This window comes from Lagopus muta, chromosome 1 (genome assembly GCF_023343835.1).
Source record: "Lagopus muta isolate bLagMut1 chromosome 1, bLagMut1 primary, whole genome shotgun sequence".
Classification (NCBI taxonomy): Eukaryota; Metazoa; Chordata; class Aves; order Galliformes; family Phasianidae; genus Lagopus; species Lagopus muta.
This window is the reverse complement of record NC_064433.1, coordinates 50,122,077-50,392,559: the sequence shown is the minus strand read 5'-3', so window position 1 is coordinate 50,392,559 and position 270,483 is coordinate 50,122,077. Positions and strand designations below refer to the sequence as shown.

Genomic DNA, 270,483 nt, shown 5'->3' with positions numbered 1-270,483 from the left:
AACCCACAGAAGGTAACAGCACCATCCCCTAGTGCCTAGGCAAAGCCCTGCTCCCCTCTGCCTGAAACAGAATGAACTATCCATATTCCCTGTGCTCTGTGCAGGGTATTCTTAATCTTAAAGTATTTATGACTTGTTCTTAATGTTTTCCTTCCTTTCTGACTGCTTATCTTTTCTCCCTTTCCTCCAGGAGAAAGTGAGGCTACGATACAAGCTGACCTTCACCATGGGAGAGCAAACTTACAATGAAATGGGGGATGTGGACCAGTTCCCCCCACCAGAGTCCTGGGGCAACCTCTAGGGCTGCATGTTGTAGGCACTACACTTGGAAGCCAGCCCTGTGGGGCTGAAGCAGCCTGAGGACATGGGGAGGGCGGGTGGGGGGCTGCTGCTCATGCTCAATTCTCCAATCAGCCAGGTGAGTGCCAGAGGGACTGTGCCTCCAGGATGAGAGCAGACACCAGGAGATGTTCATCCCACAAGAGCAGGAGTGCAGTCAAGCTGCTTGTGGCTGAACAGTTGCCTTCCCTGCTTTTCCAAAGGCACCCCTCCCTCTCTAGTTTGTTCAGCATCTCTTCTAACCCTGCTTTCCCCCTCTTGGTGCAGTGGGAAGCAAGGATGGTGAGCTTTTAACAGCCTCAGCCTGAGGCAGGGCCTAGCAAAGGAAGATCCTTTCCCTTCTCCATCTCCCCCAACCCTTCAGCTGCTTCATGCTCTACATTGTTCTCTCATGTTAGCAAATGCTGAGCTGTGGGGTATCTTCCCTTGCCCTAGCCTTGCAGCTGGGCCCTAGTGGTTTCCTGTCTGATGGGATGACCTTAGAACTGAACAAGGACTTAGGTGTCTTCCTAGCTCCAGAGAGCAGGCAGTGATCCTTGCTTTTGGGGGCCAGGGAGAAATCTTCCCCCAGCCCCCTCTTTCCAATAGCAGGCAGAGCTGTTGGTGGGAGGTGGGCCCTGGACAGGGCTCATTCTGTGCCTCCCCAGCTGCTTCAGCTCTGGCTTCTGGGCACTGAACTCCTGCCGGGCGGAAGCGCACATCTTCCCACTACACTTTACTGCAGCGAGCATTTGGGACTGCGGCTGGAACATCGCCTGTTTGTCCTTGCCCCTCGCAGGGCTGACACAATTCAAAAGGGGCCTTCGGTGGGCTGAATCCTTTCTCCTTGAGGCTGGGGAGGGGAGAGGATGGGAGTTGGGCTCTGAGCATCGCCAGGGGGCACCATGAAGCTCTGCACTGCGGGGACTGGGGTACAGCTGTGCCTTGTGCCCCTTTGCCCAGAGGGGGACTCGCTCCAGCCCCCTGATCACTGTGACACTAGAGTGAGGATCTGCAGGCATGGAGGAGACCAGGGGGTGGAATGTCTTAAGCAATCCGTGTCCTGATAGGGCTTGTGGCCATAGGAGCTGCTTCCCACCTCTAAGCAGTTTGAGCTGGCTCTTAGGGGCAAATTGAGCTCTGCATTAGCTGGCCAGAGGTAGAAGGCAGTCTGCACGTGATGGAGATGAGCGAGGTGCTTTGTATTTTCTGCTTGGAACAGTGAAGGTGGAAACTGGGTGCAGCATGTGCTGGAGAAGAGGGGGAAGCAAGGTCTTTATGCTGAGGTTCTGCTGTGTCTTACTTCCCTTTCTGGTCTCTTTTCAGGGTTTTGTATGGGTTTTTTTTTTCTTTGCAGATCTTGTTTGGTTCTTGAACAGACTTGTATATATTTTCAGTGCAAATTCTGTAAATGGAAGAAAACAAAAATAAAAAACGCCCGGCGCGACAAATCTGCTGTATTTATGGGAAATAAAGAATTCTTTCCTCACGCTGTGCCTTCTGACTGCATTTTCCCCTGACTGCACCGAGGAGCTGTTGGCCCTGCATGGGGCCGCTGCCAGCTCCTCTTGGGCCTCACTGCTCCCATCTCACTGGCTCGTGAGCAGGGAGAGTGAATGGTGGAAGTCCCCTGCTGCTCTCAATTCCTGTTTGAGGGCAGGCCCCGTCAACGTTACGAGCTGTGCTCTGCTTCCTTTTCTCTGGGGCAAGCAGTGGGCAGGAGCCCCCGAGCTCATGGGGAGCTGTTCCCAGGCTGCAGGGCTGTTTGTGGGCTGGTGGCTTTGCAGCAAAACTTCCTCCTCCCCGAGGTAGCTGATCGGAAGCAGCTCTATTAGGGCGGTTTTGGTGCAGAGCTGGAGGTTGGTTGCTGAGAGTTAGGCGTGGGTGGCCACTTGGTTAAAGGTTTTAGAGCAAAATGATGCTCAGGCAGCATTCCCTTGCTTGGTCCTCCCCTTAGAATCATTAAAGTAGGAAAAGACCTTTTAGATCATCTAGTCCAACCACCCACGTGCTGATACTGCCCACTAAGCTGTGTCCCTTGGAAACAGGATTGCTTCTGCTGCACCCTCCGGTAAGGAAGAGCAGAGCCCAGCAGCCCCAGACTTCGGGGCACAACTGGAGTGACCACTTCCCAACCCTGCTGGTTCCACATAGCTTAGCCTCTGCTCTTAGTGCAGGAGGAGGAAAGTCCCAGCCGGAGATAAAGCAAGCTTTGCATCGTGCAGAATGGGAGCAAAATCTGCGGGGGAATACTTATAGCAAAAACAACAAAAAAAAGTTGCACTGTGTGGCTTGAGCTGAGTGCAGCTCTGCAGAGGGACGCTATGGTTGGAAACATGAAGCTTGTGGTCACCATGCAACCTTACAACGGCAGCAGGGGAAGGGGGAAGGAATGGCTTTGCCATCTGCAGAGGGGTGCTGGGATGACCAGGTAGTGTGGGGTGTATGTTACCCTCCCCAAGTGCCCTCCCACACCACAGCTGGTGGTAAACACGGTAAGGCGGGTGAAAAACAGAGCGTGGGCCACCTACTCGAGCTCAGCAGCAGAGTGTGCCTGTCCTGCCTTGTTATGTGTTTGCTGCAATAATATTTCCCCTTTAAGGCTAGGCTTAAGTTATTTATACTTTGTAGGGTGGTGACAGGAACACAGAGCAGAGCAGAGCTCTGAACCGCTCTTACCTGATCCGCAGCCAGGAAGGAAGCTCAGAAAAAGAGAGGGACTGTGAGAGAGAGCCCAAGGGAGGGGAAGAAAAAGCAGGCAGTCCCCGGGGAGGGGCTGGGGAGGGGACAAACCGGCAAAAAGAAAAAGAGGGAACCAGGGAAGAAGGAAGGAGCAAGGAGGGAGAGGTGCTCAGAGAGCGGCAGCTCTGCACAGCAGAAGGGCTGTGGGCGTCCCATGCCAAGTGTCACCAAGGGGTGCTGAGCTTCATCTCCCAAGATGATGAAGAGGCAGTTCAATCGGATGCGGCAGCAGCTGTCCCATCCCAATGCCACCAGCCGGTAAGGACTTCTCTACTTCCAGGGTCATTGAGCTGGGAGGGAGCAGGATATAGGGCCTGGGAGTGGGCACCAGGCTGGATTGGGCACCCGGGCGGTCAGGGAAGAGGGAAAATGTGGGAGATGGGCTTAAAGCATCTTCAGCATAAGCTGAGGGGCTGTGGGTACCAGCTCCCTGGTGCTGCAGGGTAGTGGGATGGAAGCTTGGTGCTACTCACCAGTGATGGGCTGCACAACCTGGCTGCCCACACAGGTTGGCCTCCCCCAGACACGAGGGCAATGGGCAGGGTCACACCAGCCACATGCCCTAGGCTGTGCGGTGTCCAAGAGGATCTGGGACTTGCTCCCTCCATTCAGATGGGTGCCTGGTGCCCCGCATCTGGCCAGCAGTGTGGACACCCTGTAGCAGAACCTGTGGAGGACTTCCAGCTTCAAACGTATTCCCACAGCTCAGTCTCACTTCCACCACTTCCTTATTTTTCTTTTTGGCTTTCCAGAGCTCTCCCCTTGCAAAACCCAGGGCTGGGCCTTCCCTCCCCAGCCCCCTCACTCCCTGTTTCCTGCAGCCACCTCTGCACAGAGGCACACAGACTCCTGAGCCCTAGGAGGCTGATGGGGACCAGCCCCAGATCTACCAGGGGCCTTCAGCCACCACTGCAGAGCTGCAACCCAGTCGCCTATTGCCCTTCCTGCATTTCCCAATGGGAACCAACTGTTTTCTCCCACCTCTCTACCCCAGAAGAGAGCTTTTCCATCTCCACGTGCCTCCATTTTGCTTGAGGCTGGGTGTGCAGAAGGCCCTACGCAGCTCATGCAGCCCCAAAGAGAGCAATTCACCCACCGCAGAGCCTCTCCTCCACGGGGCTGCGATCTCACGTGACTTTGGCTGCCTTCAAGCCAACCACCCCCGTTTCCTGCAGCTCGTCCCATGTCAGTTCTTGCAGGAGCTGAAAACAGAAACGTGAAGTGGCCAGGCAGGGGGATAAAGCAGCAGCAGAGGAGGTTCCCAGAGAGCTGAAAGGACACGGGTCCACTAAGCAAAGTTTCCCCTATGGGAGGAGTCATGGAGGTTTGGCAGCCTTGGGTGTTGGGTTTTGAATTGGGTTTTGATCAGAATTTACTGCAAACCAGAAGCTTCCTTTGCAAGATTCACTCTGCATACATGCTTGCAAAAGCAACCAGAAAGCTGCCTTCATTTTATGCCCTGCAGGGGGCTGGTGTTGGTCTACCTCTCCAGCCTTACTACAATGTTACTATTGCTCCAGCCCTGGTGGCACCTCAACTTCCAGCAATCTGCCCAGCAAAGGCAGATGCCCACAGGGCTCCAGCAGGAGCTGCCTTGGATTTGCCTTCAGAGAAGAGGCAGTTGGGAGAAAGTTTTACCCCCAAACTTATCAACAGAACAGTGGCCCTGTCCCACTGGGGTATTTTGAGCTAGGTGCTCTGAGCTGGAAGCCCAATCTGATGAGGGGACACCTGATGGGGAGACACCTGAAGTCCAGCTTGATGGGGAGCTGCTTCTCTTGGTCCTGGTGCTCTCCTCCTGGGCTCGCTCTACTTGTAGCCTTGGGTAGGATGGTCTGAGCCATAGCCAGCCCCTCCTATCAGGACCTCAAGGAGAGGAGGGTGAGATGTGGGAGGAAGTCCCCCTATTTCTTCTCTTGTTCTTCTCCCTCCACAGAGCCCAAGAAACAACTGAGTTCCTGACAGAAGATTTGCTGCAGGTGAGGCGAGTGCCAGCTTGCACCTGCACGTGGGGACATGCCCCATCCCTACCTGCGATCCTCCCCACTGGCACCTCCTTGTTATGGGGCTGAAACACTCCTGCCTGCTGGAGGGCGGCTCCAGGGCCAACACAGCGGCTTCAGCACAGCACTGGCAGATCCAGCACGGCTGTGTCAGCGAGCACTGCTCTGACATGCCCCCCATGATACAAAGAAGGGCTCATCGGTGCCACCTTTCCACCCCCAGATCGAGCAGAGGATCGAGCCAGCCAAGCGAGCAGCTCACAGCGTGTCCAAGAGGCTCCAGGCTTGTCTGCAGGGGCACTGCGGCGCCGAAATGGACAAGAGAGTGGTGAGCGTTCCCTGGACACCTCCTCAGCCATCACAAACCCTGAGGCCTAGATAGCATCTTTGCAAAGCCCTAAGCCCATGCCCTTTCCTGAACTCCTGTGGCGAGGAGCAGCATGGTGCAGCTGGGCATGGGTACACCACTGCTTCCTCTTCCTTGGTTTGAACCTGCCACCTCCTTCCCAGCTGGTGCTCACCAGTTCCTGTCTGGAAAGCAAGCCCTCCCCATGATACTGCAGGCCCTTTCTTCTCCTAGCTTGGCTAAATTATTCTCGACATTAAATTCCACCATACACTTGAAGCCATGGCAGGGCTGAGCCTAATAGTGTCCTCCATGAGTCCCACAGTTCTCCACTGTTTTGGAGAAGTCTAGTGAATTTCTAACCAGCTGTTTAGCCAACTGTGTCCTGGCTTTGGCCAAAGAGACATCCAAAGGGCTCTTACTCTGGCCCCAAGGACAAGAGGAAGCTGGACCAGAGGGAGATGTGGGGAACCAGTGTGGGTTTAGGAGGCTGTCTGTCCCTTGCCCACAGTGGTATGCATCAGGGCGAGTGAGCTGCCACACATCAGCTCATCATCTCTTTTCCCAAACCTATGGCTCTGTGCAGAAGAAGCTACCCTTGATGGCTCTGTCTGCAACGATGGCTGAGAGCTTCAAGGAACTGGACACAGAGTCCAGCCTTGGGTAAGTGCCAGTGGGAAAAGATGGCAAAAATGTAGCTGAGCTGCTACCTGGGTTCTGGGGCTTCCACTTCCAAGCCAGGCTGTCAAACCGTCCTGAGAAAATGGAAAACACCAGCATCAAGGGGGATGAGGGGACAGCCTCCAAGCACAGAATGGGGACAGGGGCTGGCTCTGGGTCCCCACATGGGTATACGTATGGTAAGGGATGTTGGATTGGAGGCTGGCATGGCTCCAGCCAGTGCTTGTTTCACCCCTCTCCCTTTCAGGAGAGCCTTGGAGATGGGCTGCTGCATCCAGAGTTTGCTGGCCAAGATCTTGGCCGAGTTTGAGATTGCTGTAGAGCGTGACATCCTGCAGCCACTCAACAAGCTCAGCGAGGTAGTCATGGCCAACCCCCAGCTCCAGTGCTCCATCCCCAAACCTTTGCCATTCAACCTGGTCCCTCTCTTCCAGGAGGAGCTTCCCATCATCCTGAAGCGCAAGAAGACCCTCCAAAAGCTGATTTCTGACTGGAATGCCATCAAGAGCCGGTATGGAGCATGGTGTGGTCATGGGAGACCAACTGGGTTGGAGGAGAGGAGCAGACAACTGCCCTCTGCCAATATGGGGAGCAAATCTCCCAAGGGACAGGAATGAAGCCAAAGAGGAAGTAACTTGTCCCCAAACCCCTTCTCCATGTTCATAGAATCACAGAATCATAGAACCATTAAGGTTGGACAAGATCCACATCTGTATGGTTCTTGAATACTTGCAGGGAAAGTGACTTCACCAGTTCCCTGGGCAGCCTGTTCCAGTGCATCATCACTCTAAGAATAAATTCTTCCTAATTTCACTATTTTTTCCTAATATTTCACCCTGTGTCCCCACTGATGAAGCTGTGAGCATTGCTTCTTCTCTCCCACTTCAAAGGCTGAACCAAGCTGCCAAGAGTTCCAGTAACAGTGCAGGAGCTGGAACTGGGCCAGGGGCATCTTCTGCTGCCAACAAACTGGAGATCCTGAAGGAAGAGGAAGAGGAGGTGAAGAGAAAGGTGGAGCAGTGCAAGGTGAGAACATCACTGGCTCTCCTCCTTGGGGCAGCTCCAGGGCTGGAGATCTGCTTTCCTCCAGCAGCTCCATCCAAGGTGACTCCTACACAAGAGCAAGCCAGTCAGCACAGTCCACCCTGCACAAGCAACCATCTCCCTTCCAGCAGTGTGAAAACAGGGAGATGTCCCAAGCCTGGGGAAGAACAAAAGTAAAGGATTTGAAGCATAAGCTGTTGCAGAGAGGAGGCTCCAGGGGCTGGAGCAGGGAGAACATGGCGTGCTCCCAGGCTGAGACCCAGCTGATCTGGGTTCTGTGATGGGTGACAGGGGGACTGATTCCCATCATCTTTCCACATGTCCACGCTGTTTCCTTTTGGGAGCTCTTTGCCTTGTTTGTCAGAACCTACCATAGCTGGGAGATCCTCTTGTGAAGTTCTAGGGCCTTATGGTAGGACAGGTCACTGCTATGACCTAAACACAAGTGACAGGGGTGAGGAAGGGTCCCCATGCAGCCCAGCCTCCCTCCCATCACCTTCCCTGAATGAGGGGCTTCTTGAAGGCATTTGTTCTCCCTCGGGTGCCAGGCAGGAGGGGGAAGGATGCTCTTCTTGGTGTCTCCCTTCCCAGGATGAGTACATGGCTGACCTCTACCACTTCTCAACCAAAGAAGACAGCTATGCCAGCTACTTCATCAGAGTAAGTTCTCCTCTTAGCATGTGAATTGTCTCCTGGGGTATGTCCAACCTTGTCTCCATTTGCAGCAAGCCCTCCAGCCAGAGCAGAGTGCCGCATGCACTAGAAGATGCCTCCAAATAGAGCAGTTGTCCCAATTCATCCCCCTCTCTAATTTGTCTTCTATCTACCACTATAGACATGATCCCACAGATCCAGGGGATCTCCCTTGCAGTTCTTCCTGCAGTATCTTTGCTTTCCTTGGTGCTCTCTTCTTATGAGTGCAGTGTCCTGGGGATGGGGTCTCTGGAGAGGACAGTGCCAAGCTGAGCACTGGCTGTTCCCTGTCTGGCAGCTCCTGGAAATCCAAGCCCAGTACCACCGGCAGTCTCTGGAATCTCTGGACTCGGCTCTGACAGAGCTGAAGGAGAGCCACAGCCAGAAAGGTACCCAATCACTTGCAAGGTAGCATGGGGATGGCTGTGGAACAGCCAGGAAGGCTGGGAAAGGTGACTTCTTTTCCCCATGCCTGCTGCTGCCTCCTACCATGGGGTAGTGGGCACTGCTAACTAACCCCAGCTTTGGAGTGGGATGCCACCATGGTTGGTTGTCACCAGGACCCCAATCCCCAAGAACATTTCCCTGTCTCCCCCAGAGCCCTCCTTCACCACAGAAACCCCAGTGCTAGGGTACTACGGCGTGCCCCTGCAGACACACCTCAAGAACTTGGGCCGAGAGATTGCTCTGCCTATCGAGGCCTGTGTCATGATGCTGCTAGCCTCGGGCATGAAGGAGGAGGTAGGCAGCCCTCACCATCCTACACTCCCTAAAAACACTCCACAGCACTCTGCATCCCTCTGCTCCATCCCCAGGGACTCTTCCGGCTGGCAGCAGGAGCTTCGGTGCTGAGGAAGCTGAAGAGCAGCTTGGCCAGTGGCTCTAATGCCCTAGAGGAGTTTTACTCAGACCCCCATGCTGTGGCCGGTGGGTGTGGTGACATGGGGCAGGGATATGGGGGCAGGGGGTCACTGCTGTCCCCCATCCTCCATCACCTCCCCACTCCCCCTCTAGGTGCATTAAAATCCTACCTGCGAGAGCTACCCGAGCCTCTGATGACCTTCAAGCTCTATGACGAATGGATCAAAGTGGCCAGGTGGGTCAAGGCTCACAAGCCCAACAGCCCAGCAGCTGTTTGGCCTCTCACTTTGGGGGTGGGAGGAGTAGTGAAGAAGTTACAGCAGTGCCTATCATCAGCATCATCAGTCCTTCTACCTTGTACACCAAGTCCATCTTTGTCCTCCAAAGAGGTCTGAGCTCTCTTTTTCTATCTCCTGCAGCTTAAAGGACGTTGAGAACCAGGTACAGAGCCTGAGAGACACCTGCAGCCACCTGCCCCAGGACAGCTACAACAATTTGAGGTGTTTCTGTGGGATGGGGCTGCTTTGATCCCATGCATTCACCAGGGGCAGCCATTCCCTTCCTGAGCATGCACTCACTGTTTCCTTGTTCTCCTTTTACCCTGTAGGTATCTGATCAAGTTTTTAGCCAAGCTGGCAGAGCACCAGCATGTGAATAAAATGACCCCCAGCAACATCGCCATAGTGCTAGGCCCCAACCTGCTGTGGCCAGAGCAGAGCACAGGGTGAGGTCTGGCTGGGTTGCAGGTTTTCTGGAGAGAGGCAGTCCTTCTTTTTGGGCTTTACACCTCCAGAATTAACATAAAATGGGTTAATTCCCATAACTCCTTCAATGATGGCTCTCCCACCTCTGCTTCTCAGAGACCCTGTGCAACTGGACTTGGCCTCGGTCTCCTCCATTCAGGTGGTGGGAGTCGTGGAAGCCCTCATCCAGAATGCAGACATACTCTTCCCTGGAGGTAGGCCTTCGCTCTGTCTTTCCATCTTTGGGGACCATAGCAGAGGGTGAAGGGAACATAAAAAAAGCACCACAAATAGCAGAATGGATCCCAGGCATCCCAGGCAGCTGCAGTTCCCTGCTGTAGAGTCTGCTCCTGGGGCATGGGGCATGCTCAGTGTCTAGCAGGGATGCAGTAAGCACTTCTTGGCCTTTCTCCCCATGCAGAGATAGATTTCAATGTCTCAGGGATGTTCACACTGCCTGCGGATGTCAGACTTAATGAGGCTGCCCCAGTAGACACACTGCCACCCAAATCCCCTCCAGCCTGCTCTCCATCTCCCCTGGATGAAGAGGCGTAAGTCTGGCAAGAGCAGGGGGCTCCTGACCTCTATTCCACCCCCTCCCCGCATGCTGCAAGGCCAGGACCACTGTGCCCCATGGTGCTGGCTCCAACCATCATCTGAACACCCAACTGTTCCCTTCTCCTCCAGCACAAATGACTCTGAAGTGAGCTCCCAGCCTCCTTCCCCAGTGGTGACCAAGCCATCCTCTGAAGCCACAGTGCCACCAGCTCCGACACCAGCCAATGACACTGCCCGCAAAGGTTAGGAAACAGAGGCACAGTGCTTGGGAGATGCCTACAGGGCCGACATCTCCACCTTCTCCAGTTTCTCCTTATTTCACCACATCCTGCAAGATGGGGTACACAGGCTACCACATGGGAGGAAAAGGGCCTTAATCTGTCCCCTTGTTTTCTGCTCTCCGTCCCCAAGGCGGGCCTCTGGGATGGAAAGCTCATCACTCCGTTCAAAGCTCAGGTCTCACTGCGAACTGAAGAGGGTGGGAAAAAGACCCAAAAAAGTGGGATGTGCTCCGTCTGACTCACGTGGGGTTCTGCTACATTAGCTATGCAAGGAGCATCTTGTCTCCCACCCTACCTGAGACCCTCACCATGACCCCCCCTCTGCTCTCTTTCCAGCCAAGCGCCCGGCTCCATCTCGACCCACAGGGCCACCGCCTTTAGCCCAAGCCCGAAGCATGACCTCCGAGCACACCGCCAGCCCCAAGGCCCGGCCGCGACGGCTGGGTGCTCCCTCCATCCCTCCACCACTGCCCCCACAGCCGGCACCGCGCCATAGCCGTGAATCTCTCACGTCCCCAGGGCTTCCCACCATCAGTACTCCAAACTGCACCGCAGATGAGGGGACGGCAGAAGGACAGAGCCCCTTGGCTGGAACAACAACAGTGGAGAATGACTGAGCAAGGCGCGGGGCTGCCATCAGCTCCCACTTGCCTCCACTTCTTCATCCGCCGCCATGAGCCTTCCACCTTGCCCCATCAGGCTGGGCAGCAGGGCTCAGACCCCTGCTGGTCCCCCCCCCCTCAGCCCACAGGCCCTCATCCTCCCTCAGAGAGAGAAGAGAAGGCCCTGCGGTATTTCGGCTGGGGGTGAGAAATGCCTCATCGTGCAGAGCCCTGCACCAGGGCCTGGCGCGGCTCAGGTGAGCGCGCAGCCGCCATTTTGCCTCACGTTGCCTCAGAGCGCGTCACCTCGAGCCCACGAACAGGTACGGTTGGTTTGCCTGTGAGAAGATTCTATTTTTTAAGAAGATATATATGCCTGCGAACCCATGTGGACGTGTATATATCTGTACGTATAACGACTACACGATTTCAATAAACGCTGGGACGCGAGCGCTGCCACGGGCCGGAGCGGTATGGCAGCCCGACCCTCTCTGTAACGGCGGCTGCGGCTGCCCCAGCGAGCTGCGGGGTGCCCTTGGCCAATCAGCCAGCGCGCCCTAGTTCCGTCCCGCCTCCCGGCCGCCTTTCTGGGCAGCCGATAGGACGGCGAGGCTGTCGCTTCTCCCTCCGCTCGACCACGCCCCTCTCCCTGCAGTCGATAGGTTGGCGCCGCCGTCACTCTTCTCTCTTCCCGTCTCCCATTGGCGGAGCCGTGCCGGCGGGCGGTGCCGCTCAGCGTCGGGGCGTGGCGCAGCGCGGCGGCGGCCGTTGGCGGCGGCATGGCGAGCTGCCGGCGGCTGAGCGGCGCGGCGCTGCGGGAAGTGCTGGGCTCGGCGCAGGGGTTGCTCTTCGATTGCGACGGGGTGCTGTGGGCGGGCGAGTCCGCCGTGCCCGGCGCTCCCGAGCTGCTGGAGCGGCTGCAGCGCAGTGGCAAGGCCGCGCTCTTCGTCAGCAACAACAGCCGGCGCTCGGTGGCCGAGCTGGAGCTGCGCTTCAGCCGCTTGGGCTTTCGCGGCGTCCGCGGCGAGCACGTCTTCAGCTCCGCGCTCTGCTCCGCGCTCTTCCTCCGCCAGCACCTCCTCAGCGGAGGGGCGGGCGACGGCAGCGCGGTGAGCCGCGTCTTCGTGCTGGGCGGCGAGGGGCTGCGGGGCGAGGTGCGGAACGCCGGGCTGCACCTGGTGGGAGAGGGCGAGAAGGAAGCGGAGCAGGTGCACGCCGTGCTGGTGGGCTACGACGACCAGTTCACCTTCGCCAAGCTGGCCCAGGCCTGCGCCTACCTGCGAGACCCGCGCTGCATGCTGGTGGCCACCGACCCCGATCCATGGCACCCTCTGAGCGATGGGCAGCGCACCCCCGGTGAGCCCCGCAGCGCCCTTGTGTGGTGTGGGGCTTGTGAGGGGCTGGGGCTGTGAGCTCTGGAGAAGAGGAGCTCAGGAGGGGCGTTATTGCTCTCTGCATTGACCTGGAAGGGGGTCGTGGTGAGATGGGGGTCGGCCTTATCTCCCAGGTAACAGAATAGAGCAAGAGGGAATGGCATCTAGTTGTATCGGGGCAGGTTCAGGTTGGATCTTGGGAAAAATTTCTTCTCCAAAAGAGCGGTGCTGCAGTGGCACAGGCTGCCCAGGGAGGTGGTGCAGTCACCATCCCTGGAGGTGTTCCAGAACTGTGTGGATGTGGCATTGAGGGATGTGGTCAGTGGGCATGGTGGGGATGGGCTGGTGGTTGGTTCAGATGATCCTAGTGGTCCTTTCCAACTGAAATGATTCTATGACTGGGGCTGAGCTCCCCAGCTCACGGCCATGTCATGGTGATGGGATTGGCTATTGTATTGGCCATCAGAAAGGTACACAAGATTCCCTAAGCAACAGGGCTGCTGGAATTGCTGTCATGCCTTTCTTGGCTTATTAGTTGGCAGCCAACTGAACATAAGTCAGCAGTGTGCCAAGAAGGTAGCCAAGAAGAGCAATAGCATCCTGATTTGTATCAGTAATAGCACAGCCAGCAGAAACAGGGAGGTGACCGTCACTCTGTACTCAACACTGTGAGGCTGCACCTTGAGTGCTGTGTTCAGTTTTGGGCCCCTCACTACAAGAAGGACACTGAGGCTCTGGAGTGTGTCCAGAGAAGGACAACAAAGGTGGTGAAGGGTCTGGAGCACAAGACTGATAGGGGGTGGCTGAGGGAACTGGGGTTCAGTTCAGTCTGGAGAAGAGGATAAGAAGAGATCTCATCACCCTCTACAAAGACCAGAAAGGAGGTTGTAAGAAGTTGGAGTTGGGGGTCAGCTTTTTCTCCAAAGTAACAATGATGGGCCGAGAAAAATGCACCAAGGGAGGCTCAGATTGGATATTGGGGAAAATTTCTTCTCTGAAAGAGCGGTGCTGCGGTGGCACAGGCTGCCCAGGGAGGTGGTGGGGTCACCTGGAGGTGTTCCGGAACCGTGTGGATGTGGCACTGAGGACATGGTCAGTGGGCATGGTGGGGATGGGCTGGAGGTTCAACGAGGGATCTTAGAGCTATTTTGGAGCCTTAGTGATTCGATGACAGGACTCTCACTTGAGCTACCTGCCCCTATATCTTTTTCTCCTCCTTTCCCCCCAGGGACTGGCAGTCTCACAGCTGCAGTGGAAACAGCTTCAGGCCGCAAGGCACTGGTGGTGGGGAAGCCCAACACCTACATGTTTGATTGCATCGTGGAGCGTTTTGGTATTGACCCATCCCGTACCCTCATGGTGGGAGACCGTCTGGAGACAGATATCCTCTTTGGCAAGAACTGCGGCCTCTCTACCATCCTCACACTGACGGGTGTCTCCCGCCTGGAAGAGGCACTGGCTTACATGGCCAGCGACAGCACTGCTGCCAAGGATATGGTGCCCAATTACTATGTAAACAGCATTGCAGAGTTGATACCAGGCTTGGATGAGTAGTGGTCTTTATGTGCGAGAGCAGAGGAGTCGGGTTCCCCATCCCAGATCTCCATCTGTTCCATTTTCTCTCTCACCACCCATTTCCCTCACTTCCTGGTTTCTTCACGTTCCGGTACCCTTTTCTGGAGACAGGAGAAGAGGGGGGCAGGGTTAAAGTTGTTTCCTTTCTGCTGAGAGCCACCCATGACAGAGTCCTTTTCTCCCTCATGTGCCAGTACGAGCATCTCTGGGAGAGAGCTGGAGGCCTTGAGGTTGACATGGGGGTCTGAACAGTGTTTTAGTGTGTGGCCTCTCCTGCTGCAGGGGTTAGGGAACAGCTATCTTAACGGTTTTCTCTTAGATAACCAGTGGCGGCCTTTTACTGCTGTCCCTTTGCTCTGAAACTCTTCGCGTCTGAGCTGCAGCCCTGCAGTCCTTATGGTAATCCCCTCCATGGGAGGGGAATGGCTGGGGGTATCACCCACTGCCACCCACCCATCTCCATCGGTGCCAGGGTGTGTTGAAGAAGCATTCTGGAGCAGTGAATGAGAGCATCTCTGCCTCCCACAGGTGAATAAGCGAATGAGAGCATCACCTCATCTATTGTCTTCTCTCTGCTGTTCCTTAGAGGTGTTTCCCTATCACTCCCTGACCTGACTTGCCTAAAAGCTATGCCAGTATTTGTCAGAAATGACTGCAGAAAGGGAAAAAAGGCTGTCCTTGTCCCTTTTTTTGTGCCAAACAACTCAGACTCAGTCGGTCTGTGGTTGTACCTTGTTTTCAAGTACCCCTGCTGAAGGGGCTTGTGAGAGAGGGCTCCTAGACCACAGAAGCACAGCAGGAGTGAACTTTACGACTCTCCCCTACTTCCCCTCCTCAGTGGATTTTGCCATGGTGTGGTGAGAGAAAAGGGCTGATGGGGGTCTGTGCTCTGGCTGCTGAGGTGTGGGTATGATGTTGCTATTGTTACTGCTGTGAATGTTGCAGCCCTCAAAACCATTCCTTGCTGCTTCGTCTTTCTATGTTTTGTTTTTTTTTAAATTTATTTATTATACTAAATTATTTATTGTTCAAATATTGTATTATTTGTATAAATAATGCTTACTGTTTGAACCAAGGGGACAGGAGGCAGATTCTTTGGGCCTCCCTTACTGTCTGTGTCCTATATTGATGTTCTTACACTCACCGTGTTTCTGGATATAATAAAGTGTGAGCGTAGGCTGGAAATGACCTCCTGTCTTCTCCTGCATTCCTATCAAGATGAGAACGGCTTGGCCATCTCTGAGCCCTTGAAGGTCTCATCTGATGAGGGTATGGAAGATCTCACTTATAAGTGAATTACTGCTCATGCAGCAGAACTAGATGCAACTTACTAGGACAATTCTTTGTCCTTGGTGTTCTTCTTCCTCACCTCAGATAACGTAGGGGGGAGAAAAAACTCCAAAAATACAAGGACATCCAAAGAGTTCTCTGAAGCTTCCCTGCATCTTAATTGGAGCCCTTTGTATGTGTTTCTCTGCTGTGTCTCCCATCTTCAATTACACGACCAGAGGAATGGTACTTGGCAAGCTCCTGATCCACACTTGTATCCCCAAGTAAAGCAAGGCCCAAGATCTAATGTGCCTTGCTAGATCTGCTTGCTTAATCGAGAGCCACCCAAGACAAGCACTGTCTTTAGCCACTGGACTGTTCTTGCCCTGAGTGAGGCCAAGATCAGCAACATAGGGATCCATCAGACCTGCCGGACTGGTTTTCTTTGGCTTCCCTCTGCTACTATTACTCCTGTGCATCATGAAAGTGAGCATGGGTAGATCTTATTAGAAAACAGGTGCCTTCCCATTGTCCCTGATGGATGGTGAGTTCTCCATCTAAGCCCTTCAGATTTCCATTCGCCTTGAGCTAAGTCCTTTGGTGCTGAGGGGTCTTTGGAGATCACATCTGCTATTGAAACTGAGATAAGTGATGGCTTTCTGCCTGGGTAGATTCATTTCTTGGTGGCTAACGAAATCACACAGTTGCCACAGAGAACAAGTCTGTGAAGAATGAAGCCATGGAAACACATGGGAGGATGGGGTGGATGGAAGCTTGTTTTGGTGCTCTATAGAAAACGTTTCTGTCTTCACCTTTGGAAAACTGCACGATCCTATCCTGCTGTGCAGTGAGGACAAGAGCGCGATGAGGCACACAGCAGCTGTTTGTTACCCAAAGAGCCCCAAAATCTTTGTATAATTGTGGTTACTGTGGCAATTGCTGGGTGGTGATGCTAGCAGCAACTTGCAGAGCATCGCCTGCTCTGGGCAAGACCGAGGGAGAGGCCTGTGTCCATTTGTCTGTGCATAGTGATTTGAAGGCAAGCCTCCAAGGAGGAGAGTCTACAGCCTCTGGGCAATGTGTGCCAGTGCTCCGTTACCCACACAGTGAATAACGTTTCCTGATGTTGAGATGGTTCCAATTTGTGCCCATTGCCTTTTGTCCTGACACTGAGCACCACTAAAAACTGTCACCTTTCTGGCTCAGGGCATATTGCTGACTCATGTTTAACTTGGTGTCTACCAAGACCCTCCACTCCTTTTCTACCAAGCTGCTTTCTATGCTTGCCCATGAGCAGGACTTCTTATTTCCCCTTGATGAACTTCACGATGTTTCTGTCATCTCATTTCTCCAGCCTCTTGAGGTCCCTCTGGATGGCAGCACAAGCCTCTGTTCTGTGAGTTGCTCCTCCCAGTTCTGTGTCAGCTGCAAATCTGCTGAGGATGTGCTCTGCCCCATCACCTTGATCAGTAATGACGTTATATACAGGACTGGCCCCAGTACTGACTCCTGGGGCACACTACTAGTTAATTCTAATAACTACTAGACTTCTTGCCACTGATCACTGCTCTCTAGATTCATCCATTCACCTAGTTTTTGACCCACCTTGCTGTCTCCTCATCCAACCTGTAGTTCGCCTCTATAAAGGATCTTACGGGAGGCAATGTCATAGGACATACTGATGTTTAGCTAGGCAATATCCATGCTCTCCCACCACCTACAAGCTAGTCATTTCATCCTGGAAGTACATCCACAGAAAGACAACAAATCGGTCTAAAGATACTGATCAGTGAGCAGATGCCTTTAATATGAGGAACTAATAATCACGGGCTGGGATGTTGTTAGTGTTCAGCCACATGGGATAGTAAAAGAAAGAGAAGGATCTGGCAGGATAGGGATGATTTGTTACATGGGAAAGTTCCATTGGAGCCAAAACAGGCTCTTGATCCCAGGAGCTCACTCGATACTTGCCCAACCTGCAGTGAGAATGCCCCTTTGCCAAGGCAGGCGCCTCGGCACCACCCTGTACCACAGCAGCCGGCGTGGGGAGGAGGAGGAGGAGGAGGTGGTGGCAAGAGGCAGCAGCTTGTTCCTGCCTGCCCTGGGGAAGCAGCCAGAATCTGCCCTTCCTCCAGCACTGCGGTTGGGTTCCTCTTCTGCTGCACGCTTTGCCACTCCTTGATCCTTACGCAAGGTGTGGTCTCCTCCTCTCCATCCTTCTCAGGTACCCCGTTACCATTCCCATGTCACCTATTCCTTCCTTCTGGGCTCTGACCCAAGCAAGCTTGCCAAGCAGCCCAAGACTTGTGTGGCTGTTAGACTTTGCCTTGGAATTGCGCACAAATAATGTGTGCTCCTGGTAGACAGGCTATTTTGGCTCTCCAGACAATCCCTGCAAGATGCTGAGCAGCTGAACCAGTTGAGAGCAATTAAAAGCCACTAATAACCATGTCAGCCTAGAGAGCTCTATCAGACTGTTTCAGTGAACCACTGTAGCCAAGCACTGGCAGCTCTGTAAGGCTTGAGCATGGAGACAAGGGAGGTGATGCAGAACACGGTCCCAGGACACTTGCTGATCACAAGTTAACATCCTTTGGCCTAATGCATTGAGGCTGTTGATTCAGCTGACTGTGAGCAGAGCCCAGGAGTAGTGTGAAGCAATGCCAGGCCCTGGTGTTGCACCCACAGAGTTTCAGAGGTGGAGGTATGAAGGATGGCACTGTGCTTCCATTTGCAACCAGGGAATGATGTGTCTGCACAGACTGGGTCACCTGAAGACTGTCACGTCTCATGAGATGAGTTGGCTGTACCCCTCCAGCAGAGCTCGGGCTATTTTAGCTCACTGCCTTGTAATCCACCACAGGCAGTCTCATGAACTGCCTTCCCTCAGCAGTTTCAGGGGTGAGAGGCCCTGGTTCATGGAGCAGTGCTGCACTGTGACTCCCATTTGACCATAGGTTTGCCCTTGAGCCAGCATCGCTGGAAACCTATCTGCTGGTGCAAGGTTTTAAGCTGCCTTCTACTCAGTTACCTGGATGGACAGCCTGATGTTGCTCAGGAGATGCTCAGGAGAACTCTCTCCAGAAGTAGTCTTTCTCAACCCCAAGGCCACTTTCCACCCGCAGGTGTCATAGAATCATAGAATGACTTGGATTGGAGGGGAACTTCAAGCCCACCCAGTCCCACCCAATGCTGTGGGCAGGGCTGCCACCCCCCAGCTCAGCTGCCCAAGACCCCATCCAAACCGGCCTTGAGTCTCTAGGGATGGGGCACCCGGGCACCCACAGCTTCTCTGGGCAACCTGTGCCAGTGCCTCACTGCTCTCTGAGTGAAAGATTTTCTCTTAAAACCAAACCTAAATCTCCCCTCTTTTAGTTGCCTTTCTCCTTTCTATTGCAACTGCCTGTCGAGTTCCTTGTACAAATGGGGTGTGAGCCATGCACCCCTGCCACCATCCACTCCATCAGGCACCAGCTCATATCCTTTAAGACACCCAGAGGCCTCAGTGTTGGGCATGGCAAGAGAAGAAGAATGCAATTAGATAGAAAGGAGTTGTTCCCTTTGAAACTGTTTCTCATCATGCTCTGCCTGCTTCCCCCCCCAGCCCCACTCAGCAGCAGCTCACTCACCCATGTTTCCAGCTTGGGGCTGCTGGCAGCCAACAAGCACAGGGCTGCATCCCAGGGAGTGAACGGCGTGCAGTGCAGTTGCCAGCCCCACGGTACGGCTCCAAGTCACGGCTGTGCTTTGTGTGCACTTAATCAGCTCCATCTGGGCCAGCCTGCAGCGTTTGGCATCATCCATCATGCCTCCCCTTACTCTGTGCCCAGCCACGGTGCCCCTCTCTGCCACAGAGTTTCAAAGCTGAAATCACCACTTGCCCACCCATCGTTCTTTCTTTCAGGTAACATGTGATAAGACGAGAAGTGATGGCCTCATGTTGCACCAGGGGAGGTTCAGGTTGAATATTGGGGAAAATTTCTTCTCCAAAAGAGCAGTGCTGAAGGCACAGGCTGCCCAGGGAGGTGGTGGGGTCACCATCCCTGGAGGTGTTCAAGAACTGTGTGGATGTGGCACTGAGGGACGTGGTTAGTGGGCATGGTAGCAATGGGCTGGAGGTTGGACCAGGTGATCTTAGAGGTCCTTTCCAACTGAAATGATTCTATGATCTTGGCTTAACTCTGAGGGATACTCTCCTGTCCAGGGCTCTTCACATCCTCCCACTGTACTGTAAATGTGGCCAGAGCTCCAGTTTCCCAAAGTGGAAGCAGTGATTCTGTGAGGAGCTGGTCAGCATCCAGGACCAGTCCTCGAGAACATCCCAGCTGGCTGCCTCAGTTTAAAGAAGGCTGAGCCCTGTGTTTTGAGGCTGGCCTGACCCCAGCCTCTGTATCCCTGGGACCTGCCAACCTCTTCCATGTCCTCAAGAGAGGACTTGGGACCCCAAGGGTGTCTGGGACCTGAAGGGTGACCAAGTAAAGTCCTGCATGGGGAGGAGGCCCCTTTTAGCTCTCTACTGGTTTCCCTTCCCTTTATCCTGAAAGAACAGGCAAAGGGAAACAACCGCCTTTGTTTCTGTGCTGAGAATGGCATTTCTCCCTGCATCTTGTCAGGGGCTCACAAAGTCCCCAAAGGCATTGAGAGCCCTGGCACACAGCACACATCCATGCTGATGTTGCTATTGTTGAGAAGGGGTGAGACTATTTCTCCGTACGCATTTCTCTCTAGGAAAGTCATGGCTGGTGCCTGCTTGCTCACAGACCTTCCTCCCCATAGCTTTTGTCCTGAACACGCACTAGCTTGGCTCTTGCCAAGGGGTGTGTTGGGGGTTGGCACTTTCTGGACCACTCCACAATCCTCTGGGAGACAGAGAACAGCATCTTTCCACCAAAATCGAGCTCAGAGATTTCTCATGCGGATGGAAGCAGGAGCCCAGCAGAGAGCATGCGCCACTCCAACTCCACTGTTGCACTCACGATGCTCCTTGCAGGGCAGGAAGAGCATTATAGCACCAGCACATTGCATGAGTACAGAGGCCAGGAGAATCTCCCTGCTTTTCACAGCTTGCTTTGGTGGGAATGGAAATATCGCATCCTGGTTGTCACCTGTTCTTAAGTAAGTGCCCAAGAGCCTGAAGGCTGTACCTCTTAGATGTCCGGGTGTTTTGAAGATAATCTACCCTACACAAGAAAACTCCTAGACTGTAAGATTTGAGACTCTCATGCACATGCAAATCTTGATGGCCATGGGGAAATGAGCATGTAGCTCCATATTTCATAGGCACCAAAATAGATTATTACAAGAGGGAGTGGAGTAAGTGCTTGTGTGAAGGTGACCTTTCTCCCACAACTGGCCAAGCTCTCCAACCACTGTTTCAGTGCATTGGCACAGAGGAAAGTACATGCCCCATGGCCCAGTTGTCTACGGGCCATATAGGGCTCATCCAAAACAATTGATGGACTTACAGGATCACTAAGTTTGAAAAATACCACTAAGATCACCTAGTCCAATCTTCAGCCCATCCCCACCACGCACACTAACCATGCCGCTCAGTGCCACATCCGCGTGGTTCTTGAAAGGAGGGAGATGTCCCAGGAGAGCAGCACAGCCCCACCACCGCAATGCCATGTGTCCCTGGAGAGCACCACCAGCCCCACGGGGAGCCGTGATCCCCTTCTCATGGGTGGGAGCATCATGGGATGACGCGCCCCAGCATTTCCCACTGCCTCTGATCCGCGATAGCATCGGAGCACAGTACTTTCCATCCCCAAGCAGCACGTCTCTTCTGCCTGCTGTGCCTCAGGGAAGGGAGGCTGCCCAGCTGTGTCGAAACATTCTCCCATTTCAGCAGCTCATCCCAGTGCAGAACAGGAATCTTAGGAGCAGGAGAGCAATTGTTCCAACCGCCTGTATGGCAGCAGGCTGTGCTATCCAACAGGGCTCAGGGCAGCCCTATAGAATGGGGCACGAAATGAGGGATGAGACTGGGACTTCTGAGGGAATGTCGGTGGGTCAAGAAGCATGCTGGCTTCGGTTTGCTTTAGAGTTTCATCATCCCACCAGCAAAGCCAGTTCAAGTTCCCTTGCTTTGGGATCACCTTTGCAGCCTGCTTTGTACACACATCGTGGCTGAGTTTCGGTCCCATGGGTGTTGCAGGAGGAACGTGCCTGTATTCCATGAGCACGCTGCTCCCCAGCCTTGGCTCCTGGAAGAGCTGAAACCAGTGCCTGGGCTGCCTCAACATGTTCCAGCACAGCACCCATTTGCAATCTGCATATTAAACACAGCAAACAAACCTCTGCCCAGCGTGTCTCAAAAGTCACTCCTAACAGACAGCAGCCCCAGACAGGTAATGTGCCTCAGCAGGTAGTTTAGGTTTGAAATAGAGTCAATAAATAGTAGATCTCTTAGCTACAGTGAGGATGCTGATGTAGGCATTGCAGCAGTGTTACTGCAGCCAGTTGGTAGCCTGCAACTCTCCTGCACATCTGCATCCATACACCTGTGCCTCCTGCAGCACCCGTGCAGTTGCATTTTCTTTCCCTTGTATTCCCAGCATTAACGATTAGCCTGGGAATATTCCTCACAGGGTCATATTCCCTTTCTCTCCACCACTGGGATGATGCTGCAGGCCTTACGGAAATCATTAGCCAAGGTCCAGCCAAGTGGCAGCAGTGCTTTCCCTCTCGTCAGCATCTGCTGAGCTTGGAGCTCTGCTTTCAAAACATGTCACTGCTTAAAGGTCAGGATAGAAGTCTCTTCTGTTCTGTGTTTGCACAGCAGAGCAAAGCACGCTGCACCCCAACGCTTCTAATTTCTTCTTTCTTTCTGTTTATTCAGAAGTATTCATTTAAGGAAAAATGGAAATTGATCACAACATTCAGAATTTGATTTCTTGTTTGTTTGCTTGTTTTCAAAATAAGAAATATTATCAGCTTCAAACTTCATGTCAGAGTTGGACACCCCATCTGAGCTGTACCACTGTGAGCAACATAGAATCACAGAATCACAGAACTGTTGGGAAGGGACCTTAAAACCCACTCAGTCCCAGCCTGTGTTGTGGGCAGGGCTGCCGTCCACCAGCTCAGGCTGCCCAGGGCCCCATCCAACCTGGCCCTGAACCTCCAGGGATGGGACACCCACAGCTGCTCTGGGCAGTGTGTGACAGTGAATATCTCTGGCAAAACAAAACAAAATAAAATGAAAACAAAACAAACAAACAAACAAAAAACAAATAAGGGCATCCTTTCCTAAGGCATCAGGCCACCATTCCTTGGATTGCTACCCTGCTTGGGTTGCTATTCCTTTGCTTGCTACCCTGTGCCAGATGCTCCTAAACCAAAATGCAATGGCCTGAAATCTCTCAGATAAGTCACCTGTTGTGGGATTCACGTCTGAGTTGATCAAAGGCTTGTCTTTTTTTTTTTTTTTGGTACCATTAATATTTCTATCATCATTGGTGGCTTATCATTGTTGTGGCATACTAGAAGGCACCTAAACGGCATCAGTCAGCCATGTCCATGGATTGGCACAGCTGCTTCCCATCCATGACCCAGCAGCTGGCCAGGATGTTATGCCCATCCTGCAGCCTCACAGATGTCACTAGGAAACCAGGTGCAACAAACAGGCTGTGCCTGGATGGGGTTTATGCCCTGGGGGTGAGATGGAGCCTGATATGAGTGGCCAAAGCGGGGGTGGAGGTGGGGAGCCCCAATTTGGGGAACACCCCAGCAGCACTTTGAGGTGTGTCCAATACATCCCACTGTCATTAGCATGAGCAAGAGTCATCCATGCTTCCCCAAGCTGTAATTTCAGGCTCTCCCAGATAAGTTACAATGCCTAGACACTCTTTGATAACTTTTGCAGGGTTATCTTCACCACTGGGGAACAAATTTCCATTCTGATTTAATGAAAGCAGAGATCCTGGAGTCAGCAGGAGCAGGAGCCTAATAAGCAACTCTTAATCCAGGAAATTGGATGTGGTCGGAAACATTCCAGCAGGAAAGTTTGGGAGATCCTGCTGTGGCTCATTCCTGATGTGAGGCTCGGAGTCTGCAAGATAATAAATCCAAGTTTAGTGCACCTAATCCTGAATTAAAGAAAAACCACAGCCCACGTAACACAAAGTGGCTAAACAGGTACAAAGATGCTCTCCCTGTCTAAAGATGTGGAAATCACAGAGGGAGTAATTGCTGCCTAAAGAGGCCCTTGCCAGCTGAGGAGTGATGTGTACAGGTGGACTTTGATCATGTAGTGCATAGGCTTTTCAGGCAAGCCCTTCTCCAGTCCTCCAAGGTTTAGGCTCAGGATGCCCTCAGACAAGTGTCTGACCAGGATATTTCTTCGATAGCTGCTGAAAGACTTTGGTTAGAGCCACCAAATAGCTCAACAACCTTGGGCTTTTTTTTTTCAAGAAAAGGGTAGATGTGGCACTGAGTGACATAGTGTAGAGTGGTCACAGGCATAGACTGATGATTAGACTAGATGGCCCTTCCAACCTTAATGACTCTATGATTCTATGATTCAACACAATGCTGAGCAGGTCAACCCTTGACTTGAAACAGCTGGACTCAGCCCTCAGCGCTCAGGATCCATCTAGTTATGCTGATCCACAGCAATGCCTATCAGCAAGACCAGAAGGCAGTACCTACATTAAAGCTAGCTGCAGTGATGAAACTCACATTTTGCAATCATGCTTCCATCTTCATCCCAAGCTGAATTGCAGCATCTATGTTGGAAAGGGCGGGAATATCCATGAGAGGAACTGAGAACTCAATAAATGGTGTCACCTCAATATGGAGAGATCAGCATGGGTGCTTTCAGCATTAGAGGAGTGCAGGCAGAAAGCTGAGGCTGTAGAGGAAGAGCTACAATGAAAACCATGGGCAAACAGTAACAGATGGGGGGTCTGATTCCTCCTACAGGAATGATGGGTCACAGCCAGAGTTAAGGGTTGATCTTAAGCCCCAAAAGCAGCAGCAATTGTTTGAGGATTGCCTGGGATTTCTCACCAAACAAGGGCAATTTGCAGTTTCCAAAGAGATGGGGACATTGTGCAAAGGAAGACCAGTGAGAGGGCAGTGAGCCTTCTCAGGAGCCGAGCTGTCTCTTAATCATGAAACCACAGATGTCTTTGGCCAGGACCTGAGCGGGATGTCTAACCCCTAGCATAGGACATGCTTGACACGGTCTCTCTTTGTTGTGATTTCTGGCCTCATGTTCACTTGTAAATACAAATTTGGTCAGCCCCTGTCACAGTAGCCTTCTCTCCCATTTCCCCTTCTCCTCACCCTGTCCTGCTTAGAGCACAAGATCACAGTTTGGAGAAGGCAGGTGCAGTTGTAGATATCACCTGCCTCAACCTCATAACCAAGGCTCAGGTGCTACTGAATTAACATCCCACAAACAGTGCTCCTTTCTCCTTACCTGCAGCTCCCTCTGGCCAAGTAGCTTGTCATGGCCAAGGGCACTGTTTGCAGCAACAGCATAAGGTCAACTCACTTCCTTCCACTTACATAAAGACATCTCCTAGCTAGAAGGCAAGAGGAGAAGAAATGTATCCCACTGATGAGTTCTCACACAACAGAATGAACCTGTGCCACCAAAATCTGCTGTGACTTATACTCATCTTCCTCATCTCCATCTTTAGCACATCAAATGTGCTGATAATCAGCCAGGACATCCACTTGTTGGCTGATCAGCCAAACACTGATAAAGAATGAGGTGATTGGAGGTGACAATTACCAAATCTAACTGTCCTGGCTCTGTCCTTCTCAACCTACAGTGGCCCTTCCCATGCCAATCCTGTCCTGAAAATAAAAGGCCAATACCTCTGCATCTTCAGTGCGGTGAAGTGGGTAGGAATGCTGCCAGGAACATGGTGAGCAGAGACCTTCCTTTCCTTGAATTCATGCATGCCTCATAAGGACATTGATCTCCAACCTTTAGGTTTTGGCATCTCTCCATAGTGGCTTCAACCCAGCGGTAGGAAGGGAGACACAGCATTGTACCAGTGCTGGTAGCTGATGGCCCACAGACAAGGGGACATCCCACTACTCCCTTGCCTCCAAGAGTGGATACTCAGTTGTGCTAATGTCAGGCATTTTTATTCTGGACTCCTGAAAAGCCACTGGAGAGCCCTGGGATTCAAACAGACAAGCATGGGTCACCAAAGGGAGACTCGGTTCTAAAGGTCAAATTTCCTTGATGTGAATGCCCTTCCAGCATCTCCTCTGGGTCCTGGGATGGTATTCCCTCTCTTGTTACCTGTTATCCATAAGTTAGTCTCTAATCTTCCCAGCAAGTTTTGGAGGAACATCCTTGGGCATGCATGACTCCTAGAGCTGATGTCTACCAAGAACAGGTTACAGAGCACAGCTTCCAGAATCACTGCAGGAGAGATGGAACCTCCCCATCATTTTTTAAACAGCCTCCCCCATGAGCAAATATCTAGAAATTTCCTTTCATGGTCCACTATTTCTTGCAAAGAAACAATCCCTCCTCATCCAGCCACTTGTGTCATAGGGTGCTCAGAGACCTGGCCCAAAAGCTGGAACAATTTTGTTCCCTCCTGAGCTTCAGAAGGTAGGAGGCTCTCCCTGCTACCTCTGCTGACATTGATGGCACCAACTAGAAGTACCCAACAAGCCTCTGGGGTTCTGCATGACTGACTGGGGTGAGAGAAGTGGATTCAGTCACGTCCTCGGCCCTAAAGAGATGGAGAACCAGTGGGCCTCATAGAAAGGGAAGAAGAAAGCATTTCAGTGTGTTTCTGTTTTGCCTCTTTTTTCTTCCTCTTGAGGAAATCACAGAGCGTCTTGTGATTTAGAGACAAATATGCAAGACAAGGAAAGATTGAAGCCACAGGCTTGGCCTGCTGCCTGATTTTTTTCCTCTTCTTTCAGCATAATTACAATTGAGCCATGTAGTAATTGGGTAACTTTTTCCAAAGGGATCCTTTCACCCAGAGTGAATCATGCTTGCCACAAAGGGTACACAAAGTGGAGGCAGCTAAAAGACCTATAGATCCCAGAGTTTATTATAACAGAGCATTTTGCCCCCATCCCTCTGTTTCTCAGCTCTTCAAACGTGCCTAGAGTAGTTGCAAGAGCCTGACACTGAGCTTTCTAGGATGATTCCTCCCCATTCCTCCAAGAGGGCTCCTCCAGGCTTGCTGCTCCAACGTGGTTTTGAGGGAATCTAGGGATCTGCAGAAGTCGCTGCTTTCCCTTTTTTGGATCCTGTCCCCACAAGAGCTGGTGGCAAGGTCTGGGTCAGCAGCTGAGCAGCTCTAGGGGATCACAAGGCTTGTTGGTATGACTGAAGCTCCCCAAATGCAACATCATTCCTCTGTACCTGGACCATAGAGAGTTCCTGAGGCACTGTATACCCTCAGTGATATTCTGGCTCCTGGTTTAGCAGAGATGAAGAGCCCAGCCCTCAGACACTTTCTGCCAAGCCTTGATCCATCTGACCATTTTCCATGTGGGATGAAAGGCTTGGATAAAATACTCATTGTGAAACTATTTTCCATTGAGTTCATGGCCACACACAGCTGGATCTCTTCCTGGAGTGGCCAGCAGCCTGCTTGGAAGGGTTGGGATTAGCATCCCGGAGAGGGGCCTGGATGAGGGAGGGAGGAGACATGTCTTCCCTTCCCCCAAACCAGCTCCTCCCACCTTATTCTCGATCCTATTGGCAGCTGGGGTTGCTGAAGGGCTGGCTCTGGTCAGCACTCCATCTATTTAAAGGCAAGGGTGTGGTCCTGCAGCTACTTGCCTGGGACTTTTGCACCTTGGAAGAGAGGAGCATCAGCCTGCATAGCAGCACCATGTCTTGTGTGAGTAGGGAGGGAATGGGAGGATGGAGCCCAGAAGGGCTATGGGGAAGATGTTGGCTTGGCAGCAGGGTGTGCTACCCTCTACCTGCTCATCAGTCCCTGTGTTGGAGGCTCTGTTAGAGCTGCGTGTTCTGCTGCTGGGGGAATCAAGATCCCTGCTGCACATCCTACAGAGGGGTGACTGCTATTTCTTGTTCAGTCAGGAGTTTGGGTTTTTTTTCCCCTGCAGGATTCCTCTGGGGAGATATGTGGGGGGTCCTTGCTGGATTGGTTCCTGAGCTGGGGTAACCTGTTTTGCAGAGGTTCTGCTCCAGGGAGGCAGCTGAAGTAGTATTTATTGCTTTCTAAGCGTCTTCTTTTCTGGGCTGCCCTATTGCTTGCTTCCTGGCTGCAGTTTTCATGAGTCACTCAGTCATTATTTCTTGTACAAAAATGCACTTCTCTAAAGTGCCCTTCTCTGAGTACCAAGGACTGTTGGAGGGATGCTTGTATCAGGGAAGTGTTTGCACTTTGATTTCTTGCAGTAGTCTGAGAAGGAATAATCAGGGAGTGCCTCAAGTGCAAATGAAACCTTGGTAGAAGAAAAAATTCTTGTGGTCACGCCAGGGAACAGACTGGGCAATGAGCACATATGGATATAAGTAGTAGGATGTTTCTTTCTGTTTGACAAAACGCAGAAAGGTGCATGCAAATTTCTTGCAAATGTTAAATTTTCAGGAAGTAAGCCCCTGGACACAAGGGAGTGGAATGTCTGAGCTCCTGGACCCAAGCAAGGTTTGAGGTCCAAATCCAAGCCAGGGGAATGGAGCGGAGGCTCCATCCCTGCACATCCAGGTTCCTTGGGATGATATGAGACCCATACAGTACATGGGTGTGTTCAGGACAGAATGGGTGTGATGGGAGCTTGCAGGTACTTTCACTTCATTGCCATGAAATATAGACACGTTGATGACAGCAGCAAAGAAGGAGGTTGGGAAATCGGGCACATGGTTTGTCTGATTGGAGTGACTTCTCTGGGGTGTCCCATGTGCCTTGCCCTAGGGAAAGGGAGCATCCCTGTCTCTCCCTTGGTCCAAGGCAATGTACTATACTGAGGCAGCAAGGAGAGCTGCCAAAACAAGTGAGCTAGCAGGTGCTGAGCTAATGTCTCTGCTTCCATGTTTAGCAGGGACCAGTGTGCACCAACTTGGGTCTCAAGCCTGGCCAGCGCCTCACTGTCAAGGGGATGATCGCACCGAATGCCAAAAGGTAAGCTGAGCTGTGCCACCCAGGTGTGGCCAAAGCACCATGCTGAGTTGGCTTCTGCTAGTGAGGACAGAAGGAATCCCCTCCCTTGGGTGGGAGTGGAGCAGCTTTGAAAAGGGTTAACACCAACAGTGTTTCCCGGTGAGTCATTGCCTAATGCACATTGCAGACATGCTCTACTGCCAAGGGACTAAGCCAGAGCAGATGTGAAGCTCCAGCTGCACGCACTGGCAGCGACCACATCCTCTATAGCACAGAGTAAAGGAAATGGAAGCTCAATCTATACTGAGATGTGGCTTGTGACCATCCTAAAAAGCCACATCCTTTCCCCTGCACGAAGGTTGCCCAGGAGCACCATTTCTGTACTTTGCTGTCTTGGGCAGAAGACTATAGCTCAAGCAGCTGGGGACATCTTGGGTGTTCTGGTCATGGATGCTCTGAGCCACAGACCCATGATGAAGCCAGTGGTAAAACTACTGGTCCCACTGGAGGTGATAGTGTGGTCTCAGGGTGTTCATCCAGTAGAGATGCCTCTTGTATGCAGGTGGGGAAGGAATGGGGAAAAAGTAGTGAGTGGACAGGTGCACCAGAAGTGCTCTTATCTCTGCAGGGATCAATGGCTGGGGCCCAGGGTTGGGGACTCTGCAGTAGTTCCCAACCCTCACGCAGCTCTGTTATTGGCAGGACTCCTTGTTAAGTGAGGTGGAGCCTGGAGTGCTGTACCAGCACTAGCGGTGTTCCAGGAAACATGTCCCAGCTCTTCCCAGCGCCTTTGAAGTTTGATACTGTCGGCGTGAAGCCTCCTGGGCTTTCTCTTGCCAAATAATATTCCTCCTCACTTCTCATCTCAGTAAGAGGCCTGGAGGCAAGGTGGACAGCAGGCTGGGAAGTTGTTTCCTCCCACTACCATTGCAAGACGCTTTGGGATAGCTAATGAGATGGTAATTACTGCAGCTGCCTGCAGGGTGGGGAGAAGCAGTGGCTGTCAGGCAGGGTGCAGCACCAGCTAACTGTTTAGGGCTGGAAAGAACGCAGTGACAAGCAGCTTCTAGGAGCTGGTTTGGGTGCAGAGTAACTCCATGTTCAGGGCTGCATGCTGAACCTCGGCACCGTCAGCTGGGCTTGACAGAACAGACCTAGACTCAGTGTGCAGCATGCAACATGGTGTTTGTCTTCTTTCTTTGCAGCTTTGTGATGAATCTGGGCAAGGACTCAACCCACCTGGGACTTCACTTCAACCCCCGCTTCGATGCTCATGGTGATGTGAACCTCATTGTGTGCAACTCAAAGAAAATGGAAGAGTGGGGTACAGAGCAAAGGGAGACAGTCTTCCCTTTCCAGAAGGGAGCTCCAATAGAGGTACAGCTTGGGATACACTCTCCGTATGTACTGTACTCTGAGCTGTCTGTACAGGGGGTGGCTGGCTTCTCCTGCTTGGTCAGTGCCACCATCCAGATCTCTGAGCAGTGGCAAAGGGTGGAAATCAAATGTGCAAGCTCTGTGTAGCTCCAAGAGATGTTACTGTTGAACTAAGCAAGCCATAGGCGTCACTTGGAAGATTAGAACACTCCTGCTACTGAAGAGCAAGCTGTGCGGCTGAGTGTGTTCACTCTGAAGAATGGGGAAGGCTTGAGGGTATCCTGACATAAGTTTTCTCTGACTTTTCCATTTGTTTTGCAGATCACTTTCAGCATCAACCCAAGCGATGTGACCGTCCACCTGCCAGGCCACCAGTTCTCATTCCCCAATCGGCTTGGTCTTTCTGTCTTTGACTACTTTGATACACATGGAGACTTCACGCTCCGGTCTGTCAGCTGGGAGTAGCTCCTCACATCTGTCTCAAAATTTAAGAAAAGTAATCAATAAATGTGTTTTCTTCTACTTGGTCTCAAGGATTAACCTTTCTTATATCACAAACCTACAGGGTTGGACAACTGGGGAACCTGGGATGGTAATAACTTACTGTGTAGGAATGTCAGATGTGGGTGGGAGTGATCATTGGTCCTCAAAGTCATGGTGGGAAAGGGGAAGCTAGGTTGTGCCAGGAGCATAGGAAGTAAGAAAGTGGAAAGTCCAGGAAGAGTCTGAGTGGGAAACAGTGTTAGGGCCAGATACTGCTGTGGGGGAAAAAAGTGGAAGGGTACCTTTGGCAAAGCCACTGACTCTTTCAGTCTGATGCTATGTAAAGCTGTAAGCAGCACTGAGTAGTGCTGCTGGGAAGGCTATGCCTTGATAGAAGAACGCAATCTTTAGGACCTTACTTCTGGGCTGGACCACAAGCAAGGGGAAGGACAAACACTGTGATGTCCTACAAAGGTACCCTGCAGGCCTGGCCAGGCTGTTTCTTCCCATTAGGCAGCTGCAGAGCAGCTGGTGCACAGGAGCTTGTTCCTAAGGCAGCAGCACCTCCCATTCTTTTTCCATAATTCATTAGGATTTGCCAGATGCAGTGTCTCAGGGACTCATGCGGAGTAAGATTCATCTGCTAGGAAATGTGGGCTGGGGAAGAGAAGCTAGGCTCAAGATGGACTTTTGGGATGGGAGGCAGGAATATTTGGGGTGTACAAGCAGGTTGAGGCTCTTAAACCAGATCTCTTGAAGCCTCCTGTTGTTCAAAGCCAGTCTGCTCTGTACAATCGCAGCCTGCTCTTTAAGGCTACGTCTGTGATAGTAAAAACAGCATCTAGTATTGCCACCCTTCTCTCGAGTCTGTTCTCTCAGCTCTGCTGCTGGATAAGGCTGTCTTGTCTGGGAATAAGAAAGTTTAGCTGTATGGAATTGAGCTGTGCTGGGTAAGATGGACTCAAGATGTAAGACCTGGCTCAGTTTATGTCACTGAAGTTGTCACAACCTGGGGTACATTCAGCAGGACAGAGGGCCAGGGATGTCCTTGCCCACAGCAGGGACACAGTGCTGGTGATAGGCTATTTAATGAGCTCTTATGAAGGGCAAACTCACACATAGCACAATGTCTTCAAATTGCACTTGGGATTCATTTTTCAGAAGGATTCCTCAAAAATATTGGTGAGAGTGAGGGGAAGGAAATTGAATGAAATTTTCACCACAGGCTGGGGATGAATCTTATTCAGGTCTCCTGCTAGCGTGGCTGCTTCTTCATGTGACTCACAGCTCCCATGATATTTGTGAGTCACTGTTGTCTGGGCTCTGTTACAGCTCTGTCCGTTGCCTGAGAGGCGGTGAGGGTGGTTGAGCTCCTTGGATATATAATTAAGGCATATAGATGCTGACTGCACCCTTTCACCCACTCTGGTCTTGCATAGGGTGAGGGCTGGAGGACTCCTCACACACGCCAGAACTGGGATCCCTGGGAAGAGCATCCTCAAGCAGTCTTGCAAAAGGCACGAAGGAGAACATGCCAGGTTGATGACAAGGATGGAACACACCACAAGACAGCACATAAGACAGCACTTTTATTTCATTACTCAACCCTCGCAAAAACCTGGGTGATATCCCTCACTCAGGGCATTGCTTGTCACCCAGGGCTCCCCCTGCTATTCCCCATGAGCCCCAATATTTACACAAAAGCCAGGAAGGTGCTATGGCCTCCTCGTGTGTTTGGGATGCCGGCGGTAGCTACTGGCTAGCAGGGTATAGAGGAAGGGGTTGATACAGCTGTTGCCATAGGCTAAGCAAGTGACACCAAAGTTGAGGTAGGCCTGGGCAGTAGGGCCCATGCCTATGCCCTCATGCTGGTACAGCCCAGCCAGTTGCCAGCCCCAGAAGGGGAGGAAGCAGGCCCAGTAAGCCACCACAATGGCAGAGATCCTGGAGGAGAGACGCTGGGAGGGAGCCCGGCCAGCCGCTGACAGTCCTGGGTGCCAGGTGGAAGAGCGGTACACCCGGACCAGGAGGGTGTAGACAACGATCAGCACCACACCGGGCACCAGGATGCTGGTGGCAAAGAGCACCGTCAAGTAGAGGCGGAAGGCTGCTGGTGTCCATGTGGGGATGCAGATGCGCTTGTTGGGACCATTGCCCTCCCGCAATTGGGTCATTGCCATCATGGGGGCTGTAAGCAGGAAGGCAAGGAGCCAGAGGATGGCACTGGCTGGCTTGCGGTAAGCGCTGCCTGCCCGCCTGGACCGCAGCGGCCTGGTTACTGCCCAGTATCTCTCCAGGCTCATGGCGGTCAGGAGGAAAACGCTGGCATGCATGGTGAGGAGGTCCAAGCTGAACAAAAGCTTGCAGCCCACATCTCCAAAGAACCAGTCATGGGTGAAGTAGGTGCAGACCACGAAGGGGATGGTGGAGAGGTACAGGAGGTCAGCCAGGGCGAGGTTGATCACATAGACCCCCAAGGAGCCTGCCGAGCGGCCTGCCACTTTGCCAGAGGCCACCAGCACCGTGTAGATGTTCCCCACCATCCCAATGAGGCACATGAGCAGCAGCACTGTGCCCAGAGGCCCTGTCACTGGGCTGTCCCCTCCTAGGACACTGCTGATGTCGTCCTCACCGCTGCTTTCCTCTAAGAAGCTGCCACCCTCAAGGTCCTCTCCAGGCGTTACATTGATGAGGGAAGAGTTGCAAGACATCTTTGGGGATGGAGTGAAAGAGCAATCAGGCTGCTGGAGACCCTCTCCTTCCTCCTGCTTTTCCTGCTTGCTGTAGGGGGCACAGCTACTTCTAACAAAAGCAGCCAAGGAAGGGATGAATGGCACAAACTCAGCAAACCTAAGTCTCCAGAGAAGTCTATTCCTCACCTCCAGCCATCCAGTCTATTTTGCCAATCTCGTTCACCACAAGTGCTGTCTGCTGGTTTTCCTCAGGCTGAAAAAGCAGCACCGTCTCTCCTTCAAGACTGATAGGTGCAAAGAAATGTCTGCCAGACAAGAAGAAATGTCTTGTCTTCTTCACCAGCTCCTCACTTGTTGCTCCTCCAGTATTCGCTGGGCAGAAAATCAGCAGACTCTGGACAAGTGCATTCCTCCTTCTCTCCAGTCTCTGTGTTCTCTCAGCTCTGCTGCTGGTAAGTGTCCCCCCAGCCCAGCCCTGGAGAGCTGCCTTGCCCACTGCACAGGAATGTGTCTGACTCAGCTTCACACACAGGTGTGAATGTGGTCCCAATTTGTACTGAGCTGCTAGTCACCAGCCGAGGAGACAAGGGGAGCTCCTATTTTAGAAGATACATTCCTTCTTCCTTCTCTCCTCCTTTTTTTTTTACTCTCTTTCTTTTCCCCATTCCCTCTTGCTCAGTCTTCCTCCTTTGAAGGAAGATTTAATGAAGGATAAGACTTCTGAGTCTGGCAAGAGGGGAAAAACAATTGAGGCTTTAAGAGAGAAACAAGGATCAGCCCTGAAAACTGAAAGAACTGATGCTGCCCCCTGACCCTTAGCTAAGCTAAGGTAAGAGGGCCTGCCCCACACTCAAGGCCAAAGATCTCCTGAGGTGCAGTCAACGCATTTAGTCCCTAGTCGTGCAATCAAAGACTCCCACAGACCACCAAAGATCTCCCATTCTTATAGCCTGGCACTCTCCCACCCTTGTCATTAGTAACCATCAAGCTCCTAAAGATCAAGGGGCTATTTATTTCAGTTCCACTCCTTCCTTCCTCTCTCCAAAGGCCACCCTCCTCCTCCTCTAAGATCTCCTTCCCCTGCCTCGCAAGAGCAGGAAGCAAAAGTGTGTTGGGCAGCACTGCCTTCTACTGGAGTATCACAGTATGACATTCGTGCTGCAAGGCCCTTTGTGCCAACCACTGCCCTGCTCTCTTTTTCCCACATCTGAGCTTCGTTTGTCTTAGAGAGCAGACATAAGACTTCCCTTATACACTACTGCATAAATGTATATTACATATACATATATAACGTACAGGTGAGAAAGCAAGTGACAGGACTTTGACACCCAGAGAATAGGGCAGTAGATACTCATGTATTCCAACTTCAGACATCAACCCCTAGGCTGTATTAGACTCAACAGTGTGTCAGAAGCATATAGAAGACATGCTATCGACTGCTCCCTGCACGAGCCAGCCTCTCTCTATGGGTTTAACTACAGAGACTCAAATCTGACAGCTGAACTTCAATAACATGAATGTCCCTCACAGTGTCTTCTCTAGGGCAGTATTTCATCTCCCACCACTTTTTTCTTGTGGGTACACACACACTGTCCATTTACATATACATACATAACTGTTGTTTCTGAGCTCAGGAGCAGTCAGAAGATGGTCTCCATACAAACATGGTCCGAAGCTCTCAAGCCCATATAGACGGGAAGAAACACATCTCACATGACTGTTACATTAAATCTTTTACGTGACCTTTTTCAAATGTAGCTCTAGCTGATTAAATAACCAGATGTTTTACATCTCTGTCACCAGCAGAGAAGCCACTTCTTGTAATGAAAGTCTCTCCTAGTCCAGCAGCCTCTACAGCCAACTGCATTATCTCCAGTAAGGCAGCTGTTTTCTTGTACAAGGTTAAACCTTGTGCATTCTTGCATAAGGCTGCCTGCAGTTTCCTGCAAATGTGATGCTAGGTCCCATGTCCATCACAGCAAGTGCTAAGTTTTTGAGGCCCTATCAACAGGCAAGGCCTGTCAAGATCCAGTCAGATCACAGCAATTTACCACTGACAGTTTGCACTGAGGATTCAGTCTCACAAAGTCTTGGACTTGAAGCAGCTTAAAAAGAAGATTGTTCTTGGAGAGAAAAAAAAAAAAAAAAAAAAAGTGCTTCAAAGAGTAGGCTGCAATAGCACTGTGTTTCTCTGACATCAATCTTCTCTCCTCTTCTGATAGCCCACCCAACAGGACCAGGTAGAGTTGAGTTACAGCAAGGTTCCTGTCCGGCTTCCTATGATTTAAACTTGAAGTAGGCTTCAACTGTAGAGAAGAAAAAAGGCAGTGCATTAGGGCAATACTCTGTGGCAGGGCAGCAAGAGGAGAAGGAAACACCATCCAAGCACTTACTGGCATATTCCTGTGGTGTCATGGCCTGGTTGATGATGCTTGTGAAAGCTGTGATCCAGTCCAGCTGGTCAGCCTCTGTCTCGCAGGTGAAGAGGTATTCTCGGTCAGGCGTGACAATGGTGATGCCATAGGGCCAAGAGAAGTTGCCTTGTGTCCCTGAAGGCAATCCCTTCTGGACGCTATAGCCATTCTCTCTGCTGCCCACAAATACCTCACCCTTAGCAAATGCATCCTGCACATCCAGAGGGAAAGAGAGGGATTAACTGTACCCAAGAAGAACCAACTAATAATAGCAGAGCTCCTGCGGGCAGCAGGAGAAAGGGTAAGGATCAAAGAGATAGCAGCAAGAAGACTTGAAGGTGGTCAGGGGATTCAGAACCGGGAGGCTACGCCCAAAGACAGTGACTGAAAGGAAAACTTAGGAGAACAGACCTCGAGAGGTCTGAGAGAGAGAAAGCTGCATCCGCCTCTCCATCAACACCTTCCATGGCATCACCCTTGACACCACGACCTTTGCACCACAACCTTCCCGGTTCCCATTGTTTGCAGGCAGTAAGCAAACAAAGAAAGTGCAGGATGAACAAAGTGGGACGGAAAGGGGGAGACCTAGAGTCCATTCAGAGCCACTGGGAAACCCACAAGCCTCCCTTACAACAGAGCAAAGCAAAGAAGCAAGACTCTGTTTGCACTCTGACCCTGCCCTCAGCACTGTTGCCTACAGTTGTCAGAGGTCAGATCTCGCCCTCACCAAAGGGTCCTTGAAGTACATGAGCCTGCGGTGATCCAGTGTGAACCAACGCTTCTTAAAAGCCTCTCTCTGCTGTAAAGGGAAGAGGTGACATACGTAAGGTGACAGTGCCCTCTGCCGTGAGCAGTGCGAATGGATGCCCAAAATTCAGCACAACTGCTTGAACCAAGCCCCTGCCTTAACAGCAGCCTTCTTTCTCCCTCTAAGCTGAGAGTGAGGAACTGAAAGCAATTTTTCAGTCCCACTGTAGTGTCAAAAGAATAGAGGGTGGGGATGGGGAAAATGGCTCTCTGGGAGGTCCCTGCTAGATTTCTTCACCCCCAAGCAGCTCACCTTGGGACCTGTCTTCTCCATGTATCCTTCCTTCAAGAAGTTTCTTGTCAGCCGGCTTTTAATCTGACAAAAAGGTAAGAGTAACATTCACTTAGCCATGTTGCTTTGCTGTTCACTTCCAACACCATGGCCTTCCTTCTGTTTGCCCAAATTCAGCTCCCTTTTAAATTCATGTTTGCAGAACTGCCTTAGCTAGGAGTCACTTTGGTCTCCAGAGTGCCCAGAAATAGGAGAAATGAGCTGCTCTCTGTCATCCCAGGCTCCTGTATGCACACTTTTTCACTTCTCTATCTAAATACTGCAATTTCCACTTGTGTGCCTGGAGATCTAATAACAACTAATGGGCTCTTTTATCAGAGCAACCGAACATCAGCAGGAGACTCAGCACTGCACTCTAGTGCTGCCTTACCTCATTATCGCTGGCTATGGGAAATGCTACCTTCAGATAATGGAACTGCACGGACCGAATGGCATTGAACCAGTCCACCACCTCCTGAAAATAAAACAGGAGAGAACAGAAAGCTTAGGGACAGCCACGGTGAGACACTCAAATTCATCCAGCTGCACCCCACGTTATGTCAGCTGCAAAAACAGCCAGCTTTCCCTTCTCCAGGCCTCACCCTCACACACACATACAGACAGCACAGGCGGTACATCTGCACACCTTCTGCAGCAGCTCCTCCCACAGAAACCCACTCAGCCAGTGCTCTTGCTCTGCTCCCTGCAGCAGAACTCTCTGACAGACACACAGAGAATCAGAATTCTCAACCTGTTTACCTACAGCAATTCCCACACATGCACACACCTTCTATCCCAACTCATTCCTCATGCTACTCGGTATCAGTTAATTCTCCAATCAGCCTCAATGTCTTTGCAGCGTGATGCTAAACAATATACCTTTCCACTTTTATGGTAGACAAATATATTCCGAGTCTTGTTGTCTTTGAGATAGGTGATCTGCAAGCCATTGGGGTTCCCAATCTTCTCTGGTTGGAATGTAGCATTGATGACATCTATTTTGACATTGATTTTGGGTTCTTTGGCCTGAGAACAGAATAGCATTGGTCATGCATGAGCAATTCTAGTGGGAAAGTGATCTAAGTGACTGACTTAGTAGGATAAAGCAGGGTTAGAAGGTCTTAAAAATGTACTAACTGCCCCTTCCCATCAAAACAGTTGTACACATTCTCTTTCCTATGTGGCATGCCCAAATAATGGCTCAGCCCTTCCAAAATAAATTTGAACTGTGCCTACTCTGGGACAACCAGTGAGATGCTGAAAGTGCATCTGACTTTACAGCTGACCTGGTCTAAAGGCTAACTGGCCCCAAAAGGAAAGACTTTACACCTAGCCCTCCCTATCCTAAGCCATTTCCTCACTTGTGGCAGTATACTAGCATTTGCCCCATTTTTTCAGGGAGACAAACTAGCAGAAAAGCCCTACTTAAAGTGTTTTTGGCAACTTAGTTCACAGTAAGGTGAGGTTGGTTCCAAGGACAGTGCAGGGTTGTACAGCCAGGGAAATGGACTAGATGAAGTGAAAGATCAACCTTCCGATCAGCAGTGATGTTGTAGGACTGTATATCAGTCCTGCACTTGGAGATTAACAAGTGAGACAAGAAAAGAGGAGTCTCATGGAAGTGCCATTGCTTCCCTGCCATGAGCAAAGAAACTGTTGAAGAGGTAAGGATGTGGTGAAGCACGAAGTGAAGATGCAGGGGAAATGTCAGTAGTTGGAAGGGAATCCCTCTTCTGTGATGTGTTACCATCTCTGGCTGAGTGAGTAAGGAAATCTCACAGAGATAGAAGAGTCTCCATAACCCCACAGCCCTGAGTTGACCACTATACTCACATCCTGCTTGGTGAAATACTTCAGACATCCCTCTCTCTCTGACAACAGGAACTTGCGGGGTTGGAACTGCCCACTGTCTCGACCTCGCTTCCAGAGGATGCCTTCCTTCACCCCTAAGAGTAGAAAGGTCAGTTTGAAGACTATTCTCCCAAGAGGAATCCACCAGCAAAGCAAATGGTTTTGAGCAACACCAGCTGGTAATACCATGCTTGGAAACAACCTACAGCAGTGCCAAACTACACTTCCTACAATTTAAACACCTCCAAGCCCATGCTCTGTGCCTATCAGGCAGGTACTCGGGAATACTTGTGGGATTTGCAGCTTTGATGAGCTTTCATGGTGCTCAAAAGCTTCCAGAAAAGGCAACAGGCAGCAATTCTGAAGTTATGCCCTGCTCTTACCATCTGTGTACAGTAGCTGTTTTCCAAGCTCAGTGAACTCTTTCCGTTCATATTTGGCCCGTATCCACTGTTCTCTCAGCACTCTACAAGGAGAGGTGACAGCTTAGAAACAAACTACAGCAATCCAGAACTGCCATCCCCCTTTTCATTTGTATGCAGCAACTTACTGGCAGTCATTGTAGGTTGGCTGGTAATAGTAAATAGGGATGTGAGCTTCATACACGGCCTTAGTCACAGCATTCCCATGCTTGGCCAGAAACTGCAGTTAGAAAGAGAGTTAGTGCCTTCTCTTTGATGTAGACTTATGTTGTGTCTAGATGGAGCTGGCAACTGAGAAATCAGTAACCATGAGCAATAAAGACCCTAAACGTTGGCAAGATAAGATGCAAGAGATCTGTGCCAGCCATAAAGTAATAGGGCACGAAGAGGCACTCAAGGCAAGCACATCCTCCCAGCAATTTAAGAGGAATTATCCCCAGTTAAGCACACGTAGCAAAGTTACACTGATCTCCAACTTTGTGAGGCCAAAGGCCAAAAGAAGAGATGGTGTACAACCTAGACTCAACCCCAATATACCAGTGGGACAAAGTTCTCACCTGCACCTGAGCATCATCCCAGTGGTCCATCTTCAGGGATTTGACTTTGCTGATGCTAGGGATGTTCCGGTGAATTCCTGAGCAGCTAAGGCATATAAAGACACCCAAGGTAGAGGATGCCCAGTCAGGATCTGAGGGCATAAAAAAGGGGCGAAGGTATGACCAGAAGTGGTAAATTCCTTGGGGGGATATGCCTCAAATGAGAATGCATTACTGAGAAATGGAGATCTTGGTAACCATGGTTTCAGCTGAGCTGACTAATTAACCAAGCATACAGAAGGCAGTCTAGAAAAAGCATCATACTGCTGCATTCCTCCTGCTTCAACTGCTTAATCTGAATCTCAATTAACTTGAACCTTGGAAAACTCCAAAGCGCTCTGTAAATTCCCTTTGGGTAAAGAATCATCTGAGACTCCAGGAGCTGTTTCGTGCAACACAGCAAACCCACAATACTATTTAGCTCAGGAAGTGAAAAGCAACTGTAAAATCAGAATTCTCAGGGGAAAATTTAAGAAGGTAAAGTGGTATTAATTAGACAAATTAATTTGTCTTGGATGGTACAACCCACATGTACCTTTTGGAAGAAATGCAACGGTCATTTTTAGCAGTACTGGTAGACTTCAAACCGGTACCCTTTGTAGAGGATAAGCTCTTAAGTACAAGAAACCTCTCAGGTTGTCCATGGCAAGTTGTCAGTTCAGAGCTGAGTCACAGACAAGACAATGCCCTCCTGAATCATGCCTTTTTTCTGGAGCAGTTAGGTTTCCACTGGGAACTTTCTTCTCAGGTCCTGACTGGGCATGACTTTGATTTGTGTCTGAGATCCAACACGACTGCAATCCACAGTGCTGCAGCTTTGGCGCTACCTTGTCCCTGTCCTTCTTTCCACCAGCACTGTGGCAGCATCTCCTTTGTCTTCCCTTACTCCCCCACCTCTGGGACCCCCTGCAGCCTGGACAAATGGAATCAACTCACGCAACACTGCTGGGCTTTGCACAGGTTCCAACAACCATCCCCTAACATCACTCCTTTCCATTCTCATATGCCTCAAGGCACTGAGCTGGCCACAATGGCTACTAGAGACCAAACCCAGTCCTTTTCTTCTGACCCATCCTCAGAAGATCCAGCCCTCAGGGACTCACCCGGCTTCCCGCAGTCTGCACACAATGAGTTTTCTGCTCTTCTCCACACCTCCCTCAGGGCCTTCATGCTCTTATCACCTCCAGCCATGGTGTCAAATTGTCACCCTCTTGGGCAGTGCAGGTGCCCGTGTCTTCTGCACCTGCGGTGCACCCTGAGGGAGAAGGAGCCACCAGCAGGCCTTGCAGGAACAAGAAGGGAAGGCAGGAGAAGCCCTGAGATTAATGGAATGAATATGCAGGCCTAATGGTGCACCTGAGCCGGCAGAGAACAGGCTGGGGCAAAGAGGCCGAAGTGCACCCAGGCTGGGAGAAAAGAGGAGGAGGAGGCAGCCGAACCCATGGGCGTGGAGGGAAGTGCAGTAATTAACCACAGAACTGGTTTTTCCGCATTTCTGCTGGGGAGAGGACTGGCCAGGAAAAGAACCCCAGTAGCCAGACAGCTGATAAAGACAAGGTGACCTGGGACAAGGCGGCAGTGCTTGCCACGCTCTGTGGGCTGACTCTGCCAACGCTTCCCTTCACAACACTTGCGGAGCTTCCACCGAAGTCAGCTGGCCGCCAAGCAAGAGTCACACTCATTAAAGCGAGGACGGGAGGTCACGAGGGGTTCAAGAGTTCAGCTAAAGCCAACCCAGTCAGCCAGCAGCGAGACCACTCCCCACCACAACTGCTCCCGCGTCTCGGAGACAGACTCAGGGCTGAGATCTACCCTCACACACACCTGCCCGGGCTAAGTAGCACAACCCAGACACCACCGCACAACGACACACTACTTAGAAATAATGTTTTTATTAGAGACGCGCCTAGGCACAAAATGGCGGCCGAGGGACGGCCCTCACAGCGCCACACCTCCCACAGGGCAGTGCTGTGCGGAGCCGGAAATGGACAGACCGGAAGAGGCGGGGACTCCGTGGACCGGAAGAGGGGTCTGACCGGAAGTGGGGTGGCGGCAGCGTGGGCTAGCCATGGGTCGGAAGAAGAAGAAGGGGTCTGGAAGTGCGGCATCGCGGTTGGTGGTGACTTTTGATGAGGAGAGGCGGAGGTGAGGTTACGAGGGCTTCCAGGTGGCAAAGTGAGCGGGGAACGGGGTCGCTGGAAGCTGAAGGTTTGCTCTGTTCCCGGTGTTTAGGGAGTACCTGACTGGCTTCCATAAACGGAAGGTGGAGAGGAGGAAGGTTGCCCTGGAGGAGATCAAGAGGAAGCTGAAGGAAGAGCAGAGGAAGATGAAAGAGGAGGTATAGCTCCTCCTGATGACAAAGGACCTTTTGCCATGTCAGGGTTGTGGGGCAGGCACGTAGCAACTGTTTCCTGGGGTCCTCATACTTCCCTTCCCTCACTTAGGGGGAGAGTGGGACCTCGTGGGTGGAGGGGTTGGGGTGGAACGGACACTTATAACAGCAAGGTTGCTGTAGTGACCTGTTTGTCTCTCCCAGAGGCACAAGGAGTACCTGAAGATGCTGCGTGAAAGGGAGGAAGCTCTTGGTATGTATGTCCTCTGTGCCTGTAGGGTTTGGGTTCCTTTGCAGCAAAATGGGTATCAGAGGAGTTAACTGCCTGTGAGAGGCACCAAACTGAACAGCCTCTGTAGCTGGGCAGGCATAGTTGTAACAGTGGTCCTACCCCAAAGGGATGTTGCATCATTCTTCTCGTGTCCCCCTGAGAAGCTGGGCAAGAACTCATGCAATGGGCTGAATGGGGGCCCCCTGCCCCTAGTGGGAAACAAAACTGGGCAGGTTGGACAGGAAGGAGCATGCAGGGGGGTATCTCCAAGGCACTGAGATCTTGGCTGGGGGAGGTAGCTTGCCCTTCATGCCTTAACCCTGCATGCGAAGACTGGACCTCCTGCCCCCACATGATAGTGCAGGAAACATAAAATCATTAAGGTTGGAAGAGATCTGTAAGATCATCTAGTCCAACTGTCCACCTACCACCAATATAGCCTACTAAACCATGTTCCTAAGTAATACATCTACCCTTTCCTTATATACCTGCTGGAACAGTGACACCTCTCTGAGCAGTCTGTTCCAATGCATCCCCACTCATTGCTAAGAAATTTTCCATAATATCCAAACTCCAACCTGAACCTCCTATGGTGCAATTTGAAGCCACTGCCCATAATTGTCTATTGCTTTTATCTGGAGAAGAGGCCAACCCCCGCTTTGCCACAGCCTTCTTTCAGATAGTTGTAGAAAGCAATAAGGTCTCCTCTGAGCTCCTCTTCTTCAGACTGAACAACCTCAGTTCCCTCAGCTGCTCCCTGTCACACTTGTGCTCCAAACTCCTCACAGCGTCACTTCGTTCTCTAGCCATGCTCCAGAGTATCAATGTATTTCTGGTAGTGAGAGGCATAAAACTGAGCACAGCACTTGAGGTGTGGCCTCACCAGAACTGAATACAGTGGCAGATGGTTACCTCCCTGTTCCTGCTGACTGTGCTATTTCTGATACAAGCCAAGATGCCGTTGGTCTTGACCAGCTGAACACACTGCTGGCTCATATTCAGCTGGGCATTAACCAACACCTCCAGATCCTTTTCCTCCATGCAGTTTTCCAGCCACTCTGGCCCAGGCATCTAGTGTTGCGTGGTGCTGTTGTGAGTGTACTTTGTGAAAAGCTGATATTTTTGTCCTTCTAGATGAGTTTGATGAACTGGAGCACTTGGTGACATCGCGGACAGAGTCAGTGAACATTGACCACCCAAACCATATTGTAACAGTCACAACCATCAGTGACCTGGACCTCTCAGGTGCACGCCAGCTGGGAATGACCACCTCTGAGGTACCACCTCTTGCTGACTGTCTGATTGCATCAACTATAAATGTTCTGGAGGCTAGTTAGATTGGCACTCCATGGATGTGCCAGAAGGCTTGCAGCTGGCTAGGAGCGAAGATGAAGGGGGAAACTGAATTTTCACGTTTCTCCACAACTTACATTGTGCCACTGCAGAGGAAGAAATGTCATCCTTGAGCAGCTTTCTTCTAAGCTGCCTTGGGATTGTTTGCTCTTTAACCTCGTGTTAGTAGAAGGTGCCACAGATCTGCACAGGGAGAACATAATATTGTAAAACCAGGTATAACGCTAGTAATGAGAATTTGGGCTTCACTGCATGGACTGTCCTCTGTGATTTTCTGTGACCTGTCCATGAACAGTTACTGCTAGGCTGAGGAGGGATTCTGCCCTCCACAATCCTATGCTTGGACCACAAATAAATCTTTTGGTTGTACTTGTGGTTGCTTCTGTTCTCAAAACAGATTTCAACTGAGTTCTCATGTTTGTTTCATAAAGGCTCTATGGTACTGACTGGTGCAATCCTTCTGATCTGTATGGGTTGTGAGTGGATTTGAACACCTTGGGAAAGTGCTGTATTGATTAGTTAACCTTTTACACTTTTAAGGACATCTTCTAATCTGAAAATCAGGTTATGGAGGCTTTAATAGTAATTTGAGGAAAAAGCTGTAACTTCTGATTCACAGATGTGGCCAGTAAGATTGTGTTAAAGTTGATTGATTAATGTAGGACTTCCTGCTGCTTGTCCCTTTCTGGAGGGCTGCAATAGCAAAACCTTGAGACTTGAACAAGGCTTGTGTAAAGTTTTGAGTGTTGATCTGTTACTGTGTTTTGCAAATAGGAATGAAGCCAAGAAGGTAGCAAAAAAAACAGAATTGTGAGACTGCTTGTTTAAATGTGTTCATAAAGATGTGTTTGTTTCTTCTTTTAAGGGAAAAAGTGAAGAAGAAGAGAAGGGGGAAGAGGTGGTAAACAAGCCTGCAAGAACAATGCCCAAGAAGTCCAGAAACCCTTTCCTATCTGAAAAGTACGTATAAATTCATTCAGCTGCTTGCTGCTGGGCAGTGTGAGCTCATCAGGAAGATGTTTTGTTTCCAAATCAGTGGTGTGATTGCTGGGAGGGCATGCTGTGCTGCTTGGGTGCTGGTGGACAGGAGCCAGCAGGGGGCACTGGCAGTCTGGAAGCCTGCCTGGGTCGGTGTGTTTCTATCACATTGATCTCTGGTAACAGCGGTGTGGGGTGGATGTGGTGTAGGCTTTGCCCTGAACTGTTTGTCTAGTCCTTCTCCTGTCCTGTCAGGGTGGTGCCCAGCACAGTGGGGTTCCCCTGGGACATTCAGTTACTTGTGTCCATTGCTGTTGGGCCACACAGGGCTGTCCTGCTGCTGTTCTAGTATCACCTTTCTGCAGTGCACTTTGGTGCCCAAACATTTCTCTCTTCCTATCCTCCCCAGGATCTCTTCTCTTACTGCCACGCTGCACATGCACAGCCGGAAAAAGAAGAAAGGAAAGCGACCCCAGCGTGGGCAAGGTCCATTTAAGAAAATCCAGAAACCCAGCATGAGGCGAACCACTAAGACTCAGCGACGGAGACTGACGGGCAAAATGGGCCGCGACCAAGATTAATGCAGAGCCAGGTGCTCAGAGCTGCAGCTGGGACTGTTTTCAGCAGCTGGGCTGCTGTTCCTTGCAACCCCTTTGTAACGATCAAGGACCTTGTTTACTTGGCTCTCTGAGCCCAGTTCAGCCTTATTCACCTGCTGTGTGTTGGCCACAGGCACTAGACACTGCATTTATTTTGCAGTGGTCTCCAATGAAGTACCTAGGTGCCACAGAATCTCTGAAATCTTCTGTTGGAGGTCAGATTCTCTGTATGGCATAACCCTCAACTGGCTTTATCAAAGGAGAAAATCTAAAGCTGAATGCAACAGACACACTGTCAGGGCTGTGAGACTGGGGAGAGCTCCGCTTCCACTTGTGAACCAATGCATTGCTATTTCTGCAGTGCAGTAAATTCTTTTTCCAGGATGATATGGTGTCATCTTGTCTCATGTTTCTTCATCTGTGCCACAGCCAAATGCAGGGATGCGTTTTGTTTTGTTTTTTTTTAGGTTGGTGGCCCTGCCTGTGGCAGGGGGTTGAAGATTCATGACCCTTGAGGTCCTTTCCAACCCGGGCCATTCTGTGATTTTTTTGGTGTCTATCCCATATGAAATTCAATAAGTTTATTCTGTGTAGTCATTTTGCTAAGAGAAATACATGTGGCTTAACTGAAGCATAACAGCTGGATGTTAATACCAGTACCAGCTGGAAACAGGGTTAATGATTCCTATTGCTGAAAAAAAATCTTTAAAATCTACTGGTGCTCAGGAAAGGGAATAGCTAGGAGCTGTTTTTGTGGTAATACAGAACCCGCCAGAGCAGGAATGGCTCATTCCATTGTCTGCTGAATGTGCCGATGTTCATTCTGATAGCTCAGAGGAGTATGAAATCCCTTACTACCCTTGCTGCATGTGTGTGGCCTTCTCTGGGATGGGAGTGGCAGAGGCTGTGCATTACTTCAGGGTGGCTGTCTTCTGCTTGGAAACCTTGGTGTGTGTGTTTTAGCGTGGATGTCTTCAAGAGGAGAGAAAAAGAAGTTGCCATGCATCTGCGTGGCTGGGGTGAGGAATGCTTCTGGTAAAACAAAGTCAATCTTCAGAGGAGAGAAAAGAGCCTGAGCAGCACACTGACTTCTGTCATGGAGTGTCTGTAGGATGCAGTGGCCATCCTGCCTCTGCCAGGTTCTGACCAGCACCTGGATGGGGCATCTTCCTTTATTATGTGTGTGCTGGCATGGCACACAGAAATGACAAAGGGGAAAAAGGCCTTTGTGGCCAAAACCCACACCAGAAAATTGGAAATGTGGCAGTGGGTGAGTAAGCAAATTGGCTGTGCTAGAAATGGGAGGGGAAAAAAGTAACTGAACTGATGTTGGAGGCCTTGTGGAGGCATCGGCTTACTAGCCTGTTCCTGTCTCACCTTCACTTTTTAGGTGTTTCAGAGATGCAGAAACACAACTTGTGGGCAAGGCTGACAGTCTGATGGCATGCTTGGATCCTAGCTGTCAGGGTTGTACAGTACAGCAGTTTTTTCCCTTTCCTTGGTGCCTCAAGGTGACCAGAGGCACAATGAGACTTGCACTTTGCCTCCCAAGGAGTTTGCCCTGAAGCTGGAATGGCCACTGTTTGCAGTCCATGTGTTTGTCATGCTGCAAAACCTGCTGAAACGTGGAGTGTGAACTTTGGGTTGGGTTTGTGGAAGCCTGGAATGACAGTGGGACGGTGTTGAAATACCTCATTATAAGCCTGATGGGATGTTAAGAGTGGCCTCAGCAACACCAAGGTATTTGTTGTTTTGCTGCCAGGTGATTTAAAAGAATTACTGGCCCTAATAACTTCTGAGTCTTTCTCAAGCCACAGCTGAAATCCTGAAAAGCCTTCCATGCTCAGGGGGAAGAAAAAAAAAAAAGTGGGAAAGCAGAACCATTAAATCCTATATGGAGTTAACCACAAGTATTGTTTGCTGTGCTATTGATTTCTCCATCTGATTGATTCAAGCTTGATTTTGTAATGTGAATTACTGACTCATCCCTCGCCCGCTTTGTTATGCGCAGGGCTGGAATTGGGCTACTCCAGGATATGCTGGGTGAAGGATAGCAGCTCATACACATGAGTTCATGTGTGAAGCAGTTGCCAGGCACATCCAGCATGTGGTTTAAAGTCTCTCTGTGCAAGAGTCATTGTGTCATTTGCTGCTTACCCTCCTTTCCAAGACAGTTTTCAGTGTTATTGTTGCTTTTTCCCTCTGGCTGCTCACTAATGAGTTCCAGCTGTTGATGAGGAAGCTGCTTCTGTATATGTCCTACTTGCAAAAATCACCGTGCTAGTGTGGCCACTGCACTGAAAAGTCATCACCATGACCACAGTGTGCCCCAGGGTCACCCAATTGTGGCCAATGCCCACACTCAGCCACAGCCATGTCCCCAGAGATAGGGGACCTGGGTGGTGGTGGTGCTACTGTTCAAGAGCTCGCACGAAAAGGATGTGAAGCTCCAATATGCTGTGTCCGTGCATGATGGCTTTTGCTGGCTAGACTGTGATTCTGCACACATGCATGCACAAAAATGTGATTGGGATTACAGAGGATCAAAACGAGACAGGGAGGTCAAATAGTCACGGAGAAACTGGAGCTCAGTGCAAAGATGAAGCTGCAGTGTGTGTGAGGTGTGCCGTGTTGCTCCTGTGGAGCATACCGAGCTCAAGTATTGCTGCTGCAAGAGAGGAACCGAGGATAAACCTCACGGTGTGCGGGATGAGTGCTTTTGAGAGCCAAGGGAGCTGGTTAGCAGTAGGAGTCCTAGTGCTTGCAGATCCATCCTGCCGCTGTTAACCATCTCCTGGGGCAGGAGCCCCAGGCCTGCTCTCTGGCAGGGGATGGGGACGAGAGGAAAAAGCGACAGCCCCCCCCCCACTGCTTTCCCGGCCCGCTCGGGTCGATCGCCCAACCGCTGCCAACGACACGTGGGTGCCCGCACACGTGCCCGTCGGCACGCAGCCACTCAGAGGGCGATATTCAAATCTGTGCCCGGTCGAGGCCAATGAGAGGACAGTGGGCGGGGCTTGGCTGCCCGCAATTCCCACGGGGAGCTCCATTCAAAGGGGAGCTCGGCGGGGAGAGCGGTGCTGGGAGCCGTGGGGAAGTGGAGGTACTGGGGGTACTGGGGTGCACCGGGAAGGGTACCTACGGCTGCACGAGTGCTAGAGGCCAACGGTGGGCCCCAAAAGCCCTGTGGGATGTGGGGAGCAACGGTTTGCCCATCAGGCAGCAGGATGCTCTGGGTTCCTACCACGTGTGGCAAGCAGTGGGCACGGCTGGATGTTGGGCTCTTCCTCTCTGCATTGCTTGCAAGTGAGTGCTTGGGTTCAGTGGGTGAATCAAGAAATCGTGCCTTCCCCAGGCTGTCTGCATCAGAACCTGTTGAAGGGTGCAGAGCAGTGTCCCTTCCTAAAAAAAGAAGGCTCCTGCTGCTACATACCCTTTTATTGTGTGGGTCACACTGATGGCCTTGCATCTGGATGCCCTTTGATTCTAGCATGGCCAGCCTAGTGCAGCAAGCTTCAGTCTGAGAATAACATTTGTGCTTCCATAGGAGCCTGAAGATGTGGAGCTGAAAGCTCAGCTTTCTGCTGCTGTTCCTTTCTCCTAGCTGCTCCCTGTAGCCCAGCAGCCAGAGCACCTGCATCCCTATGGAGGATGCCAGGTTCAGTGAATGATGTGCCCTGTGCCAACTTTGAAGCCAACATATTTGCAAGGAACCTGTGCCAACACTGCTTCCGTGCCTCAAGGGTTCACCCGCATGCTGCCCAGGTGAGCTCCTCCATCCCACCTGCAGGCCATGAATGCCACATCAAGAGCTGCTTTGTTCAGCCCTGGGACTTTGTAGAGATGGAAATCCCTAGCACAAAGGCTCGTGGTGTCCATCATTTAACTGTGCTTGGAGCAGAGCTGGAGCCACATTGGCAGGGAGGCTCTGGATGCAGTTAGGAGAAGCTCCGTAGATCCTGGGAAGGGAAGGAGGGATGAAGCAATACAGATACGTGCAAGTAAATAGCACGGTGAGGGAAGGGGGAATGGCAAGGGTGGAACCCACCCTGGATTTCATCTCTGTTTGAGGCCTGTTGGTCCCTTCCAGTTCAAACCATTCTATGATTCTTACCTAAAACGTGATCCTGGCAGATCTCCCTGGGGCTGCAGCGAGCTGTTCCTGGAAGGAAAGGTGGAAGGGGATACATCTCATGTGATGCAGGGCTGGGTCTGACCCCATCCTCCAGCATGAGCCACGCGGCTGCAGAGCGCTGCATCCCTCCAGGCGTCAGCCGGTTTCATGTTCACAGAGGGTTTCGTGTCATTCGCTGTCCTCTTGGAGCACCAGCCCGGGGATCATGAAATAGTAATGAGCCTCCCGCCCTCCTCCTTGCCCTCTCCCCCTGGCCCCCGGGCCCTCTAAGATTACTGCAGCCCTTTGGGATCTGCTTAGAGCCATCTCTGAGCGTATCCAGATGCCAGAGGGAGGGCAGAGAAGCCCCCTACTACTACTCCTAAACCCTGCAGGTAACGGGCCTGGGGGAGATGCTAGAGGGTGGCTGCAGGCAGAGATTCCCCCAGTCCTCATCCTCATGTGCTTTCATATCCGGCACGGCGATGGCACGGCTGCATCCCCCCCTTCCTCGCAGGAGCATGACGCAGAGGTGGCGGGGCACGGCACCAACGCAGACCCAGGTGGGCCCTGGGACTCGGTCCGCATCGTAGCACCGCAGTGCGAGGTGTACATCTGCGTGGGTCGGGCAGACGGCGCAGAGCGGTGAGTGGCAGAGGCTGATGGAGGGGGATGATGGGGAAAATGGGATGAGATATCACCGATGCACTGAGAGATATGTTTAGTAGGCATGGTGGTGATGGCTTGATGGTTGGACTGGGTGACCTTGGTGGTCTTTTCCAACCTTGATGATTCTATACTCTGCCAGGGAAAAAGGGCTGAGCGCTTTCTCTGCCTGTGTTTCTCGTGACTGCTCCCTGTTCCCAGGCTCTGCAGCCATGCTGACAGTTGCCTGTCCTCTCCTTGCTCCACAGCTGGCACCAGAGCAGGGCACAGCCCCCACTCGGCCCCAGCACTGTGGGCCAGCATGGAGAAACCAGCACCGAGCCCCACAGCCACACTGAAGGCAGGGTGAGATGGGCACTTCTCTTGGTTTGGGTGGTTACAGCCTCCTCGTCCCCTCAGAGCCACTTCTGCTGGGCATACTCAGAAGCTTCCAAAATGCTGGGGGGGTCAGCTGGGACTCTTCACTTCTCACACATGCTCTTTGCCCCGTTCCAGCCCAGTAACTTGTAGCCCCATTGCAAAGTCCTGCCTTATTTGTCTGTCAGGGCTGGGAGATGACCAGACTATTGGACACCACTTTGGGATCAGGCAAGCAGGACACAATGAGCTACAGAGGCCACAAGGATAACACACAGCTGCAGGTGGACAGAGCTAGGTGGGGTCAGCCCTTTCCTTCTGGATCCTGGGTGAAGACAGAGGCTCCGAGCATTAGGAAAGAAGTCTTTGTGCCAAAAGCAGGTACATGTGGTTTGCTCTCCTGTGGGATTCTCTTGGTGTGCTCACCATAAAACATGGTGCTGCTGCCTCCCTACATGCTTTGCTGTGCTCCCACCCCACCATGCAGTCTGGGTTTTCCCTCTGACCCCCTGTTCCTAACCCTGAAGCCCTGCTTTGCTGTGGGCAGAGAAGCATTACACACCACTCATTCAACAGTCTTCTTTCCATTCCAGAGCGTGCTCCTGCCAGCCAGAAGCCCAAGGAGGGCTGGGCAAAGCATCGCATAGAGAGTGGCTATTTCTCCTTGGAACCTCGAAAACCTGACCCTTCCTGGGCTTCCTCTGTACCTCGTCCTGGCCGCAGCTCCTCTCCTGGTCCAGGCAGCAGCAGGCATTTGGCATCTTCCTCCAGGGCTGGGGAGCCCCGTGGGCATCCCAGTGCTGGGGGCACAGAGGGGAAGCGTGTGCTGGAGAGGCAGGAGTACACGGTGCTGGCAGACCTGCCCAAACCCAAGCGCCTTGGCCGTGGGGATGCTGCTGACCGCCGTGGCTCCCGCACGCTCAGCCCTGGCCGAGTGGAGGTGGAGAGGATATTTGGTTGTGAGCGCAGGTGAGGAGCAATAGAGAGCTCTGCAGTGGATTGTTCCCACAGGTCACTTCATAGCTTGGCGAGAGCAGGGCTGCGAGTTACAGCTCAGCTTTGAAGCTCCCAGCCACGTCCTGGGAGCTGCAGGACATGCTGTAGAGTTGGGAAATGGGGAAAGGAGAAAGAAGCTCCCAAATCCTAGTAGGATTAGGGATGCCGAGAGGTCCCCAGGTGAGTCCTCAGCTGGAGAAGCAGAAGTGGCTCCAAAATTGGCAGCCCAATGGTGGCATGGGGCATACAAAGGTGTAACAGGGACCAGGCAGTGGATGAGACAGGAAGGGGCAAAGTGCAGAGGACCCAAAGAAATGGCATGAAGGAGATGTGGATGAGGAAGCTGGGATGGTTACAGCAATAGGGTGGAGACCCCAACATCTGGGGCAGGCAGAGATGTAGGCCTGGAGTGGGGCTCAGTCAGCAGCCAGACAGGCTGTGTGTGCCTGCAGGAAATCTGAGACGTTGGAGGCTTTCCAGGCACTGGAGGAGGGCCGCGTGGAGCGGCTGGATGGCAAGACCCCAGTGCCACCCAGCAAAGGCAGAGTCATTCGGAGGCAGTCCAGCCCCAGCCTGCCCAGGGAGGTGAGTCCTAGCTGTTTTCTCCTGCCACATTTTCCCCTATTCCTGCATCCAAGAGGCTTCTCCTGGATAGAAGCTGGCTCTATGCATAGGGGTGCAGGTTCTGCAACACCATTCATAACCCAACCAACTTGTCTCCCAGCTCTCATGCCACCTTACTTCCCTCCTTGCTATCACTTGTGTTCCCTTTGCTCTCTGTCCTGTGTGTCCCCAGGGTCAGCGGCTCTCCTGGCACCCTGAGCTGTGCAGCAGAGATTCCAAGGAGTCCCGGCGCTCCCCCAGCCCGGCTCGACAAACAGAGAGGGCCGGGGTCCCCCTGCGCCCCATGTGCCCTTCTCCACGGGCGGAGAGGGACTGGAGGAAGCCCCGGGAGCCCACAAGTCCTACTCAGCGGCTGGAGAGGGGAGGCAACAGCCCACGATCCCCCAGCCCAGCTTCTAGGTTGCAACAGAGGGCAGGAGGAGCTCAGAGCCCTCCCCAGCACACCGAGAAGGACTGGAGGAACAGAGCAGAGAGGAGCCAAGTTGCCTGGCAGGCTGGAAGCATGGGGAAAGCCAGTGAGAGAAAAAGCTGGGGGAACACCCTGCACCCCCCAAGCCTTGGGAAGAGCATGGATGGAAACAAGCAGGGAGGAGCCTGGCCACCACGCTCCATGAGTCCTACAGGACGGACAGATGGCACATGGAAAAGCCAAAAGGAGACCTCTCAGCCTGGCCTTGCACGGGGGGCAGAGAGACAACGGGGGGACCCATCCAGGAAACAGCTGGAGTGCAGCTGGAAGAACCTCCGGGATAAACTGCAGCCTCCTCATGCTGGGAAGGGCACAGACAATGAGTGGAAAGGCCGAGGGAAGCCCTTGCGTCCCATGAGCCCAACGCGGCCACCAGAGCAGGATTGGAAAGGCCATGGGAAGCCCTTGTGTCCCATGAGCCCAACGCGGCCACCAGAGCAGGATTGGAAAGGCCACGGGAAGCCCTTGCGTCCCATGAGCCCAACGCGGCCACCAGAGCAGGATTGGAAAGGCCATGGGGATGCCTGCCAGGTTCAGAAGGCAGAGAAAGACTGGAGGGCGCATGAGAAGTCACCGTGCCACATGGACTTGATGCAGCAGCTGGAAAGGGACTGGAGGAGCCCCGCTAGGTATGCGGATGCCTGGCCACGGCCGGATGACAGCTGGAGGAGGCCTGAGAGCCCAGCACAGAAACTGGAGGATGATTGGAAGGGGGCTGAGCACAGCCATGACTCAAACAACCCAGAGAAACCATTGGAAAGCGATTGGGAGAACAAGAAATTCCTCGTATATCACGTGAGTATAGAATCACTGCAGCTACTGCTCGCTAACCACGTCCCTCAGTAGGAACACCTGGAGCTCTGGAACACCTCCAGGGATGCTGACTGCACCACCTCATATCCAACCTGAACCTCCCCTGGGGCAGCTTGAGGCCGTTCGCTTTCACCCCATCGCTGTTAGCTGGGGGAACAGGCCAACCTCCAGCTCACCACAAACTCCCTTCAGGTCACTGTAGTGAGCAGTAAGGTTTCCCCTGAGCTTCTCTTCTCCAAACTGAACAACCCCAGTTCCCTCAGCTGCTCCCCATCAGACCCGTGCTCCAGAGCCCTCACAGCTCCACTGCTCTTCTCTGGACACACTCCAGGGCCTCCATGTCTTTCTAGTAGTGAAGGGAGTAGGTTGGGAGGGGTGAAAATGGAAATGGCAGGGACCTGTCTGCTAGGTGTGGAACCAGCGCACCCCTTTTCCTGAGGTCTGAGAAGCAGCGTTTCTGCTCCAGCACTGGGAGACACAGGAGGAGATGGACACAGAGGCTCAGGCTGAGCTCTCGCTTTCTCTCCCCGCAGTCGCAGCTGGATGGGAGCTCCAGAGCACCGCAGAGCTCCTCGGGAAGCCGGCTTCCACACGGGAGCACCAGCGAGAAACGCACTAAGGTAGGGCCTGGGGCTCCCCGCCCGCCCCGTCGGCTCCATTGGCTGCGGGAAGGGGGCGGCCGGGCCGGAGGCCACCCGCTGCCATTGGGCCGGGCCGGGCCCTCCCAGGAAGTTTGGGGTGGGAAGGGGAGGAAAGAAAAGAAAAAAAGAGGAAAAGTTTGAAGGGGAAAAAAAAAAAAAAAAAAAGCCCTCGGAAAAGCTCGGGGCGGGCGGCGGAGCGAGCGGGCATGGTGGGGCTGCGGGAGCCGCCCGGCCGCTGAAGCCGCCCCGCCGCCCTGGCTGCCCGCAGCCGGCCCCGCCGCGCCCCCGCCATGACGGTGAGTCTGGAACGGGGCCCCGCGGCGCTCTGCTTCCTCCCCCTGGGCTGTTCCCGCTCCGGGGGGATCTCCCGCTGGGGTGTGGGCGGCACTGAGGCGGTGCGGGACCGGGGCTGCCTGGGCTCCCGGTCGGGGGTGGGGTGCGGTGGAGGTGACGGGCCGGCCCTCGGCCTTCCCCGTGTGGAGGGGCGGTGAGGGGTTCGGCGTTGTGCTTTGGCTTTGGGGGCCTTTCCTAGGCGAGCCAGGTCTCTTTGGGGGAAGAAGTGGGCTTTTGGGGCCGCCGGGAACCCCTTTGTGATGGAGGGAAGGCGGCCCGGGGTGAGGTCACCCTGCAGCAGGTGACCTCCAGAGGTCCCTTCCACCGCCGCTGTCCCGTAGAGCGAAGTGTTGCTCTGTAGCCCGAGAAGCCGTAGGAACCGCGGCCTGGAGCTCTAGCTCTGTTGCTTTCTATCCTCCGTTTCTTCCCCCTGCCCTCTGTACCACCCAGGAGTCATTCTTCCACTCCCACCCTATCTCCTTTCCTTCTTTGGTGTTTACATTCTTAAGATACTTGCAGGCTGTTATCGCAGCCCTTGTGTCCTCGTGGCAGCCCGAACAGGCAGCCAGCTCCCTGCACCAGCCATCACCCCTGCTCAGTGCTGGATCCCCCCGGTGCCTCCTCTTGCATCCTCACATCTTCGTTGTTTGGAGCCAGCCCCAGATATCCGGATAGCTCTGCTTTCCTGCCCGCTTCCTCCTCCTGCCCTGGCCTTTTCCTCTGACGGGGGATTCAGCTCAAACCTCGCTCTGTTCTCTGCCCATATCCCAAGTGTTTCTCTCCAGAGTACAAAGCTGAAATTAGTGGTAGACAGGGAAGAGAAAAAAGCAGCTTTAAGCACTTTGTGGACTGGTGTCTTGTCCACCAGAAATACTGTGGACAGTGGCAGAGCTGTGCCTACGAGGATGAAGACAGGGAAAAAGAGGCTGGTTGTGTCTTGCACCATTCGTGTGCTTTGGGGACTTTACTGGCCCCGGTGCTGTGCCCATGGCAGTAATAGGGCAGTTTGTCTGGCCCTCCTGCCCCACACACATGTGTGCTGGGAGAGAAGGTCACGCCAAACATTTCACCTCCTTTCCTTCCCTCCTGCCGCTCCCAGCCTGGAGTCAGTGCTGAAGTCACTGGATTGGAAAGGATAACGGCACAAAGGGTGGAGCTGTCGCCACAGGGAAGAAATTAATTTTCAAAGAACTTTTGCAGGGCGGTGGGGATGTCCGGGTCTAGGGGAGTGGATGAGGGGATGCACGTGGTCCCCAGCCATTCACCGCCTCTGCTCTTCGTGCCTACTTTACAAAGCTGAGTGGTGGGCTGAGTTATTTGCCAGCTCGGGAGGAGCTGGAGCAGCAGAGCTGGGAGGAGGAGCAGCTCCAGCCTGCTTGGCTGAGGGCGAAGTTGGGGAGAGCATTTGCCCTGAGTCAGCTTTCCAGCACGGCACTTCTGGAAGGAGCTGAACTGGTTGGGATGCCGGACAAGTGGCGTGAGGTTAGGAGGAGGTGAATGGGGGGGGGGAGCTTTTTAGAAGGGAGTGAGCTGGAGGAAACCCTGCTTGTTCTCCATAACCATGGCCCAGGGCTGGGCAGAGGGTGGGCTCTAGAAGGAGCAAAGTCCCCAGCATCTCAGACAGGATTTGTTCTCCAGCTCTGGTTGTAATTCCAATTTGATCTCCAGCCTCAGGCAAAGCGTTGACACGCTGTGTGTTTTCACAGCTGTTAAATTGCCTCCTGCGCCTTTGTGGTGAGGGCTGGTTCATAGTGAGCTGCTATAAGGCTGTAATAAGTGAGCAGTGGGGAAGGTGCTGTGGGAGGTACCCCTGGGGCATGGATGCCCAGGTTGGAATGAAATGTGCCTGCTTCCCTGTGTCCTTCTCCAAAGCCTGGCCTGGCTTGTGACAGAGCCGTGTTCCCTTCCACACAGTTTCCTCACCCCTATCTCTCTCTCCTATCTCTGAATAAATATCTCCAAGGCACCTTGTAGAAACCTCCCTGCTGCATATTTTACCTTTTTTTTTTTTTTCTTTACTCTTTCCTTATCTCTTGTTTCCTCTTACAGGAATGATTGCTAAATGCAGTCCTCCTCCACCACTAGGTCCTAAACTAAACCCCCACGTGTTTCCTCAAAGCAGTGTGGGGCTCTTCTTGTTTCTTATTCCCCCTATGGGAACTCTGCTTCCCGCTCCCCCAGCATGCAGAAACCTTTTGTGGGTTCCGGCATGCACTAAACCTCTGCTTTGTCCTTTCCTCTCCAGCCAGATCTCCTCAATTTCAAGAAGGGATGGATGTCCATCCTGGACAAGCCAGGAGAGGTAAGCTGGAGCCTACTTCTTGCCCTAGCCTTATTGGTCAAGTTCCTTGTGTGAGCAGTGGTTTTTCCCTTCCCCTCTCGTTGTGCTTGCTCCTGCTGCAGGTAACTCATGCTTGAGAGACCCAGCATTGTATTGGGTGCATTCTGAGCTGAGAATTATTACGGGCACTTGGAAGGGACCTAGAAAAGGGGGGCAGAGCCTAGAAACGGAGAGGTCATAGGGTAGCACATCCCTCCTTGTTCCTGCACTTCCCTCAGTAACTGTCTATCCATTTCCCTCCTGTCTTTTCCCCTCCCTCCCCCTAACCCATCTGCTGGCAGTGGAAGAAACACTGGTTCGTGCTGACCGACTTGAGCCTGAGATATTACCGGGACTCGAACGCCGAGGAGGTAAGCATGGGTGGCATCTCCTCACCCCTCTGTTCTTTCCTGCCCTTGTCCTCATAGTGACAGGGAGAGTAACATTATCACTAGCACAGGCACCTCATATCTACACAAAGGAATGTGTCCCATTCCGGTGAAGCTCTAGTGTCTCCTTGAGACTTTGTTCTGACCCATCATTCTCCATCTGAAGAGCCCCTCGGGGCTGTCATGGTTTGAAGTGAAGAGAAAGGCTGACACGGGGGCAGCTGGGCTGCCCTGCTGCTCTGCCACTCTTCTTCTTCCCATGCTTTGGTTAGGGTGCAGGCAGGTGGCAGGGTCTTTTTAAGAGATGGGCTTTGCTTACACCCTAGAGGGTGGCTGTGCTTTCAGGCTGATGACCTTGATGGCGAAATCGATCTCCGCTCCTGCACAGATGTGACAGAATTTGCGGTGCAGCGCAACTATGGCTTCCAGATACACGTAAGTGCCTGGAGTGCAGCACTGAGGAATGCCTGGTGAGATGGCTGCTCCTTCCCCGTCTGCATCCCTGACACAGAAATTTGGGCAGTGTAAACTTCATGGTGTCAGGATGGCAGGGGTAGTTGGTGGTGTGTCCAGCACTCAAAGGGTTAGAGTGCAGCCAGCTGCCCCTTTGCTGAGTGGTGACAGAGCCCGTGTCCTGTCTCTGCTGCAGACGAAGGATGCCATCTTCACACTGTCAGCCATGACCTCAGGCATCCGGCGCAACTGGATTGAGGCTCTGAAGAAGAACGTGCGCCCTGTTAGTGCTCCAGATGTCACCAAGTAAGAGCTGCCTGCTGGTGGGTCTCCTGCTTGTTCCTTTCTTCAGGAGGACACCTGAAAGGTCCTTGGGAGGGGTGGAGCAGGGCAGTGATGATGAGAGTGACGGGCATGCAGAGGTGATGCTTTCTGGGGGCACAGCGTCTTGGTAGGCTCCTGTCTACCAGGAAGATATTGAGCAGAATCGTAGCATCTGTTCAATTTGGAAAAGACCACTAAGGTCATATAGTCCAACTACTGACCTATCACCAGTAAACAGTTTCCCTCAGTACTGCATCTACCTTTTTCTGGAAAACCAGCAGTTCCTCGCACTGCCCGCAGAAGCCTGCCCCAAAACCCATTTTTTTTAGCTCCATTTTGCTGCTGGAGCTTGGCTGAGACTCAGGGTGAATCCTCCCCACCTCCTGGGGAAAGCCTGTTTACCCATACATGCAGACAGAGCTGCCAAGTGATGTGATGCAACCACTCTTCTCTCACACAAGGTTTTTCACAAGGCTGAGTTGAGCAAAAGCTGAGCCTTGCGTTTAACCAGCAATGCAAGGGGGCTGTTTGTCTGTTCTTTTGCAGTGCCTGTCCTTCACATGTTATTGCTGTGGTTTCAGGCTATCTGACTGCAACAAGGAAAACACAATCCGTAACTGCATCCCACCAAAGAGCTCACTGCGAGTGGACGAGCAGCAGCAGCCAAGTTCTGAGGGAAGCACCAAAGGCAGCACTTGGAAAGCGGATGGGCCACGCCATGCCTTTGACTACGTAGAACTGTCCCCCTTGCAGCAGGATCCCCAAAATCAGGGGTCCCCACCGAGGACAAGAGGGAGTTTGAGGGTGTCAGAGCGAGTGTCCAAGCATGAGGATCTAGAGCGGGATTTGGCAGTGCGTTCAGAGGAGAGGCGCAAGTGGTTTGAGAGTCCTGACGGCAGGGTCTCCAACAGTGATGGCCCAGGGGGAAACTTGTCCCGCAAGGTGGAGGAGCCAGACCTGCCTGCTGCCCCACTTTCAGAGGAGCAGCGAGTTCGGCTGAACGAGGAGATAGAGAAGAAGTGGCTGGAGCTGGAGCGCTTGCCCTTGAAGGACTCACGGCGAGTGCCCTTGACAACACTGCTGAACCAGGGCAAGGGGAACCACGGAGATGCCAATGAGGCACTGAAAAAGGAGGTGAGAGCACTTTGGAAGATGGTTTTCTGGGGGGCGTGATCCATGCAGCTTTGTGCCTCCCTGGTGGCTCTGTGGAAGAGCAAGGCCACCAGTGTTGGTGGCATCGCTTGCGTGGATCTCTGTTTCCTGGCAGCGTGTTCGCTGTCTCCTGTCTTGAACTGTTCCCAAGTCAACAAACACATCACCTCCCAGCCCTGGGAAAGAGGTTGAGCATCTCTCTTCTGTCCCTGGCACAGGTCCAGTCGCTGCGGGCGCAGTTGGAGTCCTGCCGGGCCCGAAACGAGAGCCTTCGGGAAGCTGCCAAGTCCCAGGGAGATGGCCACGTGCCCCGGGGCTACATCTCTCAGGTGAGCAGGATGGGTGAGCCTCAGGCTGGGAAATGCCAGAGCCTGGACTCATTGCCAAGCAGGTATCGCTAATCATTGGGTTGCCATGGTGGCCACAAATAGGCTCGGTTGTGATCAATGTTAATTACATAAAGGCTAGAGTGCGTATTAAAGAGGCTGGAGTTGGCAGGAGGCAGTGGCGCGCACATGCTGTCAGGAATTCAGGATCTGTCACAGTTGAGGGAAGGGAATTTGGGTTCCTGGTGAGCTCCTCTTGCAATGGACTGGCTGCACCCAGCCCAAATAAAAGCACAAATCACATGGAGCAGTTCACTGCAATCTCAGTTTGCACTTAGAGCTCACGGGTCTCCATGTGGTCAAAAGAAAACAAAAAGGAGCAGGGAGAAACAGCATCTTTTCTTCCTGAGGCTGAACTTCACCTTTCCCAAAAGGTCTCATTTTCTCTCAATTTGCCTTAGTACCATTTGAAAGAGGGGGAGAACAAGTTGGTGAATTCAATGGCTTCTCAAGAATAATGTTTTGGCCTGATTTGATGGCAGGCAAATCTTCCCCAAGGGCCTTGGGGCATGAGTCCAAGATGGGAATGTCTTGCTTTGCTGTAACACAACTTATCTACAGCACTAGGCATTGAAAGGGCCAGCCACCAGAAAAAGTATGAGCTGTGCAAGAAGATCGCTAGCAGTCAGGCTATAGGGAGGGAGGTGTCTGTAACAGCACCCAGCCAAGGGAAAGGTGTCACTTTTCTGAAGCAGAGGCTCAGTTTCCATCGTTTCTGGGGATGCTGCTTTATTTAAAAGGCAAATAGTGGATGCGGTTCCAGCAGTACATCCTGGTAGAAGGGTCTTGGCATCTCTTGATGGCTGAGTTGTAATAGAAGAGGAATGTTTTTTCCTCTCCAGAGCACGCAAGGCTCACAAGATTTGTGAGCTGAATGCTTGTGTTTCATGATCAAAGTACCAGGAGAAAAAAACATCACAGAAAGGGGTCTCACTTGTCTCCAAATGCCCCTGGACTAGGGAGGGGTTTGCAAAGTCAAGCATCATCCCAACAAGGTGCCTGTCCTCCTGTCCACATGTCTTAGAGTCAAAGAATCACAGAGTATCCTGAGCTCAAAGGGACCCACAAGGACCATTGAATCTAACTCCTGGCTCCACGTAGGACTACCCAAAATTCAAACCTTGAGAGCTTCCTGAACTCTGTCAGTGTAGTGCCATGACCACAGCCCTATCCCAGTGCCCAATGACCCTCTCAGTGAAGAACCTTTTCCTAACCTCAACCTGAACCTTGCCCTAATATCCCACCTGACTGTCCCAAGTCAGCTCCGTGTTGTAATGTGTCTGCCACTTTGACATCCCTCACCCTTCCCTCTACTGTCCTTTCCCCTGCGTGACAGGAGGCCTGTGAGCGCAGCCTGGCTGAGATGGAGTCGTCACACCAGCAGGTGATGGAGGAGCTGCAGAGGCACCACCAGCGAGAAATGGAGCGGCTGCGGCAGGAGAAGGAGCGGCTCCTTGCAGAGGAGGCTGCAGCAACGGCGGCAGGTAGGAGCAGGAAGCAAGTCATGTCCCCACTTCCTTCCACCTCTCCCAAATGTCTCTGACTTCTGCCAGAAACCTGCCAGCTTCCTGTACCAAAAGTCTTGTAACTTGAGTCCCACTGCTGAGCCTGCTGTTTGGTCTTAGAGGAAGCTTGGCTTTTCTCCCACCTGTGCTGCAAAGTCTGGTCATGCTGGGACGCCATTTATTAATCTCCTTAGCAGCTCTCGGTGCTTTGGGATAATCCTGGGATGTGGGAGTTGGTCAGAGGGCAAAAGGTAAAGAAGGAAGAAGTGTAGAGTGCACATCTTTGAGCCTGAGGCACCAAGAGCTGGCTCAGTTGCGTGGCTGGGTTTTTCCAGATGTGCCCAAGCTGGCATAGCCTGATCCCGTGTCTCCCATTGCATCTCTCTGCAGCCATTGAAGCACTGAAGAAGGCCCACCGGGAGGAGATGAACAAGGAGCTGGGCAGGACACGAAGCTTTCAGCAGTGTGGCTCTGTCACAGACGCCCTCCAGAAGCAGCACCAGTAAGAAGTCTCTCCTGCTTCCCTTGCTCAGTGCTTTGGGCAGAGCCTGTTGATGGCACAGGAGCCACAACCTTGTGCCTCTCTGACAGGTTGGATGTAGACTCACTGAAGCGGGAGCTGCAGGTGCTGTCAGAGCAGTACTCCCAGAAGTGCCTGGAAATTGGGCAGCTAACAGAGAAGGCAGAGGAGCGGGAACAGATGTTGCAGCGCTGCCAGCAAGAGGGGAAGCAGCTCCTTCGGAAGAACCAGGCAAGAGAAGGGTTTCCCTGCCCTTAGGGACCACAGAGCATCCTCATTCTGGGACTGCCCCTGTCTAAATGGGGTGTCTCTTTATTCATATTCTTCTCCTCTCAATATGTTACTGGGGCCAGGACTGCAAGAGAGCCTTGTGGCTGTGCCATATCTGCCTTTTTGCCTGCAGGAGCTGCAGATCCGCCTGTCGGATGAGATTGGGAAGCTGCGAAGCTTCATCACCTCGCGGTGCTCTGGGGACCGATCTCCACAAAACAATGAGCGCAACTCCTGCGAGCTGGAGGTATGGGGTGCTTAGGATGTCCCCAGCAGTTTGGGCTCGGAGTAGAGGGGACTGGGAGCCACGCAAGGCTGCAGGGCTGTGCAGGAAGGAGGTGCGCAAGCTTCCCCTGCGTGTTTCTCCCGGGGCACCATGCATCACTTCCCGCTTCCTTCCTCCTCCACCACCGCACTTGCGCTAGGGAGGACGGCCTCTACCCAGGCTGTGTCTCTCTGCTTCCCCCTGCCTTGAGTCACCGCCTGCTCCTCTCCCCTGAGCCAGGTGCTGCTGCGTGTGAAGGAGAATGAGCTCCAGTACCTGAAGAAGGAGGTACAGTGCCTCCGGGAGGAGCTGCAGATGATGCAAAAGGTTGGTGCTTCCCTGGGTCTGCTGGATGGGGCTGGGTATTGCTCTCTTACAGCAAAGCAGAGGGACTAGGAGGCAGCATAGTGGCTGCAGGTTTCAGACAGGGTCATTTGGATGCTCAGGTCAAACCCTTGTGTCGTGTGTGCTCCTTGTCCCTGCTTTCTTGCTGAGCAACACTGCCTCATTGCAATATTCCATTACTTGAAGTGTGGCTGCAAGGAGGGTGGAGCTCTGTCTTCATGAGGAGCCCCATGGAGAAGACAAGCAGCAGTGGGTGTAAGCCCTACCAAGAGAAGTTTCATCTTGATATATAGTTTGTTTTGTTTTAACATTGAGAGCAGTGATTCATTGGAACAACCTCCTCAAGGACATGGTGGTATCCCCACCACTGGAGGTTTCCAAGAGGCAGTTGGACAAAGTTCTCAATAAGCTCACTTAGGTTTCCTTATCCCACAAAATATTGAACCAGCTGATCTTTCAAGGTCCCTTCAGACCTGGGTTGTTGTATGGTTCTGTGAAATCATTGCCCAGTTTGGGCTGAGGTTCAGGCTTTGGGCTGTGTCCTCCCTCACCCACTGGCCTCACCTTGACACTTGAATACCAGCATGAGAGTTGCTAACTCTTCTCCCTGTCTGGCAGGACAAGAGATTTGCCTCAGGGAAATACCAGGACGTCTATGCAGAGCTGAATCATATTAAGGTGCGCTCAGAGCGAGAGATTGAGCAGCTGAAGGAGCATCTGCGCCTGGCCATGGCAGCCCTGCAGGAGAAGGAAACACTGTGCAACAGCATCAGCAATTAACGGTGAGCGCTGAGGGGCTGTTATGTTCCCTCCAGGCTTGGGGGACTGAGATTCACTTTACTTTTGGCAGAGACAAGGCAGCTTCTTCCTGCTCCATTTGGTGGTCAGTGTGGCTATGGCTTGACCCAGCCATCTTCCTCCAAGCACTTGCATAGGCAAGCATAAGGATGGAGCAGTGTGAAGCCATCATGCATGTTCTGGTGTCCAGAGCAAGCCTTCTACTTGATTGAACACTGTGGCCATCAGGCTTGGGGTCACACTGTTCTGCCAACACTTGCTGGTGGGCACTGACCAGTCTTGAGACGTGTGGGATCAGAGCAGGCATGCCAAGCATGTCAGAATCTCCTAGAATGGAGGCAGAAAGGACAGCATTTCTGTGCTGAGTGCGATCTTTCCAAACCTGTTTTATTTTTTTCCTTCTCTTTCTAGGTCTACTTCATTTGTTTATCTGTTCTTGTTTTTTATTTGCTCCGTTCCTCACTTAAGGAGAGAGGGAGGTTGGATCTCATCCTTGGCGAGACATCTCTCTCCTCAGCCAGCTCCTCACTTCCCTCCCAAAGCTTTTGATGAAGCCTTTCCAAAACCTTTTTGCCTTTGTATCTGAGCACATTATTTGGAATGGCTCCTTACATGCACCTTCTTCAGGATTTTATACGTGAAAATTATATTTTATAGAAGAATTTTGTTTTCCCTTGAGAAAAAGAGGAAAAGGAGAGGGAAAGCTTCTACGTCACCAGCATTTTCTAACCAGAGAAAGAGAATATACTCCCCACTTCCTCAGCCCCCCCTGCTCCCAGCCACGTATCTGCCTTTGGCACTCCCATTCCCTCTCTTCCACCTGTCTCTGGGGCCCCATGGGGATGTATGGGGACACGTAACAACACCACTGCCCCAGCACCCAGTGGAGGAGACACCCAAGCCATAGGAGGAGGCCGCCTGCCGCAGCTGCACCCACCTGCAACTTTGAAAGAGGAGACCTTGGCACGAGGCTGCACGATGGAGCTCTCAGTGACTGTCCTTCAGCTCTGCCTTGGCACAGCCTCAGCGCCAGGAGCCTCCCCACTCACCCTCCCTCGGGCTGGGGAGAGCCCGACATGTTAGTGGCAGAGGAGCTGCTGTTCTGCCACACCCTTCAACTCTTAACTTAATAAAATCTTCCCCTTTTGCTGAGAAAAATGTGTTTGCTGAGGGCAAGTCTTGCTACGGTGCTGAGAGCAATTTCTGCAGCTTCCTGCCTCATTTTGAAGCCAGCAGCTCTTTTGTGACCACCAGGAGCAAGGGGGGAGATCTCGGGGAAGATGAAAGGAACGGCAAACGTTTTTCCCCCCTTCTGTTTTGGGGTAAAAAACACGCTTTGCTCTTTCTAAAGGGAGCTTAAAGGAAAGCACTCAGAAAAGGCTTCTGGCTCCTTTCCCTGGGCAAAGCCAGCACAAAATCCAGTAAATCCAGTTGCAGGCTTGCATCAAGCCTGAACCACCACCTTGAAGATGGGATGAGCCCTGGGCGTGCCATCAGCAAGAGATGGAACAGCAAAGCTCCCAGGCTGGGGGTGGCAGCTGTGAAGTTGGGAAGTTGTGGGGACCATGATTGCAGGGGAAAAAGTGAAGTTTAGGGCATGGTGTTGTACACATGTTTTTTAGGGGAAAAAGAAAACACACTTTTGCATCACCAGTGGCTTAATTAAGGCTGTGGGGTTGCATCTATCACTGGGGATTGCAACCCCTGGGAGTAGCCAGCCAGTCCCTTCCTCAGGTGCTCCCTATATTTGTTTGGGTTTGGTGTTTTTTGTTTTTTCCTAACTGGGGACTGCTGTTCCTGATAAAGGCTTTGCACCAGCATGCTGGAACGTGTGGCTGCTGCCAATCAGCCCCTTCCCCAGTGCCGCATGTGACAGGGTGATACTGGCCCCACGGCTGCCCCATAGCGATATCGCCTGGCCCCAGTGCCATGGGTGTGAGAGGAGGCAGCCAAAATGTCTGCCTATTTTGAGTCTCTTCGCGAAGTAAAAGCGGGTTAAATGAAATTTTGCCGTGATGAATTTGCTGGCTTTCCGTGATGGGCTGCAGCACATCCACAGCATGTGTGCTTTGACCATTTAAGATGAAGTCCTGAGGTGGACGTGCAGGAATGCTAAAGGTTTTGTTGGGATGATGCGTGGGGAGAAAGGAGGAGGAGGAGGATGAAGTCATTGAGATTAGTGGGAGATTGCTGTGCCAGGCTCCTTCCTCTGATGTTTGTTGCAGGGAGATGTTTCCCAGTCTCCAAAGCTTGTTTAATGCCAGAAACACGCAGCATCAATGTCTGCAGCATTTCCATCACACCTCCAGCCCCAGAGCCCCTCTTGCATGTTAGGGACACACCAGTGCAAAGTGACAGGGATGTTCTGCACCACCAAGGGTGACACAAGGACATTAGTCAGGATTCACGCATGGGAGACCATATTTTAACTTGCTAAAAATTAGAGACCGGGTCTCGATGAAGGGGTCCCCCAAGTACTGGGGAGAGGCTGCAGGAGGTGCCCAGGTGATGGGCTCAGATAAGACACTCAATTTTCAGCTGCCTCTAGCAAGGTGAAGCCAGGGTACTGCACTGCCCTGATAAACATTGCCACTATTTTTTAGAGGCTCTGCAGTGAGCTGGTGGGAAAGGAGCAAGGTTTAGAGATGCTCTTTGCCCCCCCCTTCTGTTCTCCTTCATTGGCGGGTGAGCGCGCGCGCTGCTGGCAGTTAAAAGCTTGGATGCAAGTAAAGCCAGATGGAATCTTATCTGCCTGCACCCGAGTGCCTACGTGCAGACAGCCAGCAACGGCACTGCATTTCCCGCGCAGCAAACTCAGGGCCTATCACCCGGTCAAGGTGTCACACAGAGGCCATGGTTCCCTACAGCATCGCCTTCTCCTTTCCTCATGTCTCCGTGGTGGCACAAAAGCATCTGGTGATACTGGTGTTGCAGAGGGGTGCTCAGCACATATTGGATGTGCTGAGATATTAGAAACTGCCTTGTTTCACCTCCGGTGCCACATATCCATGGGGGGGCACGAATGTATTTTAAGACAGAAGGAGGAAAATGTGATGTAAATGCTTCAGGAAGACGATGGTCACAGCCATGTTTAATCTCCCGGGGACAGCTGGGTGCTTACTCAGCTGGGAGGTAGTGGCTGATGAGAGTTCATGTCCCAAAGCCTCTGATGGGGAGCAAATGGGACAGAGCGGGAGTGGAGACAGACTTATTGGACCCTGGGGTACAGCTGCCAAACCAATTTTTGAGCCTTTTTGCAGGAAAAAAGTGCACCACCAACCCTCCCATAGGTCACCACCCTGGTAGCCAGGAGCGACCACAAACCCCAGGGTGACACCATAGCTGCTCAGGGAAGACAGAAGGGAGACCCCCCGCGTCTTTCCAATGTCCCTCCCACTCATTATCCCCTACGTTCCTCCCCATATCCTCCTTGTCTCCATCTAGTGTTCCTAACACCCTTCTAAGTGTCATTGCCATGTCACCTTGCTCATTCCCTGTCCCCAGCACAAGCTCCTCCTTGCCCTGCACGTTACCTCCTTGTCTCCCGATCCCCCTCCCAGCACCTATTCTTGTCCTATCCAGTGTTAGTCCAAAGTACCTCTTCTTTTCCCCATCACATCTCTCTCTTCCCCTGTTGTCCAACTCGGTGTCACCCTTGTCCCCACCATGTCCCTCCTTGTCCTCTGGTGTCCACCCCATCCCCATCATGTCCCACCTTATCCCCCGGTGTCCAGCCTCAATGCCCATCCCATTCCCACGGTGTCTCACCCTATCCCTACCATATCCCTCTCCATCCCTTCATGTCCAACCCCAGCGTCCACCTCTTTCCCCATCACATCCCTTCATGTCCCAACCTTGTCCCTCCCTGCCTGCCCCAGTCGTGTTGCTGCGGGGCGGGGCAGAGGGGACACGGGGACAGCAGTCCTCCCCACGGTCCGTGCCGCACCCTTAAATGCGCGGTGCTGGCATGCGCGCCCACAGACGCAGCGGCGGCGGCAGCGGGAGCAGCCCCACATCCGTTGTTGCCAGCGGCTCCTTTCTGAGCTCCCTAACCCTACCGTGGGGTGAAGCACCGGCCATGACGGAGAGCCTGGTCCTATCCCCAGCCCCAGCCAAACCCAAGCGGGCGAAGGCGTCGCGGCGCTCGGCGTCGCACCCCACCTACTCGGAGATGATCGCGGCGGCCATCCGTGCGGAAAAGAGCCGCGGCGGCTCCTCGCGGCAGTCCATCCAGAAGTACGTGAAGAGCCACTACAAGGTGGGCCAGAACGCCGACCTGCAGATCAAGCTCTCCATCCGGCGTCTCCTGGCTGCCGGCGTCCTCAAGCAGACCAAAGGGGTCGGAGCCTCTGGTTCCTTCCGCTTGGCCAAGAGCGACAAGGCCAAGAGATCCCCAAGGAAGAAGAAGAAGGCCGGCAGGAGGTCCACATCTCCCAAGAAGGCGGCGAGGCCCAGGAAGGCCAGGTCACCGGCCAAGAAGCCCAAAGCCACCGCCAGGAAGGCCAGGAAGAAGTCGCGGAGCCCCAAGAAGGCCAGGAAGCCAAAGACTGTTAAGGCCAAGTCGCGGAAGACCTCCAAGACCAAGAAGGTGAAGCGGTCGAAACCCAGAGCCAAGTCTGGTGCCCGGAAATCGCCCAAGAAGAAGTGAGCAGCCTGGGGGCTTCGCCCAGGCTCTCCCCATTGGTTTCTGTAAATAGCTTTTGCCTTTATTTTTACCTCTTTCTGTTTGCAAATTTTATAAGTTGATCTATTCCTAACAGCTAAAACAAGGCAAAGAATGAAAGGGAAAAAAAAAAAAAAGAAAAAAAAAAAAGGAATTTCTTCCATATGGAAGAGTTCCCATTTATACAAGCTGCTTCTCTGAGTGTTTATTTCATCTTGCCGCGGGTGTGGAGGGCTGTGGTGGGCGGGTGGAGGACTTGGGGGGAGGTAGGAGGGCTGTGAGAGCCGGGAGGAGGAGAGGGGACTCCTCCTTGTCCCCTGGAGTGAGGCACAGCCCGCCAGCCCAGAGTGTGAGGGCTGGAGATAACAGTGCGGCCGGGAGGTGGTGCGGGCCTTTGGGGTGGGGCTGGACGCTGCTGCCACCAAGGGCTTGGCACAGCCCCAAGGCCACACAGGCACCGCAACGTCCCAACCCACAGGGCTGGCTGTGAGCCCACGGGATGGGACGGCCCTACTGCTCCGCTCCGAGTCCTTGGACATCACTCCTAGGTATGCTGTGCCTAAATCCCCAGGGCTCAGGGTCTTCACCTTCCTGGCTCTTCCTTCCATTCCATTGGTCTGATGTTCCTAAATGACTCAGGGTAGATGCTGCCCAAACCTCTGAGGATCCCAGTACAGAACCCTGTAGTGAAATCCTTGGCCTGGAGGAGTGTAATCCCTTTAGGTTCTTGTTCCTAAGATCCTTGGACCAAAGGCTCTCAGACTGAAGAGCCCAAGGCCCTCTCAAGAGCCAGGTGCTTGGCCTTCTGGACATCAGGGTCCTATAACATTCTGCCCATAGGACCTCTAGCCAGCTACAGTGGAGTGTAGAAGAGCCCAATCCAGTTGGGATCCTGGTGTCTAAACACACTGGGTCACAAATCCCTTTGACCAAAAGACACTGGGATTCCTCAAACTTGGATATGTCTGGCAGGTCCTAAACCTCTCAGACCAAAGTTTTCACAGTCACCTCAGGTAGCTACACACAAACCCATTGGGCTAAATCCTACAGGCTGTAGGATTTCATTGACCCTTGTGCCGAGCACCCACTTGGATACAAGTCCTGGGATGAGGACCCCAATTCCCTTGGAAGGGCAACAATCTTCGGCTTCTTGAGTCTCAGCCCATTATGTCCCTTTGTTTCCAAAACCCCTTTGGCTCTGGCACATAACCCCCCAGGCTGCTTGTTCCTAAATCCCTTCGGTTCCTAAAGCATATGGAGTCTTCACCCAAATATGGACTTGATGGATTCCAATTCACCCTCGGGCCAGAGCCTCCCTCCATTTCACCCAAAGACCTCAACACCTCCTAAAGGAGGTTCCCCAGCCCTTTCAGCCACAGGCATCCAAAACTTCCTCCTCTCTAAGATCCAAACCCCAAGGCTAAGAAGCGACACCTCCCAAAGGATCCAGGTGTCCCCTGCAGGCGTCAGCACAGAGCCTCTCGGCTGGGTCCTAGAGCCGCACGGCCAAGTCCTAGTGCAGCGCCGCAGGGTCCTAGGGCCCACCGCAGGAGCATTGCCCCTTTAAGGGAGGAGCTGCGCGGATGGGCGTGGCCGCAGCGCGCCTTCTCATTGGCAGGCGGGGCACCGCCCCTTGGCGCGGCGTGCGCGGAGCAGCGATGTGGCGCAGAGCTGCGGTGCGTGCGGTGCGGGGTACCGGGAGTTCCCGGGCCGCTTCGGGAGCGGCGGCAGCGCAGCTCCGGCGGTGGCTGGAGGGAGAGCTAGAGGGGATCCGCGGTGCCGGTACCTGGAAGAGCGAGAGAGTCATCGCCTCCCGCCAGGGCCCGCATCTCCGGCTTGCGGGTGGCGGAGCCGGTGCGTGCGGGACGGAGGGGGAGTGCCATGGGGCGTATGCCTGGTTCGATCCCTGTGCCTCGGTGTCTGTGTCTGCCCGCAGGGATCCTCAACTTCTGCGCCAACAACTACCTGGGGCTCTCCAGCCACCCGCAGGTGATCCGTGCCGCCGTGCAGGCCCTGGAGGAGTTCGGTGCTGGGCTCAGCTCTGTTCGCTTCATCTGTGGCACGCAGGTACTGGGCACCTCTTGGCTTTAAAGCCGCTTGCCGTGCTTTTAAGGCCGTGTTTCTGAGCACAATTAACCTCTCCCACACACGCTTTTCCTGGATAATAGGTGGTTATTTTCTGCTGTCAGCAGCAGGCAAGCAGTAACTTGCTCAGCCCAAGCAGTGATGCTTGCTTTGGTTGCTTCTGTCCTCTCTTTAGAGCATACACAAGGACCTGGAGGAGAAAATCGCACGCTTCCACCAGCGGGAGGATGCTATTCTCTATGCCAGCTGCTTCGATGCCAACGCTGGCATCTTTGAGGTTCGGAGAGCTTCAGTTATGCTGCATGAGGAGGAGGGGAGTGTGTAGCTGATGAAACGGCCCTCAGTAGATGATGGGGGGAGATGGGAAGTGGAAAATTTTGCAGCGGCAGCTGTAGTCAAAGGCACCTTTGTCCTTTGCACTGGCAAAGGCTGTCAGGTTTTGGATGAAGGGACACCTTGGAGTTCATAGAATCATAGAATCATACAGTAGGTGGGTTCGAAGGGTCTTTAAAGGCTCTCCAGTTCCAACCTCCTGCCACGTGCAGGATTGCCCACCAACCTAGGACCCCATCCAACCTGACTTTGAATGCCTCCATGGATGGGGCATCACTGCTTTGGGCAACTGTGCTAGTTTTTCTTTGCCCTCAAAGCTGATTTGATCTGTTTGGTATGGGCAGGCTCTGCTGACCCCGGAGGATGCAGTGCTGTCGGATGAGCTGAACCATGCCTCCATCATTGATGGGATCCGCCTCTGTAAGGCCAACAAGTACCGCTACAAGCATATGGACATGCATGACTTGGAGGCCAAGCTGCAGGACGCACAGGTACCAGCGCTGTGCTCCATCCCATGGTGCATCTGGGCAGCCCTGAAAGATCCACTCAACCCTTTCCCATCCCATAGAATCATAGGATCATCAAGATTGGAAAAGACCTCTCAGATCACCTACTTCGAATATCAGTCAATCCCCATCATGCCCACTAACCGTGTCCTTCAGTGCCACATAGGCAGTGTTCTGGAACACCTCCAGGGATGGTGACTGCACCACCTCCCTGGGCAGCCTGTGACACTGCAGCACCACTCCTTCTGAGAAGAAATTTTTGCTAATATCCAGCCTGAACCTCCCCTGGCGCAACTTGAGGCTGTTACCTCTCATCCTATTGCTGTTACTTGGGAGAAAAGGCCAACCCCCCACTTCTCTACGACCTCCTTTCATGTCATTGTAGAGAATGAGAGAGGCTCATACAGAGTCATAGAATGTCCCGGGTTGTGAAGGGACCTCAAGGGTCATGAATCTCCAACCCCCTGCCACATGCAGGGCCACCAACCTCCCCATTTCATACTAGACCAGGCTGCCCAGGGCCCCATCCAACCTGGCCTTGAACACCTCCAGGGACGGGGCATCCACAGCCTCTGTGGGCAGCCTGTTCCAGCACCTCGCCTCTCTCTCTGTAAAGAACTTCCCCCTGATATCCAAAATCTCCCCTCCCTCAACTTAAAACCATTTCCCCCTGTCCTGCAGTCATCAACCCTTTCAAAGAGTTGTTTCCCGTCCTGTTTATAGGCTCCCTTTAGGTACTGAAAGGCTGCCATGAGGTCACCCTACAGCCTTCTTTTCTCCAGGCTGAACAAGCCCAGCTCCCTCAGCCTGTATTCATAAGGAAGGTGCTCCAGTCCCCTGATCATCTTTGTGGCTCTCCTCTGGACCCTTTCCAACAACTCTCTATCTTTCTTGTACTGGAAGCTCCAGACCTGGACACAGTACTCCAGAAAGAACAGAGTAGAGTGGGACAATCACCTCCCTGTCCCTGCTGGCCACCCTCTCTGATGGAGCCCAGGATACCATTTGCTTTCTGAGGAGTCTCTGAAGTTGTAGAGTTGTAGCTGCGCCCTTTTTGGTCTTCAGGCAATGTGGGAAAGCATCCAGCTTCTGCAACTGATATCTTGTTTGCAGCTGTATCTTAGTTCGTTGTACCCACGCTGTACACACAGCAGGTGGGGCTAGGGCTGTATCTCAGCCTCCTTCACTGGTTCTAAAGTGATGTCCTTGTAGCATGTGGTTCTCTCCCACAGAAACACCGCCTACGCCTGGTGGCCACCGATGGTGCCTTCTCCATGGATGGTGACATCGCCCCCCTGCGGGAGATCTGCCAGCTGGCCCAGAAGTATGATGCCTTAGTCTTCATCGACGAGTGCCATGCCACGGGCTTCCTGGGTCCCAACGGCCGGTAAGGGGCTGCTTCACCCTTCACAGCTATTAGAGAACTCCCTTGGGTCTTGGGGGTTTTCTGTCATCACCTGGCACAGTTGTGAGTGTGCAATGTCTAGAGGGATTGAGAAGGGCTATTGAGTGATTCACACGAGTTATAACCTTGTGTTGTTGATGCTGTTGTCAAGAGAGCCAGTAGGGAGACGGAATGCCTGACCTGTCTTTTTGGGGTAGAGAATGCAAAGCAGGAGAGCATAGTGGACACATCCTGTTGGTTCCACCAGTATAGACCTTGATGTGGGCACTGTGGAGCTGTGTGCATGTAGGATAGTGTATTGGTGACGTGCAGAGCCAACCTCAAATAATGTTGGCTGCACTGTGTAGCTGTTTCTCCTGGTATATTCAAGATATGGCACATCAGAGGCAAGTCCTACATTCAAGAATCACTAGAGAGAGTGCACCACTGAGACTGTTCATAGAATCAGTAAGGTTGGAAATGATCACTAGGTTCATCAACTATCAGCCCATCCCCACCATGCCCACTGACCACGTCTCTCAGTGCCACATCCACATGATTCTGGAACACCTCCAGGGATGGTGACCCCACCAGCTCCCTGGGCAGCCTGTGCCACTGCAGCACCACTTTTTCAGAGGAGAAATTTTTCCTAAAATCCAACCTGAACCTCCCCTAGCACAACCTGAGGCCATTGCCTCTCATCCTAAAAACTTGTGGGAACTTCGTGCACTCTTCCAGCTGGAAGAGGCGATGAACCCCTTCCTGGGTCTTAGTCTCTCTGCAGGTGAGAGGAAAGGCCATGCTTGGACTGAAGGAGCACAGTGAAGTGTTTCTTCTTTACCAGAAGGGGGATGCCAGATACCTGGCTTCCCCTTGAGGAAAAAAGCAGCATCAGAGGTACATGCTGGTATGGTTGATGGTGTGACATTCCCTTTTCTGCAGGGGTACCGATGAGCTTCTGGGAGTGATGGACAAGGTCACCATTGTCAACTCTACCCTGGGAAAAGCTCTTGGAGGAGCTGCAGGTGAAGGCATTTCCATGTCTGTGGCCCTCCATGCCCTAAAGAGTTCCAGTGTATGCTCTCCTTTTCTTACTCATGCCACGAGGCTCAGTCTAAGACTCTGCCACGTGGCCAAGGGAGGTCGTGCTGAGTTGCTCTTGAGGTCAAAGTGGACACTCATGGTAAAAGACATCAGCTGTGATTTTTTTTTAGGTCTGATCTGTGATAAAATTTCTTCTGTAGAGAACAAGTTGCTCACTCTGAACAGGTCACCCTGGGACTACTGTGCCCATTTCCCTTTCCTCTCTCTGCAGGCGGGTACACAACAGGCCCCAAACCCCTCATCGATTTGCTCCGCCAGCGCTCCCGCCCCTACCTCTTCTCCAACAGCCTGCCCCCCGCCGTGGTGGGCTGTGCCTCCAAGGCCCTGGACTTGCTCATGGAGAGCAATGCCATCGCCCAATCCATGGCTGCCAAGACCCAACGGTGAGGGGCCACGCTTCTGCTCACCTCCTCCTCGTGTGCCTGTGTGCGTGTCAGAGGGGAGATTTAGAATCACAGCCAGCCCTCAGTGGCCTGGGTTTTACTCATCCCCTCATTTCACTTACCAGGTTCAGGAACAAGATGACGGCAGCCGGCTTCACCATCTCAGGAAAGGACCACCCCATCTGCCCCGTCATGCTGGGGGATGCCCGGCTGGCTGCGGTGATGGCTGAGGACATGCTGAGCAGAGGTGAGTGAGGCAGGGAGCCATGCACGATGGCATGTAACACTGAAAGCAGAGAGCCAGAAGCCTTTCTGTCACCCGTTGTCACCTCAGTTTTCCTTCCTGGCCAGCTCCAGCTCTCCATGCTTTTCCTCTCCAGGCATTTACGTCATTGGTTTCAGCTACCCTGTGGTCCCCAAGGGCAAAGCCCGCATCCGGGTCCAAATCTCAGCTGTGCATAGTGATGAGGACATCGACCGCTGTGTGGAAGCCTTCATTGAGGTGGGACAGAAACATGGAGCACTGCCGTGAGGGGCTGCCAGACTCATCCCCTAGTGCCCTTCTGCCCACCGAGACAAGTGCCTGTGCCTGGGAGGCCTGAGTGGCACGCTGCTCAACACAGGACCCTGAGACCCTGCAGTCTGCGGGAGTCTCTCTGGCTGTTGCACTGTGCTGGCAGCATCACCGGTAGCATTAAAGACTTCCTACAGTGCAGTGAGTAGTTGTATGGTTCTTGCATTCTCATCCAGGAGTTGCTACCACTTTCTGTCCTCTTGTGCTGTTAGGTGTCTGCTATGTAGCTTCAGTCAGGGCACTGAAGTGCTCCTCTCCCCTTCTGCAGGTGGAAATGTGCTGCTGCTGTGGTTATCTGTTTCCTCAGTGCCCATCCTGCAGGTTCCAAAATATGACCCCACAGTAATTCTCCACAAGGGCAGGAAAATTTCTCAGGGTTGTGCATCAGCCTTTGGCTACCCATGCCACCAGCAGCCAGTCTGTGAGAGAGCAAAGGCTTGCTTTCTTGGTGCTCTGGGCCAGCCATTATGCTCTGCCCACTGCCCTCACCGCAGAATCATTTGAGTTGGGCCGGACCCTTAAAGGCCATCTGGTTCAACTCCCCTGCAATGAACAGGGACACTTACAGCTAGGTGATGGCACTCAGAGCCCCTCCAGCCTGACCATGGGGCTCTTACCCTGGGATCTGGTTCTCACATGCCACAGCCCAGCAGCTGGGCTTTAAATTTGAGGCCATAAACAGAGCAGGTGACAGAAACCTGTAATTCCTCTCCATTGTGCACAATTTTCACACAGCAGAGAACACACAGACAGCTGACAGCTCTGGATTTGTTCCTCCAAGCTGTGCAGGAGTGGCGGTGATTTAGTGCTCATGCAGGCACACGTGGCTCCTGGGCATCTCAGCATGGCTTTATTTGAATCAAGATGTGCGTCCTTCTATCGTCCCTATGCTGATCTGAGTGTGATGCAGGTGTGACCGTATCTGACTCAAACCAGAGCAATGACTGTATGGCTGAAGGAGGCTGGTATGGAGACCAGGGTCCATCTGCAGAACAAGCTGCATTCAAGCTAGGCTCCACGGCCACTCAAAAGTAGGAGATGAGCTCCTGTTTTTAAATGTGACAGCATTGAGAGCTCAATGGAATGTTTGCTTGGACTCTCTCACTGCATCAAGGCCAAGCTCTGCAGCAGGCTGCACAGCACCAGGAGCCGCAGCGCCAGGAAGGCACATGAGTCAGGCTGGAAATGAATAGCACAGCCATCACCAACTGCAGGAGGTGTGGTAGTGCTTTATTCCTAGGCAAACCCTCCAGCTTGTATTTCTTCAACGTGTAGGGCTGGTTTGTGGCTCTTAATGACTTTTGGACCAGAAAGCAGAAGACTTTTTTTTTCTCAGTGGGACGCAAAGGTAAGTGCTGCCTCTCCAGGCTGTTTCCTAGAACAGATGGATCCACCCCTGTCTTGAGCTGCCACCCTCTGCACTACTGATACGGGGTGGCTGTGGGTCCCCCATCACTCCTGTTGTACATTAAGATATCAGACCACCCCATCCCATTCTCAGATGCACATGGACACTTCCAGCCCTGGATTCACCTCCACCCACCCTCACTGTGCCACCACAGCCCAGTCCCAAGCCTGCCCCTCTTCCAGCCCCCCATGGTGACCACCCTGAGGTTCAACCCACCTCTCCCTGTGGCTTTGTTGCACCTCAGCTCTGCTCCCACAGACATGTATGGTCACAGGCACGGGCTGATGGTTGGACTCGATGATCTCAGTGGTCTTTCCAATCCGAATGATTCTATGATTCTCAGACCTGCACCACCCCATCTCAAACCAAGCCCCACAGGGATCCACATGCAGCCAAATCCACCCCACATCCTTCTCCGCAATCAAACACCCAAAAGAGGCCTGCTTGGCTTTCAGCCCTTTATTTCCCCACCCTCTCAGCGACAGGAGCACTTGCAGGCCACCACCACAGGATAGGGGATCTGCCGCCAGGCGCAGTGCAGGGAGCCGGGGGGCCGTGCAGCCCAGCAGTGCCAGGCCAGCAGCTTGAGGTGAGCGAGCTGGGCCGGGTGACAGGCCATGCCTGGGGGCCACGAGCAGGCGGGAGGGCCGGTCCCACAGGCGGTGTGCCGCACCCAGCGGGGCCAGAAGACGGGCCCCAGGTCCACCCATGTGGAGGTGAGACGGCACGAGGCTCTCTCCACCAGCCAGCGCCGCAGGGGCCGCGCCATGTCAGCGGGCAGCTCGGGGGGCAGCTCCAGCCCCTCCGCCTCCTTCCACAGCTTGCGGCGGTGCCGCCCGCCACCCTCCACCAGCTCCCGGCTCATGGTTTCCAGATCCTCCTTGGCGCTGAGGTTGCGGCCTAGCGGCTCTTCCGATGACATCCAGAAGGGGTTAAAGGCCGGGCCCAGCAGCCGACGCAGTCGGCCGGGCCGCAGGTGGCGAGGCTTGGGAGCGTAGCGGTAGTCCTCGGGGGAGAGCGAGAGGCTGTAGGGTCGCACTGGTGCCGAGGGACGGCGGCGCAGCAGATGGGCAGTAGGGTCAGAGGTGCTGAACGGCATTGGCAGTGGCGTCTGAGTGTCTTCCAGGGCGGTGGCACGCAGTGGCAGTGGCAGCAGGCAGAGGAATAGCAGGAGGCAGCAGCGGGGGCCCTGCATGGCGAGCGGTGCTGTGGGATGTGGCAGGCGGCCACGTGCCTGGGGTTATCGACACGTCCCCAGCGTGGCCTTCCCCTTTTCCTTGGTTGTGGGTGATGATACCCGTCTGCCCGCCCGCCCGCCTGCACGGGGATGCTTTGCTCCCTGCTGATATCAGGCGGTGGCGGAGCCTCCCACCACAGCGAGGTGTGAGATGGGGCAGCAGGACCCCACTTCTGCCTCTTTTTTCCCCCACATACCTCCACCTGTGCTGCCCCTGGGAGAACAGGCTGCCATGCAGGGGAAGAATCCAGTGCCTCCTCCTCCTCCTCTCCATCCTGCCCCATGGCTGTGTTTGATGATGCGCCCAGGACCTTCCCAGAAAAGGGAAGCTAGCTTTTGGGTCTTGCTGAAACCATCCCCAGCACAGCAATGTGTCCAAGCCCAGGAGGGTGGCTGGGCAGGCGTGGAAGGGCTGTTGTTTCTTGTGAGTGGCATGGTTGTTTCTTATCTGGACAGCCAGAGCACACACTGTCCCAGGTAGTGATAACAAAGCTGGGTGTCTGGAGGTGCCCTCACTGGACAGCCTGTCCTCCCTCTCCAGGGAGGGAAATGCCGGTGAGAGGTCAGATCTGCTCTAGACAGAGAACAAAGCTGCTTCAACCTCCATCCCCAGGTCTGAGATCAATCTGCCCTGTGCCACAGCACTTTTTGCCTTGCTGCTAGGAATTAATTAACAGCTAAAAATAGCAACTATTTGCTCATTCTCCACAGGACTTAGACCCATATCCCAAGGATGAGGTAGGGGTCTGACAGGCTGAGACATACATGTTCCCTGGAAATGTAGGGAAACACATCCCAGAACATAGAGGTGGCGGATCTGTGGGATCCTGCCCACTTCCATCCTCCCATTCTCACTGTCCCCTCTTGGTGGAAGCAGCTGAACCCACAGGAAGGCTGGGAAGAGAGGAGTTAACTCCAAACCCAACCTCAGGGAGAGGGGAAAAAAATAATACAGAGAGAGATCAATGGATCAGCAGCTAGAGCAGAGGGAGGGAAAAGGAGGGGAGAGGGAGAGAGAACGTGCAAGGAGCTGCAGGAGAGAGCTGAGTGTGAGAGCGGAAAGAGGGAGCAGGGGGACAGGGGGATGCAGCAGAGTGTCAGGCATTGCTGACAGCACTGCTAGAAGAAACTGTCAGTGTCCCACATCCTGCTGATGAAGGTCTGCCTCCTCCTCACTGCTGTTGCCCAGGCTTTTCTGGAGGTCTACCCAGAGCAAGCGGAGAAGCTACAGGCTTTTCCTTGCAAAGGTGAGTGCCAGTTTTCCAAGCCTCGGGATGAGCCCAGAGCTGCCCCAGCCCACGTGCAAGGGGTATGCCCAGAGGAAGACTACAGTCTTCTGCTTGGGCAATAAGGTCCCACAGGACCAGGACAGAGGAGCTGGGAACAGAGGGGAGTGCAGAGCAGAGATGAGTTTTCAGTGCTGTATAGAATGTGCTAGGAAGAAGTGGTATGAGCAGAGAGAGAGGGCAGTGTGGGGTGAAAGAGCTTGCATGACCCAGAAAGAGTTAATTGCATGTCAACTGTTGCTAGATAACCGTGCCTTTCCATCTTGACTGCTGCTCAATGAAGGACAATTTGTTCTAATGAAAGAACAATAAGCAGAAGGCTCGTTAGGAGATATGGTGTTTGTGCTCCTTGTCTGTGTGAGGTGGTACACAGTACTGGAAGAAGTTTAGCCACAAATCACAGCACCCTGCTCCTTGAGTTTGTGGGATATATCACTCCTTTGTTATGACTATTGTGCTGTATTTTGGGCAGCTCCAAGATCTGCCCCCCCCCCCCTTCTCTCATGTCACAGGGAGAGATGAAGAGCTGCACAAAGAACAGAGATCAACTGCAGAATGTGAGTACTGATAGTGACCAGGGACAAGATAGGACCCAACAGCCAAATTCCCCTTGCCTGCACCATCCATAGGGTTAACAAAACCCCAAACCCACAGACCAAACACATCCCACCTGCTTTTCTCAGAGATCCTTTGAACTCTGAATTGAAAACACATTAAATATGATAGAGTACAGTGCAGATTCTTTTCTCCACTTCCCACACTGCCAATTTAGCCACCACCATCCAGCCCATTACCTCCTATCAGCATCAGGATTACTGTCCTTAGTCACAGGTCCTCTGTGTAAAACAGCTGCTGCAAGAAGAAAGAGGAGCAGTCACTTGTGGGGTGGAGATGGCACGCTTGTGAGCATGGCATAGTGCTTCTGCTGTGGAGTTCCTTCTTCTGGAGGTGTCTCAGCCCCATGTTCAGGGTGGCCATCCCTCTCAATCCCTCCTTCCCTATGTTCTTGCAGCCCTGGCTGAGCCCAGTGGAGCATCAGCTGGGATGAAGACTTGAGATCCCAGGGTTTAGCAGCATACTGTATGTAGGAGTAATGCAGGAGAGGCCAAGCGGTGGAGCAGGAGGTCTTCCAAGAGGGCTGGGAGGTCAGAAGACACTGTGGTGGGGATGTGAATCTGGACTGTCTCTCTATGCACAGGGTCCCACTGTCGGAGAGGGAGAGATGCCAGGGGGCTGGAATGCCTCCTCTGACAGCCCGGAACTGCCAGCTGCAGGGATCATCGTGCCTGTCATCTTCTCCCTCATCTTTCTTCTGGGCACTGTGGGGAACGGACTGGTGCTGGCTGTGCTGCTGAGGAACGGCCAAGTGAAGTACAACACCACCAATCTCTTCATCCTCAACCTGGCCGTGGCAGACCTCTGTTTCATCATTTGCTGTGTCCCCTTCCAAGCCACCATTTACACCCTGGATGGGTGGCTCTTTGGGGCCTTTGCCTGCAAGGCTGTGCATTTCCTGATCTACCTCACCATGTATGCCAGCAGCTTCACCCTGGCTACAGTCTCCATTGACAGGCAAGTGTCCCCTGTACATTGAGTCCCTCAGCTCAGGGACAATGTGTTTGCCACCCTTGAGCTAAGAGGTAAGAAAAAGTCCAGTCTCCACCCTATTGGGTGCCCTGTAGGGAGCAGGTTGGGTCATCCCAGTGACAGCAGGGATGCCAGGACCAGCAGATTGATCTTTCCACTGTTACTCCTTACCTCCCATACATTCTCCCAGCTCCCAGCCAAGCTCTTGGTCTAGTTACCTGTCCTTTCTCTTCCTTACTTGAGCAGAAGGGTTGTAGGCAGCCAAGAATGCCAAAGCCCCAGGAAAGCAATGCACCAGGGGACAAACAGGTAGCTCTTTGTGTCCTATTTCGGCCCTCCTCCCTGACTCAAGATGCACGTTGCTTACCCTTCCTGAGCTAGCACAGCAATGTGGGCAGCAGAGATCCCAGATCCCATGTTGGGATGACCCCATTCTCACCATAATCCTCTTTCCTAAGAGGTGAGGAAGGGGAGAGATTGGTGGCTGTGTGGGAATGGGTGCACAGATGGCAGCTTCATGGGACAGGAGGGCAATGAGACCCAATCTCATCCACATCATGTTTGGTCTCTCCTTCCCTTCCCCACCAGGTACCTGGCCATTCGCTATCCACTGAAGTCCCGGGATCTCCGCACTACCCAAAATGCAGGAGTGGCCATTGTAGTGATTTGGTTGCTATCACTACTCTTTGCAGGGCCTTACCTCAGTTACTACCAGATTGTCCATTACCATGGGGTGCCCATCTGCGTCCCTGTCTGGGAGGACCAACGCCGAAAGATTCTGGACATCCTTACGTTTGTAGTTGGATACCTCTTACCTGTGACTGTAGTGAGCCTGGCATATGCCAGGACCATCAAGTTCCTGTGGACCTCTGTAGACCCTATAGAGAGGATCTCAGAGTCCCGAAAGGCCAAGCGTAAGGTCACCAAGATGATCGTGGCTGTGGCCATCCTGTTCTGCCTCTGCTGGCTTCCACACCATCTGGTTATCCTGTGCTTCTGGTTTGGCCACTTCCCTTTCAACCGAGCCACTTATGCCTGCCGCCTGGCTTCCCACTGCCTTTCGTATGCTAATTCCTGCCTCAACCCTATTGTCTATGCGCTGGTTTCCAAGCATTTCCGAAAGCGTTTCAAGCAGGTCTTCACCTGCCTGTTCTTCCAGAACAAGAACAGGAAGAAGAGAACTGGAAATAAAGTTCATATGGTCGCTGTGGGCAAAGGTTTCACTAACAGCACTGGAGGCTTCTATGGAGGCAACACTGAGCTGATTCAGATCGCAAAGGAGAACAATAGGAAGAGGGACACTGAAGGCGCCAGACATGCCAGAGCATGGACTCACCAGCTACAAGAAGTTCAGAAGGAGCTGGTGGAGGAGGAAATCTTGGTAACAGCTGGCCATCCCCTAGCCAAGAACACTCCAAGAAGGCCTCAAGAGTGTCTGGCTGCTGATTGCAAATGAGCAAATGCATCTCGGAATGGCACAATCCACCACATCAATGTAGAGCACAGGGACGTGTTAATGTGATGACATTTCTCATGGTCTGGGGGCAGTCCAAGTCCACCTCCCCTTCTGTGGCTCCTGCATCCAGATCAAAGAGGGCCATTGCACTTTACCGCGCTGAGTCTGCACCAACAGCTTGGTTGTACAACCTCTGCAGAACTCACTGGTCATACCTCAGTGATATCACCCTGCCACAGCAGGTGAACAACTGAAAGGCTGTTGCGCCCTCCCTGTGTACCCATGGCTTCTCTGCAGCTCAAAAGGGAAAGGACCATCAGTCTGGTCTCTTCCCCTGGGCCCAGCCCTTCCAGAAAGTACTTAATGGAAGAGGTTTCCTTGCGCTCTGCCCTGCTTAGCCTCTGATCTTGCAAGCAGATACTGCAGGACACTGTCCACTTCCTTGTGCTGCTTGCAGTTCTGAAATATTTCTTGGCAGTTATCCTCAGTTCTTCCCAAGCAACCCTCACAAATCCTCCTCCCACCATGTTGTTCCATCTGATTAATCTCTGCTTTATTTCTGTTCGCCTTTTGGAAATTCCTGAAGGACCGCTGCCTCTTCTTTGTTCTTTATGTAGAGTTTCATCCCTTCCTTCAGGGGTTGTTGCTCTCTGAGCGGTGATGTAACTCGGCAGTATTAGCCCTGTTTGTGTGCTTTACCGACTTAGCAAGATATTATTTTCCATGAAATGAAAATCATGATTGCACTTGTGTGCACTTGGCTCAATCTTAAATCCTCTCTGTTCTTTTCTGTGTGGTGGGGAGAGCTTCCAGGAAGGGGCAATGCCACCACCACCACTCAAAGGGCTGGAACATCCTCTGCAGCATTCCTCACTGCAGGATTGCTGTGGGTCTGATGTGCTCCTGGGAGCACAGTTTCCCATTTGCTGTTCCTCGTTGCCCTCCTTGTCTCGAACAGCTGTAGAAGAGCCTTTGGTTGCAATAGCTGCTGAATGACCCCCTGTAGTAGAGTGGAGTGTCTTTCCAAACCTGACCATGGGAAAAATGGGAATTGCTTTGGGGATGGGGGAGGGCAAGAAATAAGGTTCACAGAGGGTGCTGGAATTTCTCCCTTTCCTAACCTGAATAAAGCCCAGCAATTTCCTTCTCCTGGTAAGTTTGATGTGTGCTGAATGCAAACTCTGCCAGTGTATCATGGACTGCTGGAGGCTGTATGAGCTGGTGGGAGTCCTTCATGGGGACAAAAGGGATGGTGAGATGGTAGGGCAGAGGGACAAGGAGCAGAAGGGAGGACAAGCAGGCACACAGCATGCGTGTGCATGGAGATAACGCTCCCAGCAAAGCCCTATGCGAGGGGATATGAGGACCAAATGCTGCAGCAGACTCCAGGCTGTGGGAAACCTGCAGGGAGCACACTGCTCACTTCATAGCTAATTCATACAGAGGGAGTAATGCTGGGAGCCCCAGCTGGCAGAGAGAAGCCATTTACTGCCAACCCACTGCCAAGCACCTGCGCCAAATGCTAAATCACTGGAGGCAGTGCAGCTCAGTCAGCTCTGTCCTGAGCTGCACAGACACAGTGTCCTTGCTTGCCCCCGTGCATAGTGGGACCTTTGATAAGCAGGTGGAAGCTGCAGTATCAGGTGAAGAGCTTACAGCCCTACTTTGTCCTTTGACACTGTCAGAGCTATGGGCACAATATGGAAGGGATGAGGGGACATGCAACAGTGGGAACACGGCTTTGCAGAGCCCTGCTATGTACAAGCCATGCAGCAGATCTATAAGCTCTCCCTATTCTTCTTTTCTTGCCTTCCCCAGCTTCTGCTTGCATGAATCTTCCCTTCTTGCTTGCTCTGCTTGCTTGTCAAATTCCCAGGTGACGTGGCACTTCAATGTGTGCTGACACTGTAGCACAGCTCAGCAGCAAGGACACCCCTTTCCCCATGCTGGAGCCAACCTGGTTGCTGCACTGGGGATTGTTTTTCTTTTCACACTCAAGCACTTGATGTTGTTTTCTGCACCTTGAACCTCCCACGTCTCTCCTTGTGCTGGAATACGTGCACTGTTTCTAGATCTGTGGTTGCATTTCACAACCCAAAGTGTTGGAGAAAGAAGGGAACAGCAGTCAAGAATGGTGATGCTCTGACCTTGTTCCCTTTTAAGGGTGAAACCTAAATAACATGGGACAAAAAGGATGGGGGAAACCTGGGGAGAAGGCATGTTTAGCACCTCTGCAAGATGTGGCTCCCATTCATTCATTCTGCCTGGATCCAAGAGCCTGCATTTTTGGGGAAGCACATGAACAAGAGGCTCGATAGCCAAGAGGGAATTCCAGTCTGCCCGGTATCAATACACATGCTTCAACTGGTCCAACAGCTTAAAGGCAGAGGCAAAGAAAAGGTGTTATGTCCTTGATATAAAACTGTCACTAATTAAGGTCAAAGGAACTCAAATGCTCTTCTCACACAGTCTCCCCTCCAGACTGATTAGCAATCTGCAGTCTCTGCTCCCAGCCTTTCAACTTAATTAATGATTACTTGTCATCGCTCAGACTGATGAGCTCGGCTTTAAACCTGCGGGGGCTGCCACACCTGGGACGAGCTGAGCGTGGGGCAGCAGGGACAGAAGCAGAGAGGGGAGAAGATCCAATGGAAGAAGGCAAATGATGGTTGAAGAGCCCCTGGATGAGCTATTTGCCCTGTCTCCTTTATCAGCTTCTTAATCAAAACGGCTGATTCTCTCACCTTGTCATCCTATTGCCTGGGGCTGCTCTCCCACGCAGCCCGGTTGTAGTGTACAAAGAAATCATCTTACTGCCTGTACCTTTCCGTGACGGAGAAAATGAAATCCATCTCACTCATTGAACGAGCGGAGGAAGCAGATGAAAGGCTGGAAGGTTTGCAAGGATGCTTCATGGGGCTTCCTTAGCAGCACAGAGGATAATTACTGTGATGGATTTAGAGTCTGCTAGAAAGGCGAAAGTGAAGGAAGTAATGGAGTTCAGATGTTGGCTTGATACCCTGGAGCTTAATTACCTCAACTGCTGAAGACTGAAAGGCAGCAGATTCTTGGTGTTTGTGCATACTGCAGCACACTTTGCATTCACCGGCATGGGCAAGCAGCTGCTGCAGAGAAAGACCCTTTGCTTAACAACATCCATGACACCTTATTGGGAGGTTTGTACACAGCTATTGCTTCTGCTTGAAAGAGCCAGATCCTGAGCCTGGCTGGTTTTGTCTGTGTCTTACAGCATGAGCTCTCTGTGCAGGGTTGAGGGACTGGCGAGGTCACTGCTGGGCTCAGTGGCTGTGGGTACAGCGTGTCACTGCAGAGCCGTGCTGTGAATGAAGGGGGAAACAAAGTGCATATGGAGGACAGGCAGTAGTGAGCAAGGCCTTGGGTCAAGTCCTGTCTGCCAGGGAACAGTGGCACGTGTGGCCCATCAAAACACGGTGCTTAGCAGTGTAAGGCAAGGGAAAAGGGGAGGTTGGGCCAAGTGTAATGTCAACATAGCGGAGGGAAGACAGTGGCGTTGTTTGCATTGTTACTGCAACAGACACCTCTGGAATAGACTGAAAGCAAGGGAAATATTCATTGCTGCCTGCTGCACCCCTGCCTTTCCACTCCAAGCATACAGTCAAGAGCAGTCATGGAAAAACTCCAGCACCAGGCAAACAAAGACTTGAAGAGCTGTGGACAGCAACGTCCTGAGCACTCAAGCTAAAAGCTTAGCTCTGAATCTCAGCTAAGTGTGTTCCTGGTTGCAAGGAAAGCTTCCAAGCTGCATCTAGTTTGCAGACATCATCAGCAGCCAAGGCAACTGCAATGATAAGAGCACCCCAGCCGCCTGCTCTTTGGCACTTTAATGGTCTCCTCAGCAACAAGGTTGTTGACTGCCAAGTGTACGTGGATATGAAGCTTAGGCTGACGCAATGACAGAAAGACAGAACAGAACAGGCTGAACACAGAAGTCACCAGCTCCTCACCCAAGGGACCACATTGTAAAGCCCCTGCCCAGATGTCAGGGGGCTGAGGTGCCAGGGAGGAACAGCTCTTCACAGCACGGCCACTTTTCTGGGCACAGGGCAAGGCACGAGTGCAACCACTTTATCCCCACCAGCTCCACACTTACACAGGAGCACAGACTGGGCAAGGCTGCTTTCCCTCTTCACAAAGCATGCCACCTCTCAGCTAGATGCAGTCCCCCCGAGATTCTCTTTCTCTCTGTTTGTACAGTATCACAGCAACTAACTAGATTTTAAGTTTGGATTTCTTGGCTGTGGGAGCCGAGATCAGAAGGTGAGTCAGCAGCTGTGTACTCTGATCTGCAAACAGGCTGGTGTTTGAATTCAAACAATTTCGTGTTGTCACTTCCAATTTCAGTGCCACAATTGGGAACAGCAGTTACTGAACCCAATGCTGTGCCCACGGCCTGAAACATCAGTAAAGGGGAATGAGCTGCTCTGAAAAGAGAGAACTGGACAGGGAATTCAAAAAAGGCTGACAGGATTTTATTGAAGTTTGAAATATGAAAAGGTCAGATTGTCTCCCACCCCCTCAGAATCCTTCCCATCCAGCACGTCATAACAAAGTACCAGCACTCACAGTGACAGCCCCAGCCAGCACAGCTTCCAGCACACCTAGAACAATGCGTATTCTGATGCAGGTGGGAACTGCGGCACATTTTCTTGTCATCCTGCTATCGCTCACGCCCCACCTCCAAGACTTCACAGATCCCTGCTTCAAAGCAAAACTACCCTGTCTCTGTTACCAACCAGAGAGCAGCAAGGGAGATTCCCCGCATCCTTCACAGCTGCATTACTCTGGGCTCCCAGCAGAAGTCGTTACTCATTCCTCAAGCTGAACTTCAGACCATGGAGCTGTGCGTCTCCACAAGCAAGAAACACACGATGGGTGTCAGCCAGTTTTGGGTTTGGCTGCCACAGCCACAAATCCACCTCCACCCCAACCCAACGATGTGGGGCACCTTCTGTTGCTACTGGACCCCGGCCTGAAACAGCCAGTAGTGGATACAGAAAAGTCACTTAGAATGACTTTGGTGGGTTTTTTTTCTTCAAATAAAATGTAGATGCATGCCTAAAACTGCAGTAGGATTAAGTCATTCCCTAACCCTCACTGTTGCATCAGGGTAGCTCTGACCTGATGCCTACCTGGGTATTCTTCACAAGTGTTTCACTCTGAGATTTAAGCACTGTCTTTCAGCAGTGCTTCAAAAACCAGGCCCAGTGGAACCTGTCAGTCTGATTAAAAGCATTGTATCCCACCCCTAACTGGTCAGATACTCTGCAGGCTCTAGGGAAGTTTAGGATTACGTCTTGGTGCATGCTTCTTAAGGCAGTGTGTTTGCTCAGCTGCTACCACACAGAATTAGGGACGTGTTATTCCTATAGTACAAAGCCTTCTGTTGTCCAAGATGCCCACTTCCCACCCCCCCCCCATGCAGTTTAATACTGCAGTGGTGGCAAAAGATGCCTGTTGCAAGCAGATAGATCTGTGATGCTGGCAATTTTCCATGGCATTAGCCACCACCTGCACTGAACTGCAGTGCTAAGGAGAAGGCAGAATACCTCTGCTCTGGAAGGGGTACCCTATTCAGTGCCAGCCTATTTTTTTTCCCCAAAAGTCTCAGCTGCAGCACTCTCTTGTCAAATCTTACTGCCTCCTCATGAGGCAACCATGGCAGCACCCTCAGGGCCTGCAATGTTTATTCAGAGATGCAGGCCTTCTTCTCTAAGCCTTCTCCTTCTGGATCACAATGATGAGAGGACTTGGAAGCCTGTTACCTCTTCTCCATCTGCATCTGCAGGCTGAGCGATGTGAAGCTGGCCAGGAGGTCTGTAACCTCATCCACCTGTCAGAAGAATACAGTTGGCCATCAGGCACAGGAACACAGCTGCCCACCACCACAGAAGAAACCCCCATGCAGCAAGGACTATTCTTCCACCAGGATTGCCAGTAATGCCCAAACTGAGTGTATGCTACAACTCCTGCTGGCTCCACAATCATGCTCAGAAAAGTCCTAATCTAAGGCAAAAGGAGCTTTTGCCCCTTCCTCAGGAAGCTGATGCTCAAACTCCACCTCAGGCAATACAGCCAGCCCTTAAATAGAAGTGTGCTGACGCATTACCCAGAACTCAACAATGAGTACTTGTGCTACCTTCTGCCCTTAAAATGATTGTGCCCTCAGTCGATCCGATCTTCAGCTTCTCTGCTGAGCTGCTAAGCACAGTAACACCTTCTGCATTTTGAATTCCAAACAAAGGAGTCATCCATCTATCCTGGCTGCTTCACCCCGCAACAACACATCCACAAGCATGTCTTCAATGTCACCTTGTTTATGTAGCTGAATTCTCCTGAACACAGAAGTCACAGCAGAAACAGGTGAGTCACAGTAGCTCAGCACTACCTACCTGCTCCTTTGTGCTGGTCATCTGTAGCTTAGAGCAGAGGTCATCCAGCTGTTCCTTTTGCTCATGCCTCCCCAGACGGTCCAGGTATTCCCGCAACATCTGGATAATCTGAAGCCATCAGGAATAAGAGGAAACATCAGACAGCAGCATCACGCTGGGTTGCTTTTAGGAAGACCAGCTAAACTGCCAAGCACAGACTTGCTGTTGAGTACATGATTCATAGAAGAGAGCGCATGCAAAGCGACTGGAGAGCACTAAAGGTTCTACCAGAGGCCAGGGAGTCACCAGAGGTGTCCATCAGCCACAGGCAGACCAGTTATGATCCGTTTGTGTAGTTTTAGAACAGGAAAGAGAGACAAGCTCAGCTGAAGAAGTACAAGGTTTAGGCTTGCCAAGAAAGCACCAAGCTTTTCTTCATGGCCAGCTGTCTTCCCTCACTGTGAGGAGCAGGAACTTCCCACTCCTGCAGGATCTGTTTGCGCACAAAGAATAAAAACCCTTATGGCTATTCTATGGTTCCTGAAGCAATGCCCACACCTCATGTATGTGAGGCAGCATTGTGACTGCTTTCCTTTCCCATGCCCCCACACACAAGAGCAGTGCAGAGTGCACTGAGAATGCCTGACAAAGTAGAGTCCCTGCTGAAATGTGTGTGCCACAGCTATAACCCCATGCTGTGGTCCCTCTCCTGCCACAAGGCATCCATCTTACATGGTTGCTGAAGAAAAGAGTGTGTTCCATACAGCCTGAGAAATAAGACATTCAATGCTTGGCCTACCACAGCCAAATTGACACACAAAAACCAAGAGAAGTAGTTGGAAAAAATCAACATATCTGAAAACAGAAGGAAAAAGCCAAACTTTCCTTGGATAAGCTAAAAGCCTAGAGACAGGTAATTAAAACAGCTGCTACATGATCCCTGACCGAAAGAGTACTGAAGACTGACAGAAGCTGTAGAGCCTTAGCAGAGCATGGGATTGTTTCTTTTACCTGTTTCACTTCAAGGCGCACGGCCTCCAGGCTGTGGGAGATTCCTTCCTGTAAGATGTTTAGCTTCGACTTAGCGAGGTGCAGCGGGGTTCTGCCAGCTCGATCCAAGGCATCGACTCTGGCCCCTGCAAATGCATGAGTAAGGGCAGAAAGGGAGGTCTGTCTTAAAAACTTGGTGTTCCTGGGGAATATCGACAGGGGCAGGGCAAGAAAGGGACAGGCAGTAATTGTTATAGAGGAAATGTTACCTCCGCGCAGCAGCGTGGTGATGACGGGAACATGGTTCGTGCAGGCAGCTGGGGAGGGAAAACACAGGACACACAGCTCAGAGGTGCTACAAACAACAAAGGAGTTTCTGCTCAAGTGTGGAACTTGTCACTTCCCAAAAGGTTTTTTTGCCACAGGAAAGAGGAACAGCTCCACCGTTAAGCATGACCTCATGCTCAGGGTACTTTGGCTAGAACACATCTCACACTCCTCAGGACAGGCAGAGGGAAGGAAATGGATTTTCTCTAATTCTGATCCTTAAGTCCTCCTGAGGGGTGAGGCGAAAAAAGTGCTAAGAATCATAAGTCTTTAAAGCTGGGGACATATAGTGTGATGCACAGGAAAAAGGAAGATGCAGAGGAAAAATAGAATGCAGTGGTCACCTCATTTCTCTGCATGCAAAGGTCATCTGACTGGCACTTACCCAAGTGTAAGGGAGTGTTTCCCAGCCCATCTCTCTGATTTGGGTCAGCCCCGTGATCCAGAAGCAGTTGCACTGGAAGCAATAACACAGAGCCATGTTAGCCCCTTCCCTCTGCCCCACTGACAGCACCTTACTGGGGTGAGAAGCTTCATTTGGCAGAGCATTGCTGACCCATAGGTCCATATGGCAGCCAGCAGGCTGCAGAAGGGATGCTTTGTTCAGCTTACACAGACAGCAAATGGAAAATTAAGAAAACCCTCTGAAATGGACAAGTTGGATGATCAAAGATCCCTTTCCCACTCACCAATGTGATCGTTGCCATTGCAGGAGGCAAAGTGCAGGGCTGTCCGGCCTTTATCATCTGCAGCACAGGGGTCAGTTCCATCCTCCAGGAGTTGCTGCACTGACAGTGCCAAGGAAGAAAAGGATACAGGTAAGTTGAAGGGACACCTGATCAGAAAGGGGTGATGCTACCAGCTCTTCTGCAGGTAAATATGGACTCTGTCTATGGTCAGAGCTCATAAATGAATGCTTCCATCAGTTCATGAAGCAAGGTATACTGTGAGCTGGAAAGTACAAAATGACAGACAGCCCCCCATGCACCCCATCCTGAAATGTCAGGGGTTTCTACAAGTCAGATCTGTTTCCAGTTGTTCACAACATGGTCTGAAGACAGGCAAAAGAGAAACAATGACGGGGCAAACGACTTATGGCAGTATTGCTGATGAATACTTAGTATCAAAACCGAACTGATCTTACAGTACAGAGAAGTAAAGAGTCCCAGAAAGACTGGCTGGGGCTCTGATCTGTGTCACACTATGTCATTTATCACACGGGGTATGGCTTAGAATCATAGAAGTGCAGAGTATCCTAAGTTGGAAGGGATCCAGAAGGATCATCAAGTCCAACTCCTGGTTCCACACTAAAGACCACCCAAAAATCAGACCATATGTCTGAGATCAGACAGGCTTGGATCATCACTTTTTCATTTCTGCCACAAGACTACTATCCTACTGCTGACAAGTGGGCAAAAGTTACTTACCAAAAAGCTGGAGTAATAGCAGGCTGTTAATTTAGCCTAAGGCAGCTGGACAATCAGCACTGTGAACCCAATACAGTGAAATAAATCAGTATTACTATTAGCCTTGCTCTGTTCAGAGAATGGAACAAAAGGCACAAGAAAAGCAGCTTCTAGATCTGCAGCATCTAAAGCACGATTTCTGCAGACTATCTGCACCTTCCTCCTCCTTGTGCTCTGCTGAAACAAAGGGCTTTGACAAACTGCCCTTCCAGGAAGTGGCCCCCTGTCAGGTTGGCAGAATTCTCACCTGTATCCAGATCATTGCCGTTGGCAGCCTCACGCAGCCTCTTCAGAGCTGTGGAGGAAAAAAAGCCATTACTGGAAAGCATGGAGGAGGAAGGGAAAGGGAAGGGGACGGGGGATAGGGAAGGAAAGAGGGAAGGGGCGAGGAAGGGGACAGGGAAGGGAGGGGATAGGGAAGGGAGGGGAAAACCGCTCCCGCTCACCGTGGCTCTCCTTGCCCGTAGGCCCCAGGCGGCGGTGGAGGCGGGCGGCCCTGCGCAGGCGGCGGGCCGGGATCTTGCCGGCTGGCTCCTCTCGCTGCCACAGGACGTGCAGGTAGCCGAGGGGGGCTCCCGCCGCCCCTCCGAGCGCCGTCCCGGCTCCCAGAGCCGGTTCCGACTCCGTCCCTGCCGCGGACTCGGCCGCGGCCCCGCCACCGCCCTCCATTCCTTCACGGGCCGGGCCGGGCCAGGGCGCGCGGGGTGCGAGGAGAGGGGCGGGAAGGGTCGTCACTATAGCAACGGTTGTCTCGACCAATCAGAGTCGCCTCAACTCAGCGGATGCAGCCAATGGGATGGAAAGGAGACGAGAAAAAAGGCGGTGTCTAGGGTGCGTTGACGGGCAGGCAGACTCTCCAATCAGAGAGAAAAACCTCTGAAGACGGGCAGTTATTTCAACCAATAGACAGACTGAACAGCTTCCCCCCTCCGCCGTAGCCTTTTCCGGCCGGCCGCCCGGAGCGTGCCGCTTGGTCCCGCCCCCTCTTCCTGGCCGCCCAGGGACCGCGCCGCGCCATGGCCTACCCGGGGGAGGATTACGACAACGATGTGCGGGCGGGCCGGGGCCGGGGCCGGGTCGAGGGTGGGGGTCTGCGGCTCGGGCTCGTCTCGGTAACCTCGCCGCTTCGTCTTTCCACAGGCCGCCTACGACCCGTACGCCTACTCCAACGACTATGACATGCACACGGGTGAGTGCGCTCCCGGGCCGCCCCGCGGGGATTGGGCTGTAGGACTCGCTCCTACGCTGCGCCTCTCTCCCCTCAGGAGACCCGAAGCAGGACCTGGCCTACGAGCGGCAGTACGAGCAGCAGACCTACCAGGTGATCCCCGAGGTGATCAAGAACTTCATCCAGTATTTCCACAAGACCGTGTCCGACCTCATCGACCAGAAGGTGTACGAGCTGCAGGCTAGCCGCGTCTCCAGCGACGTCATTGACCAGAAGGTGTATGAGATCCAGGACATCTATGAGAACAGGTGGGGCCGTTCCTGCGTTCTTGTTTCTGGACCATAAAAAGAAACGCTGGCATTGTTGTTTCACTTCTTTGAAATAGTCTGAAACTTCAATTGATCACCAAGGAGAAAAGAGGGAAAAAAAAGCAACAAAAAAACACCTATATTTCTGGGCTATTAGTGTAACATAAATCTATGTGGGTTGTGACCTGTCTGAAAGAAAGCGCTGGTTTTGTATGTTGGCAGTAAAAAGTGACCTCTACAGTGGCTCTTTGCAGACTGAGGGACGTGCTTTAGTAGGAAATATTGGTGATAGTTGGATGGTTGGACTGCGTGATCTTAGAGGTCTTTTCCAACCGTAGTGATTCTATAATCTGTGAAGATATTCCCCCTCTTGCTTGTAGCTGTGTTTCTTTACCATAAAGAGAATGCAAGTAGAACACATGCAGCCATTCCATACTTAAAGGCCTAGGGCCCCCGGTATAGGAATGATGTGGAGCTGTTGGAATGGAGAGGAAAGCCACAAGATGATCAGAGGGCTGGAGCACCTCTTCTGTGAAGAAAGGATGGGAGCTGGGCTTGTTCAGCCTGGAGAAGGCTGTGAGGAGACCACATTGTGACCTTCCAGTACTTGAAGGGAGCTTACCTACAGGAGGGAAATCAGCTTTTTACATGGGTAGATAGTTATAGGGCAAGGGGGAACAGCTTTAAACTAAAATTAGATGTTAAGGGGAATTTTTCACTGAGAGGTTAGTGAGGCACTGGAACAGGCAGTTGCCCTGGAACTGGCAGTCCAGAGAGGTTCTGGATGCCCAGTCCCTAGAAGTGTTCGAAGCCAGGTTGGATAGGGCCCAAGGCAACTTGGTCTAGTAACTGATTTAATAGTTGGCAATCCTGATGCTAACTAGGTGGTCCTTGAGGTTCTTTCCAACCCAAGCCATTCTATGATCAGTTTTTTAACTACTTTGTTGTTCTCATTCTTTGCTTCAACACTGGAGTTAGTAAAGGGAGATAGTGTTCTACTTCTATCAAGTCTAAGCCCTCTGTATTATGGTGTCTAACTCCTGCTCTTTGATACTAAGAACCATTTTCTTATACCACATGACTTATCTTTCAGCTGGACAAAGCTGACGGAAAGGTTTTTCAAGAACACCCCATGGCCAGAGGCAGAGGCCATTGCCCCACAGGTTGGAAATGGTAAGCATTTCTTTTCCGTTCTGTTTCCTTATCAGAGAATGGAGGAACTGAACCACTTTTGATATATTAGTGAGCCAGTGCATGGTTTTTATGATTTGTTGGTCACTCATCTTTGTTCACTGTGGCAGCTCCTTCTGTAGGTGCCTGTGAGAAAGTCAAGTGAATGAAGCATCCTCTTGTACTTGTCTTTGTTAACTGTGGCAGTTGGAGCACCACCAGTGCCTCAGAGATCCAGTTGCCTAAGCCTTGTGGTTTGCTGATGTCCAATTCTCTCATCTTTTTCCAGATGCAGTTTTCCTCATCCTATACAAGGAGCTGTATTATAGGCATATCTACGCCAAAGTCAGTGTGAGTATTTGCCCTGTGTCTTTTGGTTATGCTTGGCTTTTCTGCCATAAAAGTTAACAAGTTGCACTGCTATTACAGCATCACTGGTTCCATAACTTTTGCAAAACAACATTGAATAGACTTATGAGGTATGGGGCAAGTGACAATTAGGGAAGTTTAAAAATCTTGCCTTCTGTCAGTTTAGTAAGGATTTGCTGATTTATGAAAAGCAAGACTTGTCAGTCTTCCTGAGTTGTCCACCCAGTCTTGGAGGAAGAGGAAACTGCAACAAAGACTGTGTTAGTAAATAGTTTTTTTCCTCACAAGTTCTGTTTTGTTTCCAATTCTCTCCCTTGTCTTATAGGGGGAGAGAGTGAGCAGACAGTTGTGTGGTGCTGAGCTGCTGCTGGGTTATATGACAACAATGAGGTGGGGAAGAAGGAGATGTTGGGAAGTAGCTGAATTTTCTTTCTGTTAGAGCTGTATAACTGCATGACTTGTAGGTCAGTTTGTTTTGTGTGTTTTTTCTTGGCTCTTTATTTGTTCTTCAGATTAGCAGGTGTGTGAGGGAGTGTCACAAGAGGAGTTTGAGTTGCTTGTAATTGGAAGACCAGATGGGGTCAGAGTGCGTTGTGGATAGGAAAAAATGGGCATCACAAAGGATATAGGAGAAGAAAACAGAAGGAGTAATGGTCTGAAAAAAAAACAAAACAAAAACCCTTCTTTTCCTTAAAAAGGCTAATTTGAAGTCAGTAGGAAAATCAGAGTAGTTCTTGTCTGTAAGAAAGAAGCAGAACTGGTGTGTGACTTACATGGTGAATGAGTAATAATTGCAGTTTTGGTTTGGACCAGAGGGTGGAGAAATGGGTTAATGCAGGAGTCTTTTTGAAGTTCCCAGATCAAAGACTTGCCTTAACAGGTGAAACTGGTTGCTTGAATTGTTTTGTAGGAGGTTCCCAAGCTGCCCATGGGGTGTCTACAGGTGACACGAGATAATTCTAGGAATATGATTCCCTCCTGTGTTTATTGATCTTACAAAGCATTTAAAATTAATTCTTTATGCAGAGGGTGGTGAGGCAGTGGCACAGCTGACCATAGAACTGTGGGTGCCCCATCCCTGGAGGTTCAAGGCCAGGGATGGGGCCCTGGGCAGCCTGAGCTGGTGGGTAGCAGCCCTGCCCACAGCAGGGTTCTTTAAGGCCCCTTCCAAGCTATTCTATGATTCTATGATATGATTGTCTAGAAGCAGCTGAGTGTCAGGATTTACAAAGGCTCCTCTTGAGGGGGAGGAGGACAAGAAGCTGTGGAAGTTAATAGGCAGCTCCTATGTCTGGACAGCAGAAGGAGGAGAAGGAGACTTAAAGTGTTGTATTCACTTCATTGCTTAGTTGTACTAGAAGCTACCTGGACTTGAAAAGGCAGCCTTCTTCTGCTAGACAATAGTGAGACAATGTCATGCTTTCTGGATGGTGTTAGTGGTTAGTGACTGGTTGAATGTCAGCTCTTATGTCACCAAAACAGACCTATTGCTATGGCTGTCCTTTATAGGATATTGCCCATAAGCTTAGTCTTGCTGTACTTCAGACTAAATGGACTGTACTTTTTTCTCATTGCAGGGGGGGCCCACTCTGGAGCAGAGATTTGAATCTTACTACAACTACTGCAATCTTTTCAACTACATCCTCAGTGAGTTGCTGCAATTAATCTTTGGTTTGTGAATTTTGGAGAAGACTGAATGCAGAGGATGAAGTTGGAGAAAGGGAGAGAAACCAAAACGTGTTTGTTTATAGCTCACAAGCAGATAAGTGGTCTATAAGCTTTCCATATGTTTAAATTTGCAACAAAGAGCACTTTACACCCGTGCATTTAAAACCACAAAAAGCCCAAATAGTTGACAGTGCTTTCTGAGAAGCCTAAAGAAAAAAAAAATCACCTTCTATCTTGCTGACAACTTACAGCTTCATTTTGGTTTTTGATCAAAGTTAGGAACTTGCAGTGGTATTTCACAGCTGCTTACCCTTCTTGAGTCCACTTGGGACAAATTAAAATGTTTGTGACTCCCTGCCAGTCTTGCAGAGAAAAGAGTGGCTGGGATAGACCCCTAAAGTTTTTGTGCAGCTTCCAAGAATCACTGCTGTTGAGCATTCACGCTTTAGAGATTAACTCAGTGCACACTCATATTCCTTAAAAATAAAAGTACCTCAGATAGGCAGAGCTACATATTTACTTCCTGCTGGAAGCTTCACTCATCTTCTGTGTTTTTCAACTTGCAAAGCTTCTGTTTTCTTGATTCATTTTATTTTATTTTGTTCCTTCAATTCTGCCACTGTCCTTGCTCAAGGCATTAAGCCTCTCATCTGCTACTGATGTTCTTCTGCAGATGCTGATGGTCCTGCTCCTTTGGAACTGCCCAACCAGTGGCTCTGGGATATCATTGATGAATTCATATACCAGGTGTGTGACTCTTAAGACTGGGGTATTTTTGGTAGCCTTGTGTTAATGCTATTAAATTTTCAATCATCTTTGTGGGGCTCATATCTAGGGTTTAAGTGCAGATCAAAAAGCTTAGGTGAGTGCTGTTATTTGTGGGTCACAGAATAGGTGTCGTTGTAAATGTACAGGTTTTGTAAGTTACTGAGAATTGTCTGGGGAGTCTTGAACTGATACTGATGTTTCCATTTCAGTTGTTGCTTAGCTTTGGTTTGGTTTGTTATTTAAGCTTGGCTGCATTTCTACCTGATTTGTATAAGGCAGCTGACTGAAATCTGTTATAATCCCAAATACAAGATCATACTAGTTTTCTTGTGTTCTGTGGTTTGACTATAGTTTTGAATTTCTTAAAATGACTTGGTTGCTCTCCTCTTTAGACATCAGATATGTATTTAGTTGCCTGTCCTAATTGTCAGAGATCTTTCACTTTGTTCTGTTTTCTGGCCTTTTCTCTCAGATTGCCTCTGTACAGTATCAGATATTCTCTAGGTGCTTTAATAGTGGAATAATTTACCATATTAATTGCCAGCTGATCTCAAATTAGCCTCTTTTTCCATGTCACTTGTAGCTTGTACTGCATTGTGTGATCAACACGTGAGCTTAATGCACTTAGATGTAGCACATCCAGACCATCCCCTCACCATCAAGTCTGCTCTTTCCCCACAGTTCCAGTCCTTCAGCCAGTACCGCTGCAAGACAGCCAAGAAATCTGAAGAAGAAATTGATTTCCTTCGTTCCAACCCCAAGATCTGGAACGTGCACAGTGTCCTTAATGTGTTGCATTCTCTGGTGGACAAATCCAACATCAACCGGCAGCTAGAGGTCTATACAAGTGGAGGTGAGATGGCTGGGTGAGGTTGTGTCTGTGCTGCCTCGCTTTGATTTGACCAAGCTCTGTTACTTTTGTTTGGGAGCCCAATCAAACCCTTAGTTGGGCGAGGGAAGGGAACCTGGTGTAGGGAACCTGCTTTGGCAGGGGGTTGGTCTCGATCTCTAGAGGTCCCTTCCAACCCCTACAATTCTGTGATCCTGTGAAGAGGTTCTCTAAACCTTACATGAAAAAATGGGAAATGGAAAAATCTCTTGCTTCTTTTGCTTAGAAGCAAGAGACGTTGAAAGAAGGGCTTCCTCCTTTAGAGGGCAACATCATGGTTTGTGAATTTTTTTCTCTAGGTGATCCCGAAAGCGTGGCTGGTGAGTATGGTCGTCACTCCCTCTACAAGATGCTGGGCTATTTCAGTCTGGTTGGGCTGCTGCGTCTGCACTCCCTGCTGGGGGATTACTACCAAGCTATCAAGGTTCTGGAGAACATTGAGCTCAACAAGAAGGTAAGAAGATATGTTGTAAACATCCCACTGTGGTTTTCCAAATGCTTTTGTTTAGTTAGGCTCCTGAAAGGTTGTCCTAATGAATTGTACAGCTGAGGAGCTGTTTGTAGCTGCTGCAGTTGTCAGGAGTTTGTTTATAGGATTAGCTGGAAGAAGCCTCTGGTTCCACAGTTGTGTATGCTGAACACAGCTGGAGCTTTGGCAGTAAGTCAAGCCATATGATAATGACTGTTGCTGTTGTAACACATATGCTCAGTTCTTTAGGAGGTTTGTTTGCTGTGTTGTGCAAGGCAGTGTAATGTGGAATATTATTTGAACTGTAAGTGAAAGCACAATACTGGCAGGATACATCAGTTCCACCTTGGTCTGTGCCTCATGCTGTTTTTTGTGACTGTTCTCACTGTGCACACTCCTACCTTGCACGTGTTTGCCCTAGATACAGATGTCACTTGTGACAAGTGGTATTAAAAAAGAAAAAAAGTCCAGCTGCAACACAGTCTTGGCCCAAAGCTTGGAGTGTACTGGCAAGAATGGGAGTTGAGCAAAGCAATGTTATGTGCAGTGTAAGAGACCTCTGCTTGCAGAAAGCTGGAACTGGGAAACATGGGAGGCAAAACGATCTGCTTATTGAGGCAGCGAGGAAGCTACTGCAGGGATGGGTGTGAGGGGGAGGTATCCTGAAATGTGTGACAGTGGATTGAAGGCCAAGCTGTTCAGGCTGAAGGTGATTGTCTCCCCTCTAAGACTGTCTGTTGCTCCATCCTTGTCAGAGCATGTACTCTCGGGTGCCTGAGTGCCAAGTGACCACTTACTACTACGTGGGCTTCGCATACCTCATGATGCGGCGTTACCAGGATGCCATCCGAGTCTTTGCCAACATCCTCCTCTACATCCAGAGGACTAAGAGCATGTTTCAGAGGACAACCTACAAGTATGAGATGGTAAGAAATAAAATAGGTATAGGCTTCCCAAAAGAAAAGGCTGCTGTCCCATTCCCTGTCCTTTCTTTGGCACCTGATAAGCTCTGTCCAATAGTCTGACCTTATATTCCTGGACTCATGGTAATTAAGGGATCATTTCACCTTTAATATTTTCTGTTGGCTGTTTTGCTGATTTCTTTAGTTGCTCACGATTGCTCCTGCTCTGCTTGCATGTTCCCCTTGGGCATTGTTGCTAATGGGTGTCAGCTGGAAATGATACTCCTGCCAAAGATTCTTACATCTCAGTCCCACTCCTGTCTCAGTGTACTTCCATTATCAGATATATTTCCATTATCATGCAGTCATTCACAGATTATTTAAACTTATTGTGGGTAAAACAAAACTCATGTCTCTTTTCAGCTAAGCTGCCTGTGATGTTTATTTTGCTGTGTTTTTTTACCCTCTGCTGCTGCTTGTCATCCTTGTGAATCATTTCTAATTCACTTGCATAACCAAATCATGCAGTTCTTAATTCCCTGACACTTCAAACATTTAGTGTTTAAGTTTTAGCTACACAGCTGTTTAAGACTGAGCTCATATGAATCTTCCTTCTCAGTTTTTTCTGCACTGGCCTCCCTAATAAGTCTCTTGCTGGTCTGTGTCAACAGTGTCTCTTAAACTCTCTTCCTTCCCTATGCCTGCTCCTCTGCACTTTCTCGCACCAAAGCAATCAAACCTGTTTCTGGCTATCCAGATTCTGTCTGGCTCTGGATACATTCACTCCTTTGTACTTTGTCCTTATAGTTTCCTCTTTGTCACTGATGACAGCCATGATACAGCATGCACCTGCTTTGCTCAAAGTGCTATTTCTTTGCATTGTCCCCCTTGAGCATTAGGACCTTCAGTTCTCAGGGTGAAGGGTCCATCTGTGAAAAACACAGCTCAGCTCTCTCTCACACCGTAAGTCCTGAGCACATTGCCAAGCTAACAGGCTGTCCTCTCTGTCCCAGATCAACAAGCAGAACGAGCAGATGCACGCACTCCTTGCCATCGCCCTCACCATGTACCCCATGCGTATCGATGAGAGCATCCACCTGCAGCTGCGTGAGAAATACGGGGATAAGATGCTGCGCATGCAGAAGGGTGATGCTCAGGTCTATGAGGAGCTCTTCAGTTACGCTTGCCCCAAGTTCCTCTCCCCTGTGGTGCCCAACTATGACAACGTGCACCCCAACTATCACAAGGAGCCTTTCCTGCAACAGCTCAAAGTCTTTGCTGATGAGGTTCAGCAGCAAGCTCAGCTCTCCACAATCCGTAGCTTCCTGAAGCTCTATACCACCATGCCTGTGGCCAAGCTTGCTGGCTTCTTGGACCTCACGGAGCAGGAGTTTCGCATCCAGCTGCTTGTCTTCAAGCACAAGATGAAGAACCTGGTATGGACCAGTGGCATATCTGCCCTGGATGGGGAGTTTCAGTCTGCCTCTGAAGTTGACTTCTATATTGACAAGGTTGGTATCTGTTTCTTGCTAACTAGGAAATTCCTTTACCCCAGAAATTCTGGAAGAGGCAGCACCAGCTTATAATCCAGTCTGTGGGAAATATTCCCGTGCTGTGTGAAGGACTTCTCTGCCTACAGTGAAGCTGTAGCCCTGCTTAATAGAAGTGCCAGTAGATGAACAGTGATGGGATACTTTTTGTCAACCAAGACAAAAAATCCCTAAATGTCATCCCCCAGACAAAGGGTATAGTTTGTCAGTGACCTTGGGAGGTAGCAGCTGAGTGACACAGAGTGCTGTCACTGTTAGGTGGGATTGTCAGTTTTGTAGGTATCCCCTACATTTCTCCTTTGCGTGATAAAGGAGGAATCTTGATCTGTCATATTACAGCTGTGTTTTTCACAGAAGCAGCATTTAGCCCTGTCTGCTCAAGATGATATCTAAATGCAAGGTATGGTCCTGTCACCAACCTGCCTGTGGAACTCAACACAGATGGGAAGTCTCTTCTAAGAGTTCATTTGTCAAAGGAGACAGCAGTAGCTATTAGGTTTTTGCTGCCCCCAAACAAGGGGAACAGATTGCTGCTTGTTCCTTGGTGTAGAGCTGTACCCACAAGATCTCACTTGTGCTTTGTCTTCCTTGTGTACCTGAACCAAGCTGACTTGCACTGTGGCCTAGCTCTCCTACTAGATTGCACCACTCTTAGCTGCTGGTAGAGGGAAGCAGAGCATGAGTCCGGGTTGGGACTGTTAAACTGCTGCACAGAGAGCTGAAAATAGGCAGAGTGCAAGAATGTGGGAAATGAATACGATGTGAGTTTAGGATCTGTCTCAGGTAAGCAGAAGGCGTTCCACAAGACCGAATACTTGCTGTGGGTCTAGTACATGTCAGGTATGGGTGCAGTGCTGGACTAGGGCTGGAGTGAAGCCCCTTTCATTGCACCTCCTGTTTGGCAGTGCTTGCTGTCTCCTGGTAGCACAGTCCTTTTCCTGACCTCGTGCTCTTCCTTCCCCAGGACATGATCCACATCGCAGACACAAAGGTTGCTCGGCGCTACGGGGACTTCTTCATCCGCCAGATCCACAAGTTTGAAGAGGTGAGGCCTGGGCAGGATAACTGCATGGTTCTGTAGGAAAAGTGGGGAAGACTTTGAGCTGTGCATGGCTGGGAGAAAGCATGTTTGTGCGTGACAGCTGAACTATGCTTCACTGGGGCAATCCTCAGCTTTGCACAGCACTGGGCAAGGCCAGGTGGTCTGAGCAGCAACTGCTCACTTATGAGGAATGTTGGGTTTGTTTGTGTGAGAAGTGCTCGTCCAATTGAAACTCATTGTAAAGGAGGACGGTTTTACTTTCTAGAGTTGCTGATTCCCTTGTCCCTAGATAATTGAGGCAGTTCTCAGTAATGCAGCAAAATCACATCTACATCCCCATAACCAAAGGTCTAGAAAGCAGCCTCAAATTTCTGGAGAATGGATGACTTCAGTGTTGCACTCTGCAGGGAGGTGACATGCTGCCACTGCTCTGTTCTCTCAGCAGATGCTGCTGTGGGTTGGAAACTTTGGCAGCAAATTCTGAAACAAGGGGATGGCTGAAGGTTTCTCTGTTAGTATACTGTTGCTAGAACATCACAACTTCTCCCTAAATCTTCCACTGTCCTTCTGGAGAGGAGGAGGAAGTTTGACTAATTCCCCTTCTATTTCACACACTGTCTGCACCTGCATGAGAGCATTTTTGTCGGTGGGTTGCAGAGAAGGGAGTTAGAGATGCTGGATTTGGGCTGCTGAAGGGATCAGCTGTATGCCAATCAGTGTGTTTTCTGACTTCTTTGCTTTCTTCTAATTGCAGCTGAATCGAACCTTGAAGAAGATGGGCCAGAGACCCTAAAAATTCTGTGGATGCAGCAATCAGCCTGAACGGAGGAGTGGGTGGGGGAGATTATTCTCCTTAGTGTGAGGGAGGGAAGCTCAGGATTCTGGCATTTCTGGAATCTCCTGTGGCTCAAAAGGTTTTTGTACTTTAAATAAGCAGACTCATTTGGCTCAAACGATTCTGCAAAGGACAAGACATCTAATAAAGGAGTGGAATTTTCCTGGTGAGCATTCAGATACTGATATGCTTTTTTTAATTTTTCCCCTTCTTTGTATAAGAACATAATTGCATCACAGGATACAGGCAGCTGCTGTTGGTTTGTGCTGTCTTTAGCTAAAGCTGTTGCAGCTGGGGAGTAATCCTACATACTGTGTAAGGCACAGGGTGCAGCAAGCAAGGGAAGGCTGTGGGACTGGTTAACAGAGAAAATGAGCTGTTCCACAGCATTTCCATAGGATATGGAAAGAGTTGCAAGTTAATATTACTCCTTTTAGCTGTTGCTTAACACTGAGTAAACCCAAATGATAGTTGCTTTTCTAGAAGGTTGCATCCTTGCCTTTTCACTCTTCTTTTTTCTTTAGCTGTTAAGAAATACAAATGATTCCAAATGAATCAAGATGTTTTTAAAGGAAGGGGGAGGTTATCTTTTAAGCATTCAACTAACATTAACTTAGGACATCCAACAAGATGCCCTTGCTGGGGGCTGCTCTATTTCAGCAAAAGTTATGCCCAAGTCCTGGCCCACAATGTAATGAACTTTGTTTCTCTGGAAAATCCCTAAGGGCATTTGATTTGTTAATAGCTTTTAAATACTTTGAACTTCAGTGCTAGTTTTTAACAGCTTTCCAGCCATCTTGGATTCTTCCAGGCAAAGCTGCATGGCCTTGGAAGAGGAAAAAGTAGTTGAAAACATGTTCTGTAAATGGGAATCAAGGACCTATACATTTTGAGGAAGACAGAAGGATGCAAAGAATGAATTGCACCTCCTCAGCCCTCCATACCATCTCCCCTCTCCTTTTGCAGACTGTCTTTAAATAGTTTTGTATTTGAGTAGAAGGAACAGGTGCAAGAGAAAATAACTGTAACAGCAAAGCTATACACTGCCTGCTTCATCTGCTTTTTTTGTACCCCTCCTTTTCATTCATTTCCACTGGTCTTGGCAGTTCAGTTTGGCTTCGTATGTGATTCTGTTTAGAAGTCAGGAGTAATTACCCTTTGTTGGATTATATGCTGTGTTTGAATGAGGGTCAAGTTTCTACTGTCTTTTATATTGTTCAAAAGTTGCATTTCACATCAAAAAATCCTGTAACTCAAGTAGCATCACAGCAGGCAACACTTTAAATAAGTAACTCCTGTTGGTCTCTATAGTATTTGCAGAACCTAAATGCCCTCAGTTTTGAAGGGTTTGAGGCAACAAAGTCCATAAAGAAATGGAAGAACTGAGAGGCTGCTGCATTGCAGCAAACCTCAGAGCTGCGTGTTATTCAGGAGAATCTGGTCCCTTTTATTTTTAGAGCTGGCACTTCTCTCTGGGTCTATTTACCAACAGCAGCACAGTGACTAAAGCTGTCAAACAGCAACTCCTCCTTTGCTTTCATATTACCCAAAGCTTCAGTCTTTGTATGTGCACTAAGATAGATGTGATGTGCAACAGGGGAAACTCTGGCAAGGCAGTGTCTCTGTGATCAAAGTCTTGTTCATAGCATTGCAAGTGAATCCAAGGTATTCCTGAGATTTAGTCTATTTTTAACTTGTGATTGATGTTTTTGGATGACAGACATTCACCACTGTACGTACCAACTTATCCTTTCCAGCAGTTACAAGCTGCTTTCAGATAGATGAATATGCTGCTGCTTTTGTTTGTGTCTGCCAGAGTGGCTTCCTGAGGATGTACAGAGACCATCCGCTGCCTGGTGCAGCTGGGCTGACTGGCTCCACGCCTTGCAAGGGACTGCTGAAACTTAACTGACCGGGACTGGCACTTGTGGAACGAAGCCAGGAAGAGCTGCAGCTCTCACAGAGCAGAAAGATGGGCTCAGTGAGATGCTGTGCCTGGCACCACTTGAGACTAGAGGAACGCAGGGCGTTCAGCAGCATCCACTGAGCCTTGCTGCTGGAAATGCACTCTGCTCAGTGGGTTTGTGACACCTCAAGCTTGGCCTGCTGCAGCGAGATGCTGATAACGTATGTGCTCTGAGGTAGTTTGGGTCTAAATGGTTTTAAGAGGAGGAAAAAACACAGGGCTATCAACCTCAGAGGAGGTTCAGGATATTGGATATTAGGAATAATTTCTTCTCAGCAGTGCTGCAGTGGCACAGGCTGCCCGGGGAGGTGGTGCAGTCACCATCCCTGGAGGTGTTCAAGAACTGTGTGGATGTGGCACTGAGGAATGTGGTTAGTGGGCAGTATCAGTGGTTGGATGGTTGGACTAGATTATTTTAGAGGTCTTTTCTGACCTTAATGATTTTGTGATTCTGCTTTGTGTCTCTGACCTGCAGTTGTGAAGGGAGTGAGCATGGTTCTATAATTAAGTAAACATCTCTGAGTCTGTGCTCCCTTAGGATATGGCAGGAAGACGCTGTCAGGCAGAGCTGGGGAAGGCTGAGCAGACAGCTCTGTTGTTACAATACCATGGCAATACTTCCTTTTTTCTCTACAAGGTATCTTTGGTAGTTATTCATGCGGCAGCTATTCTCAGACACTTAAGCTGTACCCTAGAAAATGTATTTTTTTGCCTTTTACAGCTCTGAGGCCATGGGCTGACAGAAAGAAATGGAGCAAGGAAGGAAGAGATGATGGTGGATGCCAATCCTGAGAGCTGACAGGAGAATAGGGTTGCAGAATCATAGAATGGCTGAGTTTGGAGGGACCTTAAAGATGATCTAGATCTAGCCCTCTGCTGTGGGCAGGGCTGCCACCCAGCAGGTCAGGCTGCCCAGGATCCCATCCAGCCTGGTCTTGAATGTTTCCAGGGATGGGGCATCCACAGCTTCTCTGGGGAACTTAGCCCAGTGCCTCAAATTTCTTCCTAGTGTTTAACCTAGATCTCTCCTCTTTCAGTTTTAAAGCCATTCCCCTTTGTCCTATCACTGTCAGACCACATACAAGCAGGAGGGGGACCAACTTTTAAATCTCCCTCTCAAGTGCTAGAATGCAATATTGAGATCTCCCTGCAGCCTCCTCCAAGCTGCACAAGCCCAGCTCCCTCAGCCTGTCTTCATAGGAGAGGTGCTCCAGTCCTCTGATCCTCTTTGTGGCCCTCCTCTGGACTTGCTCCACCAGCTCCCCATCCTTCCTGTGCTGGAGGCCCAGGCCTGAATGCAGTACTACTCCTGTTGGGATATTCTGCCCATTTAAAAATGTGCAGAGAAAGGGAGTTCTGAGCAATAAAATCAATGTATGTGAGATGGATCAGGCTTCCACAGAGGAAGCTAACTGGAAATGAAAAAATCTTCAGCAAAACAAGCAAATGCTTAATAAGGGGGAAGAAAGCACGCTCTTTGTCAGATCCTGGGGCAATCCATCTCCCTGTCAAGGGTTCCTGAGATCGTATCACACTCTTCCTCCCCTTCTTCCAGGGCTTCCTGCGAAGCATCCAAAGCCCTTATCTTCAAAGCCCTCCTGGCCCCCTGCCTACCCCTGGGACACCTATGGCCCACACGTCCTTCGCCGTCCCACGTTCCCACATCCTCCAGGGCGAGGCCCGCTCCCTCCCTGGCCCGGTTCCCTCCACCCTGCAGGCGGGGCCGTGCCTCCTTCCCTCCTCCCTCCCTCCGCCGCCCCGCCCGTGGGCCCGCAGCGGCAGGGCAGCCGGGCGGCAGGCGGAGCGGCCGCCCCCATGTCGGGCCCGCGGGGCGCCCTGCAAGCCTGGTGCCGGCGGCAGTGCGAGGGCTACCGCGACGTGGAGATCCGCGACCTCAGCTCCTCCTTCCGCGACGGTCTGGCCTTCTGCGCCATCCTCCACCGGCACCGGCCCGACCTCCTGTAAGTACGGCGGGGCAGGCCGCGAAGCACCGGCCTCGCGTGGGCGCCGGAGCCGGGAGGCGGCGGGGCAGGAGGGCGGGCAAACGCCGAGGGGCGGCGGGCCCTTTGCGGACCCCTCGGTCCGCTCTGAGCTGACCCTGCGAGGGCGGTCCCCTCTCTCTGGGGTTGTTCAGCCGGTGACAGCTGTCCTAGAAGCTATGTAGCCCAGCCGGGCTGCAGCAACAGAAGGCTGGCCAGTGGGATAGGGAGGGGGTTATTCCCCTCTGCTCTGCCCCATCTGGAGTGTTGAGTCCGGGCCTGAGTCCCCCCATACAGGAAGGATATGGAGGTGTTGGGGTGGGTCCGGAGAAGGATGGAAGATGCTCGATGGTCTGGAGCACCTCTCCTGTGAAGGTGGGCTGAGGGAACTGGGTTTCTTCAGTTTGGAGAAGGCTGCGGGGTGACCTCATTGCAGCCTTCTGATGTTTGAAGGGAGGTTATAAACAGGAGGAAAAACAACTTTTGACACAGGTAGGTAGTAGTAATGAGGAAAGGTTTTAAACTACAGGAGGGGGTGTTTAGATGAAATATCAGGGGGAGGTTTTTCACTGAGAGGGCAGTGAGGCACTGGCACAGCTGCACAAAGAATCTGTGAATCCCCCTGGAGGTGTTCAGGGCCACGTTGGATGGGGCCCTATACAGCCTGATCTAGTGCTTGATCTAGTGGTTGGCAGCCCTGCCTATGTCAGGATGTTTGGAGCTAGGTGATCTTTAAGGTTCCTTCCAACCTGAGCTATTCTATGAGATTGGCATCCCTATCCCGGAGACCAGCCTGCTCCTCCCTGTGCCAAAGGCAGCCATCCTGAAACACGCAGAGTCCCAGGCCAGGCAACTTAATATGGTTGCTTTCAGCCTGTTTTCTGCCTGGGCTGCAGTGGAAGCTGGAGGTGGCAAATGCAAGCAGGATTGTGGAGCTCTACTGGGCTCCCCCAGCAAGCAGCTTGTCATTTGGTTACTTCTGTCCATTCACCTGCCTTTTTGGAATGGCTGTGAGAGAAGAGGGAGCAGGAATTTAACCAGGCAGCTTGATGGTTGCTCCAGGGCGCAGTCCCGCTGGAGAAATGGCTGAGCTGCTAGAAGGAATCTGCCCTGACCTGCCACACCATAGCCCTGCATGCCACAACACTGCTGGGAATCTACCTCGAATCCTTGGTAGGCCTTGCAGCGCAGGTTGGCTTCACTCCACCTTTCCATGTCTCTGGTATGCATGTGTGCACGTACACCTCACCTGTCAGCAAAGCTTTCCAGGGTGCTACATCCTCTGTCACGTTCTTCTCCTGGACTGCTTTTTTCTCAGCTGAAGCTGCCCAAATTGGCCATATCCTCTTTTTTTGAGCTGGCCCTGGGGTGGCTTTTTTGTAACAACAGCAATGACAGTGACAAAGTCAGTCTGTAGCAGGCAATGATGCCCCTGTGGAGCTGCGGTGCCCATGTTCTTTGAAGCAGAAGCTGCTAGAAGAGGTAAGATAGAAACTAGACTGCTGTCTAACATGTTTCAGGTGGCCACCACAAAACTTTCAGTGTGGTATTCAGGCACCACTAAGAGCCAAGTGGTTCAGTGGTTTTGCATCATTCTGGGTATTTAGGGAGCTGTGTCCCACAGCTCCTGTGTTTCTGGTTATTTTTTAGTGAGTGGCACAGCAGCTGAGAACTGAAAAGCAGAGACTCAGCAAAAGCTCACAGTGAAGGCCACTAAAACCACCTGATTGTTTCATGTTAACCATATTTACTATCCCATTAAGCAGCAGCCGCTGCTCTTAAGTTGTCAGTGGGCTTAAATTGGCTCCTGGCATATGTCCTAACTAAATGCTTCACAGTTCTGCACGAGCTGCATTGTAAAGGCAAAGCCAGGGCCTTACAAGGACATGGCATGTTGTGGAAGGATTTTCACGGAGTGGTCAGGGGTGGAGTTGTTTCATCCAATTTCAGCTTCTTCAGCCTGCCCTGATTTGGAAGTGGGAGGATGGGATCAGAGGCAGAAAATCTCCTGATGGCAGAGGAAAAGTAACAGCCCTCCTTTCCTTCTAAAGTGCTTTCAGACAGCTGGGTGGGACCTACTAACACGTTTCTGACCTTGCACAGTCCTCCTTTGAGGGGGGCTCTCCCAGCCCTTGCAAGACCATGTTATTCCTGTAAGCCCAAAGCTGAGGCCCATCAGCGTTCAGCTGCAACCCCCTTTCCTGATGACTTCCCACTCAGCCCCAGATCGGAAGCGTGAGCACATCCTCTCCTGTACCTGTGTGATGCTGCTGCTCTGGCAGCCGGTCCCTTAGGGCTTGCTTTTGGTGCCTGTTTGTCTGTACTGGTTGCCTCCTTTTGGGCAGAGGCTCTCTGAATGCTGGGAATGAAACCCTGAGGAAGAGAAAGGAGAGGTCGTACAAATGAATGAAGCTTGATTCTAATGCCTCTCTCTCCCTGTCTGTGAAATGGGAGCAGCAGAGGCTTTGCCAAACCTGCTCCCTCAGACACAACCTAGGAAACGTAGATTCAGTTTGCCCTAACCATAGTCTTGCACTGAGACACTTAATCTCTCCTTTTTCCTTGTCAGCTAAGCTGGAAGTGTCCAGTGCAACCTGAGAGTAAACTGCAGGGATTAACGAGTTTGTTTACTTAGTGCTCCAGAAATCTAAAGCATGAAATTAATCTTTGCAAGGCATTTGCTGCAGCACAGTGAAGCAAAAAGCATCTTTCGATGCAAGCTGTACAGCCTTCCTGGAGCTTGGGGGAGCCAGAAGTATGAGAGAGCATGGCATACAGCTTGTGAGTAGAGAGGCAGAGACGGAGGCTTGAGGGAAATAGGAGAGGAGAGCCTTGTGCTGGGAACACGGCTGTGCGGGTTTGGTTACGGGCAGCATCACAAATCCCATTTGTTCCCTCTCCTGCGTTTCCCTGACAAGATCCGGAAAGCTGAAGGCCTCAATATGCGTTGTGGCCATTTGAGAGCTTGTGATTTACTTTTGAGGAATCCAGGAATTGGCTTTGGTTTTAGCTGAGCAGTGCACCCTTCCCCCTTCTCCGGGTCTGCTGTGCTGGCTGGCAGCTGCCCTAAACCCCAGCGTGCTTAATGGCTCTGCGAGTATCTAATTAGGTAAGGGCTTGAGATGTTATTTGCATGGATATGTGCTGCAACGTTTGCTGATGGTTGTCCAACTGGGATAGCCAGAGTGCCTCCTGCTCTTCCATCTGACGCCTCAGTCTGGGTTTGGTGGGAGAGGAGGTTGAGCAGGGCTGTGATCAGGGCAAAGAAATGATGTGAGCTGGAAGAGGCAGCAGAGGGGAACTGAGTGAGCCATAATCCCCAGGGCCTCCCTCTGATGGGATTCAATATCTCTGGTAAAAGCTGAGAGCCTTCACTCCTGCATTAGTGGGAAAACCATGTTGTATTCCCTCGCTGCTTAGCCCCTGCCCTGTTGCCTCTGGAACTTTGTGTCCTCTCCATTACTGTCTATGTTCCCAGGCAGACTTGGTTTTCTAAATTGGCTTTGATTTGCTGGGCTGTCGGTCAAAATCACCAGCCCAGGCCACCAAGGAGCCTTTGAGCTGCACCACTCCCATATCCTGAAAGCAACAGCATTCAGCATGAGGGTCAGTAGTGTTTTGAGGGCGGGTGATGTATGACTTTGCTGCCATCACTTCTCATGCATTTCCAAGCTGGTATTTTTTTTTTCCTTTTTTTAAACAATAACTATAGCAAAGTTAAAGGAGTTCTGTAGGCAGAAAAGACTTGGGAAAACCATCTCCCAGTGGAAACTGGCTATAAATATAGAAAAGGCACTGCTGTTCCTATTAGAGTAAGGACTGCAGCTGAAAGCTTTCCTCACCAGCATGTACAGAGGGGAAAGCTTGCGGTATTTTGAATAGATTCTGACTGTATTTGCATGTGCTTTCGGGAAAGTGCTTTGGTGCTTAATGCTGAGATGGAGTTCCAGCCCATCTCTGCGTTCCTGCCTCACTCGCTCCATGCTGCAGTTTCATTTATCTCGGAGGAAGCTGCACCAGCAGCCTCTCGCTATTGAATGGAGGAAGTATAATTTTATAGTGTGGCAGGCAACTGGGAAAATCTTTCTGAGCTCATCAGAGACTTCCTTTGCAGCCCTGGGAAAAGGGCAGCTCTGAGAAGAGGCCGAGTGCTGCCTTGCAGCAACCATGGCTGTGGGGACAGTCCTAGCACCTGGGTGGGTCTGATGGGCATCAGAGGGAAAGGCAGTAAAATCCCAGCGGGGATGGAGAGAGAATGGTCCCAGAACTCTCAAGTGGCTCTCAGCATGCACATGTCTGAAGATTCACTGTCTCACCCAATTTTTGCACGGGCTGTGGGATATGGGAGCTCTCACCCCTCTGAGCTGAACTGTGCAATCCCTCAAGAAGGGCTGTGCCTTCCTGGGTCTGTCTCAGACTTTGGCACCTTTCTCTGGACCATTGGGTTTGTTTCACCTGACCTTGAGCCTCTCTTGGCCATCTCCCTGTGAATCTCATGCTGCATCACTGCATTTTGTTGTCTTGCAGCAAAGCTGAGCTCATTGACAGGAAGGGGTTATATTCAGTGTAGCATGATGCTGTTTTCATGCGATACTCACACAAATGTGCAGAAGGCATAAATAAGTCCTTCCTGTATTTCTTCCTCTCTACGGAAAGCCTGCAGACCATTTTATTTCTCTCTGCCTGCTATAACCTGGCTCCTCTGATAAGGGCAGCTGCTTTATCCCTGGGGTCGGGCTGATTTGATCTCCTGGAGGGATCCGAGGGGACAGGTGAAGTGCTACAATGGGAACTGTTTGGGTTCTTCTCTGTGCTCCAGTATTTCTGTCACCCATAACCATAGGGGCAGTACTGAGAGCTGGAACGGCATTTCAGTTTCCTGGCCACCACCCATTTGGGATTTGCTTTCTTTTTTTAATTGCAATTTCCCTTCGGTTTCTTTGTTCCTTTGAAATCCAAAATCTTCTTTACCAAGGTTTTATTTATGTAGGCTGCTATGTGTTGAGCTGTTGCAACGCCTGAGGAAGGTTTTCTGTCCCAAGAATCTTTCTGCAGTGGCACTGGGGCACTGTTCCTCTGTGTCTCATCTCATTTATTTGTGCTTTCTCATTTCAGAGACTTTGATTCTCTCTCCAAGGATAATGTCTACGAAAATAACCAGTTGGTAAGTCCCTGTTATACCACACACAAAAGGAAGAAGGAACACGAGAATGACCATATGGAGGTCATGTAGCATGGGAGAACTTAGGGACAGTGATAAGGGGATGAGAAAAATCCATTTGTAAGCCACAGGCAGGAGCTTCTTCAGAAATGTATGAAACGTCAGCATCCAGCCTGTACAGAAGAGAAGGTGAGATAGTTATCCAGTAGTAACCAAGATGACATCACAAGGGAGGATTAAAATGGTGCAACTCTTTTCTTCCTTTGTTCTTTCCTTTTAAATGGTCATGTATGTAATTGCAGAAGTGATGTGCTTCTTGTCACAGGATCACTGTCCTTGGACTTTCCCAGTGCTGGCCAACACTCTGTCAAGCTCTTCCTTGAGGACTCTGGTGAAAAAACACTTCTGTTCTAGGGCTGAACACCCCTCCCTGTCCCAGGGCAGTAGCTGAATGATGGGACCACTTGGGTGGGAGCTGTGGGGGCACAGAGAGCTGAAATAACTTCAAGGAAAGAACAGCTGCAACAATTTCTTCCTTGCTTCTAATGCCTTCTTTCCAGTGAAGCAGCATGCCTGGGAGCTTCTGTCTGTCTGGAATGCCATAGGCTTACTGCTTCATCTTGCCCAAGGCCCTCCAACTTCATTTGTAGGTTATTTATCAGAGAGCATCACTTTTCTCTCCTTAGCACCTCTTTCTCTCGTTCCTGCAGGCCTTTGAATTGGCGGAGCGAGAGCTGGGCATTCCAGCTCTGCTGGATCCCAATGACATGGTCTCCATGAAAGTTCCAGACTGCCTCAGCATCATGACTTATGTGTCTCAATATTACAACCATTTCAACAACCCCAACCAAGGTGAGCTCCTTTTCCTTGTCACCAACTTCCAGTTTGACCCAGCTTGGCTGTATGGAGGAAAACAAGAGGCCCCACGTGCTGACTGAAGTCTTGTGCAATCCCTCCATTCAGTAAATATATCAGATCTTCCTGTTCTTAGCTCAGAGCTTACTTTCCTGTTTGTGGGGTGCACTGCATCTGTAAATTAGGTTTTATGGGAAGAGGGGCTGACACCTGGGAAGGAATCCTGTATGGGGGTTTTGGAATTCAGCATTTGTGGGGTCCTGCAGCCATTTTGAGAGGTGGATGTTTGAAGGCTCGTGGGCATGGAGGTAGTGAACCTGTATTCCCTCCTTCCTGTGGGAAATAGGAGCTGCATGTGTCCTGTGGGGAGGGGAGAGGGGCAGATAGTACTTGCCTTTTTTGGATCTTGCCTGTGAGGAGATCCTGGCACAGGGGGTGGGGTAGGGCGAAGTTTCACAACGCATAGACAATGATTTAACAGCTCACACTCCAGGAAAAGAAACGCCTTGTTTCTCCTCCCTCCATGCTGCATTCCTGCCACTTGGGCTGGGTCACCCCTGGCAGGCATCAGACCCCTTTGCAATCTGCTTTAACTCACTAAAATGGGAGATAGGCAAGCTGCCTAACACCACTACTTTTAATCATTTTGGTAAGCTTAGAGTGAAACACAGAGGGAGGAGAACCAGGGTGGAGTGTCTTTAAATCAGCTCATCTGTCCTTGCAACTGCTGAGTTCTACTCTCAGACAGCTCTTCCAGGGCATCCCTTCAGGGTGGAGACCAAGGCTTCAGGTCTTCTCTGCTCTCTAGCTACAGCACCGTCAGCCACAACATCAGATACAACTTCCACATGCTTGATTGTGAGCCTCTCAAGGGATGCTGGCCTCCCAGCAGGGGACTTTGGGAACTGTTTTAAGTGCCAGCCTTGACAGGCAGGGGATCCTTTACAGACATTTTGTCTGGCTCATTATTAGATTGTGTTTGTCTCTACCCCCTGAAATAGGCACTGAAGTGTCAGGAGTGGCGAGTCCTGTGTCACAAGGCTGATTTTATTTTTTTTCCTCCCCTCCCCTTCCCCCACAAGCATGGCATGAGTCACTGCCCTCAGCAGTGCCTGATCCTCCTTGCCTTCTGTCCCCAGCCAGAGTCCCTCCGCCTATGAAGCGCCCAGCTGCTGCTGCATCACCACCTCTGCTGGCCCACAAGAAGCCTGTGGCTGCGGTTGAGAGTTCCTCAGCACCACAGGTACCTGATTTCGTGCTTCAGAGTTAGCCTGAGGCATTGGTCCTCCCTGCACAGTGAATAAGGAGAAGGGAGATGTGATGGATCTGTGCAGGGGGTTAGCTATGTGTTTTGGGGTAGGAGAGATGTTTGAGATGGATATGTGGAGAAGTTAGCTGCGTGTTTTGGGATGGGTAGGGATTTGGCACCTTGGGGACTCTGCTGAGAGAGTGCTTTCTCTCTAGAGATCTGTGGACTAGAATTTGGCAAATGTGGCAGGCAAGAGGTTGATGGGGAATGAGGACCTGGGCTTGAGCACCCAGCACCCTGACATCTTCCTTCCTATGGAAGGATAACGCTGTGGATGAGGAAGGAGCAGGAATGTGGGATTAGGTGAGCAGAAAATATGTTTTCTGCTTTCTTGGTTCTTTATTTCATGGTTTGGCAGGTATCTGGGCTGGCATATTTTTACCAAAGCACAAGGGGATCCTCCTTGCAGGTCCCTGCTGCTTGGGATTTTGATGACTCCCTGCACAGCCCTTCAGCTCTGCCTCTAGACTGGGAGAAGGCACCTCTTGGAGAGAACTGGGGTGCTTCCTTCTAATCTGGGAAGAGGCAGCCTGCCTGTGCCTGGACTTGGGTGGTGTGTGTTGCTGGACCCCGAGGTCAGCCCCTGTACTATGCTGTGCTCAGCAATGGGCATTGCAGGGGCAGCAGCTGCTGTGGAGGGGTCACAGACTGGGGAGCAGCTCGTGGCCCCCACACTGAGCTCCTCGTGTGTCCCATGTCAGGACGATGCCCCCGTGGAGCCAGCAGAGCTGTCTCAACGCACCACGCTCAGCAGTACCTGCACAGCCTGCCAGCAGCACGTCCACCTGGTGCAGCGCTACCTGGCTGAGGGCAAGCTCTACCACCGCCAGTGCTTCAGGTATGTAGTGGCCAGGCTTGGTGGGGTGGCTCTCCTCAGCAAGCTGGAGGTCTTTTGCACACTGCACTTCATCTCTGTGTGTCCTTGGGCGATGGGGAGCCTTGAGGGAGGGCGGTTTGGCAATGGTATCCAAAATAGTGCTGAAGAGGGTGCGTTTGCCTGGGTGCCCTCCCAGATGTCTGACTTAGCCCCTTGTTTACAGCCCCGCTCCCTGCCCTCCCCCCACTTTCCCCCAGTCTTTCCCACTAGGCTGACCTGGAATCCCAGCCCTTTATGCTTCTCCCACTCCCCTAAATCAGGATGTTGTGCCTCTTTACTACCTTCCTACCAAGTAACACTTTCACGACAATGAGGTCCAAGTCAGGACATCAGCTCTGCAAATCTCTTTCCTCCTATGCTCCACAGCCTCGACTGGATATACAGGCTCCTCCAGTGCCTGGGGTGGTGCTGAGCTCTGAAGGAAGCACACAGGGAGCTGCAAACCGTTGCCAAACAGGGGATCAGACGTCAGCAGCTCTGTGGTTACTCCCTGGGTGCAGGTCCTTACCTGCAGCACCTGTAAAGTCATTTCACTTCGCTTTCCCTGCTCTGATGATGTTGGGGATGAGCTCTCTTCTGTGGGCCACAGGATACAAGCCTGTAATTGGGCAGTTGGCATCTGAGACCAGAAAAATTGAGCCACTTGAAAGGTGCAGCATCTGTCTTGGTGCAGCTCATGCCCCTTCAGACTGAACAGCGAGGTCCCTGTAATTTTACCCTAAGCACTTTTTCTCCCTGTGCTTTCTTTGCCTTTTTTATTTTTCTCAGCTGATTCGTGGGTGCTGTTGGTTCAGAAGTGTCCTCTGGCAACACATTCTGTGGGTTCCCAGAGATAAAACCAAGACAAACCCCTTTCTCCCATTGTTGAAACTTGCTACCTCTTCACTTCATCCTACCCCTTCCCCCTGCTCCCATGTCCTTGTGTTTCTGCTCTGCATTTCAAAGGAAGTAGCATTGAAGTGGTCACACAGAGCAGAATTCCTCATCTAAATTATCTGATTGCAGCATAGGGCAGCCAGCTGCTGTGAGCACCAAACATTCAGACAAGAAGAAACAAGCTTAGTTTTCATGAAGTGCTTGATCAGCCCCTTGCCTTTGGCTCTTTTTCTTGTACATAATCCTCCTCCCTTCCCAGATGGGAAAGGGCTGAGCTGGTTGCCAGTGCCATGTATCACGATTACACCTGTAGGGCTTCATTAGGGAGGATTCAAAGGCTCAGTGGGGAAAGAGTGGGCGATCCAAGAAGATGTTGGCAGGCAGTGAAGGATGGGGAAACTTAGCCCAGTTTCGACAGGCAAGGCAGAGTGAATGTAAGAATAGCCTCTCTGCGTCATTCCCTGGTCCTTCCAGCCAAATACCTTCACCCTTACAATGGTCAGCACATACAAGGGTGAGCTTCAGACCATTCTTGTCATGCGTGTTGCTTCCCCTCGCTATTCTTCTAGCTTCCAGCTTAGAGATTTCCTGAGTCAAAAGTGATACCATTTTATTTAATACTCATATTTATTTTCTGATGTTGTTTTTCCTCACAGACAGTTGGCAGTTCTTTATTCTTTCTGAGCTGAAGGAGGAACCCAAATGCAAGCAGTATTTGAGCTGTGAACTCAGTATGGGTTCATACACTGATGTGATGATTTTTTCTGTTCCTCTCCTTTCTAGCATAACTTCCCCAAGATTGTACAGAAATGGAAACTAACCCCGCAGTCCTGCAAAGAACTCTTGAGTGCCACTCCAGACTTTTTCTCAGCTCCATTTTCTTTCCAGGTGGGCAGCATAGCATTTCCCACCTCACGGGGCTCTTTCTTCTTGTTGGCAGGTGTAAGGAGTGCTCCAGCACCTTGCTTCCAGGGTCGTACAAACCCGGCTCAGAGGCAGGGACTTTTGTCTGCACGCAGCATCGTGGTAAATTGGCCATGAGTGGGAAGATGGATAGGAGGCTCAGCCTGGACCGACAGTCACCAGAGCTAAGAACTGAAGCTGGGGCCGGCAGCGTGGGTGAGGACATGCACCCTGCAGGAGCAGAGGTGGGGAAGGACAACAGCAGTGTTGTGGAGACCGTGGCAGAGACCCAGATGCCTGCAGAAGTGCCAACCAACCCAGAGGAGAAGGACAGCACACCAAGCAGAGCAGAGACAGCCATACCCTGTGCAGGAAGTGGGGCACCCATTTCCCAAATTCCCCCCAGGCCTCCTCTTCCCAGCAAGTCCTTGATGCCCAGCCAGGACAAAGCTGGCTCACTGGATGGACAGCACAGACACACTCGGCCTACCCCAGCCCCAAGGAGATCCTCAGATGCCCTCTCCCCACCAGCCTCACATCCTGTGCCCCGACCCAGGTCCACCATCCAGGGCGAGGCCAGTGACAGCGGGCCTGGTATGGTGAATGGTGAGAGAACTCAGTGTTTACTGTTCATGTCCACAGCAGTCTGCAGCAGCTTGGATGAGTTTCATTCCTTCCCTGCAGCCTGGTGCCCTTATGCTCCAATTAAGACTTGTGCTCGGACTCTGAGCCTTCATCTGCCCCTCTCCCCATAGCAGGGAGAGCAGCACTAAGATTCACTCCACCCTGCCCCATTGTATTTCCTTAGAGCTTTCTGGAGGGCACTGTCAGCCTGGAATGAAAGTGGCAGTGCTGGGGCAGTGTGCAGGAGTGGGGACACAGGGACACATGAGTTCTTCAGCTGCAGCTCCAGGATGGGAGGGGGGAGGAGAATAAGGCAAGGGTGGTATTTGGGAGAGACTAATTGCAATGACTGTGGAAAAAAGGCTACGAGGTTTTTAGAGAGTGGGAATACACAGCCTCCTGCAGATAAGAGATAAGAGGTGCTCTGTGTTGATTTAACCTCTTTCTGTATGTCCTTTTGGTGTTGTGACACTCTGACCCTGTGTCTTTCTAGGTAGGGTACCTGAACCCAGTCCCCCTGTCCCAAAACCCCGAGGGAGACCCTGCTCCTCTGATCGGTACGTCCTTCTGTTCACAGATCACCTGGAAACCCCATAGTGAGGTGGGGCTGTGGGGAGGGCTCAGCTGTGGTCTCTGTACCCACCTCCATCACCATCTGTTCATGTGAGGATGTAGTTCATGCTCAGGTCCCCTCCCTGGCTGCTGCCAGCCTAGCACAGTCAGGCTGACAGCACTTGTCTCTATCTCCAGGGTCTCTGTCCTTTAGAGTTTGTAAAGAGCTTGGGGGCTTCGGGAAGGCAGAAGGGTATTTCTGTGGTTCCTTCTAAAATGGCCCTGCTTGTGCATACTGAGAAGGTGACACTTGTCTGCCTTCTGGAGGGTTTGTCCAGGAAAAGATCCATTGCAAGTACATTGGGGGTGCTTGGTTGCAGTTAGTAGTGTTTGCACCTACAGTGCTCTTACTCAGGAACCTGCAGGCACTGATGTTCATTCATTCTTGTCTGCTTTTGAGACTGAGGTTTCACATGTGTACTGCATTCACGGTGGCCAAAGAGCGGGTGCGTGTGGCAAATGATGATTGCTTTCCCAGTGAGCAGTGAGCTGTGGGATGTGCCATTGAAAGGAGCAGCAATGCTTCCAGCTGCAGCAGTTAGCAGAGAGGGGTCTGTCCCTTGGACACATGGACTACAAGGTGACCAGGAGAACTCTGATATGTGGAAAATTAACCTGCAGAAGGCAGATCTCAGCTCCTGCTTCCTCCACTGTACAGAAAGCAGAGTTGAGTGAAGGAACTGTTGCCTTACTGCATATAACTTAGCCTTTATCTTACTGCTGCTTAGAAGATGGAGACTGTAATACTCAGAAACTGAGGTGTTCCGTGCCATGGATGAGTCAAGCAGGCTGTGTCCCTCAGGACCTTAGGTTTGCCCCCAGCTCATTGCAGAGAAGGAGCCGATTTGTTTCTGGAGAAGACTAGGGCCTCTGCAGATGAGAAAGTTGCTTTTTAGTATGGGAGACATCCTGCTCCCTCCGTCTGTTCCTCAGTGGGTCTGCTTTGCTGTGCCTTACCCTTCTTGCCTGTCTCTGCTCTCTGCCACCTCTTGCTATCTTTTTATCTGTTCTTCCAGTGCCGGAACTGCTGCCAGAGCCAAGGATCCACCATGGATGGCCTTAGTGCAAGCAGAGCCCAAGAAGAAGCCTGCTCCTCCTCCTCCCCCAGGGAGCAGCCATGAGACCCCAAGCAGGACTTTAGAGGAGGAGGATGGGGAGGAGGTGGGGAAAGCCAGGAGTGAGGAAAGCAGATCTGATGCCACGGAGCCCAAATCATACAATCCCTTTGAGGAAGAGGATGATGAGGAAGAGGAGAGCACTGCTGCCCAAAAGAGCACACCTGAGCAGGAGCAGAGTGATACTGCTGCCAGGCCTCTGCACCCCTGGTACGGCATCACTCCCACTAGCAGCCCCAAGGTGAAGAAGCGGCCAGCTCCACGAGCCCCCAATGCTTCCCCACTAGGTGAGCTCTCCCCCCAGCCCCTTGTTCCCCCTTCTCACTAGTTCCCTTTGCATGCATCCCTGCCACTAGTATATAGCCCCATTCTCTTCTGGTTGCCTCACTTTCTCTGAGCTCTCCTTTTGCTTTGCAGCCCACCACCCAATCTCCAGGCTGTCGCACTCCGAGCCGTCATCTTCCACCCCATCTCCAGCCCTCAGCCTTGAGAGCATCAACTCTGAGAGTTCAGCTAAGGTGCTGGGTGACACCGACGAGGCTTCTGTGCCCAAAAGCTCCTCCGAGCCCACTGTCCACACACCAACGGCCACCAAGACCTCTCACACTGATACTCCGCTCACCAGCGTCTCCTCCAGCGAAAGCCCTGCTGCTCCAGCCAGCCTCTCCACCAACTCCTCCTTCTCCTCCTCCAGCGAACTGGCCAGCTTCAGTGGGGAGGTGCAGAATAGCACCCCGCATGCCAGCAGGAGCGTCTCTTCTGGCAGCTTAAAGACCAGCCCCAGCCGGCTGCCCCCCAAGCCTCCTGCCGGTGCTAGCCCTACACCCATGCTCTTGGTGTCAGAAGGAGGTACTGGGAGCCCTAAGCCCTCCTCCTCACCCAAGCCACAGCTGAAGGTGAGGTGGTGACCTTTGTCCCATCAAGATCAGGGGCCTTTTCTTCCTGTCTGTCATTCAGTCAGAGTGGGGATTTAGTCCAGCCTTTCACCTTACACAGATTTGGTATGAGGCCTCCTGGAAGCAAAGCTCAGGTGTGTGTTAACAGTTACGTAGTGGCTGTGCTCATACTCTGCCTGTTAGTATCTTATTAACATGTTTGTTAGTAAGTGAGTAATGCTTGTTACAGGGAAGCTGGGGACCTGATGCCAAATGTGAGGACAGCCATTTATCAACCCTTGGCTAGACTGCCAGTGGAGATCAATGCTGTGTTCCTCCTCTGGGAAGGTGTGGTGTAGGACTGACTGTAGGGCTGCCTCTCTGCTTGGTCTCAGCTGTTGGGATCGTTTCCCTTTCCTGGCTCCTCATGTGTATCTCACTTTGTCTCTCTGCTCCAGTCCTCCTGCAAAGAGAACCCCTTCAACCGAAAGCCATCACCTGTTGCCTCCCCCTCTGCAAAGAAACCTCCCAAAGGCTCCAAACCAGTGCGTCCTCCTGCACCAGGTCACGGCTTCCCGCTGATCAAGCGCAAGGTAAAAGAGACCTTGGAAGCAAAGAGAGGCAAAAGCCAGCTTTGTATTATGCCACCAGGACCATAGGTGTGTTTGCTAAGCCCTGGGTTATCTTTTCAACATGCAGCTAGCGTGCTGATCTGTGTGTGGCTAGGGAGGATAATGTCTTGGCTAGATCCCACTGATGATAGCATCCTTGTCTCCCTTTGTTTCCAAGGTGGGGTGGGGATTACAGATCCTATGTTAGGTGAAGTGTCCTGTTGTTCCCTCACATCCATTAATGAAGACGAACCTTAGGGTTGCCATTGGAAACTGGAGTTTGATGGTAATAGAAGTCTCTGCTGTGTGGTTTGGCAGGTGCAGACAGATCAATACATCCCTGAGGAAGACATCTACGGAGAGATGGATGCCATTGAACACCAGCTGGACCAGCTAGAGCACCGTGGGGTGATTTTGGAGGAGAAACTTCGCAGCTCTGAGAATGGTGTGTGGGCTGTGCTGTCTATGGGTGTGGGGCCAGGATGGACCGTAGGGCTGCTCTGTGTCCCTGCTGGTGTTGGGGATGGAAGAGCACGAGGGGCAGGTTAGCTCTAGCTGAGTGGTGACAGCATTCTGCAGCACTGGGGATGGCTCTGAATTGTCCTTTTGTTTGGCAGACAGCCCTGAGGACAGCCTGCTGGTGGACTGGTTCAAACTCATCCATGAGAAGCACATGCTGGTGCGCCACGAGTCAGAGCTCATCTACATGTAAGTGTGTGTGTGGCTGGGGCACTGATGCTGCTCTGGGAAGTCCTGGCTCAATGCTACTAAAACTGTGCTTCCTGTGTTTGCATGGAGAAGTGAGGGAAAGAGGGCAAGCAGACAAATGCATCCAAACATATTAGCACTGACCCACTTCAAGTCACCAGAGCATCTCCTCCAGAAAGTCCTGGAGCAGCCAGGGTTTGTTCTAGGCGGCAGCCCCCTGCCCTTTTGTCTATACAGTCAGACCAGCATCTTGGCCAGTTTTTTCCCAGGTCACCCTGTATCTTGGGACGTTATTTTGCCTCTCTAGAGCTTTGCAGTGGTTCCCAGCAGTGCCTCCTTCTCTTACAGCTTCAAACAGCAGAATCTGGAGCAGCGACAGGCAGATGTGGAATATGAGTTGCGTTGCCTCCTCAACAAGCCAGGTAAAGCATCACTCAGGCTACCTATGTTTTTTCCCTTGAGTTTCATCTCCCTTCTGTCTCAGTGGGTCTGAGTAGAAGAGAGGAAGATCTTAGGAGATAAGAGCACTGGAACTCTTGTCCTGTCTCATTGCTTGCCCTACCCTCATGCGTCTTGTCCCCGTGGAGGAGGGAGTGGAGGAGCCTGAGACTTCACGTACTGGGCTCTCCTTCTGCAGCACCACTGCTTTAGCTGACCCTACAGCAAGTTGGGGTAGAAGGAGGTCATAGTAGGGGATCTCTACCCCAGGCTCCTTCAGCCATTTAATTGCCTGTTTTTCTTTGGGGTTTGGTTGAGTAGAGAAAGACTGGACTGAGGAAGACCGAGTGAGGGAGAAGGTGTTGATGCAGGAGCTGGTGACCATCATTGAGCAGAGGAATGCCATTGTGAACTGCCTGGATGAGGACCGGCAGAGGTGAGCAGTGAGGTGTGCTGGGATGAGGAGTAGGGTCTGTCTGACTCAGCACCACATGGGTGGCTCATGGGAGCATCCCAAGGTATCCCTATTTCTGAAGTCTTTCCCAGGCTTCCTGGTTCTTGTCTCCTTGAATGGCTTGTGTGGGAATGACAGGGCAGTAATGGTCCAGTAACGGATCTACACTTCCATGGCTTTTAAGCAGGAGGTTCTCTAACCTTCAACAATACAGCAGCTGTTTTCAAGGTTGGATTGCTGACCTGTTTCTGGGTGTTTCTTTCAGGGAAGAGGAGGAGGATAAAATGTTGGAAGCTATGATTAAAAGAAAAGGTAAGAAATGGAATTTTGGAGCTTTGGTTTCACTGCTGACCTCTGCAAGGGGCAGCATAAGCCATTTGTAAAGTTGTGTGCATGAGAGTGATGTTATTCTGTGTATACTCTGGAGCCTTTGCTGCAGAAGCATTAAAGTTTGGGACACAGGTGTCACCCTGTTGTCACAGAAGGAAGTGTGCATGCAGAGGAGGGCTTTATTCATTGTCCCTGTTGTCATCTGTGTGTGTACAAACCATCACCATTCTACAGTAACAACCCTCCTTTGCAACTCCAGAATTTCACAAGGAGGCTGAGACTGAAAGCAAGAAGAAGGGCAAATTCAAGCCCATGAAGGTGCTTAAACTGCTGGGCAACAAGCATGACTCCAAGAGCAAGTCGCCCAAGGAGAAAAGCTAGAGCAGAATGCCAGCAATGGGAGGGATGTGCTGCCTGACCACCCTGGCCTCCCACAGCCGGCTGCCTGCCAGGAGGGGCCTGGCTCCCTCCACTCCCCTTGCCTTTCCCCTTCACTCCACGCCAGGCACTGGCATGGTCACCCCAGGAAGACACCGGCCCTCTGTGCCCGCAGTGCTGAGTCCAACCCAGTGCTCCCCTTCCTGAGGCTGCCGAGGAGCCTGAATTTCCCCTCTAAAGCCTCACTAACAAGGCGGGGAGAAAATGGATTCGCTTTTCAGAAGCGTTGCCCTGTCACGTGTCCTTGTTACTGACTGAGAAGCAAGATGAGGAGTTTGGTGTTTGTGAGAATACTTGCACTAACTGTACCCCTCCCCTACTCCCGCTCTTACTGTGACAGCTCTGTGTGCCTCCAACCTCTTGCGCCTGGCTCCCCCTCCCTGCCTGCCCACTCTTGTCCCTTTCCTGTCCTATTTTTAACTTCAGGAGAAAAGTCTGATATTAGAATCAGGATTCTTTAGGTTTTAAATAAGTACAGTCCAGCATCACAAAGCTCTAAAGCCATAGCCAAAAAAATAACTGGGGCCCTATTTTGAGCTGTCCCCTCCCACTGAAGGCTTTTCCCCTTGAGCATTACAGGTCTCAGAGGACCCAAGGGGACAATGTACATCTGCTCGGATGTAGCCTGTGTGCCCTACTCAGGATATCTTACCCCCACTGCTGCTAAGCACCACTGCCTGCTGCCTTCAGGGGGAGGGAGAAACATTCCTTTTCTAGGCAAGGGCAGAAAAGCACAAGACTGACTTAGTGCCGGTAATGGGCAAGCCTGTGCCCCTGCTCACCAGTGCCACCCTTGAGTGGCTGGAGAGAACTGCATGGTCACAACTGACCTTTCCCCAGTTTCATCTGTATGTACTTTAAAAACATGTGAAGAGGGTTTGGCTGGTTATTTTTTATGCCTCCTTTTCTACATGAATTCAAACTTGCCCTAAAACTTTTAAAACCCTTATTTTATTTGTTGTACGTGTGCGTGTGCGTGTATGTTGGAGGAAGGAAGAGGGGAACAGTATTCTTTCAACTTTCCCCTCTTCCTTCCATTTTTGTTTCTTGCCTTCTCCTCCAAGCTGAGGAGCTATTTATTGAGTTGTTTTGTCGGTTTGAATTAGACATTGACTTCCATGGGTGTTTGGTTGGTCAGCTGTTTGTCATGCCTTCCCATTAGCAAATTAGTCATGCCAGCCCCGAACAAACTGCTGCGCTCCCTTCCAAAAATACAGCAGGCTTTAGCCAAAACACTTTTAGAGCAGTGCCTTGCAACATGGCTGGCGTAGCGTTCTGTAAAAAGATCTATTTCCCAAACCCTGAGTGACCATGGGTGAGTGGCAGCACGCCATGCCACTTGCCATAATACCCCAGCAGGCTGATCAGGAGCAGGGGTTGGGGGGTTGGGGAGGAATCTTAATGCACAGCTCTTCTCCAAGGAGAAACAAATCTGTTCTAGAGCCTGCTGTTGTGTCACTGTTGCCATAGGCTATCAGGATTGCAGCAGCCTGACACCCCTTGACCCCATGCCTGGTCAGAACCTTGATTTGGAAATTATGCTGTACTAACTCTATGACTTCCATTCATCTGATCAGAAATAAATACTGGATTTGAAAAACGATCACAGCTTAGGTTTCTTATTCCTGGGGACAGAAATGCTGCCTTCTTATGGAGTGGCTGACGAGTATTGCTAAGAAGCAGATGATGGGATCTTAATTTCTAGTTTCATTTTGCTGGTTTTTATGTGGGAATAAAGGGGCATCATGCTTCAGCCTGGTGAGTCAACAGCCATTTCCAGGCTCTGTGGGAAGCTGATGGCTATTCAGCATACCATGCTTTCAGGAACCAAAAAACCACAGCAAGCCTGCTGCAAAGATCAACATGCTCCAGGCTGAAATCCCCTCTCCCCAACCCCCCATGCTGCAGCTGTGTTCCTGAGTGCCTGCCCAGCTCAGCTGCTGCTGAGAAGTCTGCTGATGCAGTCATGCTGACCTGCAATAATGTTGGAGGCTCGCATTTGTGCAAGGCCAGGCGACTGCATCTTCCTCCTCACACATGTCAACACAGCCATTCCCAGGCTCACGTGGACTGGAGTGGGTTGTAGACGTGGGTGGTGATGTTTGCAGTGTACTGCCACCATAAACCTCTGCCTCTGGGTAGATGGAGGAGAAGGGGTGATGTTTTCAGCTGTGCAGAGTGCTGTACTCTGAAACAATGCAGACTCAGAAGGAGGCTCTTCTCTGTCGTGCTTTAATAGCTGCTACTGTGTTTTCATCTATTTAAGGTTGTAAAGTGTGAAGGGATCCAGTGCGTGGGGAGGATTTATAGCAGCTTGCTTCTGTTACAAGCTGTGTACAAATCGTTCCTCCCTTCTGGCTTTAGGCAACAGGTCACACTGCCCCCTCTTCGGGGGAACCACTAGGAGATGGGCAAGGCACAGGCCAGGCCTTGAGACACCCATGCCCAGGGCCTGGGAGAAGAGTTGGGAACAAACTGCACTTGTGTTTTTTCCCTTGCCTAGTCGAGGACACCAGATTTGTTCCCACTAGGAAAGTCTTTTGTCATGATCTCTTTCACTTCCTCACTTCTCTTCTTGTCAATGATCTCCATCTCCCGTATTTTCTGCGAAGCACAAAGGGGAAGGGCTGAGTGAGAATGCCAGGACTAGCAGTTTTTTTTCCCCTCTCCTTTTTTCTTTTGTCAGCTCCAGGAACAAAGGTTCTCCTTCCCTGATTAAGTTACATGTAGATGTGGAAAGAAAGGCTGAAAATCACACTACCTGATTTCTCAAACTCATGCCTGCTTTTTGCTGCAAAAGCAAACTCTCCCCACCTATTTCCCGCTTGGCTGTCAGAGGGAGACTGCTTGAAAGATTCTGACATGGGTGATGCCCTCAAGGCACAGTGTGGGACCATTGTTGCTGAGAGTCTTACATACCTGTGAGATTTCAGTGAAGATAATTCCCTGATACTTCTTGCCCTGTCCTAGGGCTTCCATCTCTGCCAGGAACTCCCTCCTCTCCCGAACTTCATTCACCACTGACAGACAAGAGAAAACACTGTGGAAACAGGATCCAGCCGAAAGGCAAGAAAACACCTTTCCATCTGGCTGTGAGGCCTCAAGCCCTAGTTCTGCTGGAACAGTGGCCCCACGAGACAGGAATGGTATCTATTCTGATACCTACACGTCTTGCCCAGGCCACCAAAACACTCTGACAGTCCCTTACATTTTTGTGGAAGCCCTTCTCCCCTGCACAGCTCCCTTCCACATCCCGCTTTTCTTTGCAATAGACAATTTGTACAGGCAATTCTCATTATTAGGCTGCAGTCAATCTGTGCTGCCCTGGTTAAGGAAGAGCTGGCTGAAGTGCTCACATACACAGGAGATTCGTGTACAGAGACAGATAGGCCAGAGCTGTGTTATCCCAGAATACTCTGCAAGCCAAAGTACACCACTGCTAAAATCCTGCTCTGCATTTAAGCTCTACTTCTGTGACTGCACTGATCTTGGAGTCAAAGTAAACAGAGCCAAAACCACAGTCAGGATGGTTACACTGAGTTGAGCTGGCTGAAGAAAGGATCCACAGCACGTGGGCTTTCTGCCCAGGCTACCCCAGCAATTCACTAGGTATTCCTCTGCCACCAGTTTGTCTTGTGTGGGCAATCTAGACAGCTTGCATCTCCCAACAAAACCACTGCAGTATAACTTCTGCAGGCAAGGCCAGATCACAGCATCTCAGCAGTTAAGTCCTTCCTTGTGGAACCTGGCATCTGTGCCCTTTCACTGTGGGCTTCAGATTTGTGGCTGCAAAGCCTGTCATCCCAACCCTTGGAGGGCACAGCTGCCCAGGCCACCCCTGTGCCTTCCTCCAGATCACACAGAGACATACGTTCTTCAAAGCGGTCAAGCTCAGGCATCTCCTCTTCCTTTGTCTGAACCAGTTTCTGTTTTGCTCGGTGCTCCACCACATCCTTCCCAGTTGCTAAGATATTTTGGAGCCTCTGCTTCTCCTTTTCCAAATCTCCTGTGAATGCCATGGATAAAAATGAATTGTTAGCAGTGTGTCCCTTCAGCAAGGAGCTGCCTGCCCTGCTTTGCTGCTAATAGCAGAAAAAGCATGATGTAAGTGATGGTGCAGCCCCAGACTGAACCATGCTACACATAGTAAAGGGCAAACCAATCTGACCTCTGAAGTTCCACCCATGTTTACAAGGTAGAAAATTATATAGTACTCTCTTGCTACACAAGGTTATGTGACTTCCTGTCACCTACTGTCCCCATAGTCAGCAGGCAGAACTCTGTGAGCATTTGCAGCAGGCACTCCCTCAGAGGTCTCTTTTTTAAGCATCTTTGAAGAATAATTAAGAATACTCCCTGTATAATCAATGAATATTAAGATGCTATAATTACAAAATAAACAAGAGAGTTAGGCAAAGCAGATTATGATAACAAAAAGAGAATAGATAGAAAGCTTACATGTATTCTGGGCTCACTTAAAAAACTCCAGCAAATTGGATCTCCAGAAGAGATCCTTCCCCCCTGGTAGCCAGCTCTTAATTAGGTCTAGGAGAGATGGAGCCTGGCTCCACCCCTTCTGGCAGCACAGGTGAATTGCCTTCAGCTGTGCTCCTGTGGCTGACTCATTGCTCACCTCAGGTGATCAATCAGAGGTTCAGTCTGTGGCTCAGCAGTTCCTATACACTCCCTAAGGGTGCTGAAGTGTTAGACACAAGCGAAAGAGAAGAACTGGGCAGCACAATTTATTTATCTGTAATGCTTGCTTACTTACGCCTTGCCTGTGGCTTGAATTTCTCTCGGGTGTAGGCATCTCCTGCCCGGCAGACCTCAGCAGGCCGAAGATGGGGTTTAGCTGACAGCTTGCTTGGCTGACGGCATGGTGGGAAGGAAGCAGGAGGTGAGGGCACTAGTTCTTGGCTGGAGGTGGGGTGGCACTGGAGGGGCAGAGAATCTCCCCCTAGAGAACAAACCCAACATACTGATGTCAGACAGAGGAGTCTGAGCAAGTGGCTCCAGCCTACTGCCAGCAGAAGATCATAAAATCATAGAATGGCTTAAGTTGGAAGGGACCTTAGAGCCCACCCAGTTCCAAGCCCCTGTCATTGGTAGGGCTTCCATCCACCAGGTCAAGCTGCCCAGGGCCATCCAACTTGGCCTTCAGCACCTCCAGGGATGGGGTACCCACAGTTTCTCTAGGCAGCCTGTGCCAGCACCTCACCGCCCAGTGAAGAATTTCTTCCCAATACCTAAACCAAATTTCCCCTCTTTTAGTTTAAAGCCGTTCCCCCCTGTCCTATCACCATTATACAGTGTAAAAAGTCTGTCTCCATCTTTCTTGTAAGCTTCCCTCAAGTACTGGAAGGCTGCAGTGAGGTCTCCCCAGAGCCTTCTCTTCTGCGTGCCAAACAAGCTCAGCTCCCCAAGCCTGTCTTCACAGGATAGGTGCTCCAGCCCTCTGAGCATCCTTGTGGCTTTCCTCTGGACCCATTCCAACAGCTCCATATCCTTCTTGTGTTAGGGGCCCCAGGCCTGGACAAAGAACTGCAGATGGGGTCTTACAAGGGCAGAGCAGAAGGTGACAGTCACCTCCCTTCACCCTTCTGCCACCCTTCTTTTGATGCGGCCCAGGACGCAGGTGACCTTCCAGGCTGCGAATCCTGGTTCCACAGAAACCTCACACCATCACATCAAGTCCCTTGGGGACATCTCAATGAGCACCCACAAGAAACACGGAGAGAACAGGACGCATCTCCCCAACCAAGCAGAAGGTGAATGCCATCCCTCAGTGCAAGCAGCAGAAGCCATTCACCACAGTGCTGGGGAAGGAGCTGCAGGTGGGCACCACTCACGCCTCAGGCAGTCCATCAGGCATCGCCTCTGGAAACTCGTCAGCTTCGACTCCTCCATCAGGGCTGAAAAACAGCAGCTACGTGTCACCACACAGCCCAATGGGCTCCCCGGGTCCCACAGCGCCCAGGACAGAAGCCAGCATGGGGGGAAAAGCACTTATCTGACTGCTCCACATTGCAACCTTTCCCGCGTTCCCGGGGCCTTCCCTCCCTCCCGCAAAACCCGTTACCTCTCAGCACCTCCCAGGTCTCGGGGCTGTACCGGGCTCTGCCTCTTCCCGCTGATCTCCTTCCCGTAGACGACCAAGACGACCAAGACGAGGCCATGGTTGGTGGCGACGTTGGGAGAAGAAGCTGAGAGATCGGGGCGGGCAGAGCGGCGTCCCGTCTCCGCGGCAACGGCGCCGCCGGGCTACTTCCGGAAAACGTTGCGTCACGTGTCGGGCGACCGGAAGTGAATCGTACTTCCGCCGGGGAGAAAGGGAGCAAGATGTCGGACAACGAGGACAAGTGAGAGTGGGGCTGGGGTGGTGTGAGGGCTGGGATCAAGGCCTGGGCCTACCGCCGGCTTCAACGCTAAGCCCAGGCCTGGGTCGTGTCCCCCGGCCTCGGCGCGTTGTGCGATGTGTGCTTGCCTCTTTCCCGCAGCTTTGATGGGGATGACTTCGATGATGTGGAGGAAGACGAGGGGCTGGATGATCTGGAGAACGTAGAAGAGGTGCGTGCTCTGCAGGACCCGGCCGGCTGGCCTGCTTCTGGGCTTTCAGTCGACCTCTAACGGTGCTGTGCTTTTCCTAGGAGGGACAGGAGAACGTGGAGATCCTCCCCTCCGGAGAGCGACAGGCAGCGAACCAGAAGCGCATCACCACCCCCTACATGACCAAGTACGAGCGAGCCAGAGTTCTGGGCACGCGTGCCCTCCAAATAGCGTGAGTATTCTTATCTGTATCCCAGCCATCCCTACTGTAGGACTGCGTTCTTCTAACGTCTCTCCCTGTTAAAGCTCCTTCCTTTCTTCCTAAAACCTCATGTGATCCTTTGCCTGGCAGTTGAGCTTGGGAATCACCATCTCTGTCAACAGCGAAAAGCAATACTGCAAGCTGTTAGTCACACATGAATTCTGAGTCTCACCCCAGCTGGCGTTGTGGGTTTTGTACCTATAAAACAAGATGTTCACACACTCTAATGAGCTCGGAGGTCACAGGCAAACAGAGTGGGTAACGTGGCATTGTGGTTCTGGTTTCTGCCTTTCGTAAGGCAGCCAGCATGAGCTGGGAAGCTCGGAACTACTTTCACAGAATTAAGTTTTGAGGAAGGGATATTCTGTATTATCATTAATTGTTATCACAAGGCTGTAAAAACTCTAGGAATGGCATAAGTCTGAAGCATATGGTTTTATTGTGGCAAACTGTACATTTGCTAAGTATTTGGAATAGTGAAGCATTACTTCTAATAGTAATAACATTTAAATTCTCTTTTAAGTACTGTTAAAGCTAGCTCCTCTCAAATTTTTCCTTTTACCTGTCCAGATCTGTTTTAATATTGCATGCCAGAAAGTTTTGTGATATATATATATATATATATATATATATTTTTTTTTTTTTTTTGAAGTGCCCTGTAGGTGAGATTATTAGACTGTGTTGAAATTGTGCTGAAAGGAGTTTTCTGAGTTTAACTTAGCTGCATCCACCCTGAAAATTCTAAATGATCTTTGCTTAATGGTCACTTTGCTGAGCTATTCTTTGCCCGGTTATTACTCCAGGAAGGAATTCTGTGTGCGTTCTTTCAACTGGTGGCAGGCCAAAAGAATGGAAGAGATGAAATGGGCCAGCGCCAGAGGTTTCATCCAAAACACTGGTGCCTGATCTGTTTCACTTCCATGTTCTGCTTTTGGTGTTGACTCTAGGCCAGCAGCAGCCCCCCAGTGGCCTTACACACACATAACGTGAATTTCTGTTGCTTCTGCTGCCAACTGAGACAGATAATTGTCAACTGTGCTTGCTCTACTGTTACAGCCCTTACCAAAATGCATTTGTTTTTTCCCTCTAGAGATAGAGTGCATCGTAAATCTAACCCTTCGTTTTCCTTTGAAGGAAGCCTTGAAGATGCAAGCAAGTCAGATGCCCATTTTATAGTGTTTCAAATCTTTATTTTTATAGATCTACTCTTATTCTTCATGTTTAAGTACAGCACAGTGAGACTAGACAGGTGTGTATCTGACCAGCACTCAAGTCCCAGCTGACTAGCAGAGGATGAGGGGTGGATTAGGAACATTCAAATGAAAACTCAGTCCATAACTGCTTGGGGAAAACCTTCTTCCCAGAGTGGATAAGAGTGCAGTATGCAGTTGTGTGCTTAGCTGTCCCTTCTGTCTTTCTGTGATTCTTCCTGTGTTCTCTCAAATGGTTGTTGATGTTTTCCCAGGATGTGTGCACCTGTGATGGTGGAGTTGGAAGGAGAGACAGACCCGTTGCTGATTGCCATGAAAGAACTCAAGTAAGTCCCAGCCCTTGGCAGTGTATGTATTGTTTTCTGTAAAGCAAGCAATCGTCTGCTTATCTCAGCACTTAGCAACTTATTCCATGCATTATATTCCAAGACAACCTTCTTTTTCATCAACGACAGGGAATATTGCAGTTGACTTCTGCTTTCCCACCTTGTACCTTCTCCACAGCTGCTCACTTCCATCCCAGGAGTTCTTGCAAATTCCTAATGATGAGCAGTGCTCTGACCTCTTGTATATCAGTCATTTCTATGATGAGAACCCAAGATCCCCATAAGGAACCAATTTAATTCCCTGAAAGGAATTGATTTGAAGCAGCCTTCTGAACTTCTGTGTTCAAATGAATTGCTGGCTTAAATAAAATTAGGGTCAGCGTGGTGATGTGGAGACTGATAAGAATGTTGTTTCACTGCACCCTTTGATACTTGGCTTATTGTGCTAGCAGGAAATGCACCTCTTGCTTATGGAGAGATTCCTCTTCTGTCACTGAACACGTAGTTTCTAAATCACTACTTAGAGGCCCCCAGCAGAGTGGCCCACAGTTTGCCAGTATGGTCAGCAGATTACTATGTCACAGGCAGGTATCCTTCACCAGAGTAACTGGATTATTTTACTTACTAATTCCCGTTCTTGAATTGATTTGTCCCTCTGCTCAGAGCATTGCAGTTGCTTTTGCAGACTTTACATCTATTACAGCTCCCTTTACCGTTGCCAAAACCTCTATGGGTTGTGTTCCAGTCAGATCTCCCAAGTTCAGCCTAAGTTGGTTCAGGTCACCATCTGAGTGTGTGCTCTAGAAAGGGTGTGACACAAAATACAGTGGCGTCCTGTGCTGTGCCAGAACTAAATTGCAATTCTTGGCATGAGGAAGCTGCTTTTGGAAAAACAGCAGCTCTGGATGTGATCGTTGAAGCGCTGTATTACTTTTCAGGTCTGATATGGTTCTAAACCTGATCCTCTGGTTAGATTCTGGACCATCTAATTATGTTTTGCTCTTAAATCTGCTTCCACTAAGTCAAATTGTATTCAGTGCTTTCTTGCTTTCCAATTGGAACTGCTGTTAGCAGATGCTGTGTTCCTGTCAGTCTTTGATTGTTTTGAGGCTTAAGATGCTCAGTGCTTTGCACCTACAAGGGAGAATTTTGTTGAGACTTTCCAAATCACCAGTACTACATAGGTCTACCATGAGCTTCCTGAAGTCAGCAGTGCCGTTGCCTGCTGAAATGGCATAGTGAAGGCTGTGGCATTTCTATTCACCTCTCTCTCCTCCCTCCAGAGCACGCAAGATTCCTATCATCATCCGTCGTTACCTGCCTGATGGGAGCTATGAGGACTGGGGTGTGGATGAGCTAATTATCACAGACTGATCGGCCTCTGGCTGTTGCTTTTGATTCTTTCCTTCTCCAGCAGATGTTTCTATTTTTGTTTATATTTGTATAAATAAATTATAAATTCTTTCTCCTGTACGCCGGCTCGGTTGTTACCATTTCATTCTGTGTCAGTCTGCATGGGCCCTATTTATTAATATTAGCGAGTCAAGCACTATGCTTTCATTGCAGCCTTTTTTCCAACTGAGCAGCCCATACATTTTATCTGGGGTAAAGAGTACAGTAACTGCCTCCACCACAGCTCCTCCCTGGTTATAGGACCAACAGCCAATTAAAGGGCCGTTGTACAGAAGTGATCTTGCAGGTACTTTGGCTTCAGAAAGATTCCAGCCCTTCTTAAAACAGGAGTGCTGAGACACTTCCATTCCTTCTCCCTAGACAGTTGGGCCTTTGTGCCCTGAGCAGGTTGCTGTGGAAACCTCCAATTTCCTCTCTGGCCAGTGCTGGCTGTGGGTCTTCTCAGGAGTATCGCAGAGCAGCTCTCATCAAATCACCTATTGTTTCCCTGCTCCTGCTGCTTATCAGTGATGGGGATCCCCTTTCAGTGGCACTGCCCCAGCCGGAAGCACAGTCGCCAGTGACAGCCCTACTAGCTCAGCAGTTGTAGGTTAAATTGCCCCTCTTGCCACTCGTGCTGCTGTTCTCTGATGTGCAGTGGAGCTGGTGGTCCTTTGTGCATGGGTTCTCTCAAGGCATTTCACTTACATGAACACCAGAAGCTCTTGCAGTGGCACAGCAATAGTTAAATTCTAGAGTCCTTTTCTGTAATCTGTAGCGTGATGACAGATTGGTGATTTGTCCCATTAAGGTCCCTTCATTCTCACTTCTGATGTGCAAGGAAAAGAAAAATGCAGCCCTTTGCTGAAATCAAAAAGTTAGGTGGATGCATTAAAATGTGGGAGGACTTCCAGCCAGCTACTGCTTGGTTTTCATGTCTTAATTGTCTCTGCTCCCAGGTTCTTCCTCTGAGCTCTGGAGCAGAACACTCTGTCTCTGTAGCAGGTGATCTTATTAAAAAATGCACCTGTTGTTTCTGCTTTACATTGTTTTTCTCTTTGCAGAGCTTTGGGGAGGATTTTTCCACCTAGTTTGTGCTTGTTTGAAGCATGCATTCTTTGTGCTGTATGTGTGGATCCATATCCCAACGGGAGTGTGAATGCACCTGCCTGGGAACTTAGCTCATATAACCAGCCATGTATGTCATCCTCTTACTGCTCCCTGTAAGAATACCCTCCCATCCACCCTTCCTTTGTTGGTTTGTGCAGGGATGCAGTGTGCGCAGGAGGGGAGGCAAGAATGCAAGAGTAGAGTGGGTCTGTGGGCAAAAAGCTCAGAGGGGGGATATGGAGATGCCTGCAGGTGTGGGAAGGGGATTGACCCCAGGGAATGCAAGTGCTTCCTGATCCAGGCCATCCTTACTAAGAAAAGGTTAATTTGCAGTACTGTGGCCTTCAGCCTTCTCCCCCCACCCTCTGTGGAATCCTTTAATCACGTTGGTGTGGTGAAATTTCAGCCCTGAAATGGTGCCTTTGTGCAATCGTTCTGGCGTCCGCCATGGAGCGCGGGGGTCGTTTTCTTGTCCTTTTTTTTTTTTATTTTTAAATGGCTTCTTTGTTCCCTGCCCGCCTCCCCTCCCCAGCCTTGCATCTGTATCAGATACGATTAAAGGGATAGGGAAGGATGCTGGGCCAGCTCCTTCTAGGCTGCAGGAGGATTGGTTAACCCCTCTGTTACCAGCGGTGTTCTACTTGTGGGGGCACTCTTGGATGAGAGGAGACATCCCCTTCCACTGGAGAATGGTTGATGTGGAGCCCTCTTTCTTTGTTTGAAGAACTGGAAAAGGGTACATGTGTATGGTTAAGTACTTTCTTCTACCAGTCTTCTGTTCACCCACACTGTTGTCTTTCTTCTACTCCTGTGATCAGCTCTCCTGCTCTAGCTCTGCCATGGCTCCCTTTATCCCCTCCACATGAATCTGCTCAGCGGTGCAATAGTTTCCTACAGCCCACAGTTTGGGGTAGAGATTTCTCCTCTCCACTGAGTGGTCACAGTCCTATTTTGCATGGAATTATTTGGATTGGAATCACTGTTCTTAGATGTCATTAAGCCATCGGCCCTATAAGGACCACATCCAAACTGTGCGGAGTGCTCTGCATTTCCTAGACCTTCTGCTTATTCTGCTCACCTATTAAGTGTTCAGTGAACATAAACTCACAGAATAGATCATGCTTTGAAGTCTTGGAACCTATTTTGTAATTTTTGTGGAGTTTTTTTATTCAGTGTAATTCTGTCTTGTTCCCATTGGCCTTGAGAGATGTTCTCAGGCAGACCAATATCCCCTGCACGTATTCTTTCCTCAACTCTTCAGAACTCGTAGGATCTGATGACCAACATGTTTTCTTTCAACAACAGGTTACATACCTCTATTCTTGACCATACTCTGTATGTGTGTATTTATGTTCTTACCTCTGGAAAACAAGAGGAGTTGAGTTTCTACAAAGAAACAAATGGTTGCTTTCCAAAATACATCAGAGATCAATACATCAGAGTATCATCTAGAGATGAGGAACTGAGAGGAGAAACTCTGCACTCCTGTAGATAATTAATAATGAAGATACAGAAATTCTTGGGTGAAGTACGTGCAAAGTAGTGCTCTTCTTCATGGCATGGGCTGAGTTTTAGCTTAGGAACAGCAACCTAAGGAAGAAATGACTGGAGCTGGCTTATGAACAGGTGAGTTTCGTCTCCATGAAAGAGCACAGTAAGCCAGTTGAAGCTGTGGCTGTGTCCTCTGAATGATGGGCCAAGGAGAGCCATTCATGGGATCTGTGTGGTGGTGTGGTGACGTGACAGATTTACTGGAGGGAAAAAATCAGAGACTTTCAAAAAGGCAGTGAAAAAAAAAATCCAGAGACATGAAAATGAAACTTTTAAGTTTATTATTCCATATGTTTAATGCAGAGTTAATGGTGCTAGGGCAGCATAGAGACTGGGGAAAGGGAGCAGGGGGAGGAAGGTGCTACTTGCATAAATAAGAGGACAGGGCTCAAATAGGTTACATGCGTTCAGGGAACAAACATTCTATGTGATCTCTTCAGACACCACAAGAAGTCATCCATAGCTAAAGGAGGTGGGAAGGACATCTGACATCATATCAACGGAGGGAAACAGTGACACGAATCACAGTCCACGTTCGGTTGAAGTATTTTATCTTTCTAGACTGAATTACCCGTTAGGAGGTCCCACAACACATCTCTGTGATCAGTTGTCAGGAGTCACTTTTTCCTGCAGCAGCTTCTTGGCCAGTTCACTCCCTGGCAGAACGCACCACCCAGTCCTGGAGGTGACAAAGGAGAATTAAGTAGGCTGTCCTCAGGAGATGGGCTGAACAAAAAGGGTCGATCTGACTGCAAGAGCTGCTTGTTTCCAGCTTGAAACCCAGAGGTGGAAATGAATTCTGCACATAAGTAGTGTTCTTTTCTTTGTAGCCATCCAAAATTGGGTGCATATCTACCTTGCTTATATCCACAAGAGTGTCTTTCCATCCTGAGCAAAAGTAGGAGGGAGGTGCTGACAGATTGCGATAACGTGATGAACAAATGAGCAGCGATGTACACACCATTGGCCTGAGTTTGGAGCAGTGCTCAGAGCGAGTATTGGATTATTGCAACTACGTCTGGGTGTTGGCAAGTGCATCGTAGCTTTCTTGGTGCCTTCACGTTTTCAGCAGACACAGTCAAATGCTGGAGGAGCAAGGACCTGGTTTGCTGAGAGATTGTTGGGATACTGAAGAGATTGGGAAGGACTGAGATGCCCAGAAATCTGAATCACAGGTGAACGATAGAAATTAAATTGCAAGAAGAGAGGATTCACCCACAGCACCTGAATGATTCACAGATCCTTCCCCACCTCTCCTCAACTCCTTACACAAACACGCATACACACATACAGGCTATGATATGAGGCTAAGGCTGACAGCGCGTTCCTGAACCCTCCGCACTGTTCAGTCAAGCCTTATAAAATCCATGCAGGAAGGAGTATGGGATTAAACGGATGGGACAGAGGGAAGAGGTGGGGAGAAAAGCTATAGCGTGCAGCTGTGGAAATCAGCAGGGAGGCAAGCATAAGTTGGTCTTCCAGCAGGGATCAAGATTCATGCATGTGTGAATCTTAGGCAGGACTGCTGCACAACACTGATGCAAGGAAGCCGGCCATGCCGTCCTCCCAACTCCTCCTCCCATGACATGTTCACCAAGGCTGAGCAAGCACCCTTCACCCGCAGCAGCTGACAAAGAGTTTTGACAAGAGGCCTTTTGGAAACACTTGCTAATTTGCTGGAGGAGGTTGAGGAGGGGAAGGAAAGGACAGTCTCTCTCCTCTTACAGTCCAGGGTGCGCACAACGAAGCCCACCACAGACCCGTCACTCCATGTCTTGAGTCTTCCTCATCTAGAAGGCCAATAAGGTGTTGCAAGCCAGTTGTGTGGCCTGCGTGAAATCGGTACAGGGCGAAAGGACGAAAAACCTTCCTGTAGGCGGGTGAGCCAGCGATAGCCGGGGTCAAGAAAGGCACTTCCAGATACTCAGTGGGTTCTGGTGGCTGGATGGTGGCACTGAGTGACCTCGGAGTTCGGAGGCTCTTCTGCCTGTGCGGATTCTTCGGAGCCTTTCCGTCGCTGCTTTGGTCACTGTTCCCCATTCCCTATGGTCTGGAGAGAGTCGTATACACAGGCTGTTCCCAATGTGTGGGACTATGAGACTGTGGCACGGAGGGTGTGGGGTCAGAGATGGCAGTGTAAAGAGGACGCTGGGAAGGTCCCATATAGGAGAAGGCAGAGTAGAGGCCGGAGGCTTGGCTGGAGTGGCTGTAGTAGGGTCCCGAGGGCTGGTGATCAGGATAGTCAAACTGGGGCCTGGAGATGGAGGGAAAGGCCGAACCGTAGTGGGGCAGACTCAGGGATGTGTAAGCTATCTGGGAGGTGGAGGGTTGATCGGTGTAATGACCTCCAGGGGCAGACCCCTCCGTTTTCACCTGGGCCTTGGAGTCCACCACTGGTGATGTGGTGGCGGACAAGGAGACTCCATGCTGCTTGGAGATCCAGGCTGAGTGTCCACTGGCCGCAGCCAGGGCGCTCCCAAGACCATAGCCAGCGGCTGCTGCGTAGCCCCCAACATGGCCTGGGTGGCCGGCGTGTCCGTTGGGTGGCAGGTATTGGTCGAATTCGTTGACATCAAAGGTCTCCATGTTGGACATCACTTCATGGCTGATCTCCCCGATGTCCACGTTGCCGAAGTCAATGTGTGGCTTTCCCCCTTCCCCTAGGGAACGCCCTTCTCGCTTGGAGTCAGCTTTGCCTGCCTGCAGCTCGGTCTTAGGGGTGGTGGGAGGAGTGGGAGGGCCGTGGCTCTGACCTGCGGTGTGAAAAACATTTTGAGGAGGAAAGAAGGACAAGAAGTGAGTTACTGCTTTACACCTGGATGGCAGCACACATCAACTCTGCTCCACCCAGTAAGCCATGATAAGTAAGGAATTATATCTATCCAACCTGACCGGAGGAATGCAAGTGCTCTGGAAACCAGGGCCTGTCACTATACCACTGATTCCAACAGTGTTTGTGGGGTCATGAGCAATGTGAGACATATCCCTAAGGTGATGGCTTGTTTTCTTGAGCTTCCCAGATTGTTGTCACCTACCAGTTTGTTCATGGAGCCATGGGACTCACCTGAAGAGTGCTCTGGGTGCCCATCGGACATTGGTGACCCTTCCCCAGGATGCCTGTGCTCCAGATGGGTGTTCTTGTAGTGAGCCTGGATAGCAGCAGCCCCGCCAGCCTCCCCCTCCACCTGGCCCTCGCCCTCGCCCTGCGTGGCCTTGCCATTTTTCCGCCTCCGTGGCTGGTATTTGTAGTCAGGGTGGTCCTTCTTGTGCTGCATCCTTAGCCGCTCGGCCTCTTCAATAAAAGGACGCTTATCGCTTTCGTTCAGCAGCCTGCAGGGCCAAAATGGTAAAAAACAGGGGAAGGAGAGGGGCAGGAACATCAGAAAAAGAATCACAGTATCCCAATTAAGCTCAACAAACTAACTTATCTTTTAGTTTCAACCCCAAAGGAAAATTTATGGCTCTACTGAGCACAAATGACAGTGATGGGTGTTGGCAGCTGTAGGCTGAAGCACAAATATCCAGCTCTTCTTACTGCAAAAAAAAACAAATTCTATGTCACTAGACCTTGTAGAAATAGATGAATCATGGTCTCTGGATAAAAGATGTACAAATGTGAGGTCCTTCTCTGTTCTCCTGCCTGATCATGAGCTCCTGTGGGTAAGATAGGATCTCCAAAGAAACCATGCAACATGCGGACAGGACAGCTCAGAGAAAACAGCTTCATTGCTCAAGGCTCTAACAGATCTCCACTTGGAAACACTTGAGTTTAATTTTACCATTTTCCCCTCAAATATTCTTGTGACTCAAAGTCATCCTACTTCTGATCAGAGAGCAGCACTCTCAAAAGGGACCCGTCTCATCAAACTACTGCTGGGCACACAAACGGCAAAATATTTCACATTTATGAGATGCTCACCCCTTTTTTCTCCCAACAAAAGAATTGCCTGGGGATGGGGATGAGCCAGCATCTTGGTACTCCTTAAGTCTTTAGCTTTAAATGTAACTTATTCTGCTCAATTGAAAGCATTGTCATAGATAGAAAGGCCTGGATTGATCTGAAAAATTGAAGGTGAGAGAGGAGGAGTACGCAGGTAGAGCTGCAGAGGAGGATGAAAGGCTTCAGCAGCCAGTGACTGGTTTTTGAGCACCTTCTGCCCATCAGTCAGGTGTGTGGCGGTCTGCAGCCCATTACAGTGCTGACCTGGGTTCACTCCAGGCAGCCTGAGAAGGTCACGGCCGCACACTGCATTCCTCCACCTCCTTAATCCTGCAGCTTAAAGCAACTGAGCCACTGTGAATCCAACGCCAGCTTTTCTCTTCCCCTCCCACCACTCTACACCATGCTCACAGCTCCAGGAGGGCTCTAATCCCTCTGCCAGTGCTGCTCCAATCTGCCCTCCATGGTGTCGAAAGGACAGCCTGTCCAAGGCATCGAGGACTGGGAGACAACTTCACCTCATCCTTGAAAACAACCCTTCTCCATGGGAGACAAAGAAGAGACAGTCCAGTTGGATAACCGGAAAAGGTTCTTCACCATAAGGTGATCAGGCCCTGGAACAGGCTCCTCAGGGGAATGCTCACGGCACCAATCTTACTGGAGTACAAGAGGTGTCTGGACAATACTCTCAGACATATGGTCTAATTTTTGGGTGGTCCTGTGTGGAGCCAGCAGTTGGACTCGATGGTCCTTTATGGGTCCCTTCCAACTCAGGGTATTCTATGATTCTAGGAAAGGAGAGAATGGAGGCAAACTGCACCCTTACAACACTTCTCTACATGGCAGCTGGGCTCAGGCTTCTCTACTCCCAATACAGGTAGTGCTAAAACTAATAAGATGGCTGGAAATGGAAGGTCTCATTTTACATAGGAACCGCTTGGAGGAAGAGGCGGGATGTTGGACAGAGGAGATGAGCAGGAGACCGAAGCTCAGCCTTGCATATCTGCCTCCTGGAAAAAGAGTCACTTGAGTCTGCACAGAAGCCAGCTGCCTGCCCTCTGTTGGTGCCTGGACTCCTCACCTCCTCTCTTCTGGCCAGCAGCCTGCTGGCAGCGCTGCCAGCAGGACAGCGGGAAGTCTACTCCCTGTGCCTTTGTCTTCTCCTTCCCCAGCCTACCTGCTCCCTCCTCCCTCTCACTGGGATCAGAGCTCAAATCGGCTTTAGCAAAGTGAAACTGGTGCGAGCAGGCAAAGGCCAGGAGATTTGGGGGATTTGGATTTCACTTGTTTCCTGCCCTCCCCCTCTGCCCCCCACACTCCTCCATCGACAATGCAAAGGAATCTCGCATGGGCAGAGAACATATGGATCACGGAGCAAAGCCCTCATGGGGCTTAACGCAGCCACCTCCACTCAGCCCGACACCGAGCACTCACCCCTTTGGCACCCCACTCTGGAGGAGAAAGAGGAGCCAAAGTCCTCCCTCCCATCTTTCCCATCTTTCCCTTCCACCACTTGGCATCATGCCGCGCTGCCACAGCCTGACCCCATCCCAGGGCTCAGCTGCCAATGAGTCAGGGCGGTGGGGATGGGATCTCCTGGTGCACGGCCAGGGATGGTTGGTCCTACACGTCCACAGCCCTGGAGCTCACGGGCATGACCCCATCCCTGGCTCTTTGCCTTGGTGAGGTGCAGGAAATGAGGGAGCTGCCACTCCCATACAAAGATCTCTTCATAGGCTCTCCATGCTGCTCCCCGCAGCCCCACTGTACCCCTTCTTCCCAACTCCCATCTGGTTTTGGCTCCAGAGTTGTTGCTGGCCGGCGCGTTGGCTTAGAGTCACATCACGCCGACATTTTCAGCAGCCTGCCTCCATTTGAGAGCTGCTCCTAACCTGCCCCAGGGAAGGAAAGCAGCCAAGGCGAGCTTTCATCAAGCATGGAAACCCTCCCTTCCCCTCCTCCTCTCCTTGCCCTCACCCTCCGTTTTAGCACACTCACTTCTTCATCTGCATCCTTTGCATCCTAAGTGGGCAGACTGAGGAAGGTGAAGGGGACCATAACTCCTTCCCCTTCAACCTCCTCTGGAGACGTTTTGTCCACACGGTAGGGATGCAGCAAGCATAGTACTAGGATACTGGACGAGTCTTTAAGAGGATTTTCCAGGCTCTGCCATCCCTACCAATCACCGATCACTGGCACTTGGCTTAAAGGTCTGCAGGCAGTCTCTGTGCTCACCAGCTCTCATTCCCTGCACTGCTAATGCAGCCCCTAATTGTATAAGCTCGCAGCAGCCTACGTGGAAATAGAATTTGTCACCCACACTGATTCACAGACAGTATACCTTCAGTGCATGAGGAACCTATGGGGAGCAACCCAACTGCACTATGGCTGAGAATCCTGGCTCAGGGCTGCAGCCCTGGTAACCTTCAGGACTGATTCCTTGGGCTTTGGTTGGCTGATTCTTGTCCCTAGCCCCACAGAAGGGCACACGTGTGCCATCCTGGCTAGCTCAGATGCCAGCCCTGTGGCAATACCCATAACCCAGTCAGAACAGTCTCGTATGGGCTGGCACAGCTTGGAGAGCTGCATTTGCCCTAGCAGCAAAGATGTGGGAAGGAGTTGTGTCCCAGTAAAGGAAAAATATCTTGAAATAACACTTTGGGAACAAAACAGGGTAGATTTGGACAGCACCAGAAGGTGCTGGGAAGCAGAGAAATGGGAGCAAAGTATGAAGAAGGTGATCAGTTCATAAAGAAACAAATGGAAGAGGACACCAAGGTGTGGCTGGGGGGGAACGGCTGTCCCTGATGGGGACAACAGATGCTGGGAGGGATAGACAAAACCAGTGGGCTACCAGAGTGAAGGGGAAAGAGCAGTCCAGACCTGAGAGCTATGGGTCCAAGCTTCACTTGAGGTCAGAGGCTAGTAGCAGAGCCCAAGGATGGAGCAGCAAATGGGGTAGAGGAAAGGAAAGGCAGTGGGGAACAAAGTAGGATGAAGTGAAAAAGCATCAGATGTTTGCCTTTGACTACCTAAAGAAATCCCCTTGCTTGAGTTATAGAACACATTAGTGGGCTGGGGTAAACAAGTGGATGCAGCACAGGGAGAAAACAGTGCTTAAGGGCCCAGTTCTTCCTTGTGCACCAGGAGGTTTGGAGTCAGGAGGAGACCTGCTGGCCACGGCATGTTTTGGAAGAATGTCTTGTGGCCCATCAGAAGCACAAATCTTCCTCTCATACAGTGCTGCCAGGGCAGAAAAGGGAATGAGAGTCCTTTCACAGTGGGCTGATGGCCATTATGTGCGTTGGTTGGTACAAAGCAAGGGGGTGACACTGTGGGGGGCTAGCAGCAGAAAGTTTAACAGGTTGATGGCATTACTGTTATAGACAGCCTCATGAGGAGAAAGTGGGTTGGCCATCATGGCACTCATAAGCCACACTATACAGGGTCTCTCCTTGCCTATCTTTCCTCTCTGATAGCCTCACTGCACTTGCACAGCCTGCCAATACCAGGACCACCTTGGGAGGGATGGGAGGGGGGATCAGATGGGAGACTGGCACTGCTCAAAAGTTTCCCCTGCTAGCATGGGACCCAAGGTCAAATGATCCTGGGGCAGCCACAGGTGAATTATGGTTGATGGGGCTCAGACCAGATTCTGTTCATGCATAAGTTTGCCCAGCAGAGGGTGAGCCAAGGAGACAAGATCTCCCCTGACCATCAAGTACGAGAGGACCAGGATAAGTGTCATGATCAGAAACAACAGGGAAAATCAGAGGGAAACAGGTGAAAAAGAAAAGTGTGAGCTCCATTTGGGATGGAGGTGAGCTCTGCTGAGGAAGCTTTCACTACACATACAGGGTACTCTTCCCCATTCTCCTAGCTGCTGGCTGTGCCTCCTGTGGGCATCTTCCAGTAAGGAAGCAGTGGCACAAGAGACACCCCCTCCTCCCTCCCCATCCCCATCTTTTCTCCTCATCACCAGGACACCCTCACACACCCTCTCTTACCTCCAGAGCTTCCCCAAGGTCTTACTGAGCTCAGCATTGTGGAGGTGCGGATACTGGTCAGCCAATTTCCTCCGGGCAGCCTGCGCCCAGACCATGAAGGCGTTCATGGGCCTCTTGACGTGGGGTTTGCTCTTGTTACTTCCATTGACCCGAACAGGCATGGGTACCAGGGTCCAGTCATAGCCGCTCAGCACCTGGCTGACCGCCTCACGGATGCAGACAGGGAACTTGTCGTCATCCGCCTCCGAGTCTTGCTGCTCCTTCTTGACCTTGCCCATCTCCCCATTTCCAGAGCCAGTGAGGTGTGGAGAGTTGTCCGACGCCATGGATGGTCCCGGCGAGAGGCAGTGATGGTCTTCAGAACCCACTGGGCTCATCTCCACCTCCGACAGGTCTTGGTCATCAGCCATGGTCGCTTCCTTCTTCTCACTGGGGAGGGAAGGGAGGAAGAGAAAAACAAAGGAAAGGAAGGAAAAAAGAAAAAGGAAAATAGAGAAAAGGAAAAGCAGCCACCAAATCCGACTGGGACTCCACACTCTGAAGAGCAGACCACGAGACAGGGGCTGCTTGATAAAAGCGCAAGCAAAGCAATAGCCGTGCACACCGCAAAACCCGTGATCGATGGGGGTGGGGATGGGTCAGGGCCCTGATCCATCGGGAGCTCTTATCTCTGCAAATGTCCCGAACTGGCATGTGCAGAGGGGACGGTGGCAGCTGCCCAGCCGTGCCAAAAAATCATAGAATCATAGAATCATAAAGGTTGGAGTGACCACTAAGATCATCCAGTCCAGCCATCAACCCATGCCTGCAACCGCTCTAACCATGCAGGACAGGGGGTTCTGGGGACCTCACAGAGACCCTGCCTGCTTGCAGATCTCCATGGGGGATGAACCAAAGGGACAGATCTCCCATTTCCTAGCCACCTCCAGAGCCCCAAAAGCAGTAGGAGAAAGTGCCAGCGTGACACGCCAGTGCTTGCTGCTCTTGGAGCAAAGACCTAAATCACATCTGCTTCGTGTCCCCAAACACATCCTTGTATATGTATATGTACATATAAGTATGTGTATACATATACATATGCACCTTCATATCCAGATGCAAACACACACATAGTTCAACTTGAAGAGAAGCCCAGGACCTGAGCTGCCCACCCTGTGCACCCCTCCTCTCTCACTGTCTGCAGTCACCTCTGTAAGTCCCTGCCACAGCATCACTGTCCCCTGATTTGAAAAAAAAAAAGCTCTAAAAATAAAGCCCCTCCTTCCCCACAACATCTCTCCCCTAGACAGAAGTTAAAAGGAGGAAAGAAAGAAAGAAAGAAAAAATAGGAAGTTACAAAAAAGCATGCCTCTTGTTTAGCTGCAAAAGTCAATGCGGAGCAAGGGCTGCTGTCACTCCACTTTCAAGGGATGACATGAATCTTCGCTGAGGAAACTGAAAAAGTGGCAGAAAGTACAAAAAATAAATGTGCATGCCAGTGAGCTCAGGTAGGAAAACTTACGTTGCTGGCTGGTGCGGGCAGCAAACCCTGTGAAGGCTGCAGCTCTTGTCCCAGTGCCCCCCTGTTCTCCCTCCGGCTGTGGGGCGTGCTGCCGGGGAGGTGCTCAGGCAAGTGCCATTCCTGGAGGGAGGCTTGGTTTTTACTAATGCCCCGGCTGGATGCCTCTTGCTGGCTTTGCTGCTTAGCACCGGGGGAGGGAAGGGTGGAAGGTGGAGCCAAGCATTGCTCAGAGCCAGGACACAGTCAGGACTGGTGAGGAGGGGATGCTGCAGCCCCCCACTCCAACTCAGCATTCACTGCTTTCCCCCAGTGGGGATAGAGAGAGCTTAACCCCAGGGTACTGGATTTGCTGGGCACAGGGAAGGATGTGAAGTGGTGCAACCCAAGGCTGGGCTCCCCTTCCTTTCCCCCGCCACCACTGACACGCTTGTAGTATCCACATCCCCAACATGTCCCTGATCCCCATCATGGAGTCCGGTGGGGACCCCACACTGTGCATTGCAACAATCTGGCCCAGGATAATGGGGTCAAAATACTGCAAAAAGAGCCTCCTCAATGTGGAGAAGGGCATGCAAGAAATCAGGAGCATCCTGAAGATGGAGGACATTAGGTTCAGAAGAGCACTCTGCAGAGTAAGTCATGCCAGCTTGAACCTACCTAGGATTCTTACACCCTGAAGATGGGGTCCTTACAACATCTCCATCTCTGTGGGCTCTCACCAAGATGACCAGGCTGAGCTTCCTTGACTCTGTTGAACTGCTCCTGAAGGCAAATATGAGGTCTTTTCAAATATGAGGACTATTTCACAGTCATTCACTTCTTGTTGCTCATGCACTGGAGCACATACAGATTCTAATCACACAACAGGTTACAGAATGTTCCCACAAATTCTTCCATTTTCTAACTTGCTTTCCTTCCCAGATGCATGTGGTTGTTGGCTTCTTCACTTCCCCTTCTCACTGGGGATGACAAAGAGCAGTGCCAATCCTGTAACCATGAGAGATCACCCATGAAATTCTAACAGTCTCCCCAGATCCTCCTGAGTCAGCAAGGAGATAGATCTATCTGCTGCCTCAGCTCTTTGCTGGAGAGCCAACCTGAAGCTGCGAAGCAAGAAAATGCAAGGTGAATGACTGTGACCCAGGGAACAAAGTTCAAAGGATTTCAAGAATATTTTCAGCTTTTGTAGCAGATCTTCACCCTCCAGAATCTTTGCATTAGAAAGAACGATGCTGCCCTGGCAGGTGGTGGAGTCACCGTACCTGGAGATGTTCCAGAACTGTGTGGATGTGACACAAAGGACATGGTTGGTGGACATGGTGGGGATGGGCTGAGGGTTGGACCAGGTGATCTGTGAGGTCTTTTCCAACCGAAATGATTCCATGATTCATTGTAATACCCTACAAAAACCCTGGCTGGCACTATTTGAAACATAAGGGAACCAGACCCAAGGATGGTGCTAATACACTCAGAATCCAGTATTGGTGCCATCCTTCCTTGACCAAAGCAGCAATTGGTGAGCCACAAGTCTTACAGAATGGGACAATCTCTCCCACCAAGAGAGATCCCAGCTTCCAAGCCAGATGATGTCCATGGCCCACTGGATGCAGAATCAAGGAAGCCACTAAGCTCATGGTGTCTACAGGGAAAATGAGCCTCTGCTTAACTCCAGCAAGATAGCAAGTGGTAGAGTTCAGTTTTCTTCCATGTCACCAGATCTGGGTGAGCAAAAGAATGTCTGATCCTCCAACTCCCAACTGTGGCAAGAAAGACACAAAAGAGGAAGAGGAAGAGGAAGAGGAAGAGGAAGAGGAAGAGGAAGAGGAAGAGGAAGAGGAAGAGGAAGAGGAAGAGGAAGGGGAAGGGGAGAGGAAGGGGAGAGGAAGGGGAGAGGAAGGGGAGAGGAAGGGGAGAGGAAGGGGAGAGGAGGGAAGGCAAGGAGGGAGGAGATCTCTTGTTTCAGGAATCACAGGGCTGGCATGGCTTCATCAATTTAAGGCTTCCTTATGTCTGGATCTGGGAAGTTCTCATATAGCAGGTTTCATTCTCTTAGTTTAAGCTTATATTACTGTGTGGGTGAGGTGCTCTAAGTATTGGGTAGCCCATAAAAAGAGACAGTCTTTTGCAGATGAAGGATCTAACAGTGAAGGGAGTTAGTTCACCGGCTGGAGACCTTCCTATACCACAGATTTCCTGTGTCACCTTGGATAAATCTATTATTTGTGCTTCAGTCCTTGAAATGCAAATGTTGGAGGGTGCCACTTGTTCGTGCAAAAGGCATGTCAGGAGGGCAACAGGCAAAACAGAGGTGGGAAGGGGATTTGTCCTACTACTGTAGGTATTTCTGCATCCAGGCTGGGTGCATAAAGCATCATCACAGGAGCAGGACCCAGCTCAGAAGGGTCTCAATGTGAAGACCATGTTGGTGGGACATCAAGGACAAGCTCCCCTGAGTTGTCTAAGGAAGAATGTTGCTGGATGATTGCACCCATGGGAAAGAAGGACTAGGAGGTGAGAGTCCTACAGGAAAGAAGCGAGGAGAAATGAAAATAATAGCTTGGAGAAGGAAAAAAGGCCAGAGGCTGTCCACTGGGAAGTTTTGGTGTCTGCTCTCAGCCACTGGTGGGTGTGGGACCCCAAAAACCTGGCATGGTTGCACCCCAGCAAGCTTCCCATCTGCGAGACAGGGCCAGCTTTTGTCCTGTGCCCAGCCTGGGGGCACAGCACTGGTATTGTCCCAGGACTGCCTGGGAAAATGGGAGGGGTTCCCCATGAAACCTTTCCATAGAGCAAAACAGCGTCAGAGCTAGGAATGGGGGGGTCAGGGCAGACACCAGAAAAAACACACACACAACGGGCAAACAATACCGGCAGTGTGCTGAGGGAAAGGGAGACCCATGAATTGGGAGTTTGATAAGGATTTTCTCCCGCGCGCACCCGCTCTCTCAACAGCCCCTTCAGTTTTCCTGGCACCCCCCTCCTTCCCCTTGCCTACTTGCTTGTTTGGGCCTCAAACAGTGCGCTGCCTTTGTTCGGGATACAGGTGAACGGCCATCATGTGATTCACGCACACGCGCGCGCGCACATAAAAAGGTTTTTCAGAGCGCCCAGCTCGCCTCAGACCCGAGGACGGGAGAGGAGACCTGGGCTGGGAGCAGCAGGGAGAGCACCCATGGAGGTGGGCGCATGGGGTATGTGGGTCTTGGGGTCAGGGTGGGGGTCCGGGGGTCTTGTTCTTCCAACCTTCTGTGGGCATGGGTTGACATCTGGTGTGGAGTAGAGAGGGGCTGCCGAAGCTGAGCACTCATCCCTCCCCAGCTTCTATGTGGCGTGAGCATCCTCACTGGCATCCTCGCTAAGAGTGAGGCTTGCTGGTCCCACTGTGGATGGAGGGGAGAGGCAGGTGGTGAGGAAGAGGAGGATGGAGGGTGGAGGATGGAGAATGGAGGGTGGAACTCAGAGGATGAAGAGTGGAAGATGGAGGATGGGGAATGGAGGATGGAAGGTGGGTGGAGGGTGGAGAATGGAAGATGAAGGGTAGAGAGTGAAAGGTGGAGGATGGAGAATGGAGAATGAAGGGTGGAAGATGGAGGATGGAGAATGGAAGGTGTAGGGTGAAGGATGGAGGGAACCCTCCTGCTGTAAATATGTGTCTTCAGCCACTTGAGGTCATGCTATCAGGATCTAAATGTATTTACTCTCTCCCCTCAGTCAGGAGGGAGAAAGAAAGGAGAGAAGGACCAGAAAATCCAATGGTGGGAAGGTAGGGGATGTGGGGGATGGTTGGCACCTGCTGGAAATCTCCGTGCCCCAGCCAGAAATAGTGTGTCCAGCCTCTTCAATGAGCACTGCACATCCCCTTTGATGTGGAAGTGTCATGAGGCCCTCTCACACCTCATCACCATGACCATGAAATAGATGGGAAGCGACATGGCTCAATCCTGAGGTGAAAGTGGAAAGAGGAAGGCAAGAGAACAGGAAAAAATGGCAAGGTTTCAACCGGTTACTCTTCTAATTCAAAGGTTGCCTGAGTGTGATGCTCAAGAGAAAAGTAGAGAGGAGCAAAGACAGAGGCTAACATTTCATGATGATGCTCAGAAAATATATGGGTCTGTGGCTGGCCTCACTCGTGAGACATCATGGGACTTGATTTATGGCAGCCTGGATGAGATCAGGACCTTATGTTTGCTGGGGCTCCAAAGGCCAGCCTCATCTCTGCCACTTCCTTGTGCCTCACTCTCAAATGCCTCCCTGACCTAATGTCACCGAGCAAATAGTGTGGAGGTAGATTTGAAGGCCCTTCCATAAACAGGAGAAGCAGAGGGACCCCGTATCCCATGCTTCATGATGCTGCAGCAGTTGTGATTTTCTGTTGCAGGGGACAAAGGAGTATGAAAGCCACCCTGAATTTGATCAACCACCGTCACCAGCACGAACAAAAAGTCCTTCAGTTCGCTTTGTGCCATAAGAGTCCTCACAACTGGGAACTGGGCATGGGAACCATAGCTGGGCTCTGGTCTTCATCACACCTCATCGATTTTGGCTGAAGCTCCCAATACTGGTCTTAGACCTTCCCATGTGACTCTTGGCTCTCGCCATCAGGAGACTCAGTGAGGCGGCCCAAAGAGGAAGGAAATGGCATGGGTCATGCAGAAAAATCAGAGAGCTGACTGCAACCCATTCTGGGTTTGGCAGCACTGCACCTGGAGGCACATCCATGTGGCTGCAAGACAGTTTGCTGTGTTCCCCATTGCTGGGGAACCAAAGGAACATGGAGTTGATAATTGCATGGTGGGCTTGTTTTTTTGCTTCTTAGATTCAGTGTCCTGGGTGGTGGCTGCCTTCCTCCAAAGTTATTGACAAGGAGTGGGTGATGCCAATGGCATGTGGCCCTGTCTTTCATCACCCCAAGATGAGAATTCTAGGGAAGCTTTCCTAAATCTCAACCTTGGAGCTGCAGGAACCCTCTTGGAAAGCAGAGAGGGCAAGCACCTCAGAGCATTGCAAAGATACCAGGCAGCTCCTGGTCCAACATCTGATCCAATTCTTCATGAACATGGGGAGAATTGGTAATGGTAACGCTATGCAAGTCCTTATTGTCCCTTGGACAATTTCCTGCATTACCAGGGTCTGGAAAGATCAAAGAGTAGCAAGGCCTGGCAGGTCTGTCAGCTACCTGCTTTGATGGGTGGCAGACTATTAACCCCCTCACCTCCTAACCAAGAGGCCAGGTGTAATTCCAAAAAGCAAATCCTAAAAAACAAGTATTGAAGGAATAAGGAGATGGGGGAGAAAAAATTGTTTTCTTAGGTAGAGTCTTCCATGTTCAACGTGATACAATGGAGGGAACCGAGTGCTCTGTGACTGCGTGACCAAGGAGGGATGCCGGGGGGGGGAGAAGAAAGGAAATGAGTACTCCTGAATACGTGTGGGCAGAATGACCAGAAAAGGAGACTCTCTCAAGGGATCCTTTGGTTGTAACAGTGCTGGGTGACCCCTTTGGACTCATACAGTGGAGGCCAAGGTAGCTCTGGGAGGACTTTCAGCTCCAACAACCCAGTGGCAGCAGGGAAGCTCCTGGGGAGACGGGGGAAGGGTTAAATCAGGAAGGCTTCAGCCCGCTGCCTTGGCCCCTGTAATTCCTCCAGAGAGTAGGACTGGGAGAACAAGGAGCCCATTCTGTTCGCAGGAATTAATAGCAAGGAGTCATCTGGGGTGTCATTCAAGCCCTGATCAGCTCCCAGAGGAATGTGAGGGAGAGCGAGCGAAGGAGCACGGCCCCAGGCCGAGGCACCAAAGCCAGGGCAGGAGCATTTGGGCTGGTAACCAGAGCTACCAGCCGGCATTTGAGTGGCGGGACCCCAACCTTTGCATCCCCTCTGCCCCCTGAGCCCGTACAAAGGGCTCCCACCAGCTCCTAGCTTGGGGACTGGTTTCCAGTTCTTTTGTCCCTTGTTCCCCATCCATTTCATGAGAGGGAACATGTCTCAGCCCACCAGCACCATTGTATCCCCTGCACCATGCCATGAGACCATCAGAAGGGGTTTTGTCTTTGCAAACAAGCTTGGCCAGGAAGAGAGTCTCCAAAGAGCCCATAAGCACATCTAGGGATGTGGGTAGTTCAGGGGACTGTAGAGTTCAGTGCTTTGCCACCACATCATTTCTCCCAAAGTGACCATTGTCACTGCAACAAAAGACCAAGCCTGCAAATTAGCACGTCCATGTTACATTATTTTGCTCCGCAGTCACAAAGTGAGGCTTGAAAGCACTGCGTGGTGACCGTGCAGCATTGCCTGTGATGCAAACCTGCTTCCACAAGGCAAGGAGAGATTTTGGCCACCTCTATTCTGGCCTGAAAAGGGAACCTCAAGGTGGCCAACCTGCCGCATCTCTGCCTGGCTGCACTGCAAGTTCACACCTGCTGGCACAAGGTTTCCCAAGGCTCCAATGACACACCCAGGTTGGCAGGGCCACCATAGGGCTGATGGGATCTGCAGGGCAATCCTTCAGGCCAGTCCTAGGCAGGACTAAATATCAGTACAGCTCCCCAGCATGGCATTGAGCACATGTTGGGTAAAAGATGACCCATGTAGAATGGAACAGAGCTGCACTGGAGTGCACAAGTTGCTTTTATTGGCACACAGCTGGTAGCCAAAATGCATCCCACTAAAGCTTTCCTTCCTTCCCATGTGCCTCAGGTTGCTGTGAAAACGGATTTAAGTAATAGCTCAGCATCTCAGCATCCTACAGGAGATGTGCGGTGCCTCTGGGATGGACTTCTCTGCCCCCTCTCCATTCCCCGTGCCACCACCGCCACAATAAGGACCCCTTGTCGTAGAAGGGTTAATAAATGATGCAAGAAAGGAGCCCTTTAATGCACAGTGACCTCTGGCCTTTCATAAATCACAGTGTTGGGCTGTGAGTGCGCGGGGGGCACAAGGCAGTGAGGGGAGAGGATGGGAGGGGGTCCATGCAGCTGCGCCACGGAGTTGACATTGTTCCCACCATCACTAAAGTGCAACAAATCCCTCTATTGTGTTCCTGGTTTATCTGGTTCCTCTTGTTTATTAGCAGAGGTTGTTTGGCGCTGGCTCCAGCCCTGGGCGGGTGGAAAGAGTGTTGGCACGCACCAGAGGAGGGGAGGGAGGGAGTGGGGGGGACCGGGACGGGAGGACGAGAGCAGCTCGTCAATGGCTGTATTGTCCCATCTTTTTTGTTGCTCCTGTAATGATATGTTCGAAAAAAAGGGGATTAAATTAAAAAAAAAAAAGAAAGAGAGAGAGAAATAGAGAGAGGGGGAGGCGGGGGGAGACGAGAGACGGAAAAAAAAAAGCGAACTGCACAGAAAGACGGGGTAGGAATGGCCGGTCTGGTCTCGCAGCGGATGCTGCTGCAGCTGGGGAGGATGGGTCGGGACGGAGCCGCGACGGGGCCGCTCTCTGCCTTTATGCTGCCTTATTCACGTCGGGAGCCATCAGCCCCAGTGCCCACCCTTACCAACTCTATTCATTGGGGTTTTGGGGGTGAGGGAAGCAGGAGGAGGACTGTTCTCCATGTTCCTCGAGATTGAACCTGCTCTTGTCACCCTGACTAAACTAGATCGCAAAACCACTGCAGCCACCACTGCAGCTTTGCTCATCTTCGCTTTGCTTGTTGCTACCTGTGGAAATGAGCTGATGCAAACATTGCTGAGAAGTACACAGTGAAAACTCCACTGTAAACAGCTATACTGAAGTGAGGGAAATATATTCAGATGAGTGAAATTTTTCCTGGGGTGCTCGAGGATGAGTTTAGTTCATCTCAGGTTTTATTCCAACCACAGTGACATTGTTTGAGTGAGACATCTCAACCACATTTCTGCTCCAATGATTCACAGAATCATTTTGGTTGGAAAAGACCTCTAAGATCACCCGGTCCAACCTTCAGCCCATCCCCACCATGCCCACTGACCATGTCCTCAGTGCCACATCCACACGGCTCTGGAACACCTCCAGGGATGGTGACTGCACCACCTCCCTGGGCAGCCTGTGCCACTGCAGCACCGCTCTTTTGGAAAAGCAATTTTCCCTAATACCCAGCCTGAACCTCCCCCAATGCAACGTGAGGCCATTAACTCTCACCCTATCATTGTTACCCGGGAGAAGAGGCCACAGCCTCCTTTCAGGTCATTGTAAAGAGTGATGAGGTCTCCCCTGAGCTCCTCTTCTCCAGACTGAACAACCCCAGTTCCCTCAGCTGCTCCCCATCAGACTCGTGCTCCAGACCCCTCACAGCTCCGCTGCCCTTGTCTGGACACACTGCAGGGCCTCCATGTCTTTCTGGTAGTGAGGGGCCCCAGCTGAACAAAGCACTCAAGGTGCAGCCTCACCAGAGTACAGAGGGATGATCACCTCCCCACTCCTGCTGGCTGAACTACTTCTCATACAAGCCAGAATGCCACTGGCCTTCTTGGCCACCTGGGCATACTGCTGGATCAGCCGGCTGTCAAACAACACCTCCAGATCCTTTCCCTCCACTCAGCATTCCAGCCAACTCTGTCCCAAGCCTGTAGAGATGCATGGGGTTGTGATCAAAGTACAGGACCTGGAACTTGGTCTTGTTGAAGCTCACACAATTGGCTTCAGCCCATCAATCCAGTCTGCCCAGATCCCTCTGTAGGGCCATCCTACCCTCAGATAGATGAACATTTCCTCCCAGTGTGGTGTCATCTGCAAACTTACTGAGGGGGCACTTAATGCCCTCATCCATATCATCAACTTAGATATTGATGATCCACCATCCTAGAGGTGTCACCTATGGGAATGCTGACCCAGACATGAGCTGGAGCTCTTCTGTGAGGGGCTCTCAGCATCTCAGAGAGGTGCAAGGGGATCCAAGTCACAACACTATTTTCCCATGCCCAGGTTTGAGCACCAGCCAAGCATCCTGTGCTGATGAAACCTTGACTTCCTTCAACTCTATCTGCCACAGCATGATTACCACTAATGAAATCTCTACCAGGAAAGCTGGGTGAATAATGGAAGCTCTGGTTCAGAAGATGAGATGAAAAAAATATAGACAAATCACTGTGGTCGAACCAAGAAAGCCTTTTTTATTATTATTATTAAGTAGCATAAGTCAGAGATTGAAACATTCTACTGAAATTGAAACAGCATGCTTTATTTTGTGGTTATTATCTTGTATTTGACCTCTTATCTTTCAATCTGGGTCAAGATAATGCCAGTTTGAAATGAAAAGTCAGAAATTCTCTTTCAAAATGTCCATTCATAACATTTTGGCATTTGGAAAACAGAATAATTCAGAAAGACCATCTTGAAGTGAAATGTTTTGATATTTTAAATATCCCCCTCCCACTCTTGCTGTCCAGCTAAAACTGCTGGTTGAATTAGAAGTGGGTCTGCATCTTTCATTCCCCTGAAATCCTCATTCTTGGCAAACTGTTCGCCACTAAGCTCTTGTCACCCCCACCTTCGGATGACGCCACATCCCTGGGAAGCCTTAGGGTCCCCACAAAGTGCTGGGCTGTGTCTGGATTCGTGGTGTCCCCTGGTCCCATTTTGCTGCAAACGATATGGGGACCAGTGGCAGGCCTGCCATCGAGCTGTGCCATTCACTCCCTGCACATCACGAGGCCCGGTGCTGACACAACTGTAGCTTTGTGGTCTTAAGAAGTAAGGCCATTACTCATGTAACTGGAGAAGAGGAGGCTCTGGGGAGATCTTATCACTTTCTACAGTGACCTGAAAGGTGGTTGTAGCAAACTAGGGGTCAGCCTCTTCTCCCAGGTAACAGCGATAGGATGAGAGGACACAAGTGCCATCAGGAGAAGTTCTTGTTGAATATTAGGAACAATTTCCTACCCAAAAGAGTGGTGCTGCAGCGGCACAGGCTGCCCAGGGAGGTGGTGCAGTCACCGTCCCTGGAGGTGTTCCAGAGCCGTGTGGATGTGGCACTGAGGGACGTGGGCAGTGGGCATGGTGGGGATGGCTGTCAGTTGAACTGTATGACCTCAGAGGTCTTTTCCAAACTTAATGATTCTGTGATCCTATTTTGATACCGCTCTTCTCCTATGTATACAGCAAGTGAGCCATCCCAGTGGCCATGCAGAGATGAGCCGAGTATGGTGTAAGGATTGTAGAGTTGTCATCAGCTTCCCTAGCACTCATTTCAAGAACGGTTCAGCTCCTTACCTCCTCCTCTGCTCATCTCACTCTTCCACCCCTGCTAAGTGCAATCTGCTTCTCCATTACAGGAATCCTCCTCAGACCCAGTGCTGTCTTCCACCAGTCAAATGCTGTACATATCCAGTATGTACCTCCATGGGATAACACAGAGTCATCTGAATGAGCTTCATGTACCCTCTCTCTTGAGTGAATAACTCCAACCAACAGCTGGTATCATTTATGTTCACATAGTACATCCAAGCCTGCCTGCCTCAGCCTTCCTTCAGTCCAGTGGGAGAAGATTTGTAGGACTTCTGGATTACCAACTTGAAGAGTGGGTCACACAACAGATGCTCCCAAGAGCATTCAGTGGGTAGCAATGAGAAATTACCAGACTATCTCCAGATTGTGCTTGCAAAGCACTGTAGTTTGCAGCAGGGAGAACTTCTCCTTCCATATGGATAATGGAAGAGCAAGTAAGTTTTCATCACAGACATGAAGAGGAAACCTTCAGCCCAGAAAGAGTGAGAGACCTTCCTTGGACATTTAGTTCTCAACTATGCTGGCAGTGGGCCTGACTGGTTTCGGCGGCACCCCTTCAGGCAGGGACAGGACTGTCACAGTCTGAGCTCACTCCAGTTTCTTTGTCTCTCTGGTGCTATTCCCACAGAGCATGCCTCACTTTTTCAAAGATTTGATCCCATTCACAAGTGTTCTGTTGCTCTCCAAAGAGAAAACAGACAGCAGACTCCTTTGAGAGCTTAGAAATTCTCTAGGGAATCTGGGCACCCAAGTGAACACATCCTAAACTTTAGAAGATGCGGTTATTGATAGATGCTGCCTGGAGAAATCCAGTATGCTCATGATTCTGAGTCCATAGAACTGTCAGAGCTTCTAGTTGTTGGGAAAATCACTCCAAACCAAGGGAAGTTCAGGGAATTCACTTGTCTACCAGCAGTGGTATGTGAATTTCTAATTGAGTGCCAGCATTGGAATAGAAATTCACAGCAAGCCCAGACCAGGTCTGGGTATATTTGGGACATTTTACAGCCAAGTGTCAGTCTAGAAGCACTCCAGAGAGGAATGTAAGCCCCACACCTCCATGGTGAGTTGCACCCTGTTTTTCTCAGAAGAGAAGGATACTCATCCAGTCGCCCCCAGGACACACAACGTGGTGACAAGAGGAGCATGGCACTGGCACAGAGCATCCCAGCCCAGATGGCACAGCTGAACCTGCTGAGGGTCAGGGAGCCCCGACACTGCTGGCTGTTTCTGTCTCATGTCTCCCTTCCTCTCCAGCCTCATGGGGACTCTCCCCTGGCCACCAACGTGGCCCCTCCATTGGGATGCCCTCACTCGCTTGTGCCTCAATTGAAGCATGAGAATTTCTCCCTTGTTTGTACAATCATCTTGCTTTCCCCCCTCCCCAGCCATCAGAATCCTCCTTCCCTGCCTCCCTCCTCCTCCTTCCCGCCGCCTCCCCCTTCTCTCCCTGGAACTTCCCTGCAGCTGCAGAGCTGGCCAGACAATCGGGTGTTTTAGAGAAATACATTTTTGGGCTAATTTGCCATGCATAAGTGTTTCTCTTACCCTTTAAAGGCAGGGAACAAAGAGCACATTCTCCACAAGCTCTGCCCTGTTGTGAGCAGCCCTGCAGCTGTACAGCGCTGTGCTACCCTCCGCTCTCCTGCTCCACTCTCTGCTCGCTCTGTAAGGCGGTGGGGCTCTGCTTCTCCCCGGGACCACGCTGTCTCCTATCCATCACTGCACATATCTTCCTGTGTTTTTTTAAAAAGCAGAGCCCAAACAATTTGGGGGGGGGAGATTTGATAGCACTGTCACTCCACACAGACTGATTTGTCAGAATATCCAGGTACCACAACTTATGCTGAGACATTCGCAGAGACTATTTGGAAATAGTCTGAATTTTCTTTTATTTGGGGCTCAATCCTTCAAGTTAAATATTAATTTTATCCCTTGATTGGGAACACTGTGGCAGTGCATTGCACATGCCTATAATAGACTATACCGAATTTTGCACTGTTGAGGATCTCTAGACAGTGGAAAAAACCCACGCGCTGGGTTTTCACATCCTCACTCCAAACACTTGTGGTCATCCCTGGTTGAGGAATTTTCCTTTTTACAGATAGAATGCTGAGCGATGAATGGATTTGACCTGGTGGATCAGCTTGGGAAAGAGACCCAGATGTTCTGGTGTGTACTGGTCATAAGTGTGCAAGGCTGAGGGAGGAGGAGATGGCCTGGAGCAACTGGACACTGAGGAACTAAAGGGTTTTGTCAGCCTTTGGGGGATCCTGATTCAGCACTTGGTAAATAATCTGCTTCCTATCCATGGAAGGCTGGTCCAGCAAATGGCTTCCCAGTGAAGCAACTCTCCCCATTTCATCAGAACTATACACAGACAAACTATTCCCATCAGCTCACCCCAACCCATCATAAAAATTCACAATGCATCCAAAACTGGTCCTATTTTCAGCACCAAATTCAACACTGCCTCCAGCAGCTAACCTAGCCAAGTCTAACCTACCCACACCCTGCCTGTCACAAGATGCCACCTCAAACCTACATCTGTCTTGTGCTCAGTCCACATAAGCATAACTCAATTAGATCAAACCCAGTGTAAATCTGCCTAAGTCAGCCATACACAGGCCATTCTGGCCAAATTCAAGTCACACTCCATTGGGGATCTAACTTGTCCAATTGCACAGGAGGTCTAACCTAATAAGTATTTGAACAAGAATGTATCTGCTGCAAGGCAACAGTCAGTTCTGAGACAGTTTAAAAGTGTTTTCATTCAGAAATGTCTAGATTTTATGCGAAGTACGGAGGTTTTAAGTGCTCCAGCTTGTTGCACTTCTACTCAAAAGGGAAGGGAAGGGAAAAAGGGAAGGGAAGGGAAGGGAAGGGAAGGGAAGGGAAGGGAAGGGAAGGGAAGGGAAGGGAAGGGAAGGGAAGGGAAGGGAAGGGAAGGGAAGGGAAGGGAAGGGAAGGGAAGGGAAGGGAAGGGAAGGGAAGGGAAGGGAAGGGAAGGGAAGGGAAGGGAAGGGAAGGGAAGGGAAGGGAAGGGAAGGGAAGGGAAGGGAAGACTGCAGTCAGCAGAAATGCACCTAGGGAAGCATATGAAGCTGAAAAAGGTGAAGGATTTATGGGCTAGAGATCAAGATCCTCAGTTTCTTATCTAGCATAGGCCTGCTTGGTATAAATGATAGCTGGACTAATGTACAGTAGAAGACAGTGTAACTGCCAACACTGCACAAGGACACTGGGGCAGGTTGAGCCTCACCTGACACAGCCTGCTACATCCCTCATTTCCTTCCTGACTCTTTGAACTCTTTGCACTTAGCAAGGCCATACTCTGTAGGAACTTAGCTACAGCATGAGCTCATTAGCGGAGACGAGGCTCAAAGAAATGCATTTAGTGCTTGCGTGGTGGCCCATATTTTACACAGGTCAAGGCCTACATTTAGCTTGGCCAAGGTCTGATGTTGTTACTGTCAATGAGTTGTAATGGAAGCTGGACAGATTTGAACTTAAATTTTCTTAGTTTTCTGCTTGCACTTCAAACTTGGTCTTACAGAACTCACTCATAGAATCATAGAATCATAGAATGGCTTGGGTTGGAAGGGACCTCAGGGATCATTCAACCCCCTGCCATGGGCAGGGTTGCCACCTACTAAATCAGGCACTAGATCAGGTTGACCTTCCTACCTTAAAAGAGACCCCAGTAGGTACCCGTCAGGTATTGAAATGGTAGTGAGTGCCAAGAGAGTAACTTCCTGAAGGACCCAGAACTGCAATAGTGAAAATCCTGTTGAGCAATGAGTTTAATCATATTTAGTATCCCCTCTGGGGAAATTTCCTTCAGTCTATCTTGAGACTGAACTCGAGGATTTCTGTGGCAGGGCTCCAGGGGACATTGCACAGCACAGGTGGACTGAGCAGCATAGGTAGGTTGGGTGCCAAGCCCAGGTGCCAACACAAACACCCCAAGGCCCAGGATGAGGTTAGTGGGAGCAAAACTCAACTCCAGCCTTTGTGGTTACCATCTCTGTAAGACAGAGAGAGACACAGAAAGGAGGCAAAAGGGAGGGAGAAGGTCAGGGAGTGGGGGAGTGCCGGGAGACTGCAGAGTCCTGTGGCTGTATGAATTTCCTAGTTGTTTTCAGAGCTCTGCTCAAGCACAGGCGCACGAGTCCCATGTGATCGGTAATTTACGAAAGCACAGGCGTAATGTTGTGTGCATCTCACATCCGTTCTGCAGCCCACCTGACTGCGGGCTCAGGGGGCACCCATGGAATCTACCCCATCAGCGCCCGGGGGGATGGCTGACCCATGGCTGGACACTGCTCCCGTTCTGTATTCATTTCCAGTCTGTCCTTTGCTTCTCTTTGCTTGGCTCTGAGGGATGAGGCTCCAGAAGCAGGATGCTGCTCCCTCTGTGTTTTCATGGAGATAAAAAGCCTTTATTTCTGACCTGGCTGTCGCACTTCTTTTAATCGGCAGAGCACTTGGAGCAAGCTCGGATATAACTACCTTATATATACTGATATCCCATGTTTGATGTCCAAATAGGTTCAGAGTGTCTTTCCGTGGCTGTATCTTTCTTTTTCTTTTTCTTTTTTTTTTTTGTATTATCATTGCTGAAATTTCATTTCACTCAGAAGTGTCTGCACAGTAAAAGAGCAAGCTTTCTTAGAAAGAGTGGGAAGAGGACTAAGAGAGTGTTCATGATGAAAAAAGACTAGTTGCTTCTTCGAGGATGGAGGATTTTGCTTACCTTAAATTCATTCCTATAGGGAACCCCTGACTCCAATAAAATTGTTCTGCTCAGCCAAGGGAAGGTCCAAGACATGAAAAAGAGAGATGCAGTGTGCAAGAATTGAATTTTTGAAGGGCAGTGACAGGAGGTAAATTTACAGAGGTTTCTTGGACAAGATTATGTTGCAGTAAAATGTGTACTTTGAGGGGCAATGTTTTCCTTTCTCTCTGTCCACCAAGAACAAAATGTCCATGGAAAAGATCTGTTGTCTCATATGCTGCAAAACCCCCTCTAAAGATCTTTGCCAAAACCAAAGCTTCTGTGAAGAAAGGACATCTGACATTTTAGATCTTTGGTATGGTCAAACCACCCAACGTCATCCCCACCTCCTCTTCCTAAACAACCAATCCTTGCTTTAAATTGCTTGAGGGCCAGTGCCACTACCTCACCACAAAGATCACGCCTCTCATGGCCATGCCTCTTTCCTTCATGCTCAGTGAGCTGTCTCTCTGAAGGGTTAATTCAACCAGGGCCTTTTACTCCAACTTGTTTTCCAAGCAGCAGAGAGAATAGGTCTCTTGTTACAAAGATGGCTTCTGGGCATTTGGTGATGCTTTCCCTTTTCTCTCTCTCTCTGCACTACAAAGAAATCTTTTGTTCTTGTCCCTCTGTCTCATTTACTCTCCCCCACCCTGCTCTCGCCTCTTTCCTCCATTGGCTGCCAAGTGACTAAGGAATGGCAAAAAATGACCATAGCGCGGTCATGGCAAATATTTCTTCAGTTATTATCTGATAGAGACCTTGAGCATCTATGTGAAGGGCCCTCTGCTTTCCTTCAGGCTTCTCCTGGAGATGGGGAAAAATGAGTCAGACACAGCAGGGCAGGATATAAGTTGAATCAGCCCAGCATGCTAATGGAAATGTCTTACGAATGGAGTCATGGTGCCTGTTTCAGAAAAAAAAGCAAATGATGGGTACTCAGAACTGGCAAGGGTCCAGCGGTGGTTAAAATGGGTCTAGGTTTTTATAGGAACGCTGTATTTAGTTTAAAAAGATAGAAAAAGTCACTGCCTTGCCTCCACATCTATTGATTTTGCATCTTGTGAGCTGGAGCCAACACTTGTTGGAGAGGTCGTGATGCCTGAGCCATTGCCGTAAATCCCGTTGTACATGAGGATGCACCGCAAGAAGATTTTTCTCTTCTCAGCAGTGTAACCCCTCAGTGCTGCCTACTGACACGTGACACCTTCCTCAGTTTAACATAGCCTTCATTTTCCAAGCAAAACCCCCCTGCTTCCCACAGCAATGATTTCTAGTACGTGCTCAACAGTATCTTTCTACCGTCTACCACAGTAAAACTCTGGCAAAACCCCATGGATATCATGTCTTCCCACACCCCATTAAATTATGCCTCAAGTATTCCCACAGACATCCTTCTAGCTACAGCCTCCTCCTTGCACATACTGCTTCACTGAGTCATTTTACGTGCACATATATAGATGTGTAAAAGTTCACGTGATGCTGAAGTCACTGCAACTTCCATAATGGCCGTTCTCCCACAACAGAAACTATTTCCCAGCCAAATTCTCTGCCTTTTGGACTGGGAGCACTTTGGTATGTCCTTCATTGACGCTACCTTCTGCAAACAATCAAATTCTTCACTCTTAGCTGAAGCAAATCTTTCTACTCTGCCTTTCTTCTTTTCTTCTCTACAGACCCTCTTTGCTCCTCTGACTGCCCTTCGTCCCATCTCTATCTCAGTCTGCAGTGTACTCTAGGTAAACAGGACATCTGCCATGCTTTCTGCACCATTCTCCCATGCAGCCCCTCAATTATTTTAGCAGGCCCTTGAAACAATCTCCATACGTCTACCTTAGTGACACAGAAAGGAGGCTTCTGACACACACGCATACAAAGCTGTGGATGTAAGACTTTATGCTGAAAATTTGTATTCCTGTAGAGAATGGGAACAGACTACGCAGATAAATTCCCACATTAGAAGGACTTCTTGCCTGGTGGTTTTCTAAACCAAGGTGATTAAAACATCATAAAAATGGCACACTAACCAAAGTTTTACATTTGTATGATTGTGACCAGAATAAAGAGTTGCACCAAGTCAACCATATCTGTTTTGAAACTGCATGCAGAGCAGCTTTCCTTGCAGAGCACTGAGCCCATCTGAGATGTAACAGTTAACAAATATATAATAATCCTCTTCCTGTCTCTTGGCTTGATAACATCTAAATGAATCCTAACACAGGCACAGCTCTTTACTTCAATCCCAGCCATGCCCTACTGCTCCCATAGCAGCCCCATTGCACAGGGTGCTCACAGTGGTGGTTTAGTCAAACTCAGCCGAAAATCACCAATGATTACCAACACAAGAGGCAAATAAAGCATTCTGAGACGAAGACTTTTGCCCTGGTCAATAAGGAAGCCCTTAGCTGATCCAGAAAGTCAAGAATTTAGAAGTTGAGTGCCTAATGCTACAACCACTGATCTCACAAAGCAGTTCCCCCACTGAAGCAATTCATTTTTCTGGATCATCTAAGAGTTATCTCACTTATCAATGGTGAAACAAGGAAAAGGATTTGTTTTTCTCTGGTCCACCAGGTTGCATCCCACAGTTTTGCAGTCAAGACTGCTGCAGTGAAGGGCATCACTCGGCTGACAGCAAGTCCTGTTGGGTTCATCTTTGCACCTTGTGGAGACCAGTTTAGCTGCTGAAATCTCTTTGGAGAAAAACAACTCACCGCCATCTCTTTCACAAATTAGAAACCTGAAGATGGATTATGGTTTCTTACTTAGATAATTTTGGATGAATCTAGAAAGGAGAGGCGGGTTAGCTGAATGTCTAAATAAAGCCAATGAGATCACATGTTCCGCCTTTTTATCTGCTTTTCTTTTTCTGCTTTTGGACAACAAAGCTTCCTTTGATACAGAAGAAGAGGGGGGTAGGAAGAGTGAGGAGAGGGGGTGCCAGCGTCACCCCAATGGCCCCCGGTCACTTCTCCACGCTCCTTAATGTGATGTTCCCACTGACAGAGAGACAGAAAAAAACAGTGATCTCATGATTTCAGAAACGATTCATGCAAACAGCCCTGGGAGATGAGGGGTGACGGGGACAGGAAAGAGAGGTAAAAGAACAGCAAGGAGAGAAAGGCAAGAAAGGGAGAAGTGGAGGTGAAAGGGAGAGGGGAAAAGGAGAGCTGGACCTTGGAGGTCAAATAGGGATGTCAGAATCCCTACGAGGATGTATGGAGGGCTTGTAGGAAAAAGGGGAAGAAAGATGAGCCTTGAGACAAAAGTAATAGGACCGGTGTAAGAAGGTTAGGTGTGATATTGTGTGGCAGGACTGAGGGCAGGATTGGGGATGAGTGGATCAAGTTGTTGAGAGTGTAGGAGAGGGAAACTGGACAGTGTGTAGGATGAGGAGTTGGGACCAGAAGGGGTAAGAGTTACAGAAATTTGTTCCTTCTGCCTTGTTATACAAAAACAGGTCACAGCTCTGCCAGGAGAATCACCCTGGTCTCTCAGCCCCAGAGCCAACAAATGCCAGAACTGTAAGGGGGAGAGTAATTGTATTAGCTGAGACATTCATCCATGTTCAAGGCAGGTCATGATGAGGCTGTGGGGATTCAGATGGGATTCCTGGGCAGATCTCTCTGGTTGAAACCATCACATCCGGACAGAGCAGCCCTGTCTGTACCACACCTCACCCACCAGCAGCCACCTCCTTCAGCCTTCTTCCTTACCTTCCCTCCTGCTTTCCTTGCCTCCTTCCTTGCCTCCGCCCCACCAGGACATGAGAGCTCAGTGCAGTTGGAGGCAATGACTCACCTTATTCTACATCCCCTCAGAGGACCTACCACCCAAGCAGCTCTCACACCCTGGCCAGTGAAGCACCCAGGGCCCAGCAGAGAGTTTGGAGCCCATGGGGCTCCTTATGGTGGCAGTAACAAAGTGGAACGACGCGGGGGGAGCAACTCAATTAAAAAGGGTCTCCCATTCTGAGCTGTCATCTCCATGTCTCACTATCACTTGGTTGTCCCCAACACTGCTCTGTCCAGGGGGCTCATCATGATTTCCCCCTCCTCTGTCTGCTCCACAGTAGCTAATTGGTGACCCACTGACAGTCTCTGTCCATCACTCATCTCTGCACACAATAGGGTAATTAAACTCTGACCCTCCACTCCTTTTATCCATTTCCTTTGTGCAGACACTCACTGAAACAGCAGAGAAGACGGCCTGCTATGCAGTATTCTGCCCAGCCTCCAGCTGCAATGAAGATGTGAGGCACGGGAAGGGCTCATTGCAAAAAGAAAGATGCAGAGGGAGCATCAAAGAGATACTGAGTAGTACAAAGCTTCCCACGTTTATCTATCCTCATCACGGATGTCTGCAAGCCTTCAGATCTTTATCATCAGCCCCAAAGGCTGTTTGCCATCCTTCTCCTGCTTACCTACAGCCAAACCCACTGCATGCTGACAGGGCATTGCCAGGTGTGGGTGCTCAGCTTGGGCCTAGCAAAATTTTCCAGGAGCTCCAACACCTCCAGTCTTGGACTCGCTTTCTCACAACATCACCTTGTCAGTATGCCCCAACCCAAGACTTCTGCACTCCCTGTCACAAGCCCATCGCCTCCTTTCAGGCTAAGCCCAATCTTGTTTCCCTAAGCCCGTGGAGCCAGGGTGCATCCATGAAGCATGACATATGGACCAAGCAACGGGACAAGGGAGGACGCACTCAGTGACAAACAGGATTTGCGAATGATGCCAGGAATTTCTCTTTTTTTTTCTTATTTTTAGTTTTGCTTCCTGGCACTCTAAAATTTATTGCATGGATTAATAAACAGCCAGAAACGATGCCGAGCAACCCAGACTGTGTTTCCTCCTCCCTACCCCAAGTGGAGAAGCTGCCTCCCTCCCACGCATGAGCAAGAAGGGCTGGGGCCACCCGAGGAAGGGCATGACGGGTAAAGCAGTGCCCCCGAACAATTAAGCACTGTCCCAGGCACTGCACACCCCTGTCCGGGAACAAAAGAGTCACACACAAGAGACCTGACTGTGAAGCCTCCATCCGCTTTCATCACTGACCCCCAGGGCAGCCGGGGCACAAGGTCAGCCTACTTAAACTCCAAACTCGGCCAGAAATAGAGCTGGGAAGTGGGCAAGGGTGGCCAAGTGCAGGGGTCCCCAATCATTTGAGGGGTTCTTTGACTGAGCCATTTCATTTCATCAAAGACACATTTTTTTTTTTTCTGGAAGGAAAATGGAGAGCAGCGGGTGTGAAGGGAGTAAGAGGGAGGCAGGGTGTTCACCGTGAATTATGGCCATTCTCAACAAGAGTCTTTTACATCAAGGAGGTGAGGAGAGGATGGGCTAATTTGGCATGTTAGACCCAGGCATAATGAGGGCAAACTTCTGCCTGTTTCCCATCCTACGCTCCGCCACTGCTCGTGAAATGTGGCCCCCTGTACGCCCCATTGCTCTTTCACCACAGGGCTCCACATCCTCAGGGCTTAACCCGAGCACCATGAGCTTTGGTGGCACCTTGCAAGATGGACAGTCTTTCTAGATTGTGCAGTAATGTGTGATTGTGTGCTTGGTGTGCAAAGGCCAAGATCCCAAACTTTCCACCTGCGGGGTCTCAGAAACCCTGTTAGGCTTTGCATCGCTGCTTTTTCAAGTTGCAAATATTGCATTTCCACGGTTAATGCCTTGATCTAACTAACAACTGGACTTTCTAGGGGAAAAGACTGCTCAGGGAGGCTGTGCAGCCTTCTTTGCTGGAGTTATTCAAGACCCATGTGGATGCTTTCCCATGTAACCTACTGTAAGGAATCTGCTTTAGCAAGGACTTGTTCTCCAGAGGTCCCTTTCAATTCTGTGATAAGGACGGAGTAGCATGTTAGCAGTGGGAAAGAATAGATGTACCTGAGACTTATATCCTTGAGTAGAAGAAGAAATGAAGCAATGCCAAGGAGAAATGTGTTTGTTGCAAGTGGAAATACAGTGTGTCTACCAGACAGTGGTCTTTTTATCAGAATGCTTTCCTCTGGATAAACTTCTGATAATCCTAAATTCAAGAAACTCCATCAGAACAAAAAAAAAGTTCAAAAGCAAATGAATTTAATCAAGGCAAAACAAACAAAACCAACCAACCAACCAACCAAAAAATAAAAATTAAAAATAAAACAGAAAAAAAGAAATGCAAAAACAGAAAAATGGTTTCAACCATAAATTGTGAAATATCACCACCCAAATTAATTCCATCTGAACTCCAACAGGCAGTAAAATTGTATCTTTTTGAACCAGTATGGGCCAAGCTCTCAGATCCTGGAGCTCCAGTGGGGAGGGATATTTCCAGCTTGCCAGTGGACAGAAGCTATACCTCATCCCTATAGATCCTCAGAAGATGTCCACTGTGGCAGTGATGAGGTTTACAGGTTGGTAAACAAGCAGTTATGTAGCCACCTTTTTAACATTTCTCACTCCTTCCTCTCTGAGTTTGTAGCTACAGGATGCATGTGCTAACAGCATGTGATAAGTTTGCATATGACTGTCTCTCTATCCCACCTTAGTGGGGCCAACAGCCCTGTACTGTGCAAAGATATACGCAGCCAGCAGAAGCAGGACAAGCTGTGAAGTACCAGGCAGGGGTTGGCCTGAGAAGAAGAACATAATACTCATACTTATCCCCCAGAACAGAAAACATGCTTGAAGGACAGTGACTGGGGAGGATGTTAGCTCAGCGTTAGTCACGTTGACTCTAAGCTGACAACAGTAGCAGAAAAGCAGCCAGAAACACGAGATTCAGCAGAGACCCAGCACAGAGCAATACATCAGAGTGCCAAGAAGTCAACTAGTCATGCAGCGTGTGATCTGCTTGCAGACTCCTTATTACATGTGATGAAAGACGAGCAGAAGAGAGTTTGACTCTCGGAGCCTGGGCTGACTTTGCTGTACTGTGTATCTAAAGGTGGAAAAAAGGTCTGTATTTGCTGAGCTCTCTTGATATAAACTATACTGGTAGGCAGTAAGTAGTACAGTTGTGGTTTTTTTTAAATTTTATTTCAGATGATCATTTTCATTACTTTTCCCCCTTGGGATGAGGTGATCTATCAGATTTCTAGTATTGAGACAGACAGCCCTCGGGCTCACGCATTCTCCATCTCATGCAGAGTGCATCCAACCACAGAATCACAGAATGGCCAGGGTTGGAAGGGACCTCAAGGATCATGAATCTCCAACCCCCTGCCACATGCAGGGCCACCAACCTCCCCATTTCATACTAGACCAGGCTGCCCAGAGCCCCATCCAACCTGGCCTTGAACACCTCCAGGGACGGGGCATCCACAGCCTCTCTGGGCAGCCTGTTCCAGCACCTCACCACTCTCTCTGTAAAGAACTTCCCCCTGACATCCAACCTAAATCTCCCCTCCCTCAACTTAAAACCATTTCCCCTTGTCCTGCAGTCATCAACCCTTTCGAAGAGTTGATTCCCCTCCTGTCTGTAGGCTCCCTTTAGGTACTGAAAGGCTGCCATGAGGTCACCCCGCAGCCTTCTTTTCTCCAGGCTGAACAAGCCCAGCTCCCTCAGCCTGTATTCATAGGGGAGGTGCTGCAGTCCCCTGATCATCTTGGTGGCTCTCCTCTGGACCCTCTCCAACAGCTCCCTGTCTTTCTTGTACTGAGGGCTCCAGACCTGGGCACAGTACTGCAGATGGGGCCTCACAAGAGCAGAGTGGAGGGGGACAATCACCTCCCTGTCCCGGCTGGCCACCCCTCTTCTGATGGAACCCAGGACACCATTTACCTTCCAAGCTGCAAGCGCACATTGCTGGCTCATGTTAAGTTTTTCATTTATCAAGACCTGCACACAAAAGGCAGGGTCACCCAGCACGCGTGTACAAAGACTTCAGGTGTGCTTCAGGGGCAGATTGAGGGGCACATTCAATATACACACATCAGTGGAGAAGCACTAACGCAGAGCCCATCAGACACGCTGCCTTCCCGCAGCCATTCTCGGCAGCGCCCACACGGAGGAGCTGCTGCCTTAGGAATGAATGCCAGCCGGGCGGCTGGTGTAACTTTCTGGGAGGCTCTGGAGTTCAAGGAGCATCTCTCAGATGCAGGGTCTGATTTTTGGGTGGTCCTATGTGGAGCCTGATGGTCTTTATGGGTCCCCTTCTAACTAGGGATATTCAACGATTCTATTAATATATAATGTCTCAGATCCAGGGCTTCACACTGATGAATAAAACCCGCTCTTGCTCTTATACTCCAACACTGTGATGCTAAGATCCCCAAACATCCGAGGGAAGCGAGCTGCTAACCCCACGCCACTCTCAAAATGGCGAGTGCGCCACTCTCAAGATGGCGGGGGAGGGAGGGCGACCCCATGGCAACACCAGCGCGAGCGGAGGGGGCGGGGCCTGGCTGTGCGCTTCCGGCCGGCTCCGGCGGCGACGCGTCAGCGGGCTGAAAGTGGTACGGCCGCGCGCCGGGCTGTCACTTCCGGTGAGCCTCGGGACCACCAGGTCGCCCTTCGCGCCGCCGTTGCCCTGGCAACGCTGTCGGGCCCGGGCCCGGCTGAGGCGACGAGGGGTACTCGAGGCGTGAGGTCATCGGAGCGGTGACGACAGCAGCGGCGCCGCGCGTGGGGCGCGGGGAGGGTCGGCCCGGCCGCCGTCAAAGGTCTCGGCTTTGATGTGGGGCGGGCGGCGGCAGCGTGACCGAGCCCGGGGCAGCGAGCTGGGCCCGAGCCTGCTAGCACGAGAGAGGCGGGCGGGGAGAGCGGGGCCTTCTGCATGCGATAGGCATCGGGGGTGACGTCAGTTGCTAGGAAACCGAGAACAAAGCTGGAGGGTCCGCGGGGAGCGGGCCGTGGGCTGCCAACGGTTGTAGTGCTGCACCTGGGGCGCGGTGGAGCAGAGCATGCAGGGACCTGGCCTCTCTCTCATCTCCATTATCAGGGCAGGGCGCGATTTGCCATTCAGAAATAGAGGGGGTGGGAGTTGAAGTTGGTGCCCGTGGTCAGCTGCAGAGACCGTGGCCTTATGGGGTTTTTGCTCTGTCCTTTCTTCCCAGGGAGTTTGCAACAAGTGCTTTCAGACAATCAGGTTCCAGTTAGCGAAAACGATGTTTGCGGATTTGGATTATGATATTGAGGAAGATAAGCTGTGAGTATGGCCCTCATCTGGTTTTTGTTTTGTTTTGTTTTTCTAACAATGTACAAATAGTCTTCTCAGCTCAAACCAAATGGCAGCAGATAGATTTCTCTGTTGCTGACAGCCAGAAAGATCTGGACAGGCTTGAGCAGTAGACCCACAAGAACCTCATGAGGTTCTTGGCCAAGTGCATGGTCTGGCACCTGGGTCATGGCAACTCCCACTACCAATACAGGCTGGGAGATGTAAGAATGGAGCACAGCCCTGCTGAAGAGGACTTGAGGGCACTGGTGGATGGTGAGCCAGCAGTGTGCCCTCACAGCCCAGAGAGCCAACTGTGTCCTGGGCTGCATCCAAAGCAGTATGGTCAGCAGGGAGAGGGAGGTGATCCTGCCTCTCTGCTCTATTCTGTGTGACCTCTCCTGTAGTACTGTGTCCAAATGGGGAACCCACAGTACAGGAGACGTGGACCAGTTAGAGCACATGCAGAGGAGGGCCACAGGAATGATCCAAGGGATGGAACATCTACCCTATGAGAGCAGAAGTTGAGAGAGCTGGAACTGTTCAGCCTGGAGAAGAGAAGGCTCCAGGGAGACCAGAGAGCAGCCTTTCAGCATCTGGAGGGAGACTATAAGAAAAAAGGGGACAGACTCTTTAACAGGGTCCCTTGCAATGATACAGGGGGAAATGGTTTCAGACTAGAAGAGAGATTTAGAGTGTATCTAGACTTATTTTACAGTAAGTGTAGTGAAGTTCCAGTAAGGAGCAGGTTGCCTGGGGTGTGGATGCTTCATCCTTGGAGATATGCCAGGTCGGGCTGGAGGGGCTCTGAGCATCTTGATCTAGATGTAGGCATCTCTGTCCATTGTAGGGGGTTTGTCTAGATGGCCTTTAAGGCTCCCTTGCAACAAACAGTTCTGATTCTAAAACGTGCTAAAGGGTCAGGCTCACTTATCAGTTCTGGCTTCCTGCTGCCTTGGGAAATGGGGATGAGATTGCTGTGATAGTGAGCAGATGAGAGGGCTTTGTGTCTCTCTCCAAGGACTGCTCTGAGCTTCTTGTTGCAAGGTAGTCCTAGCAGATCCTCAGTAAATTAATGACCTTAGCTGGAGGAAGAAAGAAGTTTATAATGGAAGACAGTAAGAGGCAGCAGTAAGTGGAAGAAAACCTCTGGAGCCCATGGGTTTGTAAGGAGCACTGGAATTTTTTGAACAAGAAAAAGGTATTATGAAATCAGCAGTTTCTTTGACATGGAGTCTCATTTATGTTGCACATACTTATCTCTCACTCCAGCACAAAGACCAGCTCAAACACTGTCTAAAACAAAGCAGTGTTCTCTCTGCATCTCTCCCTCCTTCGCTCCATGCATGCTGTCTCAAAAACAGCAGCTCAGAGTGTCTTTGTGTTGTCATGTGCTTATAGACTCTGTGGCAGAGATAATGTGCTTAATTAAAATATACAGTGTCTATCATGTGTTCAGTTTTTATTGTCACAGATACCACAGTTGTTTTGTACAGGTACAGCTCTGTCTGCTGTGTTCAGTTTTCAGTTACCTCCTTTCTCATTCTAGAGGGATCCCCACTGTACCTGGGACAGTGACCCTGAAGAAGGACTCCCAGAACCTGATTGGGATCAGCATTGGGGGAGGAGCACAATACTGCCCCTGTCTCTACATTGTCCAGGTGGGCACCTGGGGAGGAAGAGCAAATGAAAGGGCATTGGCCTGAGAGGTGAAGCCACGGAGAGCCCCGTGCTATTTGTTTCTCTCAAAGTTTGAGATATTTCACTTCACAGTAAATAAGATTTCCTTAGCCCAGCATCTAGTATGCATGGAAGAATAACATGAAGACTTCTGAGATTATTCTTCTTGGAGAGCATGTTAGAATTCAGAGGGGAACAGTGTTGACACTTCTAAGTCCTGTGCATGAAAAGGCGTGTTTTAAAGACAAAAAGTTCCTGAGAAAGCAAGGTGATCATCCCACCTCAGAATTAGGAGAAAAACTGATGCTTCACCATCAACTGTACGTAGATACAACCAAGTTAAGTGGGAGAAGTATAGCTGCCAGGTGTTTGTTCTTCAGCCCTGCACCGTTCTTTTTCATTCTTCTGATTCTAGACTGCTTGTGCTTTTTCTCCCCTTCTCTAGGTGTTTGATAACACTCCAGCAGCCTTAGATGGGACCGTGGCAGCGGGCGATGAAATCACAGGGGTCAATGGCAAGTCTGTCAAAGGGAAGACCAAGGTGGAAGTTGCCAAGATGATACAGATGGTAAAGGTGAGAGGTAGGAGGGGGAGCTTCTGGGTCGTCGTTTACACTGTATTGTCCATCAGTGAAGGAAAGCTGCAGTCACTTGCTTCCAGCGCAGCAGCTTTGAATTTGCTTTTCCTACAGGGAGAAGTGACAATTCACTACAACAAACTTCAGGCTGACCCAAAGCAGGGCAAATCTTTGGATATCGGTAAGATGTAGTGATTTCTGTCTCCCTACAGTGTTAAAGCAACATGGAGGGCTGAAAGATTGGTCACAGGTGAAACTGAAGTACTGTTCTCTTTCCATTCTTCCTCCTAGCCCAAACATTTTCAAATTGAAACTGTCAAAGAGAATAAGAGGTTTAGAAAAAATCCTTCCTTGCCTTTTTGAAGTAGTCTTGAGAATTAAATCAAGGCTTGGCTGTTGCTGCAGCATGGTTCCCTTTCTGTGTTGCATTGAGCAACGATAGCAAAACTCAATTAGATAGTCATTTGATCTGTTTATTTTTACTGTATGCATTATGCTGACCTGTTGAGATTTTTCAGCTGTATGCTGAAATGTCTGTTGAAATACACTGAGTTCTGTTCCTCAGCTTTTAGAACTGTGATGAAGTACCTGTCTACACTGGTTTGTACAGTCATATGTTTTACAGGAAAGAGGAGAGGATTTATTTCTAGAATGAAGTATCTGTTTTGAACTATGCCCATACAGTTGTCTCTTCTATGTGGTCTGCATTTTTCATGTTCCTAAAAGAATACTGTACTGTTGTTACTTTCATTTCTCTTAATGGTGGTTAATTTAATGTCCCAATGAATAGATGAGGATTCCAGGAAATGCTAAGAACTTGCATGGATTTCTGGTGAAACAGAAGGGCAGTAAGAGTATGGAATATTTTCCAGAGATCTTGGACACTGCGGCTGCAGCTGACATTCTTAGGAGCTGCAGGTGCTTGACATTCCTGCCAGTTTGCCCCTGAATAAATGTAGCTGAGTCATCTGGTGCTGAAAAGGGCATAATTTGCAGAGTATGGCTACCAAAGAGAGAAATGAATGTCATCACTGGGTCTCAAAAGAGTTTAAATAAGATGTAAGTGGGCAAAAATAATTTTGAGCATTAAATCTTACTCACCTTGCTTTCAGCCTCTTATCCTAACTGCAGTTGAAGTAGTGCAGCAAATTCAATTACAAATACAAATACAATTACAAATAGGTGGCTTATAATGAGATCTATTGGCATAGCCTTCCAAAGGAAGTGCTGGACTTCTACTGATTTAGGCATATAGGACGAGAGAACAGAACAGATGGACAAGATAAATGATGTGCTCCACATAGCAGCTGGACTGAAGTTTCTGTGGTATTCTGATGCTCACTAGCTCAATAGTAAGTTAGACTGAGGCTAGTGAGTTTATTCAGCATCTGAGAAGTGGATGAAGTGTGCTAATGTGCTTTTTGTGCCTGTAGAAATGACCCTGATCCTGGTTTGCCATTCTCTTTTGGCTTTTAGTATTGAAGAAGGTGAAGCATCGACTGGTGGAGAACATGAGCTCAGGGACAGCAGATGCCCTGGGGTTAAGCCGAGCCATCCTTTGCAATGGTGAGTATCACCCACAAGGGCATTTTCGTAAGGGAACACTTGCCTTCCTGTGCTTACCACCTTTTTTATAATTACTAACATGTCCCACTTCAGTACTTCACAGTTCTTTCCTTCTATACCTCGTTGTTGTGATTGCCTCTTCATGGGTGATGTACATTATATCCTTGGGGCCATTTAAATGATAACTAAGATCAATTTAATTTCTAGTGGGAACCTGTGTAATGAATGCTGATAGTGACCTCACACTGTAAAACCAGTTTGCAGTTAATTTAAAATCTTCCCATGTTAGACTATAGGACTGGCTTTGGATCTGAGAGAAGTTTGAACCAAAGATAGGAAGCTGGTGGTTTTCCAGTCAGACATGCCTTCACCAGGTCCTGGATTTGACTATTGTAATTCAACATCCTGATTCTTGTTTACATTTAGATGGATTGGTGAAGAGATTGGAGGAGCTGGAGAGGACTGCAGAACTGTACAAAGGTAAGCTGTGTCTTTCATCAGGTACTGTGTGGGGAGGAAAGATGCCTACATTATGTTTCAGTGAAATGACTTAAATGTCTTTTTCTGTCTTCCATTACAGGCTTGACAGAACACACCAAGAGTCTTCTCAGAGCTTTCTTTGAGCTCTCCCAGACGCACAGAGGTAACAAGTGAGCAAAGGGAGCACAAGCCTTTAACTTCCAGTTTCAGGAGTTTTAGTTGATACTTCAAGGTGTGATTCCTTCACCCAAAGAAAACAAAGTGTTGCAGAAACAAAAGGGGAGGGCTGTCCTCCTGGTGTTAGCAGTCATGGTGCTAACACAGTGCCTGTGTTTCACTCAAAACATTGAAGAAATGCCCTGCCAACCTCTAGTCTGTTATACATAGCGTCATCTCTTAGCTAAGTGCAAGGTTTTGGGAAGGAGTTGCAGCATTGGAAGCGTGATTCTTCTCCAGGGCCAACCCCTTCTACCATTTGTTTGCATTTATTACCCTCGTCCAGCATTTGGAGACGTTTTTTCTGTCATTGGTGTCCGGGAGCCTCAACCAGCTGCCAGTGAAGCTTTTGTGAAATTTGCTGATGCCCATCGCAACATTGAGAAGTTTGGGATTCACCTTCTGAAAACGATTAAGCCGGTAAAGAATTTAACTGTGCCAGTGAAGGGTCTGGAGAAGGAGGGTGTCTGGAAAGACAGATGACTGTATTTGAAGGTATTATCGTAAAGATCAGTTGTTGTGGGAAGGGCTGTCGTTGCTTTCCTTCAGAGAACTCTTCGTAAAGAACCAAAGAGTTAAAGCAGGGAATATGTCAGACTTGTCCCTTTGACTTCTGCCCATGAGTACATGCCTCTTGTTGTCTACTGGGGCTGGGAGGGTGGTTTGGTCAGTGTAGTCCCTGGAGTCCTTTCCCTGGTATTGGTATCCATAACTAAGAGACGTCACTACATTTAAGAGAGCTTAGCAAATTTGAGTGAGCCATCGGGATATCCATTCATTTTCATTAGCAAACAGGATATTAAATATTGATTTGAGCGTTAATTTAGGTGCTTTATTGCATGGACAGTCTTGGTTAGTTCATCTGTGAGTCTGGGAGAGCAATTTCCAGGGCTAATTACAGAAGAAACAAGTTGAATTAAAAGCAGACAAATAGTGACTAGAAGCGAGGCGTTCCTTTCTAGCATTGGAACCACTTACTAGCAACTGTAATGGGTCTTCTAATGATGACAATTCTGAATCAAGATCAAACATTCTTTTTCCAATGTGTTCTAGTTCAAAGAAGAGTTAACTCGAGACAGTCTCATGACCTGTGCCCATTAGAAGGTTGGACTTCATGAATTGTAGTCATGCTTTTTAAACTTAGGTTTGGCAACAGGATGTTTCCCTTGCAGATGCTGACCGACTTGAACACGTATCTGAATAAAGCCATTCCTGACACAAGGCTGACTATCAAAAAATACCTGGATGTCAAGTTTGAATATTTGGTGAGCTGCTCTTAGTTTTTTAAAGCTGGTTGAAGTTACGTTTTCTAGAATCGTAGGCTGAGAATCACATGCAGTCTGCACGATCACATGTGCATCCTTCCATGGTTAACATGAGAATGCTTTCTTTTGTCTCCCCCAGTTCTTTGTCTATTGACAGATAGCTCTGATTCAAACATCTCCTTTTGATCTCGCAGTTCTCACCAATAAAATGGGTGTCTCGGAATCCAGATGACTTACTTTCCATCTGACCAAATTAATTTCCATATTCATTTGTAGAGAATTCTGGTTGAATTTGTGCTCCTGAACACCCCTGAATAGCTCTACAGTCTCAAGAGTCCCTGTTTTTGAGCCAGTTTGGGGCTGTATTTCTTCAGTCAAATTGGACAGCTGTCAAATTATGTTTGTGTTCGTTTAGACCATGGTTTGTTGTTTGTTTCTTCTTCCTTTTCCATTCTACTCACACCCTGTTTTCTACACCAAAAAACAAAAATAGTGTAGGGTTGTGTACTGCATCTTTTCTGTAACTGTCGTAATCTGTTTGCTTTTATCAGCTGAGGGAAATATTTGGAACTGCACCCTAAGGCAAGTGAAAATGGCAACTTCTCTTCCCACATCAATCCTTCCCACAGCTCATCTTTTTTTCTCTTCCTTATTTACACTTTGCACATGGTTTCCCAGCGGTGTGTTTTCCCAAACAGTAGTTGAATGCAGGATTTTTCTCCTACTGGATTATACTCGTATTACAGGAGCAAATACTTCATGTAAATAAGACCCTTCTCCCTCCCCCACCGTTTTCTCTAAACTTCTTCTTTTCACCTGGGGTGCTGAATCTGCTCTGATCCCACTGCGCTTTCCCCACCATCCCTAGCTGCAGCAATTGAAGGAGGGCTTGAAATGATACAACTCTGTGGCTGTGAGCGGTGGTCGAATTGCTTCTAATCCTCATTATTCCCTTATCTGCTTTTTTTCTTTCTTAAATCCCGTGAAGTCTTACTGCCTGAAAGTCAAAGAGATGGATGATGAAGAATACAGCTGCATTGTGAGTACTGTGGCATAGCAAACTGTGTTCTCTGTTACTGTAGATTGTGTGTGCACACTGCCTTGTAATTGGATATGCACAGGCACACTAGCAAATACATCCTAAGAGCTGCATCCATTTGTTCTTATCATATTAGAACCTGGAAATCCTTAAACACTACCTAGGAAACTGACATAGCTCTCATGGATGCTGTGGATACTAGAGGGAGCAGTCCTCTTATCTGCCTCTGTGCACGGTGGTTGCCTCTCTTGGTGTTTAAGTAATATTAGCTTGTGTAAGAAGGTTTAAGGTGCTATCTTCACAGATTCCATTTGTGTCTAGTGCACAGCTTACCATTAATTCTAATTAAATCTTGCTTCTGAGGAATGGAGGGTTAGCTTCTCAGCAAAGAAAAATGCATATGAAAGCTCCATTTGTTATTGAAGAAATGGATTAAAGGATCTCTTTTAAGAATATTTTTTTTCCTAAAAATAAGTAATGTGAAGCCAGAAGGCTTCAAAAAAAAAAAAGCCAAACCAAAACCAACCCCCATTGACATTCTCCAGTAACAGTTTGCTGCCTGTTTTAAACTTCCACATCTGTCATCCTTAGCAGCTCTGTTTAAGATAGCTAAAAGTGCTCCCCACATACCCAGTTTCCCTGCATAAAAGCAAGATCTGTTTTATTCTAGGCATTTTTTTCAGAGGAGGGATTTGATTTTTATTGTGATTCCTACATTGCCATGGCAGGAATGAATAAAACTTTCCTAACATAGCTTTTAATTACAGCCCTGGTGCTAGTTGGGAAGGGAAGAGTCCCAGTCTTGGTCAGCAGAGTAACATCTCTGGGTTTTGGCATATGTAGTGTGCGTTATGAAGCCATAGTCAGTAACATGGATTTTTATGTTAGATTTGCAGGTGCAGGTGAAGAATGTTGTTTAGCTGACAAACCTAACACCTTTCCCTCCAAACTATTTTGTGGAACAGTGTATGGGCCCATCCCTGATGGATCAAATGTTGTGATGGGATGGTTGTAGAAAGCACAGAATTCCCTGTAGAGACATACACCACATGATGCAGTCCATACAGAATACAACTTGCACCGAAGCTCAGAGTTTGCTGTGTGATTAATGTAAATTAACACATCCCTCAGGCCCTAGGCTTGCTTTTTTATGGTATCTGTCATAATAGTTCAGTCACGAAGCCCTTCCACTTCTCTGTGCTGACTCGGAAGGTGCCTGTTCTGTTTTCTTTGTTTTATAGTGGCACCCTTCTTTACTGTGGCTGGTGCATATTTGGTCTTGAGGTCTGTATCAGTATGCAAACCGTGTGTTCAGGCAGTGCTGTGGGAGTCTCTGAAATGGTGCTGTGTTTTGGCAGGCTCTGGGTGAGCCCCTCTACCGGGTCAGCACTGGGAACTACGAGTACCGCCTTATCCTGCGTTGCCGCCAGGAGGCTCGCACACGTTTTGCCAAGATGAGGAAAGATGTGCTAGAGAAAATAGAGCTCCTAGACCAGAAACATGGTGAGTACCACTGCTGTGTCCAGCACCTGGAAGGCTCAGGCATGTGTGAGGCATTTGTGGCTTCAGGCTTCGTGCTCCTCATTCATCCTAATGGTCTATGCTGAAGAACCCTTTGTCTGCCTCGAGTTGACCAGGGAAGGGAGATTCAGGGTGGATGTTAGGAAAAATCTGTTCCTTGAAGGAGTGGATAGGCTCTGGCACAGGCTGCCCAGGGTGGTGATGGAGTCACCTGGAGGTGTTCCAGAAATGTTTATGTGTTGTACTAAGGGAGACATGTTTTAGTGGGGAAATACTGGTGGTAGGTGAATGGTTGGACTGGATGACCTTGGAAATCTTTTCCAACCTTGGTGGTTCTATGGTCGACTACACCTGAGGTATCTGTGCTCAGGCACCACATGGGACTAACGAGTAGGAGTCTGTATCACCTGCTGGTGAGGGAGTCTTGATCAGAGCCTTGGCACCATTTGGGAAGGGGTTTCACCTGATTTGTTCCCACTGTGTTTCCATTGCAGTGCAGGACATCGTGTTCCAGCTCCAGCGTTTTGTCTCCACAATGTCCAAGTACTATGACGACTGCTATGCTGTGCTCCGAGACGCAGACGTCTTTCCCATTGAGGTGGACCTTGCCCGCACTACTCTGAACTATGGGCAGAAGGACACGTACACAGACGGGGCAGAAGAAGAAGAAGGAGAAGGAAGTGAGAGAGAGAGTAGTGGGAAGGAGGATGCAAATGGTGAAAAGCTCATTGATGATGCCTGAATGTGCCAGTATGGCACGGAGGAAATGACTTTGCAGACTGTTATGAAAACATGTATTTTACATGGCAATTCATCCTTCATGATTGTGTTGTCCAGCCTGGGATTCCTCCTCTGTTCTGGGTGGCAGTAGCTGGTTGGATTGGAACCGACTTCTGCATTCCTCTCTTCATTTGCTTGCTTGCCTGGATATTCCTTTTTCCCTTGCAGAGTGCTGTTGCCCAACTTGGATACTGAGTTGTGGGGAAGAGAATCTCCTCCCACATCGCCATGTGACTCCATGCGCACAGCTGAGCGTGCAGGATGCACCATTTTTCTCTGGCATGTGGAAGGCTGCTGAACATTTGGAATAAATGGAACAACAGTCTCCTCCTGTCCTCCCTTGTGCCACTGGAAAAAGCACCAGCATTATTTTCTTCACCTCACTGCTTGCTGTCTTCATGCTTCAAGCTTTAGCTTATTTCAGTCTTCCTCTCTTTTCTTCCTGGAGCACATCCCATGAGCTCTGGGACAGGATTTTTTTTAGGATGATCACTCCCAGCTCTCTCCAGCACCACTTTGAAGAAATAAGAGCAAGTCAGAGCTGATGTCTAGAGCTAGTGGTGGTACATGTGATGCGTTCATCCCCTAGCCATGAGGTCTGGGGGAGAAGCTGTCCTGGAAGAGGCTGGTGGTCGACTGCTGCAAGGATCTACAAGACTATTTCCTTGGCTGCTATCCTCTTCATATTTTTCGAGCTCCTGCACAGCTAGCACCATCTGTACACTCCGTAGCTATACCCTGGGGTTAGGGTCCTCCAATATGTAGCTCTGCCACATGTGGTAGAGAGGACCCCAGACCAGAAAGTTCTCCCAGTCAGCAGAGAGATGCTGAGGTTAATGTGTTTGAGTCAGGTTCCTGAAAGTAAGAGCAAAGCTGCATGCATTTCCTTTCTCTTGTTCTCTCATACTGCTCTTTGCAATGGATAGTAACCAAATGGGCTTCTTGAGGATGTGCAGTAAGACCTGCAAACTCCTTTTCTTGTACAGGTGCCATGAGGACCCACCTTAGGACTGCAAAGGTGATGTTCTATCCTTACACTTGTGAGGAGAGGCAGGAAGCCCTGCAGAGAGGGGAAGATAAGGCCTGTGACAGAGACATGGTGGTTCTGAGTGTGAAGTACGATTAGCATACAAAATACTGCTCTCTTCTCTATCCACCCATTCCGTTCTGCCAGAAGCTAATGGCACCTTCCCCAGCACAAGGGAAGGAGGGAAAGGTAAAGCTTACTTTTCTCCTTCCACCACCCTTGTGGGCAGATCCCAGATCCAGATGACACTTCTTACTGGCAGTGGTGTGCTGCTCAGAGGCCAGGGGTTTGACTTCTCTGTCATTACATTCTAATGGTAGTGAGAGAAGTTATTTAAAGGCATTAATTTAAGATTGAGATGTTTAGTTTGATTTGGTTTTCTCTTTTTTTTTTTTTTTTTGGTATTTTTGGAGACTCGTTATCTCCATGGGTTCGTGGAAGAAAGTTGTCCATGGGCAAGCTGCCCTAGAAGATGTAAATGGACTCTAAGTGTACTGTTGTCTGTAATAAAAAAAAATGTGATAGTTTTGTTTTCTGTTGTTCCTGGCTTTGCTTTAGAGATGTGTTTGCTTATGCTGGTCAGTTCTTCCTCGCTCATACTCACAGATGTCTCTGTGCCGGGATGCTCAGGTTTCCTGAAGAACATTACAGATGCTGTAGCAAGGCCATTCCTCCATGCAGTAACAGTTTCTCTGCATCTTGGCTTCCAAGGAAACACCAGCCTGGTGTCGTCCTTACGCTGCTTCGGGACCAGCTTTTCTGTACAGCTCAACTATTGCACCAGAGGTAAGTTGATGCTCAAATCCCTGATCCTCTTTCTGTTGTGCCAGAATGTAGAGTGGTTCAGAGGAACAGAAAAAGCTTCAGTGGAACCTGCCTGAAAGTCAACAGTGTGAAAGTGGGGGGCAACATAGCCCAGCAGCATTTTTTTTTTTGCAACCTGCTTACAAGCAAGCACCTTTAGCCTTCTGGGGAGTGATACAGAAGAAGTATGGCACCCATTTCTGCCTCAGCAGCATCCCTTAAACTTACTCTGTGTTCATGAGTATGGTCGTCCTTGCTTGAATAAGACCCCAAACACAAGCAAGTGCTGCAGTAAAGAATCTTCTGTGTGGCACAAGCCAGTGTGCGTTGAGCAGTGGATGTATTAGGGCCTGACCCAGAACCAGAGGCTGCAGGAGACTGATTTTGGCATGAAACCATCCCCTGAGGTCTTCTGGCAACTACCCAGCAGTGGTGGTTGCCATCACAGAGAAAGTGGGCAGGAAGAGGGCTGGCTATCTCACAGCACAGTCTACAGCAAGATCTCATAGCCTAAGGGCTGTTATTTGCCTCTGTGAAAAGATTTAAGAGGAGGAGGCTTGTGGGAAATGTGAAGCGGTGACAGGGAAACAGAGGGGATGTTGTTCTAGGGACCTGCCTGGTGCTGACAAGGGTGGTTATTTTGAGGCTGTGGATCTTGGACCTCTGGGAAGCAGTGAGCTGCTTCTAGAAGGTGGCATTGATGGGTAAGGAAGACCAGGGTCTGGAGGACAGGTTGCTGTGGAGCAACTTGTTTGCGCAGAGCAGAAATAGTGCTCTTACCTTTTGTGGGAAGAACAAGTTTGCAGAGCAGTGGCTGAATGCCCACAGGGCTCCAATCACTCTTGCTGCTGCTGCGTGTTCTCCCAGGGCTGTGCATGCAGCATTTCTTGTGGTGCTTGGTCTGATTTGTGAGGTTTCTAAGGGGGCTTGGAGAGGAGAAAGGAAAAAAAATAACACCTGAATACATTGATGTGACTTGCTCACAGTTAGAACTAATGACAGCGCTATTAGCCATGGTAGAACCAAGCACAGACCTACGTGGGTTTGTGTTTTGCCTCCCAATTTCTGTTTTAACTCCTCTTGTCGGTCATGTTCTTAAACTGGCACTCGTCCAGCAACTGTAGTTTACCCATCGATTATGGTTTCTTCATGCTAGATTCACCTGAGAAACTTTCCATCGTGTTCCTGAGAGACTGAATATGAGCCAGCAGTGCGCTCTGGCAGCTCAAAAGGCAAATGGGATCCTGGGCTCCATCAGGAGAGGGGTGGCCAGCAGGGACAGGAAGGTGATTGTCCCTCTCTACACGGCTCTTGTGAGGCCCCATCTGGAGTACTGTGTCCAGGTGTGGAGCCCTCAGTACAAGAAAGACATTGAGATTTTGGAAAGGGTCCAGAGGAGGGCGACTAAGATGATCAGGGGGCTGGAGCACCTCCCCTATGAGGACAGGCTGAGGGAGTTGGGCTTGTTCAGCCTGGAGAAGAGAAGGCTGCGGGGTGACCTCATTGCAGCCTATCAATACCTGAAGGGAACCTACACCCAGGAGGGGAGTAAACTCTTCAAAAGGGCTGACAACAGCAGGACTAGGGGAAATGGTTTTAAGTTGAAGGAGGGAAGATTTAGGTTAGATGTTAGGGGGAAGTTCTTTACTAGGAGAGTGGTTAGGCCCTGGAACGGGCTGCCCAGGGAGGTTGTGGATGCCCCGTCCTTGGACGTGTTTAAGGCCAGGTTGGACGGGGTCCTGGGCAACCTGATCTGAATGTGTATGTTTGGTGGCCCTGCTAGGCAGGGGGGTTGGAACTACATGATCCTTGGGGTCCCTTCCAACCCGGGTGATTCTGTGATTCTGTGTGATTCTGTGATTCCTATGCCCCAGCTAGGTTTAAACAGCTCTGTGAGTTCTGTTGGCTTCACCTGTTACTCATCAGTTAACAGTCAGTCCTGTCTGGAATGACCACCTTGTCTGATGGTCTCATGCTCTGCCTTCCTTGCAGACCAGTTCTGCTTAGGTCTTGATCCCTCCTTGCAGTAAGAGGTTCCTCCAGGGCTAACCGGAAGAAAGGGCTTTGGCCAAGGGTGTTTATAAAAGATCCGGTCCCAAAGCAGATTAAGAGCGGTTTAAGCATGCCAGGGAAGGTTGTCCTCCCTGAATGCAGAAATCCACCACTGTGGGCAGGGGGTGGGGAGTCCCGCCTGCCTGGCCACGTGCCCCACCACCCTCGCTGGTGGCACCCGAGAGGCCGCAGCTTGTCTTTCTGCCTTACCTTTGATTCTGTTATGTAAGAGGCCTTTCTCTATTAAAAAAGAAAACACACACGCGTGCATCTTGTGCCATTCCTGCTCAGTGGATAAGCGCTTGGGACAGGGATGTTTACCTGCACTGACAACCCCACCCCCAGCTGCCACTGCTATTCCTGGCAGCAAAGCTCCGTGCTGCGGGGCTTGCTTAGTGGCATTAGCCTTTTGAGGTGTCGCCTTCTTGCACTTTGGTAGCAGCTTGGAAGAGCTATTATGTGCCACTGCCCCAGCTTTACTGCCCACTGAAGGTGCTCAAGAGGGAGGTGATCACAGCCAGTACATGGCAGCAGGACGTGACCCAATGATAGCTATGAGCTACAGCATCTCTTAAACCTATTCCCAGCTTGCCTGGCGTGCCTGCTCCCATGACTATTACAAACTCCCTGGTTTGCGTGTCCCAGGGGCAAGGCAAGCCCAGACTAGGTATGGCAGCTGCCCTTGATCCTTCCAAGAGCTGTGCCATTCAGGACTGTGCTATCCTGCTATTCCCGACCCTGGGAATGGCGTAAAGGAAACACTGACACCAGACCAGAGCATACCAGAGATGATAACAAAGAGTCTCTAATTGTGTTCTGTATTGTGACAATGCAGAAAGAAAAGGAGAGTCCTTCGCAGCCTCTTCAAAATATATTTTTCAGGGCTGGTTTGGAGGTAGGGGGAAGAAGATTCTGGTGGTTGGGCTGCACTGAGCCTGCGTTGTACCAGCATGGTGCAGGACACAAGTAGACATATCTCTGTGTAGGTATGTGGACATATGTACATGAGGACCAGCTATTCTTAGTCTTTCACCCTTTTATCTCTTACATTTGCTTTTGTCTTTTTTTCAATCCACGTTCCATCTACACTCCCACGCTGAGTTACACACAAACCAGGCCAGTAATTTACATCCCCATTTCTCTTTCCTGGCTAAAAACTGTCCCTCTCCACTGTCTGGTCGGCATTGCAGCCAGCTCGTGCCAACACCTCCCCATCCGCCTCAGGACACCTGCCTCCCTCCCCACTCTGCTCATCCTCCACATGGTTGGCCTCCTCATTGGCTGCCACCATGGCCTTGTCAGTGCCATGGGCTGGCTGGTGGTTATCGCTGCTATGCTCCTCGGCTTCCTGCACATCAGACTCAGCTTCTTCAGTGTCACTCCCACCACCTGCCGAAGGGTTTTTCTCTGGGGGAGGTGTCTTCTTCCCTCGGTTCAGGCAGCAGTAGGTGGCCATGGCCAGGAAGAGAGCGGAGAGCACCACCTCTGAGCCCGCCAAGTAGAAGATCACCTCGTAGTTCTTGAGAGCGTCAACCAAGCGGCCTGGAAGTTGGAGAAGAAACAAGGAGGTTAGCCTCAGTCTAAGCATTCCTGGATGGACAGACCAGCACCACTGGGCAGCACCTGGGGACCCATTTCTGAAAGGAAGAGCAGGAAGCCTGGATATCTGAAATCATCCTGGGTAAGGAGATGGGCAACCGGGAGTCATGCTGTGCCACCAAGGTCACTACTTTAAGAGTGTGGGTTTGGTGCTTTCCCATGCTCTGACAAGGCTAAGCAATGCTGACGCACTGATATCATGGTGTCAGGCTGTGATGGGCCATCTTCTTGCCAAGATGAGATCAGCCTCTGAGGACAAGGCTTCCTTGGAGGGCACACACCTCTGCCAAAGAGATATCTCTTCTTTCACAGAGAAGGTGTTGAGGCACTGGCACAGACTGCCAGAGAAGCTGTGGATAGAAGCTGTGGATGTCTTATTCCTGGAGGCATTCAAGGCCAGATTGGATAGGGCCCTGGGCAATCTGATCTAGTGCTTGCTCTAGTCGTTGGCAGCCTGTCCATGACAGGGGGGTTGGAACTAGGTGATCTTTGAGGTCCCTTCCAACCCTAGCCTTTCTACAATCCTATGTTCTCCCAAATGTCTCAAGGCTGACAATGGAAAGAGAGTTCCACTGTAATCCCACTGTAAGATAGCATTTGCCAAGCTGAGATGGGGCTGTGATGGCCAAAAGCTTCATCCCAGTCCTGCATTCTCCTGCCAGCAGATGTGACCCCTGGCCCCGGCTGTAATGAAACCAGCCCTGCATTCACAAACAGCGAATTCCTTAGCAGGTGAATGTGCCCCTTTCACCCCAACTGGACAGCAAGTGTGGATTGTATGCAGCTTATCCTACAGCGAGCCCCTCAGCCCCATACAGGGGGAAACAGCTCAGGAGGATTACACCAAACAAAGACACTTTGTTCAAGCCCTTTCTTTCAGTCAAGCGGCTGTGCCAAGTCCAAGCTATGGGGTTTGCAAGCACCCTCAAGCTCATATACAAGCAGATCTTGCAGCAAAGTCCCTCCAGGGTGGGGAAATAGGAGCCCCCTAGTCCATGTGACTGTGCTCCATCAGTGATCCTGCTCCATCTCTGTCCCAGCTTGTACTCACACAGTGCCAAAGCACAGGTGAACGGAGGAGGGAGTCCCACCCCCCATGATGGCCCACAGTCATTTGACCACTGACTGATGTGTGGGGTGGTGGCCTTGAAGATACAGCCTCCACTACCTGCTCTGTGTGTCCTGGCTTTGCTGCCTCAGTGTCTTCAGACTCCCCTTGTCATTCTTGAAGTTTCCTGACCTGGAGAAATTTCATCCACGGTAGTATCCTACACCCTGTTCTATACAAGAAACCATTTGACCTTAAACTCTGTCAAATAACATGTAAGAGGGCAGGCCAGCATGGAAAACACTGTAACAGCAAATGCTTCATGTGGCTATACAGACCGTTTTGGCAGCCTTGATTGACACCAACACGCTGGTACCTTGGGCTGGGGCTAATGCAAATTGAAATCACCATTCACAGCATCAATCAATCAAAATGCCACAGACATCAAGGAGAACTTGAAATAATCTTGTCCCCCTGAAGACTCTCACGGGATTGCTTGCAAAATGTGCCTGACCCTAACCACAACATGATTTGATGCAGTGTTCACAGTGAAGACAGAAACATGGATCCCAGCATGAAAGAGGGAGAAGTGTCACCGATGAGGACTGAGGGACTCTAGAAGTCGTGCCATTCTGTATGCCTGCCATTGCTGAGATCTCTCAGGAAAGCAGAAGGAAATATCACTTACCATTTTCTTCCCTGGCTCAGCTGCAGTGCATGAAGGCAGGCCAGGAGCTCTCACTTCAGAGAGCTTTCAGGGGAACTTTGAAATTGAGAAGTGGGGCCTTTATTCAAGGATTGTGACCACATCCAATACCAACAATACTGTGGGATGGCAGCAAAACTAACCACCTGCATTTTGCAGCACAAGACCTACCTGCAGAGGGTGGACCAATGAGCACAGCAAAAGCCTCGATAAGTAGGACCAGCCCGATGGCACTGGAGAACTTCTGGGAGCCAACGATGGCCATCAGCACCTCGAATTGCAGAGCCCCTACCATGCCGTAAGAAATGCCGAAAAAGACACAGAAGATGACCAGCCCCGTGTAATTGCTAGCCCTGGCACTGCAGATGTCTGTCAAGCCGTTGAAGAGCATAGAGAAGCTGAACAGGTATGCCACGTGAGGGCGGACCCACTTCAAGCCTGCCACCATGCCACACGCTGGCCGGGCAAAGATGTCGATGAAACCGATGATGGAGAGCAAGAATGCGGCCTCTGTGTCTGGTACTCCTGTGTCCTTGGCGTAGTTGACCAGCAAGATGGGGGGCACGAAGAGACCCAAGACCAGGATGAACTTTGAGACAGTGTAAATGATGAAGCCTCGGTTGGAAAAGATGCTGAAATCCAACAGCTTCTTTCCTTTCTTGGGCTTCTTTTTGGCTTTCTTGGCTTTCTTGGTTCCATCAGTGGTGCTGATGCCCTCCTCTGACTTGCCTCCCATGGGCAGCATCTCCTTGGCTTCATATTTGTCCTGAACTTTCTCCATTTTCCTCTTCATGCCTGTATCCAGGGGTCTCATGACTGCCCCACAAGTGCAGCAGTTGAGTAGAAGGCCCCCCATGATGAGGAACCCTCCTCGCCAACCAAACTTCTCCAGAAGCACTTGCCCCAATGGAGAGAGGGAGGAAAGGAAGACAGGGCTCCCGGCAGCAGCCAGTCCATTGGCAAGAGGCCGACGTTTGTCAAAGTAGGTGCCCAGCATGATCAGTGAGGGCTGGAAGTTCAACGCCATACCCAGACCTATGAGAGGGTGAGAGCCGGGAGAGAGGGATGGAGTGCAAGGAGGTGAGACATGTCTTACAACAAGCAAAAACCCACCCTAAACTGCCCTAGTCCTGAAGTCCTTCCCCACAAGCCTCTTCTCCACTGGAAAAGATGGGCTAACAGCCTGTCTATTGGAACTGTATTTGAATCTAATATCTGCGACCACATTTAGACATGATCTCTGCCTTAAACAGGATCTTTGTCCCAATACCACTATATATTCTTGCCACTCCGATTGCCGTGATCACTGGGCATTGATTGCCTTTCTTCTGTCCCTCTCTCCTGACTGTTTACATTCAGCAGATAAACCTCCTACAGTGCAACATTCGAGACTAGATGCCTCCTGTGAGCAGGTGTAAATAGTTTGAGAGGTGACCTGATGCCAGACATGGCAATGCTAAAGGGCGATACAGTGCACTCTTGGCTCTTCCATCGGTGTGCCCCCCTATTCCTGGGGTTCTCACCTGTCAGCACACCAGCTGTCAGATAAAGCTCAATGATGTTGGTGGTAAAAGATGCCAGAATCATCCCAGAGGAAGCTAGCAGCCCTCCAATGAGCATCACAGGCCGGCAGCCAAACTGGTTCACCATGATGCTGCATACTGGTCCTGGGAGGAAGCAGAGAAGACAGAGTAGGATTTCAGAAGGAGAAGATAGACAGGACATGTGGGAAGGGGCAGTGTGCCCAAACAGGGCACTGGGGAAGATGAAACTCTAACGGCAGAGATTACTGCTTGGCTGTTTAGCTACACAGTCCCTGGACCTGGCCAAGGGATGGAAGTCCTGGTGTGGAGATCTTTGCCCTGCCCTGCCTTCAGCTCCCTGTTCTCTGGGAACAATAAAGGACTTGGTGCTTCAGCAAACATCATGGACAGCAGGGTGACCCCAGAGATCTTCTGGGGCAAAGGAGATAGAGACATGAAGTGTACCACGCATCTAGTTGAATGTAGCAAGAGAACTGTCTTCAGCACACTGGTTTCTGATGAGGCCATTGAGTGTGCTCATAGGGACATGGTTTGGAACTCTGTAAGGGCAGAGGAGGCACAGGTTGGGTAGGGAGAGTTATATCCAAGCATCACCTGTTCCATAGAGCATGGCCAGCATGATGGATGAGATCCAGGCCGTGTCACTGTAGCCCACATGGAAATCTTTCATGAGCTCCTTGAAGTAGACACTGACAGCTTTCGGGAAGGCATAGGAGAAGCCAGTGATCACAAAGCAGCCAAAGAGAACGATCCAGCCCCAGCCGCCATCTGGGGGCTTCACAGGAGCTGGGAGCTGCCCTTCCTCTGGGTCAGCTCTCCCCATTGTCTAGCCTGGGTGGGGAAAGGCAGGCCGGGATGAGGTAGGGTGACACAGGGAGACAGCAAGAGATCTGCAGATTCTGCAAGAGAAAAGCATAGCAGGCAAACATTTACTACAAGGTCTCCCTCCATGTCCTCCGTATACAGCCCTCATGTTCCTTTCCCTGCTACAAGAGACCACACTTGGAAAATGGGTGAAGGTTGAGAGCATGGCAAACCTGTGGCAGTGGTTATTTGCGTGCCAGAGAGATTAGGGCTCCATACCTATCCAGAGGGGCCACAACAAAGTCAAAGGGGGGAGAAGGAGGGAATTAGAGGATATGTCTTGTGAGTTGCTCTCAGGACTCCTAAGCTGCACAAGAATTTTGCTCCAGTTGGCTGCTGTAAGAATGCATTTCTCATTTCTCCCCTAGGTACTGAGTTTCTGCCATACCCCTTCCAACACCAAGCACTACCTCAGTTTCTTCAGCATCAAAGCTTATTTTCACACCTGCATGCACAGTTATCACTGATCTTTGATTTGCTACTCCCCAGTAGTATCAGAAGGTATCAGCACACAAAATGACACCAAATGGTCTTGGCTGATGGCTTTAATCAGGCATCTGACCAAGGGTAACCTGCAGAAGTTAAGGTGGATTAAGAGTCATCAGCCACCCCAGTGGTCTCCCTCCTTCCTCCTCCTGGGGTTTGTTTATGCCAGCACCCAGTGTCTGCCACAGCCACAGTACATTGCAGCACAGCAGTCCCAACCTTCAGGACCCCATCAGCCACAAAAAAGGGGAGGACTGAGGCAGCTCTTGCAGGTGGCAATACCCTAATAACTCTCAGGGACTGTGGCAATGGGCAGAGGCATGAATTGAGACCAGCCTGCAAAAAAAAGAAAAGACTCATTGCTAGCATGAAAAAGTTAATTACACACTCTACAAACACACATACCTTCTCCTCACCCCTTTCTGGTGGTATTCTGACCACTGGAACCAGCACAATCAGACTGAGCACAGCCCCATAGAATCATCAACTCATTATGGTTGGAAAAGTCCTCCAAGATTATCTAGTCCAACTATCCACCCACCATCAGTATTGCCCACTAAACTCAGCTTCAGCCCTTACCTGTCCTTGCCCCTCTCCCAACCGAACCTGGTTACAGCCAAGCAAAAGTTGACCCATTGCACAAGTGCACTAATGGCTCATCAGTGCTGTCCTCAACCACCACTACATCCACTGCACCTCAAATAAGAGCAGCTGCCACCAAGCATATCCCAACCCTTTTTGCCTGAGCCCCTCTTGCAGCCTCACTCTTCTCGCTCCTGTCCTCTGCCACAAATCAAGTCAATCAATTAGACCCTTTGCATTTCATCTTCCCAGCAAGAAAACATTTGTCCATCTGTGGGATCATTTCAGAGATTTCCACAGCATCACCTGTTAGTGATGAATCAACAGCATCTGAGCACGTTAGACAAATATCCACGGGTACTGCTTGAGCCTGGGCTGGATGGGTCCTGCAGCAGCCCCTTCCATGGCACAACACACCTATACAACAAGGTATGAAAGAGCATTTACCTGGCTGCAGCTCTATGCTGACCGACAAAGATGAGGTGCAGCTGAGCAGCTCACACGTGGAGCTCCCTCCAAGCCAACGTGCTGCAGCACAGCTCTGCTGGAGCTTTATCCCAGCTCTGAGCAGGCGGTTCAGAGCTGCCTCAATCATAACGCCCCGGTGCGCACGCGGGCTCCTCTGCTCACCGCTGCACATGGTGGTCACACCATGTACCCTGTACCTGCCTCTGCATACGCTACAGCTTGCTATTATTTTCTCCACAGTTAAGGAGCTTTATTCATGGGTAAAAATACCCTGCACTAAAGCTCATCAGCACAGGCAGCAGCACTTGCCCTGGGCATCGCATGCAGGTAGGCCCATAGTGAGCACTGCCACGGGTCTAGCTGCAGCTGGAGAGGTCTAGCTCCAGGTCAGGAGACTTGCACCAGCACCAGAAGTTACCAACCCCGACCAGGTGAAGGCCACTGCAGAAAAACCCCATTGTACCAGGAAAGCTGCACCACTACCAGCATCCAGGAGCGTGCACACAAATATGAGGATGTCTCTTGGATAGGCTGGGAAGGGTTTAATAAATGCAAAAGGCCACAGTTTTTGCCAGTAGCCTACAAAAACCACCATGGGAAAGCTTTCACTAAAGAGTGAAATGAGTACAGGCCTTCAGAAGCTGTAATGCGTGCTCAGATGCGAGCACCCCTCTGTATCACTGACCTGTGCAATGAAGCGATGAGTGCCAAAGACCCCAGAGACCGAGCAGGTCAGTCCAGCTGGTACTCCCTGGCTCTGGACGAGTGTGCCCGGTCAGATGGCCCCACAGGTTCTTCGTTCCATGGTGGGCACGCCGTCAGCAGGGCACAGGGTGACAGCTGCAGGAGTCTCTTGTGCCCTGCTACTTTCTTCAGGGGCAGCCACGTCCTCACTGCAGAGCTAATCCCCCTTTCAGCCTGCTTTCCTCCAGCTCCAATGCCACCCTCTGCAGAAGGGATGCCCCACGCAAGGGACCCCCTTGCCTCCTCTGGGTGGATGCAGGCAGTGTGGATGTGGGTCAGTGGCTGATTATGGCTTCAGGTTGATGAAGACCAGCAGGTGCTGAGCATGCAGAACGCACTTCTCCACTTTTAAGAGGCTTTTCCAGCCAATAGGGAGGAGGCTGCCTGTCGCAGCCCGAATCCCACAGTAATCCCATAGCCTGCCAAGGGGCTCCTCACTGATCTCCCAGCAGAACTGGGCAGGTTGGGAGGGGACAAAGGAGGAAGAGGAGTGCTGTGATGGGCTGAGCAGGACACTGGGTGCAGGGGGAGAACATAGCAGAGATCCATGTTTCAGTGAGGAGCAAAACAGGAGATGGGTGCCCCCAGGTGCCCACTACCTCTTCCATGCTCTGGACTGGGGCAAAGCCAAGGGGCACATGCCCAGCAGAGAGTGAAGATCAGGTGGAGCAGCTGAGGGATTGCCATCGTCCATGGCTGGAAGAGCTGCTGGGACATCCATCCCACCCTCAGCATCCTCCCCAAAACAAAACCCCTACATGGGTGCCATTCGATTGCCACCACGATTCCCAGCCACACACAGGGGAGCCCATTCCCCTGCAGGCTCAAGGGCAGGGTTTTGGGGCCCACATGTTAATCCTCCCAAGCCTCTTAGTCCCTGTGCCCCATCAGTGGGGAAGGAGGCACATGCGGGGCCCGCAGGTCTTGGCAGTGCTCGCAGCCAGGGTTTAATTTCTATTAATAAGGTTAATCGGCTCAGGCCTGGGCTGCTGCTTGCGCTCCCTTCCTGGGAGGGAGGGCAGCCCAGTTCCAGGGCCAGGATGGCGGGGTCTGAGAAGATGGCCGCCAGGCCTTATCCTCCAGCCTGAGGCCTACCAGGCGCTGAGGGGACCAGGAAGCAGGGTTGTGCTGCCCTCCAGTGACAGCAGAGCCAGGGCTGGCTGGTGAGGCCTGGCAGAGGGTCAAGCAGCCCCCATCCCCTGGCTGTTAGGGGAGCCACGTCCTCCTCTCCATGCCCTCTGAGCATAGCAAAGGCCTGGCTGCTGGAACAGCTATGGAAGCAGCATGGTCTGTTTTATTTCAAAATGCTTTCTCCACAGGACAACTGGTGGAAGGGTAGGATAGTGACACTGGGCTCTATCACCTCCTTCCCTGTGCCCAGGAGCTGACTGGCCAGGGAAGGGGTCAGCTAGTGGTGAAGAGGGGCTGAAACCAACATGGCTGACAAAGGGGCCAAGAGCCCTTCAGCCAAGTCACATCACTGGCAGCTTAGTGGCAGCCACCTCCGTCTGGGATTCATTTTTCCAGCAGCAAAATCTGGCAAGTGTTCTTCTCCCAGACCATCAGAATTTCCCCACCACCACCCCTCAGGCCGCCATCACCAGGCTTCTCCCACTCAAGCACAACAACATCACACAGGGGTGGAGGGCAATCCAAAGAGGGCCTGCTGTTGGCTACAGCATGCCAGACAGCCATGAGACAGGTCCTCATGTCCCAGAGGGAAGGGAGGGAGAGAGGTCGTTCTGTGAGCGGTAGCATGAGGTCACTGCCCAATAGGGGTTGCAGCCCGTCACTCCTATGCCTTCCTCTTCCCTGCATGACCACTTCATCGGATAACGGGTGCAGAGCGATCGTTGGTGATCGTGGGACGTAGCTTGACTGTGGCAAAGGGGTTGGTACCTCTGAAAGGGAAAAGGAGACAGATCACATCAAGCAAAATGGTCTGGAAAGACCATGCTGGAGAGCTGATGACCAAGCAAGAGCTGTTAAGTCTTCTATAGTAATAGCACTGTAATAATGCCATTCTTTCTGGTGGTTCCAGAGTGCAGCCCTATGTTTCACTCTTACCTTGGGAAGAGTTCAGGTGGCTGGTCAAATACTCCTGGTTTCTGCAGTGAAAAGAAAGGCAACTGTGAGTTATCTGGAGTGGGGGAGGGAATGGAGAGACAAAAGTGGATCAGGGGACACTGCACACTTGAAAGAAGATTTTGCAAAAAGCTTGAGTGAATTAAGAGCCCAAGCCCTACTAACAGGGCTCTGACTCCTTATTCATTCAAATGTTGCATATTACCTGTGGTGGTTGGCTGTCTCTACACCACAGGTTCTCTGTTCCCCTAGGACACTTCCCTTTGTTTTGAGGAAGAAGGGAGATGCCTCAGATCCCCTAAGTGTCATGTCTGAAGAGCACAGCAAACAGGGCCAGTCCGGTCTACATTCCACCCTGCCAGCACAGCCAGAGATGCCCCCTCATGTTGCCCACCCACTCTAGCAAAGAGCTCGTTGTCAGAGTCCTCACACGCTCCCTGCACCTGCAGGGGAATGCAAGAGTGCTGGTAACCCTGCCCTCCATATGTATTGTTTAAATGTGAACCAACCTGAAGGAGAAAGACAGAGCCGGGTCCTGTGACCCTTATCCTTGGCCAGTAGATGATGAAGGATCAGTGACAACTGTGATGGCCTGCTAATGCACACCACTTTCTGTAGCTGGTGGCAGACAAGAAAGCTCTGTATTCCAACTGGGAATAGCAACAAGCATTTACTTGCTGCTGGAGGATATCTGGGGCAGAAATTTAGAGCAAGGCTGAGTCTTTCCAAACTTCTAATGAGGTTCAGTTGTTTTGCCACCAAAATTTAAATGCTCCACATACATCATTGTTCAATCTCAGGTCTATCCCTATACTCTAGCCTTGGAGATGGATGGAAATCAGTAACCCAGAGGCCATAGAATTTAGAGCCCATTCCCCTCTGTGCTGTGCAGCCTGAGGCTTCCTGAAACCATGGAACAGGTCATGAAAGGGAAAATGAAAGCCTAATTAAATGTGTTCCAGTCTTTTGAGCCATCCAGTTTCCTACGACTTCACACTGCCTAGAACCAGTGACTAGAAATGAGGTTTCCTAGCCTTGCAGGCAGCACCATTCTTCCCTCTCCAACCAGAGGTCCTCATTTTCAACTGTCCTCCACTTTAACTTTGACTATTTTCACCAGTGAATTCCTCATAACTGGAAGCAATGTTACATGGAGAGTTTAATTCCCAACTTGCCATCTGTGAGCTATGAGTTGAAAATTCCTTGTTCTAAGACTCTCCAAAATGGCTGTGCTCTCAGCCTTTACCCTCAGTTCTCTGCCTATTCCAGCTTCAAGCCTTGCTCAAATTTGGAAGAGGACCAATGAAACTGTTCTCCATTCACTGAAGGGAGAAGAAGGATGGCATCTCTGTCAGCTGGTAAGCCACCCCCAGCCCAGCCTGATCACTCCATGGTCCTACTATTAGCAGAAAGAGGTGCTGCCCCGGAGCCACCAGAAATCAGGCTGGGAAGTCATGGAGAAAAGGACTGAACTGAAGGGGCCCTGGTGAGCAAAAAACAGAGAAAAATGAGAAGGGCAGGAGCACAAAGACAGTCCCTGGAAGAGGAAATCCAGGCACTGAGGATCTGCACGGACAAAATTGACTGTAGGAACACCAGGACATGGTTGCATGAGAGCAGACTGGATGAGAAAGGCCAATGCTAACAAGCCATCTAATCTCGGCAAGGGAAGAGGGCACATGTCAACATCTCACAAGCATTTTTCCTTCTCACTGCAGAAAAGGATGGAAGCCAAGTACCATTGGAAGGATGTACCTCCCTCCACTTATATCAGTCAGCCCTCCTGCACTCACCTTCGTACCACCTGATGTCACTGGCCCACTCTGGTGACTGCCGGCACCCACCGGTGCAGGAGGTGGGTTTGGCACAGCAGCTTGGGCAGCAGCAGACCAGCTAGAGGAAGAAACGCTGGGATGGTCCAAGATGTCATCCATACTGTGACTGCTCCGGAGTGGGAAAGACCTGAGCAAGAAGGGAAAACAGTGAGAGGAGAGCCAAAGAGCAAGGAATGGGGAGCAGCACAGGTGCCAGCCACAGAGACATCTTTGGAGAAATAATGCAGCCTGCACCTGAAACAGGCACCCTGCTAGTGTGAAAGACTTACGAGGTGGCAGGCACTTCGTTTTCTTGCTGGCCAGCTGCCCTCCTCTTACCTGACAGGCGGCTCCTCCATGTCCCTCGCATCCTCCAGAGGCTTGACGTAAGCTTCAGGGAACCAGCCACATCTGAGACACAGAAAGAGAGATGAATGAGTTCCAGGCAAACCAGTTTGTGGGTCTGTCTACACCCATCCCACACATCAGCTGAGCCTCCACTGCTGGAGCTATCATGTGTGATAGCGTTCAGCACATCTTTCACCCCTAGGTGGGGCAAGACAGTCCTTGGGAAGCCACGGAGCAATGGTATTTTCACCTTTTGCTTTGCACAGGACTCGCTTGTCTCAGAAGCTATGCTCTATTCCCCAGGGCAAAGCAGCTGCACCTCAGAACTCTATCAGAAGTAAGGCACTACTCTTGCTCATCTTGCATCTGAGTGACCCAGAGCATGGGGCGTTGGCTTCACCAACAAGTGTCAGCTGCTAATGCCACAGGGAGTAATTCAGTAAGCGCTGGGTGCAGCAGTTTCCATGCCCTGTCTGTCCTGGAGCTGAGAAATGCCAGGCCTCTCAGGTAACTCCAGCAGTTCACAGCTGGCTCCCATGGCAGGAGCCACTCAGCCATGCGAGCCGGGAGGTATCACCAGGGCCCTGGCTTTGGTCACCCATCCTCACCCTGCCTCACTGCTTCTCCTGCTCAAGCAGGCTGGGGGCATGGCACAGGAGAGACAAAAAGACAAAGCCCATTTACTGCACCGAGGTCTGACGTACACGGATGAGCCCTCCAGCTTGCCGTACAGCCAGCCGTTCTGCGCCTCTGGCATCAGCACTGTGATGATATCCCCAGGATCGAAGCGCAGCAGGGTCCGGTTGGCCCCCGTCGTGTGGGGCGCGATAGCCTGCGCTCTCACTGTGCCGCTCCTCCGCCTGCCTTCACTGCTGCTGCTGGCCTCACCAAAGGAACCAGAGCGGGAGATGCGGCCAGCAGGGACCAAACCTGCAGAGAGGCATTAGAGGGGTCTGGATAGAACTCAGCATCCTCCTGCAAGAACCCATGCTGCCTCAAGAACACCAGCGCTACGTGGTCGTTGGCCAGATATCTAGGCCACAGTGCTGCAAAAGGCTGCTGACCCTCTTCCTGACCCTGCTGTAGAATATGGGACATTTTTGTTTCTCTCGCTCTTATTTATTACTTGAAAAGAGTTTAAGCAGAAATGTGTGATGAACGAGAGGCAGTTGAGTCCTGGATGGACTCCACTCTGAAGGCTGAGCTCCTCCCCGTTTCATGCATCACTGTCCTCCCCAGCTCCCCATGTACTGACCTCCCACTATGCCCGGGGATGTGGCTGAGGACCCACTGTTTAATAGACGTGGTCCCTCCCTGAACCCAACCCTGTTCCCAGAGAAGCCCAAGCACCGTCTCCCAGCTCCTGGACATGAGACATACTGGCTGATGGTGTCCTCTGTAGCGGTCGCCTGGGGACCTCTGGTTGAGGAGACAGTCTCATATCTGGTGGTTCCTGAGAGAAGATGCTGGACCTACTCCCAGCCACAGAAGAAACAAAGTCTCCAAGGGATCTCTGCTGGAAGGAAAAGAGTCTGAGTGCACAGCCACTGAGGAAGTGCCAAACAAGAGGCACCCCCAGAATCAACATATTCCTCCATCACAACCCATACGTATGCTTTCCTTCATCTTGGCCAGAGGATGGAGAGGCAGGGAGGCTGCCACAGCCTGGCCTTGCCCTGCAAGCTCAGAAGGGCAGAGCAGCCTTGCCACCACCATGGTGAAGGCTGTCCACGTGCTCCTCACCGTCTCCAGGTGGGTAGGCGTGAGCTGGCCCGATGGATAGCTCTGGCCATGGGAGCTGGTGAGCAGGCCCTGAACATGGCTGTTGGTGGGGTTGCGGCTGGCCTCCAGCTGCTCCTTCCACTGTGGTGCCTTAGTCTGGATCACGCCTCGGGCCTGGAAAAAGAGAGGAAATAGGCAGCAATGGGCATGGCATTCAGCTCCTCACCAGCCATACTCCTCCAGCTGAGGACAGTCAGTCTGGACCCCAAATCCCCACCTGATCCACGCACAAAACACTGCTCTGACCTAAGGGGTCACCAAGCCCTGGGTCTCTCCTGCCTGCATGTTCCCCTCCAGCCACCCAGCTCTGCTCCCCAGGGCCGTACCCTGCTGTAGAACTGGAGGAGAGTGTTGTAGAGCATCTGGTGCTTGTCAGCCAGGAAGCGGTAGCGGCGTTTCTCCTCCAGCTCAGCCTCCCGCTGGCTGTTGGAGAGGAACGCCTGCATCTCTGAGCGCAGCCGCATCACGTTCTCCTGGGTCATGGGGGAAAGGAGGAAGAGGTCAGTGGAAATACAGCATTCAGAAGGAGAAACAATGAAATGGGTGGTCATGGCTACCAGCTTCCCAGCAGAGAGGAGCTAGAGCACAGGGACCATGTGCTTGCACACTGAGGCTTGCTAAATGAGGCAAAAGCTTGGCAGGTTCTGCACGATTGAGTTCCACAGGTTAGCAGGACCTTGTAGAAGAGGAGTTTCCTCTTTTCCAGATAAGCCTGCTGGCTTTTGGCTGTCAGGGATAATCTCTTGGTTTCGCAGGAAGGGCAGAGCTGCTCTTACCCAGCTCTGCTTCCTGCAACCCCTGCCCACCTTCATCTCTCGGGCATTTTTATCACGGGCCCTCTCCATCCTCCAGAGCTCTGCCGTGCACTTCTCCAGGTTGTTGGCTTTGCGCCGGTACTCCAGCTCGTACTGCTTCTGGCTCTCCTGTCAGGTAGAAAGCAAGTTCAGTGAGGAACCAGGGACATTACAGCCCATAAGAGGAGAAAATAAGCCTCTCCCCCACCTCCTGCATGATGTCTTAGGTGGCAGAGAAACAAGCAGGGCCAAGGAGAGGAAGGGAATCAGCACTCACACTGATGAACTGCACATCCATTTTGGAGTTCTTCTCCATGTGCTGCAGTAGGTCCACGTGGAATGTCTGAGCCTGGAAGAGAGAAAGGTTGGATATTGGGAAAATTTTATTCTCTGAAAGAGCTGCAGTGGCACAGGCTGCCCAGGGAGGTGGTGCAGTCACTGTCCCTGGGGGTGTTCCAGAACTGTGTGGATGTGGCACTGAAGACATGGTCAGTGGGCATTTTGGGGATGGCAGTTAGACCAGGTGATCTTAGAGGACTTATCCAATCCTAATAATTCTGCAATTGTATGATTCTACAAAGGAGACGTCACCCCCAAACCCATGCTGTGTGAATTATGGGAAGGCTGGCTCGCAGAATTGTGAGAGCCATGGAAAGGTTGGCGCACAGAACTCACAGAACCAGAGGGCCCCTTGCCAGCTGGCCCCAAAAGAAAAGCCAAAAATGGGCACTCTGGGGTTGCTGTGGAGCAGCCCTGCAGCCTGGGTGTGTACATTTGGTACCCGCCTTTGGTCCACAGCACAAGGCTGGAAAGATTGGCATTCCCTGAGGGTGGTGACAGTCCCCAAAGAGCACCAAAAATGGAACAGCAGCAGGCTCTGGGCATGGCAGCTCTGCAATACACCTCTGTCACGTGAAGCAGGGATGGCAGGGAGGCAGCACCTGCCTGCAGAGACTGAGAAGGAAATGCCAGCAAGCTGCAGGATGTGAAGTCCCTATTTGTCCCCACTTGCACACCAGCCCCAAGGAAAACCACTCACCACAACTTCTAAATCAGAGCTCAGGAGCCTCTGTGTGTCAGACATCTGCATCAGGATTTCACCTTCAGAGAAAAGAGAAGGGAGAGGGTGGAAAAACACCATGGCTGTTTCCTGGTGAGACCAGGGAGGTTGAGCAGCAGTGTGCCACCGCAGCTGATATGTGGGTGTGAAAGTCCAATAGTGTATGGCTCTCTGCATCTCCAGAGGCTGAGAGCCCTCATTTGGAGAATCTATCTTCCCTCAATAGCTGGAAAGGGACCAACTACTGGGGAAAACTCCTTCCTGGACAGCAGTGGCGTGTGTGAGAGCCTTACCCAGCACATGAGAGGTGGAGCTCTGCAGTGCTCGCTCCCCAATCTTTTCGATTGCCTTAAAGTAGGCTTCAGCTGCTTTGGATAATGCTGTGTGGAGAGGAGAGGAGAAGTAAGAATCTGACCTGCCTTCCCACCAGCCCCAGTGTGCAGGAGATTCACTCTATTTCTCTTATATAGGTCTCCCCCAATCTGTACCTGCTAACACCAGTGGGTCACAGAGCAGGAGGAAAGCTCAGGACGTGCCACGAGGTGAGACCAGCAGCGTCCCAGCACACAGAAGACACTCAGAAGAGAACCCACTCACCATGGAAGGCACGCAAGTAGTTGTTCCCCAGGTACACCAGGTTCTCCAGTGCAGGGTTAAACTGCTCCAGGATGCTCTGTGGACAGGCAGAAGCATGTTAATGCTGGTCTTCTCCATGTACCAGGTCAATGCCAGAGAGCAAGGTGGCTGCTGGAGAACCACACTGTCATCTAAAGATGGCTTTCTCCCTAGGGCCCCATGCTTCTTAGCTGCTGCAGACGTAGGGGGATCTCCCTGAGCCTGCACAGGTGAACGCCACCGTTTATCACTCAGGCACAAACATTATATTTCCTATCTGGGATCTGATGCACTGTCAACCTCAGCAGCTTGATAAGAGAAGGGATGGACTGCTTCAAATCAACACATCGCTTTTACCTGCTGATAAACCTATCAGAGAGTTTTATTGCTTACAGTATAGCAGCAGAGCAGAGGCTGGAATAAGGATTTTCACTTTTCCCAGCCCTCGCTACTTTGCTGCAGCACCAACATGCACAGGGAAGCATTAGTGAGATCAGACTGCTCTTTCCAGCAAGACAGAAACAGCCAACTGAACTGATTACTACCAGCAGCTGAGGAGCGTGACCGTTCCATAAAGGATCTCCAGATCCAACTGACTGCCCCATTTCTTCCAAGGTCTGCCATAAGACCCATGCCACTCTCCCCTCCTGGCAATCACCACTTCCAAACCCAGCCCAGAGCCCATAGGAGCTGCTGCAGCTCAGCCTGAGGACAGATTCAGCCCTCAGCTGTCCCCCCAGAAGAGTTTCCAGCAGGAATCAGCTCCTCTCCTCCCAGCTGCACATCTCCCCCAGGCAGACAGGAGCAGCATTCAGTGCCAGTACTCACCTTATAGATGGAGATGGTGGATCTGTAGGACAGGTCCATCTCCCCAGGCTTTTTCTCTCTCCCGCTGATGAGCAAGGAGCGAAGGAGAGTGTGAGATGCTGCTGGTCCAGAGGAGCCCTTCCACAGAGCTAGCTGGGTGGAGAGCCTGTTACTGGCAAGAAATGACAGCAGGAAAACACAGCTGTGGTACAAAGGGAACAGAGCACTGCTGGAGTTTAATAATTCACCAGCCAAGAGGTTGGAACTTGATCCCTGGATGTAACCAGACTCTGATGAGAGAGGAATCCTGCAACAGCCAGCAAGGGCACGTGACTGCCTCCTTGAATTATTGATTGCCAGCTCGGTGCCCAGCTCCCCCTGCCCTGGCACCTGCAGAGCCAGCCACCTGCCACAGTCACACCTCGCTTGCTGCCTCTGTCCCTCCCACCGCCCGCAGGTGGCTCGCTCAGCCTTCCCACGCTGCTGGAACATCCTCAGGTCCCACTGATCAGGAGATCCCTATAGGCTTGTGATCACAGGCAGCAAATAGGAGGGAGAAAAAAAGTGGAAAAAAAAACCAACCCACCTCCAAATAGGTTTCAGCTCTTCCCTTCACTTTAATCCCCCCACTCCCAAGCCTTCCTCCCACTCCCAGTCTCACCAAGGCTCTCCAGTGCCAGCACAAACTTGTGCTGAATGTCCCTGTTCTCCCTGCCTGCATGGACCCCAAGCACAGCATCACTATTGGGAGCCCTTGCAGATGGAGTTGGCTTATAAAAAAGGGTAGGAGAGATTATGTTCTCTCCATCCTAAGTTGTGGGAGCTGCTCCAAAGCCCCTGCACTGGCTGGAATCGATAAGCCCAACATGTAATGCTGTGTTCTGTAGGACAGCCAGCACACTCTCATCGTATGCATGCTCCCAGAGATGGCTCTGGACACAGATCATTCACCTACCCAGCCCATACAAAGGGTACAGCTCTGTGTCTCAAGGAGCTCAATTTGTGATTTTCTACTTGTAAGAAATTCAGACTGCAAGATCAGAACACTTTTGGTGTTCCGCAGGATGCAAACAAGACAACCACAGACCGTGTTACAACGGAACCAAATTCAAGGCTCTCTTTATTTCAAGTCCAGTTAGGTTTTGTTCACAGTAGTAGTCCATTCACTCAAAAGCAAATGATTTAAGTTTTCAGTTTTTCAGGTTACTCCAAAAAATTCCTTCCAGTGGATACACATCATTTATAAATATGCAAAATTTGCTGCAGAAACATCTAGTATAGAAGTCACACCGGGATTTCCAGCAGTAAAAAAGGTAAAATAAATCCAAATTGTCAGCATCTTTGGTGCAACCTGATGTCAGGTTCAATTGCACACTAACAAAAAAAGAGAATCTCTCTACCACGACAAGGCATTAGCTCTCATCTTGAGCTTGCCACGGACAGGACACAAGGTTTTCACATTTCAGCCCTCGAGCAGAGTATCACAGCACAACAGGGGGCATAAAACAGTTCTCGGGGGCTGCTCCCACCCCAGGTGCAGTCAGAACCCGAGCTGTCAGCTGTCACTGAGGGCAAAAGGGAAGGGCGTTACAGAAGCCAACTGGCTCTTCCAATGTCTGTCATCTGTTGCATCAATCTACTGCAGAAGGCTGCAGAATTTCTGCCCCCTTCTCAACCAAGTATATTGATCAAAGACAAATGCCTTTCACCATCTTACATGTTTTGAACCACCTTGTCCCAAGCAGGGAAGATAATCCTTGAAACTCTATCAGGTATTGGGCTATTGTGTGAGGTGGGAAGGAGTAAGGTGCTTTGTCAGTACTGCACAGACTGCAGCTGGCTCATGATAGCTGGGGATCTGGCTTCTGGGAAGGGCTGTACGCTCAGATAACAGGGCAGCAAAACAAAGCACAGTGGAGTGGAGATTAGCCTATAGTGGGACAGTAACTGTCAGTTTTTTTTACAGCTGTCCTGGAATACACATGTACGTGCACTGTTATCTATTAAATATGAGTAATTTCTAGTTATTATTAGCAGTGGCAGTCCCTTCCCCCACCTCAACATCTTGATTCAAGGCAAATCCAAGCTGCAGCATCTGCTGCTCCTTGCCTCTGGGATGCAGAAGGGACACTTCCAGGTCAGTCATCGGCAGAGATACTGCACCAGCTGCTCCAACTGCTCCCGCTGCTGGTAGATGTAGAGCTGGGTGTCCCAGAGGGCATTCACCAACACGCTGTCATTCACCTCGTCCAGCATCACATCTGTGTGTAGCTGAGGGCTGAGCCTGTGCACACCGAGACAATATCACCCTGAGTAGAACAGGGCAGCATGCACATCCACAAAGGATCCTCTTAGCATGCTCCAAATCCCAGTAACGGATCCCGGGTAAGGCATGCTCAGTGTGTCAGCTCTTACACTGTATTACAGCATCCTCCATTGTATCACAGGAGCAGTTGGATTGGGGGCAGGAGGCCAGGTCTGGGCTGGCACACCTTTGGAAGGGATGCGATTTGGGATGACACATGGCCACAGCCCGGTTCTGGAGAATAAAAATAGGTTTGTGCAGAGAGCAGAAAGGAAGCTCTTACCGGAAATATGGTATGTCCGTCATCTCACACCAGGCCCTGGCACGACTCACAGCTGGGCCATCTGCGTCAGTGCACTGTGGGAGAAGCAGGCCCATAGTTAGAGCCTGATGGCAGTGCTGCCCTCTCCCTGCCTCCAAGAGGCTCCCTGGCACCAGGCCGAACTACACGAGCCAGAGGGAAAGGGAAAAGCAGGAACAAGCGCATCCTGGATGGTGAAGATTAATAAAGTGGCTTTGTTACAGCATTCCTGATCCTTAGGACACGAGGAATTTTACCCTACAGATCCTCCTTCCATTACAGCACAAATTCACAAAAGAAATCCCCAGGGTGCACCTCCTTGGGATTTCAGCTTTACCCATTTCTTTTCCACAACCCAGAACCAGCCTGTGATATTGCAGGCCCTCTGTGCTATCGTGGCACAAAGAACGACTGGGGGAGACACAGGGATGCCCCCCCAGCTATTTTCAGGCTTTACAAAAAAGACATGAAGCAACAGAGTGAAGATTACAGTCAGAACCTCAATTCTGCTCCTTCTGACTTTCATTCATGCACAATACCTAATGAGCTTCCTCCTGAAGTATGCAAAATCATATGCCTATTACGCACTCCTAACCACAGCTATGAGCTGCTACTTATTAGTAACACTCCCACTCCTCTAGCACTTGCTAATTGTCCCAGTGGGAATCACAAAGCTGTTCTTAAGAAAAATTACTTGTTGTCATGCTGAAGCATGACTTTTTTTTTTGGTCCACATTGCTCAGACGATAATTCACGCTCCCTGGAAAGACTCCAGATCTCATGAACTGACACCTGCAAGCGTTCCTATGGCTCACTGACCACCATCCTGCCTTTACCTGCCCAAACAGGCAGAGAGGAATTCAGACCTGCTGTGCTCCCACAGTTTTTAAGCAATTCTTGAACTCTGGAGCTATTCCAAGGAAATACAGTTTTCTTTCAAACGGAAGAAACTGAAGACTGGAAACCTTTGCTCTCTCGCTGAGAGCAATTCCAGGGCTCTCCCTCTTTCCCTCCACCCAGTACTCACACAGTCCACCACCATCTTGCCGAGCTCCCTAGCCCCAAAGACTGTCTTTGCCAGTTCCCAGGGGTTGGTAGGACGGAAGACATCCACAGAGGACACCGGGACCTGGGGAGGTTTCCCTGTCCCCAGGGAAACCACCAACCCCAGTTTTCTTACTTTCTGCCTCTGACCCTGTGGACAAAAAAACCACATATATACTTCCAAGAACAGACAATTATGGCAGAACATGCATTTCACAGAAGTCTAGTGGATGATCTGAAAACCAAGGCAAAAGGCTCAGTAGCCTTTTCTCACCTCTGTTCTCCCACTTTATTAATGGCTGATGAGACAGCTTTAATCTACATGCCTTCAAAGGTAATAGTTACACCCTTTTGTGCCTTACAGGTCTAGATGTATTCAAGCCCATGGGATTCCCACAGAGACGACCAGATGGCTGTGAAACAGTCCAACTGATTCAGTCATTTTGGGAAGAAACCTCTCCTCTCTGCTACAGGGAGTTGTGGCTGCCACTACTGACTGATCTTCCTAAGCAACTGGGCACACCACAAAATTCACTGAGCAGAGTGCCCTACCATTGTCTTCTCCATTTTGAAAGGGCAGGAAAAGGCCTTGCAGAGCTGTGTCATGGGCCACACTACCACCATCTGAATCGTCTGTGCTAAAAGCAGCAAGTATATGCAAAGTCTGCCCCTATGATTCCTGCCTCCCCACCTCAAACCTTTGTCAGAAAAGGCATTTCACCTATCAGCCAGCATTCTCTACACATATCCCCCTTCCCATACAGTGTTTTCCAGGATACTGCAATACTAATTTGCTTTTCCACTGGAGAGAAGTTCATTCCCAATCCTTCTTCCCCTTTGAGGTGGCCCAGTGCAGTCAATGAAGCCCTAGCTACCTTTCAGTGCCAGGATTTCTCTCACCTTGTTGATCAGAGTCTTGTTGTACTCATGAATCTCTGCCATGGCATCAAGGGTTGGGTTGTTTGCTAGCAGCCCACCATCCAAAAAGCGCCCTATTGGCCGGAAATAAGTGGGAGCTGCACCACTGCAGCGAGCAGCACGCCATACCAACTGGTCTGAAAGGAGAAGGAGGAGCACAGAGGCCTCTTTCAGCAGCTCTTCTGTGTGAAACGAGCACCCCCCCCTTCACCTGCACAAGGCAAATCAGTAAGCCCAGAGTATAGAGATTGTTGTGTCTTTGTCCCAACAGCAGGGTTGGGTTTGTTATTTATTGGGTTTGTTGTTTTAGTGTTGTTGTTGTTTTTAACTTAAAAAGATTGTACATAGAAAAACAGAACCATGAAGGTTGGAAAAGACCTCTAAGATCACCTGGTCCAACCTCCAGCCCATCCCCACCATGCCCACTGGCCATGTCCTCAGTGCCACATCCACATGGCTCTGGAACACCTGCAGGGATGGTGACTGCACCACCTCCCTGGGCAGCCTGTGCCACTGCAGCACCGCTCTGAGACAAAATTGTTTTGAGTGTGGTTCTCCCCCAAACATTCCCTGCTCCTCCTTTGAAACTCCCCTGCCACAACTTGAGGCAACTCGCTTTTGTCCTGTTCTTACGAATGGGAGAAGAGGCCAATCCCCAGCTCACTGCAACCTCCTTTCAGATCCTTGTAAAGAGGGATGAAGTCTCCCCTAAGCTTCCTCCTCCTCAGACAGAACAACCCCAGTTCTCTCAGTTTTTCCTCGTAAGACTTGGGTACCAAGATGTCCTCATCACTTTCCTTACATTTTGAGATAGGAAAAATTCACTTCCCACTCACCACTACCCCAATTGTGAACCTGTCCCATTTGCTAAACAACGAAAGCAGCAAGCTGGAGCGGGTTTCATGGCTCAGTTACAAGGCTCCTCCATGTTACTTTGCTCCTGAGAGCCCACGGGAAGGTACACTGATTGCATGCAGGGGTCCTCTAACAGATCCTTTCTTCAAAATCCTCACTAGCCAGTCTGTGTTCATGGTACAAGAGAAGCCAATGGAAGAGGGGCGAGTAGAAAAGGGCACTATCACTAGGACCAAACCACCAACTCAGGAACAGGGATGAGCCATTGCTGAGAGACCTCAATTTTCAGAGCAACAGGAATCATACGATGCCTTGTATTGGAAGGGACAATTCAAAGACCATCTAGTTCCAATCCCATTGCCATGGGCAGGGTTGACAACCACTAAATTAATCTCCTGTGTCTGAAGGATTCCCCCTTGACTACCAACCATCTAGACTGCTGCATGCCAGTATTTACCTTTGGGCTGAGTGAGTGGTTTGAAAGTCGCAGCTGTCTTGTATTCAGTGGAGATTTTTGTCTCAGGTACGGGGTAATTCCGGAAGAGGTGGAGCTCAGCTGGCTGTCGGTCACAGAGAGTCCCTGTCACAATAACTCTGGGGGAAAGGAAACAACACACCAAAGATAAAATGTAAGAAAACCCATGCTTGTGGCTTTAATAGTCTGCACATCACGAGTCCTGCAGATTTGCTCAATGGAGATGCTAAGCATCTCTGCTGAGAGTCTCCCAGAAGAGCAACCAGCACAGCCCCAAGCAGGACTTACTTGGGTTTTTGGACATCTGTCATTTTGGTGTTTTCCCCAAATTCCTTCTTCAAGAACTCATCCAGGGGCTCTGACTCGTAGGGCCGAGACCCCCGGAACACCATGTCCTTCATGCGGAAGTACAGGCAGCGCATGTAGTCCATGGACTTCCCTGAGGCAGGCAACAGCATCAGCAGGAGTATGGGGAGGGAGGAAGGGCAGGCAAACAAACAGCACATCAGAGCTTGGACTTCCCAGGACCAGAAGGTGAAGGGAAGTAACACTCCCAACCCCATCCCTTTCCCAGGCTTTCTGCCACATGCTTGGCCATCAGCAGCACGACTGGGAAGGGCGAAAGAGGAAAGGTGAAGTTAGAGTTTAGTTTCCTAAAGTGCCAAGTCACCTAGTCATAAAATCAGGCTGGAGAGAGCAGGAAGAACAGAACATTGTGTTCCATCCCCTCCCCAAAATCCAGAAAGCTGCTCGATACCAACTGACACAAGAAGCAACTGCAAACCCAGGTCTAGGTTTTCTTTCACTGATGAACATCCCTCTTTTAGGTAGGGATAAAGGACTCTTAGAGAGGCAGTTCCCACCCCACACCCAATCCCACCCAGAAGAGTGCTAAAGGAGTGAGAAAGGGCCCATTGTTTGCACTGTCCTCACCATGTACAATAGCCAAGGCCAAGATGCCCCCAGTGCTGGTCCCCGCGATCCAGTCAAAAATCTCACGGATGGGACGGCCTGCAGCTTTTTCGATGGCCAGTAGAAGCTGGATGAGCACCAGGCCCCGGATGCCCCCTCCATCCAGACTCAGGAGGCGGTCGCAGCTGGAGAGACAGACACAGCTGATGAGAGCTCAGCACAGGGCCTGGGCATGGCAAACTGGGTCAGGAACAAGAAAACTGCTCTGGACAATCATAGAATGGCTTTAGTAGTAGTACACAGTAATGGATATTGCCTCAAACAAAATGTGGACAGTCCTAAGTTCCTGCTAGCAGCGCCTCAGTGCCAGCCCTCCCTCTGCTGTACACAGCAAGGTACACACAGACACCATCAGGGCAGTGCACTAATCAGCAAAGGAGGTGGGTGAGCATCAGGGCAGCAGCACATGGAGATGGAGACATCACTAAGCCGGAACAGCATTTGGTGCCCAGCAGCAGAAGGGAAAGACAGTGCAGGGGCTTCACCTGCTACTTCAGGCTCTGCTGCAGCTGCAGGAAGAAACAGGAGATGGTCCTTTATGAGAATGGAGATTCAAGGCAACAGAGTGGAAGGGGGGGCTTCTGGCATAAACTGCACCAAAGGACAGGGGATGCCACACCGATGAGCGTGGGTGAGAAGGAATTTATGTACACAGCATTAACTTTCAAGTGCACAGGAGTTGGAACAGAAACTCTCTCACTTACTTTCTCTCACCCTCTCTGGGTGAGTCCACGACATCCGGTGCCTTCAAGAACTGCCCAAGTGTTGCAGAAACATACAGAAGGTCCTTGTACCCTAGGGAGTCATGAACATTCAAGGGCAAAAAAAAATTAGAAACCATTTTGCTACCTGAACCCTCCAATGAGTGCCTCAGGGCTATCAGTCAACTAAATCATACTTAATGAATTAGAAAGCTTTTAATTATTCTTCCCACTTTCTCTCCGTACCCAGAAAGCTGATTATGGTACACAAAACTTCCCACCCAAAGGTAAACCATTTCCAGAGAAAACACCCAACACCTTTCCCAGCTGAATAAAGCTTTCTGCAGAAAACATAAGCCATCTTACCCATAACCAGAAGGTATCCCCTAAAATAAACTCCACACCAAAGAGGAGAAACCCCATGCTTCAGAGCAGGCATCTGGAGGGGTGCTAGCAGTGATAAAGGATTTGGAGAAGCAGAACAGGTGAGAGAGAAGGTAGAGCCTAGCAGCTTGCCCACTATGCCGCTTGCTGCAAGCCGTAAGATCAAACCTAAATCTACTCCTTTGAGGTAACCTAAGCAGGAAGGCTCTGGGGACAGGGTGGCTTGTCATTACCCCTCAGGTGATGTAAACCCAGGTCACCCTGGGTGCGGGGCACCAATCCAGCCTAGGTGAGAAGGCAGCCTGTGAAACCAAGAGAAGAAAGAACATGTGGAAGAGGTTAAATATCGCTGCCAGTGCACAAGTTGGGAGGTAGCTGGATGACAGAGAACACGATGAGGAGTTTCTTTGTAGGCCAGAGTCCCATGCTGGAAAAGGGTTTTTTTCTGGCAGCTTATGAGAGCTGAAACTCTCTGGTCACTTTCACAAGGCCGTGGTGAGAAGAAAGTCCTGGTGCCACCAGGCAGCGGTGACATGCTCCAGAGCCTGTGGGGGATTGACCCCTTGCCCCACTGGAAGGCCTCTGCAATGGAAACCACCAAGCTTGGGAGGGAAAGAAGACCATAAGCAGCTGTTATCTCCCTGAAAGCCCCCTGACATGTTGTCAGAGCCTCCCTCCGAGCCAAGCCAACTCATCCCACCCACTATCTGCCCCTGCTGCTTCTGCCCAAGTTCTGTAGCTCCCTGGAAGAGGAAAGTTTGATCCACGGGCTTACCCACAAAGCCTGGGTAGTGCAGAGTACTGGCTATGGCACTAACATATCTCTGTGTTTGGATCTTCCTATGGATGATATAAACCTTGTGCCTAGGGCCACTTATCCTCAGACTTCATCCCTTCCCTCTCCCAACAACTAGCTCCTGGGATATGAACAAGCAACACTTTGATATCCTGACGCACGACGTGACAGTGGGATGTCCTCAAGGCAAGTGCCTCCAATTCTGACATGACCCAGGGGATAAAATGCATGCAGGCAAACAAGTCCTATGCCTCTTCCAGGGGGGTGAGGGAGTGAGGGAAACAGCCTTCCCTTTCCTCTATGTAGAACTGCATTACTTCAGGTCCATAAAACAAAAGTTTAGAGCAGTAGACTTTACAGTACGCAAACAGGAAAAGCAGAGAAAACAAGAACCTGAATCCTGCAACAGCTGGATGAGGACAGACAGCTGAAAGTGAGAGCAAGGAGACAGTCCTCAGAGCAAAGGCTGCCCAAAGAACCAGAATGCTGTGAAGCCAGAAAAAAAAGGAGAGTGAGGGAGGGTCAGGGAAGGCTTTACCTAAGCTGTTGAAGCTGCTCCGCGGGGAAGGTTGGCCTTCCAGGAAGGAGGCGGCAGATGGTGCCAGACTTTGGGAGTCAGGAATGGTTGGGAGGCAGCGTTCGGTCCCTACAGTTTGCAGCAGGTCTAAGAGCACTTTCCGGTTCGCACCTTAGGTGATGGTGGGGGAGTCACAGATCAGAAAGAGAATCAGTGCACGCACACACCGGGGGCTCTGCCAAATTCACAGCAGCCTTGACCTTCATAAAACCTCTGGGATGACCCAGGAACAGCATGTCTTGGATCTCTCTGCCTTATCACAGGCAGCAGGATCTGTGGTCAGAAGGTGTGCCGCTTGAAGGGGATGCTGCACACTTCTTGCTGTGGAAGAACAGCCCATGCCTGCTTATGCCAAGGCTGTTCAGTCACACCATTATCCTGCTGTGAGCCTGCAGTGCCCAACACCACGGCTTGAAGAGCGGGTGTGTGTGCCAGCTTTTTCTCTTGCTTCTCTGCCTCAGAGGAGAAATTAATCAAGGACTATTAATATGAAGCCTATGGCACTAGCTCAGCAACTGCCAGCAACTAGAAGCTGGGAGAGCATCTTGGAGAAGCATTGCCTATGCCTGGCCTATTTTCACCTCTCCAAAGCACTCTTTTAGCCAAGAAGGGGAGACAGAATGGTAGGTTCATCCTGTAGAGCTGCTCAGGTAGTCCCTCACCTTTGCTGTTCCTGGCTGCCAGCAGCCCTGGCGTCTCCCCGAAATCATTAGGGATCTCAACATCTCCTCCAAACACAACAATTGCTTTGATCATATCCAGATGGTCATGCTAGGAGACAAGAGAAAGCTCAGTCAAAAGCCACGATTTCCTCAGCTATATCCCTCATTCCCTCCTTCCTCTTTTCATTAGCCAAAGCACACGCAAGGAAGTTCCCCCTGAAAGACAACAGCCAACATTTCAAAGGGATCTGCCTCTGCCTCAGCCCTTCAGGGAAATGCCTTCTTCTCCTCAGCAGCCTCTGCAAAAATCTCACCTTCATGGCCAGATGCAGTGGTGTGTTGCCATCCTGACCTTTGGCATTGGTGTTGGCCCCGTGTGTCAGCAGTACCATGGCACAGTCAAAACGACCTCTCTTGACTGCAATGTGCAGGGCCATGTCAGCTGTCCGGCTGGTCAGGTTCACCTCAGAGCCATACTTCAGCAGCAGCTGTGTCATCTGTGCTCAAGCATGCACATGCCAGGCGAAGAAAAGAAAAGCAATCATGAAGGCAACTCACACAGGCCAAGTCTCACGGACAAGCAGGGCAAGAGCAGCAAGCTTTAAACCTGGACTTGGAACTAGTTGGTAGGTTCACCATCTGCTACAACTTCTGGATGTTTTGAGTCTTATTTGTGAGTGTAACAACTGGCTGAGATCAATGGAGAAAAACAACTCAAGTCAGAATCCCTGCAGACTGAAGGGAAGTTTGCTTTTTGATCTCTGCAAGCCAAACGTACTCATTTTGCAGAAAACCTCCGCAGGATGCTTCTGAGAGGGATGTGATACTGCAGGAGGGAAAACAGTCCTTCCATTGGAGCACTCTCTGCTTGAAACAAGCTCTTAAACCTGCACCAGCATAATACATCACATCACTGATCTGGTTTTCTCTGGCAGAAGGTGACTGCAACCTATACACCATCACCAGGTGCCCACCTCACAGTTTTTAAAGCATCCAGCTGCTTCCTTTCTTGAAATCGGCAGGGAATGAGACAAGAGCTCCCCCCAGGGGTAACCGTGCTTCAGTGACAGCGGTACAATCTCTCCCCAGTCCAAAGGGAAAAGGAACAAGCTGGCAGCTGACAGCCAAGGATGAATTACTAGAACAAGCACACACCAGTCTTTTTTGTATTGCAAGGCTCCACTGCTCCCTGCAGCAAACAGCACCGATCAGCAGAGGGCAAACAGAATCAAACAGCCTCAATCAACTCAGCAGCAGGGCTGTCTCGTGGACAGCTGGCTGGGCTCTGACACAAGTACTCAGTGAAGGGCCAGGTCAGCAGCGAAAGGAATTAACCAGGTGCTGGGGGGCAGCACAGGATCTCGCCATGGACTCTATTTACCTCCGCCTTCTTCGCCCAGTGCAGCGGGACGGCTTCATGGCGCGGGTCCCTGGAGTGGACCTGGCTGGCATCCACCTCGAGGATAGCCTGGGCACACCTGGAAAACATCAGATGAAGGGATGGGTGTCTGCTGTCTTAGTTCAAGACCTCACTCCTGTCAGTACCTGCCTTCTGCACGGAGCCCTTCAGGAAGCCCTTCAGCAGCAGCTGGCTGGCTGCAGCACCTGCAAGCTCCTCAGCTGCAAAGCAGTTTTATTTTTGCTGTTTGCAGAAAGGAAGGGAGAAGCAGGAAGCATACAAGCAGCACAGTGTTCAAAGACTGCATAATCCCTTCCCAATTCCAAGTTGGGAGCAACACCTGGGTGCTTCCCCAATATAGGAATATGATATTTCTGGAAAATCTGAAGAGCTGGAGGGAAACATGCCCTCTCTCATCCTTCTCCCCATGGAAATTTGGGGATAAAAGTAAAATAGTTCAATACTTGCTGAAATTACCAACCTACTTGCCTAGGAGAGAAAAAAAATCACATCTATTGTGAGTACTGTCCAGTGCCTGCAAATGTCCACTCCAAAACAATGCCAAGTTGTAAAAGTGATGAAGCCCAATTGCAAAATAAGGAACCCAAGCATGTTTTTGGCTTGTGAAGGTCTCTCTAACATGGAAAGTAGTTTTGAAAATGCTGAAAAAAATCAGTTGGCAGCAGTTCAACTATGAGTCCTTCTTGTAGGACTGGGACACCATGAAAATAAGCATTACAAAGCACATACAAAGAGAATTAAATTTGTCCGTGAAAAAGAAAACAGGAAATAAGTATCATGTCTTTTGATTCAGGTTCAAAGTGTATTAATTAAGGGCCAAGAGTACCATTGGCCCACAGGAGACAGGAAGAAATAGGCTTTGGAATGAAAGCTTATTAGGATCAAAGCACTCAAAGGCAGGGTTACAGCAAATTAATGATTTTTAAGCACTGGTAAGTCATCTTCTCACAGCTTACTGTGAGAAAAAAGTAGTTCATAAACTCTTCTTTTTTGTGTGTACGTGTCTTTCTCTTGATATCTGGTACATGTAGGAGAATGACTGTAAATATGCCCAAGTGAACCTGCAGATGGGAACACATAGTCCAGAGAATGGAAAAGTGCAGGAAAAAAACATGAAGGCAGAGATATGGGAAAATTGAGGTTTCAGCTTCAAAAGTTACTACTCTTACTCTGAAACTTCTGTGGGATGCCAAGGAATGGGATGGCAACATCTGGAGGGACTTGGACTCCAAGATTGAGTTTAAGCTGGAAGGGCAGGGAGGTGGTGGCAGCACAACCCTGAAGAGGCAGAAGTGAATGGACAGAGAAGTACAGATCACACGTACTTATATCCTGAAAGAGTTAAAGGAATAACAGAGATTGGCAGCAGGGAGGGGAAGGCATGGAGTTTGGTGACTCAGTGTAGTGGCGCTGCATCTATCTACTTATTAATGGGTGAAAAAGACCCACAGCCCACAACGATCGGATCTGAGAACACGCTCAACTCCAAGAGATCAGGGATTCCGACAGGCAGCCGTATTACAACATCTCTGCCATATCACACGTTGTGTGCAGCAGTTCTAAAAGCAATTGCAAATCTTGCCAAATCATTGTCATCCCTCAGAAATTGGTGTATTCTAGAAGAAGGCATTAGTCTAGAGCAGCAGATGGGGATGGCTTATGCACTAATTACAGGAGCCAATGTGGACAGGGCAGTCACGAGAGCTACTGGTAACAGAGGCACCTTACCAATACCTTGAAGGGAGCTGAGGTCGTAATTTCCGGGCCATCTTTATGGGTGGTGAATAAATGAAAACCAGCAAAACCAAAAGGAGTTTCCTCACGGGTGATGAGGAAACAAAGGTGAAATGATCTTGTGCAAGCTGGTGTCCCACAAGAAACAGACGGGATCACAACACCTGAAATGCTGTGCCAATGGCAAGTCATCCCCCTCCACCACACCTGCCACCTCAAGGCAAAGCACTGGCAAATGTCAGCACAGCAGGAAGGAAGGCTTGGCAGGTCTCCCACTGAATAGTAGAGGACGCTTGGTGAATGACTGTAGATCAGAAAGAACTGAAGAGTCACCCCCAACTCACAGTTACAGGATTGCGAGCAGTCATGCAGACATGGCTACACTCACAGAAAACAAATAAACAACCAAAAGCAACAGCACGAAATTCACAACTCTGGTACTGACTAGGAAGAAAGTTGTTTGGCAGCAAACCAAGGAACAAGAAGCCTTTGATGCCTGCAAAAATCGAGCATGCACAACTAGACACCCATAGACAAGGATATACATCTGAACTAGAACTACTCTAGATGGCACACTCTGGTGGGAACTGTGGCAAATGCCTGGGACAAAAAGTCAGCAAGGAGACACCCTGTATCTCCTGTGGAGGAAGCTCCCCCTTACGACCAGTTAACAGAAGAGCATAAAATGATGCCTGGTTTTACCAACGAATGGCTACTGGCTAAAGTCAATGGAAAGCAGTTGCATATGCTCAGTTCCCAGAAATTCCACTGGGGCAAACAGGTGTACAGGCATCCAATCCCTGGCCACCCCAGGAGGGAAGGCTCACTGCTTCCACACCAGCAGCTGGGTTGTATACAGAAACCTCACAATGCAGCTACTGGGCTGGGCCCAAGAAGTTGGCATATTCATTACCTGGCATGGGGGGCAAGCACAGGGCAACAAGATTGGAAACACATACAAGAATATATCTAAAAAATAAGGCACATCTCATTCAATCAAAAGATGCAAAATAAGAGGGAAGCAGATGACACAACCTCTTGTAAAGTACATGCTCAATATAAATGTTCATATTGCTTGTGGATGTTGATGAGCTCATTTGTGCTTGCATGGGACACTGCTCACAATCGAACCCCTTTGTTATTCCACATGTATGTGTACATAACTGCACTATTTGTATGCAGATACACTTAAGGGCCATGTGTAGACCCCAAGGAAAAAGAAAACAGAGTCAGTGGGCTTTGAATACCTGGCAGGTTGATTAAATTGTCTCACTGTCCTCATTGATAGGGTGCTGATATATATTCACTGTTGTGGATAGACATCAGTACAGTTCCTTGTTAAACCTAACAAATCCATTGATCAGTGGAGCACAACTGAAGCATTAGAATAACTCAGTCATCAGTATGGACCTCCTCACCAAATACACTGTGAGCAAGGAACACACTTCATTGGATGTAATGTCCAAGACTGGCCTAAAGAGCCAGCAACAAATTGAATATTCCACATCGCCCACCATCCACAAGCTAAAGGCTTAACTGAAAGAATGCATGGGATGCTGTAAGAATAATTTAAAATGTTAAACAGTACTTAAACTTTACAACATTGAGTTTATTTATATCTTACTAAAGATTGTGAAATTGCAATATTCATAATCAAACACCCTATGATCAGATCACAACGCCTCCAATACAAAATATGATGAAGACTGAAATTCTTCTGGATGCTATCTCTCTCCAAGTATTAACCACAGGGGAAAGAGAGTTGTTTACAATGATGAACTGTGTGGTGAGATCATAATAGGCCACGATCTACCAATCTAGATGTGATAATTCATATAATAACTTGAGAATGCAGTGCGGCTCTGTACTCCAACTTCTCCCCTTATTCTACATCCTCTGTTCACACCTGACTCTTAAAGTCTCTGTATTCCAAGTATTTTCCATAGACACTGTGCCTCACCTGAGGAAGACAGCACTGGAATTATACTAGTGGCATCACAAAAACTGAAGTGCAACTGAAAAAGTGCAAGCCTGTGTGAGCGATTGTCCCATGTCAGGTTACCAAACCCAGAGTAATATTATCTGAAGGAACTGGAGCAATGGCCTATGTATTACTGCAAGGAGATGACACTCATATTTTCCTTCCTTATCATGGGTTGCTTTGGAGTCTTGCTCTACAAGCACAGACAATCTCTGTGAGACCAGTGTGTAAACACTTGGCTTTGGTTGGCCTCTACTGGAAACAACTCCTCATTGTTATTCTTTCTCAGTAGCAAACACAGAGCGCTTGACGCCTGTCCTTACACAAGGTTTACATTGAACAAAGGTAACTGCTGCCTTCAATTTGGTAGTAACTGCTGCATGCTAAGGATCCTTATGCTGAGTGGTGATGAACTATCTCCTTCAACACCAGAAACACTGCTCTGAGTTTGAAAGTACACGGTGCCTCAACACAACCAATGAATTAACTACTGTGAAGCACGTTCAGTGTCCTCAGGACTTAATGCATCGAATGAAACAATCTACTGGCTGATTGCTGTGTGGCTTAACTCCACGACAGGAGGAGCAGGACTCCTAACTCAGAACACTGTATGTTTTTAATGTTTATTTTCCTGTATGTTTTGTTACCTGCCTCTGTATATCACACTGTCCCACACTGCCAGCCTCAGCAGCAGGCACTTGTGAGAAAGGAGAGGAATAAGTTAAGAGAAGAAGTCTGGATGAGGACAGATTGCCAAGGAGGATTGTAAATACGCTCAAGTGACCCTGCAGATAGAAAAATGCAAAGCAGGAAGAGTAGCAGCATAGGAAAACGCATCTAGCATACCCAGCATGCCCACTGCTGCTTGTCCTGAGTGTCTGACACCTGTAAGTAGACAGCATGGATATTAGGTGGAATTGGAAGCACCCTACTGAGTGCTGGGGCTCCTGCCTTGTGCAGAGTAGATGAGGGCACAGTGAGAATCAAAGTACAGTAGTAAATTATGTCAGTGCAAACCCCTGATAAACAAATCTGTGACCCTCCAGCACGGAGCAAGCCTAGCGGGGCCTGTAGTGGTGCTTGTGTGTGCCTGCTTGCTTGCTGCCCAAAGGAACCCACAGTCAGCAAGGTAATGGCCTGTGGTTGCTCCTGCCACATGCCTGCACTGACTCACACAGCTTTACTTACCCCTTCTGCGAGTACTTCAGAGCTGCATGGATGGGGTAGCCCACTGTGCCCATGACATTGCAGCTGGCACGGCACTTCAGCAGAGAGCGAACCATGTCCTCTTTGCCCAGCTGACAAGCAAGATACAGAGGGGTCAGCCCTTCGTGGCTCAGGTGGTTCACGCCAACAGTCGGGGCACTGCTCAGGAGCTGAGAAGAGCAAGAAATAAATAAATAGAAGACAGCATTCACTGCAACCAGCAGCTTCTTCGTATCAGCTACCACATCCAGCCAGCAGGCAGGAGCTCACCCTTCCCTGCAGTTCCACCATTGCTTCAGCTACAAATGTGACTGTTTAAAATACATGTGGGAAGACGTTCGAAGGAATTCTTCTCTTCTACCTGTAAACTTCAGATCCGCTGCATGCTAACTGGTTGCCCTGATTTTCATACTTAATTTTTTTTCCACAGCAGCTTATGCAGTGCTATGTTTCAGATTTGTGATGAAAATAATGCTGATAAAGTAATGTAAAGTAATACAACGTTTTAGCTGTTGCCAAGCAGCGCTCACACAGAAACAAGATTTTTTTTCTGTTTCTCAAGCTGCCTGTAAGCAAGGCTGGGGTTGCACAAGGTACTGGGAGGGGACACAGTCAGTACAGCTGACCCCAACTAACCATTCCATACCATACAAAGCTGTGCCCAGCAAACGAACTCGGGGAGCAGGCTTGGAAAGCTTCTGTTGCTCAGAGAGTGGCTGGCTGTAAGCAATTGTGTTTTACATCGCTTGTCTCCTCCCCTGCTCCCCCATTTTTTTTGTCCTTTCTCATTAAACTGCCATTTTTCCTCAGCCCACAAGTTTTCTAACGTTCACCCTTCTGACTCTCTCCCCATCCACCCAGTTGGGGGAGGAGTGGGGTGCGAGTGAGTGGCTATGTGATGCTTTGCTGCTTATAGAGGTTAGGCCACAACACCAGTTTGTTACAAGAAACTAACCCACTGCCATACAGTGGGAACACTGAAAGCCCCAGTGTGCACAAGAAAAGCAGGAATTTATTTTCCTTGGTGTAGCCGGGAATTGAAAGAGAAACAAGCTCAAGATAGTTCAAAACTGAAAGTATATCTTTAACAAGCTGAGCTGCCACCATTAGAGACATACAGGAGGAAAACATCTTTATAATACAAAGGTCCTAACTGTCCTGCCCCACAGTGTGGCAAACCCTGATTGTTCATCATCCCTCTGCCACCACACATTAGGAAATCTCTCCATTGTCTGGCAGGCAACAGGAGAGCTGTCACAAGAGGCATTGGGCAAACACAGCTGGTGCAGCTGCAGGCGAGGGCCTGTCTGGCACCCGGTCCAGACCTGAGGAGCAAAGCGGAAAGGAACCCACAGCCTTGCAAACCCAGTCACTCTGCCTCGAGGCTCTGATTGTGTCACCAGAACTGCTCAGTTCCAACAGGTTCTGCAGGCTCGGGAAAGCCCAGGGCAGCTCCAAACCAGAGCCTGAGTTTGCAGGCAACACACACACCCTTGGTAGCCTGAAGGCCCTTTTTGGAGTGCTCTACCCAGATCTAAAAGTCCTCTTGGGAGGAGATGTTGAAGGGACAGCCAAAGGTCTGAGGAAAGTTAGGATTAAGGCTAGAAGCAAATGCCAAAGGATATTTTCTGAGGAAACCACTGCTTTACAACCCTGTTCCACTGCAGGGTGGAACATGGAACCTGCTTATGGAAACTGCACCAGTAAGTAGGGAGGAAGAAAGGGGCTGAAACCAGGTTCAGGCATTCCCATGGATGCTGCAGCAGAGCTAGCTGCCATTCACTACCCCAGACTGCAGCCCCTGTCTATCATCCTCTCTTTCTCTCTCAGCATAGAAAGGAAAAGTTCCAATCCCCCTTCTCCCAGCTTTGAGACTGCTCCCACCTCAATAATATAGGGGTTGCTTCCTCGCACAGCATAGTGGAAAACTGTCTCTCCTTTCCTGTCTGTAATATCCACTCGCGCACGGCAGTCCAGCAGCTCCTGCAGGCAGGCCATGTCTCCCTTGCGGCACGCCAGGTGCAGAGGAGTGCAGCCATCTTCACTGTCTGTGCTATTCACACAGCTGTAAGAGAAGAAGAAATGTTACAGCATAGAGAGGCTGCAAAGACAAGGACCTACCTCTGCAAAGACCCAGCACTACCATGGACCCTCCTCCTGACACACAGCCCCTTCCTCTGTGCATGCCCAAAAGGCAGCTCTATCTGCCCACAAGAAGAGAGAATACAGACAGCAGTCAGCAACCAGGCAGAGATGCTGTGATCGATCTCTTGATACGCTGGTTGCTGGTTTCCTCTACCCTATGGGAATGTTCCTACAGAAAGAGAATGAGAGTTTGTGATCAAAACCCTTTTCCTCTCTTGCAGTTTACAGTGAGCAACACCCTCTCTCTGAAAAACAGGTCCACAAGGGTTGCCAGTCTTCAGCAAAAATAGTTCAGTCTTTCTCAGGCTTGTTTAGACTGGAGAATAGATGGCACTGGGGAGACCTCATTACTGCCTTCCAGAACTTTAAGGGTGTTTACAAACAGGAGGAGAACTGACATTTTACATGGTCTGATAGCAATAGGTCAAAGGGGAATGACTTTAAACTAAAAGAGAGGAAATCTAGATTGGATGATAGGAAGAAATTCTTTACTCAGAGAATGGTGAGGCACTGGCACAGGCTGCCCAGAGAAGTTGTGGGTGCTCCATCCTGGTGGTACTCAAGGCCAGGTCAGGTGAAACTCTGGGCAGCCTGAGCTGGTGGGCGACAGCCCTGCCCAAGGTAGGGGAGTTGAAACTAGATGATCTTTAAGGTCATTTTCAACCCAGGCCATTCTGTGAGTCTATGATCCAGAGCAGCAGGATTAAAGACACCTCAGCACAGCCCAAACAACACCAGGCCCACAGGAGACTGCTCCACATTCTCACCTTAGTACATGGTTGTGTCGGAAGGTCTCATGCATGCCAACCTCCACTGCTACATGTGCCGAGGACCAGCTGGGGTGGTTGCGGATGCAGTCAGTGAGCTGCTGCAGATCCTCCAGCGACAGGGGCTGGGCTGAGCTCTCATAGAATGGCCGCAGGTGGCCAGCATAGCGCTCAAAGCACACCAGGGCTTCTGCTTCATCATCGAGGTGGAAGAGCCTGGAGGAGAGGCGAAAGGGAGAAGTAAGCATAGAATCATTAAGGGTACAAAGACCTCTAAGATGATCCAGCCCAACCTCCAGCCCATCCCCACCGTGCCCACTGACCACATCCCTCAGTGCCACATCCACACGGCTCTGGAACACCTCCAGGGACAGTGACCGCATCACCTCCCTGGGCAGCCTGTGCCACCGTGCTCTATCAGGCCTCCCTCCAGGCTCTAAGCAGACACCTGAGGGCCCAGCACCTACCGAAAGGCCACCCCCGGGCTCTGCGGGTTGACCAGCACTCCGTCCCAGCAGCGGCCGTTGCTGTAGAGTCGCACCCGGCCGTCCTCCCGCAGGCTGCTCTGCCCCGAATAGTCAGCGGCGGGCACCTCTTTCACGCGGTACGGACTGCTGAACGCCTGGCTGAAGAGCCGCCCGAGGAACTGCATGGCACGCAGCTCCCCAGCTCGACCTTGCGAGAGACAACCGAGGACTGAGAACCCGGAGCCGGCAACTCTCGGTTCCTGTACCGCCTTCCCCTTTACGGGAAAAACGGCCGTTTCCCCGCAGCGCCCGCGGGGCCTAAGGTGAGCCAAGGCCCGCAGGCCCCGCCGCCCTCACTGCCCCAGAGCGGACCAATCAGCTGCGCCGCTCTCGGGGAAGGGCCAATGGGGAGGGGCCAGCGGGCCTCCATCCCAGAGAAGGGCGGTGGAGAGCTGAAGGGAGAAGCCGCGCGCCGCCATCTTTGAAAAGGGCGGAGAGGGCGGGGCGGGGCCGGGCCCCCCGGGGGCGGGGCGAAGGAAAGGTGACGTCACCGCATGACTGTGTTTTTATGAATGAAAGGAATCCGCGGGTGAGTAATCGCGCGGAGCTCGGGTCGGAGCGCAGCGAGCCCGACCGCCCGCCCCGCCGCACCCCTCCTGCGTAGCGCAGCACAGCGCCGCGACACGACGCGGCCTCCGGTAAGCCTCCAGCGGGGTCGGGGCGGGGGATCGGGAGTTTCCGGAGTAGGGCGGGCGGTGGGAGCTCGGAGATCGCGTCTCACCCCCGGCCCTGATTGCATCAGCTCAGCTCCTCCCGTGCTTCGCCCCCAACGGCACTTTGGCGAGGGGGGGGGTGGAGGAGGGTGGTCTGGAATTGGGGCCGCTTCGGGCACCGGGCCCTCTCCTCCCGTAATGGCGGAGGGGAGAAAAATCAGCCCCCCCCCGGCGTCATCTCTGCCCCGAGAAAGAAGAAAAGTGGCGGTCGAGGGGTACAGAAGGAGTGACTCTTACCCCCCTCCCCCCCACCCCCCCCCGGCGCTGCTGAATCACGGTGAGACGGCGCCCGATCGCCCGTCCCCGCGACGTGGCCGCGGCCCTCACCCTTCGACCCCACCGCGGGCCTCGGCCAGGCTCCCCCCGTGCTGCCCTCCTCCGAGGGAGCTCCCCTGCGCCCTCGGGGAGGGCCTTCCCTCGTTGTTGTGGTTGTGTGCCATTATTATGAGCTTCATATAAAGGAGTGAGGTGGAGCTGGGCGGGGATCGGCATCACTCTCCGTGTCCCCGTATCACTCTCCGTATCCCCGTGCTGGCACTCATTCGCTCTTCCCTTGGGTGTTTTATAGGGCCGGTACGGGGCGACCATGGCTGCAGATGGGCTGTCCACCAAGGCACTAAAGGTGAGCGCTGGGGAAAATGAGGGATGTGGGGGGCCAGCAACAGGTTCTGGCATCAGGAGGTCCAGGGTCACAGAATCACAGAATGGCCAGGGTTGGAAGGGACCTCAAGGATCATGAATCTCCAACCCCCTGCCACATGCAGGGACACCAACCTCCCCATTGACCAGGCTGCCCAGGGCCCCATCCAACCTGGCCTTGAACACCTCCAGGGACGGGGCATCTGCAACTTCTCTGGCCAGCCTTTTCCAGCACCTCACCACTCTCATAGTAAAGAACTTCCCCCTGACATCCAGCCTAATCTTGCCCCCCAACTTAAAACCATTTCCCCTTGTCCTGCTGTTATCTACCCTTTCAAAGAGTTGATAAATCAGGATCAGGAAGTCTGGTGCTAGGCATTGGCACTGGGAGAAGTCCAGCATGAGGGATAAGCATTGAGGAGGTCCAGCATGGGGAGCTGGCAGTAGGAACTGCAGCATGGGGAAATCACACTGGGGACGTCCAGCCTCAGGGAGCCCCAGCATGAGGAATTGGCACTGGGGCTGCAACATGAGGGATTGGCCTTGGGGTCCAGGAATAGCATTGGGGTTGGGGGGGGTCCATCACTGGAGAGATCCATCACTGGGGATTGGTGTTGGGGAGTGGAAAAAGGGGTTGGCATTTGGGAAGGGTCTAACACTGGTGCTTGGCACTTGGTGGTCTTGTGCTGAGGATTGGCATTGGGATCTCACCTGCTCCTCCACCCGACAGGTGAAGCGAGAGCTCGGAGAGAACACACCGCTGCTGTCTGATGAAGAGTTGATGGGGCTGTCGGTGCGGGAGCTCAACCACCACCTGCGAGGCCTTTCCAAGGAGGAGGTGGCCAGGCTGAAGCAGCGACGACGGACGCTGAAGAACAGGGGCTACGCTGCTAGCTGCAGGGTGAAGCGTGTCTGCCAGAAGGAAGAGCTGCAGAAGCAGAAGATGGAGCTGGAATGGGAGGTGGACAAGCTTGCCCGGGAGAATGCTGCCATGCGCCTGGAGCTTGACACTCTCCGTGGCAAGTATGAGGCCCTGCAGGGCTTTGCCCGCACTGTGGCTGCCCATGGGCCACCTGCCAAAGTGGCCACTGCCAGCGTCATCACCATCGTCAAGTCCGGTGCCAACCAGGCTGCCTACTCCTAGTGCTGGCCCCGTCCCTCGGCTGGGCACTGTCCCCCCCAGGGCGTCTTCCCCTACATACTTGAGGCTCTCCTTTGCTGGGAGCTGCACCCTAAATCCTTCCCTCTGGTCCCCAGACCTCCGCTTGTGACTGCCACCATATGTGTGCCGGGTGGGACAGCACCTTATTGGAGATCCCATGGGGGAAGCCCAAAGCCCGGCACTGCCCTGTGGTCCCATCCCTTGCTGCATCAGTGGGTGCGTGCAGGAGGGGATGAGTCCATGTGAATGGATGGAGGCAGGGAAACACCCCCACGGCTCCAAGCTGGCAGGAAAACACAGTGCACCCCATTTTTTGGGAGAGCTGAGTGCAGGGCAGGCGCTCTCAGGAGCATGTGCCAGAGAGGGAAAGGGGGAGAGGGTTTTGCAGAAGGATGAGGATGAATGGGGTCAGCATTGGGCCCAGGGAGAAAAGGTGGAGATGGCAAGAGAATGTGCAGGTTGGAGGGGAACAGAAAGTGGCTGCAGGTCGGGGTGAGTGGATGGCATAGCACTGTGACAGCAATGGAGGGGGACCCTTGGGCAGGAGACATCCGGGGGCTGCGAGACAAAAAGGAGACGTGGAGGGGCTGTTTTCTCCCCATCACGCACATCCTTCACGCCTCTTTGTGACCTGAGTGAGACACTCAGCCTAACTGGGCGCCTGGAACACAGAGGCAGTGGCAGGAAGGAAGTGGAGGCAGCTGGAGTGCAGATAACTGCTGTTTTGCTGCACACAGCCCCGCTTGGATGGCCCCGCCAAGCCCCGCGCTCCACTAGCTCCAGGGCTTAGGCTGCACAAAGTGAGGAAACAGAGGGGTTTGGAGGGCAGAGCATCCAACTCCTGGGAGATGCCTGGCAGGCAGCTTCTCCCTTGGGTTTTCCTCCAGCTTGGACATCAGCACAGAGGTCTGGGCATCGCCACGCCAGCCGCCCTCGGCTGCAGCCTCCGTCCCAACCCAGAGAGGTGCCCGCCCCGAGGGCACTGTTAGCATCCCCTCTATCCCACTCCCCCTGGGTTTATTTATTGCACGAACCTAAGTTATTTTCACGTCCTCTTTGCCATTCCGCCTCTCGGCACAGCCAGGATGTTGGTACAGAGCCGTACTTTATATTTTATATATGCAAATCACATTTTATCTTATATAGAGCAAAAAGAAAAAAAAAAAATACTATTTATTTTCTGACTTACAGTATGTGTCCTACCTGAGTCCTCTGTATTTTGTAGACTTTACAAATAAAGTGAGTTCTTTTGGTTTTTTTTCCACAGAGAGTGCGTTTGGTCTTTCTTGAACTTCTAGAGCTGTCTTGGGAGACCATAACGCTGTCTACAATGACCTGAAAGGAGGTAGTAGTTAAGTGGGGTTGGCCTCTTCTCCCAGGCAACAGCAGTAGGAGAAGAGGTGATGGCCTTGGTGATGGCCTTAAGTTGTGCCAGGAGAGATTCAGGTTGGGTACTGGGGAAAATTTCTCTCTGAAAGCATGGTGCTGCATTGGAAGCATCCCAAACCCAAAATTGGTTCAGAGAAGTCACACGGAGGCAGCTGAAGTACAATCTATATTATCTCTATATTTTTATTTGTCGTCATATTTGCTCATTTCTGCAGAGTATAACTTCACAAAGACCAAAATAGAGAGAGCGGCTTGTCGCTGAGCTCACATCAGTTAAACACAATAGGTACAAAACTAGGTGGCTCTGTCTTATTTATCATACTTTTTTTTTTTTCTTTTCAGTTGTTTATATACAAAGAACTACTCTACATGGAAAAAATAATAAACAAATCCCGTGGGTATGTTACATGGTAGACAAAAAGGAAGGGCGAGGAGGGAAAGGGAGTGAGCAGCTCTGAGGACCTACTCCTGGCCTCAGGCTACCACAGAACTGCTTGAGAGAGCCAGAGATGCAATCGGTCTCAAGCTCTGGGTCTTCAGGTTAGGGATTTGCTCCTCCAAACCAGAGTGGCTTCAGAGCCGATCCTTGTCCTGGTGCTGGCCTATTGCAGGGGAGTGCAGGAAGCTCAGAGATGGTTTTGCTTAGTGTTATAAAAATATATATATAAAATTATAATGCATGGCAGCTGGCTGTTATCTGGGCGCTAGCTCTTCTCCAGGCTTCTCCAAAGGCAGCTAGTGCAACAGAGTTATACTTTAAACCTCTACAAACAGGAAGCTTTGAGAATATCCAGATCCTATGCACAGCATATAGATGCAGCATACATTTTAAAGTCATGTTTAGAAAATGCTTCCCCAAGCCTGGAGTTTCTTCAGGCTCAACAGGGCAATTTCTGAGATTTCAGATCTTGGCCATCCAATGCAACAAACGCTGGGGATGAGCATTGGTTAAGTGACACTGGGACATCATCGAAGCCTGCAAATGCAATGGAAGGGAGGAAGGGATTTTGTCCTCTAAAAGAGAGGGGAAATTTAAAATAAATATCCCACGCTAAAAAACCTATTAATCAAAGCCACAGAAGATGGAGAGAAAGCTCAAACTTCAGTCCTGCTTTCCAAGTGGCTTACAGGATGAGGAGTTTTATACCAAGCCCACAAAAAGCCTGGTAGATAGTATCTATGTGCCTACTGAAGCAGTTAGGAAAAGCAGGAGCCAACTTCCTGGTGTTGCAGGGCGTGCTGCTCCTGACCTGGTAGCAGTGCTGAGGAAACAAGGAGCTCTTTGCTCACCGTCGCTTGTGTAAGGAACAGAATGAACAAGTGCAGTAATCAGGATACAGGAAGAAAGGTGAACTCTGGGCAGTACATCAGACCCTGCTTCTTCTAGCAGAGCAACAAGGGGCAATCTGGAAAGGGGCAATCTGGAAAGGTTCTTCCCTTCCCTGATACTCCAGTCAAAGGGCAAAACTTGTGCAGCTTGCAGGGGAGGCCACCTGCAAGACACCTGGGCTGGGACCTGCTCTGACAGCTGCTGGTACAATCCACAACTCTGAGAGAGGCAGCACTGTTGGTAGGGGGCAGGGAACAAGAGGAAAGAACATCTTAGTGTTCACAAATGCTCCTTTCCCCAAGAGTGATGAAAGAGCCAGAGCTGTACGGACTTCTACCACCTGTCACAGTCGGTCAATGCTGGTTAGCAGGAGACAGATGCTCCAGGCAGCATCTTGCCCCAGGAACGCAGGGGAGATCACCTGGTGATGGAAAACTCTGCCCTTGTGAGATAATAATTCCAGCCCTGCTGAGCTCCAGCAGGCAGCTTTGACAGGAACAGAGAGGGCAGAACAAGATGACAGTCCTGCTCTCTTCCCCTACACTCACTCAAATATAGGCCCTCACAAGCAGCACTTAAGAGGGGTGAGAGAAGACGTTCCATACTAAATATTCACTGCAATGGCTACAGAGGGTCCAATCTCCAGTCTGGCCCTCAGGAATGCTTATCACTGCATCCTAATCCCATTTCCCAAGGATCACAGAGACGTTAGTACCGGGGAGCTGGGGGTACAAGCTGTGCCTACATCAATCGTTCAGGAAGAGGAATTCAAAGCAGTCAGGTCGTCCAGTTGAAAACAAAACATTTCTGGCCACGATTCCAGGCTCTGGCCAGTCACACGCCACATCAAGCTGAGCAGGTGTGGGAGGCAGAGCCCCAGACAGTGGAACTTTGCTTCAGTTAATTCCAGTCAATTGCTGCTGTAAGGAATGGGCTTGAGAAGCAAGTCTTGGCCATTCCCCTAATTCCATTCCACTCGTTGCGTCTGTACCCACAAAAGCTAATGGGAAATGCCCACTTCTGCAATCTGCACTAAGAGGTGATATGACTTGCTTGTTTCTGCTTCAATAAATTAAAAAAAGAAATTAAAAGCAACCAAGGAGGGAAAACGATAGCTTGTGCTGGCAGTTTTCCCTCCTAGAACTCATCATCAGAGCTCAGCAAGAGGGTCTTCTCGTTGTCACGGGCCCCCGAGCAGCTGTGGGAGCGTGAGATGACGTGACTGCCATTGCGCCAGGGGGGGCCGTGCTCCAGCGTTGACTGCTGGGTGTACTGCTGGTAGGCTGGGGAGAAGTTGTGGATTGCATCTTGGACGATGTCATGGGGGTTCATGGTCTCCTTGAGGCTGCTGGAGATGCTCTTCATGGGAGCACAACGACCTGTTGGGGTGTGACGGGGAGGAAGAGGTGAAGAGTACCACTGCTTTCCCCCATATGCCTTAACATGAAGGGAAGAACAGGGAACATGCGCTCCTAGGTCCTGCAGAAATTACTTTACAGAATTCCTTAAGCAGCAGCTGAAGAAATGCCACACAAATAAATGGTGCCAAGTTTTATCAGGAGTGCTCCCAAAGTCTGAGCGAATCCACCTCAGCAGCAAATAGGGGCCATGAGAATGGGATGTACAGCAACAACCTCCCCATGTGTGACCTGAGCTGGCTCAGGGGTGTGACAGAGACAGCCAGGTAAGGAGGTGCTTCTGTAAAGGCTTTTGGAAGTATAAAAGCTCAAGAAACTTCTAAAAATGTCAAAGAAATGGTATTTGCCATTCCCACTCACTGGAAATGGGTGGCATAAAAGCACCCACAGGAAAGAAATCATAAAAGGGGAGAGGAGAACACAGGAGATAAAGGAGGGGAACGGGCAGTACAAGGCAGAACCACAGCTGGAGGGTGTCACAGCAAAGGATGCAGCAGTTGAAGCCAATCCCAACCAAGTGCTAGGCATTTTTCTAGGAGCTGCCATTTCCCCCAGCCTCTAAGTTCCGCTTCCAGCATGGGCCTCTGGCTCTGCTCAGCTCTTGAGGATGAGCTCTCTCAGTGACCAAGGCATGCTGATTAGCTGTAGCATTCATGAGAGAAGGGAGACCGGGCTGAGAGGGAGCAAACCAGCTCCTTTGAGAGCCTGCTCAGTTTTTCAGGGAGGAATGTTTCATACAGGCCCAACACGAATGCTCTAACGATGTGTTACACCACTGTCAAGGGCTCTTTTACAGTGTATCCAGACAACCCTAAAGCAGCTGTGTGAGGCAGTCAGATTACAGATCTACAGGAAGGGGAGCAAGGGACAGGGCAGGTAGCAGGCAGGCCGGGAACCAGGACAGAACAGCATATCCCAGTTAAAACCAACTGAGACAAACACATAGAGCATGCTGCACCTACCGTATGGCCCATATGATGGAACGGCTGCATCAGGGACCAGTGGCCAAAGCAAGGGAGAAAAAAAAAGGGGGAGGGGAGAGATGGAGAGACAGAGAGAAAAAGAGAGAGGAAATAACAAGAACTGAACAAGACCCACCACCGCATCATCCCCAGTGTACAGGACAGCAATCTACCCCTTCATCACACACAGGTCTCACCTCTCCTAGCTCTAGCCACTGCTCTTTCTAAACCTCTGGGGGCAGCTGGGATGGAGGGATTATCTACATGAACACTTCCCCAGGGCTGCTGTCTTCCTGCAGCTCAGCGCAGACTCCCATCCACCCCCAACAGGAAGGAATACCTTTATTTGGGGAACCAAAAGCCCCATTTCCCTGAAAACTTCCACCTTTATCTTCCCCAGAATAAGATTTCTAACAGCTCCACCTTCAAAATCATTACAAGAAGATCCTCCTCCTCCAGGCAAAACATATTGCTAAAGCACAGCCTCATCCTCCTGCGCTGGAGTCAAAACAGAGCCTGTTTCAGGCCTTGTCCCTCCTGCCTCCAGACTATTGCACAATCCGGAGCAATGGAGTTCCCCTTTGGGGAGAGAGGAAGAAGGACAAACCCACTCTATTGAAAGGATGCAACTTCATGCCACCCTGGAGGTCTGCAACAAGCTATCATGGGTGGCATACTAGGGAACTGAAAAGGGAACAATGCAATTCAGGAAAGGTTTCTGGCCTGCTGAACTGTTGCACAACGCATCGGCTCAGACACCACGGAGGAGGGGATGTGATGTTTTTCAAGCATGTAGGTTGAGAGTCATATCAATGTGCTGGATCCCAGAGGGATCAATCTCCACCCAGTCTTGCTGCCAAGCAGACAGGCCATGTGCATTGGCATTTTTCTTACCTTGTGCATCAAGTCTCTTGTCTGCATACACCTTGTATGTGAAGGCATGGCGCAAGGCAATGGCTGCAAAGAACATCTCCACACAAATGATGAAGTCCTGATATCCAGCAGCTACCGTGCCTTCACCCACAGACACGTTGGCAGAGTGGATTTTGGGGATGGCACCACACTTTTCCAAGATGGCCAGAAGCATCCCTAAACAAAGGAATAACCTCACGTAAACGTGCAAGAGAAGCGTGACACTCAGTTGTAAGAAGGATATTTTCCCCTGTCCATATACCAGGTGGCTGAAGAATGCCAGAGAAGTCAGAAAGCTTGTGACCAGATGGCTCAACATGATAAACTAGACAGCTTATTAGTCCGTCTATGCACAGGGAGGATGGGCCAAACTCCAACAGCCTAAATTCCATCTAAGTTCATACTCAATTAGCCTTTGAAGTGCAACTCGGTAAACCAAAGTAGGGCACTGAATAGGGAAATGCTTACAACCTGTTAGTAAGAAGCATTAAGCTGAGGTGGAATTTAGCCTCTCTGATGTGGCGTCTGCATCATGATGTGTACGTATTCTGAATGTCCTTCACAAACATCAATATGTGGTAGTGTTTCTGCAGCAGCACACGTTGCATTCAGCTAGCACAAGAATCACAGATAAGCCACTACAGTTTTGTATACAGAGCACTAAAAAGATTTTTAGATGTGCCACTTTAATCAATAAAATGCAGCACGCAGATAAAACCTCGGCACCTCACGCTTTATGATTGAAATGCAAATCAGCTCTCCCTAGAAAAAGCAAGAAAAGGTTACAAAACAAATACAACAATAAAAAAAACAAAAAAGCAGACAGACATTTGGACTATTAATCATCCGCTCTATCAATTCGAGCATCTGAGTCCCTGCACAGAGCTCTTTGTGGCTATAAAGCGAAGGGAAAAGCAGCTCACCTTGCCAGAAGGAGAGGAAGATGACAGATTTCACCATGAAGAACTTGAGGACTGGGCTGTAGGGACTCAGAAGCTCACGTGTGGCAAAGTAGAAAAGGAAGAGGGCATACAGTGCCAGGCTGACAGAGATGTTGTAGATGATCGTCACGTAGAGGTAGCCGCTGGTTACACTGAAGAGAGCAAACATACAAACACCTGAAAGCCCTGAAAGCCCTTTCCCTTTGCCACCATCACTGGGGAGCACCAGGACTCTAATTTCCTTCCTGCCTCACTGTCCCATTCTCTCCCCCAAACTAGAGCAGAAGAAAACCTGAAACCAGCAGGCTTACCTCTGCCCTCTCCTCTCACGTACAAATTCAGTTTATGTACATCCCATCTCCATCTTTTCCCAAGGCCCAGCAGAGAAAGGGAAACTGAAACCTCCATTCTAGCCAAAAATACTTACTCAAAGTCACCATCCTGGTATTTGTCAAAAGCCTGAAGGATGACTGTGCTGATCGCCATGAGGGGCTTCACCACACAGAATTGCAGGGTAGCCTACAGGAATAAGAGAAGGGGAATGAGAAGGCAGGAGGTGAAAGAGGCCACCATTCAAACAAGCATCCAGTGGACAGTGACAGTGACCTGCCATGCAAGGCAATGCAATCCAGCCCCAACAAGGAGTCTGACACTTGCTAATCGATTGTGCTTGAGGACTGAAGCACCCAAGAGGAGACAGGAGATTCAGAGGAAGTATGTGTGCTATTTGCTTGTACAGGATGGAAAGACTCTAAGGCACTTGGGATCTGCTCTATCCACAGGCACTACAGGTATAAAGCACGGTTTCCAAGAGGAACTCTCTCTCAAAGCCAGCACAACCTCCATCCTTCTGGAAAGAGGGAAGTCGAACGCTGAGGTCTTAAAAGAGCACAGGGTCACGAACCTAAAAGATCACTTGTATCTCCCCAAAGAAGGCTGGAACAGCCTGGGCAGGTGCTGACCTGCATGCATGCAGGGAGGACTGTGCACAGAAAGAAGGCAAAACCAAAGAGGAATGATTGCTCTGGATACAATGCAATTTGTTAGTGGTCATAAGACTTCAAGGAGATTAAAAACCCCAGCACATGCCAGTTAGTGAGTCACTGTAAAGATGTGAACTGGAAAAGGTCAGGCTAATTGGTAAACAGCTCTGTCCTCTGAGCTTCCCCTCCTTCCAATCTGCAGATGGCTTAACCATTTCTCTGCAATCCAAACCATCGTGTTTTATTTTTAGATGCTTCCCCAGAAGATGCTATGGCATACGGGAAGCATGTGCATTGTGTGTGACCCAGCTGTGAGGGTCACCAGACACAGATCCAGCTAACAACCTCGATGGGGACAATTTTTAAGGAAATGATCTGTCCAGATTTTACATCACAGCCACCAACAAACCAGCAGACTGCTGCAGGATCTCAGGCAATGTGTGCAGACCGACTGACCCCCACCAGGCATCTGTCTGAGAACAGCTTGGGATGGAGAGAGGGGATGGAAAGGAGTGGTTGCAGTACACAGACACCCTCACGACTAAAGGGACTGGGAAAAGCAGAAAATACAGGTGGAGGAGGTGGGAGGCAGCACTAGAGATGCTGAGGGCCAGAGTAAGATGGGCAAGGTGCTTGTTCCAGCACACTTCTCTTCCTGATTATCACACTGGTGGGATCCTGCATAGATTAGCATTGAGATCTGCTCTGTGTCCCTCTCCTCTCCAGGAATTTGCCTTGGAAGATCTCACTCACCAATCCTGGAAGTCTAGAAGTACCAGAAAGTGAGTCTTGGTGTCAAAAACCTCTCACCAAGGCAACATGTAAGCTTGAGCCAAGAAGCACAGAAGTACTTAGCACATCACTTTGCAAGACACTTCACTCACAGCCCCCACAGCAGAGTTGGCTGTATGCAAAGGGCTGGCCTGACTAGAAGAACTGCTGCCAGATAACAGCAAAGCAAGAGCAAAATGTCCACCTAAGCCAGAGTTAAAAAATAAGCTAAAGATTTGCAGAAGCCAGCAAAATGCCTAAGAAAAAGTGCTTCTAATTTTCATTGTAGTGGGGGAAAAAAAAAACCCAAACTTTCCAAACACACTCATGTGCAACCCACATTGATACTTGCCAGAGGCTGCAGGACATGAGAAACAAGAAGTTTAAGGGAAATTCTCACTTCAGCACTCCTTCATCTTGATGGGTGTAATGCCTTCTTATGACATGTTTAAAAGGCAAATGTTAACATTATTAGAAGCAAAAAGATTAGCTAATGCGTGGGATCAAAATGGGGTGTACAAATGAAGAGCAACAAGAGAAGCAGCATACAGGGAACAGTTCAGGGAAGAAAACAAGGAAGGCATGAGAGCAGAATACAAAACAGACAAACAGTACATAGAAAAGAAAGATGTGTTCTTTTCATAAAGGCCAATCTGGATGTTACTGTGAGTCTGCATTGTACCTCTGATGTTTCTCCATGCTGCTAAGACACAGATGATGGGGGCACAATGTGGAGAAGAAGGAAGGGCAGAGATCTAGCCCCGGAGACTGAAATGACAGTGAACTGAGCCCCTTCAAAGCATCAGACGTGCTTCATGTTGTCTCCAGAGAAACCTCGTGTGATAATTTTGGTCAGTGAACAAGGCCTTAAAACACACCTGCTGTTTCAAGGCAGCCAGAGGTGACTGACCTGATGAGCAGACAAGGGCTATATCACGGTTTAGATCTCTCTTGTTCCCTCCCCCTCAACATACCCAATTCAGCAGACAGACATGGTGAGCAATACTTGGTTCCTCCTAAAAATCATTGTATTGTGCTTAACCTCCACCCCCTCCTCTACTCCTAGCCATGACAGTAGCACTGTCAGTACAGACAGTAGCATGGATTTGGGAGGTTGTTACACAACTATTGGGTGTCTGCAACACAACACAGCCATCAATTTCTCAAAGCTGGGACCTCTGTAATCCCAAAAGGGAAGAGGAAATCCCAGGGCTAACATCAGATCCAGGAGATAAACCCTGTCTTTTGCTAGGCCTTCTTAATTTGGGGTTAAGTAGAAAATGTTAACGCATCTCAAAAAAAAAAACACAACACTGTCTCAGCAGCCTGTCTCAAAATCACGTTATAAATCCTCTAAAAGGAACACACACCTCAAAGTTCAGCAGCAAAAAGGCAACACTGCCACCTTGCCACACAATTCATTCAATTCTGGAGGACAGCACAGCTCCTTCAGCCCATACCTGTTTGCAGAACCTCAGGAATCCAATTGAATAGGTCTTTCCCCACAGGCAGCAAGTCCCATATACGCAGCTGGACCTGAAAGAACCAACAACAGATTGCAAGGATTAGAAGCCAGATCTGGGCCTGAGCGCAAGATTTCTACTCTCTCTGCCTGCCTCCTCTGTAGCAGTCACAGGACTATGATTTCTCCAGTCATGACTACAGTTACAATCACAGCCTCTTTCAGAGACATATTTAGAACAACATTCTGACTTCATACTCCAAACTTTTTTACAATTTATTTTAAGCTGAGTAGCAGGGAAAAAAGCAGACTCCAAAGGAAGCGCGCACAACCAACGGAAGAGAGGGAAGATAGAGAGGAGAAAGGAAGAAAAGGAACAAAGGAGCAGGCAGGTGTTCAGAAAAGCTGTGAATCAATCCAACGAGCCTAAGAGGACACGATCAGCTTGACCTGTCTTGCAGCAAGATAATGGTAAATCATCACTAGCCATCCTGCCCAGACCCAGCAGGCATTTGCCACCTAACATAGTTTTTAGGGACAGGGATAGACACACAGTAGACTGGCACAGAAGGATTAGCACACTGTGCTGCAAGCAGAATAAATACTCACTCGATTGGTTTCCCTCTGATCTCAGACATAATGGAGCTCTCCCCTCCCAAGTACTCATAGCAGAGGCTGAGAAAGTTGTATATTACAAAGGCTGCAAAGACATCAATGAGAGTAAAATGACAACCAACATCAAAACAGGTGCAAGGACCGAAAGCAGGCAACAGACCAAACATCAGCAGGGACTGCTTATGCAGCATCTTTCCTCTTAAAGCACTCCAGTTTGTTTTCACTGCATTTAACTCCCTACCTCAGCATTCACAAGACTGTCTGAACTGGAGTTTGGCCAAGGTCCCAGGCCAGATCTACTCCTCATGCCAAAAGGGTCACAGGACCATTTAAAACTGTGGTCAGCCTGTTTTACTTGGCAGCTGTAAGATGTCACTCTTTGCAGAGTTCCTGTGCATTATTCCAGGACATTACACTAATATTAAATCATATGGAAAAGTTATTTCTGATTCATCAACCATATCTCCTACTTTTGCCCTTTGAAGTGATGAGCACTATCTCTGAAGTGATGCACTGTAGACCTAAAAGTTGGAGAAAGTGTTTCCACCAATGAGTGAAACTTTGTTTTCATGTCTGGTGGATATTTTCTACAAACAGGCTTTGTGCCTCATTTCCTCAGAAAGCTGAAACTTCTTGTGTACTCAACAGCACTCCTCGTGGGTTACTTCTGTCCTGCCTCCCTCAGCAAGTTGGTACAGATGAGGAAGAGCCTTCTCAGACTGATCACTCCACTTCAATTCTTTTCAATGCTCAGCTGAGCTGATACACATAAAACGAGACAAAGACACAGTGGAGAGGACTCTTATCATAATTACTGACCCATTTCCTTTTCAAGGGATCCAAAACCATTTAACTGTACATGAAGTTAGCTTCCACAAGTCTTGGCTGCCACTCTCTTCACTTCTCATAATCACTATTGGATCAGACAACACTTCTCTCAACTTTATTTCCTATGATATTCCATTCCAAGACATTCCCCGGAATGCCATTACTGAAATCCTGGTTTGGGCCTCTGGCACTGACATAATACAAAACCAAAACAATTTGGGATGGAAACGGAAGTCTCAAGGGACCTTGGAATAAGAACAGAAGCCTAATATACTGTGCTGAGAACCTGACCTCACCAAGTAACCAGTTATTAGACCTCAGGTCTATTTTACCACCTGGAAGAACTTCCACAGTTCACTGCCAGCACGGACTCTAATTTGTTCTACAAGCATCCAAGCTATGTCCTAGAAAAGAGGTAACTCAACACTGCCCAAAATGCTCAGCCTCCAAACATTATATTAATGGCTTCTAGATGTGCCTAGCTGGCAAGAATGCCGCAGCACATAAAAGCTTGTGGTATACCTGCTTCCATTTATGTAACTGGGAAATTGCTATTCCATCTGTAATCTTAGTTACTGACCAGAGTTAGGTATGTTCACAGTGCAATGACTCTAAAAAGCCATAATTAGGAAAGAAAACACCAAACATGGAAAAGTTATTTAAATAACTGCGGTAAGCTCTTTTGCCTGCAATTTTCCTGCAGCTTGGGTGACAGCTCCAACCACTCAGAGGAAGAAAAGCAGAGCTTTTCCTATTACCCTCCAGTGACCCCTGCCCTCTGATGTGGTCATTACAATACCAGCTGCCCATTCCACAGAAGAGGAAATAAACAAAAAGTTGAGGTGGGAGAAGAATCTGCCCCTCCACCCCCCAAAGAAACAAATGCTAATTATCAAAGCTAACTGCAGTAGCAAAACAACTGTTCTCCCATTCCTGATCTGCATTCACCAGATGTATTCACATCACTGGTGTAACAAAAAAAAAAATCTACTCATGTCAGTGATACTGCTTTCTGTACAAACCTGGCTGCTGGAGTCACATGGAAAGAACACCAGATGCTCCTCCTAACACACACTAAGAAATAAGCCCATAAATGGCCCAAGATAGATGTCAGAATGTATCAGCAGGGTCTTCTGCGATTCCCTAACAGAGAGTTTTCTAACCCAACAGTTCCCAACATACAGTCTTTGTAAAAAAAAAATAATAAGTGAGGAGGAGAATGGCAAAGGGAGGAGAGAACAAAGAGACAGCTTCAAAGCAGTCCCCACAGAAAGCAATGGAGAACTTGGTGGCTGAATGTGCTTTCACCTCTACCTGCAGTCCCTTCACACAGCACAACATGCCGAGGAAATCGGTGAGCTCTGGAGCGTGGGCTGCCTCCTGAGCAGAGGCTCTGATGTTTGCAAACTCCCTGTGCAAGGCAGAGGGATAATGGCTGTTGCTAGGAGAGGAGTTTTGCAGCACAGCAGGCTTCCTGCTAGACCTACACATGCACACAGGGTGGGGAAGTAGGGAGGAACAACAAAAAAAAAGAAAACAACAGGCCCAAACAAAGCTGCCTTCTGAATTGTGTGCACACGTTTGCCATCTGCTGCTGCTGCTGTGTCTCAGGGCACTGACATGGATGTGAAGGAGGGCCACTGGTCCCTTAAGCTGATTAACTTGTTCACGGTCAGGGGCACCTCTCTGCAATGCAGATCTCACTACAACGATTTAATGCAGGTATGGTAATAAACTGCCCTCAAAAGCATGCTGCCAGAATGCATTCTCTCCTGTGGGTGGGCAGAAGGTTCTTTTTTGGATGAGATAGATGTTTAGATAGTGTTTATTGCAGAGTAACTGTTTTTCTCACATAAAACGTTAGTGGTATCATCTGCAGCTGACGACCAAAAATGAAAGCATCGCTAACTCATCCTCTCCTGCAGGACTACGAAGCATTTCACCCCTCAATAACACCAGCACGCGGAGGCTGTGCCATCACACAAGGGGCCATAAGGTGAGACAACAGGAATACTTCACTAGCAAACAGTTCAAAGCAAGCATCTGGTTACTAAGGGCTGTTCTAAGAGCTAGAAACCAATCAATCCCTTGCTTTAAGCACCCACATTTTTTGCTTTCTACCTTCCTGAAGCAAAGGACCAGGAAAAATCATAAACTTTGTGTCTGCAGAACACAAGAGGGAAAGCTCAATGTATCTTGTTGTGCTCCAAGTCCAGGAATTGACAAGGTGTCATTTTTCAATCACTGAGCAAGCCCTGGTCAACCAGTCAGACAGCCATAAGACTGCATCTCAGCAGAAGATGTAGATGCTTCTCCTTGTTCCCAACCAGCAGCAACAGTTCTCTCATGGTAGAGACTTCCCACCTCCCCCACTGTGTCTGAGCCCTCCTTACCTTCATAGCAGTCCCGCACTGTGCCAAAGTAAACATAGTACTGGTCATTGGTGAAGAACAGGAGACTGAGCCATGAGTCGAAAGCATAAATGGGCACAATGAAGAGGATCCGAACGATGTAGCGTTGCTCATTTGGGCAGCTATAGCAGCGAAGGTGCATGTAGATCTGGGAGGATGGAGAGGGAAACCAGGGTCAGCAGCATGCACAGTAGAGAGGAGGAAGTGGAACTGGCGAGCCAAGTGGGAAAACAAATTCAGTAAAACAACTCTTGGTTGTCTCAAGAAACCTCAAGGTGATAAGCATTAACAAAAATGCTGTTATCTTATGGCACTCATACAGCATCCCTCAGTTCATGGAGAAAGGACAGGGGGAGGAAAACGAAGCGGAAGCATTTCTAACTTAGCTTCTCGTTGGGAGCGATCACACCATTATTATCATCACCTTTCTCTTCTTTTGTTCATCATTTTTTTTCCTGTTGCCAATCTCACGTTCCTCTTATCCTCTTTTAAGTACCTAAGATTGACAACACTGCAGGTTCCTTTTCTCTGAACAGAGAAGCACACACTCACTGTGAACACGCTCGCTCTCCAGGCAGTTCTGGATGTTTTTAAGACTTTCACCTGAAACAACCTGCGAGTGCCCTTCGCAACAGCGCAGAGGCAACGAGCCACAGCCCATCTGCTCAAAAACTGCCACGCAGCACATCTGTGACAGCATGGCCATGAAGCCTCAGCCACCAAGGGAGCACCGTGCCAAGCACTGGGCTGCGCTCCAAGGACACACACAGCCACACCACTCACTTTGCCTGGCTGTCTATGCACATGCCAATCCCCCCAAAGTCATAGGCTGAGGGCAGTTCAATGTCCTTACCCTCCTCATTCTCACTGCCCACAGTTTTTTGGCCATTCCTAAATCCCACAACGAAGCCGCATTTTTCACAAGACACTCACCTGGTGGAAAAGTTATTCAGAATCACAGAATCATTAAGGTTGGAATAGACCACTAAGGTCACCTGGTCTAAACATCAACCCATCCCCACCACACCCACCAAACCATGTCTCTGTGCTGCATCTACATGCTTCCTGGCAACCTCCAGGGTTGGTGACTCCACCACAGGCATACTCTGAAGATGAGCACCACTCCTGGAATGGCCTAATAGCACAGCAGGAGCTTCAGCTTGTGTTGCAGGTACTCTACAGGCCATGGAGGCAGCAGAGGGCACGTTCTCCAGAGGCCAGGCCTTTGCACAGCAACCCTAATCAAGCTGCTGGAATTAATAGCACCTTGTTTGTTATGTATCTGCCTTATGACTGGCTGATTTGGCTGCCTGCAGTAACACAAGCATTTGTTTGCAGCTTCGCCCTTCATATGGGTGTACACATGATATGGATGTGCTGTGCAGATTCTACGGGGTCTAATAAAGCACACATTGATGACCTCATTTTCCTCTTGTGAGGGAGAGGAAGTTAACTCCTTTCATATCTCTCTGCCTCTTGGCCAGGTTCAGTCAGAAGGGTTCAAAATACATTTCTTCCCTCTCCCCAGCCCGCAAGGATTTCCCAAAAACCTCATTTCCTGTCAAGAACAGGTTGAAAATAAACTGATGCTAACTTAGTGATATTTTTTCCTTGTGACAATCCCAGTGACACACCTCACCCAGCACAGAGACAGCTGATACCCGGGTTCACATGACTCCAAGCTTTGCCCTTGGGATGTCACAAGAGCCCTGCAATCCATGTGCCTACAAGAGCACTTTAGACAGGAACTGCTTTCCTGCAACAGGACAACAGCGTGTTTCAGTCAACAGAGTCTCTCCAGCACTGAACCTGGAGCCATTTTTTCTTTAGAGAAGGGCATCAATGCCTAACTACACAACGCTACACTGCACAGTAAAGATTTTCTTCCTACCCTTGGTAGGTGATCAATTTCTGCCCCGAAACAGGAAGACCCACAGCACTTGCAGTTGTTACCCAAGCTGGTGAAACTGCAGGTGTTACTCTTTCTTATTCATCAGTGACTAATCCACTTTTGAGCTTCACTACCCCCTGTACGCCATCAACAGGCTGTAGTTTCCTAGGCCTCAGTCATCACTCTGGAATCTATTGACCAACAGGTACAAAGCACAGGTTGATAAATAACAGGGCTTGCGTTTCCCCACTGTTTTTCAGTTCACATGACAACCGCATAAGAGAGAGGTACAGAACAGGATGAAGCATTCGAGTTGTTCTGGCTCCCAGGGCACCTACCCTGAAATGAGGGGAGGGGAGAAAAATTAAAACAAAATGTTTCCTGCTACTCCTTTCCGCAGCAGAGTTCAGCCTGGGGAATCCATTGGCACAGTAGATCAAAGGGAGGTATGTCAAACAACAGATGACCAGGATCATTTAGCTAGCAGCTGACACAACAACAAAATGGCTAGCTACAGCTACAGGACCTGGGAAAGGACAGCTTGAGAGAATGCACCTTTCTGCAAACTCTCAAGAGAAGGCCAAACGTTCTGCACCTGCTGGCTGTAAAGAGTTTGTTTCCTCACCAGTCAGACTACAGAACCTGGGCAGAAAAAGGCCTTCATACAAAAGCTTGACCAGCATAAGTAGTGCATCAAAACCCCAAAGAAGAGGTCCTCGTACCGCCTCAGAGTCCACAGCCCTCCATAACATAGCTGTACCTGGCAGAGATTTGCAAAGTATCATGTATTCCACCATGTGGGGAAAGGGGGAGAGTCAGAAATAGCAGTGACAGGGTTTTACCTGATGGCAGGTGATGAGCAAAGCTGTCCATACAAAGAAACCTGAGATGGCCTGAGCAGCGGTGGTCATAAGGAATATCGGTTGCTCCACAGCTGTGGGGCTGCCATCCTCTGGCAACCAGGAGAAGTTGGGAGCCACAGCCGGCGTGGTGGCAGCTGACCCCAGTCTGGGGGCTGCGGTGACATCACTCATCACCATCATGGTGCCTTTCTGTGTGAGGATCCACCTGGGATTGCCGAAGAACTGCCCGAGAGTCAGGACCTGCCATGAAAGAGAAGCAACAGCAACTGAACTCAGCTGGAAGGACTCGGGAGCACAACAGTAACAGTGCTTTGCCTGCTCATGCTTTATGAACAGCACCTGGTAAGCCTGCCTCTGCCACCCCTTATATACAATACAACAGACCACAAGGTACTCAGGAACCTCTTTTCCACTCACAACACAGCTGTCATCCCCCACCTGCAACAAAAACATGTAAGAACAAGATGAACACCACATTCTCCTACTACAAGGCAAGGAGGGCAAGAAAGCATCCCCATCCCTTCCACAAGCAATCCCTACCTCTCCTAATGCCATTCTGAAAGGAACATGCAGCCCAAAGTGCTTGTGTTGGAAGGATATACACTGAAAGCTCTCCTGGCTAGGAAGAAGAGCATGAAAGTGATGCTTTTATCAAACACCATATGGCATGGTATACTTAGTCAGCCTATCACTAACTCTGATAACTTAGCATCATTTTCTCTGTGATGTGAATTTAGCCTGATTGGTGTTTAAAAGCCAGCTGACCCATGAAAACACACCCAGAACAACGCATATATGCAAGATTACAAAGCAGCATTACCTATGGGTGAAAAGCTGCTCTCATTCAATGGAACAAATTCTTACAGGTCCAAGTTCTAAAGCAGCTATTATTTTCAGTTTGGTCATAAGGAGGCTCTAATGTGACCTCTGGGTTGGAGGAAGATAATCCACTTAAACCAAGATCACAAGCAGACTGCCATTGGCTCTGTGAACCGTAAGAGCTGCTTTTGCTGTTGTCGTAGCAAAGACACTATCACCAAGGGAAACAGCATCATATTGCCTCCTGACAACCTCCTAATAATTTTAGGCATGCCCTTTTTTTTAAGAGTGCACAACTGCTGTGGTTTAATTCGTAAGATAATTGTCAAATTTGGCTTTTCTTAGCTCTCCCCAGTCACTCCAAAATATTCCTGTTCTAAGTTCCAGCTTTCCATAGCTGCACATAAAGTTGCAGGAGGGGCAGGACATGGAGCTCCACTCTTATTCAAGCCACACCAACAGCGCAGCCCCAAATACAACACTGGGCACATCATCAGAACAGGGAATTGAAAGGGAATGGCTCTGCTTCTCTGCACTTCCCTCTTTTACAAGAAGCTGAAACAGCAACAAGGGTTAAGCATTCAGAAGCAAGGGCGTTTGCAAGTTCAGATTGTATACATAACCTTAATACTGCCCTCTTGTGATTGTACACCAACTGTCTTTAATTGAATTATTATGCACCGTTCCTTGCTTAATCCCCTTTAATTCACAGTCATTGCAACCAGTAACTCTTTCCAGTGCTGTGTTTGAAACAAAACATGCATGGTTTTTTCAGTGGGACTCTACTTCTGTTCCCCTGCCCCAACCCACTGATCTGAGAGCACCCCTTATCCTCAGGGCATCCTCAGGACATGTTTGCATGGGTCAGCACTACTTCTTGATTATAACCTTCAGCTCATTCCCCTTCCTAGTGAAACACGAAGGAAAGCTGCATTCCTGAACATCCAAAATTAATACACATGTCCAAATTATCCCTTCTAATCAGGGTAGTGAGGCACTGGCACAGGTTGCCCAAAGTAATGGTGGATGCCCCGTCCCTGGACACATCCAGGGCCAGGCTGGAGGGGCTCTCAGCACCTGATCTACCTGTAAGTATCCCTCTTCACTGCAGGAGAGTTGCACTAGATGACTTTAAAGGCCCATTCCAACTCAAATGATTCTGTGATTCTGTAAGTGGACACCCACCTCCATCACAGCATCACCCCTACCACACCACCTGCTTCCCGTAGTGCCTGGGGAAAAGGTCCAACATCTACAAAGCTATCTCCAGTTCTCCTGCATTTTCCCCTTTCTTCCACTCTGCCACGACAGTTAGGCAGCAGCCCTGCTCTGGTCAGCCTACTGGATGTAATCTCTTTCTGTGTGCTCCTCCCAGCTGGCTCTATCTTTGCTGTTGTTTCTCATGCATTTTAAGCTACATGGGACAACCATCTTTTTGTTCTCTGCCCGCAGAGCTCCCAGTACTGTGAGGTACCGATCCAATGACATTACCATATGGCAAAGTAGGGGCATTTAGAAACCTACATCAATTCATTTTGTATTGCACTGGGAATCCGACGCATTATAAGTTTCATAGGAGAGAATAATAAAATCTGGAAAATACCTTTAGGATCATCTAGCTCAACCAGCCATCACCACCATGCCCACTAACCACGTCCCTCAGTGCCACATAACCTTCACAGAATCACAGAATGGCCAGGGTTGGAAGGGACCTCAAGGATCATGAATCTCCAACCCCCTGCCACATGCAGGGCCACCAACCTCCCCATTTAATACTAGACCAGGCTGCCCAGAGCCCCATCCGGTTTTGCCCACGGTACCCACATGAGCAAGCCCAAGTGGCCATAAAGCCTTGCTCACTGCCCCAGGTGGGAGAGGGCAACTCAGCTCCCTGCTCCCAGACTTAAGCCTTCAGTTCCTTGAGAAGTCTCTGGAAGAATTCCTCGTTCTTCCATCACATCCTGTTTTCTCCTCCAGGTCATTGCTTCCATTTATAAGGGACAGTAAAGTTACTTGCACCCTTACTCCCCCCTCTCTGGATTTCCCTCTGAAGCTTTCCCATCTCCAACTTACTACCTTGCTCCCCCCGGAGGTAACCCGCAATACAACACATTGTAAAGGAGCAGGAGAATGCGTAACCAGGAAAAGCACTGTGTGCTGGAAACTGGACCGTACCCAGAAAGTCTGTCTGGGTAGAATTATAAAGGTTCTCTAAGATCATCCAGTCTGCCAACCCATCCCCACCATGCCCACTAACCATGTCCCTCAGCGCCACATCCACATGGTTCTGGAACACCTCCAGTAAACACCTCTGGACCTCCAGTAAAGAGGTCCCCACTTTAGGAGTACCAGACTCTGCTCTCAGAGTGAGAAAAAGAAACAACAAAAAAAAAGAAAACCATGGGCTAATTATACAAGATAGCTATCCTGGGATGCCAAACAGCATTACCAAGACCCTTACAGGGAAGGGGCTCCATGCTGCACAAGAGCGGTTCTGCCGCTCGCTGGCTGCGCCCATAAGGCCCACGGCCACAGGAGAACAGCAGTGCAGTCGTTCTCCATCAGAAACAGATTGCCATCCCTGTGTCTTTTGGAAACAGAGACCTTCTGTCCCTAACACTAACACGGCAGCTTCTTCCACCAAAAATAAACTCGGAACAGTAAACAGAAGGAATCTGGCGCAAGTGGAAACAAAAAAAACTTCATTTTTGGCTTGCGTCAACGCATGGAAAATGTTAGCAGTGAGGAGGAGCTGTTTCTACATCAAGATAAACAGCCATAAATACACCAAGCCCACTCCTGACACTGTGCAAGAGGAGGGAAGTGGTGCTTGCAGCACTGGGTCCCCAAATTCCTGCATGCTCTGAAGTGCAGTACAGCTGACAGTGGGACACCAGGAGTGAACGGCAGCGCTCCGAAGCTGCTCCCTGCCATCTGCAAACACAATCTGCGCTTTTAAAATAGATCATCTCCTCTGAGGCTGAAAGTATTTCATTTCTGAACTGCTGAGAGAGCAAAGAACGATACACAAAGCTATCCCGGGAAAGAGCCTTAACCACTCAGCCTCCGTCTGTTACACTGGACAAGCTAAGAAACAAACCCAACCTGGCTGCAAGGCCCTCCTGGATGGCTGTGAGGTGAGGAGCTGCTCCTCCTTACACCTGACCCCACACTTACCATTGTGCAGATTGATTTCAAGTCAGAACTTTCTGCTTTTATTAGACCACGGGGAAAAAGCTTGGCATCAGTGAAGCAGGAGCTTTGTGGTTTTCAGAATGTCCCCTACATTTGGAAGGAGTACAAGAATGCATGACAAAATGGTTCGAGGTTTATTTTAGACTATTTTAATTATAAGAACGCCCAGAATTGCCAACTGGGATCGGCTCCTTCCATTGTGCCAGGTATATACTGCAAATTTGTAATTGATTTAACTTCTTTTCAACCCCCAAAGGCACAGCATAGCCAGCTGATCTAACAAAGGGTAGAGAAAGCAAGAAGGAAGGCAGGACTAAATAATGCCACAGAGTGCCAGAGCCCCTGGTGCAGATCAAACCAGTGATAGCAATAAAAGAAAATCAAATGCTTTTAAATTTATTACATCTTAAATTGCTTTTGCTCTCTGGGGTGGCATCTACTATAGTTAGCTACAAGACATAAAAAGGCCTCAACGGTGTGTTTTTAAGCTCTCCAATCACACTCCTGAAACAATCTGTGAGCTAAGTATGCGACCAGCCATGCAATTTCAACTAGCGTGACTTATTTACATGTTACTACACACACTGGACAAAACCTTCATAACCTCAAGCTCCTGAAAGTTGCTAAGCATCACATACCTCGTACCCATGCATGTAACACCATCCTGACATGAGCCGTGCTGCGCTCAGCTAGGAGAGGGATGTGCTGTTCATATTGAGAGAAGAGCAGCAGTGAGGTCAAATCAGCATGTGGGGAGCAGCAGAAGGCAGGTGCTGGAGCTGGGCATCCAGGAAGGCTCTGGTTGTCCAGGTAAAGGTGCACCCACCCTGGGCCATATCTAAGAGATAATCCCACACCTGAGTACAAGCAGGAGTGTACAGCACACACACACACACACAACTTTCAGCAAGCCTGTGCAACTTCTTCTCTCGTTTTAAGAGAATCACAGAATATCCTGAATTGGAAAGGCCCCACGAAGGATAACTGAGTCCAGATTCAGGCTGCTCCTAGCTCCTACCACCCCTCCATTTAGCTAACCCACCCTAACGCAGTGCTGCTTCCCCTCCACAGCACCCATTTAAAACTCAGAATCAACAACAAAACCCTTTTACCCCGAGCCGCCACTCTTCTTTCCAGAGTTTTTTTCTGCTCTATTAATTTCTGTTGTCTCGCTGTACTCATGCAGCCCTCCCCCCCTCTCCACCCTCCTCCTCTTTTTTTTCTTTTTTAGCTGATTGACCCACATTGTAATAGGTCAGCATCCAACATCCAGTCCCTTTTTCGGAAGGAGACAGGCAGAAGAGAGAAAAGAGGAGAGAGAAGAGGAGAAGGGATGCTCTCATCCTTCCGATTGCCCTTTGAGACTAGGGCCATGCACTGCATCCCTTTGCCATGTTCCTCACAGCTCTGCTTCACATCAACCAGTCCAGCCCTCTGCTCCCAGGAGAGAAACATATGAAGACTAGAGATACATTCTGCAATTGGCAAAGGGGAAAGAGGCAGCGAGAGAAAGGATGTGTTGCAAACACTTGCTTCCGGTGCCACAGAGGAAGTTTGCCTTTCATCTCCCAAAATCTCAAGAACAAAGTCAAATCAGAACTTATGCCACCACTGCTTGCCTTCATCCTTCCCCATTTCAAAGTGCTGAGGTACAAAAGACGAGTCTTGACACTGCTACAGGGTATACAGTTACTCTGTGAAGCATCACTACTCTGGTTTTGTCCCAGGTACATTCTTCTTGTCCCCTGTTATTCCACCAAGAAAAACAAAGATTCAACAGATCAGACTTCTAAAAGCAGAAATAGGAGCTCTGTATTCCTGGACTCCCGGATAAGGAGGAGAGCTCCTTCCCACAGAAAGAGGCAAAGCCCTGTATAAGGAGAGAACCCAGACACAACATTTCCTTTACACAGAAGTTACCTCTGGAAGCTCAGAAGCAGAAAGTGATCTCTAGGGAAGGAAACCAACCTGATGCCAAAAGCACAGTGAGTAGAGACAGGAGTGGGAACACCCTTGCCTGGCCTCTTCTGAAAGCTGCTACAAAACAGTATTTTTCAACAGTCACCACCATTAGCCATGTGTCTTCAGCAGTGATGACCAAGAGCCTGCACGATGCACTCATAAAAACCTGCACCAACTGAGGTGACCCACTGTTTCACAGCTGCCATGATGGCAATGCTGCTAGGAAGATGTTGCCCACGCAGCCCATCTTTCATCAGCACAAACAGATGGAATTCTGAACTATATGGCGGGCGCTGCACATCAGACCAGCCAAGACATGGCAGTGTGCTCCACAGTCTTTAAACAGGCATGGAGCCTGGCATTATGGTGTTGCAAGAGAAAGGTTGTTTTCTTCTCTGGTTAACTCTGCAAGTTTGAGCTTTCTGCTCAGTCAGTGTCATGATGTAGTGGTCAGAGCTGATGGTTTGTCTGGGTTCCAGAAAATTCAGCAGGATCTCCCCTCTCCTATCCCAAAAGACAGTGCACAGTGCACATTACTTTACCACCGAGGGCCACATCTTCAGCTCCATACACAGCTCCCTGGTTGTAATCTGATGATTTGCACAAACGAGCTGATTGAGACACCTGACGTGATATGCATGGCTGTCACCACTGCTGAAATGTACCACTTACCACCACACTGTGCTCACATCCACTGTTTGGTCACATCAGTGTTCAGCAAGCATCAATGAGCGTCGAGAGGTGCCATTTTTTCCACATGGAGGAATTTAGTGACACACCTCTGCTTCATAGGTACTTCCACATCAGACACCGTTTGGCCAGATTGCCCCTCTGCTGCCCTCTGTCACATAGCAACAAAACGTAACAAAATACTGATGGGAAGGTTCAAACTTCACATTCACCTCTGATGTCATGGGCCAACACCATAAAACAGGAGGCATTACTTCCAGAGCAGCCCTTGTCTATAAATAACGCCTTAAAGCTCTGCCATAAAATCAGTGCCATCACAGAGATACTGGAACAGGGGAGAGTCTGAAAGTCAGCTTGAGAGGGGCCACTCCCAGCTGTCTTAGAGCACTTAGCTGCCAGCATCCTCACCCAACTCTAACTGCTCTTCCCTAACAAAACAGCCACAAAGGGATGAGATATGGCGTGCCATTAAGAGAAGAACTCTCTCTTTTCCATCTCATTTTAAGTGACCTGGAGAGAGAAAGGTACTTTCATCACTACTGCTTAGGCTGTATGTGTGCTGGAGATGAGCAGACAACTGCAGGCTCCCGAGCTATCAGCTCTGCAGCATCTGATATCATCACGGCATGTTTTACAGCCCTGGGAAGGAACAGTGGCATGGCAAGGTCAACTTTTAAGGCATTACTTCATCTCATCTCCTTCCCAAGGCTTCATTGCCACTCTAGGTAACGTGTGGCATTTTCTTTGCTGAACCACAGAGGGTTTTGTTTTTGTTTTGCCACATACTAAATAAGGTGCCAGATGCACGACACAGCCAAGGAGGGAAGAATGCTTTCAATTTAGAAAAGGCAAGCTGAAACTGTGATGCCATCTCTCTCTGCTCCTGGTCACTCTCCATTATCCAGTGTCCTCAAACAGCTGATCCTTTCAGTGTAACCAGAATCCCACACACTGTGGCTGTAAGATGATAACAGCAGCATCTCCATCCTTTCAATCCAGAGACAGACTTGAGGATGGGGAGACAAATATGCACTTACCCAATGGGTTAAGTGACATTCAGTGCTGCAGGTAGAACACGTAAGGTATTTCCTTCTAGAATTTCCTGTAAATTATGCCCCTCGGGGGCTTTAAGGATCTGGTGACACCCAGGTGCAGCAAGGCTCCTGGGCAGCTTGCCCACACGCTGCATTTTCCCTGAAAATGGTTTGTTCTGTTGCATTCCCAGATGTTTCACTTACACTATCACAAACAAAAAAACCCTCAGAGGCTGAGCTGATTGTCAAAGACCAGAGACAACCTTGCTGGGAGCAAGTACTTATCCTCAGGAGGAGGATGGCTAGCAAGAGAGGCTCCTGGAAGGTGGTTAGAGCTCACAGCCTTCACTGAAAATATTTCACCTCCAAAAACACCCTGAGGGTTGCCGTGCTGAAAACATGAACTGTTACTCCCCCCTAAATTAGTTCACAATAAAAAAAAAATGAAAAAACACTTCCAAAAGATGCTTCCAGTCTAAGCAGTACCATATTTTACAGTTACTTTAACTGAGTGTTTTAATTCTCCTTATCACTTTCAAACAGCCTTCAGAGCCCTGCATGTTCTGGGAGGATGTAACATCTTGGCAAGAAACTGTTCTCCTTCCACAGGAAAGCAAACCCCAGAGAGTTTGGGAAGAAGTAAGAAAGCACATACACCACTTCTGGACCATAGTGTTAAGTACTTAAAAGCTCCTCCACTGGACCAGAGTGGACACACAAGCATCCCGTACTCCTGAGGACACCTGAAGCAGACAGCTTCATCATCATCGCACCACTCCTTTAAGCCCTAGCGTTTAGTGTCAGTAGCATCCTGAAAATGTGAATTTCCCCAAACTACTGCACAAATACAAATCTTCAATATAATGGATCTGAATAGCAGGAATGTATCTAAAGAGATTTCTGGTCCCTTTTAGGAAGAATGCTTAGCTCTTGGATTCCAGGAGAAATTCCAGCAACACAAGTTCAGCGGAATAGGTAACTACTGTGTCAAACAAAGTCAAGTCTTTGTTAGCAGGATGTATGCTCGGTTAAAGTTTCATTGATTGTTGCCTACTTAGTACAAAATAGGAAACAGACATTCCATAGAGTCATTAAATGGTTTGAACTGAAAGGGACCTGAAACCCCACCCAGCCACACACCACCAGCTTAGGCTGCCCAAGGCCCCATCCAACCTGGCCTTGAACCTCCAGGGATGGGGCACCACAGCTTCTCAGGACAAAACATTTCTATTTCCTCTGCAGATGCTGTTCTGTCACTGATCACCCCATATCTTTTTCTCTTCAGCACTTCTCCAGGAGGAAGCCTGTCTTCTTCAGCGATTACTTCCAACCGAGCTCCACACGTGGCAAGAACGTTTCCAAACTTTCTTCACAATGCTCCCTCCTTTGCTATCTCCTCTCCGTCTCCCACATCTCTTCCTCCCCTTCCGACAGCTTCACCACCTTCCAAGGAGCTTTCACAAAGCCGTCTGAAACCCACTCCATCCCTTTTCCCGGATTACCACTCACCAGAACCCAGCGACACGCACAAGCGTCCCCATCCCTTCAGCCTGCCAAGCCTGAATCACTCCTCACAGGACGACCACAACCTCCAGCAGGCTCCCAACACACACGCGATACAGGAACGCACTGACAGCCTCCCCGTACACCTACACAGCACCCACGGAGCAGGGCAGATCCCCGCACAGCCCCACGCGAGGCGACACAGGAAGGTGACACCCAGCAGCAGCGCGGGGGCTGCGCGTCCGTGTGGGCAGCACCGCCCTGAGGGGAGAGAGCGGCGTGGGGCGCACAGGCCCCACAAGGCCCCGCAGTTAGCAGAGGCCGCCTCACCGAGGGGGCTGCTGGTTCCCTCGAGCACCCCACGGTACCGCCACCCTCCTCCCCCGCCCCGGCTTACCTGCGGGCGGGGCTAGGCTCGGCCCGGCCCGGCGCTGGGCTCGGGCCCTGCCCCGCTGCCCCGCGGGCGGGCGCCGGCAGCGGCGCTGGGGCAGGCGGGCGCGCGCGGCTCTCACCAGCCCATGGCGACGCCGGGCCCTCCCCGCTCGGCCCTCCCCACCTGCGCATGCGCCGTCCCTAGAGAAGGAGTCGGAGGAGGAGGTGGTGGCGGGGCGCGGGGAGATGACGTCACCGCCCCGCTCTTAAAAGGGCAGCGCGGCCCAACGACGCTGCTCCTTCACGGCTTGTTTTCAGGTTGAAACGCGAAAAGCGCAAATCCCAAATTCCTCTGCTTTATACCAAGGGAAGGGTCCCGGCCTGCTGCCCTTCAGCGATCAACTCGGATCCCCTAGAAGCGAGGCCCCGCATTGCATTTCAGTGCCTATCCTGAGGCACGACGATTTATTTTTAGTTCCAGTTTTCCTGTAATTGCACACTCACAGCCGTTCCTGGAAGTCAGAACAGGGTGGGCTGCACGGCAGCGCTTCCCAGGGCCCAGGCCCTGCTATGAGAAGGAGGCAGCACAGATGCTGGTGTCACTTTATCATTTTCTACTTTATTACTTCAAATTAACAACCACGATAAAGCTCAAAAAAGTCCAATATTTACACAGGAAAAAAGTACAAAATCCCCCCCAAAGTTCTTCAGGTTTTTTTTTTTGTTTGTTTTTTTAAATTACAAAGTAATAAAAAGTTTCGCTCTTTAATTAAAAAAAAAAAAAAAAAAAAAAGAGAGACAGAGGGGTAAATAAATTAGGAAAAAAAAAAAAAACAACAGGGAGGAAAAACGAAGCGTTAAATAGAAAGGATAAAAACGAACGAACGAAAAGACTACCCCACCCCCCCGCCCTGCCCACAACCCACGGGCCCCACACTCCAGTGACAGTGTGTCTGCTACAGGCCACAGGTCGCAGTGGTCAGCGCTGTGTTTCAGAGCCCCCAAGCGCCACGGGGCAGCTCGAGTATTCCTAAATTATAGTTAAAAACAACTAAAGTGGGGGGGAGGGGAAGGGAAGGGGTTGTGCATGGAGGGTGGATCTCACCGGGGCTGCCGGAGGGAAGGAGAGAGCAAGAGCCACCGCTCTGTGAGTTTCTGGGTAGCCCTCTCTTCTCCTCACACTCTCTCCGAGGAATTAAAACAAGTTTAATTACAAATTAAAAAAATAAAATAAAATAAAATAGAAAAACACGCACAGCCAGACAAAAAGAGACCCCGCTGCAGGGATGGGAAGTGGGTTCTCATCTCCCTGTACTTCGGCTCTGGGTGTCTTGGCATGGAGAGCCACTTGGAACCAAGACGCAGAGAAGCCATCAAGGAAAGGAAGCCCAAGTCAGCGATGAGGCCGTTGCCACCATTCCCCTCACAGCTTAGAATTTGTTTAATGCTTGAGAAAATAAATTCTGTTATTACAATAAAAATCAGACTTCTAGCGAGTGTGGCTGGAATCTGATTCCTTCCCGGCCCACAAGTCTCCTGAAAAGGACAGAACAGAAAAGAAAATTCCCCCCTCCCCGCCCCGTTCCCCTGCCCTCAGAGAAAAAGGAGAGCAAAGTCAAAATGTATATGGCCAGAAACCATATGATTTGAAAATAATTAAAAAAAATAACAAAGCAGAAGATACCCAAAGGGGAGGGGAGAAAGAAGGAAGAAGAAACTATAACCAGGAGAGGGTACACGGGCAGGCAGCAAAGGGCCCGGGTGGGTTGGGGGCAGCTGCACAGAGGTGTTACTGCACGGCTCCCGCGTCGTCGGCTCCCTGGAGGTGCTCACACTGGGGGACGCAGGCGGCCCTCTCGGAAATGGCTCGTACCAGCACGGGGCACAGCTCGACTCCTCATTGGCAAAAAGAAAATCTGTTGTTGTTTGTTGGTTGTTTTTTTTTTTGTTGTTTGTTTTTTTCTTTTTGTGTTTGTGTGTGTGATTTTGTCAGGTTTTTTTTTTTTTTAGGTTTTTGTTTGTTTTTTTGGGGTTTTTTGTTTTTTAAAAGAAAAATACAGTGAAGACACTAGAAATCAAGAAAATTAAAAAAAAAAAAAAAGAAAAAAAGAGAGAAAGAGAAAAGGAAGTTAGGCAAAGAGGCTCTCCCCAGTCAATTCAATATCACCTGGAGCAGAACTAACCAAATCGCCTTTTTCTCCTGCTCTCCTGCCACCCCTCAGTTACCCTGTCCAGTTAGATGAGATACTCTTTAGCTGTGCAAAGTTTCACACTCCTCCCCACCATCACACTGCCAGAAAAGCATTCGTCAGGAATTAACAAAATGGCTCCCCAGCGCAGCACCTTCTCTACCCTCCCTACCCTCCAGGAAAAACAGAAGCTACTTTCACACCCAAGATAATTCATCCTCAAGGCTCTGGCAGCAACCTTTGCTCTTCCTCCCAAAGCCAAAAAACACCTCAAAGTAAGGCAAAGGGGAAATGAAATGCCCCATCCCCCACAGTTACATCAAGGATTTAACCTAATCCCTGGTGCTAGCAATCCCCTCCTTGCAGGATCCCAGGCACCAGGACTCACCTAAGCAAACACTGGTCCAGTGGCAATTGCTCCTCACTTCCCAAGGTGATCAAATGGCACACTTGTCTACAAAAGAACAGAAAGAATACGTGAGAGATGAAGAAGGGGCACGGACAGCAAAACAGAGAGGCTGAGCACTTCTCCCATGTATCACCCTTCCCAAGGTTCACTTGAAACCACTGTGGTCTGGAAGACTACCAGGTAAAGGCTTAAAAAGAGCAAAACAGATCTAAGACCATGCTAAGCACAGCTTGCAGAAAGCACACAACTGAAGAGTGAAGCTGTAACCTGGTACCACTCCCCAGCGTGCTGCAGAAGCTTCAGGCAGTGTGCCTTCACGTCAGCTCTAACACATCAGGCAAAACCTGCTGCAGGGCCCTTAGTCTCTGTGGAACGCTCAGGCAGGGGCTCACCTGTGATGCTGAAATCCGTGACACTTCTTGCCTCCCTGTGAGGTCAGATGAGGAGACGTTGGCAGGAGCTCCTCGATGTAACCTCATGCTGACCTTCCGCTCCCTGTCCACTCTTGAGATTGCTCTGGGGGACGTGTTTCCTGTTGAGGCATAGGAAAGCGAGACAACACCAGTCAGCGGTTACAGCACCCAGCTGATGAACAGGGGTGACACACATTCCACCAGCCCTCCCATCCTGCTCACCGGACTGCTGGATTCGGGAGGTGGGGGTGGAGGCCATGGGCTCAGCGACATTGCGAAGACGGTTGCCAGTGGCTCCAGCAGGTGGGCCAGGGGGCAGTGCTCGTGTGGCTGAGCCCCGGAGCTGTCCCATCCTTTCTTCTCGCTCGTGCTCTCGCCGTTCCCGATCCATATCCTCAGGGTTTCGGGCTGCTCCCTGGGACAGAGAGAGAAATCCCACATGGCTGTCAGTTAAGAGAGACAGCAGCAACAGACAGAAAATCCAGGGTGTTTGAACACAACAGGAATGCAGAGCTCCATCCCATAAACAAGTTCCTCTCACCATCTTCCACTCCATCTAGAGGGCATTCTTCCATGGAGAAGAACGTGGATGAAAGCACGTGGTACTACAGCTGCTACCGCAACCTATTACTCTGTCCTATCTTCTGGTATAGCTCACTCCTTCTGAGAGGAGATTTCTAACCATACAGCAAGAGGTCTATCTACTGACCCACACATTGCATCAGATGTGCTGCCAGAACTGTAGCTGTATCCCCCCCAGTTAGCATCATGGAACATGCTGGTCTGCCTCTACCTGGTTCCCTTTCCCAAATTGATCACTGGGGGTAAGTACAGATGACAGGCAGTTTCTTACCTTCCTCCCCATGCCATAAAACCCATCCACATCCCACCCAGCCCTTTCCCCACATACACACTCACAAATTTCAGCATGTTCCAGTCAAAGACATAGTCGTAGGAGAAGCCCTGGCGGTGGAAGAGGTTGCGGAAGAGCTGTCGCAAATACGAGTAGTCAGGTTTGTCATCAAACCTCAGCGAGCGGCAGAAATTGAGGTATGTCGAGAACTCAGCTGGAGAGAGCAGAGAACAGCTACTTGTTAGACACTGTTTGTTCCCCAGCCTCACTGGAGATCTACCACAGCTTTTGAGCAGCAACGGGCTGCATCAGGACAGCACAGACACAGAGCTGGGAAAGGAGGAAAACAGACTCTGAAGGTTGTAGTGCTCTAGCCACAGAGAAGACTCCATCCGTATTTTTTACAAGAGGTAATGCTCACAAATCTCTCTTCTGACTGCTTCTTCAAGCAAGAGGCAGCAAGTCACAGTGTTTGCTGAAGGAGAGGAATGCAGACTTGCATGATATGAATATGACTGATGCCATTTAGAAAGACTGGAAGGGACAGAATTCTGTAACAGGAGATGCACCTCAGCTCAGACCAGAGGTCCTCTTAGTCCAGTAGCTTCTGGTCAGGAGTAGACAGCTACCAAAAAGGAACACCAGGGCAAGCACGTCTGATGCCTCTATTGACACTAGCCCAGCTTTGACCTGTTTTCAGATCCGGAAGTTCCTGAGTTTGGTGTTGTTTCTAATTATTTAATAACCCTCAGTAGATCTCTCTTCCACAGCAATGTCCAACCTTTCCTTTAAGCATCCACAACATCTTCTGGGAAGGAGTTCTACGGGTCTCCTACTGCCTGCATAGAGAAGCTTATAACTTTGTTTTGAAGCTAGCAAAAGCCAGCTTCATTTGGCTGCTCCAGTTCTTGAACTGGAAAAGGAATCTGCTCCCATCCAAAAATCTGGGGGCACAGTGAGAATACAGACTTTGATCATCTCTCTAACCATCTCCTTTCCAGATTCAAGTTTGCTTATTTACTGCTTGAGTAGAAGTCACCTTGCTGCTCATCTTCCTTCTTGTCTTTCCTGGACCTTTTCCACACCTACTGCACCTGTTCTGAAAGAGAGGAAGGACCAGAGCTGCACAGTGCGAGTAGGGTGTGAGTTGGCCAAGGGTTTATGCATACTCTGTGCTTTTTCTTTTTCTAGTAATCCTTTACACCTGATCCGCTTTCCTCAGTAGCCACTAAGTGCAAATCTGCTGCTTTCACAGAACCATCCATTGTAACTGGAACAGCTCACTGCTGAGTGACACCTGTCAGATCAGAGCTTACAAGTTTCTATGTGACACGAAGTTTGAGCCTTCTACTCTCCCCTCACACACATTATTCTACGTTTGTTCTACAATGAATCACACTTTCTACTCCATTGCCTGGGTTATTTCTGGAACTCATCTTGGTTGACCCTAATTCCTATTATCCAGAATAACTCAGGATCGCCTGCACATGTTCTCACCTCAATGCCCACCTCCATCCAGAACGTTTCTGAGATTCTAAAAGATTCTTCCCAGCACCCTCATGCCCTTACTAACAAAAGGCTCAGCTCTACACTAGAACATCTGTTTCCCACTTCTGAACCAGAACTGTATCATCAAAGGTCTCTTTTAATTTTCTTCACTGGCGTCAGCAGCACACCAGGCTCTGGGCCCTTCATTATTCAAGACTCCATGAAGTTTCAGCAGGAGGGCAAGCCATGCATCAGACAACACAGCCATCAAAATCAGAGCACTTACAAGGGTACCCTTTGCAGAGCACCTCAATTGGCGTTGACATCTTTTTCTCGCTGATCCTCTCGTACTTTTGGCGCTTGGTGGCAGCCTTGAGGCCCTGCCAGGGCAGCGAGCCCAGGTTGAAATACATGAGCACATAGCCCAGGCTCTCCAGGTCATCACGACGACTCTGTTCTGTAGGGAAAAAGTTACATGGGGCAACGAGTGAGTGGCAACTAGAACTGCTTCGGCAATTTCACAGCTCTGGAGGTGAACACAGAATCAAAGAAACAATCCCTCTCTCTTCTTTGGTGGTTCTATAAGGACAGAAAAACCTTAGTTTTAAGGATAGAAGAAAGTCCAGTAAAAATTCCTGTTCATACTGCAGAGTTGAAGTACTCCTCACAAGAGAACAACTATCTATTTAAGAAGTGGACTGGCCTATATCCTCAATTGGAGGAGCCTTAATTCACACAACAGCAGCATCACATGTTTGCCCTTTCCTGTCACAGAGGAAGGGCACCTGCACTTCTCCACCCAGGATGATACTCAACCCAGGGATTAGTCATGGCAAAGATGGTTATAGAAAAGCAAAGCTCACAGAAACAAGCCCAACACTACAGTGTCAAACACATATTCCACTTAACCTTCTTTATGCAGGGCAGAAACAAGGAACTGGTGACCCCTTCTTAAGATAAACAGCTGTGCTGACAGTTAAGAGAAGCTTAACAGGTAATATTATTAGGTAATACTGTGCAAGGAAGTTTCTGGACTGGTAGTTTTTCCAAGATGTGGAAGAAAAAGGCATATTTTAACCAAAAAGGTTCCCCTCCAAATGACAATGACTGTATAACTGACACCACCAGCTCTGCTCAGGCAAGGATTGCCCTTAACATGCCGTAATAAGGATCCACTTTGTGTTTTATAAAATCACATCTAAAAGTTTTGTTTCTCAAATTTGTTCTCTGTCAGGACCAAGCCATTTTAAACCAAAAGTTTGCTCAAGATGGTTTTGACACAGAAGCTCTGCAATTCATTGTGGGCCTTCCTTCCTCCTTCCACCCTCCTAGTGCTTCTGTGGGTCAGGGGGCTTGGCAAATTAGAATTAAGGGAGGAGTGGCAGTGGAAGGAAAAAAAAAGAAAAAATGGCCTTGATTGCAAAAGAAAAGCAGGTTCCATCGCTTCAGATTTAGGAGAGAAGTGCCTTGGGTTCAAAGAACATGAAATACTGTAAAAACGCTATGGTCCAAGACAGGAGCATAGAAGAAAGAAGCCTTGCTGATCCTTGAACTACCTTACGTCGAACGTGCTGAAGTAACAGCTTCTTCTGACCTCACTAACTCACTGCCTCAAGTTGTCCACTTTAGAGGGGCTAATGCTTCTTAATCTTATCAGGCTGCTGCCAAAGATAACTGCAGGACCGGCTGGGAGACACTTAGATGCTATGGAGGAAGCAGGGAAAAGAAAGCGGCCGTATTGCATTTGGGTGAAGGCTGGCATGCATACACTCTCAGACAGTTGTGATTACACACCACACATCAAATAAATAAAGCTAAACCATATTTGATAACAACCTACACTGAATGCACATCCAGGACCTGAAAAAACAGGGGTGGAGGGCAACCTGGATCCTGCAATTTGCCAGCCTTCAACTTACCCAAACAGTAACTTTAACAGTCCATAATTATGGATTCCCTGACTGGAGCAGGAACCAGAGAAATCTACTGGACAGAAGGCTATGAAGACTGCAGTCAGTGGGGGATGCTACAAGCCCTTACTGGAGGCAAGGAGATGGATTACAGAACTAAATTGGGTGGCTCACCAGTGCACATGACGCGTGCTTCAGCACAGCAACATGACAGAGAAAAATAACTGTAAGCACAAAACCTAATTATTAAAAGGCAGTGTGATAAACGCCTTACTGTGTGGCAGCCCTGAAGTCAGTTTTCTCAGATTCATCTCATCACTGTAGTCCACTTAAATGATTTTAGTGGGATTCAAATCCGAGAGGAGCCTGAAGCACCAACATGATGGGTTGTGGCTGCCACACTGCCTGAACAGTACTTATGCAGACCTCGGAACACCGTGCATTTCTTTCAGTCATAGCCACAACTGCAAGACCCTGGATTAAACCTTGGGTGATGGAATAAGTTCACATATTCCATTCCTTTGTTTCATTTTCAGAATCATACATCTCAAGTGTTTTTTGGGGTGGGTTTTTCTTTTTTTTTTTTTGCCTGACCTCACACACCAACAGCCACAGACGACTGAGTAATAGCAGACAGCAAAAGCAGGCAATTAGAGTTAGAAAAAACCCTCACTTCTACGTACTATGGAAACTTTATTTAACACCATTACTTCCTACTTTTAGAAGCTTGGTAATCATTGATTAACCACATAACATCCCTGAGCAGAAGGCAAACATCTCACACCACAGAACGAGAAAAGAAAACCCAGTGATGTGAATGGGTGCACAGAGCAAGTCAGCTCAGAAGCAGGATTACAGTCATGACCTGCACCTAACCTGCAGCACCACATCACGTTTCCTCTCTCTGTTTCAGTTCAGCTTCTCAGCTCTCCTATAACAGACAGGGGACTGCTACTTTCATAAGACAGATCCTCACCCAAAAACCCTTTCAATACAAAGCATGAGCTCGCCATCCCACACAATGCAGCGCAGTCTCTTGAATCCAACTCACTCTGCAAGCAATCTGCCCCTTCTTAGGAGTGGCACGGGGATATGGTGCCAGATTCCTCCCACTCTTGGGGAGAATCCCAGCCCGCTTCCCAGCTCTGTTCCCAAGCAGGTTCCTTGCAAGGAGCAGAGTCAGAGGTGAGTAGCAAGAAGGCAAGTTGCCTGATGAAGACATGTTTGGGCAAAAGCAGAACCAGGATTGTTTGCCTTGGATGCAAGGTTCATGACCAAACTAGTTTCCTGGCAAATGAAAGTACCTCCCAGTCCCCCAGGCCAGTGCTTTCCAATCCTATCCCAAGCAATGCAGTCCCCATGCAGGCCTCCTTAAAACACAATTCTTCACTACTACTAAAACTGCTACAAGCAGTTTTAACAGAGCAATGCTTTCCTTATTACACACTCAGACCTGACACTGCACATTCTCAGACTACGCTTCCTCTTTCTCTCCCCACTACATGACGGCAGAAGTCTGAAATGGGTGGCAGCCAGCAGGGTCAGCAAAAGAACTTGATGATGGGCACAGCCCATGATGCTGCCTATGAGACGAGTTTGGGGAAAAAGTGGCCCCCGATCCCAGCCCAGCCTGCTGTCATCCAGATAGAGCCCACCAAGACTGCCTCCTGGGCACCCCTGGGCATTTATTTCAGACCTCACGAGTTCCAGAGGGTGCAGGGGACTCTCATCCCTGGAGCATGTGAAAATTGACTGGAATGCGTGAACCAAAGCCTGCACAGTCCACTGACTCCCCGAACAGCAAGTCTCCCACTATGGAAACCCTCTCCAATCTCGCCTCCTACTTTTTCCTTGGTCACTGGAAAAAGAATGTGTTTCCTCCAGACATCGGAATGCCCAGTCCTTAGCTTGCACATTCAAATAAAGGCATTTATTCATTTGCTATTCCCGTCGCATGAATACCCCAGCACCTGGTTCCTTCCCTCTCTCAAAACTGCATTAATGGAACATTATGACAGAGAATTTAGTATCTGACAAGTAAAAAAAAAAAAAAAAAAAAAAATTAGTGACAGTTCCCATGGCAATGCTGCTAACTCACAAACATGTCTGCCATTTATCCTGTGGCAAGGTCTTGAGAAACAGGAAATTCAGCTGCAACTATGACACTCCATCCCCTTTGCTCCAGGCAAGCCATGCAGCCTTTATATGATTCAGGGCAACTATCTGCAGCACAGAGAAAACATACTGAAGACCTGTTGCACTGAGCAACTCACACCCAGCATTTCAGAAGCAAAGGGCATGAAGAGAACAAGTGACTGCCACACTCAGATTGATGGCCTATGCAGTTTGCCCTTGGATTAGCACTCAGACACTGTTTGTTCACCCTGATACACAAGCCAACCACCAGTAGCAAAGGGCTAAGTTAGGGGTCAGATGAATAATAAATTCCTTAAAGAAAACAAAAAAAGCCCACAACCAGACATTTAGCATCTTGTGCTTGGTTCAGACAGGGAAGGCACACATGAAAAATAAAAATAAAAAAAAAAAGCTGACAGACATAGCAGTAAGAATTATTTTGTGCATGTCTCCTTGTGGCAGTTACCATGGCTGTGGAAATCTTGACCAAGAATTCAATGGAGAGTCAGTTATATATAAGCAGGTCAAGCCAAGATACAAGACCAACTTGGAGAGCATTGCAAGAACTATTTTTGCTATGTGAAAGAGGTCAGGAGATCATAGCCCACTCTCAACACACAACACTCCTCATTTTGATATAAATAAAACATTTTCAGTATACAGCCACACCACACAGTAGTAAGGAAGGAAGACAGCGGGAAATTGCTCTATTTTCTGCAGGTGAAGTCTTGTAGATGTTTTCTCAAGAATCCAGAGTCAAGAAGGGAGAACTGAAAGCTTTCCCTAGGAATATTAAGATACGAAATCTTGCAGAATTTAGGCAGCAGTTTAAGATGTTTCACTTCTCTGCTGTGATTTTCAAATTCCCAGCTTACACATTTCAGAAGGTCTCCCAGAACCAACCGAGCCAAGAGCGAGCTGTGTTGGACAGGCAAGGTGGTTTCAATGTTTCTGCCGATCGGGTTTGTCAACCAGTAGCAGAACAAAGTCAGCCTGTTTAGAAGGAACCCCGCTGTAACAATGAAACTCTCACACTGAGGACAAAGAAGTCACAAAGAAGTAGGTATCCAGCCAGGGAAGGGAAGAGAAAACTGCAGGAGGATTTCATCTCTGCTCCCCACATCAACCAGGTGTTGTGCACTGAGGCTCTCAGGACAAACTTGGGTGACTTCAAGAGGTTTAAGTGCCCTGGCTGTTAACCTGTGTGGGGTATCTGCAAAGCCTGTAACAACGTCCAACACCAGTGTAAGACCTGGCTGAACTCTCAGCACTATACTAGCCTTAGGCACCAAGCACAGAGCCCTGCTTCCCTACAGCTGCCTCATGTTTACTCTCAGAGGTGAGTGGGACACTGTGGTTTGAAAACCCACAGATTTTAAAGGCCTACAGAAGCCAATCCTCACTGTTACAAAACCTGCACGTTTGGGCAGTAGGAAGCCTCCCCTTATTCCAGCTTGTTGTGCATTTCCAGCACATTCCTGTCCCCATTCCCAGTAGTGGCCTGTTATGTTCCAGCTCTGACAGCCACAAAATCAGCACTGATAGAGACAGGAGTCAGTAAGAGGCTTCAGCTGTGTGTATCCCTACAGACTTAATGCCTCTGAATGCCTTTTACATATCTACAAGCCTGCAAAAATTGTAGAAGGCAGAGTTAGTGGCAGTGAAGTCGAGGAGGTCACAGCCTCACCACTGAAGTAGGGTTCTGCTGCACTAAGCAGTACATAACACAGTCCAGTAGACCATTTCTGCTTGTAGGAGTTCAGATGGCCACATAAGACAGAAGAGTTGACAAAGACAGGCCAATAAAGTTATTTGCCTATGATCTCCATACACGCCAGTAGAAAAGCAAGGCACAGAACCCAGTAGCCAGCCAGCGCCTGCTTACTGGGCCACGCTGGCTTTTGTGACAACTCAAACCCCAGATGTGGCATTGCAACTTCAGAAGGCATGCCACCCCCCTGCACAAGGTACATGCTATGTCCCAAGGAAAGCCCCACCAAGGGGCAGCAGCAGGCTCACCGATTCCCAGGTGGGTGTTGATAGAAGCATAACGAGCTGTGCCAGTCAGATTCTTGTTTTCCCGGTAAGGTATGTGCTGGTGGGTCCGGGCATCTCGGTACTTCTTGGCCAAACCAAAATCAATGATGTATACTAGGTTGCCTTTTTTACCAAGCCCCATAAGGAAGTTGTCTGGCTTCACATCCCGGTGGATGAAGTTCTTGGAATGAATGTACTCAATACGGCTAATCTGAAGGAGAACAAGAAGAGAAAAAGAATTCATATTAAACAACGTGACAGAAATGAAATGAAAGCTCATTATAGCTGCACGTATTAAAAGGATACCCTACCCTGTCAAAGAAGGAAAAGGTACCCCTTGCAGAGAATACCAGAGATTGCAGTCAAAGAAAAAAATGAACCCTCCCCATGCACTGGAGGTAGCAGTATCTGGAAATGGATCTAAACCCCACAGACCAGCAGTCCTCAGTTTGGAAAGGTCACCATTAGCACCACGAAGAGGCATGGGAATTAACTTTCCATGGATTAAAACTTTGAGCTTCAGGACTGACACCAGTCAACTTCCAAACCTAGCCATGCTGGGAAAGGAGAGGGTCCAGAAGGGTCCTAAGCCCAGGGCACGTGCTGTTTACTCAAGATGGATAGCAGTGTCAGTCATTTACCATGTAGGTAGAAGTATCTGTGCATGTAATACATGCACAGATGTGAGGGTGAGCAAAAGAGGAAGGAAGGAGGGACAGAGATCAGAAACACCCAGCAGCGCCTAGGATCCAGGCCTTCATCAAGAAAGTAAAACCTGGCAGCCACTTGCTGCTAAATGAAAAAGCCTGGGATGTAGCATTTCTTGAGCAGAGGGGAAGGGGGGGAGGTATGGAAAAGGAGAGTAGGCACAAATGCTTCAGAGGAAACTCACCATCTGGTCTGCCAGGAGCAGAACTGTCTTGAGACTAAATTTGCGGGAACAGAAGTTGAAGAGATCTTCCAGGCTTGGCCCCAAGAGCTCCATCACCATCACGTTATAGTCCCCCTCTGCTCCACACCACTTAATGGAGGGGATACCCACTGGGGAAAAAAAAAAAAGATTAAGCCACAGAACAGAGGAAAACTGCTGTATCCCCTGCTGGGAAGGTTCTATGTAATACCAAAATCATTTTCTTTCTAAGGCCCTCCAGAATAACTCCCTCTTTCAACCACTCCCCCGGTCCCATCTTTTCCCTCCCTATCTCACCTCCTCCTTGCATCATCTTGTAGAATTTGCTTTCAATGTGGAGCTGGGGATGCTTGGTTTTGACACATTCCAGTTTGATAGCCACCTCTTCACCAGTCGCAATGTTGGCTCCTGCACAGAGATGAGAGTAAAAGGAAGATTGTGCAGGCTTCCACTGAAGCTAAACACTTTTAACAAGGCCCATGCAGACGCCAAAATTTCAGGGTAAATCTGAAGGTTTATTTTCTGCAAAACAAATGAGATTATTCAGCCACTTCATACCAAGTTTCCAGCACTGCCATTTGCAAAGACAGGCACAGAGGAAGGCACATGACCAGTAAGCCAGCTCTGATCCTACAGACAGGCCAGGACAACAAGCGCCAGGCTTTGGGAGAACAATCTGCATCAGCACAAACTATCCTGAGCAGAAGTTTTAGCTGACCATATTCTTAGCCTCCAGAACACGAGCCAGCCATCCAGGCAGTGAGATGGAGTACATCTTCCTCGGTAAAATTTCTGGTTACCTCAGGTTCTAGAAGCCACACACTTCAACAGGGCCAATTAGCTCAGGAGGAGACACTGCTGACATTCCTAGCTACCTCTGGGCTCTCAATACAGTTCACAAATCTCCAGCCTCTCTCTCTCCTGAGGATTTTAATAATGTATTTAATCTTTTGCCAATACAGAAACATTTGCCACATCCAAAATTAGAAGCATGAAGTAAACTGAATCCAGTAGTGAATTAAGCTACTCAGATGCCTTTTGTTGAAGGTATTGCTAGCAAGCTTGCGATGAATACAAAAGCACCTCCCCACACACTTTCCCTCAAAGAGAAGCAAGCTGCCAGCCACGAAAGCCAGCACTCTGGTCCCAAAGGGCACTGCCAAAGGAGGAACAGGCTGATCCTTCTCTCCTATTAGCAGAGAGGATTCCAGATGTTTCACATCATCCTAAAATGGAAAGAACAAAGATCTGTACACAGGTCACGGGAATGACACTTAAAACTTGCTTCTCTCTCCCCCCTTCCCGTGCCTGCCTGGAATACAGACAAGTTCTTCCATGTATCAGGAACTGTTACAAGTTGCACTCAAGCACAAATCAGAGAGCAGCTCAGATTCAGAACAGCTTCTCAGCACTGCTCCAGAATATGCATGGGGAACACAAGGGGAAAACAAAGTTTGGTAGAAAACCTATGGCACATTTTGGTAGGTCTGGTGAACTCATGCTCCCCAGTCCCCGCATTAAGGGTCGAGGTCTTCACAAAAAGTCCACCAAGGCAGCTGTTCTATCAAAAAAGGAAAAGTTCATGCATCTAGATTTCTTCTCCCACTGGATACTAAGGTGATCCACCTCCTGCTAAAGGGTTCAGGCACTGCTTGTACATAGAGCTAGCCAAGAGCTCCCTGCTAGCAACAAGACGTCATCTAGATATTACAGCATCAGGTCAAGATAGGCAAGCTGCAAGGAATTTGAAAGAGAGGAACAAAAACCATCAGGGCCTGGAGGGATTGATTTACTAAGGAAGATTAAAAGAGCTAAATATGTAATGTAGACAAGAGATACAACTAAGAAGGGTGGGGAGGAAGAATGGGACATGACAACAGTCTGCAAATATTTGAAGGCTGTAAACACTAAGGAGGGAGAGGAATTATTTAGGGTGCTTTGAGGGAGGGGAAGGAAGAGGAGCAATGGGATGAATTTAATAAGGGCTTTTACTCCGGAGTCAGGCAAACAGAAGTGGGGAAAAGGCAGCCCGATTGCTTGAGCTAAGTGTGATTGTTTGAAAAAGGCTGATATTTCCCACTTAAAAGCCTGCTGGTCTGCAAAACAAGCCTGTGCATTCTCTTCACACCACACAGAACCCTTCTTACAAAGATCAGGAGTGGAAGGGGTTAGAGAAAGAACAGCAGAAGGCACTCAGACCACAGTACTAATGTGGTCACAGACTGGTTATCTACCTTTTAAATTCGTGTTCAATCACGAGACCTCATTCAGTGTGGAAACACCCAGGATACCCAGATAGACAAGAGCATTTCCTTCCTTTCTTTTTCCCTTGCCTTTGTAAAGATTTTCCTCCAAATCCTCAGCAGCAGCTCCCTCATCCCTCCCCTGGGGGATTTTTCCTTCTCCTTGTCCATCTGCTGACACACGAGCAACAATGACTCTTGTTGACTTCTGGAAGCATTAGCATTTTCAATGAACCTTACTGCCCAAAGCTGAACAGTGGCAAGATGAATGTGTTCTCACCTCCTTACTGCCCTGCATACTTAGGAAGATGACAATGCATCCATTTACAAGGCTGCTTGCAGGTGGGGGGAGTTATCTATAAGCATATAAGCAGAGAAATGGAAGGGGTGCAGGTGGGTACGTGGGAGGGGGTGTTAAACGTCACGAAAACTTCAATTCTACAAAATACAAGTACACCATTCAGCATGGCCTCCAGACCCACAGACTCTGTGGCCCAAATGCTTGTGTCAGTCTCTTACAGGAAGCAGAAACTATGGCCTAGGATGGTAAAACAAGGATGAATCAGACCTAAAATAGGGCGGGTCTTTGCTGAGGATGCATGTAGCTCACATTTGCAGATCAGCCCCCCCACCTCAAGTATCTTTAGGTTGCTCCCTCGGCCATTTTTTTGTTTAGAGAACTAGCAGACAGCAAGAATCCAAAGCCAGGGGTCTCTCTCATGCTTTGTTCAATGCTTTAAACCACCATCTTTCAAAAGATACAAACAACAAAATTAACAGCTCCCTGCTCCTTCTCCAGACTGACAAACCCCAGACAAACACAGCAGAACTTGCCTAGCTTCAACCAGTTGAGAGACGCATGTAGGATCAGGGATAATTCCTAACATCCACCCCCAGTCTCGCTCCGCTGTGGGGGCTGCACAAACACTACTCATTCATCACGAGCTGTTTGAAACGGGGCCCTGGGGACAGAGCATGTCACCTGCTGAGCAGGATTTTAAGAGCAGAAGCCTCGCTGCATGTCTGATACAGCAAACCTTCCGCACTGAGCAGGACAACGGGTTCTCCCCACCACCAGCTTAGCAGCTTTCTTAGAAGAAAGGAGGGCTGTGAGCAGATGGGGGAAGTCAGAGGGCGAGAGAGAGTTAACAGTCCAGGAAACAAAGGAAATCGCTCCCCTCCCATTGAGGAGGAGCTTGCAACCAGGAACTGTCCAAAGCCCTGTCCCGGCATGCTTTGTCTGCAGAAGAGACCCCCCCCTCCCCCTTCGTCACCCTGCCCCCTACTCATCCCAAGGGCTCTTCTGGTGCACCCTAGTCATCTGCATCACAGGCAGCACCGTGGCCAGGCCCCTTCAGCGACACCCTGACAAAGCAGCAGCCTCCCATCGACCCCAATGTCCCTGTGGCTCCTCTAGGTTTTGCTCTCCTGGGGTTTCACTATCCTTTTCAGAGGTGAGCAGGCTCAGGCCTGCTGCCATCTCGATCCCAGTGCCCATCCACCCAGTGCAGGGGAACTCTGCTCAGCATATATAAACCTCAAGGTAGAGCACAAAAGCAAGAGATCTGCCATTATCTGCATGATCTGAGCCTCAGATTATGATTAACAGGAGACCTCCCTTTGTGTGTGACCATGTGGAAACTCGCATTTCCTTCTGGCAGGAAACCCAACAACAAATCCCAAGGAGTAGAGCACACAGTACCCACAGATCACAGAAGCACCAATGTCTTGAAAAACCTGGGAATAAAGCATCCAGCCCAAACCAGCCTTCAGATACAGACAAAACTCATTTGTCTCTGCTCCTCCTCCACTCCATCATGAAGGAAACCTAGAGGTGGATCCGGTGCAGGAGAGAAATTCAAGTGAATAAGTCTCTGTCTGCAACCCAGGCCTTGAGAGGACAGTGTGAGCCCAATCAGCAGCACAGACTGTGAGCCTATCCCTCCAGGCTGGGGTGTCACCCTGGCTCCAACAAGTCTCACTATCACTGCTTCAAAACAGGCTGGCCTGCACCTCAGTGCACATCACAAGGGCTTTGATACCACATTCGAGTAAACCAAGCCACTTGAGGCTCCTCACACTGGGCACTGGAGCTTCCCTTGATGCTTGTGTGGCTTAGTTATGGGCAAGGAGGGGACAATCTCTTCACTTGAGCTGCTGCTTTACCATGCCCACTTTGTACAGGTACAGAACTTGCTACATGATGCAGAAATGCAGAATCAGGCCTTCCCACTCAGTGCCTCCCTGCTTTCTCCACACATATCCCAGATGTTCTACAAGATCACGGCACTTTCCAGTGCTTTGGAAGGGTCTGGAAGGCTCCGAGCTCAAGCATAGGTGGAAATGTTGTATCCAGGCTAACAAATTGTCACCCTTTTATCCCTAGCACCTGGGTGTTGCATGCACTGTCACCTAAGACACTAATGGGCCACAGAGGAGTGACAAGCAGGAAGGGCTGCAGTGATGGCATCGCAGGGTGGAATTGGGATCCCCAATCCATTATTTATCACCTTTGTTTGTGCTCTGGATGAAGGTGGCAACAAAGCCTGTTACCGGTGATTCCCAAAGGGCACTTATTCAAGGGGAGCTGCCAACACCAATCAAGAGAGAATAATAGAGCAAGGGAGAGCCGGAGATAAAAGCCAGAGGTCGAAAACAGGTGATTTACAAAATGAGGCAAAGTAATCTGAACTAGAGGTATTCAAGGAAGGCAGCTAGGGGAGGGGCAAAGAGATGTTGCAGAACCTGGAAAAGACTTTGCACAATACAGCTGACAGCACGTTCAGGCCAATTCTGCAACATGATACAGTGTTGGTGATGGGGGAAGCCAAGGAGACCCAAAGCAGCTTATGCAGAGGCATCGTGTTACAGACCGCTCAAGGGTAGCCCTTCTCTGCCCAGCACTGGAAATGCCACACCTAAAATGCTGTGTAGGCTCCAAGCTGCTCAGCAGATGGATAAACTGGGAAAAATTGGAAGAACAGCAACAGTGAAGAGCAGTGGATGTAGCAGGAAGCAAAATACGACTCAACTGAGCAAACAAACAGTCAAGGAGCATATGATAACCATCTGTAAGTACCAAAAGGGTGCAAACACCAAGAAAGGAACTGCAGGCCCATTTCGCTGGCCCAGAGGAGCAAAGCTTCAAAGGTAATGGTGCAAAGTGGACAACAGGTGAAGAAACTTCAAGGATGGTTCTATCAGGCTACTGGATTGTCCTGCCCCTCCAGCCCCACAGAGTTTGTGCCAGCAACATCAGTGAGCAAAGCATCAGGGAATAAATGCATATACACCTCAGTGATCTGGCTTGGAGGTGCTTCTCCCCAAGTGCTGTGATAATAAAAACTCAGGAGTTCCACAGGCTTTGTCCATCAATCCCATGCACCTCCCAGCTGAGGCTACCCCAGATGATAACTCTAAGTTCTACCCCACCCACAATCTACTAGATCTGGGCCCCAGAACTTTAGCCATGCCAGCCTCCTCCCCGACCTGTTTTACACCTCCCTGTGTCAGGCCTCTCTCTTTCAGGTGCTGGACCATCTCTCCCACTATCAGCCTTCCATCGCTCCATTCCTTTTGCCCTGGAGGAAAGTCCATCTTCTCCCTTTCCACCTCCCACTCTGACACGTGGGTTTATATCCACACACACCCAAGCTCAGTAAAAGTCAACAAGAGATTTGGAGCAAGGTGTATAACAAACACACTCTCGATACTCCAGATCTAGATCAATTTGATCAAATGTCACCGTGTCTCCAATATCTGGGAGACAAACTGGAGCTCATTCCACCCTCTGTGCCATCACAGGATGGGCAACAACTGGCAGTATTTCTTGAAGCTTTTCCTCCCCCCCCACCTCCACCATCTCCAATCTTACATGGTGCTAAAAATATCAACAGGCAAATATATATTTCTCAAACCAAAAATAATGACGCAACTGAGAAAAACAACCACGCAGGTGGAAGGACACAGACTGACACTCACCTAGGTAAATGTCTCCAAACGAACCACTGCCAATCTTTCTGCCCAGCCGGTATTTGTTCCCTACTCGAAGCTCCATGGTTTAGTTGTGCTGAGAAAAGAAACACAAAAAAAACCCACAAAGTCAGAGCAGAAACTGGAACTGAATCAGGGCCCCATGGAAGACTGCAAAACGAACCCATCATTTACACCCAGCACTCACACCAGAAGCTGGCCACAGCTCCTAAATCTCAAAATATTTCACTTTGTATGCAGCTGCTGTGCTGAAATTCAGGTGTCCATGAACAGCATGAGTTACAAACACTGCAGGAACATGACCCACTCAAGAACATCATCTGTGTTCCCATCATGAAAACGCAGAAAGGTTGAACCTCTTTCCCAACATCTTCTTCCCAGAGTCGGGGAAGGAAATCTCTCCTAACAATGTGCCAGCAGGTGACTGCTTCACACTGTAAGGAGCCTAAAATAAGCAGCACCAAAACACTCCCAGACCCGTGGGACAACAGGAAGGACAGGCACATGGCTTTTGAGAAAGAATTCTCTGTGGCCCAGCACTACACCAGCACCATAGCTGCAACAAAGTGCTGGAACCAAGGGCTGTGAGACAGACTTACAGACCGCCAGGAGCTAGTGACTCCACCACCCCTAGGCAGAGGCTGGGGCAGCAGGAGACACCACATAGGAGTGAGCTCTGCGAGAGGCAGGTTGGGAGGAGGACGGCCATTTGCTTATCTCCACGCACCTCTGCTGATGTGATCAACAGCCTCCACGCCTGTGCTACCCACCCAGGTGTGCTGGCTGCTTGTTTGCAGCCTTCCCCCAGCCTTTTGCCCCAGGTGATCAGTTCACCCTTTGACCTGCTACACCTGATTAACATAGACAGGCTCAGCCTACTCATCCCACGGAGAAAATCCAGAAGGTAGGAGGCTCTCAACCACATGGTTTGTTCCCCATCCCACCCCAACCAACCCTTCTGAAGCACACAGCCCCATTCTAGCAGGTCCCTTTTTCCTCCCCACTTCCACGGACACCGACTTGTTCTAGGAACCAAGCCAACAAGCACGGCTCCTCTTAGAGGCGTTTGCCACACTCCTGATTTATGCAATGCCACAGCATTAGCGTACAGAACACAGACACAGAGTCTGCTGGGGACAGGAAAGGTGAGGAATGATTCATGTTTTCCCAAGTAGGTGAGAGGAACTTTCCCTTGCTGCAGCTAGATGGGAAGGAGGCATCACCGAAGGAAAAAACAAAAGTGGGAAGAAGAAATGGCTTTGAGATGCACACACAAAATAATCCTAGCTACAGGATTCTGGGCAGACCATAAACCCCGAGCTGCCCCAGGAGGTGGGATTACAGGAAGAGGAAAAGATGAGCTACAGGGATGTCAGGGAAAATAATCCCATCAAGGCATTCAGGGGACATTGCCAATCCTGAAACCAGGCACAAAGCACACTGAGGTGGAGTTCCCTCAACTCTATTTACTCATGCATGTGTGTTTCTGTGCATCTGAGGAGCACAAAACCCCATGGCTATTTCTGACTTTCTTATTACGAGGAAGGCAGGCAGTGCCTTGGGAGCCACACTGGGAGGCCTGGGCACAGTGAGCAGACATGGTTTCCAACTGTTGCCTGCTGTTCTGCATCACCAGTTAACATACATCCGACTTGCTTGCCCTCCTACGCCAGCCAAGGATCAAAGTCCACGTTCCCAGGAACCCAAACATCATGACAGCTCCCCAGCCGGCCACAGTTCCCAGCAGGGTCCCACCATACCACGGTCCCACCCTTCCTGGACAGCCAGGAGCCAGGTTAAGGAGGATACCCCACACAGCCAGGCTGCGGCCCTTCTGGCTGATTGAGCAACAGGCTCCAAAGGGGAATCTAAAAAATGCTCCGGGGTGAGGGGGTGGGAGCAGGGAGCGGGATAATGGAGTGAAAAATCACGGCCGCACAGCTGTCACTCCTCCTTATCTCCCCCCCCAACACAACACAAGTGTGCTTAGGGAACAGAGAGGGGGGATGATGGCTGGAGGGTGGCCATGGGGATCTGTGGTATGGGGGCACAACACCCCCAGCAGCAACTGCTCCAGGAGTCCCAACATCCGCCACATTTGCTGACTGCCTCCCACTCCACGCGCATACCCCCCATCTACAGTTCCTGCCCTTATCTCATCTTCGGGTCTACTATTACAGAATGAAGATCTCGCATATACAATTTATATTGTGATATTTAAAAAATTACATCACTCCATGTATTATTTATAGATGCTTACAATTAAAAGGCCGTGTGATGTTCACCCCCCTCTCCCCCCCCCCCATCCCAGCAGACCTGACCCCTCCAGCCAAAGCAGTGCTCCCAGGGCCGTAGGTCCCTTAACCCACTGCGTTTTCCACACAGCATTAACACACCACCACCTCAGAGCAAAGCGTGTGCTCACGTTAATATCCACCTCACACCTACAACATACTACAAATACTACATGTCGCTCCCCGCACACAGACACACACACACCATTTTGCACCAGGGCCCTTTTATATAAGATAAAATACCCACGTACATACACAAAGGCCATTATATAAAAGCAGGATAGAGCCGGTCTTGGGGCTGAGTGTCCGACGCCAGCCATTTCGCAGGGCAGAGCGTCACCTCGGCCCCACACCTGGGCAGTAAGGACGGTGGGGGGGCACGAAAACCATACAGCACCGAGTTTGGAGGCCACATAATGGAGGCTGCGAGGGGAAGTGGGAATGTGAGGGGTGCCGTGCCTGTAAGGGCTGTGCAGGGCTTTTATTTCCTTGTCTGTGTGTGTGTGTGTGTGTGTATGTGTAGGAGATAAAGGAAGGGGTTGGCAAAACACAGTCATCTGAAACAGGCTTTTTTAATAATCACAATTTAAAAGGGAAAAAAAAAAAAATCGGGAAAAAGGGGTAAAAAAATATGGCATTTTGATGGAAACGGGAGACAGCGAGCAGCCCCCTCCCTAAGCCCCTTTCGCATTTACAAAGAGGAGGGCTGGCAGATGGGAAGGGAAAAAAAAGAGGAAAAAAAAAATAAAAGAAAATAATAAGAGGCGAAGCGCTGAAGACCACCTTTTCGTTAGAAATAGCCACAAACAGGAAAAACAAGGTGGGGGGGGGGAAGGAATAAAATAAATAAATCTCTCCTGACACCCCCACCCCCTACAGGCACAACACGGCCCTACCCGGGCTGTATTTTCCGGGTAGATCACACAAAGCGACCACCCCCCGAACGGCAGCCAACTTCCCGGCTCCCCCCCAACCCCGAGCCCACCGCGGTCGCCCCGAGAGCCCGAGCCCCCCTCCCCCCTCCCGCCGCGTCTCTACAACGGCCGGGCCCCGCGAGCGGAGAGCCCCGAGGGACAGCAGGAGAAAGAAGGGGAGCAGGGGGGGCGACCCCCTCTCGGCACCCCACAAAGAGCCTTTTGTCCCCGCTGCCCCCCGGCCCGGCGCATCGCGCCCTGCCCTCCCCTCCCCCGCCCCTCCTTCCTTCCCTTCCTCCCTCCCTCCGCGCACACAAAGAGCCGGAGGGGCCGCCTTTCCCCCGGGGTTTGCGCCCCAAGATGGAGGCGGGCGCCCCCCATACCCACCCTGGCGGGAAGGGGGCCGTGTGGGGCTGCTGCTCCGCCGGCTGTCAGGAGGCCAGGCGGCCGCGGCGGGGAGGATGACGGAGGATTGGGGAGGGCTGGCGGCGGCCGTGCCCGGCGCGTCCCTCCTTCGCTCGGCTCAGCGCGGCGCGGCGCTGCCTGCCGCCTCCCGCCCGCTCGCCGTCCCCTCCAGCCGGCGTGTGCTCGGCACAGCCCGGCGCTCACCCAGTTTCCATTGAGCCCCGGAGCCAAACCCACTGATGTCACCCAGCGCAGCCCCGACCCTCCTCCTCCTCCTCCCGCCCGCCCGCCCGCCGTTAAAGGCGCAACCGCTCCTCCATCAGCCGTTCTTTCGGCCCGGGCCTGGCCCCGCGGACGTTTCCTCTCGGGCGCCCGGGCTCCCCTTGGTGCTCTCACCTGTCGGTGCTCGGCTGTGGGGAGCGAAAGCCCCACGGCCATCCCATTTTCTCACGCAATTGTGTTTTCTGGCTCTGGAAATTCAGATATAGTCGAGTTTTGTGCATGGCGATGTGTGCAGCCCTACAGTTTGCTTCACTGGGGAGCCCAACACCACCAAGAATGGTGGGCTCTGTTGGGATGGAGTCATATCCTGGGGTGTGAGGGCAGCAGGCAACCCCAAACACAGGCAGTGCGGCCCACACTGAACCTCCATGATGGCTTTTTGCATGGAAGTGCCATCAGGATAACCCAGAATACATCGTCCAGTCCTCTTCTCGCTGTCCCCAGGGGAGACGCAGCCCTCGGGGGTGAAATCATGAAGTGTATGCACGGACACTTCAGCCGCCTTTATTTTAATCATTTAGGGCTTAAAATAATATGTCTTTAATTAGAAACGTTGCCTTAATTGAATTGTAATCAAGTTTTTAGTTCTGTTAGCCCAGCTAAGCGGGTGATCTAATAACACCCACCTCCTTCTCTCCAAGCATTGCCTGGTTACACCTCTTCTTATGGAGTGATGCGTATTGGGGAGCCTGGGCCAGGGACTGAGGGGTATTGGTGGATGGCAGCTGGGCATGAGCCAGCACTGTGCCCTCGCAGCCCAGAAAGCCAACCGTACCCTGGGCTGCATCCAAAGTAGCGTGGCCAGCAGGGAGAGGGAGGTGATCCTGCCCCTGGAGACACACAAGGTCAGGTTGGAGGGGCTCTGAGCACCCTGATCAAGCTGGAGGTATTCCTGTACATAGCAGGAGAGTTGGACTAGCTGGCCTTTAGGGATCCCTTCCATCTCCAACGATTTTATGATTCTATGAAGAGAGCGCTGCTGCTGAAGCTGTGTGAGCAGAGGATGGTTTGCACGGGGTAGTTCTCGGAGACCCTTTGGGATCTGTTCTCGCAGCAAGATCATTGGGCAGCCCCTGATACTCACACTATAGCCATGGGCTGAGTCTCACGGAAGCCCTGCCCTGCTCTGCTGGGTGCTTGGAGTGGTTGGAAAGGTGTATGATTTTCCATGACCAGGGAGCTGGAGCACTTAGCAAAACCATGGGTAAACTGACGCCCTCCCCAGGGAAAGCTGAGCCCCAGTGACCTGGCAGACCTCAATGTGCTGCCAGATCATGTTTGGCAGCTCTGCCTGGCCCGCAGTGAGCAGATTCGTGTTTCATCTGCTATCCAGGGAAGGATGCTTCAAAGACTGCAGCCACATCTTCACAAAGACTTGCCCATGCTAGGAACCTGCAGCTTGATGCATCCACCAGAGCAGACCTCCAGCAGCCCCAGGGTCCCTACAGTGACTTCCCACCAGGCCAGGGCCTCTGCTCATCTCACCCAACTTCCCCTGGGCTGCACCTCAGCTGCCCTCCTGCCTCTGGCGTAACAGAGGCACAGGGTTAGCAGTGTGTCATGAGAACCACAAGATTTACTTTATCATGCTCAAAATGCTATGGAAGGGCAGCGCTAACGCTGCAAAATCCTCAGACCCAAAATGAGCTAAAAGAGGAAGGATATGGATTATGGTCCAGACTGTATAAGACCACATGCATTTGTTGTTCCGGGATTCCTGCCCAGGTTGGCTAGTGATCATTTAAGGGTCAGCTGTCTGTTCTCTCCTTGTAATTCAAAGCATTAATTCACAGTTTATTAACTTCAGAATATTCATCCCTTCCTTTAAAAGCAACGCTTAATGTTCCTGAGGTCTTTTCACAGGGCACACTCTTTGATTTCTCATGGATTTGCCTTCCTGGAATACTCACACAGAGAATGTGCAGCATTTTAGGGAAGACCGAGTGTCCTGGAGGTAAGGTCAGAAGCAGCCTGCAATGTGGAGATGCTGATCTGAGTGGTGAGCTTTGCCAGAGCGCTCTGCTTTTTAAAGCCTTTTGTACAGTCAAATCTAAGTCCCCATTCACGTGCAGCAGGGAGCAATAAATACTGCTGCAAATGAGACATCAGGATCCCAGGATAGTGTGAGACTAGAAACAAAGCAAAATGCCAAAATAAATAAAACATAGCTAATAGCTACCTCTGGAAAGGTTGCTGTGGGTGACTTTCTCAACATCAGGTAGGAAA

At 50.3% G+C, this 270,483-nt stretch overlaps 25 protein-coding genes across 44 annotated transcripts in view; 14 read left to right on the top strand and 11 right to left on the bottom strand.

Moving 5' to 3' along the window:
* The window catches only part of GGA1 (golgi associated, gamma adaptin ear containing, ARF binding protein 1), a 10,183-nt gene extending 8,376 nt beyond the window's left edge, over positions 1–1,807 (top strand). For all 3 annotated transcript variants that reach the window (XM_048968928.1, XM_048968937.1, XM_048968923.1), the window contains 2 exons: positions 1–12; positions 191–1,807. The exon at positions 1–12 is cut by the window's left edge and continues 99 nt beyond it. In XM_048968928.1, the coding sequence (XP_048824885.1) occupies positions 1–12; positions 191–301 (123 nt within the window). In that variant the 3' untranslated portion in view covers positions 302–1,807. The remainder of the gene's footprint in view (positions 13–190) is intronic.
* Positions 1,808–2,896: 1,089 nt separating this feature from the next.
* On the top strand, positions 2,897–11,411 carry SH3BP1 (SH3 domain binding protein 1). Of its 2 annotated transcripts, none has more exons than XM_048928699.1 (18): positions 2,897–3,318; positions 4,997–5,039; positions 5,287–5,391; positions 5,921–6,072; positions 6,338–6,449; positions 6,525–6,601; positions 6,981–7,116; positions 7,726–7,794; positions 8,126–8,216; positions 8,426–8,568; positions 8,643–8,754; positions 8,842–8,923; positions 9,108–9,188; positions 9,296–9,412; positions 9,549–9,646; positions 9,853–9,982; positions 10,119–10,231; positions 10,607–11,411. In XM_048928699.1, exons 1-18 carry the CDS (start codon positions 3,257–3,259, stop codon positions 10,885–10,887), a joined length of 2,004 nt encoding a protein of 667 aa, XP_048784656.1. In that variant the 5' UTR covers positions 2,897–3,256; the 3' UTR covers positions 10,888–11,411. The 2 variants fall into 2 exon arrangements, with proteins under 2 accessions (XP_048784656.1, XP_048784663.1); XM_048928706.1 differs by having other exon boundaries at positions 2,901–3,318; positions 5,996–6,072; positions 10,607–11,407.
* A 190-nt stretch (positions 11,412–11,601) lies between these two features.
* On the top strand, positions 11,602–15,023 carry LOC125685578 (pyridoxal phosphatase). Its single transcript, XM_048928719.1, has 2 exons — positions 11,602–12,228; positions 13,474–15,023. The coding sequence occupies exons 1-2, from the start codon at positions 11,652–11,654 to the stop codon at positions 13,797–13,799; spliced, it is 903 nt and encodes a 300-aa protein (XP_048784676.1). The 5' UTR covers positions 11,602–11,651; the 3' UTR covers positions 13,800–15,023.
* An 11,797-nt stretch (positions 15,024–26,820) lies between these two features.
* On the top strand, positions 26,821–30,055 carry LGALS1 (galectin 1). The gene is made up of 4 exons (XM_048954185.1): positions 26,821–26,929; positions 28,095–28,177; positions 29,362–29,533; positions 29,855–30,055. The coding sequence occupies exons 1-4, from the start codon at positions 26,921–26,923 to the stop codon at positions 29,996–29,998; spliced, it is 408 nt and encodes a 135-aa protein (XP_048810142.1). The 5' UTR covers positions 26,821–26,920; the 3' UTR covers positions 29,999–30,055.
* A 1,437-nt stretch (positions 30,056–31,492) lies between these two features.
* On the bottom strand, positions 31,493–32,751 carry LOC125684478 (urotensin-2 receptor-like). The gene has a single exon (XM_048926675.1). The coding sequence runs from the start codon at positions 32,725–32,727 to the stop codon at positions 31,732–31,734; it is 996 nt and encodes a 331-aa protein (XP_048782632.1). The 5' UTR covers positions 32,728–32,751; the 3' UTR covers positions 31,493–31,731.
* Positions 32,752–32,773: 22 nt separating this feature from the next.
* Positions 32,774–40,957, bottom strand: LOC125684469 (arf-GAP with dual PH domain-containing protein 1-like). 3 transcript variants are annotated; one of them, XM_048926643.1, is made up of 11 exons: positions 40,174–40,957; positions 39,032–39,162; positions 38,603–38,694; positions 38,436–38,518; positions 38,035–38,147; positions 37,081–37,227; positions 36,593–36,676; positions 36,184–36,246; positions 35,851–35,922; positions 35,103–35,334; positions 32,774–35,015 (listed from the first exon to the last, which is right to left on the bottom strand). In XM_048926643.1, exons 1-11 carry the CDS (start codon positions 40,259–40,261, stop codon positions 34,987–34,989), a joined length of 1,134 nt encoding a protein of 377 aa, XP_048782600.1. In that variant the 5' UTR covers positions 40,262–40,957; the 3' UTR covers positions 32,774–34,986. The 3 variants fall into 3 exon arrangements, with proteins under 3 accessions (XP_048782600.1, XP_048782620.1, XP_048782611.1); XM_048926663.1 differs by having other exon boundaries at positions 39,032–39,116; positions 40,174–40,276; XM_048926654.1 differs by lacking the exon at positions 35,851–35,922.
* A 122-nt stretch (positions 40,958–41,079) lies between these two features.
* NOL12 (nucleolar protein 12) lies at positions 41,080–44,990 on the top strand. Its single transcript, XM_048926689.1, has 6 exons — positions 41,080–41,215; positions 41,303–41,408; positions 41,607–41,655; positions 42,808–42,950; positions 43,892–43,986; positions 44,414–44,990. The coding sequence occupies exons 1-6, from the start codon at positions 41,139–41,141 to the stop codon at positions 44,583–44,585; spliced, it is 642 nt and encodes a 213-aa protein (XP_048782646.1). The 5' UTR covers positions 41,080–41,138; the 3' UTR covers positions 44,586–44,990.
* Positions 44,991–48,154: 3,164 nt separating this feature from the next.
* LOC125703429 (TRIO and F-actin binding protein) lies at positions 48,155–63,496 on the top strand. Its single transcript, XM_048967871.1, has 21 exons — positions 48,155–48,368; positions 49,235–49,362; positions 49,632–49,728; positions 49,929–50,121; positions 50,334–50,709; positions 51,189–51,321; positions 51,533–52,624; positions 53,176–53,262; positions 55,862–55,918; positions 56,239–56,307; positions 56,671–56,760; positions 56,975–57,084; positions 57,684–58,236; positions 58,473–58,583; positions 59,977–60,124; positions 60,536–60,647; positions 60,737–60,896; positions 61,069–61,182; positions 61,441–61,527; positions 62,164–62,327; positions 62,755–63,496. The coding sequence occupies exons 1-20, from the start codon at positions 48,255–48,257 to the stop codon at positions 62,323–62,325; spliced, it is 3,993 nt and encodes a 1,330-aa protein (XP_048823828.1). The 5' UTR covers positions 48,155–48,254; the 3' UTR covers positions 62,326–62,327; positions 62,755–63,496.
* A 2,389-nt stretch (positions 63,497–65,885) lies between these two features.
* LOC125703435 (histone H5) lies at positions 65,886–67,125 on the top strand. Its single transcript, XM_048967886.1, has one exon. It carries the CDS (start codon positions 66,296–66,298, stop codon positions 66,989–66,991), a length of 696 nt encoding a protein of 231 aa, XP_048823843.1. The 5' UTR covers positions 65,886–66,295; the 3' UTR covers positions 66,992–67,125.
* A 1,512-nt stretch (positions 67,126–68,637) lies between these two features.
* GCAT (glycine C-acetyltransferase) lies at positions 68,638–73,516 on the top strand. Its single transcript, XM_048946553.1, has 9 exons — positions 68,638–68,860; positions 68,943–69,073; positions 69,267–69,368; positions 69,769–69,915; positions 71,163–71,317; positions 72,257–72,339; positions 72,630–72,801; positions 72,927–73,048; positions 73,182–73,516. Exons 1-9 carry the CDS (start codon positions 68,665–68,667, stop codon positions 73,331–73,333), a joined length of 1,260 nt encoding a protein of 419 aa, XP_048802510.1. The 5' UTR covers positions 68,638–68,664; the 3' UTR covers positions 73,334–73,516.
* An 87-nt stretch (positions 73,517–73,603) lies between these two features.
* On the bottom strand, positions 73,604–77,000 carry LOC125696420 (noggin-1-like). The gene is made up of 2 exons (XM_048952022.1): positions 76,218–77,000; positions 73,604–75,972 (listed from the first exon to the last, which is right to left on the bottom strand). Exons 1-2 carry the CDS (start codon positions 76,302–76,304, stop codon positions 75,259–75,261), a joined length of 801 nt encoding a protein of 266 aa, XP_048807979.1. The 5' UTR covers positions 76,305–77,000; the 3' UTR covers positions 73,604–75,258.
* A 115-nt stretch (positions 77,001–77,115) lies between these two features.
* On the top strand, positions 77,116–81,491 carry GALR3 (galanin receptor 3). Of its 2 annotated transcripts, XM_048952006.1 has the most exons (3): positions 77,116–77,267; positions 78,505–78,878; positions 79,482–81,491. In XM_048952006.1, exons 2-3 carry the CDS (start codon positions 78,529–78,531, stop codon positions 80,347–80,349), a joined length of 1,218 nt encoding a protein of 405 aa, XP_048807963.1. In that variant the 5' UTR covers positions 77,116–77,267; positions 78,505–78,528; the 3' UTR covers positions 80,350–81,491. The 2 variants fall into 2 exon arrangements, with proteins under 2 accessions (XP_048807963.1, XP_048807953.1); XM_048951996.1 differs by having other exon boundaries at positions 77,116–78,878.
* Positions 81,492–84,843: 3,352 nt separating this feature from the next.
* On the bottom strand, positions 84,844–90,258 carry ANKRD54 (ankyrin repeat domain 54). 2 transcript variants are annotated; one of them, XM_048932340.1, is made up of 8 exons: positions 89,989–90,258; positions 89,790–89,837; positions 88,766–88,864; positions 88,462–88,533; positions 88,019–88,066; positions 87,771–87,895; positions 86,781–86,888; positions 84,844–86,221 (listed from the first exon to the last, which is right to left on the bottom strand). In XM_048932340.1, exons 1-8 carry the CDS (start codon positions 90,209–90,211, stop codon positions 86,150–86,152), a joined length of 795 nt encoding a protein of 264 aa, XP_048788297.1. In that variant the 5' UTR covers positions 90,212–90,258; the 3' UTR covers positions 84,844–86,149. The 2 variants fall into 2 exon arrangements, with proteins under 2 accessions (XP_048788297.1, XP_048788306.1); XM_048932349.1 differs by having other exon boundaries at positions 88,766–88,859; positions 89,989–90,103.
* A 227-nt stretch (positions 90,259–90,485) lies between these two features.
* On the top strand, positions 90,486–100,857 carry EIF3L (eukaryotic translation initiation factor 3 subunit L). The gene is made up of 13 exons (XM_048969074.1): positions 90,486–90,591; positions 90,683–90,731; positions 90,808–91,018; positions 92,112–92,191; positions 92,478–92,539; positions 94,135–94,204; positions 94,899–94,972; positions 95,675–95,846; positions 96,182–96,336; positions 97,107–97,277; positions 98,267–98,764; positions 99,768–99,848; positions 100,600–100,857. Exons 1-13 carry the CDS (start codon positions 90,559–90,561, stop codon positions 100,636–100,638), a joined length of 1,695 nt encoding a protein of 564 aa, XP_048825031.1. The 5' UTR covers positions 90,486–90,558; the 3' UTR covers positions 100,639–100,857.
* Positions 100,858–104,410: 3,553 nt separating this feature from the next.
* On the top strand, positions 104,411–122,414 carry MICALL1 (MICAL like 1). 3 transcript variants are annotated; one of them, XM_048958932.1, is made up of 16 exons: positions 104,411–104,607; positions 109,741–109,789; positions 110,497–110,638; positions 111,781–111,884; positions 112,652–112,788; positions 114,644–115,212; positions 115,724–115,787; positions 116,859–117,244; positions 117,375–117,853; positions 118,291–118,425; positions 118,762–118,888; positions 119,061–119,151; positions 119,500–119,573; positions 119,911–120,025; positions 120,309–120,355; positions 120,633–122,414. In XM_048958932.1, exons 1-16 carry the CDS (start codon positions 104,462–104,464, stop codon positions 120,752–120,754), a joined length of 2,787 nt encoding a protein of 928 aa, XP_048814889.1. In that variant the 5' UTR covers positions 104,411–104,461; the 3' UTR covers positions 120,755–122,414. The 3 variants fall into 3 exon arrangements, with proteins under 3 accessions (XP_048814889.1, XP_048814885.1, XP_048814890.1); XM_048958928.1 differs by having other exon boundaries at positions 111,724–111,884; XM_048958933.1 differs by lacking the exons at positions 104,411–104,607; positions 109,741–109,789 and having other exon boundaries at positions 110,531–110,638; positions 111,785–111,884.
* Positions 122,415–122,523: 109 nt separating this feature from the next.
* On the bottom strand, positions 122,524–127,095 carry C1H22orf23 (chromosome 1 C22orf23 homolog). The gene is made up of 6 exons (XM_048958937.1): positions 126,891–127,095; positions 126,661–126,723; positions 125,583–125,768; positions 124,683–124,817; positions 123,731–123,831; positions 122,524–123,415 (listed from the first exon to the last, which is right to left on the bottom strand). Exons 1-6 carry the CDS (start codon positions 126,985–126,987, stop codon positions 123,311–123,313), a joined length of 687 nt encoding a protein of 228 aa, XP_048814894.1. The 5' UTR covers positions 126,988–127,095; the 3' UTR covers positions 122,524–123,310.
* On the top strand, positions 127,062–130,629 carry POLR2F (RNA polymerase II, I and III subunit F). Its single transcript, XM_048958950.1, has 5 exons — positions 127,062–127,170; positions 127,309–127,378; positions 127,459–127,589; positions 129,085–129,156; positions 130,440–130,629. The coding sequence occupies exons 1-5, from the start codon at positions 127,151–127,153 to the stop codon at positions 130,528–130,530; spliced, it is 384 nt and encodes a 127-aa protein (XP_048814907.1). The 5' UTR covers positions 127,062–127,150; the 3' UTR covers positions 130,531–130,629.
* A 2,768-nt stretch (positions 130,630–133,397) lies between these two features.
* Positions 133,398–143,037, bottom strand: SOX10 (SRY-box transcription factor 10). 2 transcript variants are annotated; one of them, XM_048932271.1, is made up of 4 exons: positions 142,658–143,037; positions 141,157–141,585; positions 136,274–136,539; positions 133,398–135,962 (listed from the first exon to the last, which is right to left on the bottom strand). In XM_048932271.1, the coding sequence occupies exons 1-4, from the start codon at positions 142,948–142,950 to the stop codon at positions 135,253–135,255; spliced, it is 1,698 nt and encodes a 565-aa protein (XP_048788228.1). In that variant the 5' UTR covers positions 142,951–143,037; the 3' UTR covers positions 133,398–135,252. The 2 variants fall into 2 exon arrangements, with proteins under 2 accessions (XP_048788228.1, XP_048788238.1); XM_048932281.1 differs by lacking the exon at positions 142,658–143,037 and having other exon boundaries at positions 141,157–141,749.
* A 23,005-nt stretch (positions 143,038–166,042) lies between these two features.
* PICK1 (protein interacting with PRKCA 1) lies at positions 166,043–177,459 on the top strand. Of its 2 annotated transcripts, none has more exons than XM_048927461.1 (13): positions 166,043–166,122; positions 166,693–166,784; positions 168,343–168,454; positions 168,919–169,047; positions 169,165–169,231; positions 170,527–170,616; positions 171,043–171,096; positions 171,197–171,259; positions 171,599–171,732; positions 172,485–172,577; positions 173,566–173,616; positions 174,975–175,119; positions 175,632–177,459. In XM_048927461.1, the coding sequence occupies exons 2-13, from the start codon at positions 166,744–166,746 to the stop codon at positions 175,877–175,879; spliced, it is 1,227 nt and encodes a 408-aa protein (XP_048783418.1). In that variant the 5' UTR covers positions 166,043–166,122; positions 166,693–166,743; the 3' UTR covers positions 175,880–177,459. The 2 variants fall into 2 exon arrangements, with proteins under 2 accessions (XP_048783418.1, XP_048783409.1); XM_048927452.1 differs by having other exon boundaries at positions 166,057–166,299.
* Positions 177,460–180,622: 3,163 nt separating this feature from the next.
* SLC16A8 (solute carrier family 16 member 8) lies at positions 180,623–188,900 on the bottom strand. Its single transcript, XM_048960044.1, has 5 exons — positions 187,783–188,900; positions 185,292–185,596; positions 184,677–184,820; positions 183,325–184,188; positions 180,623–181,342 (listed from the first exon to the last, which is right to left on the bottom strand). The coding sequence occupies exons 2-5, from the start codon at positions 185,518–185,520 to the stop codon at positions 180,951–180,953; spliced, it is 1,629 nt and encodes a 542-aa protein (XP_048816001.1). The 5' UTR covers positions 185,521–185,596; positions 187,783–188,900; the 3' UTR covers positions 180,623–180,950.
* Positions 188,901–188,930: 30 nt separating this feature from the next.
* BAIAP2L2 (BAR/IMD domain containing adaptor protein 2 like 2) lies at positions 188,931–198,106 on the bottom strand. 3 transcript variants are annotated; one of them, XM_048960017.1, is made up of 14 exons: positions 197,168–198,106; positions 196,322–196,397; positions 196,018–196,104; positions 195,704–195,765; positions 194,942–195,013; positions 194,677–194,793; positions 194,197–194,343; positions 193,832–193,984; positions 193,469–193,604; positions 192,793–193,018; positions 192,080–192,151; positions 191,720–191,888; positions 189,909–189,949; positions 188,933–189,742 (listed from the first exon to the last, which is right to left on the bottom strand). In XM_048960017.1, the coding sequence occupies exons 1-14, from the start codon at positions 197,636–197,638 to the stop codon at positions 189,667–189,669; spliced, it is 1,905 nt and encodes a 634-aa protein (XP_048815974.1). In that variant the 5' UTR covers positions 197,639–198,106; the 3' UTR covers positions 188,933–189,666. The 3 variants fall into 3 exon arrangements, with proteins under 3 accessions (XP_048815992.1, XP_048815974.1, XP_048815982.1); XM_048960025.1 differs by having other exon boundaries at positions 188,935–189,742; positions 193,469–193,601; XM_048960035.1 differs by lacking the exon at positions 196,018–196,104 and having other exon boundaries at positions 188,931–189,742.
* A 131-nt stretch (positions 198,107–198,237) lies between these two features.
* On the bottom strand, positions 198,238–217,294 carry PLA2G6 (phospholipase A2 group VI). 2 transcript variants are annotated; one of them, XM_048959991.1, is made up of 16 exons: positions 216,857–217,294; positions 216,390–216,605; positions 215,362–215,542; positions 213,460–213,647; positions 208,518–208,614; positions 207,451–207,633; positions 207,137–207,245; positions 206,436–206,585; positions 204,721–204,811; positions 203,978–204,141; positions 203,333–203,483; positions 203,027–203,163; positions 201,697–201,851; positions 200,780–200,947; positions 199,735–199,808; positions 198,238–199,430 (listed from the first exon to the last, which is right to left on the bottom strand). In XM_048959991.1, the coding sequence occupies exons 1-16, from the start codon at positions 217,039–217,041 to the stop codon at positions 199,289–199,291; spliced, it is 2,391 nt and encodes a 796-aa protein (XP_048815948.1). In that variant the 5' UTR covers positions 217,042–217,294; the 3' UTR covers positions 198,238–199,288. The 2 variants fall into 2 exon arrangements, with proteins under 2 accessions (XP_048815948.1, XP_048815959.1); XM_048960002.1 differs by lacking the exon at positions 206,436–206,585.
* A 166-nt stretch (positions 217,295–217,460) lies between these two features.
* Positions 217,461–219,531, top strand: MAFF (MAF bZIP transcription factor F). Its single transcript, XM_048958551.1, has 3 exons — positions 217,461–217,554; positions 218,198–218,251; positions 218,999–219,531. Exons 2-3 carry the CDS (start codon positions 218,216–218,218, stop codon positions 219,410–219,412), a joined length of 450 nt encoding a protein of 149 aa, XP_048814508.1. The 5' UTR covers positions 217,461–217,554; positions 218,198–218,215; the 3' UTR covers positions 219,413–219,531.
* Positions 219,532–220,972: 1,441 nt separating this feature from the next.
* Positions 220,973–245,896, bottom strand: TMEM184B (transmembrane protein 184B). 3 transcript variants are annotated; one of them, XM_048958527.1, is made up of 10 exons: positions 245,807–245,896; positions 236,186–236,446; positions 233,435–233,600; positions 230,208–230,298; positions 229,597–229,672; positions 226,810–226,901; positions 226,365–226,534; positions 225,424–225,618; positions 224,530–224,553; positions 220,973–223,528 (listed from the first exon to the last, which is right to left on the bottom strand). In XM_048958527.1, exons 2-10 carry the CDS (start codon positions 236,384–236,386, stop codon positions 223,287–223,289), a joined length of 1,257 nt encoding a protein of 418 aa, XP_048814484.1. In that variant the 5' UTR covers positions 236,387–236,446; positions 245,807–245,896; the 3' UTR covers positions 220,973–223,286. The 3 variants fall into 3 exon arrangements, with proteins under 3 accessions (XP_048814484.1, XP_048814495.1, XP_048814473.1); XM_048958538.1 differs by lacking the exon at positions 245,807–245,896 and having other exon boundaries at positions 236,186–236,516; XM_048958516.1 differs by lacking the exons at positions 224,530–224,553; positions 245,807–245,896.
* A 796-nt stretch (positions 245,897–246,692) lies between these two features.
* Positions 246,693–268,172, bottom strand: CSNK1E (casein kinase 1 epsilon). Of its 4 annotated transcripts, none has more exons than XM_048960931.1 (11): positions 267,958–268,172; positions 264,351–264,438; positions 258,424–258,534; positions 258,109–258,257; positions 257,199–257,427; positions 251,420–251,590; positions 249,711–249,859; positions 249,015–249,207; positions 248,772–248,911; positions 248,359–248,424; positions 246,693–247,849 (listed from the first exon to the last, which is right to left on the bottom strand). In XM_048960931.1, the coding sequence occupies exons 2-10, from the start codon at positions 264,424–264,426 to the stop codon at positions 248,392–248,394; spliced, it is 1,251 nt and encodes a 416-aa protein (XP_048816888.1). In that variant the 5' UTR covers positions 264,427–264,438; positions 267,958–268,172; the 3' UTR covers positions 246,693–247,849; positions 248,359–248,391. The 4 variants fall into 4 exon arrangements, with proteins under 4 accessions (XP_048816888.1, XP_048816914.1, XP_048816904.1 ...); XM_048960957.1 differs by having other exon boundaries at positions 246,693–247,677; XM_048960947.1 differs by lacking the exon at positions 267,958–268,172 and adding an exon at positions 265,090–265,110.
* Between the last annotated feature and the right edge of the window lie 2,311 nt (positions 268,173–270,483).

Excerpts from the sequence above, each read along its gene's own strand:
- SH3BP1 (XM_048928699.1), top strand. The coding sequence starts at position 3,257 with ATGATGAAGAGGCAGTTCAATCGGATGCGGCAGCAGCTGTCCCATCCC. Across the intron at positions 8,755-8,841 it reads AGACCCCCATGCTGTGGCCG|GTGCATTAAAATCCTACCTG; the intron begins GTGGGTGTGGTG and ends CTCCCCCTCTAG. Across the intron at positions 9,647-9,852 it reads AGACATACTCTTCCCTGGAG|AGATAGATTTCAATGTCTCA; the intron begins GTAGGCCTTCGC and ends CTCCCCATGCAG.
- LOC125685578 (XM_048928719.1), top strand. The coding sequence starts at position 11,652 with ATGGCGAGCTGCCGGCGGCTGAGCGGCGCGGCGCTGCGGGAAGTGCTG. Across the intron at positions 12,229-13,473 it reads CGATGGGCAGCGCACCCCCG|GGACTGGCAGTCTCACAGCT; the intron begins GTGAGCCCCGCA and ends CTTTCCCCCCAG.
- LGALS1 (XM_048954185.1), top strand. Across the intron at positions 28,178-29,361 it reads ATCGCACCGAATGCCAAAAG|CTTTGTGATGAATCTGGGCA; the intron begins GTAAGCTGAGCT and ends CTTTCTTTGCAG. Across the intron at positions 29,534-29,854 it reads AGAAGGGAGCTCCAATAGAG|ATCACTTTCAGCATCAACCC; the intron begins GTACAGCTTGGG and ends TTTGTTTTGCAG.
- LOC125684478 (XM_048926675.1), bottom strand. The coding sequence starts at position 32,727 with ATGTCTTGCAACTCTTCCCTCATCAATGTAACGCCTGGAGAGGACCTT.
- LOC125684469 (XM_048926643.1), bottom strand. The coding sequence starts at position 40,261 with ATGGCTGGAGGTGATAAGAGCATGAAGGCCCTGAGGGAGGTGTGGAGA. Across the intron at positions 38,695-39,031 it reads GGGATGATGCTCAGGTGCAG|TTTCTGGCCAAGCATGGGAA; the intron begins GTGAGAACTTTG and ends TTCTAACTGCAG. Across the intron at positions 37,228-38,034 it reads AGTATTTCACCAAGCAGGAT|GCCAAAGAACCCAAAATCAA; the intron begins GTGAGTATAGTG and ends TTCTGTTCTCAG.
- NOL12 (XM_048926689.1), top strand. The coding sequence starts at position 41,139 with ATGGGTCGGAAGAAGAAGAAGGGGTCTGGAAGTGCGGCATCGCGGTTG. Across the intron at positions 41,409-41,606 it reads AGAGGAAGATGAAAGAGGAG|AGGCACAAGGAGTACCTGAA; the intron begins GTATAGCTCCTC and ends TGTCTCTCCCAG. Across the intron at positions 41,656-42,807 it reads TGAAAGGGAGGAAGCTCTTG|ATGAGTTTGATGAACTGGAG; the intron begins GTATGTATGTCC and ends TTGTCCTTCTAG.
- LOC125703429 (XM_048967871.1), top strand. The coding sequence starts at position 48,255 with ATGCCAGGTTCAGTGAATGATGTGCCCTGTGCCAACTTTGAAGCCAAC. Across the intron at positions 50,122-50,333 it reads AGTCTTTGTGCCAAAAGCAG|AGCGTGCTCCTGCCAGCCAG; the intron begins GTACATGTGGTT and ends TTTCCATTCCAG. Across the intron at positions 57,085-57,683 it reads AGTGCTCCAGATGTCACCAA|GCTATCTGACTGCAACAAGG; the intron begins GTAAGAGCTGCC and ends CTGTGGTTTCAG.
- LOC125703435 (XM_048967886.1), top strand. The coding sequence starts at position 66,296 with ATGCGCGGTGCTGGCATGCGCGCCCACAGACGCAGCGGCGGCGGCAGC.
- GCAT (XM_048946553.1), top strand. The coding sequence starts at position 68,665 with ATGTGGCGCAGAGCTGCGGTGCGTGCGGTGCGGGGTACCGGGAGTTCC. Across the intron at positions 72,802-72,926 it reads ATGGCTGCCAAGACCCAACG|GTTCAGGAACAAGATGACGG; the intron begins GTGAGGGGCCAC and ends TTCACTTACCAG. Across the intron at positions 73,049-73,181 it reads TGAGGACATGCTGAGCAGAG|GCATTTACGTCATTGGTTTC; the intron begins GTGAGTGAGGCA and ends TTTCCTCTCCAG.
- LOC125696420 (XM_048952022.1), bottom strand. The coding sequence starts at position 76,304 with ATGGGGCAGGATGGAGAGGAGGAGGAGGAGGCACTGGATTCTTCCCCT. Across the intron at positions 75,973-76,217 it reads CAGGGGCAGCACAGGTGGAG|GGCCCCCGCTGCTGCCTCCT; the intron begins GTATGTGGGGGA and ends CTCGCCATGCAG.
- GALR3 (XM_048951996.1), top strand. The coding sequence starts at position 78,400 with ATGCAGGAGAGGCCAAGCGGTGGAGCAGGAGGTCTTCCAAGAGGGCTG. Across the intron at positions 78,879-79,481 it reads GCTACAGTCTCCATTGACAG|GTACCTGGCCATTCGCTATC; the intron begins GCAAGTGTCCCC and ends CTTCCCCACCAG.
- ANKRD54 (XM_048932340.1), bottom strand. The coding sequence starts at position 90,211 with ATGGAGGGCGGTGGCGGGGCCGCGGCCGAGTCCGCGGCAGGGACGGAG. Across the intron at positions 86,889-87,770 it reads TGCGCCTTGAAGTGAAACAG|ATTATCCAGATGTTGCGGGA; the intron begins GTAAAAGAAACA and ends TGATGGCTTCAG. Across the intron at positions 86,222-86,780 it reads TGACCAGCACAAAGGAGCAG|GTGGATGAGGTTACAGACCT; the intron begins GTAGGTAGTGCT and ends TTCTTCTGACAG.
- EIF3L (XM_048969074.1), top strand. The coding sequence starts at position 90,559 with ATGGCCTACCCGGGGGAGGATTACGACAACGAT. Across the intron at positions 97,278-98,266 it reads CAACCTACAAGTATGAGATG|ATCAACAAGCAGAACGAGCA; the intron begins GTAAGAAATAAA and ends TCTCTGTCCCAG. Across the intron at positions 98,765-99,767 it reads TTGACTTCTATATTGACAAG|GACATGATCCACATCGCAGA; the intron begins GTTGGTATCTGT and ends TTCCTTCCCCAG.
- MICALL1 (XM_048958928.1), top strand. The coding sequence starts at position 104,462 with ATGTCGGGCCCGCGGGGCGCCCTGCAAGCCTGGTGCCGGCGGCAGTGC. Across the intron at positions 104,608-109,740 it reads CGGCACCGGCCCGACCTCCT|AGACTTTGATTCTCTCTCCA; the intron begins GTAAGTACGGCG and ends TTCTCATTTCAG. Across the intron at positions 117,245-117,374 it reads CCCCAATGCTTCCCCACTAG|CCCACCACCCAATCTCCAGG; the intron begins GTGAGCTCTCCC and ends TTTGCTTTGCAG.
- C1H22orf23 (XM_048958937.1), bottom strand. The coding sequence starts at position 126,987 with ATGGCCTCGTCTTGGTCGTCTTGGTCGTCTACGGGAAGGAGATCAGCG. Across the intron at positions 126,724-126,890 it reads GACCTGGGAGGTGCTGAGAG|CCCTGATGGAGGAGTCGAAG; the intron begins GTAACGGGTTTT and ends GCTGTTTTTCAG. Across the intron at positions 123,832-124,682 it reads GCTTGACCGCTTTGAAGAAC|TGGTGAATGAAGTTCGGGAG; the intron begins GTATGTCTCTGT and ends CTTGTCTGTCAG.
- POLR2F (XM_048958950.1), top strand. The coding sequence starts at position 127,151 with ATGTCGGACAACGAGGACAA. Across the intron at positions 127,171-127,308 it reads ATGTCGGACAACGAGGACAA|CTTTGATGGGGATGACTTCG; the intron begins GTGAGAGTGGGG and ends TCTTTCCCGCAG. Across the intron at positions 129,157-130,439 it reads ATTGCCATGAAAGAACTCAA|AGCACGCAAGATTCCTATCA; the intron begins GTAAGTCCCAGC and ends TCCTCCCTCCAG.
- SOX10 (XM_048932271.1), bottom strand. The coding sequence starts at position 142,950 with ATGCTGAGTTGGAGTGGGGGGCTGCAGCATCCCCTCCTCACCAGTCCT. Across the intron at positions 141,586-142,657 it reads TGCCCGCACCAGCCAGCAAC|TGAGAAGAAGGAAGCGACCA; the intron begins GTAAGTTTTCCT and ends TTCCCTCCCCAG. Across the intron at positions 136,540-141,156 it reads ACCTTGGGGAAGCTCTGGAG|GCTGCTGAACGAAAGCGATA; the intron begins GTAAGAGAGGGT and ends TTGGCCCTGCAG.
- PICK1 (XM_048927461.1), top strand. The coding sequence starts at position 166,744 with ATGTTTGCGGATTTGGATTATGATATTGAGGAAGATAAGCT. Across the intron at positions 171,097-171,196 it reads GACTGCAGAACTGTACAAAG|GCTTGACAGAACACACCAAG; the intron begins GTAAGCTGTGTC and ends CTTCCATTACAG. Across the intron at positions 171,733-172,484 it reads TTCTGAAAACGATTAAGCCG|ATGCTGACCGACTTGAACAC; the intron begins GTAAAGAATTTA and ends TTTCCCTTGCAG.
- SLC16A8 (XM_048960044.1), bottom strand. The coding sequence starts at position 185,520 with ATGGGGAGAGCTGACCCAGAGGAAGGGCAGCTCCCAGCTCCTGTGAAG. Across the intron at positions 184,821-185,291 it reads GGCCATGCTCTATGGAACAG|GACCAGTATGCAGCATCATG; the intron begins GTGATGCTTGGA and ends GCTTCCTCCCAG. Across the intron at positions 181,343-183,324 it reads CATTGGTCCACCCTCTGCAG|GCCGCTTGGTTGACGCTCTC; the intron begins GTAGGTCTTGTG and ends TCCAACTTCCAG.
- BAIAP2L2 (XM_048960017.1), bottom strand. The coding sequence starts at position 197,638 with ATGTTCCAGCAGCGTGGGAAGGCTGAGCGAGCCACCTGCGGGCGGTGG. Across the intron at positions 195,014-195,703 it reads GCTCTGATTTAGAAGTTGTG|GCTCAGACATTCCACGTGGA; the intron begins GTGAGTGGTTTT and ends TCTCTCTTCCAG. Across the intron at positions 191,889-192,079 it reads ATGGAGGAGCCGCCTGTCAG|GTCTTTCCCACTCCGGAGCA; the intron begins GTAAGAGGAGGG and ends CTTCTTGCTCAG.
- PLA2G6 (XM_048959991.1), bottom strand. The coding sequence starts at position 217,041 with ATGCAGTTCCTCGGGCGGCTCTTCAGCCAGGCGTTCAGCAGTCCGTAC. Across the intron at positions 204,142-204,720 it reads CCCAGAGAGGGTGAGAGAAA|CTGCGACCGCCTCCTGAGTC; the intron begins GTAAGTGAGAGA and ends CTGTCTCTCCAG. Across the intron at positions 203,484-203,977 it reads GGCCTTGGCTATTGTACATG|GGAAGTCCATGGACTACATG; the intron begins GTGAGGACAGTG and ends TGCCTGCCTCAG.
- MAFF (XM_048958551.1), top strand. The coding sequence starts at position 218,216 with ATGGCTGCAGATGGGCTGTCCACCAAGGCACTAAAG. Across the intron at positions 218,252-218,998 it reads TGTCCACCAAGGCACTAAAG|GTGAAGCGAGAGCTCGGAGA; the intron begins GTGAGCGCTGGG and ends TCCACCCGACAG.
- TMEM184B (XM_048958527.1), bottom strand. The coding sequence starts at position 236,386 with ATGATGGTGATGAGTGATGTCACCGCAGCCCCCAGACTGGGGTCAGCT. Across the intron at positions 233,601-236,185 it reads TGCTCATCACCTGCCATCAG|ATCTACATGCACCTTCGCTG; the intron begins GTAAAACCCTGT and ends CCATCCTCCCAG. Across the intron at positions 226,902-229,596 it reads TCCTGAGGTTCTGCAAACAG|GCTACCCTGCAATTCTGTGT; the intron begins GTATGGGCTGAA and ends TTATTCCTGTAG.
- CSNK1E (XM_048960931.1), bottom strand. The coding sequence starts at position 264,426 with ATGGAGCTTCGAGTAGGGAACAAATACCGGCTGGGCAGAAAGATTGGC. Across the intron at positions 258,535-264,350 it reads GTTTGGAGACATTTACCTAG|GAGCCAACATTGCGACTGGT; the intron begins GTGAGTGTCAGT and ends ATCTCTGTGCAG. Across the intron at positions 248,912-249,014 it reads CTCCCGAATCCAGCAGTCCG|GAAACACGTCCCCCAGAGCA; the intron begins GTGAGCAGGATG and ends ATGCCTCAACAG.